Source organism: Uloborus diversus, chromosome 4 (assembly GCF_026930045.1).
Source record: "Uloborus diversus isolate 005 chromosome 4, Udiv.v.3.1, whole genome shotgun sequence".
Taxonomy (NCBI): domain Eukaryota; kingdom Metazoa; phylum Arthropoda; class Arachnida; order Araneae; family Uloboridae; genus Uloborus; species Uloborus diversus.
The window spans coordinates 170,117,977-170,406,334 of NC_072734.1; the positions used below are offsets into that span (position 1 = coordinate 170,117,977).

At 33.0% G+C, this 288,358-nt stretch overlaps 4 protein-coding genes across 5 annotated transcripts; 1 reads left to right on the forward strand and 3 right to left on the reverse strand.

Moving 5' to 3' along the window:
• Positions 1-5,274: 5,274 nt before the first annotated feature.
• On the reverse strand, positions 5,275-89,046 carry LOC129219700 (ras GTPase-activating protein 1-like). Its single transcript, XM_054853982.1, has 24 exons — positions 88,623-89,046; positions 74,651-74,800; positions 73,205-73,340; positions 69,665-69,735; positions 60,336-60,453; positions 57,227-57,311; positions 54,362-54,506; positions 51,623-51,698; positions 49,841-49,988; positions 49,649-49,746; positions 49,436-49,509; positions 49,263-49,350; positions 46,310-46,545; positions 40,007-40,083; positions 39,763-39,935; positions 36,911-37,070; positions 19,671-19,813; positions 15,445-15,560; positions 14,583-14,669; positions 14,297-14,364; positions 12,816-12,904; positions 10,168-10,245; positions 8,846-8,968; positions 5,275-7,687 (listed from the first exon to the last, which is right to left on the reverse strand). Exons 1-24 carry the CDS (start codon positions 88,802-88,804, stop codon positions 7,610-7,612), a joined length of 2,799 nt encoding a protein of 932 aa, XP_054709957.1. The 5' UTR covers positions 88,805-89,046; the 3' UTR covers positions 5,275-7,609.
• A 454-nt stretch (positions 89,047-89,500) lies between these two features.
• Positions 89,501-155,608, forward strand: LOC129221453 (lon protease homolog, mitochondrial-like). The gene is made up of 21 exons (XM_054855934.1): positions 89,501-90,099; positions 96,763-96,851; positions 101,907-102,023; positions 104,669-104,697; positions 104,775-104,938; positions 115,315-115,447; positions 115,552-115,610; positions 116,722-116,805; positions 116,887-117,018; positions 118,071-118,159; positions 118,742-118,880; positions 119,777-119,899; positions 119,978-120,033; positions 121,050-121,137; positions 125,509-125,631; positions 132,388-132,504; positions 134,668-134,808; positions 136,694-136,859; positions 142,265-142,476; positions 150,704-150,868; positions 152,067-155,608. Exons 1-21 carry the CDS (start codon positions 89,845-89,847, stop codon positions 152,205-152,207), a joined length of 2,622 nt encoding a protein of 873 aa, XP_054711909.1. The 5' UTR covers positions 89,501-89,844; the 3' UTR covers positions 152,208-155,608.
• Positions 155,609-155,745: 137 nt separating this feature from the next.
• Positions 155,746-239,857, reverse strand: LOC129221454 (synaptotagmin-4-like). 2 transcript variants are annotated; one of them, XM_054855936.1, is made up of 5 exons: positions 239,573-239,857; positions 176,062-176,578; positions 170,453-170,828; positions 157,899-158,022; positions 155,746-156,356 (listed from the first exon to the last, which is right to left on the reverse strand). In XM_054855936.1, exons 1-5 carry the CDS (start codon positions 239,610-239,612, stop codon positions 156,049-156,051), a joined length of 1,365 nt encoding a protein of 454 aa, XP_054711911.1. In that variant the 5' UTR covers positions 239,613-239,857; the 3' UTR covers positions 155,746-156,048. The 2 variants fall into 2 exon arrangements, with proteins under 2 accessions (XP_054711911.1, XP_054711910.1); XM_054855935.1 differs by lacking the exon at positions 239,573-239,857 and adding an exon at positions 206,759-206,958.
• Positions 239,858-250,189: 10,332 nt separating this feature from the next.
• On the reverse strand, positions 250,190-271,016 carry LOC129219680 (coatomer subunit epsilon-like). The gene is made up of 10 exons (XM_054853957.1): positions 270,909-271,016; positions 267,101-267,267; positions 261,747-261,846; positions 260,900-260,949; positions 259,190-259,243; positions 256,980-257,061; positions 255,556-255,711; positions 254,731-254,799; positions 252,571-252,645; positions 250,190-250,493 (listed from the first exon to the last, which is right to left on the reverse strand). Exons 1-10 carry the CDS (start codon positions 271,005-271,007, stop codon positions 250,449-250,451), a joined length of 897 nt encoding a protein of 298 aa, XP_054709932.1. The 5' UTR covers positions 271,008-271,016; the 3' UTR covers positions 250,190-250,448.
• Between the last annotated feature and the right edge of the window lie 17,342 nt (positions 271,017-288,358).

Here is a 288,358-nt window from a genome sequence, read left to right on the forward strand (position 1 = left end):
CTTTGTTAGTATCAGAGATACTTAAACCTTCAGCATAGATTTTTGAATTAATCAACTTAAACAAAAATACAATTGTTTGGACTGAGGATGGTGAAAGATGCTGCTTGATATTGTGAAGGTATTTTAAGCATTCCGAGTACTGAAGTATTATTAAATTTTATTCAGTTTATATAAGCAATCTATACTAATATTTTGAAGAGAGAGGGCGGATTTTTGTGTGTTTATATGTTCGAGGTAATCTCCGGAACCATTGCACCAATTTGAAAAATTCCTTCACTATATGAAAGGTGCTTCCTTACTGAGTAACATAGGCTATAATTCGAAAAAAATTCGATAAATAGTTCTTTTTTTAATTCCAATTTAGGCCCAAATTGCCTATTATTGGCTATTGAAAAGGTGAAAAATTACTTGCACGTATTAATATTATTATGAATCGTTGAAAAGGGGTAGAATTTTCCGTGTTCTAAACAATTTGTTTCAATACTCTAACTTAATTACGGCGGGAGTAATTTGCGTTTTTAGCTCGAACTTTTTTAGGCTAGCTGAAATTTAGGCACTACTTTCTTCATTAAATATATCAATAAAAAGTGAAGAAATTGTCCCAGTTTTCTTTTTGACACCATTGGAAAAAGCAACATTTTTTACTCCAGATCTCTCTTGACCTATGGTCGAAATAATTAGCTTCTATCTTCAAAGGAAAAAAGTTACAAGCGTTTTTTAATCAATTTCGAAATATGTCATTTTGTTTCAAGTTATAGCCCATTTTATTTTCGAGTTTCCACGGTTACGCTTTTTGAATCCGTTGTTTATCTCCTTTATTTTGCATTTAATTTCTCAAACTTATTTTATTTCATGTTTCCATGGTTACACTTTTAAAATCCATCTTTCGCATTTTAATTTCTTAAAAGTATTTTAATATCTGTCCTCATTGTAGTTCCCAAGGGGAAAAAAATCAAGTGAACAGGAATTATGCACAAACTCAACAGGAGAGAAGACAATTTACTGCTTCGGAAGCACAACCTATAGATGGGAGGGTCGATCGGGGAAAATCTTTTTTTTTTTTGATCGGAAAATCATTTCAGCTACGTGTGAAACGTAGTCGCCATCTTTGGTCATTCACAAGATGGAAGTAGATACGATTCTAAAATGTTTAAGTTTCTAAAAACAAAGCAGAATTGGATGTTTTCTTTAATTGAAAACTGATGAAAATAAACAAAAAATGGTCTGCAAATTGTTTTTCTATTATTATTATTTAAAGTAATTTTCTTGAGAAATGAAAAATTTTGTTCTTAAAACTTAAGCTTATCCTCACTGCCTTGGACGCAAATGTGATAAAAACTTTTCAATGAATTGTAGTTTCATGGAGATTTATTATTTTTTAATTATCTTCATGCGACAAATTAAAAAAGTTATTTCTTGACATAGCCGCCATATTTGGTCATTCCCAAGCTGAAAGTACACTAGACTTTTTAAGTGCCTAAGTTCCCGAAAACGGCATTGGATGTTAATTACAATGCAAACTATTGAAAACAACACAAATTGTGCCTTTTTTTTCCGGATAATTTATAATTATTTTCTGGAAAAATGCAAAATTTAATCTTCATAACATTTTTTTTGTTTTAATTGATTTAGACTCTTATGTGCTAAATACTGACTATTTTGCTTTTATTGTAGTTTTTTAAGGATTATTAATTATTTATTACTACTTTTATACTACAAATCCAAAAATCTACTTATTATTTTAAATTTTCCACTTTGTCGCCATATTTGATTGTTTGTACAATGGAAGTAGACTTAAACTCCAGAAACAGAATTGGATGTTGATATCAATGTGAACTATTGAAAATAACATTAAAATGTGCAAAAAGTTATGAATTTTTGAAAATTAACTTTTATTTTCTGGAAAAGAAAATTTGAAATTTTAATGTAAGCATCCTTTAATATGTGAAAAAAAAAAAAAGATTATTTGCATTGGCCTATGATCGGCGGATGTTGATTTTTGTTACTATGCATTACATGGTATGCCGATCGATGCAACAAGTTAATCATATTTATACTGAAATTTAGCTTTGCATTTTGCTCAATATGTTTTGTGTAACCTACTAATACGAAAATAAAAGAAGTATTGTAAACCAAAAGCGGATGCTAAAAGGTTGCTGCAGGACTACAGCAAAACGCTATAATATTACGCGTGACATCAAAGAAACGCTAAAATAAGTTGAAACTACTCGGTTTTCAACAAATAGTAAACAAATTAAAACAATTTTGAACAAAATGTTTAAAAAAAAAACTTAAAATTTTGACAGAAAAAACAAAGGAAAAAAAATCGAAGTTTTTTTTTTTTTTTTTTAAATCTAAGAGGAGAAGTTTCAGTTCTTCTACATTGCTACTTTAAACAATTTTAATTATTTTGAAAATATTACTATTTAAACTTAAATTTTGAATGAAGCGAGTAACCTGGAATTTTCTAAAAAACAACCTGGAAAAGTCAGGGAACTTTTTTTAACCAAAAGTGTATGAACCCTGGAGAAGAAACAAAGAGGACAAGTGCATGGTTCCACTGCATTTTCTCCATCGTAATGGAAGTTCCAGTTTGTATTCATTCTTTGAAATTAACCTTTCAGCTCATTTGAGGTCATGTTAGTTCATTACAATAGCATCAGTCAAAAATGAAAAATATGAGGCAATCAGAACTAAAGTGATCCAATTAAGCTCTTAAAACACCTCACATATTGACCAATGCAGCACTTGGAAACAAAGCAAGGTCTGATTTGTGTGCCCACTTAGCTTAAGATTTTCAAAGACTTATCTAATTATTTTCAAGAACTCTAGAACAATTAAAATTATTTAACGCACTTCATTGGTACTTTCCAGTCTCTGATATTTTAGTACTTGGATTGTAAATTTTTACACTCCTGTTGTAACTTAGTAAGAAACGGCTATATTAAATTTAAAAGAAACTACAGATTTCTCATCACACGAAAAGGAATAGTAGTGTATTCCCCCCCCCCCCCCGTGCTAAACAGATTGAAAATATGTAGAAGTGAGCTGAAAGCAAGCAATTACAAAAGAATTTCCAAAATACTGCATTCGGAATTATATAAACAGCAAGATATGAAACATGAGTCACAAAAAGTTGTAATTTGTTTCAGAAACGTAAGAACCATGGTTTTTTACATTTTTGGTGCAGGATGTAGCAAGGAGCTGAATTTTACATATATTGGCTTTCCTTCCCCCTACCATTTGTGGTTTGTAGCCACACTTTTCCAAATTATCAAAGTTTTTAAGTACAGTGCAGAACCTTTTATCCGGGAACCAATAAACCGGGAAACCAGAAAACCGGCAACTTTTTCCCTACTTTCCCGTTATTTTTTTAAAATAAGCAATTTTGGCAATTTTTGAGAAATTAAGCTTTTTTTTTCTTTTTTTGAAATACCAAAAAGAATATGAACGATTTCTTAATAAACAACATATTACTCACGCATAACTCGAGAAAATGTTTGCAAACACTAACTTAAAATGGTTATCCTTTATGCGGGTCAAAATTTCCGAAATATTTTCTTGAACTAAAAAGTACATTCGTAAGTTTGAAATTTTCGTGTTTTATTCTAATTGATAGCTAAGGAAATGAATATTGTCACATAGAAAGCGAATTTTTTTATACACATAGTAGAAATTTGCAGATTTAGGTTCAAAAACTTATTTTTTGCCCTTCCCTTCATTTTCTTTCGTTTTAAAACATCGAAAAGTGGTGGATTTTTTTTTCTTTTCCAAACAGAATGTGAGGGTCTCATGTATTATGAATAACTTAAGTTTTTTAGTGTTTAAATTATTCTCACAATAATAGTTTTTTATATTTCGATATTCATAAGCATTTCTGAACTGTTTTCTTCTTATTTTAATATGCTTAATTATTTATTATATAGTAATTTAAATTTTACAAACAATCGCCCAATAGCGCTTTTTAGCAACCCAGAAAACCGGGAAATTCAGATATCCGGGATAGCGATGGTCCCGAACTTCCCGGATAATTGGTTCTCTACTGTATTATAAAATTATATTTTTTTCAATTACTTTTCTTTTTGGAACAAATCATGCTAATTTCCGGGAGTTGGGGGGGCCCCTAAGCTATAGCTTGTACGTAAATCCAGGCCTGCATCTTATTCAGATATCGTTTTTCCACTTTTTCAAAAAAATATCAATTTGTAATGTCTATCAGTAATGTGCGGTTCTCATCATTTATTTGACTCTTTCATCATCAAATAACTTCTTCCGAATGAAATATTTAACCTTTAGAAACATTAAATTAATAAACATTAGTTTTGGAATAAATAGTCTTGAGAATTACAAAAAATTCAAATCTCAACTTTAGATGTTATAATGGAATAAATGGTTCAGTTTGAACGTTCGAACCGATGTTGAAATCACATTGGATATATGGAATAGCCTACTTTTTGCATTGGTCTCTATAAGGAAAGGGTCACAGTAATGGGGTCGATCTAAAGAGCGTTGACTATTTTTTAAAATTTCTTTCTTGGGCCTCTTCCTTCTTTTGAATCATGTGATTATTTTAATACATATTATATTGGTATCCATTACTCATTACTATGGATAATAAATGCAAAATGATTATTACCAATTTCAAGTCAAAATTTGAGAACCTATCAATTTTTATTATTTCTTTTTTCCACCATGTTATGAAATGTTTGTGCATTATAAATTTGTATGTGGACTTAGTTACTGAAAGCTTGATTTTTATTTACATACCAAGAGACAAAATTTCATATGTGTACATGTTGTTTTATATATAAATTATACTTTTTAAAACATATTTTATTTTAATTTTAAGGCTATTTTTGATCATATCATGATTTTTTAGTATCAATTGCTTAAGATAAGTCCAAGCAATTTTACCAAAAGAAACATGACTAGAAATTTTTATTATAGCTTCAAAACATCAAAAAACTTGCAGAGATTGCAGATAGATTTTGTTCTTTGTTTTATCTTAACTTGCGAACATATTTACTCTATTCTACTTTTATATCATTTCTTATTCACAATCGCAAGTTACTTTTTGGTGAAAAGGTATTCATGTCAAAGAGAAAAAATGAACAAGTTACTCTTGGGTGGGGATTGATTGGGAATAGCTGCATAACATGCATAAAAGAAACATTTCAATTATGGACAGTTAAATGCAATAAATATACTTGTCACTTTGGAAATGCTATTACAAGTTGAAAGTATGTATTGTGTTGGAATAAAAATCAAATATCTGAGAATAGAAAAATCTATTTCATTGTTTATTTCATGAAGTAAAGTTGGAAACAAAGAGGTGATTTGATAAATGCATAACAAAAAGTAATATTGCAGCACATGTATTCTTAATTAGTTGCTTAAACAAGAAATAATCATATCACAATTAAAAACAACTTATAAAATAACATAATATGAAATGTTATAAGAAGACTAGAATACAGATTATAGTCATATTTATAAGTCACATCGTTAACAAATGCAAGTATCATAAAAAAAATTTAAGTTGGAGAAATAGTTTGTATGTTGTGCAATTCATTAAGTGTTAAAAAGGACTTTTGATCACGCAAAATATTTTGATTTATTTGCAGGTGTTAAAACATTTAAGTATTTTATTGCTTCTATTTGTACAAAACTTCATAAATGTAATTAAAATTCGAATGCTTATTAAAAAACAAATACAACATTTGATGCTTTGATAGCCTATAAAACTTTTACACAGATCATTAAAAAATTCTTTCGACAAGGAGTATAATACATCACAAATAAATTAAGAGATCATTTTTTTTCTTCAAATAATGTTAAATATTTGTACATGTTTCATTTCTGCAGTAAAGGAAAAATCGGAGTTTCAAATGTACAGTCACATAGAGTAACTTTTTTCACACAATATATACAAATTTCAAATGTTCAACATTTTTTTATTAAAAAGTTATCATAAATATTCGTAAATTTAAACTAAAAAAATTCTAGAACATGTACGTTCACTCTTGGAGTAAGCCACTTTTTAAAAATTAATACTATGCAACACTATTTCAAGTCTGCAATCACATTTCTTCTGTATTAACGATTAATACAAACCAAATATTCATAAATTATAAGAAATTTGCAATTGAATAATCTATTTTACCATTAATCACTCCTGCTTTAACTTCAGAAGAGAATAAAAGTGTAGAAATTTACAAGTTCAGATTCTTTAATATATATGTATATTTTCATATATTAAAGAATTCTAAATGTTAACTAATAGTATGTACATAAAATAGACTCAATGTTTCAACATTTAAAAGTCTGCTATCTAAAATTCAAATTTTTCAGACAAATTGTTTTTTTTTTTCCCTTCCGTAATTTCTGTACACAACAACTAATGCTTTAAGTATCATACATATTTTGTATTGGAATTAGGCAAGCTAATTATTATACAAATTTTTTCTAATTGGCAAAAGTAAAAAAAAAATATAGATATATATATATATTTACACATGAACAACGGTGGAGCCCTGCAGAGAAGGTAAACTGACATCTTCACATTAGGTAGTGGTGCGCTTGTTTTGAGCAAAGTTTTCAGTTGCATTTAAAAGAAATGGCACAATTATTTACAGGCATTTTTTTAAAAAATAAATACATCTAAATAATTACAACCTCTGACAACTATCACAATAGCACTCTTATTAAAGATAAAAGTATTCAAGATATTTATATAGTTATTTTTGTACTCATTAAATTTACAAAACAGTAACACATGCACAAGAATGATGGATACAAACGAAAACAGCTTTAGCACACAAAATTGGTACACTTCAAATACTCTCTTTACATTCCAATGCTGCATAAGGAAATTGCAATATAGGAGGGAAGAATTTTATGAAAAAAGTATTCACACACTTCATTTTCATGTTTGGGTATTGCTGTAATTAGTACAATATTTTTAAACTCTTGATAATATCTTTTCTCAAAGAAATATTTTACAAGATTTCCAATCTTTAAGTCATATAATGTTATGTTTTGGAGTAATTGGTTCTTTAATTAACCAGCCTATCAAAGTTGCTTTGATGTGACACATAAATGCAAATATTTTCACAACTTTTACCTGAGTAGTTGCACACTTTCAGTTCAGATAGTGAAAATTAATTCTGTCAACAACAAAAATAAACTAAACAGTAAGGCGATGTAAATTGGGAATCCCTCTCGCACAGGGCTCGAAATTGGAAGTCGAAAATCGAAAACTGCTCTTTCACAACACAGCACCAAGTTAAAGAGCTATTGCACAACTTACATGTCTTGAAACATTGTGTATGTAAGGAATTCGCAAGCTCTTTTTCATGTAATTTATGTTCTGTTAAGTCTATATCCTTTGGCAAGAGGCAGATGGAGAAGCTGGGCTTGGTAGGAATAAATTGATCACTTCATACACTTCTCTCAGTTGCCAGAATCTGCTGGAACACTAGTTGCTTGATGCCAGGCAAGGAGAATTTAAACCATAGGCTCCAAAAACTGCGCTGCTAAATGGGTGCAGTCTAGCCACCTGCTCTTTGCGTCTATTTTAGCTACTCAAAATACAGCCTCCAGAGAAGTACTATCTCAGCATTTCAGTATAGTGTTGTTTATGTTTAGAGAGCATATCCGTTACGGTAACTAGTTTCTTCAAAATCGGCTAAAAAGGGAACAGAGATTCAATTAGCAGTATTATGCTTTTCGAAATATTTCATGACAGCTTTAACAGAATTCATACTATTTGTCATTAAGATATGAAACCACTGATATAACCCCATTTCTGACCTGCAAACCACACAAATAGAGTAAAAAAGGAAAAAATAAATAAATAATAAGTAGCAATTGAAAAAGCATAGTGGAACATGTTTTTTGGTGCATAAACCATTTGCCCTAATGCCCCCCATTATCAAAAAATGAGGTCTTAATTATAAGAAAAGTTGCCAAATTTAGCGAGAAATGGAAGGTTCTGGAAACGGTGATCAAAGTGTCAATGAAGCTACAGTGACTGTTTGATGTCTATTTCTAACTAAATTTGGTGAGTTTTTTTTTAATGTGGCCAAATTTAGCTTAAAATGGGCACTTAAACAATCGTTGCAGACCCCAAATGTTTCGATGATAATTGGGGGCAGGGAAAATAATCTATGCATCAAAAAACATGTTTCACTATGTTCTTTCAATTGCTACTTATTTTTTTTTTTTTTTCATTATTATACTATTGCATGGTTTACTAGTGAGAAGTTGGTTTAAACAATCGGTGCTCAACCTACAGCCTGTGGGCCGTATGGGGCCCTCAAAGCAAATCCACGTACGTTGCTTGTTGTTACGTTCAATGTTACAAATAGAAAACTCTGTTCTGGAACCTTTAAAGGCAACAGATCACCTTCATTTGGTATTGAGAATGATTGTTGCAAATTTGAAGCCAAATGGTCAGAAACAGGGTGGAAACTTGATATTAATAAAATAAGCAATAACAAGCAACAATTCTTGTTCTGTAATTTCTCCCCCCCCCCCTTTTTGTGTTTTTTCCTAGTTCTCAAGAAAAAAAAAATTAAATATATTTAAACTTTATAAGTGTTCTGACATACAAGATTCATTTTAATTTGAGGTGCAGCCCTCGGGGGGGGGGGGGGAATAAAAAGATCCGGCACCACTGGTATAAAAACTAAACTTGTATAGTAAAAAGTTAACGTTAAATTTCTTAAATTTGAAAACACTTTTGTATACTTAAGTATGAAGTTCAAGACTTGCTTAAATTATAGATTCAGTAACAGTTTGCAACTTTTGGAAAGGAACTGTTTTATTGGAACAAGTAACTTACCCTATGAGGGCTTAAATTTTGTAATTCTTCTTTGTGTGTGGCACATATGTGATGGAGTGTTGCTAGATCACGAGCTGGATCCCCAGAAAAAGTTTCTTCTGGTTCTGGTCTTTCAGGAACATTCTTCAAAAAAAAAAAGATTAAGTTACATGAAATGTAATTTTAATCAAAAATATGTAATCGGCTAATAAAATCATTTTTATGTATTTGACTTCTTTTTTTTACATTTCAAATTGAATTTAAGAAATTCAATTTAATGTTTTTACAATAATAACTAATCTATCAGGTAAAAAAATAAACTATGAGTGAGACATAGCAACTAATTCACTATTTGTCAGATTTTTTTTTATTTATTTATTTTTTTTTTTTTTTTGAAAAAAAGGTAGAAAATCAGTAAATTAAAGTACAAGTAGTTTATGTGATACCTGCAGACTGATCATTATCAAATCATGTAATCTATGAAGATATGCTCAAAATATCTATGTTTAGGGTCATTTCACAGTATTTTGTCCAAATGGAGAGTTTGTAAAATGACACTTTTTTTGCCATAACTATTTAATTTACAATTTGATTAGCACAATATTTTATTTTGAGCAAGTCCTACTAACATACAAACTGAAAAAAAAAAAAAAAAAAAAAAAAAAAAAACAATGCTAACCAAGCAGTAAGTTAAATAAATGAAAAAAGATCAAATAAGCTTTGTGCTACTAGATGATTAAATTGAAAAACCAACGTAAATAAGGCACAATCTAACACGAAAATTTTTTTGTTTTAATTTGTGTTTTATTGATGTTGGTTTTTCAATTCAATCATATAGTCAATTAAATGGTTATGGCAAAAAAAGTGTCATTTTTCAGACTCTACATTTGCACAAAATACTGCGAAATGGCCCTTTAAATTAAACTTTAGAGGCTGCCTTCGAATAGAGCCACCGTCTACCCTGGACAGGCGATTTTTTCATGATGGTTAATGACGTCAGTGGTTAGCGCCCATAGAACGTTTTCATATACAATCGGCTAATTGGTGACTCGATTTATAAGCTTCTGGTTAGTGCACAGTGAGTCTACATAAACTAGTTTCTTTATTTAAATACAGCCAAAATGAAATTTTGAAGTGTACCATTTTAGTAAAAACTGCACTGGCTTGCATCCGAAATTTAATAATTCTAAGCCAATACTGTTTTCGCTCCAGTTGGAAAAACCAACCTTCTTATTTTATTATAATGCATAGATGAATACATGTCTTATTGTTTATTTGTCAAATATCATTCTGGTACTGCATTTTAATTGCTAAATTGAACAAAAGATAAATGAAAAAATTACCGATATGTCATCAAGGAACTTGATCATTCTATTCTTGTTTTTCAAAATAAAAGGATTTATCACTTCCATCCATGGTTCCTGGTGAAAAGAGTTGGATAAATCAAATCTCAATAACAATATGTATTATATAGATAGATAGATATACACTAAGGGCCGTTGGTAGTTTCTTTTTTTTAAAGATAACACTTCCATGTTTTACAAAGGTTTTACCTTTAGCTCGTATTTTGGCCAGTTTGTTTGAGTTCTAAATTGACGCGCTTTTCATGTAGTGAGCTTCTCTCCAGTACTAAGACTTTCATAGAAAAGGTATGCTATAAATTACATAATCAGCCCATGAAAAGCTTTTTTCACTTTTTTATATTTTTCAATAACTTGAAAAAATTGAAAGTGGCATGCAGAACTATTTTCCTCCACAAAATGACAATCTTTCAAAAAAGGTTGACCACCCATGATATACATAATTCAAACAAAAAAATTCAGCAAAGTGTATTAAATATTTATACTGCATTTCCAATTCCTTGCATAGCATTACATATTTTTTTAACAATTGTTTATATGCACGGGAGAAACAAAAGAAAAATTTTATTTGAAATTGATGAAATTATTAGCAAAACAGTTCATAAAAAGATATGTATAATGCTAAAAACTTTGTAAATATTATGTATGAGTATGTGTTCGATTAGGCATTGATTTCTACTAAAAATTTAACAAGATATCAATTTTTCAAAATTATACAGGGTGTTCCGTTTTAACCTGCAAGACCTTTATTTTCGCAACCGTTAGTATTAGATGTATACTTCCAATTGCAAAAATTTTCAAAATCAGATGCAGGGTTAAGATATTGAAAGATTGAAGCAAAAATAAAGATGAGTCAAAAAATACAAAATTTAACATTTTATATGGGTTATATTTAGCTAAGTTATATTTAGGGAAATAATCTCCATTGAAAAATAAGTCCAACACAAAAAGTTTGAAATTAGTACGACCAATATTCACCGAGATATGAAACGCAGCGTTTTGTGACTTACACCACTTTTCACTCACCGTCAATAGCACCTTTTGGGGGAAAATATATTGATTAACAAGTGTTTAAAATTAAATGTGTGCATAGAGTGAATTTTAAAATTTTTCGAGGTTTTGTGGCGTTTTTTTGGCGTATCACGGCATAACATTTGCATTTATATTTGAATAGCACTGAAAAAGATAAATACTTTGTTTTTCTTACTTTGACGACCTGTCATTCTTCTGAAAGAGTGATAAGTTCCAATCTCATCTGATATATGGTCCCCTAAAACTTTAAACTGGAATATCTCCTTGAGTTTTGATTGCACAAATGTCAAATTTTTTGTGTTAGTAATAGTTTTCAATGGAGATTATTTCTCTAAATATTAGTTATGGGACCTAGAGTCCGTATAAAAAGTTAAATTTCGTATTTTTTGACTCATTTTTATTTTTGCTTCAAACTTCCAATATCTTAACCCTGCATCTGATTTTGAATATTTTTACAATTGGAAGTATACATCTAGGATCAACGGTTGTGAAACTAAAGGTCTTGCAGGTTAAAACGGAACACCCTGTATATCTGAGATTTCAAATGTAAACAAAAATAATATAAAAATAAATCAAAACTAAGGACCCTTAGATACCTATTTCGTGTCACTAAATTCAAATACTCAACTTTAGAAGAAGATGGGGAAAAAGAGACAAAGGACTGAGTTATTCTATCTCAACAGTCTCTAATTCTAAAACGTTCACTTTTATGTCTTACTAGTGGTACCCGCACGGCTTTGCCCGTAGTTGAAAATTAAAAGGTCATTTGGTTCATCTATTTATTTACAAATAATGGATGACAAATTTCTCGCCAATTTGCTATGTTCATTTGCTCCCCAATGTTACGGTTCCACGTTATGATAATTTTGTAATGTACTCTTCCAGATTGTGATAATTTGCTCGTTAAAATTTTCTGAAAATTGGAATAGAAAAAAAACAAAATCCAATTTTCGAAAAATCGCTTCGAGGTGCACACACCCATGCTATAAACTAATTCTGTGCCAAATTTCATGAAAATCGGGCCGAACGGTTTAGGAGCTATGTGCGTCACAGAGATCCTGACAGAGACACTTTCAGCTTTATTATTAGCTGGTGGTACCCGCACGGCTTTGCCCGTAATAGAAAAATTAAAAAGTCTTTTGGTTTGCCTGTATATTTACAAATGCATGGTGAATTTTCTCACCATTTGGCTTGTACCCATGTTGCGGTTCCACGTTATGATAATTTCGTATCTCGCCAATTGGCTTGTACCCATGTTGCGGTTCCACGTTATGATAATTTCGTATCTCGCCAATTGGCTTGTGCCCATGTTACGGTTCCACCGGTATGATAATTTCGTAATTTACTCATCCATTTTATGATAATTTTGTTCTTAAAATTGGAAGAGAAAAAGAACCACATCGAATTTTCGAAAAATCGCTTTGACGTGCACACCCCCATGCTACAAACTAACTTTGTGCCAAATTTCATGAAAATTGGCCAAACTGTCTAAGGCGCTACGCGCGTCACAGAGATCCTGACAGACAGAGAAGTTTCAGCTTTATTATTAGTAAAGAAAAAATGAAAATAATTAAAGAAAAATTGCAAATTTGGTTTACCTTGGCACCAAACTCTACTAAATTAGCAAGGTTTTGCAAACATTTAGCAACCAATATTAGACTTCTTGCAGCTATTTCCGATGGTGTATCTATAATAATGAAGAAATAACCGAGATGAAGAAAAATGCTCAATACTTACAAAGCATACATGTTGAAATGAAGTACTGCATTCTAATGATAATATTGCAAAAACATATTTGGGCCATTCAACAGATACCAGTCATTTTTTCCCCGCATGTAACATGTTTTCTTTGCATTGGAACCTTAGCTTTGAAACCCAATTTTTTGTTTTGTCACTGCTAAATTAATAGAGTAAAATATTAATGAGCAAGTTACGAGAGCAGCAAGAGCAAATTACGAGAGGTTGACTTTAGATGTCCCACACAGGAAACATGCAAATAAAATTTAAACAGCAAAAATATTTAGTGAAAAAATGACTCACATCAGTTGTGTTTTGAACAAAATGTAATAATTAAAAACGTGCTGACTTCTGCTTAGTGACAATGTTAAGATCTATAAAGATTTTTTGGTGAAATTGTAGAACTCGATAATTCTGCACGTCATGGTGGAATGGCCCATTTCCATAAAATAAAATATTTATTTCATGTCATTTAAAAATACCATATTACTCTACATCAGCCTGTGTGCCGGAATTAAGTAAGGTTAATCAACTTGCCGGAAAATTATAATATTCCAGCATGCTGGATAATTCGAGGTTCATTTTACAACAAAAAGAAAAAAAGTCGACTGAAAACATTTATTTGTTTGATTAAGAATACAAATATTTCAAAAAGAAGCGAGATTAAGGGGGTGAGCCAATTTAGACGGGTCAAAACATTAATGTTTTCTGACATTATACCCAAACAGTTTCTTGCCAGACAAGTGATTTCTACCACATACAATTGCACAAGGACAACATCTGAACAATTTCAGTAGAACTTTCAACATTTATGCAAAAAAGCATAAATAAATGAAAATTTTAGAATATTTAGGGCAAATAAAAAAATGTAAGGGCTTTCAGTACACTTTGAAAAAAAAAATTAGGAATTTTAGAAAAATTAAGACAATTTTGACCTTTGAGTAAAAATGGAAGGTTTTAGAAATATTTCACTTTTAATAAATGATTTGGATTTATTTTTTTTAACATCAGTTTGCTTTGAACACATCTTTCTATATTAAAAATATGGAGGGGCGGGGGGGGGGGGGATCAGTGAAAATACATGGAGTTTGTATGTACTATGAAGAATGACCCATTAAAAAAACTTAAAAAATCCACAAAGTAAAGAGGGGGAACATGAGATAAATAGCGTAAAAAGCAAGATTTTTTTTAGAAGGAAAGATCTCCCCCTTCCCTTTCCCTCAAATGAATTAAGTTTACGAAACAAATGAAATAAAAACTTACATTGTAAAATCTTTTTGAATGATTACAACATGATATGAAAATAATAAAGATTGAAACAATTAAATAATACTTAACTTACCATTTATTAAATTGAATTGGCGAGGATTTAAAATTGCAGGACACAACAGTCGAAGGAAAACAAACCCACTGAAATTTAAAGTTTGATCAATGCCAATATGTAAAAATGACATAATAAAACAAAATATTAGCTTGTGGGAAACAAAGAGTAAAAACCTAGGACTATTTATGCTATCACCATTAATCTTAAAAACCTTAAGAAACCTATGTGCTAATGAAAACATATCCAAAAAAATAAGAGAATAAGAAGCTTTTAAAAATAATTGAAACCAAAATATTCAACTCACCTAACCACTCTAGTTTTGACCAATGGATCATTTGGCCACTTAGCCATAACACTCTTTTGAAGACAACTGCAGATATATCGTAAAGTTCTGAAAACAATATTAAATTTTGCATTTAATTTAAAAACAGATACCAACACCAGGAAGATTTTAAAATATGATTTCCTGATAAAACTACTCAATGTAAAGAAAAAATTCAAATTATTTAAACATTGTTTCAGTAAATCTAAGCATAAGAATGTTGTTGGTAAGACTTTTTTTTAAAGGAAGGAAAAAAAAATCACTTTTGCAAACAGGTGTAGAAAACAATTGAATAATCTTTTGATTTTTGGAGCATTTAATCTCATAGTTTAATACATGTTTTGGTCCAATTACATAGTGATTTAAAGTGACTAAGTCCTTCATTGCTATTCTCATACACAAAATAAGAACCACAACAATATGCATAGACCTTCAAATCTTTTAATTATTAAACTGTGTATGTATTGGTTTTGTAATAAAGTAATTTATTAGTTGTTATTGATATTTATTATTCCAAATAAAATTTGCAGAGAAAACACTGCTGATGTTTCATTTTTTTATTAAAGGTTTGTATCAATGAATTATATTTTGATACAATATTCAAGTCTCTTATTTAGTTGTCCAGAATCATGTTTTCAAGTTGAAAATCATGAACAAGACAGAATACTTATATTTGCACTTTAAATTTTTCTTTAAATTTATTTTCCCCCTTAAAAACTTGAAACGTTTTAAAATTAATATCTACTTTTTGATCAGCTCTTTTCAGACTTATATTCTTCTTTACATTGAAAGTCAAAATATAATATTTAATATTTTAACAAATATTAAAATATTTCATTTATACCTAGGACAAGAATCAATTGAAGAAAATATTGATTCAATAACTTCATCCAAAAGGCCAAGCATATTTTCTGCATTTGTGCAAGCTTCAATGGGACTTTCTAACTTACTTGGATTCAACTGAAATTAGAAAAGAGCTTTATAAACTTTAACTAGGGAAATGATTTTTGTGGAATTTTCAATAGCTAAACTAACATTTTTAAGAACAGCATTTAAACAACAATTAAAAGCTGTTTCAATTCACAAGAAAAAAAATAATTTCACTGGTACAGTGAAACTTCTCTGAGTGGCCACCCTTGTTTAGTGGCCACACCTGTTTGTGGCCAGTTTCGCATGCAGGGTTCGAAAAGATCATGATATTTTCAAAAATATCCGATATTTTGTGTGATATATGTCGGATATTTTAATATATATCCGATATTTTCAATCAGGACAAACTAAAGTCTTCAAAATAGTAAATGCATCCTCAAATCACTCTTTATTTTCTTACATTGTTATTACAATATATAGACTTAAAATTAAGGCCTTTTTCATTATTTATATCTAATATTTCATTTTACACTTTTATCAATTTTAATGGGGTTAATTTAGCATTAGCTGTTTTACTCCTTTTTCTTCTGTTAGCTACTTTTACACAGTTATATGATTCAGAAATAAAAAATATGCATTAGTCGGTGCACAGTCATAAGACATTTTCTTTTTTTCTGACCAATATTTAAAGTTTAATTTGGCACTTTTAATATGAATTAAAACTGTTACATTACTAATAATTTTAAGAATATAAAATAAAAAATGGAATATTATATTACTTTGTTATATTAATGCAATGTATTAATACATCATAAAAATATAGTACATAACTTTTTGGTTATTTTTAATGATAGCAATATTACTATGATTAATATAATTTTTACATTGAAAATACCGTAGTTGAAAAAATAAATATTGAAAATATCAAAAAATCACGATATTTTCAAAATAAATATCAGATATATATCGGCGAACCCTGTTCGCACGGCACGAAATTTTTGGCCTCACAATGTTAACTCAACCCTTCAGAGCGGCCACTCAAACCCCTCTGAGCGATAGGTTGTCGCCTATCTGTGCTTTGAAATCGACTGGCGACTACTCTTCCACTTCTGTTTTTAATTCAGTTACCGTTAGCTTTTCGTTTAGAGAACGGCCAGGCGTTTTCTATGTTTCGAATTTTGTAACAGGAGGGGGGGGGGAGGTGACATTTTGAGAACTGTCATCCTATTTTTGTGCCTTTTAGGCGCTATTTCAAATTCAGATGACGAAGTTCCTGATATTATTTGTAATAAACAAAAAGCCATGCTTTCGAGTCAGCAAACTTTGGAGGAAATTGACGACATCAATGCTAATTTGGAAGCCATGGCAGATGACTCAATTCAGGATTCGTTTTTACAAATTACAAACAAACTTGAAAAAAAAAATTGGTTTCTGTAAAGCTGGAAAATGTAAGCACACACAAATTGAATCAATTTTTCCAAAAAAGTAGAAATTATGAAATAAAGCATTTTTTTTCCTTCATTTTCTCAAAATATAATTTTATATTATAAGAAAATTAAAATAAGTATTAAAGTGTTGAATTGTATCAAAGGTAGTACAGTTCGAGTTCAATGATCAAAACCCTTAAGAGCGGCCAAGTTTTAACGAAGCGTAGGGGTGGCCGCTCAGAGAGGTTTTACTGTATCTGATGATGGGCATAATTGGACCCTATGTAGAACTTCAAAAAATATTTTCTAATTAAAATGGAGGCATTAAAAGAATTATGTTCAAATGGAGGCATTAAAAGACAATTATGTGCAAGGAAGACATCAGATAGTGTATGGTAGGGACAAACCTGTCTCTTGCTTGAGGCATATGCTCCTACAAATTCTTAGTAACAACAATTAAACCATTTAACTAAAAAAAATATTGAATTACTTGAAACAAATATTTATGTATGCATATATATTTTCCAAGTAAGGCAAAAGTGCTTAGGTTTGAAATTCAAATTTCCCCGTTGAGTTTTTCTCACAAATACTCATGGGGGGAGGGGAAGGGAAGGTTAATTCCCAAATTTGCGAAAAAAAAAAGAAAAAAAAAAGAAAGAAAAGAAAAAAAAAAAAGAAAAGAAACTTTGGCTGAATCGATTGACAAAATCTACCTTTATCCGAGCCAAACCGTGGGTAAAAGCTAGTAAATTTATAAAACATTGATTAATCTTTTGAATTGGAAAATAAACAATATAGTGCAAACCAAAAACTGAGCAATTAAGAGCTCATTTACTCAAAATTTAGTTTGTACAAAACCAAAATATTAACTGTAATAGTTTAATTTAAAAAATATGAAATTAAAAAAAAATATTAAAAAACACAGAATAAGCAGGATTAAGCTAGCTGGTAGAACATGTTGAAACAGCTTCCAACTTTTAAAAAAATTGAAATATTTACAGGATCCAAAAAAATTCAAATCTCAAACAGGACATGCTATTTTGCATCGAACAATAGATTTTCTCTAAATGAGTTACAAATTATGAAAATCATAAAAGGAAAAGTTTAAATAAGTTTATTTTTTCACTCAACTAAATTCAATGCCAAGTTTTCAAAAAAAAAAAAAAAAAAAAAAATCTTTTGAAAAACATTTTTTTTTTTTTTTGAAAAAATCTTTTTTTTTCTAGGAAATAAAACCGAATATTCTGTGCATAAATGAAATCAGATTGTCATTTCTAACAAATATGTAGTAAAAAGTACAGGAATATAGAAAATATAATAGGACAATTGCAAAAATTTCGGAATTTTAGGAAATTTTTTAAGTTTTTTTTTTTTTCAAATATAGGATATATAAAACAGCTTTGACCCCTGTAAACATCATTATAAAATTTCATTTTTTTTGCGTTGCTAAGAGTTTATTTGCAAAAAAGACGCGGCAAAACATTTTCGATATTTTTTATGAAAGTTGGGGATTAATTTAAAAGCGGGATTCTGTATTTTTCTTGATTTTTTCTGAAAAGTTAGGGGATTGAGACATACGCTAGTATATACAGTACATTATGTCTATTCTTTCTTTTAAATATGCTTTTTAATGGGTAGTTGTTGGCCTGCTGTACCATGCAGGCCCGTGTCCAGGATTTTATAAAGGGAGGGGTTGAAACTTTTTCCCTTTGTAACTTACGTTGTCAAAGTAAAACTAACTACGCGTGTTGAATAGTTCATTTCATTTTAGTTTGATAACTACGTTTTTTTATATATATATACGTTTTGTGTGTGTGTGTGCGTTTTTTTTTTTTTTTTAATGAAATCTTATTTGTACAGTTGAACATTTTGTAAAAGGGGAAAAAAAGGCGCACATATTCCTTTTATGGCACCTAATGCTAGTTTTTTTCTTTTTCTTTTTTTTTTGTATTTCCAGCAAATAACATTGAACAGAAATTTAATGAAAATACAAATTTTATGAAAAAAAAAAAAAATGCTGTTTTGCATAGAAACATTTTTCTAATGTCTGAAACGGCTAATTCATCTAACACTAAAGGCGTACCATAAAAAAACCTAATAGTAAGTAAAGTAACCATTTTCCTCGCCCCCCAAGTTTTTTTAGGGGGGGAGGGGACTACATCATTGTTTAATATTCTTTTTGATAATTTTCCCCTGCATGCTTACAGCATTGCCAGACTCTTCAAACATTCATCCATCGTAAATTTTTTCAAGCACTTAGAAGCGAAGGTGCTTGGGAATCCTACAATTGAGGAAAATGTTAATTGTTAAAGATGGGGAAATATTAAAGAGGGTGAATACTGTATCAGAGTTTAACTCTAAAATCAATTAAAACTTAAAATACGTTTTGGAAAATCGTGTAATGATTCATTGTTCTTCTTTTTTCAATGGGAGGGGTTTAACCCCTAAAACCCTCCCCTTGGACACGGCTCTGGTACCATGGTTGATTAAGTCATTGTTTTTAAGTGGAGCATTTTCCAGTCATGCAGCATTTTTGAGATTTTTAAGTTTTTTTGACACACTTTTTACGAGGTTGGCGTTTCTACCCGAAACTACTGTAATTAATTTGTGAAACATTTCTAACAAGTTGACTATATGATTCAAGTTTTAAAAGATGTTTTAACATTAAGAAATCATTTACAGCATAAAATAATAATAATTTAAAAATATTTCAATCAAAATGTAGAAGGAATATCTAAAAAGGATAATATGAAAAAGATCACCAAGAACTCACCTCACAGGACTGTCGACTATCCATAACTTTTAAGATAAAATCTTGTACTGCCTGATGTAAGAAACCATTAGCTGTTGATCTCATATAATGATCCATTAAAGTTGTTGTAAGAGATGCAGATCGAAATAGCGTCGTAGTATCTTCTGGCAAGAAAAACATTTAAGTAAAGGTCAACAAACTGCAAAACATCAAAACTAAGTTCGAGCTATAAACTACTTAATTTGAATCCTTGCGATGAAAGGAGAAAACATACTGGTGTACAACGTAACACCTATAAATTGATGTCATAACACTTGATGACTGTTTTGAAATATATGTGTGATAAATTTTGAAATAAAAAGTGTTTCATTTCATTAAAGATTTTCAAATGCTTTTCAAGGAATTTTGAAGATCTATTAAACTTTTCAATGATCAAAATAACATGAAAAATTAAAAGAATAGAAGATTGTAAAGAAAAAATATAGATTTAAAACAGATTTATTAAAAACAGCAGATAAATAGACATACATACAGTCGAGACTTGTGATAGTTAAACTCAAGGGAGAAATGAAAAATATCATTGTAACCATAAGCTCGATAAATCCAATTCATTTTTTTAAAATATCACTTTAATAATTGTGGTTACTGCATAAGTTTTATGACACATGCATACAATTAAATAAAATATAAAATTAGCACACACACACATATATATATGTGTGTGTGTGTCACCGTGAAAGACTAAAACTTGGTAAATATCGAAATTTGCCATTGATTAAGGACATTCACATAGCAAAGACATCAAAGAAAAATCGAATATTTCCAGTGTATGTTGACAATCTTCAACTTCAATCTTTTACAGTAACATAAAAAAATACAGTTGAAATCTCTTGATACGGCCATGGTTAATAGAAAATCACAGCTAAAACGAAGATTTTGTTCGTTAAGTTTGGTAAGCTATTAATTTACATTAAAAATATAAAGTATAATACATGCATTAAAATGAACATTTCGGCTAAGGCAAACAAAATATTCTGACCACTTCACACAAAGCTTTTGTGATTGAATACTGCAATTTTCTTTTTTAGAAATTATTCAACATTTTGTGGGGTTGTAGAAGGCCTGTCATGTATCGAAAAGCAAATGTAGAATCTGTGGGAAACCCATAAATTCTTCAGTACATGCAAAAGGAAAAATCCAAGTTGCGCAATTATGCAGACCCCGAAGTGGTTTTTTGGGTGGAAAAAGTAAGAAATAAGGAATCAAAAATTGAAAGAGTAGGAAAAGTAGGAAGAAAATCACTTAAAAAAGTAGGGAGAGATGGGACTACACACACGTCAAGAGGAAACAAATTTAGAGTAAATTTTATTTCTAATGTAAAATAAAGCAACAGTATTTTTGATTTAAAACTGTCCCAAAAATAAACTAACAGTACTTTTGAAGCATTAAAGGGATTTAATGAAAGGCTGAGTCGCAAAAAGAAAACGAAAGAAACAAGCTGACAATCATTAGTATGAAAAATAAACCGGTGGAAACAAAGATATATGGAAAAAAAAATCCAAGCAAAGAAACACTTTTGAACAATACAGTAATAAAATTTTTAAGTGTGAAAGAATAAAATGCAATACAGCGATCACAAAAAAAAAAAATATATTTTGGTGCAATAAAACCTTTTTTTTTTTCAAAGATTTGTTTTGTCAAAAACAAAAACATTCCTTCGAGAGCATCCATTTATCATTTGAAAATACTAACACTTTCAGCTCCTGTTGTCATAAACTATGATACAAAAAGCAAAGCAAATATTAAATTAGTTTTAGTTAAAAATAATCAGCAGCTGACATGCATTCTTGCATAAACAGGGGCAGATGTTTGAATTTGAAGAAAAAGGAAAAAGACTGAAAATTCAGAACTAAAATAAATTTGTTCTTAAATATGAGACATAAAATTTATAATAAAATAATTAAACTAAATAAATAATGAAATAAGTAAACTATAGGGTTTGTATTAAGTTGTGTACTTTTAGCATTCAACATAAATTTTTGTTTCAGGCACGTCATTTATGGGGGGTCAACGGGATCAATTTCTCCCCTCACTGGCTTTGGCAAATTAATGCTGAACTATACAAGTTTGTGCGGTTTTTGTTGTTTTCAGATAAAATTTGCATTTAGTATACATCCTTTGCTAGCCACCCCCGGGGGAAAATCAGAATGACGAGCCAGTTTTAATTTCAATCAAGCAATAAAAACGAATATTGTTTTGATGATTTTTTACCTCTTTCTTGTTCCAAAATTTGTCACTGAAAAAAAAAGGAAAAATACATGCATGGTAAACATAACATTTTTATCAAAGCCAAAGATCAGTTTCTAATGTTTCTCTGTGCATAAAAGCGAAGACATGTAGTTTCGTTCAATCCTCATCATACGATAAAAATATTCATTCAGAAATTGTTCACGAAATTGAGAGTGAGGGGGGAGCACCTGGTATCAAATGCCAGCATATATCTCTCAGCCCCCCCCCCCTTTGATCAGGCACCCTGATTACAATAACTTACAGTAGATACGCCACATCAGTATAATTGCTGCACCCCGAAAAGAGTAAGAGTCTGTCAAAAAAATCTTATATGTTTCGAAATGCCGCATAGCCATAAATGCAGCACATTAAAATTATGGGCAACTCCTCGATATTGATGATATATCAGAGTAGAAAATACTCATTAAAAAGAAAAAAAAATACAGTATATATTTGCTTGTGGCTCTATCCCCCAACTTTTAAAAATGTAAAGAAATAAAAACGGAATCTCGCATTTAAATTGATTTCTGGTTTTTTCTCCAAAAATCGGGAACGTTTTACCCATCTAGGTTTTGCGGTGTTTTTTTTTTTTTTTTTGCAAATACACTCTTTGCTAGGAAAGAAAATGAAATTTTATAAATTTTATAATCATGTTTACGATTTAGAATAAACATTTATCATATTTATGTATGAAAAAAGTTTGTTTCCGCGATTATTTTTGAAGTGATCCGTTTTTGCGAATTTTTGTTATCTGTGCCTTTTATTTTGTACTAACATCAATAAAATATGTACAGTGTACAGGTTTTTCATTTTTTGCTTCCTTACATTCTTTTTAAGGTTTTTCATTGCCTTTCTGTTTATTAGAGCTCTGTTAATAGAGCTCCATTTCATTTATAATCAACTATACAAAAAATTGGCAAATAGGAAATTCGGCTTTTCCCGCACTTTTTGGACAGTCGGCCATTTACTTTAATTGAAGCACCTAATAGAGGGGTAAATAATATATAATTGCATCAGAATGGGCCAGTATCTGTTTCTTTATTGTTTCGTTAAAACAGTAGGACTGAAGTCGGGGCGATAAAAAGAAAGGTCGATCATAAACGCCACAACGGCAGAAAAGTCACTTACGAATATTTAACTTTTAAACACGCAGACGCCGCAGTGTTCCTTCCAGAAATTACCGTAGTCAGTCAATTAAAAACTTAGGATTTCCTTGTTTCTTTTGCTTTTCAAAATTGAAAAATTATCGGTGCGGCATTGTAAAAATAAGAAAAAATGCGCAGTTAGAAGTGCTATACTAAAGAAAGAAAAAGTAGGAAAAAAAAGGAAAAAGTAGGAAAATAAGGAGAGAGCTCCAAAAAGTAGGAAAAATAGGAACTCTTCGGGGTCCGAATTATGGAAACACAAATTGTGCAGCCACTTGAAATCCCACAAGGCTAACTGAGAATCTGCACTGGCAATTAGAGGAAGATTGTCACTGGAAGAATGAACATGTAATTTCATGTATTAAACAGTGATCTAACTGAAACCGAGTTATGTAGTCGATATCCCACTTCTGACACCACTACAAAGCTTTTGTTTTTACACTTCTTTACTGGTGAAGATTTCAATTTACTTGGAGAGAAAAGTGTGGATCTTTCGTTGTGGATTACAATTATCCAGCAGTTGTAGAGTCATCTTTCCTTTCAATTTTTTTCAAAACTATTATATTTAAAAAATAGACGCATTGTAATCTAGTTTTTTTCTGACTGTACTAATAATTTAATTACAATGTTTAAACAGTAGCAATTCTTTTTAAAATTTTGGTAAGCATTTTTTTCATTTTTCACAATATCACTTATTTATGGTTATCAACGACTCCGTGTGGTGACCAGAGCAGAATAGTCCCAACATAGTCCATGCATGTCGCAAAAGGCGACTATTATGGATACCCAATCTAAGGTGTGAGGCACCGTGCTGATGGATGGATGGATGGATGGCATCTGGGTTGTATGATGTTTAAACGGTCCCCTTGAGGAACCGGGTGAAACCGCATAGTAATTAGCCTTGCACTCGTACAGGGTGGTTGTGCGGGTGTTGACCTTTTACCTTTTACCACCTCCCAGTTCTGGTTTGAAGGAGAGAACCAGCAACCTTGCTGCTTGAGGAGGTGAGGGTGCAAGTCTGCAACCCAACAACTGAGGGGGTGAGGGTACATGTCTGCAACCCACCGACTCTGCAGTGCACTCATTTGTGCACAAAAATGCAATGGAGTTTGGCCCAGGCAGGATAGGAAGTGGCTGGTATGGGAGGCGAAAGCCACTGGCCAGCCACTCTTGTAAAGGTAGGAGAAACCAAATGCCTTCAGTTGGAGGTTTCAACTCCTTCCCCTGCACAAACTGCTGTATCCTAACAAGTAGGGACAAGTCAGCCACAGTCCTAACTATGCTCAAGCAGTGAGTATGTTTAAGATGGCTGTTGTGAGAGAAACCATCACGTCAGAGAGGTTATCTCGCGATGACATTGAACATATTCAGCTTGTCATCCTAAGGAGGACAGACCTGATTCTCTCTACATGCCAAAAATACAAAAGGCTTCTTAACAAAAATAATATTGGGAAGGCTTTTGGCCTTCTTACTGGTTTTTACACCTTAAAGCGGCATTGTGCTATAATGACTGAGTATCAGTAATGATCCAACTTGCAGAGGTTACCTCTTTAATGAGGAAACTATTACTCACATCCTGTGCGATTGCAAAGTGTTTTTTGCATATAGGTTTGAACACCTTGGGCATCATTTGCTTGAATTGTGAGAGATTCTTGATATTCCTGTTGGGTGTTTGCTGAATTTTACTTCAGCTGCTGGTCTGTTTTAAGACTTCTGTTTGGGGACTAGTACACTAGACCTCTGGTAGCAGTGCTTGGTTCGGTTCAACCCCCCTTTATTTCATTTCATTTCATGGTTATCACGAATAACTGCTAATAGCAACAAATTCGTAAATTTTTCATGTGCATTTCAACAGAGTTAAACTGGATACACACACAAACAGTCGAGTCTCAAAAATGAGCTAATTGGGGCTAGTGCTTCACTGAATTCCTGAAAAGTCTGGTCACCCTGAAGTTTCTCAGTGGTTAAGATTTTACACGACAACTAAAGGCTGCATAGGCAATTAATTCTCTAGAAAAGTGCAATTTCTTGTCCCAGGGCCATTTCACAGTATTTCGGACAAATGTAGAGTACATAATATGACACTTTTTTTTGCCGTAACTGTTTGATTTGCAAGTTTTTTTTTTTTTTTTGAGTTTGTATGTTGGTAGGACAAACTTAAAATAAAATAATGTGGTAATCAAACAGTAAATTAAACGGTTATGGCAAAAAAAGTCATGTTACAGACTCTACATAATTGTCTGAAATACCGTGAAATGACCCCCCAGGCAAATAGCAAACTTAAAAAATTGTTTTCCATTTCTTCTTTTATCACTACTTACTTATAACCATCTAAAGAACATAAATAACAGGCATTTTCCAGTACTAAATGCTACTAACTTAAGTAGCGGCTTAATGGTATTTAATAGCCTGCCAAGATAGCACAAGAAAAAAAAAGGTATCTTTTAACAATACATCAAATATCCTAATTCGAAATCAAGTTCCTTTTTTGCTTGATTTCATACTTTAATACGTTTTTTGTAGTTAACCCTTAAATGTATGATTTTTAATTAATTTCTGCACAGCTTTTCGATTTACAAGTTTTTCAATTTCGCTATTTTATCTGGAGATATTACATCACAAGTTATGTTTCTACACTCTATTGATGCACTAATGATTGCAAACATTTGGATTCATCCTTGTCACATAATTCAATTTTCTTATACTACTTATGTACAGAGAATTTTGCACATAATGTGAAAAACAAAATTGTCAACTAAATGTTTAGATTACTTAATTTCCGTAACTCTTAGTCAAATTTGCATCAAATATAAATTTCCAATATTTAATAGTTTTATTCTAGAATTTCTCTTTTTAATTAATTCCTGAAATAATTTGTCTGCAAGAAAGGATACATCAATGACATTGACTCCTAAAATAGTACCCCTGTCCATATTAAAGGGTGTCTGTAGGAGGGAAGTTTCTAATACATTAGGCTTACCACATAAGAGGGGTGTCCACATTTGAGGGTTGTCTGTTAGGAGGGGTATTACTGTATATCTATGGATGAGTTGATTGCAAATTTTGAAACAGCTTATCACAATTATCTTTTTAAGCTTGAGCATTAATTTCTTAACTACTAGCTAGAAAAAGCATTAAAAAAAAATTGAATTTTGTCATCTTGAATTCAAATTATGTTTTTCGCAATCATGAGTGTGTGTGTATATGTAGGCGTGTGTGTTTGTGTGTGGGGGGTATGTGTGTTTGTGTGTAGGGGGTATGTGTGCTTGTGTGTAGGGGGCATGTGTATGTGTGTAGGCATGTGTGTTTGTGTCTGTGTGCAGGCATGAGTGTGTGGATAGTTGTGTGTAGGTGTGTGTGGGGGGTATGTGTATGTGTGTGTAGGCATATGTGTTTGTGTCTGTGTGCAGGCATGAGTGTGTGGGTAGTTGTGTGTATGTGAGTGTGCAAGTGTGTGTGTGTATGTGTTTGTGTATAGGTGTATGTATGTGTGTGTAGGTGTATGTATGTGTGTGTGTGTGTGTGTAGGTGTATATATGTATATGTGTGTAGGTGCGTGTATGCGTGTAAGTGTAGGATATTGACGAAACCTGGAGACGGTTTTCGCTAGAAGTACAGCATCGTGAGGAGCAGGTCGACGGTGATGCTGCGGAGGGTGCTGGTGGGAAAATAAAATCATAGGAACGCCAAAAACAGTCAAGTGAGAACAATAAGCAATCGTGATTGCTCAAAGAAAAAAAATGTAATAGCTATAACAAATCCAACAAAGTGCATAAAAAGCAATTTCTAAAGAAGAGAATGAGCTTGACACTGAATAGGTTCCTACATGATATGTATACAAACTATTGCTACACTAAGTACTTGACCTGATATTGATACCTTTAATATTGAACTACCCGATTAATTAAATTATAAGATAAAGAAGAGGCCTTATTAATAATTTGGTTTTGAAACTTAATACTCATAATTTTATGATACTTGAAAAATCACCCAGAAGACAATCCCTGAATTATTTAACTGTTTTAAAAGTTAATTCATTCACAAAAATAAAAAGAAATTTTTAATTTTTATTTAAGAACACTCAATACACACATCATGAACACTCAAAACAAAAAACATTGGAATTCTAAAGATATTAAAAAATGGTACGTTAAGAGAAAATTTTTAAAAATCACACTAAAAAGCAAAATATTTCGCTCTAAAATATAGCATACTATAAGATGATCTTTAAAGATTATAATAACTGAAATAATAGGCAAATAGTCCGGTCAATTTAGAAAATGGAAATAACAAAAGTACCGACAGAGCCAAATTTTTGTAGAGACCTTGAGTTACCATTACAAAAAAAGTGCCAGAAGTCCCCATTGATCCCATGTGTGCTAAAAAAGTTATTTGAGGTCAAAGGTTAAAATTTTTGGTTTTTTTTGGATTTTTCTTGAAAACAGTAAGCTTTATCGAAAAGTACCTCAGACCAAAGTTGTAGATATCAAAAATCTCTATCAAAATGGTCGGTATGATTTTTTCTCTAAGACCAACCATTTCCCAGACATTGGGTACTCTCAAAAGACAGCCAGTCACTTACAGAAACCCCTCTACTCATATGGCCTTGAATAACATGCTATTCTAGTGCATGTGGCGCCGTTCCCAGGCACGTCCGTGGCACGTACCCAGGGATGCTCACCCCCTAAGGGCAAGGGCACACCCCCTCAATATCAGAGACCCCCAAAAAAAGTCCCCCCCCCCACCGTCTAATGGCAGATGAAAAAGGTAAAACAAACACATGCTGAAGCGTAGAAAATGCTAATAAGCCTGGTAATTTTTGTTTGTATGCATGATTTTTTTGCTTTATTCTTTTTAAATTATTTTTTAAAGTCTTGTGGATATGATGGCCCATGTAGAAAGAAATGAGAATTCAAGAAGCATGGCTAAACGTCAGAAATTAGTGCAAATTATGTAGTTCGTAGTTCTTAGCAGCCATTTCCACGATGTTGAACTTGATATTTATCAATTCTTGATGGAACTACCTTTTCATTGCGGCCATAAGTTTGACAAAAATAATATTTAATGCTAGATAATTTAATTTTATGACTTTACAAATGATTATCAAAAGAGAGAGATGATACTTCTCTGTCTTGTTTGGCTAGCGCTAATTGTTTTACATTTGTAGCTAGCTGAGTTATTTTTCTCAAATTGTTGAATTGGTTAATTTGAATTTTTTCTGTTTCGTATGGTTCTAATTTCTGAATTATGATTTCATTCTGTCATGCTATACAAATCATCAATAAAATTCTCACGGATTATATGGTGGTAATTTTCTTTTTAATTGATCTTCCATTATTTCTTTAAACTTATCGAATTTTGTAATCTTTCTACCATTTTAATCCACTCATGATAAAAATAAAAATGGTTTAACTGACGTGGGGGCAAAATCTCGCCAAGGGTCTTTGTTCGCACAATACCAAAACTATAACCCTAAACAAGTTTTTGGCGACTCTTCAGCTGATAATGTGAGCAATAAAGTTGGAGCACTATTTTGGCGATGAAAATTCTCAGCTTTTGTTTTTGCAAGTTCAAATTCTAAACGCTCTTTTCACAGTTAAACATTTTTCATTTCGTTCTACGATAATATATTCAAGAAAATATTTTGCATATTGTCCATTCCAACTAAATGCTGCAGTAAAATAAGGATAGTTAAATTAATTATTTTAAAACTAGGCGGAGATGTAAGCCCTAATTCTTCTGCTAATGCTATTAAATCCTTCTTTCAAGCTTAAGACTTAAAAAAAACCCATATTCTTACAAATTCACACAAAACAAGCAAAAATTTTACCTGGTATACCGTTATCCTCTTTCAAAAAAAAAAAAATGCTTCGAACAGACGAGCATATTCTTTGTTAATTTCATGCAAATGCGAAGTTTGTTAATCCAGCGTTTTCTTGTGTTTACTCTTTCGCCATTTACGACAATCAACTCATTTTTTAGAGGAAAATAATGAAAACTAACATTATTTTGAGAAGCTTGAGAATACCATTAAGGGACGAAACAATTTCTGTTGCTGAAAGCAATCTAAGACACATCGAATGCATTAATAAATACTCATACCAAACTGCCTATGTTTACCAACAGACACACGTGGAATGCAATGTTTTACCTTTTTCTTTAATTTTGTAAATCACCCCAAGGTAGCATATTCTAGCGCTGGAGTTGCGAATACAAATTCCCTCCTTAAACCGCCACCCCCCGATTTTCGAGGGAAACTGCAAACTCAGTATGATAATATTGCTGTTTAAACCGCCATCTTGAAAGACCATGTCAAGCAGTTCGAACTTGTTAGTAAGCCATTCAAGAGGGTGAATGTCCATGAGGGGTCACAGAGGGAAATCACTGAATGTCGCACATACCTGCCACTATACGAATGCACCTACATTAGCCACAAGGAAATTGTCCAGCTTTCTTATCGCTTTTTCCGTTTAATCCACCCCATGCCGCATTCAGTGGCGAAGGAGCATTGTTCCCAACATCTCCACGAATTTTAACCAGTTCTTATCTCTCTCTCTCTGCCCCCCCCCCTTTTTTTCGAACTTTTCATTTTGACACTTCACTACTCAGCTACAAAAGCATTCATTCTTTACCACCTTTTCTGTTCCGGTCAGTGGGGGAGGGTCCTGAGGCTTAACCTGCTATTGGCCACTGTATGCAGACTTCAGCAAAGAAGTTTGTATCGACATTCTATAACATCGTGTTCTTTTGCCTCCTTCTGCTAAGATGCCGAAAACAATCTTTAGCATGCACAAAAAAAAAATTTCTAATTTATGAGTTTAAGAATAAATACTGATTCACAAGCTATCAATTTATTGCCAGGGCCTGGCTAATGCACGGTTCTGTGGGTCTGTGGACCTGGGCACCATAATTTTAAGGGCACCAAAAGAGGGAAAATTTATTTATTTATATCCTGTTTTTGAAACTTCTACTTTGATAACATGCAGGTTTTATTGTGAGTGGGGCACCAAACTGAACCAGGACCTGGACATCACTTTGGCTTGATCAGACCTGCTTATAGATAAACATTTTTCAAGCTCTGGAAAAAGACAAAAAAGGTAGCCAAAGAACCGTCTGTGAGCCGTGACACACTGCTGGAAATCCAATGGCTGTTAATTTTCAATCTCCATTTGGAAAGGAAAATACATGCCTTCAAATGTTTTTTCATGAAAACATGCAATTATGCAGGTCTGGGGAAAACTCGTTAAACCGCCACCGTCGACTTTCGCCAACTTTCGATTCGTCACTAGGTTGGCGGTTTAACGAGGTTCGACTGTAGTACTATTAACCCTGGTACTAAATGCTATAGAGTCATTCCATTTCAAATCAGGCAGGCAGGTATGAAAAGTGTCATATGACCATCACCGATTTTTTTGAAAAAAATACAGTAGTTACAACTAAGGGACATATGAAATATCCCAAAAGGATTTTGCAAGAAATTTTTTTTTTCTTCAGTTACAGCCTATTAAAATTCGGCGCAAAATCCGCCATTTTGGAAAAAAACGGCAAAACACTCATTTCGGCAAATGGACATTATTTCAAAAGTATTTAACCTATTTGAATAATACTTCTTTCTAAAAATAAATAAGGGCCCATATATCCTATAGACATCGTTTTTGAAAGTTTAGTTAGGTTTTTTGATAAAGAAAAAAAATCATTTTTGTCGCAAAAAAACTGCATTTTTACCAATTTTATGATTTTTTTTCTCCATGAAAAAAAGTTTTTTTTACTAAACGGAGATGGCAGTCTAAAGCCCTTATATGATAGTTTCATAACATATTTTATTATAATCCTTGGATGCATACAGCGTCGGAAATAAAATTTGAAATTTTGAACATTTTCAAAAATTAGCGATTTTTGAAGTGATTTTACTCAAAAAACCCATTTTTTAAAAATCTAAAAATTGGCTCACTTGAACCCCATATAATGCTTAACAAGTGGGTAGACACCGCATCCCGTATTTTTTCCCATAAAATGTTTTATGATTTTTTGAAAGTGACCTTATCGCCCATGGCATGCATGTAAAATAAAAATGTCTAATAATTTCAGTAACTACAATTCTGGTTATATTAATGCCTAATAACTACAATAAAGGTCCTTTTTATCAGGAACAACTAAAATCTTACTAACTTTTAATAATATATCAGTAACAAACCGCTGTTGATGACCTAGACAATTCGTCTTTTTGTAAGACTCTGTGTGTAGACTTTAGACAGAAGAGCCTTTGGTGATTATATTAATGACTAATAGCTACGATACTGATGTACTTTATCAGTAACAGTGAAAATCTATATATATATATTTTTTATAAATATTACTTTATTTTGTCTCCTTTTACTTTATGTTGTCATATGATTACTTTATGTTGTCATATGAAAGTAACGGTGAAAGCTATGCATTCACCGTTACTTTCATATGCAGCAACGAATCATATTTTTTCTCTTTCAATTCTCTTTCTCTTCAACTCAATTACGCGACAGGGGAAACCATCAAAGGGAGGAACAATACAATGCATTTAAAACGATTAATTTTAATTTCGTGCTTTGGTTTGACATTGGCGAATGTTGTCACATAATTTTTGGATCCTACCTAGTATGGTTACTTTTATACGTAAGAATATGTATAATAAATCCATACTGCAAAACTCACTTGTAGTTTAAGAATTTAAAAAGCCCACTGTTTTATGAGAGAAATAATTAATTGAACATGGTTGTAAGTTGAGGTAACCAAACAGATCTCACCAAAGGTAGCTACTATAGCCAGGGATCCAATTTCTAACAAAAGAAGGTCAGGATCCCTATAGTCTTCAGAACTTATTTTAATGCTTAAGTGGCCTGAATTCGGTCAAAAATACAAAAATTTGAATGAAACAAATAAGGAAGTATGGGATCTCAGCTCCCATAACAATTAGGCGCTGATCAGCAGAAAAATATATTCATATAACAAAGTACAAAAAGACGAATTGACTGGGTCATCAGAAGCGGTTTGATACTGCTACATTATTAAAAGTCAGTAAAATTTTATTTGTTGCTGATAAAGTGTACCATTATTGTAGCTATTAGGCATTAATTTCATCAGATTTTCAGTGACTGAAATTATTAGAAATTTTTTATTTTACATGCATGCCATGGGCGATAAGGTCACTTTCAAAAAATCATAAAACATTTTATGGGAAAAAATATGGGATGCGGTGTCTACCCACTTGTTAAGCATTATATGGGGTTCAAATGAGCCAATTTTTAGATTTAAAAAAAAATGGGTTTTTTGAGTAAAATCACTTCAAAAATCGCTAATTTTTGAAAATTTTTAAAATTTCAAATTTTATTTCCGAGGCTGTATGCATCCAAGGATTATAATAAAATATGTTATGAAACTATCATATAAGGGCTTTAGACTGCCATCTCCGTTTAGTAAAAAAAACTTTTTTTTCATGGAGAAAAAAAATCATAAAATCAGTAAAAATGCAGTTTTTTCGCGACAAAAATGATTTTTTTTCTTTATCAAAAAACCTAACTAAACTTTTAAAAACGATGTCTGGAGGATATATGGGTCCTTATTTATTTTTAGAAAAAAGAATTATTCAAATAGGTTAAATACTTTTGAAATAATGTCCATTTGAAATGGAGTGTTTTGCCGGTTTTTTCCAAAATGGCGGATTTTGTGCAGAATTTTAATAGGCTATAACTGAAGAAAAAATTTTTTTCTTGCAAAATCTTTTTGGGATATTTCATATGTCCCTTAGTTGTAACTACTGTAATTTTTCCAAAAAAATCGGTGATGGTCATGTGACAGACCCTGCCTGATCTGAAATGGAATGGCTCTATACAGCCTGATTTAGAATTCAGTGAAAGACTACCTAGGATCTGAAATTAAATATGATTCATATCAAACTTTAAAGTGTCTATTTACATCCCTTTGCCTCTCACTGCCTCATATAAAAAAAGTAGGTTTGGAAAATAAATATATTATTCATTGCTTAAACTAAAATCAGCTCTTATTTTGCACATGCAAACGACAAAATAATTGACCATTTTCAAAACAACGCAAAAAACTGTCTCATATTTTCACCCCTCCCTTCCTTTTTATAAATATAATTTAAATAAATCAGTTTTTTTTTTGGAGATGTAGAATAGAATTAACAAAACTTATACCTCAGCAAGACACTAAATTCTAAAAAAAGCAGAAGTTAAAATTAAAAAAAAAAAGGAAAGAGGGACAAAGATATAAAATAAATTACTATATAATATAGATATCATAAATTTCCATAATTGCTCATATTTAGCAACAATATTGCTTTTATTTAAGGGTGCTCGTAAAGGAGGCACTTACCTCCTGACCCCGAAAATTCTGAAAGGCAGCATAAAAAATAAATATGTTATAAGAAACCAAACGTTTGACAAAATATTATCTTATTTAAAAAACATTACACATAACAATTTGCTTGAAGAAAATAATTAAATGCGGGTTTTAACAGCTCGAACTGTTTTTCTTACAGACATTCATACAATTACTAACAAATTGTTAAAGAAGGAAAGCAGAAAAAAAATATGTATATGAAACAAATGTACAATGATTACAACATATTTAATTTCTTTCTTTTTATAAATCTTTTCACATTTGCCAGTAAAAAAAAGGAAAATTATTAAACAGAGATGGTTGTAATTCAGACCAAAAAAAAAAAAAAAACGATCCTGGAAACTGAGTCCCCCCCCCCTCCCCAAAAAAAGCTGTCCATTTATGACTCTATATAATTATCCAAGGGGGAAAATGATGCACACAAGGTCAAAATAAATTTACTACTAATGAACAAACAAAAGTTATGAACAAAATAAAAAGAAGAATATTCACAAAACTACTGTTACATGTGAAGTTGCATAATGCAAAAATGTAATAAAATTTCTTCTCCAACAAATAATGAATAAGTTATTAAAAATATCAAATCTTAATAACTCTAATCTGTACTGAAATTGGTTTCTATTGGGAAAATATCCTGCTAAACCATGGGGAAAATGTCTGAGCCCCCCCCCCCCCCCAAAATTTTGCATATGGGCTCCCTTGACTATACACACATATATATATATATATATATATATATATATATATATATATATATATATATATATATATATATATATATATATATATAATGGTAATTTCTTGCCTTTGGCATAATATATACTTTTATATTTCTAAATAGTATAAAATGAAGTCTCCAAAAAGCGTCTGTTTGTTCAAGCGCAAAACTCGAGAACTACCTGGCCGATTTAGCTGAAATTTTTAGTTTATTTCTTTAAGCCCGGCAAATTTTTACAGACCAGTTTGAAATAATTTTGAATTTCAGTTCTTTTTTTAATCCTAATTTAGGCGGAATTTTCACATAAATTCCCGAACATGGGAGTGAAACATTACCTGCAGATATTAATATTATATATGGTTGGAAAGGGTAGATTTTTCTGCATTCCATGCAATTTGTTCCAGTCCTCTAACTTAATTATGGCTGGAGTTATTCCCATTAAAAACTCAAATTTTTTAAGGCTTCACTGCACTTCACAGGCACTACTTTCTTCATTAAAACTATCAATAAAAATTAACGAATTGTTTCCCAATTATGTTTTAGACACCTTTGGAAAGAGCAACTTTTTTTACTCCAGATCTAATTCAAACAAAGGTCAAAGTGTCAACCTTCTATCTGAATTTGAAAAAAAGTTACAAGAAAATTGAGTGAAGTTCAAAAATCTATTCTTCATTCAAGTTATAACCGTTTTATTTTCTGTTACCATGGTTATGCTTTTTAAATCCTTCGCTTATTTCTTTTTTGTTATTTTAATTTCTTAAAAATATTTTATTTTTTAGCGATTCACAAGCCTGCTATGTCAATTATAATGGGGGAAATGCTTCAGAAAGGTGGGGAGGGGGGGGATAGGTGCTAAAGGGGGAAAAAAAATATTTCTTCTTATGTCAAAGTGGGAAGGGAAATTTACATTTGCTCTAAGAGCTTTTTATTTATTTTTCTCGCAAGAACAGAGCCGTGTGTGTACAGCTAGTCTTGTATATATTTTGTAACATTGAAACAAGTTTAAGTAAAGCTTTAAAAAACAGCACTTGCATATTCTGATACATCACAAAATGGCGATGTAAGGTTGGCGATGCATCATAATGTAGAAATTACTACATCGTCCAGCTCTAATGTTCAAAGATACTTTTAAGTTGTGAAAGCAAGAATTTAACTATAAGTACACTAAACATTTACTTTTTATTTTAATCTACCGTATATGCTCACATATAAGTCGATCTTGTCTATTAGTCGACCCCCCTACTTTTAGGAGAAAAATCAGGAAAAAATCGAAAATCCATGTATAAGTCGAGCCTCTTCTTTTGAAAAAAATGGGAGCCTTTTCCTGGTAATTTTGAATTTAAACATTATAAAAAGGAGCAAAATGAAATGTAAAAAACATTTTTATGATAAAAAACGTCCAATTTTTATTTTTTTGCACCAAAAGGGTTCACTTTTGTGATCACAATTTTTGTAAGGGGTTTGATTTCACCGTTACGATTTTTTTACTGGTTGCTTTTATTTTGATTTTATATCAATAAAGCTTTATGTTGTAGCCATACTATATTATTTTTAAAAAATGAGCAATAATTCGCAACTATTGGGAAAATTCCCGAATACGGCGAACCCCACTTTTCGCATAGTCGGCTGTTTACTGTAATTATTTAATCATTTCAGAGTCAGACCATGTAAAAAATAGCAGAATGTTTAAGTGTATACTTTTTTAGCATTTATACTTAAAAGGGATGGACTAAAATGGGGAAAATATTCACGATTTTGAGGTTTTTTAAAAAAGAAATAACCGGGGGGAAATCTCGGAAATTCTGCCCTGCGTATAAGTCGATCCCCTAACTTTAACCATCATTTTTTGTAATAAATTTCTCGACTTATACGCAAGTATATACGGCATTAATGATAAAGCGTTTGTGAGACCATGCTTCATTCAAACACATCCGCATGTTTGAAACAAAAGACAGTTCAAACCAATTTTTTGATAAGAAATGATGAAAAACAATTATTTCCACACCTTTAAATGTCTTGCAAACAATTTGATATTATTTTATGACAACACATGATTCTTTTTTATCGTAATGCTTATTTAAGGTAAGTATGCTTATTTAAGGACTTGTTCTGCTCATTACCCACACTACCCCGGATTACCTTTGGGTCCAGTTAGTCCAGATAAATGAGGTTACATTGCACTCATTTGCCCTGTAACTACAAAACTTCACATTTAATGCTCTTTCAAAGTTTGAAAATACATGGCTTTTGATTATTACCTGTTTTCATTTTAATAGAAATTCCGTTACATATTAATATTTGAGCAACCCAAATACAATGTTGTTGCCTATTTGTCTTTGAATGAGCTTTATTAAACAAAAATAAAACATAACATGCAATACTTTCTGAAAATTTAATTTAAAATGAGAGAAACAGAAAGAGAGCGAAAGAGGGAGAAAAAGACTTTTAACTTTAACTTAGTTTATAATTTCAAAGGGGGCGAGGGGAATCCTGTTAACACTACGAAATGAATTAAGACATGAAGAAAGCAAATGTATGGCTGTTACACATGAAATAATATCTTCATAAAGTATTTATCAAACATAACTAAAAAAAACTGCAGGTATCTTAAATTTATATTTAAAAAAAACATATATATCAGGAAGTGACATGAGCTGTGAAAATTCCTCAACCAAGCAAAAATAAATGAAAAATTGAAGGAAAAAGGTTATTACCTTCAATCTGTATTTCACGATCATTCATTGTTTTCAATAACATGGCTTCTTTCCGTTCAAACCTAAATACGCGAAGAACAGCATTTGCAAGTGGAGTCCTGTCTCGATGGCAAAGATCTGCTAAAACACTAACAACTTCCAAATCTTCTTCCATGATGAGCTAATGTCAAAAATAATTGAAATAGAGAAAAACATGAGTTTTATTTAAATAGAATAATTAGAGTTTATTCATTCATTTAAAACTAATTGAAGAACTAATGTAGCAAAGAAATATCCCAGATAACTATTTGTAAAAAAAAAAAAAAAGAAAAGAAAGAAAAAAAAGTGATTAATCACAATTTCTTCACACACACACACAAAAAAAAAAAAAAAAAAAAAAACTGGTTTTAATAACAAAGTATTGCATTTCCTAGACATAAATATTAAAATTAGTTCCTATTGCTATACTACGATTCATGATAAAAGGCGTGAATTCCAATTCAAAGATAACAGCCTGCAGGATTTTTCAACTTGTCTTAGTAAAAGGATTTTTATTGCTATTATTATTTCTCAAGCTACCTTCAGCAACCTACCAACCCTTTCTTAAGCTGGCCTTCAATAGACATTTTGCTTTCGAGCATTTGAATTAACGAGAAACCACGTTGTGTTAGTTGCAGTGATTGATACCATTCCAGGGTTCATACTCATATTTAAAAGTGAAAATAAAAGACTTTTTAAGGATTCTCAAAAAAATTTAAGGTCTCATCGGAAATGATTAGATAACTTTAGGTATACAGTTTCAAAGTTTTCCAGAGTGTGGGTCTGTGTGTGTGTGGGGGGGGGGGGGAAGGGGTACTTGATACATAATACAGTGGCCTACCTAGCATGGGTGACACCTGGGGCGATAATTTGGCATGTCACTACTCCCCCCCCCCCACGCAAAAAAAAAGTTTTAACGTTCTATGAAAACATGAAATTCATAAAATTTTCAGAACATTTGTGTTATTACAAAATTTTAAGTAGGTTAGTGTACAAAAGACAAAAACTATGAAAGCTTTTTGCCTAGACACATTTGAACCAGACTTAGATAAAATAAAAAGCTTTCTGCAAACACAAATCCTAACTGGAAAATTTTCTGCAAATAATTATTTTGCCTAACTCACTCTTGAATAAAGAATTAAATTTATACTCAAGTATGAAAAGGGACAAAAAAAAAGGTAAAAACTATCATTTATTTTTTTTTTTTACAATAACATATAGTTTGTTCCTAATTTTCACCAACTGAAGAAAACTGCTAAAACCGTTATTTTTTCACACATGTGCTTTAAAAGGCTTTTGGAGAAAGGCTTCAACAGAAATAAACTGGGATTTTTTTAAAAAAAATTCCCTTAAAAAATTTTTTATTATTGTTTTTATTTATTTTTTTTATTAACATTGGCAAAAAATTTCTGCAGAGCCAAAAATTTTCTGCAAACGCCGTTCGCCGCATTCGTCTATATTATGCAAGACTGATTTGAACACAGCCAGTGACAGGTCTAAAATATAAGATGTTGTACAAATTGATGGCCCATTAATTCTTTCAAACATATCTCAAATACAGGGGAAAATAATGAGTTTCAGTTTTTTGGTTTAAAAAGAAGTCACTACTAGATCTAAGTTTTGACAATATGAACCTAATTCTGGGGGTCTTGAGGTTCTCACCGAAAAAATTTCAAATTCGTATGAAAAATGTATTTTAGCTTTAATATTTTTCAAAAAATTTGCAATTTCACTTTGGGCGACACCTGGGGCAGACCACTTCATTTAACTATGAAATTCCAAAAAATTTTTACAGGCTACAAAGCCTAAACCATTAGAGATTCACCATAAATATTTTGAGTGCTTTTTTAAATACATAAAAAAAGTAACCATGCCAAGTTTCAATACAATCCAAGACTGTGGGAGTTGGACCGCATTTTTTTCATTGACTTTTGCATTTTTTCTAAAATAAATTTAAGAAATAAAAATATCATTGAAATAATGAATAAAATTAGCAGGTTTTAAGTAGCATATGGTAAAAAAAAAAACCTTCCAACACAAAAAATGATTGAAGTATTTGCAGGATGCAAAAAGATTGAAATCTCAAACAACACATGCAATTTTCGGCGAAACACGTGTTTGATGTTGTTGGCATGCTTCCCAAACATACGTTTTCGGCAGAAAACCCAGAGGATGAAGAGTTGAGGGGGGAAAATAGAAAAAATAATAAAACAGGACCAAACTTAATATCGTTTAAAAAAATTAAGGACTTTTTATGGGTTTTTTAAGGACCTTAATTTTGCATAATGAAATTAAGGGTTCCTTAAGGGTTTTTTAAGGGAGTATGAACCCTGCATTTTGAACTTTGTTGTACGGCCAACTGGGTGCATTTTTGATAGCTGATTTTTCGGTTTATGATTTTTAGTTAAAAAGAATTATTTATGTATCTTTATTATGACTTTACTTGGAAAATCTCGTAACTCCAAAACTGGTTTGCAATTTCTTCCAAATTTTATATTTTTTTCAAACTTTGTTTATAATTTTACAATTTTACTTGTTGAGAAATTTTGGCTAAAATGCATTATTTTTTCTTGAAACCAAAAAAATAAATTTTAGGTCTATTTCTAATCAACTAAACCTTAATTGTCACTAAATTTAAACATATTTGATTCATTGTATTTGATTCTTCATCTATTTATTTTATATAGTAATTAACTTTGAATTGCAAAGATATAAATATTACAAATTACAAACATATATTTGAGGTACCGCAAGTGAAAATAAAAATTCTAACATCTAATGTATCAAACTTCGATTTCAAGCATAAGAAAGTAAAAGATAAAGGGAAAAATTACCTCCTTCAAAGCATTGTATTCAGCTAGAGGCATAATAACTTCATGAATATATCGAATCCTAACTCTTAAAGAGCCCCAGTCTTCTCTAATGGGAGGAGTTAATCCACCCAGAGGAAACCAATCTTCAATCTCCTCACCATTAATTAAGTTTTCTAACTCGACTGTAACATCAGCTAAAATAAAATGACAGCTTTTAGAATATGCTTTTTGTAACAACTCACACAAAAATGAAAAACCATCTTACCTATTTCGGTATCTTTCGATCTTTTGCCTTTATTATATAACGTAATTGCAAATGATGTAATGTCAGATGGAATGTCTCTGAAAGTGACAAACATTATTTCAATTTTCATGTTTCAATGTTCAACATTTTAATACAAATTCAACACACATAAATATTAAGCAATAAAAAATGTATCTTGGGATACATGCAGGAAAAATATTTATAGCAGTAAGAACAGAGAAAGGTAGAGTAAATTACAAAAATGCAATATGTTTTAAATAAAAGTGTCCATATTTTGATCAGGAGTGCAAAATGTGTCAACTTTGAGGATCAAGGATAGGGGGAAATTTTAGACCCCACTCTGGGTAAATTTTGCATATTTGAATTTTAGAAATGAATTCTCCAGACAAAAAGTTTACCAATGATAAAAAGAAAATGCATATGGTGACTTTCAAAAAGATAAGCTCACAGAGTGGTGTAGTGGTTAAGATGCTGGCCTATCATGCACAAAGGCGCAAGATCAAACCTGGCTCCAGTCGGTAGATTTTCAAGATGCAGAAAATCGACAGCATCCATATTGTATGATTATGCGGCATGTAAAAGACCCCCTCAAGTACTCATTTGGCATGGAGTATCTCTTGGCAAAATTAAATTCCTAGTGCAGTTTTGCATCGAAAAGGGCCCAGGTGCCTCATCTAGTGGGGAAACTGGGCAGCAAAATTCTCGTGGCAATGGCATCTCACCGATAGTGATGCTACGTCAAAGAGTGGACGCTATGCCAGGGAATCACACTAGGTCTGCAAAAGGCAGTGCCTCTACCACAGCCCCACCGTTGATCTCAGAACAATGCAGTGCAATATAGTCAAATTTCCGTGCCTGTGGTAATGCAGAATTTATTTTTATCAAAGTCTAACAGATATAGTAAAACTTTGGGGAACTATTCATATGGATAGGGAGAAATGTTGGGAGTAAAAACATTTTCTGAATCCGGGATTTTAGTATTATGAAAAATGATCTTCTTGGTACGGTCAGTATGAATTATAGTCCTCTCTGGTTTAGTGATTTGAGCTAATGCCTTTCACCAAGACAGACTCAAGCTCAATCCATCGCATAGGAAAAACATAACACTTCTAGTCAATTCTAACGCATCATGCTAAAAAGTAACGAGTTATTGGAAAAAAGTCATTATTAGTTTTCTGGTAACTTGGTTTTGTTAGTTTATTTTCTTCAGTCACAGATATTGAAAATGACTTGCAGTGTAAAAAAAATGTTTTTGAGAAGTTGCTTTTTTAAAAGGTAGATTTCATGGTTGATAAATTTTTGCTACGCTACAAAAGGCCAGTTAACATTACTTATCCAGCCTTAATTTGAAAGCAGACACTAATTGTTTTTTACTTTCTTTTGCATCTAATACATAGAAGAAAGTATTGGTTTCGTGCAAATTTTCGAATTTCGAAGGATTCGAACGTTTTGAGGTGTGCCGAGGCTATTTTGACCATTTTTGGAAAACGTCTGTCTGTGTGTGTGTGTCCGTATTTGTGTGACTGGTTTTTTGTGGCCGCCCTACAGCAAAAACTACCACATGAAATCAAAAGAAATTTGGTACACTTATGTGCTCTTATGTGATCTTGTGCCCATTGGTTTTTGGCGCGAATCCCTTCAGGGGGGGGAGCAATGGAACGTTTCTTGAGTTATGCGTGCCTGCTATTCTCCAGGAAGTAACGGTTAGAATCAAACAAAATTTGGTCCATATGTTGCTCTTAACATGTGCAGGTGCTGATTCAATTTTGGTGTCAATAGCTCAAACAGGGGCTGAGCTATAGAACGTTTTTTGTGGTTACTTGTGTCTACTACACTGGTGGACAATTGCTAAGGATGGGCTATGCGGCTCGCCAAAAAGTGAGTGTAATTTGATGCCAAGTGTAATAAACTAATGTCAGAACACTAGAACATTACACTGACGATAATTTATTGTGCTCTGAAATCCAGAAGGCGTTGAAAAGTGTCCAAAGGAGAAAACGATCATTTTGTGCTGAATATGTAAATGTGAAGAAATGTAATTACCGTCCACAGGCGTCCCGGCGTTAGATGTCAATATGGGATATGGCCGCCATGGAGAGTAATACAAGCTTCTACACGTCATTTGCAGCTTTGCACAACAATATCCAGCAGCTGTTGGGGTAAATTTATCCCGTTTCTCTATCAGCCACGAATGAGGGTGTTTATTGGAGGGTGTTGTCGACTAGCAAGACTGCTCCCAAAGCATCCCAAACATTTTCAACGGAAATCAGATTTAGAGAATGTGCTGGCCATCCAATGGGTTGAATTTTCTTGCTCTTTAGACACTCCTGAACAGTGGCTGTTCGATGACAAGTGGCATTGTCATCCATGAAAACGAATTTATCTCCCACAGCACCACGGAACATGTAAACATGAGGTAGCAGAACAACATCAATGTATCGCTGGCCAGCCATAGTCTTTTTGGCAGCACGTGAGCGAAGTACGGCCATTGATCATGATCCCAGTCCACACCATGACACCACTAGTAGGATATTTGTCCTTTTCTTTATGTTTTCTGTCCTGTATTCAGTACTACCCTCACGCCAGATCAGTTGCTGACCACAATTAGTCGACAGACTGAACCTGCTGTCATCTGAGAATAGTACGCAAGCTCAGTCAACTTCTGTCCAATTGTGATGCTGACGACTTCATTACAAATGGGCGAAACGCTGACTTGTAGACAATGGGGTGTACAAATCAAGCTGTCGGATGTGTAGTCCTACTGCTTGCAAACGTCTGGCTACAGTTTTTCGGGATATTTGCTTGCTAGTAGCAGCAGGAAACTGCGTTGCTACCTCAGTAGCTGTGTTGTGCTGGTTCATTTTTGTTGCTAGCACTATGTATCAAATTTGTACTGATGTTGCACCGAGTACACAACCTCCCCCGTGACATTTGATACACATTCCATTTATTTGAAATGATTTTCAAACCTTCAAAACAACCCTGCGGCTAACCTCGAACTCCCTGGTAACAACTGATATTTTCTGCCCTTCTTCAAACTTGACAGCAACACGACCACCCGTAAAATTATCTAAGGCATTTCGGAAAAGCATACCAAAAAATTCAAGTTCGTCAAGTGATTCTTTCCAGTCAAGTTTTGCCTTTGAACAACAATGGTCGTCACGCACCAAATTCTCTTTATATCCCTTATCAGCGCTATCACGTGACGAGCATCGGCATGAATCTAAAATTTGCGTACGCACTACGCGTCTTACCGTATCCCACACTCATACTATTTTCTACATTTCTTTGCCTTCTATTTTGCGGTTCTTAACGCTGCAATTGCCATCCATCCGTCCTTAGCAATTGTCTACCAGTGTATATCTCAAGAAATAATGAACAGAATAAAACAAAATTTATCGACAAGTAGCCCTTAGAGGGTACAAGAACTGATTTTATTTTGGCGTTAAGAACTGAAAAAGGGATGGTGCAATTATTCTTTCTTTTTCATTGCGAATGCTACGTCTCAAAAAGTAATGTTACGTTCCGGATGAAATTTAGATTAAATGTGAACCTATATGTGAACAAGCGTTGATTCAATTTTGGCGCCAATCGCTCCAAGAGGTGCTGATTTTTTTTTTTTTTTTGCGAATAAAAATAGCTTTACTAATGCAACAATAAGAAAGATAAATTGTAATACACTGTAGTCTGCGTATTTCTCGTTATTTCAATTGTATGGAAATGATCGGAAATATTATATCAATGATTTAAAATTTTTACTGTTGCCATCTTATCTTTGTTAACAATTAAAATTTGTAACTAATTCAAGGCTTTTAAAATAACTTTTAATTTTCGCTCTTTGCTTTGCTTTTGCGATAATTCGGAAATTGGGACGGTCCTCAAATTTTTTGTGTGCATAATTTTATTTTTTTCTAGGAATATTGCTTTCTCCTCAAGCATGGGGAGGGGTTAGATTCATAAGAAATATATAGAAAAAGTTTCATAATGGCCACAACATACTAGTTTAAAAAGGGTGGTTTGAAACCGATTTACATTAAATTTTAATAATTTTTACAATGACAAAGCAAATACTTTATGAAACAATGATATTAAAAAAACTATAAGTCCAGTCGCTAAAAACACTCACAGAAATCATATGATACAACTGCTATGGCATTGCAGCAAAACAACTTGACCTCAAATGGGAAGCGAGTCATGAGCTGAAAGGTCATTTTTATTGATGAATACAAACTGGAACTTCTGTTCCCAAGGAGAAGATGCAGCTGGACCCAAAGTAGAGTCATTTCTGATGAACACAGAAATAAGCGATTTGTGATCAAAATTTCCAAGCAGGCTCACAGCCAGATCTTTCTTAGTTTTTCGCTGAACTAAATGTTAAAAATGATGCTTCAGCAGGCAGAATTTTACATGTTTCAGGGTTTGAAACTAAAAGTGGTTTACTGATCAAGGACCATAAAACCAACCATCCGACCAGCAGATTTTAAATTTTAGAGCTCCATGGGACCAGTGAAGCTTTATTCCTGTTTTATTTAAAAAAATGGAAGTCATAAGTTTTTTTTAAACAGTAAAGATTAAGTTTACACCTTTAATTGCACTATTTAGGTTTTATTTGCAAGAAAAGCTTAAAAAATTCCTACAGACTTTTGAAAACTGCTAACAGACTGCCTTTGTCATGTTAATTTTATTTTACATATTTTTGTCTTTTTAGTTAATGTTTTCGCTAGCGGTACTCACACGGCTTTGCCCGTAGTAGAAAATTAAAAGGTCATTTGGTTCGCCTGTATATTTAGAAATAATGGATGATGAATTTCTCGCCAATTTGCTATATTGTTGGATATAATTTGAGGTTTATGGCCTACAGCTAAGCTGAAAATTAGGCAACTCATTTCCAACTAAAAATTTGAGGTAGTGGTCTGCCCGAAGAAAATAAAACATGAATCATTCTTTACACTGAAAAACATTTATTTGACACATATTGAAAATTGGTTACAACACAATGATTTGTTCCCCGAAAAAAAATTAGAAAAAGAGATCTTACAATAAGTCCATGCATGGATTAAAAGTCCTGTTGGTGTTCCATGGTGACGCCTCACCGGTCGTTGGACAGCATGGCAATTTCCACGAATTGCAGGCAAGTCGATTCACACCGCGTGAGCAACAGTTCACCACATCAGGGAAAAGGTATACCAGGGATGGACACGATCTTCTTTCACAGGAGAACAAAAGACCCACATCAGGGAAACTTATAACTCTTTGCTTTGGTAGACGTCATCACAACACGCGCCTTCCAAACTTAAAACATCATCAGTGCTTTTCCAGGAAAGACCAGACCTCACCAAGAGGCCAATAGCAAAAATTTAGGATGACATTTGACGAACACGTTCACGAGACACAGACAACACAAGACGAGGAGACGAGTAGAAGTAAAAAAACGAAGCGAAGCGATCGAGCTCCTGCCGGTCTGCGTATTTATAGCCAGATTCGGCCTTTCCCGAAACAATGTGACGTTACATGATTTGCATATTGCCAAAACAACACAACCCGAAGAAAACACAGCTTGCAGGTTGCACAATTCTTATTTAATTTGGCATTCAGCACTTAACACCTCAACATGATTTCATCACGTCATTGACACGTGCTCTTTCGGAAGTTTACCGACATCTGCCGAATGACTGCAACCAATCCTAGCATGCCGCATGTTTTCCGAACACTTCCGATTCAAACTCGGACATTTGAGTGTTGGTGGCAGGTGGATGGGATTCCCCGCGCAAGGTTTTCTCTCGGAATGGCAAAAGGTAAGTCACAAAATGATTTTTCTTTTAAACAATATTGGTGAAATCCTTCAAGAACCAAAAATAAAGGCATTTAGCCCAACAATATCCATTTGCTCGTCCATGTTACGGTTCCACGTTATGATATTTTCGCAATTTAGCCGTCCACGTGGTGATAATTTGCTCAGTAAAATTTTCTTAAAATCGGAACAAAAAAAGAACAAAATCGAATTTTCAAAAAATTGCTTCGAGGTGCACACCCTCATGCTACAAACTAATTTTGTGCCAAATTTCATGAAAATAAACCGAACTGTCTAGCCGCTATGTGCGTCACAGAGATCCTGACAGAGAGAGATCTAGACGGACTTTTAGCTTTATTATTAGTAAAGATTATTTAAAGTCAGGAAAAAAGTGAACTACTAAAAAGTCTACAGACCAGTGAAATTTTATAGTTACTGGTCCAGTGAAATTTTAAAGTTAATTTAAGAGAAAAAAAAGACATTATAAACTATGATAAATTGCCATTACTTACTCAAGAATGAAATCTTCCTCCCATATAGGATCAGGAGGGCACTTGACTTGTGTTCGACACACTTTCACTTGGTTGAGAGAAATTATGCAGAATGGATGAGGAACAAGTCTGACAGGTAAACGGTGAGCCTCGAGCAATGTAAGATGCAAACTGCGAACTTCGGTTACATTATGACTAGGGGCTCTGCCTCGTGGAAGTTGAGGAGAGCATAATGGTTTAATTGCTTGTATCCATTCCTAAATAAATAAGGAAAAAAGAACTTATTTATTATTGGTTTATGTTTGTAGCACACAGAAATAACAAATTTGGCTCTTACAAGTACTCTATTTTAGTACACTACATGCAACTTTTTTATATTGTAATAAAGGTACTTTCATTCTTTTTTTCCCAATGAATTAAGGGCATAATGATTCACTGGACATTTAACGCTTACGTTTAATTATCTTTGAAATAATTTATCACACAACACTTTATTCATTTTTTAAAATGAAATGCACTTTCACAATACACAAAACATAAAACCAAGTTTGCAACAAAATTAATTTATGAAATGAATTTTTTCGTGATCACCAAAAATCGATATAGCTCTTGCTCAATAAATACATTATAACCAAGAAAATGCAAACAGATCATGTATTACAAATCAAATTAATGAAAAAAAAAAAAAAACTTCAGCAGTTATAAATATTTAATCTTAACACATTTTATGTAAGATAAAATTCAACCCATTTGCTTTTAAGTGAGACATGCCAAAAAAAAAAAAAATGTTTTTAAATAACATTTTGTAAATTAAATGTTATTAAAAGAATTCTGCCATGCTAAGCACAAAAGCTGTATCTGCACTTTTTATCAAAATTGAGTTATGGTCACTAGGTGATTCTTTGCCACATATTTTACCAAAATACAATGTTTTATGGTTATTTGTGAATGGGATTTTTTTTTTTTTTGAAAAAAATCTCAAAGAGTTGCATCTGAATGAAATACATGGAGGTGCAAAACTTTAAACAGCAATTTCTCATTTTGAACTCAGATGCAGATACGACTTTTGCGCTTAGCACGGCAATATTGGCTATGTACGGCATAAAAACCCAATGTTATTAAAACGACATTAAAAGTATTAAAAGTTATTTAACAATAGTTCTGCAATTATTAAAGCAATTATTTATTGTGAGGAAAAAAATTGTTAGTTCATACTTTAGAATTAAATATATGATATTTGTTATTAATGCAAAAGCGTTCAATGCTAAGTTTTTTTTTTTTTTTTTTTTTTCTTTTTTCTAAAATAGCAAACTAAATTTTGATAATGTTGTGTTTTTTTATTATTGTTGTTGTTTTTATTCTTTTTTTGAGCCCTTTTGCCATAAAAATTAATTTTGATTCAGATTTGACAACAAAATGCATGGATAAACATGGACATTGCTTTTTAATGGATTAGCAATGTGGAACTATAAATGGAAGTCCGAAAATTTTATATAGTACAGTGCTGGCTTGTAGAAAGTGATGTCTGCTGTTTTTAAGCCTATAGCCATTTTTATATGATAACAAGAAGTTTGAATGTGAATGCGGTGTCACACACTGTTTTTGCATTGTTGTGAGAGTCTCGTGTGAAATAAATATTTTCATGCATTTTAAACTCTTTGAAAAGTTCAAAGTTCTATTTCTATTCTGTGGAAGATAAATAATCCAAACCCGCGATTTCACTAATTGTTTTGTTCAAGTGTTTTGCCAAGGTTGTCTAAAACTAAGAAAAGTGCATTACAACTTGGTGTCACCTATTTTCATAACTAAAACTGCATTAATTCAATGGTCCTTGTTGTGTCCCTCCAATATATGGTTTAGGTTTTACAGTTTTGAGAACTTTTGTTTGACCTTTTTTAAACAACATAAAAAGAGATAGAAGAAAAGTAAAAGGCGACCCTACCAGAAGTACACAAGAAACAAATTGAAAGACCACCAGAATCACCTTGAAAAACTGGGGTCAATTTATTTCTAAATAATGTTAAGTTGTGAAGACATCTGTTATTTTGCTTGCTTTTGGATTTGATTTTTTAAGAATTCATCAAAACCTTGGACTCGCCTGTTTTTAATCCAAAAAAAAACGTGCAAGTCCAAGGTATCAATAAATGTTTAGAAAAAAAATCAAATAATACTTTTAAAAATTATTTTTAAATACCTTCAAATTCTCTAAGAAAGAATGCTCCAGAGTTCAAAAATAAACCATTTAAATTTTAGAGAATTTTTATCATTATTGTTAAAAGTTTTTGTTTAAAAAACTTGAAACAAATAAGTAAATAATACAAAAATAACCATTTTTTAATACATGTTTCAATTCTAAATGGCAGAGTGACAATATTATAGTAAATCTTAAAACATATTTTGAACAAGAAAAAGATGGTGGCACAAAAATTTAATGCACTCCTTAAATTAGGCTATCTGGATATTTGTCAGCCATGTTGTTACATTTTGAGATGTTTACTTGGGTAAAATTCCCATTCCATTATCTCAAATAATATGGTAGATGTGCTTAAAAATTATCAAAAGTGGCTCAGTTCGTGCACTTGACAGTTGCAAGGGATACTACTGGGTTGAAAAATCCTAACAATAGTATTTATTTCCGCATATGAGACAATGAGAAGCAAGGGGATGCAAGTGGACATTTTCAAGTTTTGAGTAAAACGCGTTTAAAGATAACATCCTAAGTAGGCTTTCATTAAAAAGTTTTTTTAAATCATGCTGTATAGCAGCACCTACCAGGGCTAGGAGAGGTTCACCTTCCATTTGTACTGTTTAGTTCCAAATTTTTAATTTTGGCACTTACATACCTTTGATTTTCACTGTCTCAGAAATTCTTCCCCGTAGAATATACAAAAAAAAAATAAATAAATAAATGAAAATGTTACTACACTTGAACATTCCACTTTTTAAATATTTTAATTTCTAAAAGAACACTTACTTGTGTTAAATCAGGGGAACTGGCACACAAGTAATAAACCGTGCTTATACAAGGCAGTGCTCTTTCTACTAATTGGAAACAATTAGGCCTGAAATCAATGAAAAAATACATATTAATCAAAGAAAAATAATGGAATAGCACAGGAAATTCAAAAACACTTTTTCTCGCCTTACCTTTCAAAGAGACTGTCATGAACCATGTATAAATATGTATAATTCAGTTCAATGAGTCCTTTTGGTTTTGTACGCTGCACAGAAATTTGAACATTTGAGCATTTTGAAACTCAATTACATCAAAGTATTCATGGAAGCAAAAATAAAAATTACATGGAAAAAAAAAAAAAAAACCTCATGAAGATACATTAACGATTAAGAAATTCTCTTTACCCTTGGATTATCAAAAAATAGAAGTTGCTGCTCTTTGGCACTAAGCACAAAATAAAGGTTTTTCCATTTTCTATTCCCTTGACCTGGGTTAAAACAACCTGAGAATTAAAAGTTATGAAATAAACAGCTGATAAATCACATTTATCATGAAAATATAAATATGTTTCTCAAGATAAATGTTTGCTTGCTTACTTTTCTTATTCAAATAGCCTTTCATACGAATTCCCTTGTTGCGTTTTGCAATGCCAGATTCTCGGCTTTCACGTAAAGTGGCATAGATGTCCTGTGATTTTTGCTGAATTTCTTCAGCTTTGCTGAGTTCTTTTGATTCATAAGGTGCCTAAATGAGGATTAACAGGAATTAAGAATAAAATTAAAAATTAAAAAAAATCATGGTCTTTATTTAATATAAAAAAAGTGCAAGTAATGTCAAGATTAAAATACAATTTTTAAATAATCTTATAATTGGCCCTAAAATTTTAAATAAAAAGTACTTTTCATCAGGGCCTGATTAACGCACGGTCCGGCGGGTCCGCGGACCTGGGCACCACAAATTTAGGGGCACCAAAATAGCCTAGCCTAAATTCACTTACTTACTTACTTTTTTTTTCTAAAAAAAAAAGCTGATTTTACTTTTTCTCAACTGTAACGGAGAGGAGGCTGAAATTTTTTTAAAAATCAGCTCAAAACTTCATAAAGTTAAAAACATTTCGCATAAAGAAGTCGTTGTCCCTTAGCTCTGGAATTTCAAAATAATTACTCGGATGACATATGAACATTTTCCAGAAGAATTAACACACTTGCAATTTTTTGCAAAAGGTAACCCTTCTCCTGGAGAATGTTTTAAAAGGATAAGATCACTAAACATTACACATACATTTCCGAATGTGGATTCACCCCTGCAGCTTCTTCTTACCTTGCCTATCAGCAGCTGTTCCAGTGAACGTTCCTTTTCATTTTTGAAAGAAATAAAAAATCATTTGAGAAGCTGCGTTTCTCAGGATAATTTACAGTCGTTTTCCTAATTGACCATTGAAAATTCTGTGGCATCAAACATAGATTTCAATTATTTGATCGACACATTTGCCTCTGTTAAAAGCCGGAAAGAATCCTTTTTAAAGCTTGATGTCAGAATTAGTAAGTTTTTTTTTTTTTTGCAGTTTTAAATTGTTTTCTAACTCTTTTTCGCCTTAAGAGGCAATTTTAAAGGGGGTTAGTTTGGTGACTATCAGGTATTTAGTATTCAAATCCCAGGTTTCCTTTTAAATGTAATAATGTTATTTTAAAATGTAGTTTTTAGTATATTAGGTTTCTAGTATGAAAAATTGACTTTAAAATTGTGCGGATTTTCTCATGGGGGGGGGGGGCACCAACTTCTACTCAGGACCTGGGCACCAGTTTGGCTTGATCGGGCCCTGCTTTTCATTGGTCAAACAGTACATTAAATTTTTAAAAGTATTACCTATTGACAATTTTTCTTTAAATACATGATGTACAAGCAGTACACATTTTTTGAATCAGTGTTTATTTCAAGTTGTATAAGAAAAGGTATTTTTACCAAATCATTTCTCCATCCAACTTTAGAATTAGATGAAAATTTTAACCATTTGGCAAGCTTTGGTGACATACACTGCCCATTACTTTTTTATTGCTTTGTTAAAACCAGTCAAGGAAGTTTTAGTCATAAAAGATTTTCATTTTCATATTCCAGAGGCAATCTTTTCCAGTTACTGAACAGGTATACAAGGAAGTAATGAGTGTCTACATCAAATTTTTAATGAAAATTTTAGGTTCTGTAAATCAACGGACAATCTGGTGCTATAAAGCAACAAACATTAATTTGGGATTTGATTTTAGGATTTGCTATAATTGAATCTCACATGCACTCAATACGTAAAATGCCTCTATATCACCAAAAAATAAACAAATAAATAAACCATCAAAAGTCTTCATTTAAAGATGCATATTATGTACCTTTAACACAGGATCCCCAAGATGATGGCCTTCAACGATTTGCTCCACTTTATATCTACTGATAACAGCTTCCAAACTATGAAATAAATAACACACAATTATTATAAACTTAAGAGATATTATAAAGCAATTTTGAAGAAATTATGTTAAAAAGTTTTAAAACTTTAAATATAAAAGTTTTATTTACAGTTTAGAAGGGAAACAAAATAAGAACCTTTTTTTTTGTCAGACACACATTCGTTAAGAAATAAACATCACACAAAAATAAATCCAATCAGGTAACATTTTTTGCATGTTAAATACTTTTTTTCAAAAACTTCCATTTTGGGAAAGGGGAATCACTTGATATACTGATGTATCTCTCTATAGCAATAACTTTACTATGTCTCATAACGAATTTTGTATGCAAAGCTTCAGATTAGCAGTCGCCAGTCACGAATGGACGTCCACAATGGGCTTGAAAATGGCTACCATGAAATCAAGTTCCAGTCGACAAAAAATGGCGACCATGAGTTTCTTTATCAGATAAATAATATTGCGCTACGACACCAAGTTTCAAACCCTATCCCTGCTATTATCCGTCTCGTTCAGTGCATCAGTCAACAACACCTACGTAATGTCCCTTGCAAAACAGTTGGATTATAAAAGGTGGTCGGTGCTTATTTAAATCATGTTTGTTCTAAACAGTTTTGATTCCATAAAGAGACTGATTCAATAAAGCGGAAAATTCAATAAAGCTGGATTTGTTCTGTTTTTGACAAATTGGATAAGCGGTTGATTCAATTACCATTGGTTCAATTATACGGCGTCCACTGTATTTATGAACTCGATTTTTTAAGTAAATAATTCATTTTTGATTTCAGGACCTTTTGCAGTTACTAATTAACTAAAGAATAATCGTGTCGGCAATAGAAATTTCCGACAAATAAATAAATCAATGCCTGCATGAGTTCTCACATTTACTTTCAATCCAATACACTTGTATCCACTATAATATTAAAATCTGTTCGCGTCTGTCTGTCTGTCTGTCTGTCTGAAGATCGATCTCCTCGAGAACCGCTGCGAATCGAGAGTCAAACGAGATACCGGTCAATTCGAAATTTTCCAAAGAAAACAATAGAACCAATCTCGTAATTGTACGACTTTAATTAGCGGAGATATTAATTAAAACGTTAATTAACATAACGTTATTCAGGAATTTTTTTTCCTTTCCTGTTGCCATTTTGCGTATGAGCAAATAAAATTCTAATAATTGTTTTAAAAGAGATATTTTTGGCTGCTGTCCAAATCTTAAAACAACGTTTCCATCCAGAATTTCATTTCAAATTAGTTTAAAATTGGTTGCTCTATTCGGATATAGCCTTTATTTTATCGTCTGTCCTTTTTTTATTTTTTACATTCAACGTTCTTAACTCTTTTCCTCATATAAAAGTTGTTTCTTTAGCTATGTTTATTGATTGTAGTGTAAGTTTATCATTCACCGGCCTCATATTTTGATACATTTAGGATGTGCGACTAATTATGTTTATTTTGTTGAACTTTTTTCCCGTTACATGGGTGAGTTTTCGAATTGCAATAACTTTCTTTTTCTTTCCTGTTTCTATTTTTGAAATACAGTTTGTATCGTTAAAAGAACATGTTAAATTAAGATTGTTTGGATTTCTTTGTTTTCTTTCTTTGTTTTCTTTTTAAACTTTGGATTGTTTGGATGGAAACAGAGTTGAACAAAAATATTGTTTTTAAGGATTTTAACTAAAGCTATCTTGGAATCTGATGACTTGGTATTTAATTAATGCTTATTGGTATTTATTTAGTCTTGGTGCTTTAGTTTCACATAATCAATCAAAATGTGTGTCTCATTTTATGTAAAAAGATGATCGTAATTGTACATAAATATTTCAGATATAGTCTATCAGATTTAATTCAGTTTAAAGTGACCAGAGATTATAGTTGATAATGCATATATTTTCATCTTTTGTGCTAATTGAAAATACTCATAACTTGTATCATTGATAACTATGATTAACGTTAAAGAGAATTTTGACAAAAATATGCTCTACTGGTGTTTTACAAACCTTGCATTACGCGTATTTATTTACTCCTTAGCGCTTTAGAAACTGATGTCAGAGTAATACAAAAACATCAATTGGACATCTCTTTCATTTTTTAAGTAGCCCGTGCAACGCCGGGCACGCAGGCTAGTAATATTTTAAAAATTTGTTAAAATATTTTTGTATGCTATGCATTGAAATTTTGCATGCTGTTGTGGAGTATCATAATTCTTTAATTTGTCTGAAAGCAAATTTGTGATTCACTTTTTTATCAGCATAAAATGTTTTTAAAAAATTGGTACCACAAAAGAAAAAGTGCTACTATTCAAAATTCTTAGCCTTGAACTTTAGCTGCAAGTTTTGGACCATTTTACAGAAAATGGTAATTTTGTCGTAGATTTTAGTATGTGTACTTAAAACTTTCTTCAAAAATACATTTCTTTTATCATACAAAATTTCAGCTTATGTGGTAAAATAAGTTTTTTCCATTTCTTCTACTTAGAAGAGACCTATTTCTTCTGGTCAACTTTTTCTGCTTTAGTAGAAACTTGAAACCATGACATTAAATTAGATGAAGTGATTTCAGATCTCAGAAATTTATTTTCTAAAACCTTGCAACAGCAACAGTTTTGAAACAATTGCAGAACAATATGTTTTGTCATTCAGGGACAACTAATTAGTAAAGTACCTGTCAAAACATCTTCCTCCCATAATATAGCGATTTCCTCGTTTTTCAATTCTAAATCGTTGAATGGTGTTATTAATGTGGAAGAACAATGAGTAGTTTCCAGGGGAATTATCGCTAGGTCTCACTAAGAAGCTTCCAGGACCCACTGAAAAAAATAATAAAATATGAGAAATGTTATTATGAAATACATATCACATGCAGCAGAAGTCAACAAATGTTTATATTACAATGCATTTCAAATGGACTGAGACCACAATTGGAAAAATAGTACCAGAACCCAAAATTTTCTCTTTGTAAACACATTCTCAACAATTTCACACTTCTTAGCAAAAAACTATTGAATGAGACAATTAACTGAAATTAAATAAGTTTTACTAGTTACATTGTCAAAAATAGATCATAAGTTAGGAGTTCCCAAAAAGAGAAAATTACCTCATAACCCCCATCCCCAATTTCAATGGTGCAGCCTGCATTATGATCCCCCCCCCCACCCCCATGTCGGCATGCCTGCATTTTGTTAGCAAAGGAGGTGAAATGGGTGTAACTAACTGTTTGAGTTCCCTTTTTTGCTTTTTTCTTTCTTTCCTTTTTTAAAATTTTCTTATTTTTTCCCCCCCAATAAAATGAGATTTGGATGATTAATATTCTCATTAATAAGTTATTTCTCAGGAACAAATCAGACTAAAAAGAAACTTCATTTCTAGAAAAAAATTTGCATGAAATAGTGAACATATATGAAGCAGATTTAATTAGAATATTCTAACACTTTGAATTATTTCAACTTTTTTTTTTTTTTTTTTTGTAGATAAAAAATTAACTATTCAGCACAATCACCCATATTTTCTCAGATATGTGAAACTTGTCCTCCCCGTATCAACTGATCCCATTAAGATCCTATTATGAAACTCGGTGAGATGTGAGAGAATAACACAAAGTAATTTTGTGAAATTTTTCAGATTTTTAAAATTGTCCATCTTTGAGAAATTTAAATTTTAAAATAAATATTTTTTGATTTTATCAAGTTGCCCATCAAATTAAAGCAGATTAAAAGAGCTTTAAAACAAGACCAATTTTGAGCTTGTATCTTTTATAGTTTCTGAGAAAATGAGGGTTAACCGTTTCAAAGTGTAGCATTTTTTAATGAAAATTTGAATAATAGATAACTAATAACTTTTGAATGAGGTGAAAGAAAATTTCTTTTCAGCATTTTCATTCATAACTAGGTTAAATCTCTTCATGTACGAAGTTTCATCCAGATCTGTGAAGGTCTGTCCTAAAATTGTTCCAAATTGTGTTGATTTGACGTGGAATGACCCAATTTTGAAGAGTAATGGCATGGTTATTTTATTTTTGAAGTTAACTATTATTGAAAACAAAACATGGAACTGTTCAGATTATACTGAAATAATTCCAAGTTAAACCAATTTCCGTCTCAATCATCTTTATTATTATTTTTATTTTTTTTCCCCGTAGAATGTGATAGAAACTTTTTGTGGCTCACTTGGCATTAGAAATTCATTCTTTAGTATTTTTTAAATTTTGATTAAAAATTACTTTTAAAATGCCCTTAAAAAATATTATTGACTATATATCTCCCAAACAAAAACTGTCTTGTAACTAATAAATTAGCTAAATTAGGTACTTATTGGCTGTAATTGTTTGACTGAATGTGGTAAATGATATAAGTGATTGTAATTTTAGGACATTGCAAACATAAAAATATGCCTGATTTCAGATAACTGAATGAATCCATGCATGGTAAAACTTTCACCAAGAGATATTTGAACTTTTTCCACATCAAACCTTAAAAACACATAAAATATGAAAAATAAATAAAAGATGTAGCACAGGGTGGCGACAGGAACTGTGAAAAAAAGTTCCCTGACTTTTCCCTGATTTCCCTGATTAAGTTCACCAAATTTCCCTGATTTACGTTACCAATAATAATGGTTTTTTTTCTTTGCTCTACTTGAAATCCATTGTATGTTTGTATAAAATGCAGTATTTTAAACGTTTTAAGTTGAGTAAAGTTGAACTAAAGATATATTTTTAAAAGATGCTACTTTTTAAATAGAATGGTTAAAAAAAAAAACATATCAAGTCAATTTTTTGGAAACAAAAACCTACAAAACATTATATTAAATTTTTCTACATGGAAAAATTAGAGAAAATTAAAAAAAAAAAAAAAAAAACTTTTCTTCCAGAAAACCAAAAACCAAAGATTTCTTCTTGAAATCGTGATTACAGAACGCTAATTACTTCGAGACAATGGAATAAAGGCAAAGGAGCTAAGGCATTAATGAAGGCTTCCTCTTTGCCTGTATGGTTGTTAATTTTACGTAGCATTGAAAGCGTAAAAGGAAATTTCAAGCTAGGTAAAATAAAAAACCTAACAGACACAGAAGCAATTTTAGGAAGTTCATCCTGTGGTTAATAAGTAAGACTCAATACTTTGACGTTGAGGAAAAAAGATGCACAAATATGCGGCAGTGTATAATCGCACCTCATTAATTTTACTTTTTTTTTTTTTTTGAACAGAAAATTGGCGAAAAATGCATAGGGAATTAGAGTACTTAATTTTGTAAAGCAAAAAAATTTTTTTTTTTCTTCATAAAATCCATTTTCCCTGATTTTTTGTAATTTGTTCAAAATTCCCTGATATTTCCCTGACTTTTCCCTGATTAATAAAGTTCCCTGACATTTCCCTGATCTCCCTGATTTCCCTGATCTGTCGCCACCCTGTAGCATCATGAAAGAAAAGAAAAAAATTCTTCAAACAAGAAACAGATTACACCTTATGAATTACTACCAATAGCTACAACCTAGGCATGACAGTTATGTTGTAATAAAATTGACACTACTCACTCTTTGCAAGCTTTTCCACGGCGGCTTCTTTACTAATCGTTCCATGAAACCATGGATAAATCTCATTAGGATCAACATCATCATCCTAACACAAAAAATATTAACTAAAATCAATGACTCAGGGGTAGAAGTGACCGACTTGTCACATATAGGACATTTTCCTCAAAAAATATAGGACACATTATATGAATAATTTTGCTATGAAAAAAAGAAATAATACATATCATATATTATTTATTCTTATCGATGATTTTTTTTTTAAAAAACCCTCAAATAAAATTATTCCTTACATCTGAAATGATTTTCCTATAGTTGAAAGAATAATTTTTGAAAGAAACAGTGTACTTTATAGACGAAATAATTAAACCAAATTTGAACAAAGAAAATTTTTATTTTTTCTTCCTCACTCATGACCCAAGTACTAATTCCACTGTTCTTTGATTTTATATCTAAACTGAACCCTTTAACACTTGTATTAAGAACAAACAGAGCTTGAGAAGGATCCTTCTGACGTTTTTCCGAGTCTTCTTTATGTTTGAATGTTTTAGCATGCTGCCTCCATTGCGAAAATCCACTATTGCATATGGGCACTGAACAGCTGCAAAAAATGGCAAAAAGCGGTAAAATCATCTTTTCTTTTAGTGCACCATGCACCAAAATTTGTAGAATTAATGTCCTCCTGGTTCAACAACAACAAAAAACGGGAATATAGGAAATATAGGACATTTTTCAAAAATATAGGAAATATAGGACGATTTTGATGCTTTTCTTGAAAATATAGGAAATATAGGATATATAGGACTACTTCGACCCCTGATGACTTCAAAAAATTATTTTGCACCAGATGATTGTACAGCAAGAAATTTCAATAAGTCAGGATGAAGAGAGAGGGAGGAAGTAAAAGCAGACTTTACACTTCGAGTAACTGCTAAGCAGTAACATCCTCATACATAAAATAGCCAAAATCACTGATCGAGTAACGCTCTGACGTCACCAACAATGAAACTCGTGCCATAGCATGCGTGACGGCATTATTTCATTGTTGAAGCACAAAAAATTCAGTAAGTTATTTATAATTCGATAATAAATATAAAGCATTGCAACTTTTCTTTTTTGAAAAATAAAAAAAAAGGCTAACTAATCAAAACAAGAACTTATGACAGATGGTAAAATACATTTTTCTTAAACAGTGAGTCAAATGCTTCTTTTAGATCCTCAGTTTTTACAACAATAGTTAAAAACATGGAAGCATTATAAGTAGTACGACTTCAAAACAGTAAACTCCTTCAGTGAAATGCAAACTTACATCGAATATTTGTGAAAACACAGATTAATTTAAAAGAAAGAAAATATGCTATTATGAACTGAAATTCAACTTATAATAATAACTTAACAGGTGATTAATCAAATAATTTGCTCTAAAGCTAACCACTTAACATTTCAAAATGTTACTCAAGAAAAGGAAAAACAAAATTAATTCACTTATTATCATGCAGTAAAATTTGTTAGAAAAATTTGAAGTAAATAACATAAAAAAGAATGGATGCATCTTCTTGTGTGCATATTGCATAGGCCATGAAATTGGCAAATTGCTTAATTGTTTAAATGAATTATTCCACATTTATGATAGTACAGGTAACTCTGATGAATATTAAGAATACTTTACAAATTGACTTCCTAGGTTCTTCAAAATTTTGTAGATAGAAGCCACTCAATGGCTTTGATTCCCTATTCATAATGCATAACAACACAATCAAAAAAAAAAAAAAAATTAATTTGAATTTTGACATCTTTAATTTGAATTTTGACATCTTGAATTCAAATTATGTTTTTCGCAATCACAAGTGTGTGTATGTAGGCGTGTGTGTTTGTGTGTGGTTATGTAGGCGTGTGTGTTTGTGTGTGGGGGTATGTGTGTATGTATGTAGGGGTATGTGTATGTGTGTGTAGGCATGTGTGTTTGTCTGTGTGCTGGCATAAGTGTGTGGGTAGTTGTGTATATGAATGTGTGTATGTGTGTGTGGGGGGTATGTGTATGTGTGTGTAGGCATATGTGTTTGTGTGTGTGTGGGGGGGGGGGTATGTGTATGTGTGTGTAGGCGTATGTGTTTGTGTCAGTGTGCAGGCATGAATGTGTGGGTAGTTGTGTGTATGTGTGTGTATGTGTGTGCGTGCATGTGTGTGTAGTTGTGTATGTATGCGCGTGTGTGTAGGACATGGATGCAACCTGGAGACGACTTTCGCTATAGGAGCAGCATCGTGAGGAGCTCGTCGACGGTGATGGTGCAGAGGGTGGCAGTGGGAAAATAAAATGATAGGACGCCAAAACAGTCAAGTGAGAACAATAAGCAATCGTGATTGCTCAAAAAAAGAATAATAATGATAAAATTAATTTGAATTTTGACCTCTTGAATTCAAATTATGTTTTTTTGCAATCACGAGTGTGTGTAAGTAGGCGTGTGTTTGTGTGTGCGGTTTATGTGTGTTTGTGTGTGGGGTATGTGTGTGTAGGCATGTGTGTTTGTGTCTGTGTGCTGGCATAAGTGTGTGGGTAGTTGTGTGTATGAATGTGTGTGTGTGGGGGCGGGGTTTGTTGTATGTGTGTAGGCATATGTGTTTGTGTTTGTGTGCAGGCATGAATGTGTGGGTAGCTGTGTGTATGTGTTTGTGTGTATATGTAAGTGTTTGTATGTATGCGTGTGTGTATGTGTATGTTTTTGTGTGTATATGTAGATGTTTGTATGTATGCGTGTATGTATATGTGTATGTGTGTAGGTGTATGTGTGTGCGTGTGTGTGTGTGTGTGTGTAGCTGCGTATGTATGCGCGTGTGTGTAGGACATGGATGCAACCTGGAGAAGATTTTCGCTAGAGGAGCAGCATCGTGAGGCCGGTCGACGGTGGTGCTGCAGAGGGAGACGGGGGGGAGAATAAAATCATAGGAATTCAAAACAGTCAAATGAGAACAATAAGCAATCGTGATTGCTCAAAAAAAAAGAAAAATCTCAGTAACGAAACAGTAAAGTTTATTTTCTCTTCCTTCAAGCTATACGGTAAAAGATTTCTGAAAATGAAATAATAAAAATTGCAATCACTCTAATACCACTCACCAATTCTTCAACAAGTTCTTTAAACACCAAACCACTTTCTTGAGTTCTATGCAGAGTGCACCATAACCATCCATCTCCCATGTCATTGTGAACAATGAATATATCACCTTTCAAAAAACTAGAAAAGAAAAGTACTGTCACATTTCAATGACGCTACTAATAAGCCCAAATTAATTTATGCAATTGAGCACAGGGTTCAATTATTTCTTACTGACATTCTAGTACTGGAAAATTTACAAATTCACCCTTGATATACATAGGGTAATGACCCCAGTAATTGGCAGTTTAAGAGTTTGTCCTTAAACTTACCTCTGTTTTCATTACTTGGAAAAAAAAAAATTCATTTGCAAATATTTTTATATTAAAGAATGCACATCTGTGCATCTATTTAGTTCACTAAAATCAAAAATATTTGAATTGATATTTTTATAAAAATATATACATAACGAGCTGATGTGTGCATCACATGAATTCCTTTTACTCCAATTTAATGTCATTTTCCCATTATTGGCAATTTTAATGTGATTCAATAGTTTATTCTCTAAATATCACCCACAGTAGCCAAATCAAAACCAGATTTAAAAAAAAAAATCGCCACATTTGTCGCCAAGTTGGCGACAAAACTTGGCGACCAAAAGATTGGCGATATATCGCCACGTGTCCGCCAAATTATAACACCACTTGAGTTTACATCGAAATTAACAATGATTTCCCCCAAAAAGGTGCAAAAGACCCCTTTAGAAACACCCGAATGCAACCAAAAGAGGAGGTGCACAACTAGACCCATCAGGAGTCTACGTACCAAATTTAAACTTTCTAGGACATGCCGTTTTTGAGTTATGGGAGATACATACACAAATACATACAGACGTCATGAGAAAACTCGTTGTAATTAACTCGGGTATAGTCAAGATGGATATTTCGGGTGTCTGTACATTCCTAAGCATATATCCACGTGTGGTGGAGTCGAAAAAAAAGAACCCAACATTCATTTGGGGGTGAGCAAACTAGAAATTAAGGCCGATTTTTGAGTGAAATTTTTTTTTGCGAATACCATACTTCCTTTTTTGTAAAAGGAAGTAAAAAGTTACCAAAATCCCCAGTAAATGGCACCTGATACCCCAGTGTATGACACCTTGTGATCCAGTAATTGGCACATGTTAATAGAACTGGAAAACCACTTTATTTTTCACTTTTAGATTACATACAAGTTTTATCATCATAAGAAACATAATTATTGTTAGTTTAAAGTAGGTAATTTTACATAAATTAATGTTGAATCACACATCTTGACGTTGAAAAAGTATTTTAGAGAAATAAAAATAAATTTGGAGTGTTTGTTGCATGGAAAAAAAATATCGAGATTATTGCTGTTTCATTAGTCAGTATGCAGTTTCGATATTACGAATTATAGCTGTTTCCACAGAAAAGGGAACATTGACCAGATGATTCTAAGAAGCCATAAAAAATTAACCGATTCTCTACAGTTGCAATATCAGACTGATGGCCAAACATATATATATGGTTTTTTTTTCTTTTTTTGTTTTTTGTTTCTCTTAAACATTTAACAGTGTATCCCAAAGGATTCAAATCAATAATAGAACCCATATAATATAGTTGCTGCAAAAGTATCAGAAATGAAACTAGTGACATATCCTAACATGTCACACACACAGCACATTAGTGTTTATAGGCACATGTGCCAATTACTGGAGACGAGCAAAACTGAAGCACCACTAAATGGCATTCATCATTATTTCTAAAATCCAAAAAGGGTTAAAAATATATTTCTACCCTCTCAAAGTAACACCTGTCAACTAAACAAAACTTTTGATAACGAGAATTTAAAATATATTTTAAGTCAGATTTTAATGGATTGATTCGCATGCTTCCCTTAAGCCGGAGATGAAGCTATTGCAACAAAAAGTGGCTGATTTGACACAAGCCACAATTGTTTCTCTTTCCTATGCACTGCTGCCATTTATTAACATGAATTGAAGTTAAAATCTTTAAAAGAAATGTACATTCAGTTGGTATACAGCCTTCTACTTTCAAAAGATTGGATACAAATCTTATTTTAGAAAATTTTTGTTGGAAGTGCCAATCACTGGTGACCTGCCAATTACTAGGGTTGTTACCCTATATATATATCGGGGTGAATTCGTAAATTTTCAAGTACCGGATTGCCAATTAGAAATAATGAAATGGTGAGTCGTCACTAATTTTGCGTCAAGAGAGAATTATATTTTCCCTAAAAGCAGTATCGAAACGGCATTCCGGTACTAATTCCCCCCAGACAAATATATATATACTAGGGGGCTACCGCCCCCTGCTCGCTTACGCTCGCCAACCCCCGGAACTGCTCACGCAGTTCCTTCGGATCGCTTCGCGATCCGAGCTCGCTACGCTCGCTCACCGGTCACAAAAATATTTGTCTAGCTTTATTTGTATTTAAAAAGGTGTTATAATTTTGTTTTATGAATCTATTAAGAAAAATTTTTGATTTTCATATATTCAAAGAGAACTACTTTTAAATGAAACTCGTGCATTAGATTATGAAGTATAAGTATGCAATTCCATCATTTTTTGAGAGATGTATGCAAGGTTTTTGTACTAAAATTACAATCATAATAAAATTTTTGTTACCCATTTTTACAGATGGCAAAAAATTGGTATTTTAAAAGGTGTAGTGTCTTTTGTATATGAATCTTAAAAGGAATACGTTTGGGATAATATAATGTAAGCAAAAGTAAGGTTGCTGGTGGGGAGGGGGGATTGAATATTTACAGGCTGTAGTAAGAGGGGAACTTCATTTTCTGTAAGCAATGAATGATTAACGGAAAAACTTTTTAAAAACGGAAAAAGCAACTGCATTAGCTTTGCAAGTGATTTAAAAAAAGAAGAACATCATAAGACTTCTCTGTACACACAATTGTAAATTTCTGGGGTTTGAGATACAATAGAGATAGAATCAAATGATCTGACTCTTGAAAGACCTACATATAATTGTCCATGACTGAACACTGGTTTTGTCAGATCTAAACAAATTTTATCAAAAGTTTGACCCTGTGCTTTATTTATTGTCATTGAAAAGGCTAATCTAATAGGAAATTGTTTACGTTTGAATTGAAAAGGCATGTTACTATCTGATGGAATAAGTGGTATTCGAGGTATGATATAAGTATCAGTGTTATTATCAGCACTAATTTTTTTTGCTACAATAATATTTTTCTCCAGTTTAATTTCTATCAGTCTTGTACCATTACATAGACCTTTAGAAGGTGCTAAATTTCTTAATAACATAATGATGGCTCCTGTTTTTAATTTTAATTTGTAAGGCGGCATCCCAGTTGGAGTTAAACTATTTAAAAATTCTTCGGTGTACGTGAGTTGGTCCTGAGGGTCATCACTGACAATGGTATCAGTACTTGTGTATGTTACTTCACTCCCTGGCATGAGATCTAAAACACGATTATTAATATCTATGGACAAATCATTGGTGACAGTGAGAATAGCTCGACCTTTCAGTTGTTCAGGTGTTACTGTTCTAAAATCTATGTCATGAAAGAGCTGCTGAACAGGATCTTGAATGCTTGGATAACAAAATGGGCGTAACTCAATTTTTTCCCCACTTTCACCCTCACCCACGTGCAAAAGCCAGCGTGCAAATTCTTTTTCATTAGCATGGGTACGCATGTTCTGATTTAATTTCATAACATAGAAGTTAGACCAAAGTCCATAGTTTTTAATGCAGCTCGAGACGGTTAAAGATCGGGAACCCCTTAAAATAACTGGGAGGACTTGACGAAAATCCCCACCTAATAAAATAGTTTTCCCGCCAAATGGTTCATCACATTTAGTAAGATCTTTAAGAAGCCGATCAACTGCTAAAAAGGCATGAACATGTGTCATTGGAGCTTCATCCCACACAATTAGCTTTGCATCTAATAACATTTTAGCTTCTGATGTGCTTGGTTTTAAGTTACATGTGGAAGTGGCACTCAAGGCAAGGGGAATTTTAAAAATAGAGTGAGCTGTTCTGCCTCCACTTAGCAATGTTGCTGCTATTCCAGTTGATGCTACCGGAATGGCTTGATCACCCCTCCCCCTAACTTCATGCAAAAGTGTGGAATAAACAAAAGTTTTGCCTGTTCCAGCAGGGCCATCAAGGAAAAAGCAGTTAGGCGTGCCTGTTTGATTATCATATATCGCCTGTAGTACTTTGTCGACTACATATTTCTGCTCCGAATTTAATTTCTCAATATTAGCCTGAGCTTTAGCCTGCTCTTTATAACATCATAAGATAATTGGAAGTGATTGCATGGTAAGTCTACCAATGGAAGATTAAGCTTTTGTAAATTTAGACCATAAGGTTTCAGCAGTTCGTTTATTTCTGCAAGGGCATAAAGGGGCCCAGTTTCCTCCGAATACCTAAATATGAGATCTTCAGAAAGAGATTGTTTGTGTTTATCCCAAAGATCAGGAATGTTTTCTACTTCCCCAAACCCACAAATGATTGCAAATAAAATTCTTAAGTAGTTTGGCATGTGCATTCTCGCTGCTTCGAGAAGTGTGTCGTGCCAATGCTGGTCCCCCTCTAAAAGCCCAAGTTGTTTGCATGCCTGTTGAAATGTGTCGCACAACATACCTTCGACAGTTTTGAGATCCTCAAAACTTACGACACCAGTTTTCCTTAATAACAACATTCGGAGGTAATACCTTTCCGAATCTTGCACACTAACAACAGGCATCCTTCCAATTATTTGTTGCCCACCCCTTTGCCTCTTTTTCCATTCTGTAGAAGTTTTATCAAATACATAATGCTGGGGTATGTCAGCATAGTAATACTGATGTGCTTCTTCATCAGCAAGATTTAATTTAAACCAAGCAGTTAAAGTGCTATTTTTTAGAGAAGCTGATTGAACTGCTTCTCTTTCTAACCCCTCTTTAAAAATAATAGCCTGCTGCTCTGGCAAGTGAACTGCAAGTCTTATTACGGAGTGAGATTTGTCAGACATGCTAAACTCACTTAAACGCCACATTGCCTCAGGAGCACTGACATACCTCCCATCTAAGTAATTTAAAATTTCATCATGATTAACACTATCAGTACTTTTTAATATAACAGAAGCTGCATCATGACCTTTGTATACATATTTATACAAATATTTTACACTTTTTACAGAAGCACAAACTTCTACATTGATGTGTGCGTTGTATTTTTTAGATAGCCATGGGTTATATGGTACAATCCATCGATTATCAACAAAATGTTTACCAACCCTAATTGGTTCTGTACATCGCCTTTTGTAAATGGGATACCCATTTACATTTTCCTCAGTTTCCTCTCTGAATTGTTTTGGGAACTGTTTGGAGCATTCTCCATCTTTCATGCATGGCGCATTAGGGTTTATAAAACCACAGGGCCCATGGACCATACACTTAGTGACAATTTCAAATAGCCTTTGATCGATATTAATATCGGGCAATTCTGCCTGAACAAATTTATCTATATCATCCTTAGTACGGATTTTGGAACACGAATCTAGTGTTAGCAAAATGTGACAATGAGGTAAGCCCCGTTTTTGAAATTCGATGACATAAATGTAAGAAGTAACAACACCAAAAATATTTCGTTTGGTGAGGTCATCCAATAGTTCCGTTAGTTTCATTTTAAAAACCCGAACAACAATATCAGGTCTGTTTTCGGGTCTTTCACAACCTTGCATAGAATTTAAAATTTCAGGCCATGATGGATTGCACGTGAATGTCACAAACAGGTCAGGTCTTCCAAACTTCCTGACCATAGCCATTGCATCCTGATAATTTTGTTGCATGTGACGGGGGCTACCTTGAAAAGAAGAAGGAAGTACGATAAGTTTTCCAACTCTTAAATTGCTATTTGAGGCCTGAGCTGTTATAGCATCTAAAAGTCCGCGATACAACTCGACCCTTAGGTCTTTCTGATTCAAGCGGATGTAATTTAAGCGAGATCCTTCCGTTTTAACATAGGTATCTACTACATACTGCTGAAATAATTTGCCACTGCTATGCAAAAGACTAAAACCACAACGAACTGATAGCCTATGAGCATAAAATTGCAGTTGAGTGACTCTATTTCTTTTAGCAGAACGTCTCTCCTCAACATGCGTCATCTCACTGGACCAACCGGGTTCCCCTCTAGGAAAGAGCAATGGATAAACCATTGGATCATTGCATTGATTCATAGGAGATATATTTTTACAACCCTCTCCAATTGGATAAATGCAAATGTCCCTATTTGCTGGCGGTTCACCATCATCACCGACAAATATGGCAGCAACTTCCGTTTTAGAAGTAGGGGTATTGTAACGCCTCATATCCAAGTCGGGATGTTCCATAAATATCATTTTGACATTTACAGATGGATTTGTTTGAATCAATTTATGCATTTGCAAATAGGATTCAGCATATGGGTTTAATGTGCGGAGCAAATGATCTAAGTCCCCCATCACAGAACTAAGGCAGGTTGGATTGTTCTCCAAACGAATTGTATTTGCTTCAGAGGCATCAAAAATATATAGTTGCCCATAGCCAGGTTTAAATTTGGTATCTGAGTATAGTGGAGCAACTCTGTGATATATCTGACCGTGTATTCTATAACAATACGGGCCAGTGCCAGGGGGTGTTTTTACTTCAGCTCCCATAGAAGCGAAAGCTAATGCAGCATTGTACTCCCTTATGTGCTGTCTATAATTTTTGGCCTCTATTGAATTGCTAGAGAGCAATTCTTTTAAAAGATCGGGAGTTTCCCCCAAGCGTGGTAAACGTACTTTACCATCATGACAGCACTTTGTATATTTATTACTGAAGTTTAACTCTTTTTTCCAGTAAAGTGCATGACAAAAATTGCAAATTTCAGTCATCATTCCGCAATTGTGTTCGGAAACACTTACGGAATTCATTCGATTTGCAACTTGCAGCTCACGGCGTGCGTTAGCGCGCCTAAGCCTATCCGCAGCATTTCGACCAGATCTGCGTTCTGATCTTTCATCGAAAGACTCGTTAGCACGCTGCTCTCTCCTACGGAGATTATAATGAAGTGCTCTTAGAACACTCATTCTAAAATCAGAATGATAACGTGAAAATATAATAGCTAGAACTACATCAAACGCATAAGCGAGTGAGTAAGAACATGCAATGATCGTATTCGTAAATAAGCTGATCGTTGCCAACGGAAACAAACTAAAAAAAGGTTCTTCGAAAGTGACGAAGGACGCCTAGACGCTTGCTCGAGATCTGATCTTATCCAACAGAAAGAAACAATTAAGGCTCATCTTGCGCCACTAATAAGCGTTTTAATCTAACAAAATATGTGAAAATCAAACGCTAGAAGCGAGTGAGCAGAGAACATAGGCAACGAAATTGTCAAATAACGTCGGATGCCTAGACGCTTGAAGTGAGCTAATCGCTTGAAGTAAGCTGATCGTTGCCAAAGGAAAGAAACAAATAAAGGCTCATTTTGCGCCACGCATAAGCGTTTTATATACATAGATTATTTGACAATATTCTTTTAGTATAAAAAAAAATAACATTATTAATTTTACTTTTAACTCTATCTACCTGCCTACGACACAATGAAGTTTATTTTATGCATCACTTTTCTCATTCAAACTTTGATGAATTACATTTCACAAACTTCTCTTTTTCATATCTAGGTAAGTTGTATTTATCCAATTCTTAATTTAGAATAGTTTAAGTACCATGGGGTAAAATGGTACTCCTTGATGCATCGTGGGAGTTGAAACTTTTGGCATACCGAATAACATCTAACACAAAGAAGAATCCATAGAATCAAATTATTTTTTGCATTGCATTGGTCCTTAAATTATGAGACACAATGTAAGAATCCACTGTGTATTTAGAGGGCCAGGGTGGCCTGATTGGTATGACCTCGGACTAGTAACTGAAGGGTTTCGGGTTTGATGCCAACCGGTCAAAGATCCTCCATTTTTGTTAATGGTGACTAGGGCACATTAAATATGTTCGTGGTCACAAAGTTCTCTAAGTTCTCATTCTATATCAATACCTCTGGGGATGCTGGATCAGGGGTTGCTTGACTCCTGGTCTGCATAAAAGAACTGAGCTATCTTTGGGGTCCCATCCAAACCGGTTAATAATAGTAGCTAAGGAGGACCTTGGAGTATATAGGTGTGTGATTAAATGACAATTTTACAAGCAATAGTTAGGCATTGTTCAGTACAATGTTTTTTAAGCACATTTATATAGCTGTTATCATTATGTGACAAAAACAGTCCTTTCCCAAGTTTTTCGAAAGTTCTATAAAACAAATGTCAGAATCCATATTCCAAATGTTCTTTATGAAAGACTCTCATAAAATTGTAAAGGTCTAATATTTTTGCGTGCATAGCATAACATGTGTTTTAATCAAAAGAGACTTTTAGTTGACAGAGTGACCTGGTGGGAAGCATGGATTACACATGAATTGAGAGATTAACTAAGAAATGAAATATCAAGACCAGCATCAAATTCTTACATTTCACTAGCCCACATCCATAAGTCAAGCAGATTTGAACTAAATTGACTTGTACATACCAGATTAAATCAAAATCATCTTGTATTTTGACCTATTAAGAATATACACACTCTAAACAACAATGAATAAAAGATATGTCTAGAAATTTTTGCCAAAATACCTTCTTTGGGAATTTTAAATTGCTTTTGCAAAAATGCAGTCAATTTTTTTAAAGTTTACTGCTTTTTGCTTTTTTTTTTGAGAACATTTTCATACATGAATGAACTGACATGAACCACAACTATGGAAGAAATATTTTTTTAATATGCAAGAAAAGTATTAAAACATCATCACTAAAGACCATTAAGGTTTTCGGTAATTTTGAGGAGAGTTTTATTAATGCAAATGAAAGTTGATTTAATTTTATTTATTTATTTTTTATTTTTTTATTTAAAAAGTCTGTTTGGGAGGAAATGTATTTTAAAGAGAAACATTGTCAATGCAATAATTTAAAGTATGGGCAAAGTATAGCTAAAAACCAGTTGGAAAAGGAAGCAACATCTTGTAAGAACACAGAAGAGTTTTAAAAAAAGCACAAGGGCATTTAAAAAGGAAAGGAAGATGCTGCATTGGAGCCTTTCTACTTTTAAATACCTTTTTCAAAGCTCCCAAAGGTACATATTGCCTCGGTGCAACTGTAAGATACCTAAGCCTAGAAATAACACTAAGATATCCTACCGTTCTTCTGAAGGGACGCCACTGGGTTTCAAAAAATACATTAAATTGATATACAGAATACAAGCATAATTTTTACCTTATTTCATCAGTATCAGGCATCTTATTGTAAGGTAAAATTGCCACAACTCTTTTCTTGTCATTGACAGGCTATTCAAATGAAAAATTGAAAATCAACTTCAATTTAAATATTTAAAAAAGAGAAAAAGAAAAAGTAAAAGAAAACATTTTTTGCAAAATTCTCAAAGTGAAACAAAACACACACATATAAATGCATATACTAAATACTCTAGCATTAAATAGAGAAAAAAATTAAAAATTAACTATTTCAATTTATTATATTTAACTATTTTTATTTTCAAACCATTTGGCAAAAGGAAAGGCTGATCAAAAAAGTTATGCACTAGCGGCGTTTACAAGGTCTTTTTCTATCCTGGAAAAAAATAGCTTTTAACCATTATCCATTTTTTCCCCAGGTAAATATGGATTTTTCTTCTTCCTGCTATTGACTGAAGTAAATTCTAGGTTTTTACCCAGAATGCATTTCTCTAAAGGAGTTTGTTTACTAGCTGGGTATAGATGCTATTGATGCTGGGTAAAACCGCTTTTTCGAATACAGGGTACCAAGGGCGCCCATATAGGGGGGCAAGTGAGGGCTCAAGCCCCCTTAGAAATGAGAACTTCCTTGCTTTTAGTGCTGTTTTTCTTTGCAAAAATGTATAAAAATTTCTTTTCCAGCCATTAATGAATAAGTTATTAAAAATGTCGAATTTTAATATCTCTAATCTGTACTGAAATCGGCTTCCATGGGGAAAATATTCCGCTAAACTATGGGGAAAATTTTTCAGCCCCCCCCCCTTAAAATTTTGCATATGGGCACCCTTGCAAGGTACAAGCTCTTCTTGCATGTGAACGGGGTATTTCCCATCCTGTTTTTTTTCTGGAGTAAGAGAGAAGAAATCCGAGGTACAAAAGTCTCATGTAAATGTGCTACTGTGCAGACTTTAAGTTCCCTTTGATTGAGATATAGTAATGTTGTGTTCCAAACCTTCATTTCCGATAAATGATGAGATGCTGTTTAAGAAAATGTTTTTTTTAATAGTCCAGAGAGTGGCGACAAAAATCATTCTGATTTAGTAGAAGCATTGCTCAGCTAGTGTTTGAGGTCAGCATTTCATGCAGTTTTTATTTTTTAGGCTCAACAGAGAATGCCATTTTTAGCTACCACTATGGCAGAGTAAATAGTACTTTTTAAGTATATTTAATCAACCAGGGACTGATGATAGCAGTGCAGCTTGCACTTAGGCATCATGATGTGGTTCCAGCTGCACAAATGATTCCTCATTGAACTTGGAGCTTTAGATGAACAGAATTGGCTTTCTAAAGAAAAAGTCATAGCCAACTTAAAAGTATAACAAAACAAAAAGGCATGGCAGATGTTTGAAAAAAAAAAGAAAGATGATGCTATGATGGAAATTTTCAAAAGAGTTGTTCCCAAAATACACCAACATTGACGCCGCCACTTAGCTGATAGTGTTCAAAACCAAATGAAGCACAATGGCAGAGAATGTACTTCTACTCCTCCTCCCATAAAAAAACTATCTTGTGTTGGTTTATCTTTTGAAAATTTAAATCCGAACATACAACGTTTGTTGCTGTCAATATATTTGAACTATTTACAAATCTTATGAAAAGCTCTTTTTAACATGCAGCATCAAGAAGTAAGTTAAAACTTTTTTTTATGAAATATATTTTTATCCTATTGCACAAATTACAAGGTAAAAAAACACATTAAAAACACTCAATTTAAGAAATTTTGTTTCGCTTTGCACAACTCAGGTTTTTAAAGGAACATATGGGTAGTTCTCGAAAGATGGGAGCAAAAAAGTTAATTCTGAGCAATTTTTAAAATTTTCAAATTTGACATCAATTTTGTTTTTATTCCATAGTATGTACTGTACACCTAGAACATCATATATAAGCATAAAAAGACAGCAGGTATTTATAAAAATTATTAAATATCAAATTCAATGATTGGTCTGTAGGTAACAGATTTTGGAAATGGTTGTCCCGTAAGTAACAGTTTTTGGACGTCATCGTAATGTAAGTTTCACAATTTCCGAACTTTTCAAATGAAAAATTTATTTTTTTTTATTAAATTCTGCAATTAAAAAGAGAGGATTAATAAAGTACTTGAGTGGCTTTATATAATGACCTTCAAATAATAAAATTTTATTATGGTTTCGTAGAATGCGGAAAAAAATCCCATCCATTTTGCCAGCGCAGGTGATAAAGTTGACAAAACTGATGCAGTTGGCGAAAACAGGAATTCCTCGCTGGTAACCCTTTGCTTAGCTTACGCTGTGAGTTGTCGACAATTGGGGTTTGCTTGGCGATTTTTGTGCAAAGAAGAGAAATACCTAAATATTAGAACATTGAAGAACTATTTATTAAAGAACTGCCATTCAGGTGTCGATTTATCGTCGTAAATTGAAAACATTTTATCGAAAATATCAGTAAAATAACAGATAATCACGCTCGAAATTTCAGAGTTATGAGTTGCTGCTGTATTGCTTACTTAAATGCATACGTTACCATCACAAACTTGTGTTTCTACTGTTATTTATGTAATGTTCAATACATAAAATGCATTAATTTTATGCAAAATACCAATAGATTAAAGAAATTAACATTATAATAACCTTTTTTATTAAGCTTATAAGATGGTAGATCATTTATAATAATGAATAAATGGACAGAATTATCGGCAAAAAGCAATTTGAACATCTCACATGTATGTTTAAGAAAAATAATTTTGCTTCAAAGATACTGCATAAAAGCATGTGAAAACACTTTAAAACAATTAAAAATTGATTTTGAGGATTGAAAAATACCTTTAAAACATGCACATCATATAGTACTTAGCTCTCAAATAATAACATTGTCCAGATCATAACTTTTGGACATACATCAAACTTCCAACTTACATTTTTCTAAAATCGTTTACAAAATAAATATTAGTCTTTATTTTTGTCATTTGTGGAAAATATTATCAAAAAATTATTCAGTTTGAGATTCATACCCTTATTTTTTCTTTTTAAACATATGGAAATAATTATTTAAAAAAAAAGTTTTTGATGGTACATTTGCTCAGTTAACGTTTTGAAAGTCCAAAATTGTGCCTTTTAGCAAGGAAAACGGTTTTTTAAAGGTATTTGAAAAGATTTTTTTTCATAATTTATGTCAATTCTTGTCTCTATACAGTATAATAATCTTACTCAAAAATATTTGAAAGAATAAAAATAAAAGTTATTTGGGGTTAAAGCTTCAAAGTTTAGGTTTATGTTTGCTCCCACCTTTTGAGAACTGCCCATATAAGTAATCATAATTTGTAATCATGATGATTTCCAAATCAATTGATTTGGAATCAATTTTGATGTCTATTACTGATATTTTTTGGCTAAGTTTAAGAAATAAAAAATTACTCATTCTCAAGAAGTTTTCTGTTTGTTTTTGATTATAAAATAGTTTTTGTATTTTAGCATATACTTTTAGCCAAATTCAAAAACTTGTAACATATTCAAAACTATGTAACTATGTATATTTGATCAAGTAATACCTCTGGTGGAGGAACAGGATAAACAAGTCTCTCTTTTTTCAAAAGATCTGACCAACTTGTATAGTACCCTATTAGATCCGATAGAGAATCAAACTGTCTTCCTCCAATGTAATAATCTCCACAGACAGCAGTAATTCTGTTAAAATAAAATAAGTACATTGTGTAAAGAAATTTATTTAAAAAAAAAAGAAGTTTCAGAATTTTTCAAAAAATTACATAATTTTTTTGTAAAAAAAAGCTAAATATGAATTTTAATAACACAAATAAACAAATCTTGTTTTCTCTTCTTAAACTAGTGTAATCATAACAATAAGAAAGGTTAATGATGATATTTTGAATAAACAAATCCCAAAGATATAAGGTCTAACAATAAATTTCTAAAATTAACAAAAAAACAGTAAAAAAAATCTTAAATAAAAATCAATATTTAAGTCATTGCCTAAGAAAAAAATCTTAAACCACTTATGTACCTCCGAGATATCCTCAAGCAATGATTTATTTTATAAGCCTTCTTAAACACACTTCATTGCTTCTTTGTGCATAAAGTGCCACATCAGCAGTTTCTTCTCTCCCTTTTAAACTCCTTTTGTTTTGTTTCCTTACTTTAACTCTTTTCAGAGCTTTTAAAAAATTACTACATTAACATTTTAACAAAAAACTTTTACACAAAAAAAAAAAAAAAAAACAAGAATGAAAATTTTCAACAAGATTACCTATTTTGTCTTTGTTTCCTTGAAAATATCTGAATTAAATAAAGTGATTTTAACATTTTGCACAATTTCACTCATTTATGAACTGAAAAACAGAAAGCTAAAATCCATTAACTCTCTACTGCCCTGACTATTTTTTCCTGTAGAACAAATATTAATAATGCACAGAATTTTCAGCAGTAAGTTACTGCCCCTGAGCCAGGGCCTAAGGCAGAACGACATGCACAATACCGGACATCCAGGTTATCAATCACATCTTGAGACTGCAGTTTCGTCCTTATTAGAACTCCTCAGTCAGGAATAGTGAATAACCTACTCTGCAACTTAAACAACAGTGAAGCTCTCTTACCAAATGCACTCTCCCCCCCCCCTTCTTTTTTTACACCAATTATTATCTGTACAATGCATATGACAAAGTAACTTTTCTACCTAAAATTATGGAAAATTCTAAAAAAAAGTTAGTTCAAAATATATAAGAAAAACTAGTTATTTTAATGCCCAAACCATACAAACAAAAATATTTACAAAAACAAAATCAATAGTGAAAATACTTGTTCCCAAATTTGCATGGCATGATTGCCATAATTTGTAGATGCTTATCACAATTTCTGGTTGTAAGTACATGATGAAATTTATATAGTAATTTAATCCAGCATGTTCCAGTACTCCAATATAGCATAGCCTAAAAATATCAAACTATATGTATATATTTTTTTACATTATAAGTTTTAATCACCTGAAGTGGTTTATTCCAGTATGTCCCAAATAAGAGAGAACATAAGATCCTGGTTTTCGATCACTTTCTCGAATGAGGTAACTTCCCAATTTACTAGCAGCTTGAAGACGAAGCTCTGCACTGTATCTATCCAATCGTCCATGATACCATCTATTTAAGAAGAATACATTTAAGGATTAGGATTTTTAACTAAAATATCAATGAGAATGATTTAATACAACCTAAAGCATTACCCAAATTTCATTTTCGGAAGTGCAAAAATGCAAATTTAATTATCTCTAAAAATAAATAAAAATACCTTCAGAAGAATTGTTGAATTTTACTTGAATTTACTAATTATCTTTATTTTACTTTCCCATCTTAGTTAACACTTTTTTAACATTTAACACACATGAAAACTAGGAAAAATAGGTTTTTGTAACAAGAGCAAGGAAATTTCACATACTTTTTATAATCGCGCCTGTCACTGGACTTTATTTTTTCCCCTGATGTTCAGAAAGCTAGGTTACGTAATATCCACTTTACTCTCCGTGTGGTGACTGGAGCAGAACAGTCCCAACGTAGTCCATGCGTGTCATTAGAGGCGACTAAAATGGACACCCAATCTCGGTTGTCATTTGTTTGAACCATAGGTGATTCATAACATTCCTATTAGGTGTTCGTTGAATTTTGCTTCAGCTACTGGTCTGTTTTAAAACTTCAGTTAGGGGACTAGTACAATAGATCTCTGGTCGCAGTGCTTGGTTCGGTTGAACCCCCTTTCTTTCATTTCATTTTATCCACTTTACTTGAGCCACCGTGCTGATGGATGGATGGCATCTGGGTCGTATGATGTCTGAAACGGTCCCCTTGAGGAACCGGGCGAAAGCCTCGTTGTGTTTAGCCTTGCACTCGTACAGGGTGGTTGTGCCGATGTCAACCTTTTACCACCTCACAGTTCCCAGCTCCCGTGGAGTTGGTGGCTGACTTGAAGAAAAAAACCAGCAACCTTGCTGCTGGAGGAGGTGAGGGTGCGAGTGTGCAACCAACCGACTGAGAGAGTTGAGGGTGCAGATGTGCAGGTCTGAAACTCGCCGACTCTGCAGTACGGAGGCAGGGAATACTCAATTTTGCACAAAAACGCAGCAGGCACAGCCAGGAGAGAGGGAGGTTGGCACAGGAGGCGAAAGCCACTGGGTCTGCCTTTCCCGAGAAGGTAGGAGAACAGGGGTCTGTCCAGGATTTTTTACAGGGTCCGTTTTTTGTGAAAAATCAAATAATTTTGTGAAAAATGAATTAACTTTGTAAAAAATCAAAAAATTTCGCAAAAAAAAAAAAAAAAAAAAATTTTTTTTTTTTTTTTGTTAAAACGAATTTTTAGAATTTAGAGATGGCACAAACTGCATCAATTAAACTTAAAGTTGAGTGTTTTCCTCTTCTACATCGAGAAAATCATTCTGGATTTTTTTTCTGATATTTGGCGGGGGGGGGGCATCGCTCTTTCAAATATCAATATTTATCTACCATTCTACATTATGTTAAATTATACTAGATATATTTCTGTACAGTACTTAAAATAATTGTAACAAAAATATAAATAAATAAAATAAAATTCAGAATAGGGTTCAGCATTCAACTTTTTGACCCAAGACACTCTTAAAAAGCACAGAATTTCGTTTAAAACTTTTTATTTTAACAAAAATAAAAAGATATTTCAATTGTTTACCTCTTAACAAAGCGTAATAATCATCAAAAATTCGAAAAATCGGATTCCCATAGCGGATGCAAAGAGATCGCAATTCTCAAAGTGAAGGCATCAAAAGTATAAAAAGGGCTTGTAAAAGAAATATTTTTGATAAAATAATTTTAAAATTGCATTTTAGAGTCCTATGATAAACATATCATTAATATCTGTGGACACAGTTGACCCAAAAAATAAAATAAAATAAACCATCTATTCAGCATTTTAATTTTTGACTCATAACAGAAAATGGAATTTTGCTTTTAAAACTTGAAATGAGAGTTCTAACAGAAATAAAGAGACTTTTCATTTATTTCAATCCTAATAAAGCGTAGTTAGCTTGAAAAAAGAACAAAATATGATTCTCAAATCGGACGTTAAAAGATTGCATTTTTCAAAATGTAGACATCTAAAGAAAAAAAAACGGTAATTAAAAGAGTTTATTTAAAGTTAATCATCCTTGTTAGCATCGAAAAATCAAAGCCCATATAATTTTCTCCCAAAATAACAATTAAACATCGCACCGCATCGTAAAAACGCAAATATTGACAAGCTGGCAAAATGATGAGAATATTTTCTAATCAAGTCATTATAAAGTTCAACGCCAGACGCTAAGTGGTGATAATTTTGAAGTTGGTAACCCTATCTGAAGCGATCATATTTTTTCCTCACCCTTACTATCCCTTTGCAGTTCTAAGTTCATTTCGCAGATATATATTATTATTGTTTATTAAATCATGAGCGGAGAAAAGTGATTACCAATGCCTTTTCAGAAAAGTTTACAACAACACCGCTGCTAATTTAGCTGTGATAAAACAAACAACCATTCTTTTTAATTGGCAGTAGCAATTATTTATCGCTTGCAGGAGCATCCCAAGAGTGCCGTTTTTTTTTTTTTTTTTCAAAATTAGCCGATTTTGTATAAGCTGATCCCTCTAATTTGACTTTAAAAAAGGTTCCAAAAATTATCGGTTTATACACAGAAATATGCGTTTTTTTGCTTTCAGATTTGCTCTTTCAATAAACAATTTGTGACAGATCCGATCTTGTTTATCAGAATTTTGTGAAGGGTCCGTTTTGTTTGATCGGAATTTTGTGAAAGGTCCGTTTGGGTTGATTGGATTTTTGTGAAGGGTCCGTTAACGGACCCAAATATCCTCTGGCCAGACCCCTGGAGAAACCAACATCTTTGGTTGGAGGTTTCAACTCCTTCCCCTGCACAAACTGCTGCATCTTAAAGAGTAAGGACAGGTCGACCAGAGTTCTATGCTCAAGCAGGGAGTATGTTTATGATGGCTGTTGTGAGAGAAACCTTCCCATCGGAGAGAAGTTATCTCACAATGATATTGAACGTATTCAGCTGGTCATCCTAAGAAGGACAGTCCTGATTCTTTCTGGGGATCATATGACGAAAATGCAAAAGGCTTCTTAACAAAAATAGCATTAGGAAGGCTTTGTCTTCTTATTGGTCATTGCACAATAAAGCGGCACCTTGCTTTAATGGGTGTCAATAAGGATCAAACTTTCTGGGGTTGCTTCTTTCTTGAGGAAAGTGTTACTCACATCACGTGTGATTCTGAAGTGTCTTTTGAATAGGTTTAAGCACCTCGGTTGTCATTTGTTTGAACCATAGGTGATTCATAACATTCCTATTAGGTGTTCGTTGAATTTTGCTTCAGCTACTGGTCTGTTTTAAAACTTCAGTTAGGGGACTAGTACAATAGATCTCTGGTCGCAGTGCTTGGTTCGGTTGAACCCCCTTTCTTTCATTTCATTTTAACCACTTTACTTGTTGCCAGTCTTGCATAATATAGACGAACGCGCAAACGGTGTTTGCAGAAAATTTTTAGCTCTGCACAGAAAATTTTTTTCAAACTGCTAACATTAATATTTTTTAAGGGAATTTTTAAAAAATCCCAGTTTATTTCTGTTAAAGCCTTTCTCCAAAAGCCTTTTAAAGCACTTGTGTGAAAAAATAATGGTTTTGGCAGTTTTCTTCAGTTGGTGAAAAATAAGCACAAACTATATGTTATTGCAAAAAAATAAATAAATAAATAAATAAAAAAAGCACTTTTTTTGTCTCTTTCATATTTGAATACAAATTTAATTCTTTATTCAAGGGTGAGTTTGGCAAAATAATTATTTGCAGAAAATTTTCTTGTTAGGATTTGTGTTTGCAGAAAGCTTTTCATTTTATCTAAGTCTGCTTGTTGCAACATTTTAATTTAATTCTTTATTACAGGTAAAAATAGGGAAGGTAACTAAAGATTTTGAAAATCTCAAAACCCCATCAGGGTACACAGTATACCAACTATTTTATATAAATCCATTAGGGTTGAGTTTAAGCTCTTTTTAAACGAGCTGATGTGTGCATCACATGACTTCCTTTTACTCCAATTTAATGTCATTTTGGCAGTTTTAATGTGATTCAATAGTTTACTCTCTAAATATCACCAACAGTGGTCAAATTGAAACCAAATTAAAAAAAAAAAAAAAAAAATTAAAAATCGCCAAATTTGTCGCCAAGTTGGCGACAAAACTTGGCGACCAAAAAACTGGCGATATATCACCAAGTTTTCGACAAATTATAACACCACTTGAGTTAACATTGAAATTAACAATGATTTCCCCCCAAAAAGGGGCAAAAGACCCCCTTTGGAGCATCCGAATGCAACCAAAAAGGAAGGTGCACAACTAGACCCCACTAGGAGTCTAAGTACCAAATTTCAACTGTCTAGGACATTCCGTTCTTGAGTTATGCGACATATATACACACATACGCACGTCACGAGAAAACTCATTGTAATTAACTTGGGGATCGTCAAAATAAATATTTCGGGTGTCTGTACGTTCCTAGGCATATATCCACGTGTGGTCGGGTTGAAAAATAAACTCAACATTCATTTGGGGTTGAGCAAAATGGAAATTAAGGTCGATTTTTGAGTGAAAATTTTTTTGTGAATACAATACAGTACAGAACCAATTATCCGGGAAGTTCGGGACCATAGCTATCCTGGATATCTGAATTTCCCGGTTTTCTGGATTGCTAGAAAGAGCTTTTGGCCGATTGTTTATAAAACTTAAATTAGTATAATAAATAGTAATAAGTATTGAAATAAGAAGAAAACAGTTCAGAAATGCTTATCAATATCGAAACATTAAAAACTACTAGTGAGAGAATAATTTAAGCACCAAAAACCTTAAGTTATTTAATAAGACCTGAGTCACATTAATTTTGAAAAGGAAAAAAAAAAACACAAATTTTCGATGTTTTAAAATGAGAGAGAATGAAGGGAAGGGCAAGAAACAAGCTTTTGAACTTAAATGTGCGATTCTTCTACGAAAGTGTACGAGAGAATTTGTGTTCATCAACGCGTTTTTTTCTCTCACTTTTTTTTGTAAAGGTTTGGCGTTTGCGATTATTGATAACTATTGCTTTTGCATTAAGTTAATACCAATTGCAATTTAATTTATGAGTTCCTGCAGGCTTATTACAGTCTTGCGTTTAACGATTTCTAGATTCCACCATCAGCTATCCGGAAAACTCGAGAATCGCGGCGTTTCACGCGCTTTTGAGACGTCACTTCCGCTCTAACCAGTTTTAATTAAAGGCCATTCAATTAAATATTGCATTATAATGTGACAATATTCATTTTTTTAGTTTTCAGTTCGAATAAGACACAACAATTTCAGACTTACGTGTGTACTTTTTAGTTCAAGAAAATATTCTGGAAATTTTTCCCCTCGCTAAAGACAACCCTTTGAAGTTCATTTTTGTAAACATTTTCCCCGAGTTTTAGATGAGTAATATGGTATTTATTAAGAAACCGCTCATTTTCTTTCAGGTATTTCAAAAAAAAAAAAAAAAGCTTAGTTTTTGAAAAATTGCCGAAAATGTGTATTTAAAAAAATGGCGGGAAATCGGCAAAAGGTTGCCGGTTTTCTGGTTTCCCGGTTTTTTGGTTCCCGGATAAAAGGTTCTGCACTGTACTTCCTTTTTTGTAAAAGGAAGTAAAAAATGCTGATTTTTGCATGTCTCCTCCTTTTATTTAGTTTTTACTATAAAAATGATTCATGAAAAGTTAAAGCAATGTACTAAAATATTTAGAGGTAGCTCAATGACCTCAAAGTTTAGAAAATATAGCAAAAATTTAAAATTATTGCATTAACTTTAAAGGGTTTTTTTAAAATTGCGCTCGGCATTGTCCTTTCAGACATGAGGTGTTTTGCAGTCCAGTAAAAAATTGAAGTGGCTCCAGAAGGTGTGAGGGCTCGAAAATCATTACTGGAACGCATGTCAAAAAAAGGGGGCAACTAAAGAGATGCTCCCCAGTCATAGGAAAGGTGTTACAAAGGACACAAAGAGGTGAATCGGCCAGATTGATTTTATGTAAATGGGCCTGCAGATAGTCATGTCCAGTAATTGTTCTAAAACAGGCGACTCCCTCAGCTCTGGGAAAGATAGAAAGACGAGAGTGCTGCTGGCCATCAAGAAGGCAAGGCCAGGATTTTCCATCAGCCATGTTCCTAAGAGCAGAAATTGTGCCATGCCTGATTTTGTTTGCAAGAAGTTTCCTGGCATTTCGAAGAGGAACTGAATAGAAAGATGGTTGGAAAGCAAATGCCTTTTTGGCTAAATCATCTCTCTGCTCGTTCATTCTCGTAGATTCCACAACATGAACTTTAAAGTTTTAAAACATTACTGTACACATTGACTTTAACGTTTTATTTGAAATTAAAAATGTATTTTGTCATTGCGCAAAAACTAAGACTTTCATCACTTCTAGAAGGATTTAATTTGACTTTTAATAACTTATAACAGGAATTGCTGTCGGTTTTCTCCATTGTTTAACACTGTCTTCGATAAGAGCTATTTCACATTTGGAATGATCCTTTACTACTTGTAACTATAATTACATCCTTTATCTGCTTAAAATCATCCTCCTTACACCGTTAAGTTTAGATTACATTCAAGATATCCAACTGGAGACTCGAACAATTGAAATACTATCATGGACTAATCTGTAACAAAATATTCTAAGATTTTATTTTAATTCAATTCAACTCCACATTGATTTTCTTTGAGTAATTTCTACATTAGCAGGAATTTCATTTCATATAGCATTTACCAACACTATCAGTCTTTTGCTGGATATACTGACCACTATCAAATGTAGCAAAACAAACAAGTCCTAATAAATATTACAAGTGATCAGAAAAATTAAGTGTGATTCTGAAATACCGAATTGTTGATGACTATCCAAATACTACCAATTTCAGAAACAGGTGATTGTAAGAAACTCTGGAAACTTGCAGTGCAGATACCTAGGCTTTGAAATCTATACAAACTATGAAAATGTGCATATGACATGACATAGTCCTTTCTCCTTTTGAAATTAATTCAAATAGAGCTTTGGTTTATATTTTGTTCTAGGCATTTATTTACACAATTGAATGCCTTTATCCTTACACCTTCTGCTAGCTTTTGACAATGCCAGTCTTTAATTGATGCAGCCTGACCTTTTATGCTAGAAACATTGATTAGGGAATTTTAGAAACTGTTTAAAGTTTTGAAATTCCTTTCCCAGCAACTTGGTAAATGGTCAGGTTTCTCTTTTTCAGTATGGTTACGGATTTCTTTTCCAACACAACTGCAATTTATAAATTTGTTATACTTTTAGAGAAATTAAGTATAAGCTTGAATACCTAACTGAATGTTTATACAATTTGAAATCAGTCTAGCCTTAAGAATCAAAATCAAGCCTTTAATTGTAATCTAAAATATCGATTTTTCTAAAAATTAAAATTTAAAAAAGCACTATTTCATAAAGGTACATATATGTTGTACTAAATTAGTTTTATTTTATGGATTATGTTTCGATTCAAGCTAGGGCAAGATTAAACTTTGTTTGTACAAAGTTGATGGGCAAAACTCTCAGCACCCCTCTTAATCTGCAAATGCATCAAAAGATCAAAACTTACAAATCCAACAGGGGGAGATGAGGTACGTTGGTCTGCTTTTCTATTTTTCATTTTTTTATCTCATTAAAAAATTGAATGAGCAGTTCTGAAATAAGGTTCATTGAACATTTCTCTTCATTCCAGATTTTTTTGAAATTGTTCAGTTCATTAACTTTTTTTACATTCATTTTTTAACAGAATTCTCTAAAGAGCACCAACGTGCCCTGGGCATGGGGTCCGTTGGTCCCAGAGTCGATCCTAGCAGGTGTGCACCGCACAAGGGCGGCCAAAACAAGGGGCAGCCACAGGCCACATCATATAGTTCTTTTAATCAAGCAAAATTTCTCAAGAATTTCTCACAAGATAACATAATAAGTCGAATGAATGTGCTGAATTTTAAATGTTCAATTATCAAAGTAAGTGCCGATTTCCCGACAGCATAGCATAGTTTAAGAAAAATAGATTGTTAGGGAACATTGTGTTGGTTCATTGCCCGTTAATATATCTACTCTTCACACACATGCTTCATTTGGTTGCAAAATTTGTGACAGAACCGGTAATCAGGCATGGATACGGGGGGGGGGGGGGGAGATGAGGGAAATGGCTCTCTCTTGAAGCATGAAAGGGTGCCTTCTAAAAGGAGCACTCAGGGCCCAGGGCGACCACCAGTGTTTACCCTCCAAGCTTTTATAGACCTAAACAATGAAGACATAACTTTATATATTATATTTAAAAAAAGCTATACTGATTAGATACTCTCGCAAGCATTTCGAACAACAAATTCTGTTTTCAACAATCGCGGATACGTGGAGAAACTGAAAAATTGCAACTCCCCTGAGAGTTAAACATATATGAATGACGAACTAAAATTTTGTAATTTTCCCCCTTTACAGCATTTTTTTCGAATTAAAATCACGAATGAACTGCCCAGTTTCAGATCAGGGCTTTTTCCCTGGGTAGTAAATTTAAACGTGGCTCCAAAACGAAGATCCATAAGGATGCCATGACCTCCTTGACGAGACTAAAGAAGGCTTAAAATTGCATTTTTAGGATTTTAATTTCGGAAAATTTTGCTGTTTGAACCACCGATCTTAAGGACCCAATTAAATCTCCGATTCACCCCTTCCACCTTAACCTAGTCAAACATAGCCTGAAAATGTTGGCTTTAAAATCCAAAATGTGTTTCCAGAGGACAGTCCTTCTTAATGTCATCAAAATTTGCTTAATGACATTTTTCGTACTTCTTTTTCGAAATTTTTGCGATGGACGGCCCAAAAATCCATTCCCGAACATTACTATCAAAGACAGTCTCAATTAGCATCTTTAGAGAGGCCCCTAATCCCGCCCCCTCAGTTTGAAATTGACTTTAGTTTCAAAAAACAGTTTGAGGGCGCACTGAACCCCCGCCCGCTCTTTGTCCCATCGTTATCAAACAATGCGTAAAATACGATTTTCTAAAAAACTCTGGAGGATAACTGCCTGGCTTATGTAACTTTTTACGGCGCTAGGGCATATACCCATCAATTGTCGAAGTGAGATGGACAAAAGTCAATAGTTGTGTTTTTCAGATATTAATATGGAAAAATATCCGAAAGATCCGCTGAAGCTTCCCCAGTTTTGTTAACGTCACCAAAGATAGCATAAAATTGCGCTTTTAGAATATCCACTTGGGAGCCCTAAAATCCTTCCTTCCCAAAAATAGCCTAAAATGGATTTTAGATAACAAAGATAACCCAAAACTGCTTGTTTAAAACTTTAGTTCCGGAAAATTTTCGAGAAGAGCGCCGCCGATCCTTTCTAAACTAAGGTTACAAAAATAGCTGCAATTTAATATCAGTTTTGAAAGAATTTTAGGAGAGAACTCCAACATTACTTTTCCAATGAAGTCTCGAAAAAGTTTTTAAAATTGCGATGTTCGACGTCAATTTCGAGAATTTCTCCATGCACCTTGAATGTACCCGACTCTTCTCTTCTTGCAACCAAACACAACCAAAGACTACTAAAACTATTTTTCGTACGCCAATTTCGATAATTTTCTGGGAGCAATCCCCCATCCCTTGATTCCCCCTTCTCCGTGCTTTCTCTGATGTCACTGAAGACAGACTATAAAATGCGTTTTTTTGACTAGTAAATTTTGGTATTGATTACTTTCTTCAAAGATATAAATTGTACCTAAGGAGTTTCTTACTATAAAACTTTTTTTCCTTTTTATAATTTCATCATTCTTGTTTTTTTTTTTCTTTTTTAAATTAGAACTTGATATAGAAATTTGAAGAAATGCTTATATGGATGTCAAAGATTAGTCAAAATATGCAAATTACTCTTGAAGGGCGGCACATTAGATCTTTGCACACGGGCCGCCGACACCCTAGGGTCGGCCCTGGTTGGTCCACATTATGAAAACATTTTGTGATAAATATTATCCAATATTGTAACTAACTAATGCTATTTCTATTTTGTGCTTAGTATGGGGAAAAAAAATAAGTTTAAAGATCAATTTAACATATTGAACTACAGTAGACCCTTGTTTTACGCAGAGGTTACGTTCCTTGGAAATGCCGTGTAAATCAAAACCGCATAAATTAAGACTTAATATTAGGGTTAAAATAGGGGTTAGGTTCTGTAAATAATAATAATTTTAAAAAAACTTCATTCTAGTGATGACTAATTGTATAATAAGTTTAATGTGCACTTATATCGATATCTATACATAACATGCATAAAGAAAACAAATTAATTTAGTGTTTATGAAAAGGAGCTGGCTATGATAGTCTTTCGACAGTGAAGAATTTTTCTCTGTAATTCTTTGCAGAGCATTAACGCATCCATGATCATTTCAATGATAGAATCTTCCTTCACTAACAAATCAGAAATATTATTTCTATTGTCAAGGAATGGCTCAAAATTTTCAATTTTAACGTTTTTGGTTCTGTGTCATTGATGTCGGTATCCTCGTTGCTTTTGTCCCCCTTTGTCATTCCTAAAAGCTCTTCTTCCAGTGAGTTCTGAACTGTGTGAGTTCAATAACTTTACTTCTGGAAAGAGCTCTGGAAAAAAATCGCATAAAATGCCTCCAGTGGCTCAAGCTTGATTATTAGCAGGTTAAAATGCAGTTTACATGTAATCTGAAATCTTTAGGAGTTTTGATTTTGAAAGAGGGGAAAATTTTATCTGTTTGCAATGTCGCATCCGCATAAAACCAAAACTTATCCACGTAAAATAAAGGTGCCAAATCTTAAACCGTGTAAAATAAACCCGCGTAAAACGAGGGTCTACTGTATTTAATTAACTGACTAATAATATTTTTTCACTATTTATACCAGAATTATCTACCCTTTCTCAAGAATCAGCACAACTTGGGCTTTACTTGTCATCAACTTCACTGTTGCTAATACCTACTATAATATTTATTTTCTAATTCTTCTAAAAGCTTTCATTTTCTGTGGGTTTTCTTTAAGTTGGCCAACGTACCCTGCATTCTAGGTCTGAAGAAAATGCCGTCTTAATTTTTACTTTATGACAAAAAAAAAAAAAATAAATAAATAAAGAAACTACAAATAATTTTGAACAAAAAGAACTTAAGAGATGAGTTCAATTTATCACTCCATTCTTCATTAAAACCATTATTTAATAACTAATTAGTAATGTTCATTAGTCAGCAGCAAAAATTTTTAAAATTAAGTTGCAGACTGATCAAAATTACTCAGTACTGGAAAAAGAACAATACAATTTGTTTGACAGCACCATGTAATTCTGTTAGAATATTACGTGCTATTGCTATTTGTTGAAATAGCAATAGCAAATAAAAATATTCATACAATGGATGCTCATTAGAATGACTGGTTGTCCAAACACATACCAAGACTTAGATAAAGTGAAAAGCTTTCTGCGAAAACAAATCCTAACTGGAAAAATTTTCTGCAAATAATTATTTTGCCTAACTCACCCTTGAATAAAGAATTAAATTTATATTCAAATATGAAAAAGGCCAAAAAAAAAAAAGTCCTAAGAACAATCACTTAAGTTTTTTTACAATAATGTATAGTTTGTGCTTAATTTTCACCAACTGAAGAAAACTGCCAAAACCATTATTTTTTTTCACACGTGTGCTTCAAAAGGCTTTTGGAGAAAGGTTTCAACAGAAATAAAGGGGGATTTTTAAAAAAAATTCCCTTAAATTTTTATTATTATTATTTTTTTTTAAATTAATGTTGGCAGTTTGACAAAAAATATCTGCAGAGCCAAAAATGTTCTGCGAACGCCGTTCAAGTGTTCATGCAAGACTGCAGATACCTTTCCTATACCGAGAGGTTGTTATAACATATTGTATGTTATTTAGTCATTCTTTAAAATGTAAGAATAATTTCTCAAAGTTATGCATCGTTTTAAAAGATAATCCAGAAAATAAGATAATTTAAAAAAAATTCTTTAGTTTCTTTTTCTTTTTTAAAATTTTATGTTACAATACTAAAGATAAATTTTAAAATTAATATGGTTACTGACAATAACAAAGAAAAGGCAGTTATTTTTTTAATTAGATAATTACTTCTTTCGATGTTTTTTTTTCCCCCAAGTATACTCATATTTTGATATTGTAGTTTTTTTTTTTTTTTACTTTTTTAAAAATATTATGTCTACCTATTCTGTGAGGTTTTCATCACTCCTCTGACCCTATTCACAACAAATAATTTCTTTCAATGGAAGTATTGTACTTTTTGAAACATAAAAAATGTTTAAATGCTGTCAGCCTCGGTTAAACGAATACCGTAGCTTCCAAGAAATATTATTCGAAAAAGCGGGGGCATTTGATTATGCGGGGAAATTTTATTTAAATTTCCTGGTTGACAACTTTTGTCTTAAAACGTAATAATAAATCAATATCTAAGTAATAGAAGAAAAAATGTTTTTAATTAAAAAGTGTTTTAAATAAGCTAAGTAGTCAACAAATGCAATTACAATATGAATATTATAAATATGTAACTTACAACTTGAGGTATTAAATCTTTGTTTCGATACTTTTTTTCAGTTAATATTTTTTGGAGAAAGACCATAATAGTGGATTCCGTGCTCAAGGTATTTTGAGAATACTTTTCTAACTTCAATTGCCGCGTTTTACGTAACTAATATAATTTTTAATTTCTCGTCCTCTGCAATGTTTATATTTCTTTGTGTTTTTTAATTTAATTATCAACTGTCTGTTGGTAATAGCAACTATAAAAGAAACTAGATAGAATAGTGGAAATGCTTTGATGGGATATATGAATGTTGTTCTTCCCACCCGTCGTTCGCTGAAAATTACTATTTTAAATTTTTACACCAATAATTGCTCTTATATTTAATTTATTCTTAACGTATTCAAAATTTTTCTCAACAAAAATAAATGCGAAAGCTGATCACAATCATTCGATTATCCGGGGGGGGGGGATTATTCGATTACACCTTTGGGGAAATATTCGGTTCTGGGACATTTTATTCGTATGGTGGGGTATTTGTTTATCCGTTACCCGATTAAGCGGGGCCCACAGTATTACTTTTCAAATAGATAGTCGTGAAGAAAATTAAAAATTCACATTTAATTTTTGACGTTATATTACAATGAAAGGTTCAGTTTGTACGCTCTAAAGACGTTAAAATAACGTTGCATCTATGGACTAGGGAAGGAGACTTCATGCATTGGTTGCTATAGTAACGGAAGGGTCGCAGTAATAGGAGATTGTTCTATAGAGCGTTGACTGCAACATTAAAATTACCATCCAACTTGCCCCATGATCCAACGAGTTCCATTCCCCCCCAACTATCTTCTATATATTTTTGAGATAGAAGAAAATAAAAATGCACATTTTTCATGAGTACAGTACCTGTACAAACAATGTTAAGCTCAAGAGAATTTTGGAAACCTTAAAATTGGAAGTTTTTTTTTTTTTACAATGATGAAGCCGACTTTATCAATTTATGCATATTCCCTTTAAAACAAAATATTAGCCAGCTTAATTGTTAACAAATTGGAATAAATTAAACCTAGTAAATTTTTTGCTTAAAATTTCGCTTTTATACTAATGTAGGAGAAAGGAATCTATTTTCCAGGTGAATAACACTTCTTTACTTGTCATAATTTTGCACTGAATCAGGACTCTTCAACAAACTTGGAAACAACCCTATTTCCCAAATCCAAGCATTTTAACTAGCCATTAATATTTACAAAAAGGCAAAAACAAGAGTCAAGCTATAAAATGAGAAAACATATGCATTAGCATGCTATAATAATAACAATAAATATTAAATCACACTTACTGTGTTTGAGGTGGGGCAGTGAGAGAAATATTGACATTCTCTTCAAAGAAATCGCCTTCTCCCAAGAAGGGGTCGAATTCTTCTTGCATATTGCCTTCACGTACATCTTCCTGACTCCCTGGAGTACTGTGGGAATGCCTTCGCAAACGATTTTCTAGATCCTCTTTAGTATGATCTGCCATGATCGTGTCAAGTCTTGCATATCAAGATTTAATCCACTTCCATGAGTTTTAAATGCCCTTCCAGAGCTTCGATTACGTTTATGTATCAATAATGCATATTACATGTATCTTGTGTAAAAGATTAGTCAAAAGTTAGCAAGTATTAAGATTATACAATAAATTAATAAGCCGTCACCGTACCTTATTCGTTTACATTACTTCATGAAAAACTATCAACTTTTCCATTCACTGCTGCTAGTAGTACGGAGAACCGCGGTTGCCTACATGAATGAAGGCTGATGGGAAACAGAAAGCGACTTTTTTCAATATCGGTCATGAATGGGTAATGCATTTACAGAAATGTAAAGATATTCTTGTAATAGATCCTCTGCGTTGTCTATTTTTTGACGAAATACTTTTTAACTGCTTTCATAGACGTAAAACTTTGCAATCCCAATGTCTTGAGCGATAGGCAGAGGCAAATTTTTCGCAAAGTAATTAATATATAAATAAACCGTGTAGTTTGCTACGACTATCTATGTAGTAACTCCTGGAAGTATTCTGATCTGAAACTGAAAAGTTATTAAAGAGCAATATTTTTTCTGCTGGGAGACATTTATCATTATATTTTTGTGCACATAATTCTTCTTGTTGGCAACATTTTCATTGTTATGGTTTTTCATTATGGCTGCCATGTGCGTTGCGTAAATGCCGGTCGTTAGATTCTATATAAAAAAAAAATATATTACCCATTAAATTCTTCTGAACTTTGTTGTTGAAAAATTCTCTCATATAAGTTATTTACTCTCCGCATCACTAAAGCCAGTAAATGATCCATATGCCATGCATATTAAGGGAGTTGTAGTTTCATCGTCTCCTGTCAAAGTTATGTTTCGTCATTTTTCACATTTTCGCAGACGAACGAATCTTTGTAGAGTTTCTGGAATCGTAGACTCTACATGCTTTCGTCGTGCCCAAAATTTGACTAATCTAAGAAAAATATTCCATCATTACTGTGAATTCCTTAAACTTGAGGACAAATCTCTTTTTTGATAGTAATTATGTGTACCGCAGTCAAACTGCTTTGTTTTGTTCACAGAAAAAAAATGATGAAAACGATGGAGCAAGTTCAAGCAATAGTGATGATGGGCGAATCTGATAACCCATCGGATTCAGATCAGACTTTGCAGTCCTATCCTAAATCACAACAAATAGGTGCCCTCGCTCCTATGACAGTGCCAGAAGTCTGGCCTTTAGTTCCTGTAATAGCCGTCAGCCGCAATCCCGTCTTTCCAAAATTTATCAAAATAATTGAGGTTAGTAATTGTACCTGAAAATTACAATTACAATGTTTTTTGTTGTGTTTTGATTGTTTAAAAAAATTTCAAACTTAAAGCTAAATAAATGAAAGAACTTTTCACCTTCTCAGATAAAATACCAATTCATTCTTTTTTGTACATTAACTGCAGTATATTTTTTTTATCGTTCACCATCTCCGCCGATAGCCAAGGCGGGAGTCCCTAGTCTATTTTATAGCCCCCTCCCTCAGATAAAAGTACAGTGATCTCTTGATGAAACTACAGTGCATTACCTATCTGCAGAATTGAGTAGCACAGGGGGGAGAAAAAGAGCACCTGTTGGCCCGGTCCCGAGATTGGCGGAATATATGTCTAGAGACGTTAGGAGAAAACAAGATGGAGGGGACCCATAAAAATCATTTGTGGCGGCCCCAAAATTTCTGTGCATGCCCCTCGGCACAGGTGCCGTGGATAATAAAAATCCTGGATAAACCGCAAAAGGACCAAACTGAGTGTCTAATAAGTCAGAAATTGTTCTTCCTCAAAAACTTTGCTGCATTGATGCATAATACTTTCTAGAAACAGTAAAGATACATCAAGTACAGTAAAAATGTTTTGCATTTTTGCCTACCAGAACTTTTCAGCGATAAAGAACAAATGTATGTGGGATGTAGACTTAGATAATTCCCCTTTGAATAAAAAATTTAATTTATATTGAAATACATAAAAAAAATCCTTTAAAATCATTTATTTTTTGCAATAACGTATAGTTTATGCTTATTTTCAACTGAAGAAAACAGCCTTAACCATTATTTTTCCCCAATGTCAACCACATGATCATTATCATTATTTTCATTTTGTAGTGAAAAAGTTCATGTAGATCTGAAACTACTGAAGTTGCTGACAAAGATAAAACACAAGCTACCTACTTTTAACTTGAAAATTTTATCAAGATGTTTGATTTTGTAAACAAATCGGTATAAACAGCAACTCATTTAAAATTAAGTAAAATAAATATTGTATTTTCATAGGTATTTTCTGTTAAAAAAGTGTAAAATTAATAAGGTGCAGATTATATGCTACCGCGGATCATCTGTGCTTTTTTTTCTCTGTAAAGTTGTTTATTTTATATAGCTTTAATGGGGGTTCTTCTTACGGGATTCATGCTGTGTAAAATGAACAACCTCATTCATAGTAGAAGCAGTCTCCATTTGCTCCTTTGTCTTTAAGTAATTGGTGTACTATAATCATGATTGCAAGAAGAAATCATTATTTTTTTAGATTAATTTTGCGTAAGGAAAAAGCAAAGAAAACAGAGCAAGAATGGCAGACTGGAAAATATTCGATTATTTTTTTTTATTTCCCTTTTTTAAAAAAATTAATGTAAGCAGTTAAAAATATTTTCTGCAGAGCCAAAAATTTTCTGCGAACGAAGTTTGCACGTTTTCTACATTATGCAAGACTGGTGGGATGAAGAAAGCAAAATAAATAAATAAAAAAAGATTCATTGGTATTTGGTTTTTCTACGAAAATCAATGTTACTGATTGTTGATTGATTCGCGGATAATCCGTTTACGGATAATTGGGAGTTTACTTTATAAAAATTATACTATGATTGCGAGGCAGGCCCCCAAAGCCCCTAGTTTCTGATGTGGCTGACATGGACTCTTGTCAGCCCTATTATTCACACATAATGGATAAATTGGTCTCAATCTCTAAAAAAGATGTGCCTGAATTTCAAAACTTGTATTTATGGATAAGTACAGTAGAGTCTCAAAAATCCGAGGTGTTGGGGCTCACGCTACCTCCGCTAACTGAAAACTCGGATTATCCGGAAAATTCTTAGCAATGGAAACTTTACGCTTTTTGGATGACATAAGGACGTGACCTTTTTAATTCTTTGTCTAAGGAAAAGGAAGTGTTGACTTAACGAAAAATTTATCACTCAAATTACAAAAGAAATTTCCATTTTTATTAACCTAAAGGTTATTTGACTATTTTTTTTCCCAATGTTTGAAAAGGTTGATGCGTGCAAACTCATAGGTAACCAAAAAACGTGTTTTAACTATCCCTGAATCCGTTTCAGTGTCCTCGTTGAGATGTCAGAAGGTATATGTGCGTACTTATGTATGTCTCTTGCGGGACATAAAAATGGTTAGCCGTAGAAGGTTATAATTTCCATCATACAACTTGAACGCCTCAAATTGTGCATTTCCCATTTTGATACCAATCTGTTGTTCCAAAGAGTTTACTTGTTCTTAGGGGCAAAACAATGTTAATTTCAAGTCATTTTTATATCAAATTATCCCTCCAAAATATATCTTAATCCTTCTTTAGTAGTCAATAAGTATTTCATACCACTTAGCAAGTGTTGTTGAAATCAACCTCTTGATTACATTACTTAATTCGTTATTAAGGAAGTTTTACAATAGCTAAAGAGTTCAATTTTCTGATCAGGGCTCGAAAATTGTACATGCCTGACATGCCCGGGGCATGTAAAAATTCGGATTGGGCATGGCTCTTTTAGCCTTACATGCCTTGCCGGGGCATGTAATTTTTGATCAAATATTTTTTCCTGAAACTTAATTATTTTGTATTTTATTGAAAAATTACCATATCCTTACTTGGAGCTCAAAATTTATTAGGCTACGTGGAAACAATCCTTCCCCTTATATAATTCAACTTTTGTTAAATTTAACGACGGCTTATTATGTACTATTTATTCAAACTATTTTTTTTTTAATGATTTATTTAAAAATAATTTATCTTATTAATGCTGTACGACAAATTCAAATGCTTTTATTGATATACAATAAGGGAAACGGGGCAGATAAAAATTCGAGCATGTATCTTTTAGACAAGCATGCCCGGCAGTGCATGTAAAATTTTAAAGATTTTTCTAGCCCTGTTTCTGATTTTAATATAAATCATACTTTAGCTATTTAAAGATATAAATGTCAATAATACCTTGAATTAACCGGAACCTCAGACTTCTGAGACTAGGATTTTCGAGACTCGACCGTAATTTGAATTCTTTCACAAATCTTCTTTTCTTTTTTTGTTTTTGGTCACCCATGCATATGAAACCCTGTTAATTATGCATATTTATTTTTCCAAAATAAGGTGGGAATCAATGGATCACCAAATAGAAGGCAATAAAAGAATTATTTAATTATAAAGCTCCAGACTAGGAATTCTAAATAGTAGCCACTGCCTATCAAAGTCACAAAAAATGGAAGCCACTTTTGCACATTCGGTAGCCACTTTTTAGAAAAGAATGTATGCAGTGCAAAAAGTAAACAACCTATTTGGTATTAGTAATATTAACAACAATTTAAAAGATTCTCTACTAAATCAACAAATAAAATTTTGCTGGATATATTTTAAATATAAAAATTTAAGCATACAAGAAAGTATTTTACAAATTTTTAAATATAATACAAATGTAGGGTACAAAATGAAAGCAAATTAGATAATTCATATGTAGGCTTTGGTTAATTTATTAGTCAGAAAATTTTTGTCCCCTGACACGATTATTTTGCAGGCAATTGGGAATTTGTAAAAGGTTATGAATTAAGCATAAACAATGAGTTGTTCTGAACCATACATGCTTAAAAAAATTTAACGGATTAGGTGCAAAATGTATCCATTTTAGCTGTTTTAAACGCATATCAGAACCTGATTGCATCCACCTCTATAAAACTGGCTAGTTTTTGTTTACTAAGTGATTGCATCGCATGTTATTGAAAGGTTGCACACGCGTCATTTTTCTACGCCCACTTGAAATGTTTTATCCATTCGCATCCGAGCGGATTTGAGGCCATACTTAGGCTGCTATTTATATTTCTGGCCTAATAGTGAAAAAACAAATTTTTATCATCAAAATTGGTTTTATTGTTTTTCAAAATATTCTCCATAAAATTCTATACACTTTTGCATGTACGTTTGAACCAATTTTCGAAGCAATTTTTCCACTCCGATTTAGGTAACACCAAAACATGCATTTTCAATGCATCAACCGCTTCTTCAGGTGTCGAAAATTGTTGTCCACGTAATTTATTTTTGATGTAAGGGAATAAAAAAAAGTCATTGGGTGCTAAGTCAGGGCTGTACAGCGGATGACCCATTAATTCAATGTTTTCGCCTTTCAGAAATTCCTTTGTTTGAGCCCGATGTGTGAGAGCTCGCATTGTCATGATGCAGAATGATTCGCCCTTTCTTCTGCCTTTTTCGAATTTCTCTGATGACTTCTGGCAAACAAATGGTCGTGTACCATTCAGAATTGACTGTCCTGCGTTGCTCTAATGCCACTGTTGCTACGTGACCGGTAATTCCGAAGAAACAGGCAACCATTTGTTTCGATGTGGTTCTCTGTCGAACAACTTTTGTTGGATTTGGCTCATCTTGGAAGACCCATACAGTCGATTGCTGTTTTCTTTCCAGCTCATATGCATAGATCCATAATTCGTCACCTGTGCAGATGTTATAAATAGCCTTTGATACCCCTTTAACATATTTTGTCAACATTTATTTGCACCAATCGGCACGAGACTTCTTTTGAACGTTTGTCAGATTATGCGGGATCCAACGTGAACAAATTTTTTTTACGGCCAAATGTTCATGTAAAATTTTGTTGATGCTTGTCATACAGTAAAACCTGTAAAGTTGACCACCTTTGTAAGTTGACCACCTGTCTATGTTGGCCGCTTTTGTCAGGAACGGAATTAGTCCTATCTTGTATAATGAAGGAAAACCTCTGTAACTTGACCACCTTTCTATCTTGACCACCTGTCTATCTTGACCACTAATGTACCCCAAATTTGGTTTGGAGTATTGTAAAAAACCCTTTGTAAGTTGACCACTTGGTTTATTTTTTAAAACTTAATTTGGCAAATTATTTTATTTTATTATTATTTTTTATAGCTTTCCAAGAGTATTTTTGATGCCACTTTTATTCTCAAAACTTGTTTTTCTTTTGTTGTTCTATTTGAGATTATCTTTTGTACTCTCTGTTCAAGTAGAAAAGTACAAAGTATTTTTTTCCAGTTGCAATATTTTGTGGCAACACTGGAATTGTGCTGTGTGAAAGTTACTTGCGTTGCAAGTATTTCTGGTGCAAGGGATTAAGAAATAGGACATTTTCATATTCAACTGCCTTTTAGAACTATGAGAGCCCAGCTTGTTGCTCTTTGTGTTATAGTTTTACATAAAATGGCTTCAAAAAGAAAGTTAGTTAAACTTGAGATCGATGAAAAGTATGAAATATTAAAATCAATTTAAAAGGAAGAAATCCAGAGAAAATTAGCTGACACATATGGAATATCCAAAACTAGTGTCTAATATGTGCACCAAACTTCAATAAGGAGCTATTTTGTAGAAAAGTAGATCATCATGGTTATAAATGTATTAAATGTATATCAGAAAAAAAAATAAGCAAAAGATTTGTTATTTTTGATTAGCTATGAATTTTTAGGAACTATTAATATCAAATAACTTTTTATAAACAATGATTTTTTTTTTTTTTGGATCAATTTGCTGAAATTTTAAATTTACATGACACATTATACGTCATTCTGAGAAAATAACCTCTAAAAGTATTTGAATAACATTTTAAATTATTGTTTCAAAGTAATGTTAAACAATGAAAGTGAGTTGAACGGAAAGGTAAGTGTCAATTAGTCAAAAAATGAATACATGGTGCAAGAAATGACAAAAAAAAATCATTACCCCTTTTATAAGTTGACCACCTGCCTAAGTTGACCACCAAAGTACTGCACCGCAAGTGGTCAACTTACACAGGTTTCACTGTACTAATGTCCAGAGCTCTCTCAATCTCGCGGTATGTCACATGACGATCTTGCTTTTCAATTCACCCACAGTGTCGATAGTTTCTGGCACAACCGTTTTAGGACGACCTGCACAGAATTCGTCCTAGATCGAACATTGACCACGATTAAATTCGTTACGCCAGTTTTTTACAGTGCTGTTAAGATGGTGCTTTATCGCTGTATAAAGAATTAAGTTCATCAAAGCAATCTTGTCTTGACAATCCACGTCGAAAGTTATGAAAAATAATCGCACGAAAATGTTCGCGAGTCAATTCATTTTTTAGCGAGATGAATTTTTACTTTTACTGTAAACAACACAAATCAAGCAAAAATGACAAATCTTTCAGAAGAATTTATGTTTAAAAACATCAAACTTCCTATTTAAATGATCTGCTGTCGCCTAGCAACGATTTCTGTTGTTCTGTTGCCAAGGCCAGAAATATAAATAGCAGCCCTCGTATCAAGTGTAAAAATTATTATTTATCTTCACCAGTATTTATCTTAACTTTATAAAAAAAATTTAAAAATGAAAAAGTCAAGAAATGTGTGTTTTTTTTTTTTTTCATTATATCTATGTCCCTAGCCTTTTATAAAATTTTGACGATTAAATCAAGTAAGTTAATTACTAATTTTAGGTCCAACTTTTTCAAATGGCTGTGTTTGATATTTTAATCTTTTTATTTTCTGCTAATGTTTCAATCATAATTCATCATCACTTCTAAATGATAACTTGCACAATGAGTGTTTTCATAATTAATGTTATCAATTTAATATTTTGTATCAATTTTAGAAAGGCTAATTATAAATTTTATGCTTTTATATATGTTTCTATTTTCTTTAAAATATTTTGTAGGTCTCAGATCCAACTCTTGTAGATTTAATTAGAAGAAAAGTGAAATTGAATCAACCTTATGCAGGCGTTTTTATGAAAAAATTTGAAAGGTAACTTTAATTTTATAACTTTGTCAATTTCTTACTTTTATTTCCTTGTTTTTTTTTTCCCCCTGTTGTGTTGGTTTAATTTCAATAGTTGTGTTTTGATGAATAAATATTAGAAAATGCCAGTTTCTTCAAACTTAACTGTTAATTAAGAGTAAAATCCAACTTGAGGTGTGTCTCAGTAATGTTCCATTGTTTCATATGTTGTGTTTCAGACTAAGTGTGAGGTTTTATACAATAAAAACGTAAGTTTTTTTTTTTTTTTAGAATTCAAAAAAAAAAAAAAAAACCTCCCACTTCCAAAATTCTTTGTTTTTACAAAATCTTGAGGGTTTCTTGTAGTTTTTAACTCTATATTTACTGCATGTAAATTTATTTTACAAAAATAGTACAGTTATTTTATTCTAAAAGTTAATTCTTATCGATGGCAAGAACTATTCAGGCATATTCTGAAATTTGCCTCCTTTAGATACTGAATTTCTGAAAATAAGTTGACTCTAGCATTTTATAAGAATATGAAGGTGTTATTTTATTTTTAAAAAAATATATATATATACACATATCTTATATATATAGTAGATATTTTTGGTAGGTATTTTGAAAGCATTTCTGTGTAGCAAATTAATGTATGGTATTCTTATGTTTGCATGCGTCTGTCCAGGATTTTTCACAGGGTCCGTTTTTTGTGAAAAATCAAATTTTGCAAAAAAAAAAAAATTTTTTTTTTTTGTAAAAACAAAATTTTTTAATTTTGAGATGGCGCAAACTGCATCATTGACACTTTGCTGAGTGTTTTTCCTCTTTTCTGTTGAGAATATCATTCTTGAGTGTTTTTCAAATATTGGAGTATGGGAGGGCGGCATCGCTCTTTGGGAGATGGGTACCCCTCAAGTATCAATATTTATTTACCATTCTACATTATGTTAAATTAAACTAGAAATGTTTTATGTATAGTATTTAAAATAATTGTAATAAAGAAATTCAGGCAGGGGTTCAGCATTTTGAACCAAGACACAAAATTTCGTTTAAAATTTATAAACTCCATGATTTTTACAAAAATAAACAAATATTTTAATTGTTTACCTCTTAACAAAGCGTGCAAAACATCGAAAATTTGAAAAAATCAGATTCCTATAGCGGATGCAAACAGATCGCAATCCTCAAAGGGAAAACATCAAAAGTATAAAAACGGCTTGTAAAATAAATATTTCTCACAAAATTATTTTAGAATTGCACTTTAGAGTCCTATGATAAACATTTTATTAATGTCTGGACACAGTTGAATCAAAAATAAATAAATAAATAAATAAAAATGAACCATCGATTCAGCATTTAAATTTTTGACTCATAAAAGAAAATGGAATTTTGCTTTAAGAACTTAAAATAAACGTTGTTACAAAAATAAAGATACTTTTCATTTATTTGCATCCTAATAAAGCGAAGTTAGCTTGAATAAAGAATAAAGTATGATTCTCATATTGAATCTAAAAAGATTGCGCTTTTCAAAATGTAGGCATCTAAAGAAAAAAAGATGAATAAAAGAGTTTATTTAAAATTAATTTTCCTTTTTAGCATCGAAAAATCAAACCCATATAACTTTCCCCCAAAATAACAATTAAACATCGCCCCGCCAGACGCTAAGTAGCGATAAACAGTTAAACATCGCACCCGCCAGATGCTAAGTGGCTATAAGTTTCAAGTTGGTAACCCTATCTGAAGCGATCACCCCCCCTCCCCTATCCCTACTATCCTTTGCTGTTCTAAGTTCATTTCGCTGTATATTATTGTTTATTAAATCATGAGCAGGGGGAGGGGGAGAAAAGTGCTTACGACTGACTTTTTCAGAGAAGTTTGCAACAACACCACTGCATAAAACAAACAAGCAAAATTAGAAACCATACAACAACATCGCTGCATAAAACAAACAAGCAAAATTAGAAACCAAACTGACTTTCAGTTGTTAATTTCTTTCATAGGAACCAACAACAAGCATTATATTTATTTGGCCTTAGTAGTTATTTATCGCTTGCAGGAGCGTCACAAGAGCGCCTTTTTTTTTCTTTTGCAAAATTAGCAGATTTTGTATAAGTTGATACCTCACATTAAACTTTAAAAAAGATTCCAAACATTATCGTTGGAAATATGCTGCGTTGTTTTGATTTGAGATTTGCTCTTCCAATAAACAATTTGTGAAACATCCGTTTTCGTTTATCAGAATTTTGTGAAGGGTCTGTTTTGGTTGGTCGGGATTTTGTGAAAGGTCCGTTTTGGTTGATCAGATTTTTGTGAAGGGTCCGTTAATGGACCCAAACTTCCTCTGGCCAGACCCCTGGTTTGGGATGTTCTGTCAAGACATTTTTACTTTTCATACATCGAACTTTGAATAACTAAGCGTTTTTTTTTTTTTTTTTTGGCTGAAATAGTTATATTTTTGGATGTTTTCCGCTTTAAACATCGCATGTTGAATCGCTTTGCTCTTTTTTAGTAGAGTTTGAGAAAAGTTTTTGTTCAATAAAATGCATGTTGGAAAATAGCTTTTATTTCTATTGGTACATATTTCTTTGGTGAGCTGTGATAGTAATTTATTAATTTAAGCATTTTAAATACCTTCTAGTAATTTTTCTTTGTGTACAAAAACTTTCTAGTTTCTGGTATTTTTGAAGCAAATATTAGCGATGTTTTTTGCTGTGGTTTTGTGTTGTATATATATATATATATTGTGTTCTGAAGTGCTTTGATCATGTTTTCTTATCTGAATTTTTCCTGTTGGCGCTAAAAAACATCACTAAAAATGATGTATGACATATGTCATCATACATCATTTTCTTGGCGACGCTTTCTTGGCGCCAACAGGAAAAGTCGCCAAGGGTGGGGCATATGAGATTAGTTCCCAAAGCTGCATGAACTTTATTGAATATATTTGGTATGTGACAGTTTATAATATATTGCTTCTGTTGATAATTTTTGTAGTAAAGTGTTGTACAGGAATTCAAACTTTCCTGTACAACACCGTTGTACAGGACTGTACAACCTGTCCTGTACAACCTGTTTCTGCACCTGTTCCTCAGAAAAATCTGTTTAAGAAATGCTTAAAAAACAATTTTTATTACATTAAATTTGAAAATTTTTCAAACAACTAACAGATCAGATGTAGATAGTTTAATCTGCAATTAATTCATTTATATTATTTTAAATGATGTAAAAGATAAAACTGAATTCAATTTAAAACACAGACAACACTTAGAAACATTAATCAACTTCTAAATATTGTCCACTTAGTTCCTATTGTTTATTTATTTAATTTTTGGGGAGGGGGAGGGAGGAGTGCTTTCCCTCACCTTCTAGATATAGTAGAAGTTTACAATGGTATGCATTTTCCCCCCTGAATTATTTTTTGAAAGCTATATCATTTTTTTAAAAGAATCATTTATGTCTATTCCAGTGATGTGTAGTTCGCCCAAGCAAACCAAACAGAGTTTGGGCACTCAAAAAATAATTTTCATTTCTCATTTGTATGTTCGTAATTGACAGAAGCATTAATAATTAGTTTCTTCTTGTCTTGACTTTAACTGAAAATAGTTTTAAAACATTTATTAATCGCTACACTCAAATGATGATTTTCCAGGAGCATGTTTCCCCATTCAAAGGAAGGAGAAAACCACTCTGAACACATGCACTAGAAAGATTGAAGGTGTGTTGCCATGACAGGCATCGGTGCCCATATGGGGGGGGGGAGTGGAGGCTGAAGCCCCCCCCCCCCCCCCACCTCCACACACACACACACACACACTTGGAAATTCGAACTTCCTTGCTTTAAGTACTTTTTTCTTTGCAAAAATGTAAAAACATTTCTTCTCCAACCATTAATGAATAAGTTATTAAAAATGTCAAATTTTAATGACTCTAATCTATCCAGAAATCGGTTTCCATGGGGAAAATATCCTGCTAAAGCAAGGGGAAAATATCTGAGACCCCCTCCTCCCCTTAAAATTTTGCATATGGATGCCCGTGGTGATAACACAGCTTTTGTAAAAATTGGCTCTTATCCAATAATAAAAGACAACTGTTGGCACTTCGTCATATTTGAAACCAAGCAAGCAGTTCCAAGCATGGGGAGACTGCAGGGTTGCCAGATTGACCTTTTTTGAAATTGTCTGGCTAGAATACATTGTCTCGCTTCTAGGATTTTTTTGGATTTCAATTGTACAAAAGCAGCTTTCTAATCTTGACTGATTTCAATTGAATGTGAACTATTAAATGCTTGAAAAAGAAAAACACTATTTTTGATTCTGTAATTGAATATTTTGCTGCTAATAAACAAAGAATGGAGTTTGTTCATAAATGAACTGTTAAATTAAATGCAGTATTTGCTTCTAAAAACTCTAAACTTGGTGGTATTTTAGTAGTATTTTATAACGCTGCATATTTTTGATCGCAATTTCAGTCATTATTTGTTTTCTTAACGTATTGCTAATATGCATTTCTCATGTATTTTTGTAATTAATCAGTATTATGTATTACATATTTGATTTTGCTGCATAAAAAATGTTCTATTCAACATGGCAGTTATTACTAGAATTAACACGCTTTACTCAGAAAACACAGATATGCTACAAATAAATATTATATAATATAAATATTAATATGAAGACACAATGGGATACATTATAGCTCTGCTTGGGCACTTGCTTGGGTCACCGCACTTGTCTGTTCTATTGCACTCAATATTAACACCTGTTTCAAAATTTAACCAACGCTACAATTTCTTATGAACTTTAAATTCGAGTTTTAGTAAAATGGTTATCAGAGGCAAACATTAATATTTGTAACATATTTTTGGGTCTTTGTTTTCACATTAGTAATAAAATAGCCAAAAAAAGAAAGTTTAAACTTTAAAGTTAATATCAAGACATATTCAAAAACATTTCTGCGCTATCAACGTCGTCTTGGATGTCTTGACTCTAACAAATACTCTTCTTTATTAATTTTAGTGTGTTCACTTTTTGTTAAAGTTCATAATAATCTTTCAAATTAATTCAATTTTCATTCTATTTGCAGTGATTTGGAGGTAGTAGAAAAATTAGATGATATTTATAATATTGGAACATTTGTGCAAATTCATGAATTGCAAGACTTGGGAAATAGTTTAAGAATGGTTGTGATGGCATACAGAAGGTAAGTTGCCTTAAGTACCTATTTATCTATAAGGTATCAATACTTTATGGTTAAAAATGTTATTTGGTTCCATGCTTCTGCATGAACCAAGATTTGGCAATAGCATTAATTTTATAGCAATTCTGCACTACCCTGTTTTTTAAAGCCGTTATTTTAAACAGAAAAATAATGCAGTTGATCTTGCTTATGGCAAGTTTGATGAGACCACAATATTTGCTCATTATACCTGAGTGCTTGTAAAAAAACATGGTCTGAAAAAAAAAACCCAAAAAAATTCATACATGCGTACTTTATTTGTTTTTTATTTCTGTAAAATGGCAAAAAAGTAGGTTAATATGCTTTGAACTGTCCTATTGTCTTAGCATGCCTGGTTTTTGATAAAAGTTTTTCTGCACACTCAAAAACCATTTAGTTTATTATGCGTGATTAAACATAAAGTTATTCATTCATTATTATCATCATCATAGCTTTCATTATTCTGTTCATGTGCTTTAGCTAGAATTTCAGCTACAGTATCCTCAGGAGCAAGAACATTGGCGTGAACTGCAAATGCTTCTTTATTAATTTCTAAACTTTCCAAATCATGCATAAAAGTGATTTTCCCGAGGAAAATAAATGGGAAGGTGGAAGTCAGTAAAAATTTTATGAACCGCAAATTAATTGTAATTATAATGCTCATTAAAAGTGACTTATGTTGATATAGACTTTGTATTGTACTGGCAAACAGAGGCGTGCTTAGAGTTTTAGTGGCCCTGTGCAAAATTTGTTTTAATAGTCAATAAATAATAATTTTTGTTATTTATTTATTCTCTCTTGAAACATAACCCGATGTAGTGTGTCACCCAGCTGTATAAGTTAGTTCGGGATTTTTATAAGTAATTACAAAATTAATGTGAAAAAAATATGACACAAAATATGGTTGCAAAGAAATTTTTTCGAATCCTAAAGAGATATAATTGATGAAATAAAGGCTGGTATCCAAATTGCGTTGTTTTCAGCCTGGATGAGGGGGGAGTATGAAATTCGAATTTGAAATCTTAACTTCAGAACAATGTTCGGGAAAAGAATGAAAAATTTTGCTGCCTTTTCCTGCCTTTTCACTTATTTTTCCTATTTGCAAATACAGCGTGGCCGACGCTTATATGAATCATGTTTGTTCTAAGCAGTTTTGATTCCTTATAGCAGCTAATCCAATAAAACTGGATTTTGTTCTGTTTTTGATGATTTGATTCATTAAAGCGGTTGATTCAATTGAACACTGATTCAATTAACCGGCGGCCACTGTATAGAATAGTCATTCCATGTCAAGTGACCTAGGGGTCCCTGCTCGACCATCTTCAATTTGGATGAAATTTTATAGAGGTTTAGAGATGCCTTTGAAACTAACCTATGCAAATTTTCAGCTTTCTAGATCCAAATCATGAGGATCTAGGATCTCCGAAAAATGTGATCCAAAATGGCGGATCAGCTTTTTGTGCCAAATTACCAAGTTCAGACTAAGTTTACAGAAAATTTTATCACACTGGAAGCCTGAAATTTTAGGTGCTTAAAGTGCTATTGGCTGTTAATACATTCAAGTATTTTTGGAAATTTGAGCTTATTAGATTTTTTATAGCATGCTTTTAAACTCGTGAAAAAGTGCGACGAGGAAATTTTTGCCTAGATTTTAAGTTGTCATAAAATCTGAACAAAAATAATGCAAAGGTTTGTACTTCGTGATTACATTGTAAAAATACTTGTTTTTACTGGGTTACAGTTTCAGAGTTTAAATATCTATTTTCTAAAAGATATTGTCTTCCAAAGTGGCTATCAAAACCGTTCAAGTGAAAAATAGCTTATTTTCAAAGCGCTGTAATTCAAGTTGGTCACCTCGCATCTTCTTTTCGTTAATACGTTAAAAAAAAGCAGACTTTTTTCTTTCAAAATAAGTTTTTTCTTCGGTGGTATTCTTTCGAATAAGGATAGAAAAATGAGTTTGAAATTCTGTCTGTCGTAACGAATTGCCATTTTTAAGCTCAAATTAGGGGAAATTTGAAATTTTAGGAGCTCAAAGTTCTTTTGGTTGTATTTTATGAATTTGAGTTCATTAACTTTTGTGTAGCACATATGCAAAGTCGCAAAAAAAAAATGCAGTGGAGAAACTTTTCGTTGGTACCATTAGAAAGAAGATATTTTTTCACACAAAAATATTTTATTGTCTTGTAATAAATATTTTAGCAGCCCCTTAACTTCAAAATATTTTAGCAGCCCTGTGCAGCCGCACAGCTTACCACCCCAGCACGGCCTGCTGGCAAAGTATTTCTAATTTTGTCATTGACTCTGACTTCTCATAAAATCAGGGCTCATTATTCATTAAGTTCAATTGTAATAGTTTTTCGCACTGATTGTTGTCTTTCATCTTTTTTTTTTCAATAGTACATGAAAGCCTTTGATTAGTCATTCGGAAATCAATAATCTAAATGAAGATTTTTTTTTTTGCCTATATTTGATCAAATGAGGTACATAAACAAAGAGTTCTTTTGCTGGTTTCAAACCTTGTTAATAATATCTAATTGATTTTTTATAAGTGAAGTATTTTTTAAGCACTATAAATAATTTTCACGAGTTTCAACATTGTTTAAATAATTATTTGTACATTTTTGCAGGATCAAAATTTTAAAGCAAATAGTTGAAGGTGAGTTCTTTTAAATAATAACTGTGGAATACAATGTATTTAAATGAACTCTTAAAAATACATTTATTATTTTGCAGAGGAAACTGATTCCCATAGAAGACGTCGACGGAAAAATAAGAAAAATAATGGCATCCAAAATGACTTACCGAATGAAACTCCACCCTTAACACCAACCAATGTATTAATGGCTGAGGTGGAAAATGTGAACCATGAACCTTATAAAATGACGGAAGAAATTAAAGTAAAATAATCCTTACATGTGTTTTTCAATAGGTTATCATTTCATTGCTATGTCCAAAAACCTGATTTTTTGATCTGTTAGATGACAACTGATAATTTTTTTAATCATAAAACTATCTTGATATGTGTAATTTAAGATGTATTATCTATTTTGTTATTTGTTTAATGAGAATTCCAGTGTTTCGGTGGTAGTGTTTCCACACCATAGACACGGGTTTTGATTCCCGGGTGGGGCACAGTCGACTCAGCCTTTCATCTCTTCAGTGGGTCAAGAAAGTGAGCCAAGTATCATGGGCATTGTGAGGATTCTCATTTGGGAAGGGCAAGCATAGGCACAACAAGATTAGTTTTTAGTCCTCCCTCCAGCCCACTTCGAACCTCGGAAATTGCTTGAAACTATTGTCATCCTCTCCCCCCTAAAGAAGCATTTTATGCTATTTTTGGTCAGATAAAGGCAGAAAAAACTGTTGCATCATTCCACGTCAAATCGCCTAAATTAAATAGTCGGCCGTGCCGTCATGTCTCCGATTTTTTCCATTATTTTTTTACGAATAGATATCTATGAGAAAAGCCCAAATTATTTTTTTTAGATTATTTGAACAAAAATTAGGCTTTGGAGAATTTTTTCAAAAATTCGATTTTTGATCATTTTTCTGATCTTTCCGAGTCACCGTTTTGGCATGAATTCAGAAAATCTCTCTCTAATTTCTTTATTTTTCAACCAATTAAGCTGAATTTGGTATCAATTTCAATCTAATATTTTTCTCTTTCAGTGTCAATGACAGAAAGTATTCTATGAACAGTTAGGTGTTGCCACTCTTTATCTTAAGTCAGTTTTTATGTTTTTCCAATTGAGAGATTAAATAAGTTATATCTCCGGAGTACCTACTACGATCTGCATCAAATTTTTTTTGTAGCATATTTAAACCATTCTCTTGTTGCTATGTAGAAAAAAGTAGAAGGGTGTTTGTTGTTGTTTTGAAATAAAAAAAATAAAGTTTGTTTTGCAGAAAATACAAGTTGTCTATTACTTCAAATCCCTTTTAAGCTTAAAAAAGGCCAAAAACTTTTCAGAACAATTAATACTGGACTCTCAAAGGATTTGTATCAATAGGTAATTGCTAAAAAGTTGTTTACTTTTGAAAAGAATTTGCAAAAATAAATAAATAAAAACACTTTTGATTGAAAGTGTACTAAATATTAAGAATAATGATTTGAAGAATAGCATAAAAAATATTTTTAATAGAATTATTTTGCTTTTTTTTTTTGTCATTAAAGGATGGAAAAAAAAAATTACCCTTGAAAATTTTTCTTAGCATAAACTTGTTTGGATTACGTTACACCTGACAATGAACTTCCACACTTACAGTAAGTACTCCACAACTCTATATTTCTCTGAAAAAGATTATTTTTGCTGATTGAAGTATATTTTAAAAACTCTTTGAAACTTATTGATAGAAATTCTTGCTTTTCCATCTTCTGATACAAAGGAAATAGTAAATTTTTTAAAAAATGCCGTCCGCACAAGCATGCCTTTCATTTCACATTTTATAATCGACGAAAGCTGTGTGTCGATTGACTTTCAAAGCGGAAGATGAATGATGCGTATTGCATGAGTATTGTAAGAGCGGAAGATCATTGTCAGGTGTTTTACGTAATCCAAACAAGTTTAGGCTATGAAAACTTTTCAATAGTAATTACATTCTTTTTTTTTCCATCTTTTATTGTCAAAAAAAAAAAAAGCTTAATAATGCCATTAGAAATATTTTTTATACTATTCTTCAAATTATTATTCTTAATATTTTGTACACTTTCAATCAAAAGTGTTTTTATTTATTTATTTACTTATTTTTTGCGAAGTCTTAAACGGAGGTTTTTGCGCAAGTCTTTTCCAAAGTAAACAACTTTTTAGTGATTAACTATTGATACAGATCATTTGAGAGTCCAGTATTAATTGTTCTGAAAAGTTTTTGGCTTTTTTAAGCTTAAAAGGGATTTAAAGTAATAGAAAACTTGTATTTTCTGCAAAACAAACTTTATTTTTTTATTTCAAAACAACAAAAAACACCCTTTTTCTACGTACAAGCTTCCTACTTTTTCTACATAGCAAGAGAATGATTTAAATATGCTACAAAAAAAAATTGATGCAGATCGTAGTAAGTACTCCACAGATATAACTTATTTAATCTCCCAATTGAAAAAACATAAAAACTGACTTTAGATAAAGAGTGGCAACACCCAACTGTTCAAAGAATACTTTCATTCACACTGAAATGTCATTTACACTGAGAGAGAAAAATATTTGTTTAAAATTGATACCAAATTCAGCTTAATTTGTTAAAAAATAGAGAAATTAGAGAGATTTTCTGAATTCATGCCAAAACGGGGACTCCGAAAAATGATCAAAAATCGAATTTTTGAAAAAATTCTCCAAAACGTAATTTTTATTCAAAAAATCTAAAAAATTTATTTGGGCTTTTCTCATAGATATCTATTTCTAAAAAAATAATGGACAAAATCTGAGACATGACAGCACATGGCATTAAGCAATTTGATGTGAAATGACCCTATTATGTAGCTCTCTCCTGAAAATGTTTTGAGAATAACTTCTAAAATTGCAATTTTATTTTTGCTGACATTCGGAAGGAGCATAGAAGTCGGAGGTTCTCTTCCAGGGAGGGGCAGTGCCCCTCTTTGTACCCCTCTGACTATACCCATGCCAAATGTGCTTGGAAACAAACTCCTGGGGTTTCCACGTTCAGTGGACCACCTAACCAGAACATCTGCCTTGCACCCTAGAACTTTTGGTCTCATAAATTAAGATGGATGCAATAGGCTTGGCACCCAGGGGATGTTGCGCCACTGAGTTTAGTTTATTTGATTAATAATTTTTTTTTCTTGTTTTTCAAAAATGAAATTTTTAAAAAACAAACTTTTTTATAGTATGCTAGCTTACACTTTACAAATAATAATTGCTTACATTAACTACTGTAGGTACTGGTGTGTGCTACTATTTGTAATCTGTTAAGTGGTGCTTAAAAATATTTTATGTATTTATTATATATATACAGGGTTGTCCAAATTAAAGTTCCCCAACTCAGAGGCCTGTGCAGGATGTTCTATGGGTCATAATGTGATGAAATTTTGGAAACAGACAATTCAGATCATGCGCTCGTTATTTATTTTTTAAAAAAAAGTACCTGAAGTTGCCGATAGGTGGCGTTGCAGATCAACAAGACATTCTATAGATGTTCTATATGTCTGCCATGGTTCTCCACAACTTTTTCCATCCGTAAAGCAGTGTGTTCCACAGCGGAACGCAATAAGTGCACATTAATACCAAGCACATTCTGAATAATTGAGTCTTTCAGATCTGCCAAGGTTGCTGGATTTTCTCGGTAGACTTGATCTTTTAAAAATCCCCATAACCAAAAGTCGCATGGGGTGAGATCAGGTGAGCGAGGAGGCGAAGCTGTTGGGAAACAGCGACTGATCACACGTGCATCAGTGAAAGTTGCCCGTAACACCTGTTGAACGCCCAGAAGAATATGGGGAGGTGCACCATCCTGCATAAATATCGTGTCCTGGAGGTGGCCATGTTGTTGCAGTTCAGGAATCACAAACGTTGTCAACATGTCCTGATATCGTCTTCCTGTGACAGAGCAGGTTTCGAATCCTCTTGGAGTCACCTCTTCAAAAAATAAGGCCCAATGATGAATGTTGCAGTGAAACCGCACCATACCGTAACCTTTGATAACTTATGATGTTTAAACGAAAAGCCGAAAGGCTAAATTCCGTAAGTCGGTCAACAATGTTACATGCTTATACAAGCAGAGATAATACCACACAATGGAAGATGCAGAATCAAATGTTAATGTGAAGAAATGAACATTGGAAACTTGGTTAAAATCTTACCAAAAATTTATTGGTCCATAGAAACTAAAATAAATAAACTAACAAAATAAGTTTATAAGAATAAACCCTGGCCATAAGTGGAGGTGGAGTTCGCAACTCCCCAACACCTACCGGACCTAACACACAAGAGGCTGACGAACACGAAAGAGAGAGAACGATTGGAATCATTCACTATTTATACTTGCCTCATTTGCATATGATTGGGCATCAAAGGATGCCAACCTAAAACTGAAACTTTACACATGCCGAAAGAGTTGAGAAGTTAATCTAATTTGAATAAAGTAAATTTTATATTACATTACATTAGGAATGAGAACGCGGTTAAATATCGTTTACCGATGTCTATCATATCCCCCCCTTCTCATTCAGTAATGTTATTAAACTTTAAATTTTTATACAATTTTAATAGATTCAAAAATAACCCCCAAAAAAATCCACAAAGGGCCAGGCTTAATCTTTTACAAAAAAAATTTAACAATTCAACAATAAACAAATATGGATATATATCCATCATAATACATCATCCATCAGCAGCTGCAACTCAAAGCATCACCGCTTATATTATTGAAGTCCTTTCTCAAAAAAGTCATTTTCTTGCCTACAGATGAGTCAAAGTCCGAGGAACAAGTAGTAAGTCCAAGACGAACATTTCCACATCAAAAACTATCTTGTCAAACTGTAATTCACAAAAATACTCGAAACAGTATATTTGAAAAAAATGAACACAAATGATTTGACAAAAAAATTTTTTTTTTTCACAATGACAAAACCATTTAAAACGCTAAGTTTCAAAAAATAAACTCTTGTCATTGACTCAAATTCCTCCATCTCAAAGATTAAACCAACGAGAAATTTGAAAAAGAATTTCAGTTGTTACAAAAATATTTATACTTTAATACCCCAATATATTATACTAAACAATTTAATACTATAAAAATTAACGAAATATTTGTTCACAAAAACGATTCAGTTCAAAACGTGTCTGCGGCTTCGTAAAAATATCGGCCTTGTTGGATTTACTCCCTACATGTTTTACGGTAAAAATGTCCCGCTGAACCAAATCACGAGCAAAAAATAATTTTACATCAATATGTTTTGTATGGTGATTTTCAATCGGAGATTTAACAAAGTCAATGGCCGATTGATTATCAACGTACATTACAGATTTTATTTTACTTTTTCTAACAATTCCCCAGCGTAAACATTCGTTTAATACACGGTCAAACCACATAAGCTCTTGAGACACTTCACAAAGGGCCACAAACTCACTTTCCATAGTGGAAAGGCTAATACAACGTTCCTTGAAGGTTCGCCATTCAATCGGCGCATTATCCAACAAAATTAACTGCCCCCAGAGTGAAGTTCGATCATCTCGATTAGCTGCGTAATCGGCGTCAGAAAAAGCTATTAATTGGGTTCTATTACAATTTAATCTAAGTTTCAAATCTTTTGTTTGAAAAACATAACCCAGAAGTTTTAAAAGACCGTTCCAATGAATGACACCAGGATTGCTTTGAAACTGACTGAAGATATTGACCGCATAACAAATGTCCGGTCTCGTCTGCTCGCAATGAAAGAAAGACAACCCAACAAATTACGATAAGGAATCTTTGACATTTCAAATTTTTCATTTTCTGTATTAGGACAATTCGATTTCGAAAAAACAGTACCTTTACAAATCGGCAATGACGAAACCAGAAAATTAAAATGTTTGAACTTTTCAAAATTTTCAATGATATATTTCAATGAAGCAAATTCAAACCATTTTCAGTTCTTTCAAATTCAACACCTAACAGTTTTTTCGTTTTTCCGAGAACTTTAAAGTCAAAATTTTTCCTAAGTAAATTTAAAACATGATTTAAATTGTTTTCTTTCCGTGCGAGCAAAACAATATCGTCAACATACAACAATAAAATGACACATGAATTGTAAATATAAACACAATTACATTCTTCAAATTTCTGAAAACCAATTTTCAATAAAACATTGTTTATCTCAAAAAACCACATACGGCCACTCTGGTGCAAACCGTAAATTGCTTTATTAAGCTTACAAACTAGATTTTCTTTCCCTTCAATTGCAAAACCTGGTGGTTGTCTCATAAAGATGCATTCTTTTAGAGGTGCATATAAATAAGCATTTTTTACATCGCACTGCAAATCGAACCAACCTTCTGATATTTTCAAGGAAAAGAAAAATCGAACCAATGAAAAATGAATCGTCGGACTAAAAGTCTGATCGTACGATTCAGGGGATTGTGCATATCCCTGACCAACAAGTCTCCCACGATACCTAACAATTTTTCCCCATTCATCTCTTTTAACATTGAAAACCCCTCTTGATCCGATTGGTTTTTCATTTGCCGGCAAAGGTGTTAAATCCCACACTTTTCTAGAATGCATAACCTCTAATTCATCCCTCATTGAATCTAACCATTGGTCCTTCTGCTTAGATTTAAGAACCTGTTTGTAATTCTTAGGTATTACAATTTCATCATCTAGTCATAAGTTACATAAATTTAAATGAACAGTTTGATCAAAATTTCACCTTGAGATAGATTTTTACCATTAAAATCAAATAAATGTGGCTTAAACAATATTGCATTTTTCGAACAATATTTTTCAACATCATTTAAAGAACGCAATCGTTTAGAAGAATGTTTCTCATAAAAATAAATATCAGTACGAGATTTATCTGACCTTGGGATTGTTTTCCTCACCCATTCAGTTTCACGCAGCTGGGCGCGTGATGGGTTTTCCCCATTTTCACTCAAGTCAGAATTCGAATCTGATTCATCCCCGCTCGTCTCGCTTTCACTCTCATCAGAAGATAAGAATTTAGACGACGTACTCAGGCTTTCACTTCCGTTATCCGATTCGGAATTCGATTCATTTTTTGAATTTTCAGAATCTGATTGAATATTTGACCATTTGAGACAGGGACCCAGCACAGCTCCACTAGAATCACTCTCTGATATATTTTTTAAAGCTTCTTTGTAATAAACATTTTCATTAAAATTTACATTTATACTTTCAAAAATTTTCTCGCTTTCGGGAATCCAGATACGAAAACCCTTAGTGTTAAATGCATAGCCCAAAAATATACCTTTTTTGGCTTTAACATCAAGTTTATTTCTCTGCTGACGGGGTGTTCCAAGATAACACAAAACACCAAAAGGTTTGACTTGCCTAGCACTTGGCTTACGTCCACCATATAACTCAAAAGGTGTTTTAGTTTGTCCTGAGTGACAAATCCTATTCCAAGTATAATTGAAATAAAGCATAGCATCCGGCCAAAATCTTTTACTTAGCCATCTTTCGGAAATGAAAAAGTTCTGGTACTTACACGCTTCCTTTTCCACTGATGGGGAACTGCACCTTGCAGTTTTCTTGCTCGCCTTCCTCTTATTTCGGACTGGAGAACTTGACTTTTTATGTCATCCGAGATCCTTGTCAACACTTTGATTTTTACACATATGCCGCCTATGGCCAGGTTTATTACAATTAAAACAAACTAGTTTCCCTTTTACTCCTTTCTTGTCAAAATTTCCCGGTTTCTTTACAAAGTTAACCCTGCCGATAATTTTATCATCCTCATCTTTTAGTCGAATTCGTGATACCTCGGCAATAAGTTCGCTGACTACTTTATTAAATGTGAATTCCTGTGCAGTAGTTCTAAGAATAACTTGACAAATATTGTCAAATTCTGAGGACAAATGACGCAAAACTTGAAAAATCAAATAATTTTCAGAGAAATTCGCGTCTATAGCCTTAATTCTTTCGAAAATTTGCCGAGTACGGGCAGCGAAAAGATTTATCGACTCTTCCTCTTTTATACGACATTGGGATAACTCTGAAAACAATGTCATATGCTGACAACGATTGTCAGGAAAGAAGTGATCTTTCAAAGCCTTCCAGGCATCGGCCGCGTTGACCTGATTTTCGATTATCTTTTTGAAATTTTTCTCCAAATTTAAATAAATTATGGATAAGGCCACATCCTGTCGATTTTGAAAATTACGAATCTCTTGCTCAGTAGCTTTTTTTGAAAAAGGTTCTTTTTCAATGCCATTGGCAATATTCCGCAGGCCTCGTTCCATTAGGACAAATTTAATATCCGATGACCAACTCACATAGTTGTCAGACCTTAATTTTTCGATAGGAACACTCTGGGATGCCATAATTGATAAGAACACGAAAAACGCCAACAATATAAAAAAAACCTAATTTCAAAAAAACAACCAACAAAATAACGTAAGACAAAACAACGTTAGAAGAAGCACAAATTTGTAAATTACAGCAGACGCGTGTTTCGGCAAAGGGTTTCAGTTTAAATAAAATCTGTTAAAGTAATATTTTATATTGAAAATTAATTAAATGTGAACATTTAAGTTCATATATTTAAAAATATATACAAAACTTATACTGTTGATTCTCAACCGGTTACATAGAAGTTGCTAATTCTTTATTAAAAATTTCAATTGGTACACATGGTTTTAAATACTTTTTTTTTTTTTTTTTTTGTATGACAAAGCATAATTTTGTACGTGTGCATATGTGCAAATGAAGGTGTTCAAAATATTGTGCAGTAATTGACTTAATGTAACAGAGGATAATTTTTCATTTGAAGAAAAAAATATTTGAGACTCCCTTTTACAGCTTTGGAGTAGTTTTTCTTCTCTTGACTATAGTGATGAAATAACTATAATGCCATTTCATGATCTGAAATTGAATTACCTCCAATTTGCTTCAGAAAAATTTTAATTTTTGCTAAAATTTATGAAGCGATAAACATATTTATTGTATGTTTTGGTTACAGAATGCATTATATTAAAAACATGCATTGTGAATAAAAACTGCTCTAGTTTTAAAATAAGTACTTAAATTTTATTATCAGTTTATTATTCTTCAATCTGTGATTTAAAAAAGCACTTTTTTTAAAACATCATGTATGCAGAATATTATGCAGTAATATTATGCAGAAATCATTTTTAAAAAATAAACTTTTTTTGTTTCTAAATAGCACACACTTAATATCATTATTGAGAACTGGAACTGAAATTAATTACTTTGGTAGTGTTGCAAATTTGTTTCCATAAAAGCTACCAACTTTTACATATGGAAGTTTTTATGTAATAGAATTATTGGTAATTGTTTGCATAAAATATTTTTTAAACGAATAATTCAGAGAAAAATGTTATCAAATATTCATTAATTACAACTAATTAATATTTATATTTATTCATTACTATTTTTGCAATAAATAAGACTTGATTAGATTACTCCGTTAGCTTTAGCATACTTTTGCACAGTTTTGGACAATAAAAACCAACTGTCCTGTCCAAAACCCCAACCCTGCATCAAACAAGTTTAAATGCTGTAATTTTATTTTTCATATCTATCGAAAAAGAAATCCTTATTTTTCTTAGAATTTAATAAATAAGTTAAAATATACATTTCACTTCTATATTTTTAGATTTTTTTTTCTTTGTAATCATATTTTGTAATGTAAGATATACTGCATTTTATACAATCACTAGTGATACCCGCACGGCTTCGCCCGCAATAGAAAAATTAAAGGTATTTTGGTTCGCTTGTATATTTACAAATAATGTATGGTGAATTTTCTCGCCAATTGGCTTGTACCGACGTTACAGTTCCACGTTATGATAATTTCGTATCTCGCCAATTGGCTTGTGCCCATGTTTCGATTCCACGTTATGATAATTTCGTAATTTATGATAGTTTTTTTTCTTAAAATTGGAATAAAAAAAGAACCACATCGAATTTTCGAAAAATCGCTTCGAGGTGCACACCCCCATGCTACATACTAACTTTGTGCCAAATTTCATGAAAATCGGCCGAACGGTTTAAGCGCTATGCGCGTCACAGACATCCTACGGACATCCTACAGACATCCTACAGACATCCTACAGACATCCTCCGGACAGAGAGACTTTCTGCTTTATTATTAGTAAAGAAGTAGAAAATCAATTTAAGCTCCAAACAACCAAATCTTTAACTATCCAAATCAAATTATAAGGAAACAATTGAAAATAAAACTATAATCAAAAGCTCAGAAAATTTTCTATAATTTCGGACGGAATTTAAGTTGCTGTTTTTTTTTACTACCATATTCAAAACAGCTCTGTATCTTATATGGCTCATATTCAACTTCACAAATAGGGAACAATGTTTAGCGATAAATTAACTCTCCCCCCCCCCCTCATTTATTGCACTGAATAAATTCATCCAAGATTTGACTTGTCGTAATTAGACAAATCCCCAATTATTCCAGCAAATTCGGTTTTCTACTAAAACACTTTATATTAGTTTTGTACAGTAGTGTGAGTTTGAATATGCATGTTTGAGCTTTATCTTTTTTTTTTTTTTTTTTTTTTTTTGATACATAAAAACCAATTGTTATTCTACTTTAAAAAGTTTTATTGCATGATTTTTTCAGGCTTTAACACAAGAAATAGTAAAAACTATTCGTGAAATAATAGCCCTGAATCCATTATACAGGGAATCTGTTCAACAGATGATTCAAGCTGGCCAACGAGTTATCGACAATCCTATTTATTTATCAGATTTAGGTAATAAATTTAAGCATTTTAAAAAGAAACTACATGAATTACATTGGTACTCTATTTCATGCTTTAAAATTCTGTATCAATGCTTTTTTTTTTATCACTTTTAGGGGCAGCTTTAACTGGAGCTGAACCACATGAGCTGCAACAAGTTATTGAGGAAACAGATGTAAGTTTTAATTTGTTTTTTCATGATAGCTTTTGGTAGGAGTGTGTTTGCTTTGATAGTTAATAAATAATTAATCTTGAAATGTTGTAAATCATTACCATTGCATTGGATGTGTATTGGTAAAAAGCATTATCATTTTCCACCTTAAAATGTTGTTACTTACCCAGATGTTCTCATCTCCGTAAAGAACAATGGTGCACCCTCTCAAAAGTTACAGAAATTGTCTTTTTTTTTTTTAATTTCTAAATACTATGGCAATTCATCATAGAGAATAACACATTAGATAAGTAAAAAGGAACTACAAAAGCACCATAAAGGTAGAGACATAAAAAAGTTACAATGATAATCAGAGATTATCGCCCCATAATGTTCCTTGCTCCCTAATATCTAGAATACCTCAGTCTCTTCATGGTTGCCCCACAGAAACGCATGTGGTCTCTATCCAAATTTTCATTTCTGTTACACATTTGGCACATAGCCACATCAAGAATGCCGAGGCGGTTAAGATGAACGGCCAGACAGTCGGATCTTGTCGATAGACGAAAAGTTTTTTGGTGAGAAAACCTTGCCGGAAATTGTTCCAGTTTACTTATTTAAATTACCCTATGTATTGTTATTTTTCTGCAAGCTATAAAATCTTCTGTCATTTCATATTGAGTCTTTGACACAGTATCAAAGTCTTCAAAGGTAAGTTTTTGAGCTTGAAAAATTTCTCAGTATGTTATTTATATTAGTAACTTGGTAATGAAAAAGCAAAGTAAAACAACAGTGCATTTGAGTCAGCAGCTTTTATTGACATTCAGAAAATCTTAAACCTTAGTGTCATATTTGAAATTTTTTGATTTTCTTGGCATTTTACTATTCTGGACTTGATTTTATGTGTGTGTGTGTGTGTGTAAAGAATGGGATTTATTTATTTGTTTGGAGAGGATGATCAAATTATAATTCTACTTTATGTTATGCAATAAAAGTCTTCTATCTTAGGGGTTTTTTTTTTTTTTTAATATGACTTTGTACCCTATTTATATGAAAGTAAGGTAATATTTTTTCTTGGCGTAATGATCGCCGTTGCAATTTATTCCGTCAACATAATTGCATCTTTCCCTTATAGATCCCTAACAGATTGTTATTGGCTTTGTCTTTACTTAAAAAAGAACTAGAATTGAGTAAATTACAGCAAAAAATTGGAAAAGAGGTAATATATATCTTTTTTTATTGAATGTGTATTGTTGATAATGCTCTTCTGTGATGAGAAATATTGATTCTTAAATTTTAGGTTGAAGAGAAAGTGAAAACCATTCATAGGAAGTATATGCTTCAAGAACAATTGAAGGCTATTAAAAAAGAGTTAGGATTGGAAAAAGATGATAAAGATGCCATTGAAGAAAAATTTCGAGAACGATTAAAAGTAAGCTCTATTACTACAGTACTATCGATTATCTGCAGAATAGAGTAGCAATTGGGCAAACGAATTTCACTGATGGTCTGAAAAATAAGTGAAACATGATACTAGTGCATGCAGTTGCTAAAAAAAAAAAAGATACTACTCACCTGTACAATCTAGCTAAAAATGATAACAGTGTATGTAAAGTCTAAAAAAGAATCATTCATTACTGTGAAACTCATTACACTCATACACAGCAAATTGTACACGCAGATCAAGTAAGGTTACAGCAGAAACATATAGGGAAGGGAAAATCTTTCAAAGAAAACTGGTCCGGTCACTCGCACACACACGTAAAGAGTGTAGGTGTAAAAATTGGGTTTTAACTAATCAGGTTTTGGTGACCTTGGGAGGTTTGATGTATTTGGAAGGGAAAGAAAGAAATACTGTCCAAAAAAATTGCTTTTGTATTTGTGAAGTTGAAATGGGGGTGCATTTTTCTGCATTCAGTAAATCACTGGCAAAAAAAAAAAAAATCATTGAAAGTTTGAATGATCCTAGATAAACTGCAGATCAGATAATCTGCCTGCACAAATAAATGAGAGTGTATTGCAAGGACACCCATATGGGGGGGGGGAGTAGAGGCTCAAGCCCTTCCTTAGAAATTAGAACTTCCTTGCTTTTAGTACTTTTTTCTTTGCAAAAATGTAAAAACATTTCTTCTCCTGCCATTAATGAATAAGTTATTAAAAATGTCAAATTTTAATGACTCTAATATAATCTGTTCTGAAATCGATTTCCATGGGGAAAATATCCTGCTAAACCATTGGGGAAATATCTGAGCCCCCCCCCCCCCTTACAATTTTGCATATGGGTGCCCATGGTGTACTTACTGTGTTTATTTGTAATATTGTCACTTTTATATTATAGTGAATTGTGTTTGTAGATGCATTAAAGTATTGTAAATAGATTTCTTTTTTTTTTTTTTCTGCTTTTTTAAAGAAAATTATTGTAATCATCAATCCGAAAATGTATCATAATTATTTTATTATTGATCCATTAATTGTTATTTTCAGGATTTAACTGTTCCCACAGCTGTTATGGAAGTTATTGATGAAGAAATAAACAAACTCTCCTTTTTAGATAACCATTCATCAGAATTCAGGTTAGATTAAATTGACAGATTTGTTTATTCTTACTGTGAGCAGTGCATATGCTAAATCCATTGTATCATTGTTTTTCAATAGAATGAATGCTAATAAAATGTTGTGTATAAGAAAAAAGGCCTGAAATTTATATTATTCAAGTCATTGTGCAGTTGACTTGAACAAATTGTCTGCAAACTGAAAAACCCTTCTCCTTCCTTTTTTTTTTTTTTTTGCTTTGTTCAACACAATTTTGCGTTTATTACGAAAATGTTTATTGTATCCTTCGCTTTTGATATTTTTTGAAAGCATTCATTGAATTATATTAAAAGTAGCCCAAGTGAGTAGTCCTAATTCATTACAGTGGCCGTCACTTATATAAATCCCGTTTGTTCCAAAAAGTTTTGATTTCAAAAAGTTTTGATTTTATAAAGTGGCTGATTCAATTAAGCGGTTAGTTCAACAAACAGGATTTTGTCCTGTTTTTGAGGATTTAATTCATTAAAGCAGTTGATTCAATTAACCGGCGTTCACTGTACTTCATTTTATTCTTAAATTCGCTTTTGCAGTACAATAACTTATTTTATTTTTTTTCTTTTCAGTGTAACAAGGAATTACCTGGATTGGTTAACAAGTATACCTTGGGGGAAAAGCAGCGAAGAAAATATGGATCTTGATCGAGCAGCTGAAGTGTTAGAGCAAGATCACTATGGAATGGAAGATGTTAAGAAGAGAATACTGGTATAATTATAATTTGATCTTGCTAACTGTTCAGAATGTAGACATAGTTATGTTCGAATCAGTGCTGTAGTGGGAGGTATCATACGGGTACGTTGTTTCAAAAAATATTTATTTTTTATTGTAAAAATGATGCAAATTTATGGTAAATTGATTTAAAACCAATGTTTCTTAAATTACAGCTGGCTAAGTAATCTAAACTGATTTTTCTTGGCCTAACGAAATTCCATTATGATATCCTTTCTATAAAAAAAGAGCATTCCCCCAAATATTTTTTTCTGCTACAGCACTGGTTAAAATGACCTGAGACTCACTTTAGATACCCATAAATATCATAGCATTGTATTCATATATTATTTCTGCACCACATTCATGTTTTGGGAAGGTTTTGTTTCATAGCACAATGTTGCATGCACAGTTTGTGATTTTAACTCATTGTTGATTTTTTCAACTCCAAAAAGGCAATGAAACTTATGATTTTGTTTGGAAAAGTCTTTTTTTTTTCTTTTTTTTTTTTTGTCATCCATTTCAAAAAAAAAAAAAAAAAAAGAAACTCTGCAGTGAACTTGTACTATTCCAGATTTATGACAAAAATTACTTATGAATTTTTAAATTCATAAATGTCATGAACTTTGATCAGCTTTCTGTGTGATATTTTCTTTTTTAGTTGTAACAAAATCTCAAATTTCAAAATTATAAAATGAAGCGGGTTCACCTGTTTGCCCTGAAGAAAATCAAAATGTTGGATATGAAAAAGCTCCCCTCTCTTTTTGTTGCTATCATTATTTTCTTTTTATATGTTTTTATTTATTTATTTTCCTAATTTTGTCATTTCCCTCCCCCCCCCCATCAAGCTTTGCATTGGAAAAACCGATTGAAAAAACAAATATTTTTTTTAGGAATTCATTGCAGTTAGCAAACTTAGAGGTACCACTCAGGGCAAAATTTTATGCTTTCATGGTCCACCTGGTGTAGGCAAGACAAGTATTGCTAGATCAATTGCTAAAGCTCTTGGCAGAAATGTAAGTACTTCTATTCAGCTAGGCTTTTTAATTTTGAAAGAAAAAAAAATCTTATTAACTTATTGTGAACATTTTTAGTATTACAGATTTAGTGTTGGTGGAATGACTGATGTTGCTGAAATAAAGGGTCACAGGTATTTTTTTAAGTATTATGAAAATTTTTAAACTGATGTTTTGCTGAAAGTTATCATATCAATATTTTTATTTGTATGTATCTGTATGTTTTATAGTTCATTTATTTTCAAAAAAAATGTGAATATTCTCCAACAGTAATGAAGATATTTTATATGTAAAACAGTATTCATTTTCACCACTGTAGTTTTCGTGCTTCAATGAGATAGGCATTTCATCCTTTAACTATTCATTTATACATTTTATACAGATATAGGCTTCCCCACTTTTTAGCACTAGCGCAGTTGCTGTTTTTAAGTGGTTCAATCTTGGTCAAATAAAACACAGGTTTTCATCCATTATGGAATTGGGTCTTATTTATTCATGCAGTATTTTAGTGTATTACAGAAGAAAAAATGTATAACTGGTACTTCTTCGGACTGTATTATGAATGATGGATTTATTCTTGACTACATGCAGATAAAATATACTAAAAGTACAGTAAAACCCGCTTAATGAAATAGCCATTTTGCAACGAAAAATTATTCTAATAAGCAGGATATTCCATTAACTGGGTTAAAAATAACACGTTACAAAGGTATGGTACATTGAAAATGTATTCTATAAGGTGCAGAGGCATGCTGGGGGGGGGGGGAGGACCCCGGGCCTGAGCTTGAAGGGGGCCCAATATTTTTAAAACAAGGGGTGAAATATAGAGGTAAATAATAAGGAGGGGGCCCGGAAATGTCATTTGTGACTGGCCTCAAAATTTGTGTACGCCCCTGATTAAGCGGGATATTCTTTTAACTGATATTCTAATAAGTGTTCTCGACTGTATAAGTCTGAGTATAGTGTATGTTTAAACACAAGTAGTTTTATGTGAATTTATTTCAAGGGGAAATAAGGGTGTTATGAGCGTATTAATGATATTAAAAAATGAAAGTTGTATAATTGTTTCTTACACTTATTAATTTAATAAATTCTACTGTATTTTCTTTATGAAAACTAACAATCACTTTGTGTCACTTTTGTTTTTTAGGAGGACCTACATTGGTGCCATGCCTGGTAAAATCATTCAATGCCTGAAGAAAACTAAAACTGAAAATCCACTTATTTTAATTGATGAGGTTCGCAGTTAATTATTTGAAATACAATTAGTTACGTGAAATACAACCGCCAGCTCAGTCATTTCCAGCCGAGGACTGCAGTTTCGTGCTTATTACACTCATCAGCCCGGCATAGGAAAGTGACTGAGCTGGAGATGGAAAACCTCTTAAGGAAGCCAAGAGTGCGAAAATTCTAATAGTCTGCAGTATAAATAAATTCGAATAGTCTGCAGTAAATTCTAATAGTCTAGTAATTCTAATGGTCTGCTAATTCTATATTAGCTACCAGTTTGTTTCGCACTCTTGGCTTCCTTAAGAGGTTTTCCATCTTCGCTCAGTCACTTTCCTATGCCGGGCTGATGAGTGCTAATAAGCACGAAACTTCAGTCCTCGGCTGGAAATGACTGAGCTGGCGGTGTATTTCACGTATTTTTGCTTTAGCCCTGGCTATTGGGCGGCAATTTACTGAATATACAATTAGTTATTTTTACTGGTTTTTAACTTTACTACATTAGTGACCAAACACTATATGGTCTTCATTATTATTGTCTTTGTTCACCGTGAAAGTAATTTGTAGTATAATTTGTTTTCTTTTAATGTTTTGGTAATATTTTAATTGGCACTCATATTCTATACAGTAAGATATCTTATCATTCATAAATATTGTATTTAAGCATTTTCACATGTACGAAAACTAAACATTAGGGGGGAAAGGTGACAACATAAAGCTCTTCTATTTATTTATTTTTACTCTAATGAGACCATATAGTTCTATGGTTTTGCAGCTTTCAGAACAAGGATGTTTTCATTCATGACATTAATTTTTCAGTGCATCTTTTTGAACTGAAAAATTAAAAGCATAACATAGTGCCCTGTTTAGAAGCATTTTGAAGATTTCAAAATGAAAAACAGTTTTATAATTTAAACTAAATTAAAAGAAAAACTTCAGACATTTTTAATTAAATTAGTTTATACTAAGAATTTTGTTATTAAATTTTCTACTTAGCAAATATACACAAAAAAACTTCAGCTTTTGTTGTATTTGCATTTGATTATGTGTAGTAAAATTCTTCTTTAAGCATAACCATTTAATGATGTGTAAGCAGTTGTTGACACAGCTGCATCTGTCTGTAGCATGTTGTATTGTAAATGACTAGTTATGGGCATGATTAGAGGGGTTTTTTTTTTTTTGAGCAGTAACGATTGCTTATTGTTTTTATTTGACTGTTTTTATTCCTATCATTTTATTTTCCCACCGCCACCCTCTGCAGCATCACCGTCGACCGGCTCCTCACGATGCTGCTCCTATAGGGAAAGCCGTCTCCAGGTTGCATCCATGTCCTACACACACGCGCATACATACACAACTACACACACACACACACATACACATACACACACAAACACATACACACATACAGACACCTACACATACACACATACAGACACCTACACATACACAAACATAAACACATACACAGATGCGTACATACAGACACCTACACACACACACAAAAACTTATACACACAACTACCCACACACTCATGCTTGCACATAGACACAAACACATGTGCCTACACAAAGATGCACATACCCCCCCCCCACACACACACATTCATACACACAACTACCCACACACTTATGCCAGCACACAGATACAAACACACATGCCTACACACACATACACATACCCTACACACAAACACACATACCCTCCACACACAAACACACATGCCTACATATGTACACTCGTGATTGCGAAAAACATAATTTGAATTCAAAATGTCAAAATTCAAATTAATTTTTTTTTTTTTAATTTTTCATATTGTTGTTGAACTGTAAGGTTGCAATTCTAGTTCATGGAAAAAAACTTTTTCTGGTGGTGTTAGAACTTAGAAATTGCGCTTTTATAGCCTTGGAGTTTTCATTAATTTTCAACTATGATTTAAATACATTTTTTGAATGCTTTTATTTAACTAGTTGTGGTTCCACTTGTTTAGTTATAGTCATACTAAATATTAGTAATGCTCATTAGCTGAATTCAATCATTTTCAGGAAATACACACACAAAAAAAAAACGACATTCAAGAATATAAATATATTTTTTTTTTTTTTTTTTTTTTTTTGAATATAATCTTTTAAGTTAAGTATTTTTTAAATCTGAAATTTAGAAGTATCTTGACTTTCCAATCCAAGCTACATTAAAATTAGTGTATGGATAACTGACTAATCGCTTTTGAAAATTTCATCTGAATGACAACAAATAAATAAATTTAAAAACAATAATAATACTGTTCTACTGTTGCATTCTTTTATTTATTGTTTGCGAAATTTAGCTTATGTTTTATCATAATGTTATCTTCTAACGATTGCATTGGGAAAAATGTAGTTTCATCTTTTTCTTTTTAGTACACAAATGCAAAAACTAAATGTTAATAATTTGTTTTTAAAGTTTGAAGTTTTTGATTCTAAAATATTTTCTTCTATTTAACTGAATTAAAGTATCATTGTCATTCCTAAATAGTAGTTTTGTGAAAGATTGGCCACAAAATTTATTATGGCCATAATTCCCATAGCTAAAATACTTATCTTTAATTGACTAGTTATGGGCACATTAGCTTAAGAGGTTCTTAATTTTTTCAATTACAGCAAATTCTCGATTATCCACGAGTCAATCAGCAATCAAGAACATGTATTTTTGTAGCAAAAGCAAATACCAAAAACCTTTGTAGAAAAATTGTAAATTTTAACTTAGCTGTTTTTGTTTTATATATTTGCACATACTTGTTTTGTATTGATTTTAAGTTCTGTTGCGCAAAAATACCAAACATTTTTACTCTTTGTAGAAAGTATTATGCAACGATACAGTGAAGTTTTTGAGGAAGGACTATTTTTACCTTATTTTCCCCTCGTTTTAGCCTTTTTGCCATTTATCCGCAATTTTTATTATCCACGGCACCTGTACCACCCAATTCTGCTGATAATCAGGAGTTTACTATGGTGGCAAAAGAAGAAAAAGCTAAGGAATGAGTATGCACCAATGAAACTTTAATCTGATGAAAAAGGGCAGTGTCAGTTTCTTAAGAAAGAAATACTAAAAAAGCTTAAAATGCAAATAATATTCATTATTGGTGACTGAAATGCATTAGCATAATAAATCACCATCAGGGTTCAAAAACATCATGATGTTTTCGAAAATACCGAAAAGATCCGATGTTTTGATGTATATCGGATATTTTGATATATATCCGATATTTTCAATTAGAGCACAAACTTAAGTCTTCCAAATAGTAAATGTATCCTCAAATCACTCTTTGTTTTCTTATTATTATAATTACAATATGTATACTTAAAATTAAGGCTTCTTTCATTATTAATATCTAATATTTCATTTTAAATTTTTATCAATTTTAATTGAGTTATTTAGCATTAGTTGTTTTATTCATTTTTCTTCTGTTAGCTACTTTTACAGTTATATGATTCAGAAATAAAAATATATACATGCACAGTCATAAGACATTTTCTTTTTTCTGAGCAATGTTTAACATTTAACTAGGCACTTTTAATATAAATTAAAATTGTTGCATTACATACTAATTTTATGAATATAAGATGCAAGTAAAATAGGAGTATTTTATTACTTTATTATATTAATGATGTTTTAATACATCATAAAAATATAGTACATACCTTTTTTGGTTATTTTTAATTATAAATGAACAATTTTACTATGACAAATATACTTTTTATATTGAAAATACCGTAGTTGAAAAAATAAATATCAAAAATATCAAAATATCATGATATTTTCAAAATAAATATTGGATATATACCGTGATATATATTGGCGAACCCTAATCACCATGTCGATTAAAACTTATATTTAGGATAAATGTGGTGGGAGGTATATTTGAAAGAACCTATCTTTAGCATATACTGATACTGAATAACTTACTGAAAATATACTGATGTTGTTCTTGGAATATTGATAATAAGAGACAAACCTGCCCATTTCTGGTTGGCTTACCATGGCTAGTCATTTCCCCTTAAATTGAGTTTTGTGTTTCTCCATTACCAATTTATGATTTTAAAACATTATCATTAGAATGTTTATTTTCACATCAACAAACATCAGCATAGATTGAAAGTATAAAACTTTTTTTTTTTTTTTTTTGCTTAGATTGTGATTGGTACAGATAGGATTTTTCAGAGTAAACATATCATGCTGAGTGAATTACAATTTCAGGGTTTTTTTTTTTTTAAGTTTTAAACTGAAAGTGTTTGTTTCAATCTTTTATTCTTACATGATATTCCCCCAAAAGTACAATATTTGAAAAGTTGTCTGAATTTTAACTGCTTATTACTGACTTTTTTTTTCTTCAATATTATAGGTTGACAAGATTGGTCGCGGATATCAGGGTGATCCCTCCTCTGCTCTGTTAGAAGTATTAGATCCTGAGCAAAATGCAAATTTTTTGGATCATTATTTAGATGTGTCTGTTGATTTATCAAAGGTACTCAGCAGTGGCTAGTAATATTTTTAATTTATTTTTAAATAAAAAATTCTGTACGTATTGAAATCTTGCGATTATATCCATTTAACAAATTACTTTTATTGAATTTGTTATAGCTTTTTATGCATCAAGTTAGTTTTAAGAAGTTTTATTTAAAGATGAAATCATCATATACAAATGCTGTTTAAAACACAAACAAGTTTTAAACAAATGTCAAAATATTTTATAGGTTCAAAGCAGTATATCTTTGTTATATGGATAATAAGCAAAACAAATCCTTAAGTAGGCAGTCCTACCATTTATTATGATGAAAACATGTTTTATAAAAATATGAAAAAATAAGTAGAATTGTTAACAAGACAAGAAAAAAAAAGAAAAAAATTCACTATCTCTTTCAACTAAGAATTGGTTTGTCTTCTGTTTCAAACATGAGTGGCATTTAAATGAAACATGGACATGTAAACGCAAGTAGATCCAAATAAAAAGTGAATGTTTCTCTTATTTATATCCACGTTCTTACTACAATAACTTGAAATCACTATCTATTTCTATATGAGCATAAATAAAATTAAAAAAAAATAAAATCTTCTAATCTGATCCAGATGAACGAGGGATAAGGGAGTTTCTACTGGAAAAAAATAAGCTAACATGTCACCAATAAGGAGTACTCATCTTTTATTCTTCACAAAATTCGATGCAGGTAGCAAAAAATACACAACCAGCAAGTGTAGATCAGAAACAATGCTCATGCTCATATCACTCCTCAACAAATATGCTCAACACAATAGGAGTTATACTACCCCCCCCCCCCCAACATTGGAATTTGAAAATTACTATCCATTTGTATCGACCTTTTTTAACAATTCAGGGTTCGTACGGGTCATGGAAGTCCTGGAAAGTCATGGAAAAAATATTAGCAAATTTCAGACCTGGAAAAGTCGTGGAAAATTAATATTTTTATTAAAAGTCATGGAAATTCATTTTAAGTCATGGAAAAATGTCTTGGGTAATGGTTGAAAATAACACTAGCTAAAAGAGCGCTAGAAATATTGAGTGATTTAGTAATATTGCATACAAATTGAACAATCTCAAAAACAAATCCGAGTTTTGGAATCCAATTTCATCCGCTTCTGTAACAGCTGCTCAATTTTTTTTGTAATGTGATTGTATTACTTGGGCGTCGCTAATTTTAAATTAACCATTATTTTCAGCACTCATATTCTGTATAGTAGTGGACTTGCATATTATTGATTTTGTCACTCCCCTTCAAAAAGTGTAATTCAATTGCATCCGAGTTTGTATCAACTACTTGGTAAAAAATTCATTATTAAATTTACCAGAGTTTATCTTAATATGTTGAAGGCTTTAGAAAATGAAGACTTTAGTCAGGCAATAAGACATAGAAATACGGGAATTCTAATACTCTAAAACAGTGGTGCCCAACATACAGCTCGCAAAACTGATCCCTGTGGCCAGCTGAAATATCTGGTTTAGAAAAATGAATTTACTGAAAAACGTGACTTTACTTTAATGAACGCATATACTGTCAAGTTACCTGGGTGATTAGATGCACTAATGACACCAAAGGATAACGTTTTTATGAAGTAAATTTATTATTGGAAACTTAGTAATGATTCATTTAGTTTTCCCCTATTTATTACTATTCGGCACTACTTATTGAATATTTATTAGATATTTAAACATCAGTTGTATTGCATTCACTATATTTTTATTTTGCTTGAATTTATATGATAAAGACAAATACGAATAATTTATTAGTATCTGCAGTCTGCACTGATATTTTTTCAGTCACTAGTAAGTGCTTCAATGAGGCAGTGGCAGTTTTTCTACTGCCCATTACCAGAAAAGTTTTACTTTAAATAGTACTATTCGCTTCGTATAACGAGGTCATGAAAATTTTTATGAAGTCATGAAAAAGTCTTGGAAAAGTCATGGAATTTTTTTTATCCAAATTGAGTATGAACCCTGTCAATTTTCCTCTTATGCTCAAATTTAAATGGCAAGTGCAAGCTTGTTTGTCGTAAGTCTATCCCTTGACAGGTTCATTTCATAACTAAATTTTTTTTATTTACTGTTAAGAAAAATAAAATAAAATGAGCGGATGTGTGCATCACATGACTTCCTTTTACTCCAATTTAATGATACTAATGCCTCGGAGTAAGCAAAGAAACACTTTAAATGTTTTCATTCCAAATTTGTTGCGAATTTGAGCAAAGAAAACCTTTTATACAGATAAATTTTCCCAATGTTGGCAGTTTTAATGTGATTCAGTGGTTAACGCTCGAAATATGGCCAAATTAAAACTAGATTTAAAAAAATAAAAAAAATAACACCAAATTTGTCGCCAAGTTCGCAACAAAACTTGGCGGCCAGAAGCTTGGCGATATATTGTCAAGTGTTTGCCAAATTATATCAGCGCTTGAGTTTGCATTGAAATTAGCAATGATTTTACCCCAAAAATGTGTAAAAGACCCCCTTTGGAACATCCCAATGCAACCAAAAGGGAAGTTGCACAACTAGACCCCACTAGGAGTCTACATACCAAATTTCAACTTTCTAGAACAAACCGATTTTGAGTTATGCGAGATACATACACACATACACAAATACATACGGACGTCACGAAAAAACTCGTTGTAATTAACTCGGGGATCGTCAAAATGGATACTTCGGGTGTCTATACGTTCTTTGGCATCTATCCATGTGTGGTCGGGGTGAAAAAAAACTCAATATTCATTTGAGGGCGAACAAAATGGAAATTAAGGCAGATTTTTGAATGAAAATTTTTTTGAGAACACAATACTTGGGTTGTTCCATGTCAAATCAACGAAAAAAATGGCATTTTCAACCTGACCTTCTAACATTTTTTTGATATTTGGCTCAATTGTTAGGTTTACATAAAAAGGAATAAATATACAATAATAAGTCTCTATCTATTTTAGTTTCTGAGATAATTCGATCCAAAGATAAGCAAAAAATGTAAAATTTTGCATTTTGCTAATCATATAATGAGTCATTATTTGTTCCCGTATTGTCGCAGAACATTACTTTTGGTGTTTTTAGAAAGTGCTTGAATGGACCTTTTATTTGATATGTGACATGCTTATATTTCTTGATTTTTTTAATTTCAAGGTCAAACACTTTGACCTTTGATATTTCAGAAAGTGTATTTTAATTTTTCTTTAAAAAAAATGTTATTCCTACATCTATTTTTTACAATATACGAGCATATAAACATGGGATTGCCATGGGATGCTAAGTTACAAAATAAAATGTAACTTACCATTTCAGTACAAAATCGGCATTTAAGTTTTATTTTATATACATATTTTTAAAAAAATCAACCATACTGCAGCAAATATTTATTTAATAATATATTAAAACTAACACATTATTAAGGGGTATTATATACTATACATATGTACTGAACATAAATTAAAATTAATATCGATATTAAAAAAATTAGTTTTTTTATATGAATTTTAAAGAAAAAAAAATTTGCTGGCATATTTATTTTTGAAATGGCATAACATTTTTTTTTTAAATGAAAAATATTTTTTAGTATCATAGTATGTATATCCACTAAAAATAAAATAAATTACATGACTTTTTCATTCTAAATTTTTCACCTCCAGTTCCCTTTCATTTTAAATATTCCTTTGCTCTTTTTAAAATCATGCACTAAACAAGAACAACACTGTGATCAAATAAATATGTTGTTGGTTTTTGAAGTATACTAGAGTTTCCCAGTCAACCACATGGCCCTACAGGACCATGTATGCAGGGGTCGAAGTGGTCCTATATATCCTATATTTCCTATATTTTCAAAAAAAGCAACCAAATCGTCCTATATTTTTGGAAAATGTCCTATATTTCCTATATTCCTGTTTTTTATCCAATTTATTTCTTTAAAACAACAGTAAATAAACTATCTGACTACGGATTTTTCGTCGAAAGTACGAATGCAAACGAATTTCAAATTAAAAAACGCAACTGACTAAATCCTGCAACAAGCATCTTCTCTCATTGGCTACAGTAATATGACGTCACTGTAGTGGGTGGTCTGAAGTTGGTTTTACAATTTTGCATTTGGCAACAGCCATTTGTTTTGTTTTCCAGCGAGTTTTCGGTTTCGCTGGTATATTTTTGTGTTCAGTGCAATTTCTGATCGAAATGTTCTAATATTCTTTTTGCAATCTTTTCTTTTTGTGGAATTTTATAGCACAAAATATCTGTATATTTGTGCTGCAAAGCATTGGTTATTTCCTGTTACTTCTCAACACAAAGACGGTTTTTATTTATTAATATAAACTATGTTTGTGGCACTTCTATCCCTGCAAAACGTGTGAATTGCTGTATTAATTATCAATAGATTTTACTTTGTTCATTTTTTTTTTTTTTTTGTCTATAAAGAACACTGTTTTTTCAAAAATTATTCTTTCAACTACAGGAAAGTCATTTCAGGTGTAAGTTATAATTTTGTTTGAGGGGTTTTTTTTTAAACAAAATCATTGGTAAGAATAACTAAATAATATATATGTATTATTCATTTTTTCATAGCGAAACCATTCATATAAAGTGTCCTATATTTGTCCTATATTTCTTGTGGAAAATTTCCTATATGCGACAAGTCGATCACTTCTACCCCTGTGTATGAAGATGTTATGAAATATGCAGTTTGCGAAAATCCTACTGAAGCTTGTTACTTTGGAAATTATATAAATTGTCCTGGGTTTGAAAGAGTCAAAGAAAGAATCGAAGAAGCTTTTGAATTCAACTGCGTTGAAAACATCACATATAAACAGTGGATACAAGTTGAAAAAAGAACATCTCTCGAGACATTAGTGAAAACTACTGAAGAATTCATCAATATATTTTTTGAAAATCTCCCAAAACTTCTTCACTCATTTCTTGCAAGTCAACAATCGAGCTATCTCAATGGTTAAAAGAAGGTGAATACCTTGTAATCCGCGACTTTGCAGGGAATTATTCTTTTATCCTCCAGGATGCTGCCCATAGTTTCCATTGAAACAATGCTCAAGCTACTATTCACCCCTTCACCATTTATTTTCAGGACGCTTCCACAAAAGCAGTAATGAATACATCTCTAGTAATAATTTCTGATTGCCTTGTACATGACACAACAGCAGTCAATCTTTTTCAAAAACATCTAATTTCTTTCATGCAATCTCATTATAACACAAAACCAAACTTAATTTATTACTATAGTGATGGTGCTGCTTCTCAGTACAAAAATCGATTCAATTTTCTGAATCTCTGCTACCATGAGTCAGACTTTGGTATCAAAGCACAATGGCACTTTTTTGCTACATCACACGGCAAAAGTGCATGCGATGGTGTAGGAGGCACTGTGTAAAGACTAGCAGCGAGAGCTAGTCTTCAAATGATACATAATGACCAAATTATGACTCCTCGACAGCTGTATGAATGGGCAAAAGATCACATTAAGACAATACATTTTCAATATAGTACAACCGAATTACATAAACAAGAAGAGGAGACTTTGAAAAACAGGTTAACGACCGCAAGAAGAATACCAGGTACTCAGAAACTCCATTCTTATATTCTACTGAACATGAATCACATAGAAGTCAAAATATTTTCATTTTCAAAAAATTCAAGAATAGAATATGTAAGAGCTGCTCGGGATTGTATTGAATTCGCAGAAATGGTCGGGTTTTTAATCTGCAGGTATGATGGACACTGGTGGTTAGGTTGTGTTTTAGACTGATGAAGAAAATGAAACACTTAAGATAAAATTCTTGCATCCACATGGACCTTCATATTCTTTTTACTATCCAGACGTAGAGGATATTCTGAATGTACCTGTAGATGATGTAATATCAAAAGTAGATCCCAGGATAAATCTCACATGAAAAGTTTATAACTTGTCGAAGGAAGAAATGGACAATGGTAACCAAAAGTTGTAAAAATAACGTGTCCTTCTGTAAATATTTTCGGAAACGCTACAAATTGCATTTAAGTAGTAAGTAGATATATGTTCAAAATTTTGTTTTACCATGATCCCATTGCAATCCCATTATGAAATTTTTTCCACATATACAGTGCATTAGTGGGTAAAAAATAATTTTTTTTCAGATTTTTAAAAGATACACTTTTTGAAATATTCAAGGTCAAATTATATTTTTCATGACCTTGAAATATTAATGACCCCAAACCTTATAATGTGACATATCCTATAAAAGCCCATTTCAAAAGCTTTAAAATGAAACCAAAATGAACTCTTTAGCTCCAATAGAAGCAGAGAAAATTAACTTTTTGTAATAACCAAAACCTCGTTTTTTTACATAGCCCTACACAAAAAACCGGGCAACTTAAAAATCTGAAAAAAATATTTTTCTGTATCATTTTATATATATATTCAATCCCCTGAAATTTGTTGGAATCCGTGATGGTCAAGTTGTGAGGCTCGTTGATTTGACATGGAATGACCCACTTCCTTTTTTGTAAAAGGAAGTAATAAAAGTATACTTTTTTCAAAAATCTGAAACTGAAGCATTTCAATACAAATGTCATCTTTAGATGTTGTGTACGTTATTTTAACACATTTAAAAAAAAAAAAACTACATTGATTAGTACATTAAAATGTACATAAGTGTCATCGAAACTTTGTTGGATCCATTATCTAAGACAAATTATTTGCACCAAATAATTACCAAGTTTGAGCTACATTGAATTCAGATTTTCTTCTAGGTCCTTTTTATCTGCACTGCCAATGTTACTGATACTATACCTGAACCTTTAAGGGATCGGATGGAAATGATTGAAGTTTCTGGTTATGTAGCTGAAGAAAAAATTGCTATAGCAGAAGTAAGTAATTTTGCTAATCAAATTTGTCTCTTTTGAAGTAATTTTAATAGTTGGTATGGTTTCTAAATATGTTGACTTAATTAATATGTTTAGGTGTGATTTTGTTTTCCTGATCAAGGTACAATACCAGCTGTAAAGCATGCATACAATATTTTGCCCTGATGGCTGTATGAAAGTCATTTATAACGAGGGGCTGTCAATAAATAATGGCACATTTTTTTCATAGATTCCTGTCCTCTTTGTTACGAACTGTCACACTTCACTTATCACATGTCATGCAATTTTTCATAGGCATATTGTTATAAAAAAAGTGTGTCACCCTTGAAGTGAACAAGAAGTGACTTCTTGTTGCCTCCTCCCCCTCGTTGCAAAATTGCAATTTCATGAACCTCCTTCCTCCCCACAAAGTACAACATCATTTGTGAACAACCCTTATTACTACCTATTTAATTTGGATTTTAACTATTTCCTAAAAATAGTAAAGACCACAAATGTAATTCTGCATAACCTTATTATAGTATAGATTTATTAAATTATTTTAACTGTTTTTCAATTTAAATGCAAGAAAATACATTTGGTTGAATTTTGTTTTTAATTATCTAAAAATTTATACTTTCTTAAAATGACTTTGTGTTTTTTTGAACAATAGCTTTCAATTTCATTAATACAATAATAAAGAAACTCTGTTTGGAATTGATGAATAGTTAATTGCTTAAACACTAATGAAAATATAATGTAACATGCTGCTATAACTTTTTCAGGTATGAAGACCTTCCAAGTGCCCCCATATGCAAAATTTTAAGGGGGGAGGCCTCAAAAATTTTCCCCATGGTTTAGCAGAATATTTTCCCCATGGAAACCGATTTTGGTACAGATTAGACATTAATATTTGACATTTTTAATAACTTATTCATTAATGGCTAGAAAAGAAATTTTTATACATTTTTGCAAAGAAAAAAGCACAAAAAGCAAGGAAGTTCTCATTTCTGGGGAGGGGGGGCCTGGAGCCCCCCTTGCTCTCCTATATGGGCGCCCTTGAGACCTTCTAATCATCGCTAAACACTGATTATCTGCTCAATTTGAAGATAAATTCCTAAAAATTTTTCATTATTGTTTTTATGAATACATGATTAAAAGCAAAAGGCATTTTCTTATTAAAAATTTTACCTTCCCACTGCATGTTGATTTTCATTCCTGCAGATAGTTTTCGGCTATGTGCGTAGATACTTTATATTTTTATCTCATTGTGCTTCTAATGTGCATTTCATACTATGTCATTGAAAATTTTTAAAGAAATAGGGAATATCCCATTCAGCAAACTATAAGTTTTGAAACATTTTAGAATCATTCGTTTTTTTGCTCAGAGAATAATAGAAAGTTTTTTGATGATAAAATTTTTAAAATGATTTCAAGCAGAAAAATTTTCTATGAAACTGCAGATTAAATCTCCTAAGATAATAATTATGTTATGATAACATTACTATCGCAAGGAAATTACAATAGTGCACAATATTCGAAATGACGTTGTTGGAAATAAGAGAAATATTTACTGGAGAAAAAAAAACACTTGACTCAACATTTAAAAAGTGTTGTCAATCAGCTAAGTAACATCCATAAATATCTGATTAGAGTTTTGTTCATGTTAATACTTTTATTTGAAATAGAAAGTAATCTACAAAGCAATTCAAAAAGTAACGATAATAAATTGAATAATACTGCTCGGTTAAGTAAATAATTTATTTTTTATGTACCACAAAATTTATTAAAATTGTTTTAAAATCTTATTTTGGTGCATAGCCAGCCTTCTATTTCTTTGTGTTTCGGGATTTCTCTTTTATCTGTCCTGTTGCATATTTTCATGGTTATTTCAATGTTGCAAACATTTTTCATTCTGTACCTGGGATTTCTGTATGGCAACTAATTTTAAGTCATACCATTTTGATAATGAATGGGAACAGTTCACTGATCACCATTTAATTTAGAAAAAGTTATTTTAGAGATTGCATTGTTGTTAATATTATTTTCATTGTTTAATTCATAAAGTGAATATTTACATTTACACAGACATACGTTTCTATATGTGTACACATATGCTTTAAAAGGTAAGTAAAAACAAATAACTGTTGCACTAATGTCAGTTCTGACTTTTTTTTTTTTTTGCAGCAATATTTAATTCCTCAAGCTCGGGAGCTTACCGGTGTTTCTTCAGAGCAAGTACAAATTCCTGCAGAAGTTCTGCAAAAACTTATCAAATCCTATTGTAGAGAAAGTGGTGTTCGTAACCTGCAGAAACAAATTGAAAAGGTATTTCATGCAAGATTTAAAATCTAGTGTAAACATTTTCATTTATTGGCATGAATTTGCTTTTTTCTATGGTATTTGCATAATGATATGTAATGTATATCTGTTTTTAAAAAAAATGCTTCTTATTTATTGACAGTTAATTTTACCTTTTCAGTGGAGCCCCGATTTTATGCATTCTGTTCGACCAGAGATAAATAACATACCTGGTGGGAAGGCAAAAAATTAAAAGCTAGGTTAAAACTATTGTTTAAAAATTTTCTTTTCCCGTGAACTAGTGAGAAGAAACTGTACATTTTACTTGTTTTTCAATATATAATTTCATTTGTAGCATCCATGTTTTAATAAACTTTTTTGCAAATTTGCTTATTGGTTGCTATTCACAAATAAAATTGTTTCAGACATTTTATGATTTGAATCGCTTAATCAGCTGTGGGAACATCCTCCATTATTTCTTCTTTCTTTGTCTTCATCATTATCATGGGAAGCTGGTATTAAATCCTATTTAAAAGGATTTGTGATGTGACGGGATGATAAATGCAACATCAACTTCTGAAAGATTTTCAAGTCTGCAGCTCTGGTTCTTGATTGTCCTAGAGGAAGATTGGGCAATCAAAGAAACTCTTCACACAGACAAAGGATAAGGCAGAACAAAATGAATGCCACAGCATCTTCAAGCAATGGAAAAACAAATGTAGCTAGAGGGAAGAAACAGTTTATGAGAGTCTTGTCATTGAGAAGAGATAAAATGGAGGGAGTGAAGACTTTCTTAAGTGAACCAAAGATCCCAAGTCACGTGATAGATTTTAAAGCAAAGCATTGTGGGAGAAATCCTGTTTCTTTCGCTGGTTTCACACAAAATGTCTCAACCATTCATTGTTGAGTCACGGGACTTGGATTCGCAGCCTTAGCTTTTGCTCCCTCCCTTTATATTCCTGCTCTAAGAGTCTTGTAGATGAAAAAATGATTCTGATCTGTTCGTAGAAAAACATATTATGCAGGTTTTCTGAAAAAGGGTTACATAAAATCTGAAATGTTTTATAGCAATTTTCAGGAACCAACAGAAAATGTCATCAGAAACAGGATAAGGTATGAAATGGACAATGTGAAACTGGGGCTCCACTGTATAACATTTTTTAGTTTTTTATGTAATCTATCATTTATTTTTAGTGTTAAATTTTACTTTACTAAAAAGCATTAAGCATTTCAAAATCAGCTGTTTTGTTGTATAGGCAATCTTATAGCTTTCAGTTGCTCTACTAGAACAATAAAGTAAAATATTAGTAAACTTGCAATGTGCTAAATTAAATACTAATTTTTCATGTTTTTTTATTTTTTTTATTTTTTTATTTTTTTTATTTTTTTTTACGTCACATTGACTGCTATTTGTTGGTACTAAAAATTATTTTGCTTCAAAGCTGTGTAATCAATAAAGTATAAATATAGTTTTGGTCTTCCCCAATGTAAAGATGTGAGCATTTGAATCTAAGAAAAATACTTTAATTTTTCTAATTTTAGAGTTCAATTTTTAAATTTTCTTGATATTTATTATTATTGCTGTTTTTGTTTTAATAGTTTTCTAGTTAATTTTTCCTCTTCGTGCGAAACATCACTTCGCTTCAAAAATTCTTCTTAAATTACTTTTTAACTCAAATTTCATATTCATTACTGCATTTATTAATCAAATAGTCATTTGAATATCATTTATTAGTTATCCGAGGACTTTTTGTTTACATAATGTCTGGTGGAGTATAATTTTGCAAGCTATCTGTGCAAAATTCTGAAGAAAATGTGGTTAAAATTATACTATACATTGATGGATTATAATCTGAGTAAAATTAAGTTAACCCTTCTGAAACTAATTTCTGTTCTGACTGTTTCATCTTAGATTTTGCGGAAGACGGCTTACAGAATTGTGAAAGAAGAGGTATCAAATGTTCAAATTAATGACGATAATCTCCAAGATTTTGTAGGCAAACCAGTATTCACTCATGACCGTCTGTACGAAATTACTCCTCCGGGTGTTGTAATGGGTCTTGCATGGACTGCAATGGGTATGATTTTTACTCATTCTGTGACATATGTTATTTATGCAAAATTTATGTCATGAAACTTTTAGCTAGTTGGGACAATTTAAAATTGTTGACTACTCCTTTGTGATCAATGGGGAGCTACTTCCTTTGAATCTAATTAAATCTGCAGTTTCTTATTGCATTTCTGTAAATGACATTTCATTTAAAGAAATGTTTTTTTTTGGGGGGGGAGGGGGTGTATTAAAATAGCATTTTGCTTTAGCAAAATACGCTAAAAAATATAGCTGTTATTCAAATTGACTAATCATCCTAATGTTGAATGAAATTGAAAACAGTTGTTTGAATTAGTCTCTCTCTATGTACATGAGTTTTCTGTACCATTCATAACCTGTTTCTTTTATAATGTGCAATTGTTAGTGCTCTTATAATAGTAGAATAGATGTTATTTGCAATTTCAAAACTCTTGCATGTGATTTTCATTGCAGATCTGCATTAAAATCTTTGCCCATAGAGGGCGGCTCGTAGGGGGGGGGGGACTGCCCCTTTCAAAAGTAAAGGGACCTTGCCCCTCACTTTTCAGAGTTACAAATTAATGATTTATTGAAAAATGATTTTTTTTAGGGTGGATTGGTTATATTTCCCGAAAGTAAAAGCTAAAAATTCCAAATAAATGGGCTTTGCTCATCTTATTTCATAAGAATTGAGTTTAGAAATTAAAGGAGAAAGTTTATGGTGGCCATCAAAGAGCGCCCATATGCAAAATTTAAAGGGGGGGCTGAGGCATTTTCCCCATGGTTTAGCAGGATATTTTCCCCCATGGAAACCGATTTCAGTAGAGATTAGAGTTTTTAAAATTTGACATTTTTAATAACTTATTCATTAATGGCTGGAGAAGAAATATTTTTACATTTTTGCAAAGAAAAAAGTACTAAAAGCAAGAAAGTTCTAATTTCAAAGGGAGGGCTTGAGCCCCCACTTGCCCCCCTAAATGAGCGCCCTTGTGGCCATCCATCCCAATTTTTGATGCCATATTACATTTTAAGAAGTTATTTAATCAATAATATTAAAAGCCAGTAATATAGTCCAATTTTACTTTTAAAAAAAAACCAGCTTCAGGGGTCACGCCCCCTTTTGACCCCCCACTTTTTTGGTACACCAGCCGCTTATGCCTTTGTCTATGTATTTGGCCAGTGCAAAAGTAATCATTCAGTGTAAGCTTACATTGTGCAATGTTACAGAAAAAAAAATGAAGGTGAAATAATATTGAACAAGACATGTAATGTGCTATCACTCAATCCAAAAGCGAAGAACAAAACAATAAATCTTTCCATGTGCTCTAATAAAATCTCTGAGCTGATCAGTAAGAAAAAATTTATGACAAATCAGGGGGGGTAAACTTTTTCTTGCTTTAAATTCACTCAAAATGTTGTATTTGTAGTCACACTTTTTTTTTTTTTGAAAGATGAGAAATGAAACAGTGAGAAGCAAAAGGATGTAAAATTTGGAGGTAATTGATAACTTACGATGTTTAAACGAAAAGCCGAAGGGCTAAATTTCGTAAGTCAGTCAACAATGTTACATGCTTATACAAGCAGAGATAATACCACACAGTGGAAGGTGCAGAATCAAATGTTAATGTGAAGAAATGAACATTGGAAACTTGTTAAAATCTTACCAAAAATTTATTGGTCCATAGTAACTAAAATAAATAAACTAACAAAAATAAATTCATAAGAATAAACCCTGGCCATAAGTGGAGGTGGAGTTCGCAACTCCCCAACACCTATCGGACCTAACTCACAAGAGGCTGACGAACACGAAAGAGAACGATTGGAATCATTCACTATTTATACTTGCCTCATTTGCATATGATTGGGCATCAAAGGATGCCAACCTAAAACTGAAACTTTACACGTGCCGAAAGAGTTGAGAAGTTAATCTAATTTGAATAAAGTAAATTTTATATTACATTACATTAGGAATGAGAACGCGGATAAATATCGTTTACCGATGTCTATCAGTAATCAGTACAAATGGTAGGAGAACCTCTCCTCTGATTTAAGGCAAGAGATGGTACTTGTAGCCCTGATAGCTTCTGCTCTACATCATGGTTTAGAAAAAAAAAATTAATGAAAGCCTACCTGGGATTTAAACTTTAAATGTGTTTTACTCAAAACTTGAAAGTGTCCACTTACATCCCTTTGATTTTCACTGCCTCAAATGTATCTAGTTGTTTTATCTTTCTATCATGTAGGGGAATGTGGGGCAAAGCGAAAAGGTGAAATATTTACTCTGCGTTTAGCGCCACCTATCTGGTAATATTTCAACAATGTAGTTGTATATGTAATCTATTCCAGTCAGGAGAAAAATACCGCCGGACATTAAAGCATATGATAAAACAGCCAATTTTCAAAAAATGATACTCTTACAGTAATAATTGTTGAAAGTCAAAAATTATTTTTTTGTATTGTAGAAAAAATAAAGTTCTTGTTATTGACGTTTTAATCATTAATTGAGACCTTACAATATTCAGGGCAATATTTATTTAGGTAATATTAAGCTTATTTGTGTTTTAAATATTTTGCTCAAGTAGTCGAGTTCATGCGGGGCAAAGTGAAATAGCTTATTTCGTTTACTCACTCAGTCATTTACTAAAACTGTTATGAAACGTATTGATGTATTAATTAATTCATTTGCATTCCTTCCTTTAGTAGTTCAATTATTTATTCATTCATTCTCTTATTTTCTTATTCATTCACTCTTTTACTCATTTATTTTTCTTTGTGTATTAATTAATTCATTAATTAAATTATTTGTTTATTGTTCCATTTTCTTCTCATTTATTCATGCAAAATTTTATTTACTGATTCATTTGATCAAAAATACATTTTACAATCAAATAGAAAATATTTCATTAGAAAAATATTTCATTTTTCACTTTGCTCCATGAAAAAAAAAGAGAGAGAAATTTCCACTATTTTTTGAAGGCTCAAAATTACTGCCTAAAGTAAAAAATATTGTTTCAGTGAAAGTTTTATTATAAAATACAATGTTCTTTCTTTTTATACTGTAATTTTCAAGACAAATTTCCAATTTGTTCCTTTTGAAAAAGCTCCGTCATCTTAGCCAATTCACTTTGCCCCACATTCCTCTACTTTGGTATTTAATTACATAACATGCATGTACAAATAGTATTTTGGTTTTTCAAATGGCTAAAATAAAATATCCTGATATTTATTTCTGGTATGTTGTGCAATTTAGTATGTTTATTAATTATGTGCTTAAGTTTGCTGATTACCATTTTTTTTTAAACACAAAATGTGTTACTAACTATAAAATAGACCACTCTCATAAACTTATATGGAGTATACTTTATAATTAAGAGGGGTGGGATTTCAAACTTTAAAATTTCAACAAAAACATTTCTAGTTTGGGGAGAGGATCTAAGCATAGTAAGTGAGCTGTTGTAGCATCTGGCAACAGGGTCCATGGATTGATCTGGGAGCCTCCATTAGAACATCACGCACAATGCATGAGACCATTTCTTTTCTTAATAACCTGAGAACAGAATTTGATGAACAGCCAGTTAATGTATGCCTTTGCCAATGCTCAATGGCTCTAGGAGGCCAATGGGTTTGCCATTAAATGAAACAGGAAGCTAGATATAAAGCACTATACATTCAGACAGCCCTCAATGCATACTGTGGTGGGCAGGTAAAAGGCAGTAACTGCAACTGTTTCATTTTGTTGCATTTTTGTCATCAGCTTTATTGCACAAGCTTGCTTATTTGGTTTCGGCTGCAAAAAATATCTAATTCTAACATTTCCCTATTGTTAGTATAAATCCAACACACATTTCTTCAAATATCTTGAAAGCTCATTTCTACAGAGACTGCCATTTGCATGCCCATGGCGGCATAGCTTACCTCACTTTCTCCCCTGCAATACTCCTATTGTTGCCATAGCAATGCCACTGAAGCTGCATTCTCACTTTGTGAAGCCAATGAACTTGGAATCACTCTTATATCAGATTATGCTGATTTTGGTTAAGGGTATTTATTATTGTTAATATTGCTGTTTTTTTTTTTTTTTTTTTTTTTTTTTGAGTTTATTGAACTCTTGTCAGCTGAGCTTTTCTTTTTGCAACTGATATTTATTTTACTTCACAGTTAGGTAAGCTAGACCAAACTATATGCCACATTAACGCAAGGAATGGGACTAGCTTTATCATGGTTTCTTGCTTCCAAATTGTGCCAACATTCTCATTTAGAACTTAAAAAACTGAAGGAAATAAAAAACAATTTCTAATTCTAGGAAGTTGGCCAATTTTGCAACTTCTTCTATGCAGCAATTCGTAAGATAACACATCCATACGAAACTTGATTTTGATGCAAGTGATGCATTCTTTTACTTTGAAATTTTTCAATTAAGGGGGTATTCTAGTCTAGAGGCTTGATTTGAAGGTGATTTTACGGTCTTAATAGAAAAAAAACAGTAGCTATTTTCATTATCCATTTTTATCAGTTTTTTATTGACGCTTTAAAAATATATAAATATACAGTAAAACCCCTCTAATGCGGACACTAACAGGACAATTTTTTTTGCCCACAATAGAGGTGTCCGCAGGATGGGTTTAATAATATTATTCGCATTGGAGTCGGGGAATTAAAAAATGTCCGTATAAGAGGGGTGTCCGTTAGGAGGGGTTTTACTGTAGTTGAAAAAAAATTGAAGTTGGTGGAGGCTGGAAAAGTGGGGACTCTAAAAAAGGGGATCTCCTGGTTGACATGATTCTAATCCTCCAGGTGATCTGAAACATATAGTTAAGGTTACTTCTTATTGAACAAGGATGTAAAATTGTCTGAACGTAGCCAATTTGAAAAAAAAAAAAAAAAAATTCACAAAGTGGCTTCATTTTGAAAAAAGAAGTTCAATTTTTGGCTCCTTTTTTGAACTTTTGTACTTTTAAAAAATAATAAAAATCAAAAAATACAAAAACCTCTACGTTGAGACAATTTTGATAGTACTAAGAAAGTATGTACCAAATTTCAAGTAAATTGGTGCATTATAATTTGAGATATCTTGTCAACCGTATTGAAAAAACTAGTTTCGAGAAAAACGTGTTTAAAGTTTGCAGTCTCATTTCAGCAAAAGTGTTTATTCTAACAAAATTAACTGTAACTCCAAAAATAATTTGAGTTTACATAAATCCTCTTAGAAACTTATTCTTAAAGGTCTAAACTTTGAAAATATGAAGGAAAAAAAATTGATTTTTTTGAATTTCTAGACTAGAATATCCCTTAAAAGTAATGATAATAATAAAAACTGAAAAGGTTTTTGGTTTGGAAAGAAGCAAATTGAAAATTCTGATTTTTGCAGTTATAAAAGTCATTTGATTTTTGTTTTAATATGGTGTCTGATTTTAGGTGGTTCAACGTTATACATTGAAACAACTCAGTGCAAGCCGATGTCCGAGGAAAAGAAATTTGAAGGCTCTCTGCAGTTAACTGGGCATTTAGGAGATGTGATGAAAGAAAGCGCAAATATAGCCTATTCTTTTGCCAAGTCGTTTTTGTTGGAGCAAGATCCCGAAAATAATTTTTTGCAACGAGCTCATTTGCATCTTCATGTGCCAGAAGTAAGTCGCTGTTACGTTTACTAATGTACCCCCCCCCCCCCCCGCCAATGTTTAGCCCCAAGGTCAAAATCTTTTGCTGATGCGTTTCTTGTTCTTATTTTGTTTGCAAAAATGCATTTGATTGATTCATCTTTGTATGAAAACATTGAATGTATTTTCTTCTCCTTTTTTTTTTGATTCAAACAATGAAATTTTCAGACCTGCCCCTTTCAAAAAAATGCTAATAAATACGTACTAGAAGGCGCCTAGACCGTTCGGCCGATTTTCATGAAGTTTGGCACAAAGTTAGTTTGTAGCATGAGGGTGTGCACCTCGAAGCGATTTTTCGAAACGTTTGTTTTTTTAAGATTGTGGATTTTATTATTTGGACCTTTTTTAAGAAAATTAAAATGGTGTTTCATGTATAAAAGTGCATTTTTTGGAATTTTCAACCAACAGTATGCAAGAATGAACTGCAATGCGTTTTTACTGTATTTTAATGCATTGAAACCTGTATAAGTTGATCACTTGCGGTACATTTCTTTAGTAGTCAATCTAAACAGGTTTTCAACTTATAGAGGTTGAATTATATAATTTAGATCTAATTCTGTGCCTGAAAATAGCGGTCAACTTAGACAGGTGGTCAACTTACAAGGGTGATCAGCTTTACAGGTTTTACTGTATATCTTTTTCTGGTATTTGAAGATTCTTGTTTCATGAAGTATTTTTTACTTTTATTTTATGCATTTATTTATTTCCATTTTCACATGAAAAAAAATATATAAGGTAATGCACTAGTAGTGGCCACAGTTAAGCATATTTTATGTCTTTTTTAAACCGTGGGTCTACAATATTAATTCCAATTTTTTAGCTCAATAAACGTATTATAGCCCAACTATTCCTGAATCATCCCATTTCCTAAAAATGCCAGAATTTAAATTTTTTCAATTTTTTATCCATTTTTTCCCAAACTTCAAATTTGACCCAATAGTGGCCACTCCGAAATCTGAGATTTTCAGTAGTGGCCATCTGACATCCTTTCCTTAGAATTCACATTACTCACTTTAAATTCAAATAACTGATGGATAAAATTGATTCAATATGATAGTTACATTAAGAACCAATATATTAATCATATTTTTATTGTACATTTCTTTCTTCAAAGTACATAAGTACTTAGGATAAAATAAAAAAGTTTTTAGTAGGAAATTTGTATTAGTATTTTTTTTACGCTAATGTAAAAAATAAAGTAAAAGAAAATGAATGTACTTATATAAGTATTCTACATATGAACTTTGGTAAGTATGAACTGAATAATTATTATCACTACGAAATCTTTACTAGTAAAAAAGCTGAAAGTCTGTCTGTATATCTGGATCTGTGTCTGTCTGGATGTCTTTGACGCGCATAGCCCCTAGACCGTTCGGCCGATTTTCATGAAATTTGGCACAAAGTTAGTTTGTAGCATGAGGGTGTGCACCTCGAAGCGATTTTTCGAAAATTCGATTTTGTTCGTTTTCTATTTCAGTTTTAAGAACATTTTCCCGAGCAAAATTATAAGATGGACGAGTAAATTTATACCAAGTTATCATAACGTGGAACCGTAACATGGGCAAGCCAATTGCCGAGAAAGTCACCATACCTTATTTGTAAATACATAGGCAAACCAAAAGACATATTAATTTTTCTACTACGGGCAAAGCCGTGCAGGTACCACTAGTTCATAAGAAAGTAGTAAGTACACAATTCAATATAATTCTAGGACAATTTGTTTCCTACAACTTACCAAGGTATATCAATGGATATAGGAAATTGGTAGCATAAGTTTTCAATACTACTAAAGGCAGGGTGTCCATGCACCTAGAAAGTCATAGATTTCGACTATGATCAAAAATGGTCATGGAAATTCATGATTTTCGGCAAAAAGTGCTCAAAAATCATGGAAATTGACAATTGGTCATGCATTTTTGAGTTCAAGAACATGCATATTTATCAAATTCAGCACATTAGCTTAAACTTACGCATCTTGGCCATTTTTTACGCTATAACGTGTTAATCCCAATTTTTCACACATTTCTAAATCCGATTGCATCCGCTTCTTTAATACTCGCTCATTTTTCTTTTCCTTGTGATTACCTTTTGGACATTTATAATTATGTATTTAGCATTATTTTTAACCCTCCTTATATGTCTTATTGTGTAGTTGATGACTTTTAGAGTTCTAATTTTGCCGATCGCATTCGATGCAAAAATTTTAAGTCATTCGTGTTGATTCAAGAGATTCATAAAAATTATCATTAATTCTCAGCTATGTCTTAAGTTAATGAAGATTTTAGAAAATAAATTTGGTCTGAAGAATTAATTACGGACGTTTTGTACATCGATAAAATACAGAAATCAGGGAATTTTCGAAGGTAAAATTTTTAAAAAGTCCGTAAATGTTACATATTTCACAACTTCGAAAATTTTACAACATTTGTAACCTATCATAAAACTTTGGCGGTAAATATCTGGTATTGTCTGATAATTTTTTTTTTTGAAGTACTTTAATATTTTATTTTTTTCTGATTATTTATGCTATTTATTGTAAACATGATTTTAGTAACTACTAAATTATTGCTAGTCACAGATAATTTAGAAAACTGCTAGTAGTACCATGCTCCTATTTTTTATTCGGTAAGCTTTGAATTTTTATCCGGAAAACTGATAATTTCCCCCTTCCCAAAAATTTGAACTTTGGGCGTCCCTGACTATTAGCAGTCATAAATAAATAGGAATCAATAGATTATAAATTGCAAAACACATACTTACTGACATGATTTAGAATACCAAAGAGAAAAATTGTTCCATAAACAAGTGTTATAACTGGGAATTTTATATATCATGCCTTTTTCTAATTTTACTGTGTGTGACTTACTTCTAACAAGTGTTTTACCTTAAAAAAATTTGTATTTTATGATTGCTTAAATCTAAAAAATTAAAAATTATCTGCTTTGCTTAGAAAAGGGATAACTTCGATCAAGCATTATGCCCTTCCCCCTTCATTTTTTTCCTGCTCAGCAAGCAAGTTGCAATCTCTCTCTCGGTTCTAGTAGAATTGTTTTGTTAGAAATAGAATTTCTACAAATATCTCTACACTTACTTTTGCCCAGGTAACTGAACTTCAAGATAATCAACCGACGCCTGTTCGGACCAACGATCCGAGTGAATCGGAAGTGAGTGATCGGATCGGAAGGGTGACGTAACAGACTCCCGCCATTGGCTTAGCAGGGAGGCGTCTCTGCCACTTGGTGCATCCTCATTGGTTGCGTGGACGTGAGGGCATTGATGTGAATAATGATGAGGACAGACTATTTAATAGCGATCGGAGCTGAGATTCGCTCTCTCTTTTTTAAGACTCGTTCGGTGATGTCTGTCCTGTAAAAGGTAGCTAGGGTAGAGCTCGTATTGTTCGGCGGATTGCCGACTGTGCTTGGCTGATCGTAGTAATAGATTAGCGAGCCGTATTAGGATGAGCTTAACTTGCTAGTCATATTTAATTAATCTTTTTTACCTTTGGCTTCAGTTATGTTTATACAATTATATTTACCTTTTTCCACGTGTTAATAAATTTTAGTTATTTTTAAAGAAGTCTCTTCATCAGTCATTCACAGAAAGTAGATGAAATGTTAGTTCTTTCACTAACTCTGCAAGAAGTATTACAGTTAACAGGTGGTATCATTCATCAATGGTATCAAGATGTAGTCGGAATTCCGACGTAAGACACGATTCCGAATGGTTTAAGGTGTTTTACTGAAGGAATATTTCTCCCATAAAGCTCAAATGGTGTTTTTCTTTGACCCGAATGGCAAACTCTGTTCCAGGTGTAAACGAAGTGCAACATTGCATCTGGCCAAAACTTTTTATCTAGACCGCTTTCCTCAAGCAATACAGTGGCCCCATTAGCAACTACCCTGTTAAATACTTCACTGACACCGTTCTGTTCTGGACAAAAAGAGTTTGTTAATTCGTGAGAAATACCAGAATTCTTACAAAACTGTTGAAATTCATTATTGACATATTCCCCTCCGTTATCAGTTCTTATAGCTTTCACTTTACTTCCTAAAAATCTTTCAGCCCTCCTAATATGCTGAATAAGGATACCAGTTACTTGCCTCTTTTCTCTGATCGGATACAGCGAAACTCGTTTGGAATAGTCATCAATGACTGACACGAAGTATCTCTCCCCATTTCTTCCTTTTACGGGATATGGTCCCCAAACATCAGAATAAATTAAATCAAGAGGTTTTTCAGATTTAACTTTATTAATGGGTTTGAAGGATACCCTCTTAAATTTTCCCAATTTACAATCTTCACAATTAAATTTCCCCCCTTTGAATTTCGGCAAACCCCGTACACTTTCTAAGTTGCTGATTTTCTTTATACAATCAGCATTTACGTGGGCTAATCTTTTATGCCAAATTTCTAAGGATTCAACATTTGAAGATTCAACATTAACGATATTACGAGAAAAATGACTAGAGTTTTGTTTATCCTTCAAATTTACGTTATCATGACTAGACTTTGAATGTTGAAAACATTTATCAACATTTTGGGGTTTTACATAATATATACCATTATTTAAAAAGGCTTTAAAAATAACACCTTTCTGGTCTGATACCGTCAAAATACCATTTTTAGCTTCAAATTTTGCCCCACCTTTATCAAATTTAGATCCCGAAATTAAATTTCGTCTCAATTTGGAGGAGTAAAGTACATCTTTTAAAACAATTTTTCTTTTACCAAATCTTAAATAAATATCCCCCTTTCCCTCAATCGGGAATGTTTTACCTTCAATGGCTACAGCCATTTCTTTGTTACTTAATTCTACAAAGTTCTGAAAAATGTCTCTGTCCTTTGAGAAGTGGTGGGTGGCGGCACAATCAAAGATATATGAACTGGATCTATCCATTAGACAGTTTGCCTCACTTAAAAAGAAATCTTCATACTCACAAAAATCAGCCGATGGAGAACGGTGGTGGTCATCACTTCGCCGTTGAGAACCGCGCCTTTTCCATCTCGAACGACCTCTCCTTGGACTTAAGGGACGACTCTTTGCTTCAGGACAATACCTCTTGATATGACCAGTCTTTCGACAACGGAAACACGTTACGCTTTTGTTGTAGTCCTTGTTTACTGCGAAAGTTGTCTTGGCTTGAATGTCAAAATCATCATTCCTCAAAGATAGACGATTTTCCTCAGCTACCAGGTCGGACACAATCTTTGAAAAAATGAAATCTTCATCACTTCTCCGCAGTATACTCTGGACAATTCCGTCGAAACAGGATGGGAGGTACCGGAGCAGTTGGAATGACAGAAATTCCTCTGAAAATGGGGTCTTGAACTCCTTCATACGATCGTAAATTCTCCTCAATCTGGCTGCGAATACGTTGATTTTCTCGTTTTCTTCCATCCTAGATGAGGTTAACTCCGAAAAGAGCTTCATCTTGATACTTCTGTTGTCTGGAAAGTAGTTTTCCCTCAATTGGTTCCACGCTTCGTGGGGATCTTCGGTATTCTCAATAATTTTCCTGAATTCATCTCCGACGTGTAGATATATCACAGCAACAGCAGATTGTCTCCTAGCTTCGAAATTTGCGACGTCTTTCGCGGTAACCCCTCTATCCGTGCTAATTTCGGGCTTGGTCTCTTTTCCAGTGACGATATTCCATAGATTCCGGTCGATGAGAACAAACTTCATATCACTGCACCAAGAAGAGTAGTTGTCGTCTTTCAATTTTTCTATCATTATGCTAGAGCACGCCATTCTCTAAAAATATAATTCCAAAAATCTTCGGCCCCTCCTTCACCAACAGTCTCAATTTCTCACAGAAAGCAAGGTTTTGAAAAAAAAAATTTGCGCGTGAAATGTCAGTTATGGCAGGAATGGCCCATAACCATCTTGATACCATTGATGAATGATACCACCTGTTAACTGTAATACTTCTTGCAGAGTTAGTGAAAGAACTAACATTTCATCTACTTTCTGTGAATGACTGATGAAGAGACTTCTTTAAAAATAACTAAAATTTATTAACACGTGGAAAAAGGTAAATATAATTGTATAAACATAACTGAAGCCAAAGGTAAAAAAAGATTAATTAAATATGACTAGCAAGTTAGTTAAGCTCATCCTAATACGGCTCGCTAATCTATTACTACGATCAGCCAAGCACAGTCGGCAATCCGCCGAACAATACGAGCTCTACCCTAGCTACCTTTTACAGGACAGACATCACCGAACGAGTCTTAAAAAAGAGAGAGCGAATCTCAGCTCCGATCGCTATTAAATAGTCTGTCCTCATCATTATTCACATCAATGCCCTCACGTCCACGCAACCAATGAGGATGCACCAAGTGGCAGAGACGCCTCCCTGCTAAGCCAATGGCGGGAGTCTGTTACGTCACCCTTCCGATCCGATCACTCACTTCCGATTCACTCGGATCGTTGGTCCGAACAGGCGTCGGTTGATTATCTTGAAGTTCAGTTACCTGGGCAAAAGTAAGTGTAGAGATATTTGTAGAAATTCTATTTCTAACATGTTTCTCCTCTTTTTGTACTAGCGCGCCAAATTCCTGTTTTCTTTCTTTTTTTTTAACAACAAGCTATTTAATAATTCCCCCCCCCCCCATGATATGCGCCCCTAGGGCAGGGCGAATTGCCTAGTGGATAGCCTGTTGAGTAATCCGGGCCTGTCCATAGAACAGGTAAAGGCACTAGCGGCGCCACAGTGAAGCATATTTTTGTGACTTTTTTAAACTGTGGGCCTACACTATCAATTACCATATTTGAAACTCAATGAGCATATTATAGCCCTTCTCTTCCTTAATCGTCCCATTTTTCGAAAATGCCAGAATGTCAATTTGTTCAATTTTTTTCAAACCTCAAATTTGATCCATCAGTGGCCATTATATAATGTACATGAGTCAGCAGTGGCCACTACTAGATCACACAATAATATTATGTCAGAAATGAGGCAGGTTTTTATGTAAAGAGATTACAACATATTAAAAGGAAAATTGAGTTGATTTATGAAAAACCTTCCTGATTCAGGCCAATGATAGTGGCCACTTTAGAATTTCCCGACTTTTTTGGTACCAGTAGTGGCCCGGGTAAACTGTCAGCAAAAAAGCAACTATTTCAAGTTGAAAACGCTCCAAACATGATCTTTCACATTTCATAACATGGTTACAGCTCTAAAAATATTATTTTTGAGCATTGTTCTATTCATAATACGACACAATGTTTATATACCTCGTTACGGAGAAGCGTTAGAAGACAGCTGAAAAAACATCGACAATCCAGGCGACCGTATTAAATAGTTGATCAATTTTCCATGATGCTCTACCTACTCCTCCTTGAACTGCCCACTACACTATAGCCTGAGGTCTACCTCCTGCAAGTTTGAATCCACTGGGACCCCTAGAATCCTTATTTTTAAAATATAAACCTTAAAGTGGCCACTACTGGTGCATTTACCTTAAATGTATTGAAACAATATTGGAAACTTTAGCTTCATAAAAAATAATAGAAAAATAGCATAGTAAAATTTCAAAGCATGGATCAATGCAGTGACCGACATTGCGCATCAGTATATCTAATAAACCACAGACACTTGACGACAGACTCCATTCTAACATTGGAGAGAGAAATACTAATGAATGAGACCGATTCTTTGAATTGAACATGGATAAGTAACTCCATCTGATAGTAAATTTTTAGTTCCAAAACTGAGACGCGAATATGCGTCGATCGGCCCACAGCGTAGGATTTGCCGTAATGCAGGGAAGCGTTGTTCGTCTCTTAAGAGCATCTAGCGCTCACGCATATTCGCGTCATTCGTCCTGAAAGAGTTAAAAAGCATATAGAAGAAGTTAAGCAATGTAATGATTCTCATTTTGTATTTCATTATTTTCATAAGTTAAAAGAGTATTCTTTTTTCTTACAATTTTACTGTTTTCGTCTTTGGGGATTCTTTTCTTCTTTTTTAAATTTTCTTTTTTTTATGACATTTAAACAGTACGATTTTCTGTTTCTTATAATTGATGTGCTACACATGAAGTTTTTCTTTTAATGGGGAGGAAAAGGTAACACACTATTTTCATTAATTTTTATTCTATAAAAAATATTTTTTAAAATTTTTTGTTTAATTTACTTGAATGTTTGAAGCATTAGAGTAAAACGTTGTTTTCAATTATGTGTTTTTAGGGTGCTGTACCTAAAGATGGTCCTAGTGCTGGATGCACAATGGTTAGTGCACTGCTGTCATTGGCATTAAAAAAATCTATTAAACAGAACACTGCAATGACTGGTGAAATTTCACTGACAGGCAAAGTTTTGCCAGTGGGTGGGATTAAAGAAAAATCCATTGCGGTAAGTAGTTACCTTTTCAAGTATTTTTAGACACTTTTATGTCTGTATCTTCCTCCTCACACTTTCATCCTTTCAAAAAACAAAAAAAAAAAGAAAAATTATTTTGAATTTTGACATCTTGAATTCAAATTATGTTTTTCGCAATCACGAATGTGTGTATGTAGGCATGTGTGTAAGGGGTATGTGTATGTGTGTGTAGGCATGTGTGTTTGTGTCTGTGTGCTGGCATAAGTGTGTGGGTGGTTGTGTGTATGAATGTGTGTGTGGGGTTTGTGTATGTAGGCATATGTGTTTGTGTCTGTGTGCAGGCATGAATGTGTGGGTAGTTGTGTGTATGTGAATGTGTAGGTGTCTGTACGTATGCATGTGTGTATGTGTGTGTGTGTGTAGTTGTGTATGTATGCGCGTGTGTGTAGGACATTGATGCAACCTGGAGACGGCTTTCGCTATAGGAGCAGCATCGTGAGGAGCCGGTCGATGGTGATGCTGCAGAGGGTGGCGGTGGGAAAATAAAATGATAGGACATCAAAACAGTCAAATGAGAACAATAAGCAATCGTGATTGCTCAAAAAAAAGGTTTTTTCTTGAAATAATGCTTGATAAATAAAACATTTCCCTTTCCAGATGGATTTTTCAGAACTCTATATGCTATGGTTTACAGTAGAGGCAGGCGCATGTGGTTATGGGAACTTTATTTTTATCAATCTCTACTTTAAGTTCCTCTTTGAAATTTAAGAATCCTCTTCTTATTATGGTTCGGAAATTGATTAGCCGTTCATAATCCCTTGAGGTCCCTAGCTTCCCAGTGACCCGAATGCCACCTCTTTGCTAATTTATTCCACAATCCATTTTCTCAAAGTGCAATTTCAAGCACTGAAACAATGCACTCTTGGTGGGGGACGGGGGGTAGGACAGTCCCTCATGCACTAAGGCTGAGAGAATACTAACAGTTTTTTTTAACAAGCAGAAAAGCAAAAGTGTGTAGGAGCCACAAATTACACTGAAAATTTAAGTTTATTTTGTAGCATTCACTCTTTGATTACTAGTTATCTTACGAATTAGGTGTATAAAGAATTTATTGTAAAAATTTTAACTTTTCACTTTAAGAAAGGGGAAAGGCTGCCTTTGTAACTATTAATATATTTGATTATGAAGCATATTTATAGTAAATCTAACCATTATGTTCTTCGAATTTTAGGCAAAGCGAGTTGGAGTGAACTGCTTAATCATGCCTGCAGAAAACAAAAAAGATTTTGCCGATTTGCCGAAATTTATTACTGATGGCCTTGAAGTTCATTTTGCTGAAAATTACAAAGATGTATTCAATATAATATTTTAACAAAAATGTTACATTATCAACTTTATTGAAATAATATTTTGTCAGAATGAATTGTAAATAAATTCAATAAATGCTCTACATAAAGTTTTAAAAAAAAGGGGGGGAGGACAAAAGTATGTCAGGGATATTTATTTCATAGAGAAAGAATGCATGAAATGGAGTAGTTTAAATTATTTTTTGTTGTATTTTCTAATGATTTATAATCTAAGTTTATTTTTAGCATTCATGGTTTTTGATAGCATTGTTATTTTTCTTTCAGCTTGTTATACCCCTTCCCTCAAATATAGTCAAAAAAATATGCAAAATGATAATTATTTATGTTGTTTCAATATATAAATATTTGTACAAATTTATATCATTTGTGTAAACTATTTTAATAAGTTTTTTAATGTCATTTGTTAAATAAAAGCTTTTAATATTTTGTTTTTGTGCATCTGTGTTTAAGTGTTGTACGTTACATAAACACTTGTTCCATGAACAAAAATAAATCAAAAGAATGACTACACTCAAATTATTTCATCACAAATTCCTTTTTATTTCCATTGAATTACAAGTATTTTTGTCTTTGTACCAAGCTTTTTTCCACGTACTCTTTGCTTTTATGTAACAGGATCAAAACCCTTTTAACCAGCCCTCGCTTCTTATTCGCAATTTGAGGTGAAAAACTTCAACAATTGCATTTTTGCTTGCAAACAGGAGGCGGTTAATAATGTCAAATTTTACAACTAATGATAAACTTATTTACATAAAGTCAAAAATGCTTTTAAGATTCAAGATGTAACCATTCTATTCACTGTTTTAAATCTGAATTTTCAATAATTTTTCAATTGTATTTTAATATAACCTTTTATTAACACTAGAAAAATATACAATGAAAATAAATCAAGTTTTCTTACTTTCTTTATTGCTGCAAAAACGCTGGAAAAATGGGCAAATGTAATTGAAATGTCAAATTTCAATAATGTTGTAGTTTTGAAGTATAATTTTTCAATGTTCATTTGATAAACTTTTTTTTCCTTCTAAATATTAAAAGTAAGGACGTCATTGTCTTTCAGCACTAAGCAAATTCAACTGTTATTTGCAAAATATTAATCGGTGAATCAGAAACATGATGTCGTAACACATGAATGTTAATAAAGTAATTTAAATTTTAATTATTTCAACACAATTCTCTGTTATAGGATAAGATTTCAAGCTTTTTTTTTTTATAACACCTTCAGCAAATTCAATGTTTCCAACTCATAGATTCAGTTTTAGACCGACTTATCATAATACTTGATTTCAGCAGTCTATTTCTTAAATTTTATATTTTGCTGCAAAAAGTCTTGTTTAAAAAGTACTTAGCAAAACTTTTGTAGCAAAAGCACTCATAAAATGAAATATTTAATAATAGCTAAGTGACAGTTTCTTTTTTTGAAAAAGTAAATTGCTAAGGCTTTCTCTTGCAATGGTTAATGGTTTTAATGGTGAGAAATACTCACCTTATTGTTGCATAATAGAAATTCAAAGCAGATTATTAGTTTTAGAGAGTGAATGGCCAAAATTTGTTTTCAGCGTTGAACCATGTAGTGTTCTTAGTATTCAAAATGTGGAGATAAATAGTATGAAACGTTTTTGAGTTCCAGAATGATGTTTAAAATGATTTAAGGCAATATTTGTCTTTTTTTTTTAAATTTTTCAGACTACTTTTCCTTCTATGGTCGGGGGGGGGGGTCCAAAAACATTTGTATTCAGCGGCTTCTTGGGAGGGGGCCCGGGCTTATAACTTTTTATTTATTTATTTTATTTTATTTATTTATTTAATTTTTTTTTTGTCCGTATTTGCTTGAAATAAGTAGTGGATTGAACTGTATTTCCTGCGTAAAATCCGCGGTTTATCTGTCAGAGAAGTAAAATTAATGAGATGCGGTGAAAAGCCGGTGAAAGTGCCTCCCGTGCAGCCCCTTACCCGTGCTGCAAGGAAGGCGTACTGCAGCACGGAAAGTGTACTGGATACAAACGCGAGATTACTAATTTTTGTGATGCATTTTTTAGCTTTTCCCTATTTGATTAATTAAATTTTATTTTTGAAAGTCACGGGGAGGGGGGGGGGAGTGCACCACCCTGCCGGCAATCATGGACATAAACATGAGATTAATACCTTTCGTGATTTTTTTAGTAGTTTAAGTATTTTGTAGCTTGCCCTATGTTAAAAATGAATATAATTTTATTTATTTAATGCAAGTAGCTATTTTAAGGAAATTCAAATATTTTTAAAAAAAATATTTTATTTTCAAACACAGGGGGGGGGGGGATGCGAGTGCACACATGATCTGGCCCCCTCACTTTTTCAAGGCATGAGCTGCCACTGTTTGTATTAGTTTTTATAAAATGAAATAATTTTTGAATAAAACAATTTTTTTAAATATATAGCATTTTATGTTACAATGTTCTTTTTTAGTGCTTTGAAATAAGGTAATTACAGGATATCCATATTTTAAATGTCTCAACCAGCCCTTCCCTTTTTCAAATTTTTCTGCTGAAAGGATACAATTCAAAAAAAAAAAAAAATCCTCGGATCTACTCTTTTACTTAACTCATATTTTTCATGTACAATAAAAAAAAAAAAAAAACCTTAAATTTTATCGCAGGCTCAATACAAATGATATTGCTATTTTTAAAATTTGCTGTTAATGTTAATTTTTACTGGTACCCTTATCAATGTAATTGTATTGGAAAATCTTGTTTATCAATAATGCTGATATTCAGTTGATTTACATTATTTTCTTTGGATACATTTCTTTTAATTTTCCTGCTAAAATGTAAGTCATTAAAAGAGTTTTCTGGGTTTTCAATGTTGCAATAAAAGTTTCAATTTGTATCCTTATAAAAAGCTGTTAAGAATAGTGTTCTTCTTTGCTGATGTAACTTGCATTCATTTTCCTGCCTAAATGGAATTTCTGATGATGAGTAAGCACAACACAGTTTCATGAGTTCTTCTATCTGCCTGTTAGTATCGAGAAAAACACATTAACACTTATTTTTTCAGTGATACCATCAGTTACCATTACAAATAAACACATTTCTTCTAGTATGTGTTAAGTACCTGAATTATTTTCAAAATAAAGGTTTTGCGTTTTCCAAACATGATTAAATATATACAAACTGCTTTCAATGTTGAATTTCAGGGAAAACCGTAAACCAGTTGTTTGTAAACATAGTTTCAAGGGAAGAGAACACACATAGAACAGGCGAAAGAAAAATATGTGTTTTAAGCTTATGTTGTAGAGGCCACCAAGGAATGAAAACAGACAGACAACATTTCAGGAAGTTTAGACCTGTTCATTATTGCAATGTATTTGGTGCACTGTTAGCTGGAAACTTTTCTTTTTTCCAGAATTATACATTGTTACTTTTCCTATTTATCTACATTTGTAACGAAAAATTAGTGTGGATATAATGTCTGTATTCTATATTTTTTTCGCAAATGTCTGCTTAAAGTTATTGGAGAAATGAAGACTTGTTAAGTTTATAGCTGCATTAAACTCTGAATCTAATATTTTTCTTTTTTTTTTTTTTACTTCTAATTAAAAGTTAATATAATCTCTTTTATGCTTCAAACTTCTATGAGAATGAAAAAAGATTTTATTTTGGTAACCTATTTAACAATTCCATTTGCTGTCTTAACCCATTAACTTCTGCTGAAAGTCTAATTCTAACCAATTTTAAAAATCAGAATTGATCCAAAAATAATTTTCGTTACCCAACCGAGAACCTTCCGAATAAGTTCATCCAAAAGGAGTAAGGCCAAAAGTGCACCACTTACATCTTACATATATACACATATACATCCTATCTTAACTCATTCTTTCAGCTTGTGCCACTCTGCGATCTGGCGACGTGGGGCATTGCGCACTTCGTGCCAATGCTGCTGTGCGGGGCCCCCGGTTTTGGGCCCCAGCTCGAGCCTTCCTATGACTTCGTTTTTAGTGACTCGATCCCAGTCCAGAACCAGGAACTCCAGGCTAATATTCTCCAGGCCTTCATTGTAAGGGACCTCGAACACGAAAGACTCGTTGAAGACTGGGTTGGTGGTGCGTTTCTTTACATGGGTTTTCTTTTTAGCGATCCTTTGGTTGTTGTACAGAAGGTAAATCTTTACATACGGATCTGAAATTATAAAAAAGGAACTAATTATAAGGTCCGTGATAACTGCTATTGCATTTAACTGCATAAAAGAAATGATCCCATGTTACCATAGGGTACACTCCATATGTGAAGTATACCCTCAAACATTTTTTAGACATATTAGGACCTTTCCATTGAAAATGGACAGTTTGTCCCGCGTTAAAAATAATACTTTAAAATATTAATGAAAATTTTTTTCTGCTTAACAAATTACAAACTTAAGTGTTAACAAAAAACTTCATCGTTACCTTTTAAAATTATTACTTTTTAATGAAATATCTGAACCGCGTCACGTGCTTTGCAAAGGGTTGAATTTTCGTGGAATGGCCCATTATGTATATGATTGCATACACATATTGTGCATAGTGGATTATTAAGAGTATACCCACAGAAAAAGTGATAAGAACGTCACTGCACGTTCCTCTATTTGGAGTTGTTGACACCACCTTTTTGTAGCATATAGCATCTCAGTGCAGCAAATTTTTGTGGAGTAATGCAAATTTTGTAACTCGATGCGGCAGTGGCGTTCCTATCACATTTGTAACTCTCCCCTCCCCTCCTTCCCCCCCAAAAAAATAAAAACTTTGCTATTAGCGCAAATGTAATTGAACAAGCTCCACAACTTATGTTCCATATTGGTTGCAATTTGATCAGTTAAATTCAATTTAACATATACATTGGGAAATTTTTCACAATTGAAGTATAGATCTTTCATAACTTTTAAATCCACCGCGAGTGTCCCCCGGCTCGGGATGCACGAAGGAAGGAGCCGGATATCCCCAAAGAGGGCGTTAACCTTGACTCCCAAAGCGCGCAAAAAAAAAAAAAACCACGAAGGTGCACAGGTTTGAGAGAGAGGAAAAAAAAAACACATAGGTAAGAGTGCGCAAAAAGAAAAAGGAAGGAAAACGAAAGCACACACGTTCAAGTACGCAAATAAAATAAAAACAAACGAAGGCGCGTGGCTCGAGGGTGTAAAAGAGAAACCAAAGGAGCTCAGGTTTGAGGGCACAAAATTTTTTTAAAAAAAAAGCTCTCAGGTTCGCACGTTTGACGGCGCAAATAAAATAAAATGAAATGAAAAAAAAAAGTTCGAGAGGAGGGAGCAAAATAAGAGAAAGAAAAACAGAAGGCGCACAGGTTCGAGGGCAAAAAAAAAAAAAAAAAGGTTCTGATTGAGAGCGCAAAAAGAAAAAGAAACTGAAGTCGCACAGGCTCGAGGGCGCGAAAAGAAAAAGAGTTGAACAGATTCAAGGACGCAGAAAAAACTCCGAGGGCACACAAATTTGGGGGTGCAGATGTTCGAGGGCGCAAAAAGAAAAAAAAAAGGCACACAGGTTTGAGGTCGCAAAAAAAGAAAAAAAAAAGCACACAGGTTTTAGGATGAAAAAAAAACGAAGGTTCACAGAGGTCGCATTGGCGGGCCAGTCCGCCCCTGTGTATAACTGCCTAGATTATCTTCCTCTCTTCTTTCACGCGCAGTGATATGAAAAATAGTCATAGATTTGAATTTTTCGTACTTACCACATAGGCCAGCGAAGTCCATTTTCGGTAGGTTACGAGCTTTCAAAACTACAACTGTGAGCCTGTTAGCTGCTGGTTGATAACAGAGAGATACTAGAAGCTCACCCCTACCTTGGTAGCGAATCTGGAAGATACGAATGTTGTCATAGATAAATAATCACATAATTTTGCAACTGACATATTTGATGACAGACAGGATTTACAACGAAGGTAAGAGAAAAATATCGCCTATTTTCGTCAGTGACACATCAAGATATAAATTTTACTGATGAAAAGAGGAAAAATTGATTTACAAATACAAATACAAAAGTGACGACCAGCAACAGGCTCTGGGCCCAGCTAGACTGGTCCTAGTCAATTTACAATCCCCAGTGAAGATCAATGGCTCTCTTAAAACTATCTACTCCCTTGCTCATTACCACCTCTTATGGTAAGCTGTTCCAAGGTTCCACTACCCTGCTAAAATAATAATTTTTCCTAATATCCATGTTAGCCTGAGATTTAAATAGCTTAAAACAATGACCCCTTGTCCTGTTTTCAGTGCTAAACTTCAGCCCCGTCACATCTTTCATTTTAATAAATTTAAACAACTGAATCATGTCCCCTCGTTCTCTTCTTTGCTCAAGACTGTACATTTTTAGCCTTCTAAGCCTGGAATCACAGTCTAAATGAGAAAGTCCATTTATTAACCTTGTAGCCTTTGAACCCTTTCCAATACATTAATATCTTTCTTAAGATAAGGAGACCAAAACTGAACAGCATACTCCAAATGAGGTCTTACCAAACTTCTATATAAGGGCAGAAGCACTTCTTTAGATTTGTTTGAAATAGATCTATTGATAAACCCAAGCATCTTATTGGCTTTGTTACTAGCTATGCTGCACTGTTGGCCAAACTTTAAATCCTGACTTATTAAGACGCCCAGATCAGTAACTTTTTCTGCCTGACTAATGACTGAACCTTACAAATAATAACTTGTACACTTATTTCCATGCCCTAAGTGTATCACTTGACATTTCCCAACATTAACAGCCACACCCCATTTATCAGCCCACTCCGTAATATGATCTAGATCCTCTTGCAGCTGATTTGCTTGTTCTTCATTTTCTACACTCCTCATAACTTTGACATCATCAGCAAAACAATTCATATTCCCAGAAATATTTTTATGAATATCGTTCATAAAAACAATGAACAAAACAGGCCCTAACACTGATCCTCGAGGAACCCCGCTTAAAACCTCACTCCAATTAGAATAATTTTCACTTACAACTACCCTTTGTTTCCTTCCGGTCAGCCAGTTTTTTACCCAAAAGTTTTCCCTCCTATTTCTATGTCAGCTAATTTGCTAAGTAGAGCAACATGCGGTACCTTATCGAAAGCTTTTTGAAAATCAATGTAAACAACATCTACAGGTTTCTTATTATCCAAAGCCATGGTAACTTTGTCATAGAAATGTAATAAATTAGTTGCACAAGATTTACCTTTCCTGAAATCGTACTGAAAACTAGTCGATAGATTATTAGTCTGTAAAAAATTTACTATCTAAATTTTTATCAATGTTTCAAAAATTTTGCAAACCACCGAAGTTAGACTCACAGGTCTATAATTTCCCGCACTCCCTTTAGACCCTTTCTTGAAGAGCGGTGTAATGTTAGCCAGCTTCCAGTCCTCTGGCACTGTACCCGAGCTATAAGACGCATTGAAAATATTTGCAATTACATCTGCTAATTCCTCTGCACATTCAACTAAAATTTTTGGATAAATATTATCTGGTCCCGGAGCCTCAGTCTCTTTAATTTTTTTCAAATGAAGTAAAACGTCATCCCTGGAAAATACAAAGTCCTCAAGCTGTACTATAGCTTGTGTCTTGTTGGTGTCAACTGTTGAGACACAGTTATCGTTAAAAACACTCGAAAAAAAGTTATTAAGAACATTGGCAATATCACTATCGTCCTGAATTAAAATTCCGTGCTCATCAACCAGTGGCCCAATATGACTATTTCGAACTTTCCCCGAATTAGCGTATGCAAAAAACCTCTTGGGCTTCCTGTTTATGTTATCTGCCAGTCTTTGCTCCAACTCTCTTTTCTGAATCCGTACCAAATACTTAAATTTACGCCTTGCCTTACAATATTGGAGCCTATCTGCACTGTGACCAGTTTGTTTGAAGTATTCTTGACGATGAACTGTAAGTTGATGCACCGAGAGATCCAAACAAAAGCCCATCATTTCAAAAATTTCGAGGAGGGTCAAATACTCAATGCGTATTATTTTTCAAAAAAATACACAAACCACGGACGCCCATGTTTTAGTAAATACATTGATTTCTCAAAGTCAGTGGAGTTGATTGTTGGTACGGTGCAGTGGGGCGAAAACGCCAAAAAGCGCTTATAAATGTTTTTTTTTCCTATATTAAACTAATTGAGGATTAATAAATTTGCACAGGCCTACCTCTTAGGCAATCAGAACTGGAATTTCAGAGCCCTTCGTCCACTACAAAGATGAAGTTAGCCTTTAGAAAGTTGAAGAACCATGAGTGCGGGAATTTGCAAAAATAGCTTTTTTAAGCAGTCTACAATTTTTGTTTCTTATTAAGGCGGGTATATTTAATTTCTCTCGTGTCCAAAGATAGTAATAGACGAAAAAAAATGAGTAATCGAATTCTCAAACCGAAAATCGGTTTTGATCAGCACCGAAAAATTGGGAATTCAAAGTTATTTTTTTCAAAACACTCTACAAAAAAATGTCCTCTTATGTCCTCTTAGAAATTAATATTAATTAGTCATAAATGGTCTGTAGAAAGATCCTGAAAAGGAATTATAGCTGCGTAAACCTGCGAACTTTGGACCCTGAGCCCAAACAAATCGAAAAAACTCCATAATAACATGCCTGGGTAAACAAGAAAGCGAGAGTGGTTTAAAAACATTTTTAAGCGCTTTTTGGCGTTTTCGCCCCACTGTGCGGTGGGCTAGCATCGTCCACGGAAAAATTCGACCTGTCTTCTCAGATTTTTTACCAGTAAACATGTTAAAAAACCTTCCTTATTCAAAAAAAAAAAAAAAAACATTTATGCGACAGTTGGTGCGTTAAATTCGTGATTACATTTCGTATTTTTCTTTTAAATGATTTTCTGAAAGGAGGTTTATTTACTTATGTATAATAATTACAATAAATACTTTTGCTTACATTTAAGTAACCGCTCTTCAACGCCACGCCCAGTAGTTGTTTCCTTTGTCAAGAAAAAAAATATATTAGGTGTTTAAGAAACTATAATTTAAATAAGTTTTGTGTTTTAAAAAAAAGGAAAAGAAAAACATCTGTTCGGGAAATTTTTTTTTCAATGTTTTTGCTAGTACGCGGGTTAAAAGAGGTGGTCAATTGGCCCCTGACTTTGGAAAATTAATGTATTCGCTTGCAACTGGGCGTGGTTTTTGATGTTTTTTTTAACATTGAGTATATTCGAAATGACGCGCTTGCAAGAAAGGCTATCAAGACTAAAATAAGTTTATTGCCGGCGAAATGTAAAAAGTGCAAACAGATCAATCGTGTGGATCAAATTATTTGGGTGTGAAAAATACGAAAGAAAAACTTTTTTTTTTTTTTTTTTTTTTAAAGCAGAATGAATTCGCACGAAAGTTTCTGAGAAATTGCATTAGCTTTACATTTATCATGTTAAAAAATCTACATCATTTAGAGTAAAATTAAAAGTAACAATGTTTTACTGCACAAAACTGGCAGATTACTGTATACACGTGTTTCGGCGTTATAAGGAACGCCTTTTTCAATGCAAAAGGAGTGAGCTGATGGATGAAAAGACATCCAAAAAAAACTTTTGTTACTCTTCATTACTGTAAAAAAGGACGTTTTGTATTAAAATTACTTAGAATTGCTTACAAAACATAAAAAAATATTTAAGTTTTCACACAATTTCTTAACAATGAATTAGTCCCTTGTCTTTTGTTTAACACCCATAGCGTTGACGATCGAAATAAAAAACAGATGTTTTGTTTTCATGCTGTCATAATTTAAAATTATCTACGTCATCAAAATTTTTTTGAAAAAGCAATAAATTTGATTCAAATAAAAGAAGTTCTACGTATCAATTACTTCATGAAGTTTTCGTATCCTTTTATTTATCAGTGCCTAAGAGTCCAGTGTATGGCAGCGGTAAGAAAAATATAAAGATTAAATTTAAAAAATATGCATATTAAGTTTTATTTGAATAACCAATTTAAATTTCTTAGTTCAGGCATTAAATGTAACAATGGAATAGTTCTCATTGCTTCTTTTTGAGAATGGAAATTTATCTAACCGAATATTTTTTTCAAAAAAGCTATCTTAAAAAACCTCAATAACAGAAAAAAAAATATCCAGCTTTCTTTCACTTTTTATTTTGCGTAATTAGAAAATTAGAATTTGTTTTTATCCAAGAGAAAATGAGTTTTGTGTAAACCACAGCTTTCAGTTTTTTGAAAGAAATATCTTCTTGAGTCATATTAAACGAAACTCATTCAATTCTTTGACTTTTTTGATTCAAAATATCTTTAGAAAGGTAACGATGCGGATTTATTTTCAATTTCGCTGGATTTAACGCTCACAAAAAATATTTAACTATTCTAGAACCCCTTTGTTTCCACTCAACACTTTTCCACGAATATACGCGAGAACAAAATCTTTGGCGTAGGAGTATAACAACGCACAGATAAAGCAAAAAACGTTTTGTTTATTCAATTTGACACTTCATTCAAAAAAAGGTAAAGACGTCACAATAATGACCTTTCGGAATAGAATTTACTTCTTGTTTAGTTAGAGTTAACATAATTTAAGTAAGCCATATCTGGACACTTTTAATGAGAAGGGCGGGGTAGTAACAGCATAATGTCTCTTCGATAGCATTTTTCTTTGACTATTTTAGAGCTTTTACTGAGTTCTGTAACTAAAAATAGTTGCTTCTGAGATGTAAAATATAGTCACCTAAATAGCCGGCAGATGCAGAAAATAGTTTCTAAAATAGTCTCCCTTTTTTAAATAGCATTTATGTAGGGTCTCTGTGGTCATTTTGGTGATCATGGGAGGTCAATCGACGCCCTCCCCCTCCCTCCTTCGGTTGGATTTTTAGAAGCATAATTAAACTAGGCATTTTTGTGCGTGTTGTGTTGTTTTCCCCCTACTAAATGCATTGAACACAAATCCTTTGTCCCCCACCTAGTAAATTTTGAAATGAAGGATCTTGCGGGGGGGGGGGGGCATTAGGGAACGTTGCACTACCTTTAAAATTACACGTAGAAAAAGTGAAAAATCGGGGAAATTTTCCTATTACCCTTTTTCTATAACATCAACGAAGAGTCTGAAATTTCGTTTCAGGAGTTTTCTTTTTCTAAAAATTTCCGGAGGAGAGTACGAACTCTCTCTCTCCCCCAAGAAAATTAAAAACATGCTGTCCAGACTTTAGTCCAGCCTTTTCAAATGGACACTAAAGAAACAAGTGCTGATACATGTTGGCGTAATTTCACATTATGTGACCGTTAATTAAAGACAACAGTAAAACGTTAGCTGCACAAGAAGCGCTAGAAACGCCGGATTCTCGCTATTTCCGATCTCATGGAAATTAGCTCTCGTTTTCAAAAAAAAAAAGTTATGTAGTAATGCTACAGGAAATTGTAAAGCAGCAATTTACAAACGTTTATTCATAATAAAAACAAGAGCCAACAAAAATCGAAGAAGCAAAAACAAACGCTTTGAAAAAAAAATCACGATAGCAAAAATTAATCCTTTACGAAAATCGCAAAAACGAAATTTTTCATGCATCAGACATTTTTTATTGTAATTGTGTTTATTATATTACAATTTCCTACTTTTTAAACCGCTTGTTTTCAAAACAATAAAAGCCGCAAAACATTCCCTTTTTTAGCCTACTTTCCCGGTAAAAGTCAGAGAAAAAGCAAGAAAGAAAGCTTAATACATCTTTAAAATATCGTGAAAAACAAAAACAACAACAAAAAAGAAAAAAAATGTCAGAAATAAATAAAAGAATTAAATAAATATCGAAAAATTAGAAATTGGAAAGTAGGGTATTGAGATGGGGGAAAATGTCTGTCGATCTGTTTGTTCCCCCCCCCCCCCCCTTAATAACTTTTGAGTGAATAGTCCGATTCGAACAAATTTGTTTTTTGTTCGAAAGATCTCGGTGAGGACACATTATTCCCATGTTTCAGTTTTTGATTTGAACAATTTGTCGTTCAATTTTGAACAGTTCATTAACTTAACATTAGCTCCTACAAGGAAATTTAAAACAAAAATAAATATTGAACTTAGAGGTGAAGTTGCTTCAAACAAACTTTCTCCTCTCACAGAAACAAACTAAAGAATTTTCAATGTTCTCAATTTCTCATCTACACTAGTTTTAAGCCGTTAAAACTGACATCCAGATGACATTAAGACAGACAGAATTGCTAGTGGGAACCCACTGGAGCTATCTGGCAACCAAGTTGAAAGTCCCTGAAAAAAGATCTTTGTCCTAATTAATTCGAACACCATAGTATCAAAAAACAGCATTTGCTCGAAACTTCAACGCAATGGGGTCGTTTCCAAAATTTTAAAAGTATTTTTTTCTGAAAGAGAAAAACATAGGATTTGATCATTTTTTAAATAATTTGTTTAAGTTTAATACTTTTAAAAAATTACTTAAATCGGTGTACTTTCATTGTCTACGGCTTCTGCCGATGACATCACAAATGATGAAATGCCATTCAGTGTTGCTATTCACAGTGCAAAATATTTAATTCGCATCTTTACTCACGTGTATTGGCAACGATACGGTTGTTTGCAAGCGTAGAGCGCAATTTTAATTCGCTTCTTGATTATCATAACGTGGAAACGTGGTAGAAAGATGCGCCAAAAAGCATCATTTGTGACGTCATCAAGACCACGCCTTGTTTGAAAAATCGGACATTTAAAAAAATTGATTAGAAAATAACTGCTGGGAAAATAAAAGTATTTTCTGGGTCCATGTTTTTTATTTTTATTTTTTTTGCTTATTCTATCAATTTCAGTGACAAAAAGTACTACTTTTGACTGAAGGAAACAACACCATTGCGGCAAATCAAGGAATTGTCCAAAAAAAAATCAAATTTTTTATGTGCACTTCGCTTTACCGATGGCACTTTTCCCACACTACCGATCATCGAGATAAAGAAGTATTCTTCGGCACACCCTAGCGCGCAGACGAGGTGCAGTTTTTTTTTCTGTGCTGACACTGCGACGGCGATAAAACAAGTTTTACAGAGTTTCGGTTGTTTTTTCCGTATAGACACTGCCACAGTAGTGAAACAAGTTTTACAGAGTTCATGACTTCTGAACTCGATTGTTGGTACTGAGTGATCTTCTTCCGTGATAAGCACGAAAGTGCTGCTGAGCTCGAACTGAATGCTTGCTGATTTATGTTTTGCACCTCCTTTTTCTTGATTCAAGAGCCACCCTCGCAGAAATATTAGTCCACTACTACCCATTCAAAAAATAACCATAAAGCAGTGTACCATTGAAATAAAATATGTTACAAAGAACCACCTGGTGACAATACGTAACTTAATTTTGATAAAAAGTAGATACGACTTTTGTCAGTTCCGTCATTTCGTATTTTTTTTAAGAGGGGAAGGGGACAGAGGGTACACATTAGGGCTGGGCGATATACCGATATATCGTAATATATCAATATATTTTTACTACCGTGGTTACTATATTCAAATTTCAATGCGTCCGATATATCGTCGGACCGGACTAAACTAAAAGCTACTTGAAATAATGACTTGAAAATACATACTCATTCGTAATCCTGTGTGCTTAATGAGTGGATCAGGCTTGGCAACCCTGGCAACTCTTCCAGATTTCCCAGAAATTTTAAGGATTTTCATGTTTTTCCGTTGTTCTGATTAGGAGCAAAATTTGCAAGTTTTTTCGTGTTTTCAGAAAGAAAAACATTGTATCTTGCCAGTTTTGGCGCTACAAAAGTTTTGTGGAACGCAGCACCGCACTTGTTTAAAACCAGGGTTGCCGCAAGAGAATCCACTTGCTGCATTGTGCCATCGAAGAGACGCTCGCTCTGATTGAGTGAATAATTCCGTAATTCAAAGACTTTCGATATTGTGTTAGTTTCGATCTTCAGAAGTAAAGCATGTCTTTCGATATCGACACTTGTGTGTTTGCTTTTAAGGAAGTACTGTGTGCCTTTTCTTTTGAAATGGTATCGATACTAGCGGGGTTATATCTTTTTCGTTCAAGATCCGATATTTTATTTAATATGACTTATTAAACATCGGTTGCGGAATTGGGGTAGCATATTTTAGGATTTCTGGTTTTTTGGGAAACATCGTTTTTCGTAGAAAACCGAAAGTAAACTTGAAATAAAGATATAGGTCCAAGTGCCCCCTCCCCCCCCCCCCAAAAAAAAACCGATGCCGTCTTTAATTTTACCCTTCCCCCCATGAAAATAAAAGGTGCATCTTATTAAGGAGACTAAAATCCGTTTAAAATAACTTCATTAAAAATTTCAATGGCAAAGTCTGCCCCCCCCCCGCCCCCCACATGGGTAGCCCTACTTCAGCTGTTATTATTAGAATAAATTGCTGAAATATTTACTGATCAAGATGTCCGTGGGTTTTTCTCTATTACAGATCGCAATATGTAGATTACCATATCTGCACTGCAATGCCCGTGTAGAGAGTCCTTGAATAAATTATCCCCCCCCCCACCCAAAGTAAATTAATAATTTTCTTTAAAATTTAAATGGAAGAATAATTAATAATGGAAGAATTTTTAAGGAATTAAAATGTGCACACACACTTTTAAATTCCAGTAAAAGATCCGTCAAAAAGAACAGTAATTCGTCAAATATATCAAAAAGACATCAAATTACATTAACAGGAGCTTTAAAATGTAAAAAAAAAAAGTTTTAAAAACTGAAACCCGACGTCGGCAAAAAAAAAAAAAACACTTAAAGATAAAAAACAAGGTAGGTACTGTTTGATATCATCGTTTTATTGTGTAAAACAAGTCATTTGATGGGTTAGATATTCCTATTTATTTAGTTGTATTGAAATCTTCTGTCACTTTCACATTAATAATATTATAATTCAATTCAAATGCCGTAGTCGTGCGTTGAAAAAATAAAAAATAATAAAATTAATTTTTAAAAAAACTGCATTTGACAACGCATGACAACGGCATCTGAATTGAATCATAATGTTATATTAATGTGAACGTGACAGAGGATTTCAATAAATATAGGAATACCTGTCATATCAAATGATTTGTTGATTCAATAAGACGATGATATCAAACAGCACCTATCTTGTTTCTTACCTTTTAGTGTTTTTTCTGTAGTTGGGTTTCAATTTTTTAATTTTTTTTTTTTTTTTTTTTTTTTTTTTCATTTTAATATTTTTCGTTTTAACCTGTGATGGACAACAAAATAATAGCGTGAGTAATACACACTTAACAAGCAAGCATTTTAGTTTGATATACAAGAATGGTAAATTTAATTTATTGATATTATATCAAACTGACAAAAAATTTTAATTATCAAAGATTGATCTAAGACTATAATAGTAATCAACACCAAACTTGTTTTTTATTTTTTGTTCCCTTTGTCGGGTTATTAATAATGTTATTTAAACCCGCGCCATAAAAGGTTAAAATGGAGATTTACAAGGTAAAATCGAATCCTCCTATTGTTGAAGTCGGTTAAAATGTAGTCAGTTTTACTCGGACCGTAATAACGAATCGATTAACACCTTATTCATAAGAATCGGATAAATATTTTAGGTGCTACGGTGGAACATACCTAATTTCAATGACTCCTAAAATAGAAATTTTTTTTTAAATGTCACCCGCTGTTGTTGAAGTCAGTTAAAATGCAGCTTATGTTACCCGGGCTATAATAACATTTCAATTGACACCCTTTCATCAAGCTCGGATGAATAGCTTAGGCGCTACGGTGGAACATACCAGAAAAACAAACATACATAGACTGCTAAAATCATAACCCTTTCTTTTGGCTTCGCCGTAGTCGAGTAATAACAGATTTTTTGGCTTCTTAAAAATTACTCATTTGTTTGTTTTAAACCTGTTTACATGCAACGATAAAATTAAAAATTTTAACACCCCCCGATTGACTCGCAACTGTAGAATCAAGAGGGAAAATTTAAAATCCTTTCAAAGCCTTATTGAAAATCAATTACATGTATTTTATTTGTTAACAAATAGAAACTGGCAACAGATGAAAATTTTAAATCATTGCATTTAATTTCTTTGTCAGCCAACAATGAATTCGGTTATCAATCGCGTGAATAGTGGCTTAGCCGTTATTGAAATCTGCTTCAAAAAACGTTATAATTCGAATTCTATGAAACATGGAAGTTCCAAACACATTCGATCAGACGCGGAAAAAAATTCTTTTTATTTTGGTATTAAATTTTAAATTTTTTGACTGTGTTTTCACTTTAAAAATCGCGAAAAACCTTTTAGAGGTTTTTAATTAATATCTTCGTTAATTAATGTCATCCGAAGATGCAACCTAGCTAAGAACACTCTCGATCAACTCTCCTTTAGAACATTTTTTTTTTCAAAATCGGTCCATCCGTTTAGGCGCTAGAGTGCCACAGCCACAGACAGACACACAGATACACAGACACGTCAAACTTATAACCCCCTTCCTTTGTGTGTCGAGGGTTAAAAATGGGACTTACGCCTTTTCTGAAACAATCGATTCATTTATGGATAGCTCCCAAAAAGACACTGACACATGTATCCTGGAAATTTATGCAAAGTGCAGGTCCCGATCAAAATAAAGCGAAAGTGCTTCCCAGATCCTGGTAAAAATTGGTGCCCCTTCACTAGACAATCATTCAAGTTATCATTTTCAAAGTTGTTGTGTGTTGTGACTAGAAATGCAATTCAACTTTGAACACGGTTGCATGAATTAATTTTTCTTCTAAAGGGAAGTTAGGAATGCTTGCGGCGTAATAAATTAAATCAAGAAGCGAGAAATCGCAAACTTCAAAGATGTTCTTCGAAGCTGCTTTATCATCTTTCTGACATTTTAGCTGTTTCCATAGTAACCAAGTGATGATTAATCAGCGTGTAACGATCGTTAGTTGATCCTTTTGTGCGAAAACCAACAATCTGATCTCGTGGAATACGAAGACAGAAGAGTTTCAAGATTGTTCTTTTTCGTTTTGTTGGCAATGTATATTTAAGAGAATGGATGGGTTGTGAACTCAACCAAGTGTATCCGCTTTGAACATCTAGAAGCAATTATTTTCTATTCTAAATCACCGTAAAAGTTTCATTTTTGTATATTTATAAGCAAAACTTTGGGTTTTCTTAATAAATATTTCATTATATGCATTTCATGAGCTATTAATGTTAGTTTTTTTTTATTTGTTCGGGTGCGATAAGACTTTAGGAAGTCAAAGGAAACGAGATGATAGAATATGTCTTGCACTTTTCAGAAGCAATTTTAGAAACATAAAGCGACCTCTATGTTTTTTAATTTGATTATAACTTTCAGAGAATTCCGTGATCGTAAAATAAAAGAGAAAAAAAAATGTTAGATACCGAAAGAAAAACGGCAGAAGTAGCAGGTTTGGTTTTTCTCCCGGAGATCAAAGGGATTATTTTTGTTTGGCTTTTCGAAACAGAGTTTGAATTTATGCTTGGAACGATTTGAAATACAGTAAGTGTAAAGCATTTTGGAGGAAACTGAACTAGAACTATCAAAGTGATGATTCAGCTTAAACCCCAATTCATTCAGTATCATCCAAGCCCATTATTTGGAAATTGCCAAGGGGGGTGGGAGTCAAAGGGTACACTTTCAATGCATATTATGTTTAAAAACAGCAAAATCCACCCCCTTCAAAATGTAATTCATGCATTAGCATTAGAAGGGGGTGCCCCCCTCCCTCGAGCAAAGGCGCACCCCCTTAAAATCGCGAAGACCCCCCCCCCAAAAGCAAGAACTCCCTAAAAAAGAGAAAAATACCCCTCAAAACAACTCCTCCCCCTAAAAATTTCAATGGCGCAGTCTGCACCATGACGCCCTCTAGTTGAGCACGCCAGAGCATTAGCTGTCTTCTGGCATTAACTTCGCAAAGCCATTTGGAAATTGCTCCTCCTGACCCCTCTAAATGAAGGGCCTGTGTTAACCCTTCTCTGACTTTGTCCGACTGAGCGCAGACATGCGAAGTGCTCATCTCTTACGCAATACTACTCAAAGCATAAGATCTGTCAAACTTAAATTTGTTTCTCCAGCCATGCAGGAAAATTTGGGAGCGTTTTAAAAAAAAGTCATGATTTTTCATGGGTAAGCTTTGCAGTGATTATTTTCTCTTATGCATCTCAACTACAAAGCTTACCCATTAAAAATCATGAGTTTTCTACACTGGTGACTAGTCCAGAACTTTTGAGCAATAGATCAAAAGTTCGGTTCTTAAATTTGACTTTTATTGATAAGATAACGCACTTATAATAGCAAAAATTATTTAAAAATTTCTTACTTTGAGATTTCTTGGGGTAATTTCTTTGGCCAGCTCTAACTGCTTTGCCAATTCTTCTAAATCCACGCTGGACAGGGGGCATATGACTTCTCCAATGACGTCATCCCTCGAATACCTGTCGAAGCTGAGGACTACGAAGTGCAATGTAGTGGCTTGCAGCTGGTTTGGGTTTATGCCGTAAAACGTGAAATCTTCGTCGTACACCGGGTCCAACGTTTTGCGAAGCACCCTGGTTTTCACTTTGTGCTGCTTCTCTGGTAGGAGCTGAAGTTTCACGTAGGGGTCAGAAGAGCCGTTGTTGCTGTCCTTCGCCGGAAGATCGCAGCAGCGGACGATGGTCACTTGAAGAGAGAGCTTTTCTGCGTTGTATTTTAGCCTGGAAATGGAGTTTTGGTTATTTGCAAAAGTTTGATGGTTTTGAAATGCGATCTAAAGTAGGTGCGGATATTAAGGCCTGTCGACTTATAAGATATAAACAATAAAAATACAATTTAAAATGTTCGTATCCACTCCAGGACCCCCTCGAAGGTAGTTAATGCTCATAGATGGCTCTTCATACAGGTCGCGACATGTTGCGACCAGTGCGAAGCGATTTGTTTGCGCGGAGCGGTTGTGCAACACGAATAATAAAAAATCGTCCGACTGAACATTGAATATTTTTTTTAAATATTGCACTTTTAGATATAGTTTTGCGCTCCAGTTTTATGTTGTCAATGCTTCTATCGATCTTTGATGTCTGAATTATATCTGTAAACCAATTATTGTACTTTTGTATACTTCTTTGTACACGATATCAACGGCTAATAAGGCTACCAAATTTTCTAGTAGTAATTGATCTCTATGTTTAATTAATATTACAATTTGTTGATTCGGATACATAGTTTTTACTTTATTTGAAATATATATCCCTTAGGTAGGCCTTATTACCCGTACCTACCTTAGTGTGTGCGGATTTGAATGGGGCGTTTCCTTCAGTCAAAAGTACTAGTTTTAGTCATTGAAATCGATAGAATAAGCAAAAAAAAAAGAAATAACATGGAGCCAAAAATATTTTTATTTTCCCAAAATATGGTTTTAATTAGTTGCTTTAAATGTAAAATTTCTAAAACAAGATATTTCATCGTGTGGTTGTCTTTTTTGGCAAGATCGCCTTTTTTTGGTGATTTTTTCATTGCGAGCAGTTATTAGACGAACGAGAATTGTTGGTTAAATAAAATACTCATTTGGCGAAGTTCGACAATGTCCTGAAACTTCGTTCTGGCAATTCTAGCGACTTTTTCACTTGTGAAGTCGGTAACGAAAATGAAAACAGCGACTGAAAGTCGTTTAAGAGTAATTTTTTTTAAGAAAGAAAGTACGTGAAAAAAAAGAGGAAAAAGTAACCTACCCCATGTTTTCGACAATGTACTTTCAGAATTTTTTTTTTTTTTTTTTTGAAAAATGAGAAACAACCCAACTGGAACACATTCGCAAAACTGCAGTTCAATCTCGTTTATACGGATTAACGGGGTTCAAAGGCGACCCGGATAAGCGAAAATCCGGATAATAACGGAAAAAGCAATACATATTTTTAAACAAGCAGATTTATCTTTATTGTAGAGAAAAACAGTGCTTTGTTACTCTGCCGTGTGCAGGTATAGGGCAGTAACTGTAATTTTTTCTTTCTTTTTTTTTTTTTTTGAGCAATCACGATTGCTTATTGCTTTCATTTGACTGTTTTGATGTCCTATCATTTTATTTTCCCACCGCCACCCTCTGCAGCGTCACCGTCGACCGGGTCCTCACGATGCTGCTCCTATAGGGAAAGCCGTCTCCAGGTTGCATTCATGTCCTACACACACGCGCATACATACACAACTACACACGCACACACAAACACATACACACAAACACATACACACAACTACCCACACATTCATGCCTGCACACAGACACAAACACATATGCCTACACACACATACACATACCTCCTCACACACACATTCATACACGCAACTACCCACACACTTATGCCGACACACAGACACAAACACACATGCCTACACATACCCCTACACACAAACACACATACCCCCCACACGCAAACACACACGCCTACATACACACACTCGTGATTGCGAAAAACATAATTTGAATTCAAGAGGTCAGAATTCAAATTAATTTTTTTTTTCCATTTTTGTCATTTATTGTACGTTATCTTAACTGTATTTGCTTGCTTATGTGGTTTCCGCTGAAAAAAAGGCACGAAAAAGGCGTCTAATTCCAACATTTCCCTATGGTTAGTATTGAATCCGAAACGCGTTTCTTCATATATCCCGAAAACTCATTTCTGCAGATACTGCCGTTTACCTGCACATGGCAGTACAAATCTACATAGTATCGTTCCTTGCAAATTCTTTATCATTTCTAGTTCTCTGCAGTGGTGTCGGAATGACGCTCCAAAGCACGTCATGCTGTTTGTTATATTAGTACTAGACTTTATTGTACGTTCGATGCAGGAGTTGCACGTTCAGTAAAAACAAAAAACGAATGTTTGGTGGATTTATTGTTCCGTTCTTGCTATTATGTTTTAAAATTATTATTTATTAATTTTTTTTAACTCTACAAATTTGATCAAGATAAACCGAAGATCCGGATAAACAGGGGCCGGATAAACGAGGTTTTACTGCAAAATTATCTCAGCTCAGTATCAATTGCCCTTCCCTATTACCACAAAAAGAGGCAAACGATGTTAAGGTCATGGACCAACTTATCAGAGCCACACTATACATTAACAGATGCTTTACGTTTATCTCGAAATAAATGCAGAAGTATGTTGGCAGTTTAGCAAATTTCCAGTCAATTTTGAACGTTAAAAAAAAAAAAAAATTAAAAAAAGAAAAAAAAAACAGTTACATTTAACAATATGTATGTTTTTTTTTTTAATTATTATTATTATTTATTTTTTTTGTAGCATTATTTTGAAAAATTTAAATTGGTAGAATTTCAAGAGGAATAGCCCGCTGAAATTTCAATTATGATTTTGTTAGAAAAATGCCAAACGCACGAAGAAAAACTAATAAAATGCGAGACAAGAGGTGTTAAGAAAATGAATGAAAAAGAAAATTAAATGAAAAAGGTGGAGAAAAAAACTAAAGAAAAAAGCGCGCACACTTCAAGTTCTCAGAAAATTGCCCCCCACCCTGATGACTTTGGCTGGTGGCTTATGGTGTTGAGATTTAAGTTATTAATTATATTCTACTCACTACACAAAATATTTATTCGAAAAAACATATGGTGGTCAAATAAATTTAGAACTAATTAGGAGGAACCTTGATGGGAATTACTATAATAACCAAACGATATTTATTAAAGCAATTAAATTTTTATACTCTATGCACGGAAAAATTAGACCGGAAGCATACAAACATGTCTCCAGAAGATTTGCCATTATGAGTGCACTTTTGAGGGATTTTCTATGGACTCAAAATGTGAATAAGATAAATCAGTACCATTTTTATCTACCATTTTGTTCTTGTCCCAGCCAATTACGCGATTGAAGTCGACTAATGACGCATTTCATTTTTGATATCTATACTCTGTTCACGGAATAATACATAGACCGAAATTAAACAAAAAAATTGCCGCTATGCCACTTTTGTGGATTTCCTTTTGAATAATAAAAAAAAAAAAAAATAACCATAAAGGATTCGCATTCGCCAACTGCTTGGCACCAATTTATTCTTGTCCAAGCCAAGCACGTGATTGAGGTCGCCAAATGGCGCAATTCTTTGCATCTAGTCTATCTTTCTCGTGAATATCATTTCTTGCGAGTCCCCAGGGGATTACCACCTGGTGGGAAACTGGGCGTCAAAATTATCTGTACCACTGACATCCGCGCCTTAATGGTGGCACATTGACTGGCTGCCATATCAGGTGATTGCCATATCATGGCCTAAAGCAGCTCCATTGAAAAAAAAATGTCTTGCAACATAATATGAATTGCAAAGTTACATCATAACAATAAAGTAGCTCAAGAAATATGCGCCAATTAAAATTGTGCTCTTCAGGTTTTTCTTTACCTAATGATGAACCAACTGTCATGTGCATTTGAAATGAAGTTTTCAAGTTTCCTGATACAGTAAAACCTGTAAAGTTGACCACCCTTGTAAGTTGACCACCTGTCTATGTTGACCACTTTTGTCGGGAACGGAATTTGTCCTATCTCGTATAATGAAGGAAAACCTCTGTAACTTGACCACCTCTCTATCTTGACCACCTGTCTATGTTGACCACTAATGTAACACAAATTTGGTTTGGAGTATTGTAAGAAACCCTTTGTAAGTTAACCACTTGGTTTATTTTTTTAAACTTTCTTCAGAAAATTATTTTATTTTATTATTTATTTACTTATTTATTTATTGTTATTATTATTATTATTATTTGATAGCTTTTCAAGAATGTTTTTAATGCTTTGATGACAGACAGGCATTTTACTAACTAAACAGCAGCATAAAGCTTATGCTGCTCTTTATTCTCCAAACTTGTTTTTCATTTGTTGTTCTATTTGAGATAGCTTTCTGTATTCTGTTCAATGAAAATAGGTGTCAGTAGAAAAGTTCAAAATCTTTTCTCTCAGTTGCAATATGTTGTAGCAACACAGGAGTTGTGCAAAAAGAGCTGGTCCGGATCTATATTTTGGGCCCCCACCCCTGCAACAAAATATGTAGCCCCGCCCCCCCTCTAGTGGCCAGCAGTGTCTATTTGTAAAGTGCATAAGTCTTAGTGCTAGTTTTTTTCTATTTTTTCTTCAGTTTCTGGGGCCGTTAGCCCTTTTAAGGACGCGGGCCCCTCACACTGCGTGTACACAGATCTGGGCTACTAATGAGTAAAGTTACATGTTTCTGGTGCAAGGGATTAAGAGATAGGACATTTTAATTTTGCCTTTATGAACTGAGTCGAGCTTGTTACACTTTGTGCTATACATAAAAAGGCTTCAAAAAGAAAGTTAGTTGAACTTTAGATTAATAAAAAGTATGAAACATTAAAACTAATTGAAAATGGAGAAAGCTAGAGAAAATTAGTTGGCATATGTGGAATTTCTAAACCTACAGTGTCTAATATAGTTAAAAACAAGGAAAAAATAAAATTATTTGAATAGTATTTTTAATTATTGTTTCACTTTCAATAATGTTAAACACTGAAAGTGAGTTGAACAGAAAGAGTAAGGGTGAATTCCTCAAAAAATGAATACATGGTGCAAGAAATGACAAAAAAAAAATATATTACCGCCCTTTATAAGTTGACCACCTGTCTAAGTTGACCGCCATAGTGCTGCACCGCGAGTGGTCAACTTACACAGGTTTCACTGTATTGGGTTTTAAAATTTGCTTAGAGTTACTTCGAAAAAATTGGGTTTCAAATTCATTGTTTATGCAGTAGTGTTATTCAAAACGTGAAATACTTTTTTTTTTAATCCAATAAATTCAGACATAAATTTTTAGTTTGTTTTAGAAATTTTCGAAACGTATAACGTAATCCGAAAAGCTTATTTTCTTTCATTTGAAAGTTGAAGTTATTAAATTAAGAATTCAGTTTGGGTGACTAAAAACAGACAACAAATCACTAACCTGAAATGCAGCTGGCCCAGCTTACACTGCTTCTCCACAAGTACTTCCTTCTCCTTATTGTCTTCCACGTCTTCTCTTTTCAGGTTGTTCTTCAGTTTCTCATTTTCGCTATCTATGTAGCTCTTGTCCTCGATGTTCGGAGAGTTCTGCCGCGAAGAGTGGTTGGAAGAAGAATTCGTCAAACTCACGATGCATTTCTCGGCACTGGTTGGGGATTTGTGTCCCCCTCCGTTGGGGGATGTCCTGGTGCTTCCTGGTGGCGACACTTTCTGCAGTGTCGGACTAGTGTTCTTCTTCAGCCCTCCACCTACAGATCCGCTGCTGGGGCTCTTGACGGCGCTCGGCTTTCTCAAAACTAATGGTTTATCCGGGTGATGGTTTTTCTTTAACACTGAGGTTAGCTTCTGTGAGGCACCTGCTGACGATCTGCGTCTGTAGCAGAAACAGGTGACTGCTGCTAGAGTAACCAGGAACAGAGCGCTGCCCAGGCATATTCCGATCAAAGCTGGTGTGGTTACTGAAAGAAAAAAAGTTCAATTTTCTTAAACTGGTTTAATGATCATATCATCAAATTACATGTATGTGAACATAATTTAAATGGCTCAAAAGTCTGTGTCTCGAAAAAAAATAAGAGGGCCATTTTACGAAAAAGTCAACCCTTTGTCCCGTGACGGTTTATACAGGGTGTTTCGTTTTAACCTACAAGACCTTTATTTTCGCAACCGTTAGACCTAGATGCATACTTCCAGTTGCAAAAATGTTCAAAATCAGATGCAGGGTTAAGATATTGAAAGTTTGAAGCAAAAATAAAAACGAACCAAAAAATACAAAATTTAACTTTTTACACGGGTCTTAGATCCCCTAACTTATTTTCAAGGAAATAATCTCTATTGAAAAATAATTCCAACACGAAAAGTCCGTGGAATGACCCAAGACTGATTATTTTAACAAAGCAAAAAAATCAAAAAATTAAGAAAATCTACCGCATTTAGACGATTTTCATGCTTTTGTAGAGTTTCTGAAACTAATGTTCAACTTGCGTTGCTTTAAAAAAGTACAGCAACCCAGAGGTCATGTACTGTCATCTCTACCAGTAGACAAATCAATACTTAATTCTTCCTATTCCACAACAAATCAATGCGCAATCCGCAAAATGGAAGGATTGCGCATTGATATGTCAGCCAACAGAGATATCTGCCTACAGTCAAGGCTGGATTTACCTATAAGCTAAACAAACCTCGCTGTGTTGGGGGCCCTTAACTCCCGAAAAATTACATGATTCGTTCCTAAAAAAGGAAAAGTACTTGAAACAATCCTTGTACTAGACATCTACGCAAGAGTTGCATTTAAAAGGGTTAAGTATTAGTTATAGCATTTTACCTTTTCATTTCATAAAAGGGATAAGTTCCAATGAGAAATCAATTATTTTTTTTTACCATTCCTATTTGCAGTTATTGAATTTAAGCAATACCTGAGAATAAACAACAGTGGCTAAAAGATTGCGATTGTGAAGCCTTTAATAGATTAGAAAATAGTAACGATCTAAGAGTGTATTTCAGTGTTTCATTCGTGAAGAGATGAATAATGATTATGTTACATAATAACACAGTTGAATGATGTTTTGCAAGAGACAGAAATGTGACTGTCATCATGCCTTGTTAAAAAAGTGATGAATAAATGTGAATATTTAAATCCTGCTGCAAAATTAGTTCTAAAAATAAATATGATAAATGAGGAATACATATTTCTTTGTGTTTCAGACCCTTTTTGGCCCTATTTGGTGGATGATGAATTTTTGTACCAGTAAAGCTTAAAATTAGGATATAATCATTGGCTATCTCTTCTTAGAACTTTTTAAAGATTTATTTTCGACTAGAAGATAAGTACAAGTTTCGTTTGAAAATACTTAAAATTGGTAATTTGTTCCTTAAAATACCAAATAAGGAATAATTTAGTGAATTTAAGATGAGTTTTTTTTTTTTTTCATTTCGTGTATGTTTTTCTTTATACATTCAATAGACCTACTTGGAAAAGACATTTTGCGAAATTGTTAAGGCAAACAAATATATCTTTTCCCCCACCCCTAAGGGCAGCTTTACCTTTAAAAAGTTATGTCAAATTTGACTAAAGGGACATTTGAAATCGTATTTTCTAAAAGTTAAATGTCAGAAGCAAAAAACTATTCAATATTCAGTAAAACATGACAAAAGTACTTTTTAAAATAAAATTAATGATGAAGAAATAAAAGTAATACATTTTGCCTCCCACAAAATATTAAATGATTGACATAACGTTGCTAAAGCATCAAAATACCAAATGATTGCAATCATTTGCAATATTTTATTCATCAATTTCTTTTTTGCTTTATCAACGTCGTTTCGATTCAGATGTAGGTTGTATTGACTATAAGGTTTTAGAATGTCGACAACCCCTCTGCCAATTCCACACTCTTGCCAACTTTTGAATAATCCTTAAACTTGAAATGAACACAGGTTATTAGAATTATATGCAAGTAAATAGTTTAGTTATTCTCTTTAGACCCAAGATCAGCTTTGAACGATGAATTAAAAATATGTGTATACGTGGGCTAAAAGTTATATATCACGGGTAACTGACTGACATTTTTGAAGCAAAACAACACGTATTTTGTAACTTTCAACGCAAAATATATGTAGTGCAAAAGATCTTTTGCCTGGAATAATGCATTTTTTAAGTTGAATTTAATGGTGTAATTGGATTCCCGAAATACATTTTCGATGATTTTTAAATAAAAACATGATAACTGACTGACATTAAAAAAAAATATATGTCAGTCAGTTGCCATGCTTTTAGCAATTTTTTTTTTTTTTTTTTGTTTATTCGTCCAATATGTATTTTGAGAATTTAATTAGACCACTGAGTTCAGCTTAAAAAATACAATATTCTGCGGGAAAAGATTGTTTTTACAATGCATATTTTGCGTTAATATTATAAAATACGTATTGTTTTGCTAAACTGTAAAGAAAAAAAATGACATTTTAAAACGCCTTGACAATTTAACCGCGATGAGTCATAGGAATGCTGCAGAAAAACTAAACATTTTTCAGCTATTACTTTGTAAGTTACTAAAAAATCGTGACGAGGTTGAAAACCAAGTGAAGCTAAATGAAAATTTAAGCAACAAGCGAAACCGTGCTGGAAAAGATGGTGGCTCTTTAAATGGGCAAAAAAGACTGACATCGGACGGGTGGTTTAATCGATGGAGGGAAAAAAAAGCAGAGCCATTTCATTTTACTAATTTAGTAGTTCATAATTTTGAACTGCGTTTTGTTGAGTCATTGCAATTTATTTTGCAGTTGTAAAAACAAATGCTTCTTAATTGAAAAAATCAGAATTCTGTGTCGCCTGGATTGTTTTCGGTTATTGTTATCAAACTATATTTCTCCCAAAGTGATCACATTAAGCAGCGCCTACTATATTGAGGATCAAATCCATTGAGAAGAGATAAAATGGAGGGAGTGAAGACTTCCATTCTTGAAACCAAGACCCCAAGTCGCGTGATAGATTTTAAAGCAGAGCATTGGAAGAAATCAGGTTTCTTTCGTTTGCTTCACGCAAAACGTGCCAACCATTCATCGTTGTTGAGTCACGTGACCTGGGGTCTTTGGGTCAGCTTTTGCTAAGCCAATGATTGGACTTGCTCCCTCCATTTTAATCCCTGCTCTAAGATCAAATCCTTCTTCTTCTGGAGAATCCCCCCCAAATCTCCCTATTGATTGATCAATATGGACAAAGCAAAACGACAACGACAATGCTTTTTTTTCCCCTGCGTTCCGGTAAAAAACGTGCTGATGTGTGCATCACATGACTTCCTTTTACTCCACTTTAATGCCATTTCCCCATTATTGGCAATTTTAATGTGATTCAATAGTTTACTCTCTGAATATCACCAACAGTGGCTAAACTAAAACCAGCTTTAAACGAGCTGATGTGTGCATCACATGACTTCCTTTTACTCCAATTTAATGCCATTTCCCCATTATTGGCAATTTTAATGTGATTCAATAGTTTACTCTCTGAATATCACCAACAGTGGCTAAACTAAAACCAGCTTTAAACGAGCTGATGTGTGCATCACATGACTTCCTTTTACTCCAATTTAATGCCATTTCCCCATTATTGGCAATTTTAATGTGATTCAATAGTTTACTCTCTGAATATCACCAACAGTGGCTAAACTAAAACCAGCTTTAAACGAGCTGATGTGTGCATCACATGACTTCCTTTTACTCCACTTTAATGCCATTTCCCCATTATTGGCAATTTTAATGTGATTCAATAGTTTACTCTCTGAATATCACCAACAGTGGCTAAACTAAAACCAGCTTTAAACGAGCTGATGTGTGCATCACATGACTTCCTTTTACTCCAATTTAATGCCATTTCCCCATTATTGGCAATTTTAATGTGATTCAATAGTTTACTCTCTGAATATCACCAACAGTGGCTAAACTAAAACCAGCTTTAAACGAGCTGATGTGTGCATCACATGACTTCCTTTTACTCCAATTTAATGCCATTTCCCCATTATTGGCAATTTTAATGTGATTCAATAGTTTACTCTCTGAATATCACCAACAGTGGCTAAACTAAAACCAGCTTTAAACGAGCTGATGTGTGCATCACATGACTTCCTTTTACTCCAATTTAATGCCATTTCCCCATTATTGGCAATTTTAATGTGATTCAATAGTTTACTCTCTGAATATCACCAACAGTGGCTAAACTAAAACCAGCTTTAAACGAGCTGATGTGTGCATCACATGACTTCCTTTTACTCCACTTTAATGCCATTTCCCCATTATTGGCAATTTTAATGTGATTCAATAGTTTACTCTCTGAATATCACCAACAGTGGCTAAACTAAAACCAGCTTTAAACGAGCTGATGTGTGCATCACATGACTTCCTTTTACTCCAATTTAATGCCATTTCCCCATTATTGGCAATTTTAATGTGATTCAATAGTTTACTCTCTGAATATCACCAACAGTGGCTAAACTAAAACCAGCTTTAAACGAGCTGATGTGTGCATCACATGACTTCCTTTTACTCCAATTTAATGCCATTTCCCCATTATTGGCAATTTTAATGTGATTCAATAGTTTACTCTCTGAATATCACCAACAGTGGCTAAACTAAAACCAGCTTTAAACGAGCTGATGTGTGCATCACATGACTTCCTTTTACTCCAATTTAATGCCATTTCCCCATTATTGGCAATTTTAATGTGATTCAATAGTTTACTCTCTGAATATCACCAACAGTGGCTAAACTAAAACCAGCTTTAAACGAGCTGATGTGTGCATCACATGACTTCCTTTTACTCCAATTTAATGCCATTTCCCCATTATTGGCAATTTTAATGTGATTCAATAGTTTACTCTCTAAATATCACCAACACTGGACAAATTGAAATCGAATTAAAAAATTAAAAAAATCGCCGAATTTGTCGCCAAGTGGTGACAAAACTTGGCGACCAAAAGACTGGCGATATATCCCCAAGTGTCCTCCAAATTATAACACCACTTGAGTTTACATCGAAATTAACAATGACTTCCCCCCAAAATGGGGGAAAAGACTCCTTTAGAAACACCCGAATGCAACCAAAAGGGGAGGTGCACAACTAGACCCCACTAGGAGTCTACGTACCAAATTTCAACTTTCTAGGACATACCGTTCTTGAGTTATGCGACATACATCAGCACATCCGCATATACGCATATTCATACATACGTGCATACAGTCGTCACGAGAAAACGCGTTGTAACTAAGTCGGGAATCGTCAAAATGGATATTTCTCGTGTCTATGCATTCTTAGGTACTTATCCACGTATGATCGAGTCGAAAAAAAACTCAACATTCATTCACGGGTGAGCAAAATGGAAATTAAGGCCGATTTTTGATTGAAATTTTTTTCGCGAATACAATACTTCCTTTTTTGCAAAAGGAAGTAAAAAACTAATCACAACCGCACTTGTCATGACCCTATGATCCACTCCCGGATCCGCACTAGGCTCAGACACAAACCAGCAGCAAACAAGATAATAAATATTCAATAGATATCACGATGCATCGTATTCTGGAGACCACTATGCTTCTTTGTTGAGACAAAATGCGTCTCCACCCGCATATTTGACGACCTTCCTCCATCACGAAAGAGACGTGTCTTTATCTCAAAACTCTGGAGTGTTATTAAGTTTTGTTTTGAGAGGCATTGTATATTCACTGCTGTTTCTGTAATTATTATGAATCTTTCCTATTTTGGTTTTTTGGTATGAATAATTTTTATATTGAAAATACAGTTTCTCAGAGTTTTGTCGCTGTTGTCGTGTGTTAGCCGGGCTGACAATTTGGGGTGCGCTGCTTCACTTTTCCAATTGTACCGTCATTTGGTGTGAAGAAGTCTGTAGGGTGAGCAACCATTCATAGCATATCAACACATTCACTTAAAGGAAGGACAAGGACAGGAGATAGGAAGTACATCCATGGCCGAGCCGGGACTCAAACGTAGGGCCTCCGCATCACAGTTAGACTTCTCTGACCACTAGACAAGGCGGCCGGCCTTGTCTAGTGGTTGACTTGACGATTTAAAATATGGGACAACTGGAATTGCGATTAAGCTTACGCGAAATGGATATTACTCACGTTTTGCACAAGTATTGTCCGTTTTTCACAAGAAGGCACTTCGCCACGCCCCCTTAAACGCAGAGTTCCATTTTACGCGGGGGTGATCGGTACACAATCCACGCGCTTCTAAAGAAGACATCCAGACAGCCTTAACTTGGGCGTGCATTTGAATTTGCAAAAAAGTCTTAGTGTCCTTTACATCACTTCCTTCACTTGTCTGTTGTCATTTTAGTTGTTCTATCATTTTAAAAACCGCTCCTTTTGCAACAAAATGCTATGATCCGAATAAACCTTCTGCCTAAAACAGCGAAATAGACTCATCGGATACCACGTGACGAGGGAGGAGACAAGTACCTTCTTGTGAAAAACGGACAATAACATTTCTTAGAGCTAACGCGAAGTCCTCGCCTGCAACAGGAGATTTTTCGGAAGCGAAACGAGGGGCTTATGTATCACTTGGTTATGGTTACTTAAATATTGCCTCCGTAAATGGACTTTCATCTCTTTAGCATCACTGAAGACGGAAACTCTCGCAAAGTGCCAGTCTAAACCTTGCTTAGTCAGTATGTACGATCAGTCACTCCTTATTTTTCACTCATTTTTGAAATTCTAAATGTAGAGGCAAGGCGTTGAGAATTCGCTGCCCTCTCACAACTTAGAAGTCGCAAGACACGTGAGCAAATCAAATCAAATCAAATTCTAAATGTGAAAGCTAAAATAAAATGCAATTTTACTAAAGCGCGCTGCTTCATCCAAGGCTAGGAAAAATGGGAAAAGAAAGAGAAAAATTCTTTTAAGTAAAAAAAGAAGATTTGCTTCCCAACAATATTTAATGGTGGATAACAGATTTTTTTTTTTTTTTTTTTGAATGCAGTATAGGGTTTGTTTTTTATTAAGAAACGGCAGTATATAGAGTTAATAAATGGTTTTTAATAGTTTTTTTGGTTAAGAAATCAATAAATATCTTCGTGCAGAGTAGTAAAAGGAAAAACCAACGAATTGTAGCACAAAATTACAGATTACGGTAACTTTAGTGCTTAAAGTGTGCATCACAGAAGAAAGTTGTGAGCGTTCTTTTATCAGGAGTTTCTTTTTCATTTCAACAATTCTTTCAATGAATCTCTCGATCAAGAACGCACATCTTTTTGTTGTTAGGCAACTGTTTTTGGTTTTCTCAATTTCTTACACTTTAATAAAAACTTTGTCAACTCTGTCAAAAATGAAAATTAAACGAAAGATTCTATTAGAAACTTGGCCATCACTTCATCTTTCAGAAACAAACCTACAGCTAAGTCTAAAATAATGTATTTAGAAATTAGTGGCAGAAAATGTGTCGCACGTATGCTTGTGTAACATTCTATTTAATGAATAAAATACCTATCTATGTGTATATACGTATACTGTAGTTTGTCTCCAAGTGATTTGTCGCAATGTTTTTCTAATTAGAAATTATAATTTAAGATGCAAAGCGTGGAACAATTTTCTAACATCAGTTTTAGCTTTATTTCTGCACAAAAAGGTGACGAAACATGGAATATGTCTTGTAGTTTTTTAGATGGTATAGTTTGATGTAATCCTTGTAGTACTTTTGCATTATAACTATATACGCAGTGAATTAAATATTTCTTTAATACAAGTATTTAAACGAGTTAAACTAGTATTTTAAGTAAAATCAAAAACAACACCGTTTTATTGCACATAACTTGCAGATAACTGTAGACACGTGTTTTGGCGTTACAAAGAACGTCCTTTACAAAAGTAAGTGGAGTTGTCCGAATGAATGAATATTTATCGAAACATTAGGACTCAGTTTTATGCAAGAGCGGATTCAGTTTAAGGTTTTGGAGGAGGTCATTTCCGGAAGAGGGGCGGGGGGGGGGGTAGGAGTACTTATAAATGTCCTTTTTGGGCATTAAATAAGGAGTCTGAGACAAATCTTTCGAAACATAAGTTCCCGAAACGCAGCTTTATACTATCTTTAATTTCTCAATGGGAGCGTGACCCCCATAACCCCCTACCCTTCTGGATTCATGTTTTATGTACTGCCTTGTTTTATGTGCTCTAAATATTTCTGGTATTGACTGATATCCTGCCCACACGGTTTCTTAAATTTTACAAAATGTATTTGTAAAATAAGTCCAGATTGACCGTGAGTGATCCAAAGTTAGCTGTAGTTTAAACAAAATTAGTTTGATTACTTACACTTATTTACAGCATAACAAAATTGAGCGTATCAAAGTTAAATGCACCTACAAATTAAACATAGAAACTTCCATTCCAAAGTGCCAAATTCATTATTTTTATCTCAATTAGAGCAAATACAAAGAAACATCTACATTAACATATTTATTTAATCCAGTTTTTTTTTTTTTTTCATTTAGAAGAAAAAAAATCTGCCCCTCCCCCCCCTGCACCCCGCAGGCAAAAATCATTAAAACACTAACTCAATCAAAAGAATTAAACTTAAACCATAAAACAGCTTTCCACTGCAAGTTTTTTTCTTCAAAAATTAAGATTCAAAATCAATTTTTTAAAATCATTAAAACAGCCTCCAGTTCCTCTTCCCTTCAACAATGCGTGAGCACGCTTACATCGGACAATCGCTTGCGGGTAATTTCTTAGGCACCCACGCAAAGGCTGAATTATACTTTGTTTTTTTTTATTTACTTCGGCTAAACATCGTTGGCATCGGCTTCAACTTGCGGTACCTGCAGCATATGGCTTCTCAGATCGTTAGCACTAGAAATGGCCTTGGAGCTGCGGAATGGATCGATACGGAGAAGAGTTTTAAGGGCGCTGAGAATTCTCCTGAAATTTTCGAAGCTCGTGTGATGGGGGCGGTTATGTTTTTTCATATTTACACCAGTTTATGGGGATTTTTTGTAATTGTAGTTCTCATTCGTGGTTGAGAGGTATACAATATTATAAGTTCACATTACAAAGTTACGAAACTTTGTCCACTTTTGATAAAGAACATTAGCGCAAAATGGAGAAAATGAATATAAAAACAAGTAATGTTTAAAAAAAATTATACTAAAGTCAATTTCTACCTAGGGCAATAATTTTTTTTATATTTTAGTTACTTTTTGTTAAATGATTACAATTAGCATAAATATGTGCTTATACATGTGACATAATTACAGTATTAAGTGGCAAAATATAAATTAAGTTTTTTAAATTAATTTATATTTGAAAAAAACTGTATTAACATCAAGGATCATCCACTTCAAGGTTAAAAAATGCATTTAAACTTGAGTGGAGGAATCAAAAAGCATTTTATTAACGATTCAAAATTTAAACAAGATAAATAAATGAGCTCGCCCAAACGAGCCTGAAAAGTGTCTGAGAGGTCGGTTGTTTGAGCTTTAATGCTCTTTAAGAAAAGCAAGGAAAGAATGAACGAAAAAGCGGAAGACTGTTGGACCAAATGGTGGAAAAGGCCGTGGTCACAGCCCTCATCAAAAGAACACAACGAGTTCAAGTACACAAAAAGAAGCAGCAACGTTAAATGATCGATTCTCTGGAATTAATGCTTCAATGGTAACAACAGACTGCGAACTATAGCAACGAAGTTTTAAAAATAAGTGTAAAAAGTGCACATTTACTTCGATGCAATATACCGACAGAGCGGTTATGCCATCCAGGGACTGCAGTTTCGTCTTTGTTATGGACCATCATTCTGAAATAGTCAATAATCGAATTGGAGGCAATTTTTAGCTCATTAAAGCTGAGAGTGTCAAAAAACTGGCAGTTAAAATAAATTTAGCACACCAGCGAACCAGACTGTCGGTACATTGCATGAAGTTCTGCTTTAGCCCTGGCTTAAGGGTGGCAATTTACTGCTTAATACCTGTGCTTTTGTCTTTAATTGACGAGTTGAACCGCACCATCGCTCAGGTTTGCATCTGGTGATTTATTTTAGCTACCAGTTTGTTGGCACTCTCAGCTTCAATGACATGACATCAGCCTCTAGCTCGGTTATTCACTACTCCAGACTGATGAGACCATAACAAGGACGAAACTGCAGTCTCTGTATGTCACAACCGGGCTGTCGGTATATTGAATGTAGTTCTGCCTTAGTCCTTGGGCGGTAACTTGCTGTTTAATTCACTTCGTCGTTCATAAAAATATCACATAAATGAAACGTATTGTATTATTCAAAAAAAAAAAAGGTAGTACGAATCCGTCCTTACTTTTTAAAGTTTCGAGTAATGTATTATGGTTTTACTTTAAAAGTAGTGAGAGTTTATTTACAAAATCCGCTTGGGAAGAAGAAGAACTAAACTATCAATGATATTAAAGTTAGTCTTTTCCAAGTTGGTGACAGCTCTTTGTAAACTAGTAACATTCAACTGCGGAATTCAAAGTTACGAAAAAACAAAAATTCAGTTTTTTACATTTTGCTGTTGATGTTATCGCTCTACATTTATCAAAATGACAACAAAAACTTGGAATTATGTTTGTTTTACGTTTGTATTGTGAATTTTTTTCACCGAAGAACGTTGCTAAGTGTGAGTGTAACTTTACGACATGCAACGCACAATCATTGCAATCTTTAGCGATGATTTTTTGGAGGACACAGCAATCGAATCGAAAAGTAAGAATTGCTTTTTTGAATGTTTAATTGGCTGCAGGCAATGAAATGAAACTTTCATCTATGAACCACAATGTCAGAAAATTCTACCCATGTTATTGTTCACCATATTATAGACAATTTGAGAGACTTCAACTTTATGACTGTTACTTGTTGCTTTATACTCTTGGTTGTTTTCGTTACTCTTGTATTGTTGATCCTCGTAATCGTTATTTTTTATTTGGTGCGACGCAAAAGCCCGAGTTCCAGAGGGCAAGAACCACAACGAAGTACTATCGAATCGCAAAACTTGGACGGAATTTCATCAAGTGGAGGAGTTAGGAACCCGTTCTCAGTTCTTGACGACGAGAATGTGGCTTCGAATTCTAACAGACAAGACATCCCGTTGTCGAACTTGAGGAATGCCCTTTTCGCTGGAAATCGAACGGTGGGCTCTTCCGAATCATCCCCAGGAGGACTTTGTGATGTCTTATTTCCGGCAGAGCCAGAGGGTGAAGTCATTGACAAACCTCCCAAAAAGTTGGTCACTTTTGCTGGACACGTATTTAGAACTTCGAGAAGGGATTCTTCTCCGTATTTGAGACCAAGCACTTCACCGTCGGGAACTACAAACCAAAATTTCGAAGCTGGCAGTGATTCGCTGGCGTGGGACTATTTTGATTCTAAATACTACAACTTGAATGGCGCGGCAGAAGATTCGGAATCTGCAAAAAGCAGTGTTGTAAATGTTTGCTGGGTTTAAACATTTATTAAGACTTCAATCAGGAAGCCGCGAAAGCCTGATCAAGACGATAGTATGCCGACTTTAGTTTTAAGTTCTGTTTCTACTGGACAAATGGTTTTAAATAAATATTTTTAAAGGCAAAACTTCAATTGTTGATTTAAAACTAGTTTTGAAATATTTTACCGGAAAAAAATATTACAAAACCATAAATTTATCTTACTCGTTGCTGGACAGGCTGTCAAATTTTCCTGATATTTTGTTGTCATAAAATGTCAGATTTTGGAAATTAACATTTTAAACAGTGTAGTTCAATTGCGTTGTTTCATTAACAAAAATCAATTTATAATTTTTTAGCACAGCTTAGATTTATTTAAATTTTAACGATAACATGTCTTCATTATAAATCGTATTTTAATATTATTATTTCATTTTGACACTAGAATATTTATACGGAACAAAAAGTTTTTCCTCTCTTTCCTTTTCGCGCAATTAGCTAACCGTTTACTAAAACAAACTGATTATGCTTTTAAAAACTGTTGATGAGTATGATATAAATTTGTGGTTCAGTATAACTATCAAATTAACTGCAAAGTTAGGAAATATTGGGTCAGATAATACACAGCTTAACAGGTTTTAGTGAACATTTATGTCTCGTAATCTACATCTTTACTAATAATAAAGCTGAAAGTCTCTCTGTCCGGAGGATGTCTGTGATGCGCATAGCGCCTAGACCGTTCGGCCGATTTTTATGAAATTTGGCACAAAGTTAGTATGTAGCATGGGAGTGTGCACCTCGAAGCGATTTTTCGAAAATTCGATGTGGTTCTTTTTCTATTCCAATTTTAAGAACAAAAAATATCATAAGATGGACGAGTAAATTACGAAATTATCATAACGTGGAACCGTAACATGGGCACAAGCCAATTGGCGAGATACGAAATTATCATAACGTGGAACCGTAACATGGGCACAAGCCAATTGGCGAGATACGAAATTATCATAACGTGGAACCGTAACATGGGTAAAAGCCAACTGGCGAGAAAATTCACCATACATTATTTGTAAATATACAGGCGAACCAAAAGACCTTTTGATTTTTCTATTACGGGCAAAGCCGTGCGGGTATCACTAGTAACAAATAAAAGTTAAAATACTTAAGTACTACGAAACGAGGGTGAAAATTTTAAGAATTCCTCTGCTTTGAAGAAATTTGAATCATTTATCAAGACAATCAACATTTGTGTTTGACAATTTGCTTTGATTATCATTTCTAAATATTAGAGTCATTCTCTATATGCAGTATTCCATAGACTGCTTGGGTGAACTGAATCTATAGAAATATTTATTTTCGTACAGAAGATCAAAATAAATAATTCTATATAAATTAGATTTAATGAAGGACAACTCTAAGAATACCCAACTAAGAATCCGCAAACTTTGCAATTCAACAGAAAAGTGTATAACTAAAAAACAAAAGGTTTTAAGCATAAATTCAATGTGGTTTAAATAAATCATCACCTTTTTAAAAACCGTCTTAGAATATATTAAGCCTTTTTATGAACATGAATATAGTTAAATTCATTTTCTTTGAAACATGCAATATGTTCGTAAATGCAGTCTCTTGCTGCCTTGCTAGTTAGATAAATGTATTTTAACCTCTGTTATTATTTAAGCTTATCTGTATTGTTTTAGTAAACGATCGAGAACCATTTCGAAAAATACTTTTAACAATTGAGATGAACTTGTTTTTATTTATTCCTGTCTGACAAAAAAATGCTATTATTTCTTTGGCTTTGACAGCGTCCAATAAAGTAGGTCTTTCATTCATAATTCATCCTCACAGCGTCTAACCAAAATCATTGACACAATGCCAGATAAAATAAAGCTCAACAATAGAAGATTTCTATTAGATTTTAGGAGAACTTTGATAACGTTCTAAATATCATCAGTGAAATTTATTTACAAACTCTCTAACTAAAAATACGTGTAATATCCTTATATTATCAGCAACTATACATTGGTTTAATGCAATTCAAGAACCCCCCTCCCCTTACTCCTAAACACACACACAACATGATAGAAATATTCGTCTCCAAACATTATTTCTTTAAAAAGTTCCAGATAATTGTATCGACTAGATTTTTGTATGCTCATATTTTCATTACGAATTTTTATGTTTTTAACTGCGAAGTTAAAATGATTTCAAATTAATGATATTCATATATAGCTTGACCGCGGAGAGATGTCGAATGAACTGAAAGTGGAAGCAGACCACTTCACTTTGTGATAGGTATGATCAGTGTGATCGAGTAAGCAGTAAAGTTTTTATTGCTTAAGCGATCTCGATTTTACTTATCTTTACTAATAATAAAGCTGAATGTCTCTCTGTCCGGAGGATGTCTGGATGTCTGTAGGATATCTGTAGGATGTCTGTAGGATGTCTGTGACGCGCATAGCGCCTAAACCGTTCGGCCGATTTTCATGAAATTTGGCACGAAGTTAGTATGTAGCATGGGGGTGTGCACCTTGAAGCGATTTTTCGAAAACTCGATTTTGTTCTTTTTCTATTCCAATTTTAAGAACAAAACTATCATAAGATGGACGAATAAATTACGAAATTAGCATAACGTGGAACCGTAACATGGGCACAAGCCAACTGGCGAAATACGAAATTATCATAACGTGTAACCGTAACGTGGGCACAAGCCAATTGGCGAGAAAATTCACTACACATCATTTGTAAATATACAGGCGAACCAAAAGACCTTTTAATTTGCTATTACCAGGGCCCGATCAAGCCAAAGTGGTGCCCAGGTCCAGGTAAAATTTGGTGCCCCTCTTGCAAGATAATCGGTACATTTCCGAAGTTATAGTTCCAAAAAAAGTGCAGACAGAACAAAATTTACCCTACTTTTGTGCCCCTAAAATTGTGGTGCCCAGGTCCATGGACCCGCTGGACCATGCATTAATCAGGCCCTGGCTATTACGGGCGAAGCCGTGCGGGTACCACTAGTTACAAAATAAAGTGGTCTGCTTTCACTTTCAGTTCTTCCGCCATCTCTCTGTGGTCAAGCTATAGTGCAGCTCTGGTTAGTTGAGCTTTGATCTTGACTATGTTTACCTGTTTTAGGTGAGTTTAGTGAAAAATAGACGTGTTATTGGGCTCAGATTTTAGTTCGAATATTTTTAAAAAATTACTAAGAAAGTTTTTCAACTCAACTTAGCGCCAATTACCCCTCCCTATTTTCCGAAACAGAGGTAAATATTGTTAGAGTCGGAGCTCAACGTCTCAGAGCCTCACAATATATGGATCTTTAGCCCTCAACTGCTATGTATTAATGTTTTACACCAGGGGTGCCCATCTAGGAGGGGGGGGCCATGGCGCAGGCTGTCATTGAAAATTTTAGGGGGTGTATTTTGAGGTGTATTTTTCACCTTTTTTTGGGGGGGAGGGCTCTTGCTTTGGAGGGAGTATCCGCGATATTTACGGGGAGTGCCTTTGCTCTTAGGGGGTGTGAACCTCTGAACTTACAACCCGAAAGAATTGGACTCTTGCATTCAAATGTTTTGTAAATTGTGCTTATATAATAACGTAAAAGAAAAATCTTTGGAAATTTTCCTACTCTAACTTTCTAAATTTTGTGGAGTGCTGAAGAAATATGATGTAGGGGTTACATGCACCCAGCCTCACCGCTTATATTACAGAAAAGTCCCTCCACTTGATAAGAGTGACAGCCGAAATCTCGGCGTAAACTTCAACGACGTGAACACAAGATACAGCTTCAATTACCTAATAAACAATGTAACTTGACTGAATCAGATTGAAATCATTCAAACTAAAGTTTGTTCATTTCTGAAAAGCATAAGAAGAAATCATCGAGCTTGTTTTTCTCTTATTGAATGTCTGTGTATGGTTGAAGAGGGGGGGGGGGATCAAAATAAGGGCTTTTTTTTAAGGTAATTTAACATTGGGTCAGATGGCGCTTAAATCGATGCCAAACATCCGAGTAAAAGCAGATTAGAAACGTATTAAATTTAAAGATCGGACTCGTATATTCAAAGCCAGTGACTCTACAAAGCTAGAACTGGAATAAATAAGTATAATTTAAAATATGCATTACATTAACACATGGCGATAATTTAAAATTTAAAAAAAAAGTTTAACATTTAATGCTCTAAAGCTGACACCACCAAAACAGAAAGTAAAGCTCATTCTCAATTAGTTTAGCAAACTGACAATTCTTTAAATATTTGCATTATTGAAAGATGTCAGCTTTAAGGTATTTTAAATTATGCAGCGTTTTTAAATACTCGTAAGTAGCTAGCTCTGTAATTTTTTTTTCAGAAAGTTTATTCCTTTACATTATATGAAATAGTTCCTTATATTCAGTAAAAGTGTAAAAATATTCTTTAACTCTAAAGACTTATTTCCATAAACTTGGTTTACACTAAAAGTATTAAATAAAACAAGTATGTGATTTCCTGATTACGACATTAAGAAATTGCAGTTAATCTTATGCTTAATATCTTCTTACATTGGTTAATTTTGAAGCAGCTAATAAAATTTAAAGAACAAATTTGAGAGAGAAAATAGGCGGTATACAGCTCTGCACTCATAGGTTCTACTATACTGCCTATGTTACTTTTCTTCCCAAATTTTTAATGTACATTTTATTGACTGTTTTTGAACTAATCTACATGTAATGATATTAAGAAAAACTGCAATTTTTGAGTATTGCAATCAAGAAATCATGTACTTATTTTGTTTCACACCTTTTAGTGCGAACCAAGCTTATAGAAATAGTCTTTACAATTGAAAAAGTATCTTCTTTTTTTAATTATTTTTTCATGCGAAAAAAAAATTGCGCGGCCCTAATTTTTACGCGATAGCGACAGGTTCGCGAAAATTAAAGCGTTGCGACAAAAGTTTTACTAGAATAGTAATTTGTTAGGAAAAACTTTCATCATTCAAAAACGTTAAAAATGTCATTGTGAATATTAAAAACGTTTTCACACAAGAAACATTTTTTTCACTGTACATATGAGGCGGTGAAAAGCAAAGAGATGTAAGTGGACTTTTCAATGTTTCGAGTAAAACGCGTTTAAAGTTCAGATTCTAAGTAGGCTTCCATTGTAAATCATGCTATAATCAGGGGCGGATCTAGAGGGGGGCCATGGGGGCCATGGCCCCTCCCAAAACCTTGTGAGTGTAGGAATTTTTTAAGAAAAAAAAAAGAAAAAGATATTATGAGAAGATAACAAAATTTAACACATGTGTTTTACTGAAAAAGAAGTATATGCCTTAATTGGGGGATAAATTATATCCCTATCCTCAAAGCAAAACTTTTATTTCCTAAATTTTTCTCCATCTTTTACATCATTTCTTGATCCTAACTACAGACACTTAGACGATCTCAAGTATACCTATTGTTCACAAGACCAAAGAGGGCCTAAATTTTCGTTTTTATAGCTTTAATTTCGAAACTAGAGAGAGAATCTCATTTTCCCATGCCCTTTCACAAATTCCTTGATATGTAGCAAAACATTGCATTTTAAGTCTTTTATTTGGAAAAAATGTCAACGGAAACTAGCTTATCCAGCCCTTATCACTTAACTTGCTTAAAAGCACAACTTAAATGAAATTTTTTGGGACTTCAATTGCAAACGATTTTTGATAGGACTCCCTCCCTCATTGGTTTATAACGTGATGATAGCTTTAAAAGGAGGTTTTTGGAGGAGCTCACGAATCTTCCATCCCTTTCTAAAATATATATAAATATAGTTAAAAACCGAATTTTTAGAGCCTCAAAGGCAAAATATTTCCAGGAAGGTAGGATTCTAAGCACCTTTACACTTCATTTAATGTAAGCAAACATTACCTAAAAGTGCATTTTTAGGCTGGACAACTAAAGAGCTAGAAAACTTCTCAATGTATAATGACAGAATATTTTGGTTTCTAAGCTTTATTTTGAAAAATTATTTTGTGGCTAGCGCCCGAAACCTGACCTTTCTCCGTACATTATCAAAAATAGACAAAATGCGTTTTTAGTTTCCTGATCTTCAAAAATTGCTCGAAATTTAAATTTTGAAATATTTTCGAGGGAGATTCCTAAATCCACCCCCTCCCCTAATGTCTCGATACCCCGAAAATTGAGTTTTTAAAACTTCATTTTAATAAAATTTCTGGGGAGTTCGGAGTTTGTTCAAAAATTTCGGATGGCCCCTCCCAAAACAATCGGCTGGATCCGCCACTGTGCTATATGGCAGCACCTATCAGAGCTACTAGTACCACCTCTTGCCCTAAATCAGAAGAGAGGTTCTCCTACCATTTGAGGCAGTGAGAAGCAAAGGGATGTAAGTGGCAAAATTAAAAATTTGGAGATAACCAGCAGAGAAATAGTAGGTGAACCTCTCCTCTGTCTTGGGGCAAGAGATATTACTAGTAGCCCTGGTAGGTGCTACTGTACAGCATGATTTAGAAAAACTTTTCACTGAACACCTACTTAAGACCTTATTTTTAAACGCATTTTCCCCAAAACTTGAATATGTTCATTTGCATCCCTTTTTTACTTCCTTTTACAAAAAAGGAAGTATTGTATTCGCGAAAACAATTTCACTCAAAATTCGGCCTTAATTTCCATTTTCCTCACCCCCGAATTAATGTTGAGTTTTTTTTTTTCAACCCGATCACACGCGGATAAGTGCCTAAGAACGTATAAACATTCGAAATATCCGTTTTGACATTCCCCGAGTTAATTACGACGACTTTTCTCGTGACGTCCGTGTGTACGTATGTAGTTATGAGCGGATATGTGCGTATGTACGTCGCATAACTCAAGAACGGTATGTCCTAGAAAGTTGAGATTTGGTACGTAGACTCCTAGTGGGGTCTTGTTGTGCACCTCCCCTTTTTGTTGCTTTAGGGTGTTTTTAAGGGAGTCTTTCGCCCCTTTTTTGGGGGAAATCATTGCTAATTTCGATGTATACTCAAGTGGTGTTATAATTTGGCGGACACTTGGCGATATATCGCCAGTCTTTTGGTCGCAAGGGTGTCATTTTCCAAATAATGGGGAAATGACATTAAAATTGCAGTAAAAGGCAATCATGTGATGCACACATCAGCTCGTTTTTTTCACTGCTTCATTTGCGCTGATGATCTTCATTTTTTTTAATTTTGGCACCTACATCCCTTTGCTTTTTACTGCCTCATATTATTCAAACGCATCTTCAGTATTTGAAAACAAGATAGAATGAAAGTATTGCTAAACTTCATATTAAATGCATGCGTGTTCATAAAAATGAAGAAACGAAGCGAAAATATTCCGAACTTTTTATCCTTTGCAACTTAACACGTATTCCATTCTTCGGGAAGACGTGACTTCAGAACTATAAATAACTGCCCTTTAAAGCTTTAACACATCACCTAACTTGGTTCTGACATTATCAGACAAATTATTTATGCAACTCTTTAATGTAACAATGCATTAAAAGTAGTGCGATGATATTTGAGGCAAGTACTTTTAACTACGTGATCGATTTTTTTCTCTGTAAATGATAGTTGATGAGAAAGTGCTTTTATTTTGCACTTAGTTTTTTGACGGTTTGTTTAGCACGAATAACTTTTATTTTAGTCGAGATACTTATACGTTTTTAATACAGTTTGAATTCTTAAATGGAAAGTATTTGGGTATTTAAAATGCAGGTTTCTTTAAACTTACTTGTGCTCTTTATTCTTGCATATTGAGACATAAGACTTTAATTTAAACATAATGACTCTTCTTAAATTTAGTTAAGTGCTTTGTTGTTTGATGATTAGCATTTTACAATATTCCTATTTGGCAGAAGATAACTGCAAACCACAAATCATCATCAAAAAAAAATCCCTTTAGCTAATCTGGTTTTCTTTGCCCCTTTTCCAAACATTGTTATTTATGGTTAGTTGATGGCGTTCGGATAATGGCGTCCTTTGGACTGTTAAATGAATCAAAGCGCCGAATGAGTAGATGATATTTTCAAGTTTCTTTCAAATATTTTCTAAACGAAATTTGCGTTCTTTGCTGCTTTAATTAAGTTAAAGCAGCCATTATACTCGCGCGTACAAATTTGAAAAACAGGTGACTCAACTCATACAAAAGCTCTCTCTCCAAACACATTTTCTCCGTTAAGTTACTGTCTCGAGGATATAACTAGTATGTTGCGACCGACACGAAATTCCCTTCCCCCCTGTTTTTCAGTTTCAATCATACCTTTTGATATATTTAGGGGGGAGGGGAGGACATTTTTATTTCGTTTGATTTGATAACAAACATTGAGGTCTTTAGCTATTCTCAGCGGAGAAGCTTCCTACCTCCAATAATCCACAATGTTATTCCAAATTTTATTTTCATTACAATTCGCAACTCCAGAGCCCGAATACGCTAATTAATAATACTAAAGAAAAAGGTAAAACATTCCATTCCACGTGCTTTTTTTTGAGTAAATTACAGGCTTCTGACAGTTTATGGTGTAATGTAATTTCAGAAGAATAGAAAAGAAAGCTTCCCACAAACACGATGAAAAATTACTGTCATTCACTAAGCGTCAAAGAAAGTTATCAGTTACGGCATGCGTTTGTTTTACCTTTTTCATCCGCCATTACACGGTGGCTGCAGTGCTCCCTATAGTTTGTTGGAGTTGCGAATACACATGGGACGTTTACAATACATGATAATGAATAAACACCCAAGGCGAGGTAGGAATCGAATGCACAGCCTCCGGCTAAGAAGGCACAGCATTTACCACAGCGCCACTGAGATCCCAAGCAAATTTTAAATGTCGGCGAAACTGGGGGTAAATCAAATTAATCACAAACATTTTATTTTTTAACAAATCGAAGATGGCAACAGATACAAATTTTTAATTATTAAGAGTTTTTTGATCGTCTGCAACAATTGAATCGCGTGAAAGGCTTGTATGAGGCAATCGCAAGTGAAAACCTTTTAATGTGCTTCATCTTTCCCATTGCTGATTTAAACTAAACGCAAAAGATGACCAAAATAAGCCCCCTCTGAGCAATAAACGATAAAATTAAATTAATGCCTGTTTGCATGTTGGTTCACTTTTTATTTCGAAATTTCATCTAAACCGTTGCTAACTTCTTGAGATATAGCAGTCGCAATGAACAAGAACGAATACTATATGTTAAGTACAAAAGAAAGTAAAAAAGGAGTCACACTTTTAAATTGGATTATTTTATTGCCACGTAACACAATAACTCTGCTTGAGAGTATATTTTGAGAAAACTAAGAATGTCACTTACTTAACTTAGTTGTAATATGATTGGACAATTTCTTTATGTGTCAGAATCATTGGAAGGTAGAGCAACTGCACTGCGTTCACGGAAAAGGTAGATCATAGTTGGGGCAAACCTAACCTGGCAGTATCGTAATGTAGTGGTTAGGATCCGCGTTGCCTTAACAATGCTGCCAGCTAGGTTTGCCCCAACTACAGATGTAAACAAACAAACAAAAAAAAACGCCATTAGGCGACGTCAATTAAGTGTTTGGCGATGTCAAAAACAAATTAGTGTTCGTTGTCTTTGTTTTTGTTGTTAACATTTTTTTTTATTGTTACTCAAAATTGTTTTTCAGTTATTCCTTTCAGTTCGTCACTCAAAGATTAAAACTTCGTTTATGTGTTTACTTTGGCATTTTTTCTCAAATTCTGAAAGTTTTATGTCCTTTGATCCTTAACAAAACTCACTTTTTTGGCTCTTCTTTTCACCATTTAACAATCGTTTGGCATAGTATAGCCTACTTAGAGTCTTGTGCCAACAAAATCAATCAAACAAACCAATTAAGAACAAATTTGTGCCAAGCACACGGCAAATTCGAATACTATTGGTTTGCTTTCCCCTCCAAAAGTTGCCCATAGTAGCCAGTGGCATTCTGTTTGGTTACTTTAGATATATGTTTTCCGTGAACGCAGTATAATTCTGATGTCTTTATGCATCTTAAAATCGGATTATGTCACTGAATTGGAGACTCAATTTTAGTAGTCCAAGTATCTACTTTGCATTGTGGTAAGCAACAAAACTGCTGCAATTACAAAGCAATTTCATTAAATAATCATCATTTTTTAAATGAGTTTTACAATTTCGATCCATTGTTTGATTGTGCTTTTTTCTATTATTTAATCTCAATGTTTAACAATATACATTATATCTACTCTCGTTAATTTCCACAAAAAAAAAAAAAAAAAAAAAAAAACTTAAGCTCATTTTGGACGCTATTTGTTTTAAGGAGAACGAAAGAACGAAGTGAAAAGCAAACGCATAAATTTCGCTTTTGTTGAGAACATTTTATAGATAAAATATGAAGTGAATGCCTTCAGAAAAGCTTTCACTTAGAGTACCTCATTCGGAGACATAAAGATAAATGTTGCTCTCGCCATTATCCCCCACGACCGCGGTTCTGATACATTTTCAGTTCAACGCTCTTCTTGGAGGACGGAGAATTTAGAAATTAGACTCTGAAAACTGAATGTGTTTATCGACACATTTTTACTTCCTTTTACGAAGTAAAGGAAGTATTGTATTCACGAAAAATTTTTGACTCAAAAATTGGCCTTAATTTCCATTTTGCTCGCCCCCGAATGAATGCCGAGTTTTTTTTTTTTTTTTCAACCCGCCCACACGTGGATATATGTCTTAGAACGTATAGACACCCAAAATATCCATTTTGACGATCCATGAATTAATTACAACGAGTTTTCTCGTGACGTCTGTATTTACGTATGTGCGTATGTACGTATGTGCGCGTGTCTCTCGCATAACTCAAAAACGGTATGTCCTAGAAAGTTGAAATTTGGTACTTAGACTCCTAGTGGGATCTAGTTGTGCACCTTCCCTTTTGGTTGCATACGGATGTTCCTAAGGGGGTCTTTTACACCTTTTTTGGGGGAAATCATTGTTAATATCAATGCAAACTCAAGTGGCGTTATAATTTTGGCAAAAACTTGGCGACATATCGCCAAGCTGTAGGTCGTCAAGTTTTTTCGCCAACTTGGCGACAAAAAAATTGGCTTTTTTTTTTTCATAGTTTGGTTTTATTTTGGCCACTATTGGCGATATTTAGAGAGTTAACAATTACGTCACATTAAAATGTCCAATATTGGGAAAATTAACCTGTATAACCTGTTTTTTTGCTTCAGTTCGCAACAAACTTCGGGAAAAAATATTTAAAATGTTTCTTTGCTTGCTCCAAGGCAATACTATTATCATTAAATTGGCGTAAAAGGAAGTCACGTGATGCACACATCAGCTCGTTTTTAAAGAAAGGTTTGACTGTCAGAAGAAGAAGAAGAGTTATGAATAGGGCTCACACTTTTCAAAGACATAAAAACTGTCACAAACTAGTAAATAGGAATATTACTTATTAGTTAGCTTGAAAGTTTTGAAACCATTTTCAATTTTAATAATTTTGTTTGCCTGTTAGTCGTCATTGTCTTTATTATAATCACTAGAAAGTCGCCCGTCATGGTATTACTGGTGAAAATTGCTTCTACATTTCAACGAATCAATTGCCTGTGTTGCTGACATTTTGATAGTTGAAATTTTAACCTGAACTTCAGTAGATTAACCCTAAACTCCGGTAGATAGCGTTCATTGTTGACCCCTTTTTTGTTTCTTCCCTCTCCTAAAATTGCAGTCTTACCAGTAAAACAGTTATGTGACCGCATCCAGTTCAGCCTCGTCAAAATAAAGCATTTCCCTGTATGTCAAACATTACCAAAAAATATTAACAAATTATCATGCCGTGGCGCAAGTTTCATTGTTGAGGATGTCAGGAGCGTTACTCGATCAGTGAATTCGCTATTATATGCATGAGAATTATTATTACTATTATTGTTAAAATTATTATTATTATTATTATTGCTATTATTGCTTATATTATTATCATTATTATTATTATTGCTATTATTGTTTATATCATTTTTATTACAAGCATCATTATTATCACCTTTAATACTGTAACTATTATTATTATTATTATCCCCATCAATGTCCTGCAATCTTTTCGCTGCGTAAATTTCTAAAAGTTGTTACAAAGGAGCTCATTTTGGCACTATTTAAGCAATAGATCCAATATAAGTAAGAAAGGTTATGTTTATCACGCATTTTTATTTCCTTAAATCAATATCACATATAACAAACCTTTAACTGATACAAGAACTGAATATCTAATGTCAACATTTTCTTGAGTTATTTTATTTTATGTTTAGCGGTAGAATAGGCATTAATTTACTGGTACAAACTGATATGGAAGCGTAGGTAATGAAATAGTACGAAATCGAAACTGACGCTCTCTAAGGTCAACTTTTTTTCTTGAGAATAATTTATTCAAAGAGGAATGCTATACATCGATTTACTTCCGAAGATCAAAGCATAAAATATTCAAGATGGTAAAAGGCTAAAAGAAAAATGTAATCAATGTAATGGGTCTAGAAACGTATTTCCAAGTAAAAATTCTTTGCGTCGTAATATTTATTCAAAACATGGCTCGCATTTTTTTAGCTTTGTATGCAAGGTGTTGCTTTTAAGACACAACTTGTTGATAAGAAAATTGTGGCAAATGGAGGGGGGGAGGGTACTACAAATATTAATCTTAGTTGCAAAGCAACTAGCTGCTCAGATTTGATCCTTTCAGTACAAATTCGAAACAAATTTCATTTCCTCAAGGGAATTCAATTCTATCATTTTGAGTGAAGTCTCTTAGTAATTTTATAGAATTACTAAATAAATTCGCCAATTTTGACTTGAATTGATTCTCGTAACGCCTAGTGGCGCATGAGACCGCTAGCGTGGCATTCCATCCGACGGGTTTAATGCCGCCTCCCTGGCACTCCCCAGCATGGCCAACCAAAGGCATTTCTTTCTTGTATGGCCATCTGACGCCAGTTAGTTTTGGACGCCCGCGCTTCCTCTAGCCATCAGGGATCCACGTGAGAGCAGTTCTTGTAGGGTCTATTGCCTGCATTCTGAGAACATGTCCTATCCATGACCACTTGTGCTTTTTTATCAGTGTGGTTATCGCCAATTTTGGATACACTTAAATTATTTTTACATTCAGCGAAAAGAAAATAAGAAAGAAATTTGTAAATTGGAATAGACAAAAAAGGCAGTCGACCAAAGAGTGAACGGTTCGCGTTTAAGAAAAATATATAAATAAAGTTTCGAAAGGTTTTTTCCTCAGATGAATCAGCAACAACAACTACTTTGCATGAAAATCAAAAAAGAGAGAAAAAGAAACATAAACCATGAAAGAAAAAGATGAAAAGAGAAAAGAAAAAAAGTAAATCAGAAACCAATGAAAGCAAAAGAGAGTAGGGGTGGTCCATAAACGATGTCACACTTCTTTCAACCCCCTTATTACCTCCCTTTGTCACAGTGTCATAATTCCCCATACCCCTTTCCACCTTTTGTCACGTGTCACGCTACTTTTCATAAACATATTCTTGTAAAAGAAATGTGTGATGTTACGCTTCTTGTTACCCCCTCCCGCCTCCTTGTCACAAACTCAAAATTTCGCGAACCCGCCTCCACCCCTCAAAACGTGATGTCATTTGCGTACAGCCCTGTGACTAGAGCCGCTATATAGATAGACCGACGCATCAGCTTAAGTTTAGAGGTTTTGGATCGGATTTTTCATTGTTGCAGAGCTAGGGTTACCAGAGCAAAGTTTCGGGTAATGCCAAATTGGCTAAAAATTATATTTATTGAATTAACAATTCACGTGTACCGCCAATAATTGCTCGCAGTGATACATCACCAAACGCGGGATAACTTGTAAGAAAGACACCCATTCAAACACGCGCTCCGATCCAAAATGGCTGATCTTAAGCTGATGCGTCGGCTCGTATGTATATAGGGGTCTTACCCGTGACAATAGAGCATGAAATGAATACAAGTTTTGCAGAAACCTCAAAGAAACTCTGGTTTAAAACAAAAATCCCTCACTTTCCAAGGTTCATTTGCAATGCAAAATCCATTGACGCCAAAAGAAAATAGAAACAGGTACAACAAGAAATCACTACTTATTACACTTCTCCATTTTTGTAAGTCTGAATTTTTCCTCCATTTGTGTGTGTGTGTGAAATTTCATTTACTTTAGAATACGCTTAAAGAATATTTGATTGTCCTTCTCTGTAAAGTTGCATTTAAACATATTATAATCTAAGATGCGTCTAGTTCAAGTAAGTTGAACTTCGGGAAATAAAGAGGCTGAAGCAGCATCTACATTTGAAACAGCTTCTTGACCTTTTTGTGGCCTCTGCAGGCAGAGATGCAGATTTGTGATCTGCATCTCAGCTAAAATTCATAAACAGTTTGTTTTGTTTAGATTACTTTATTTGTTGGACATAGTTGCGAAACTTAACAGCTGTATTATTGCTATTTAAATGATATTAAAATGTCTAATTTAATTCTTTGTAATAATGTAACATGGATTAACATTATGATAGAAAAGTATTTCATAGGAAGGTTCAACAAGAAATTAAACATAATTCATGGCAAAAATCTTTTTAAAGTTCTTTCAAATGTATTTCACGAGTAGTAACTCAAAATATGTCTCAAAATTTCAGTCAAAAGTATTTTTACGCTTTATATTTTAAATAAAATTTAACATCATAGGAAGTAGGGGGGGGGCAGCAGTAAGAATTTTCAAAACAATACATTTGAATGTTTTTTTTTATGTATATTTTTTAATTTAAAATGTCAACCGTTCTAAATGTAAAAAATCAAAGTGGTACACATCGCTTCTTTCCTTGCCACTTTCCGTCTTATCTTTTCGGAAAAGTTTTTTTTTTTTATTTTTTATTTTTATTGGAATCGATAACTATTTTCGTGTTCACTGTTTTCTAATATTCTACTCCCCCAAAATGAATTTTAGTCCTCTAAAAAATGAAAAGGAGTGTTTTTATGCCTCAAAAAGGACCCTTTATCCCTGGTTTCAAGAAATAACTTAATTTATTTGTAAGAAATTATTTAAAGTATTTTCTCCTTACAACAGCATCAATATTTTCTCTTGTTGATCAGCGATTAGTCTATAATTTAAAGTAATTAATAAACGTGATTTATATGATATATCTTTAAATAAGTATTGGAACTGCATCACTGAAAGACTAACTACATGGATAAATTTTGAATTTTTGATCGACTAAAATATTATTTTTACATTATTTGGGAGATTTATTCAAAGTTGAAAATACTCTTTCTATTATTCCTCCTCAAAACATTAATACTAACGTTTGTCAGCTCAAAGATTCTTTTGAAACATAAAAGATTTAATTCTTTCGATCTATTGTTGAATATTTTTTCAAAAAATCCAAACTCATTTCAGAAAAATTACTTGGAAAAATAACAAAATATGGTCGTGAAGGCTTCCTTAGATACTTAAAATTAAAAAAAAACCGTGATAAGAATCATAAAATAAATAATTCACCGTAGTTTACTTCTGGGGATGTGAAAGACAAGAATTTTTCTTATCTTTACGACGATGCTTCAAAATTTTTAATTCAACAATGCGTTTTTTTTTTGATAAATGGATGCCTAGCTTGCCAAATTGACTAACTCCATAAAACAAAAAAGAGGGAATAGTTATGAAGAAGATGGTGTTATCCATAGGAGTAAACAGGACCTCGTGTTACATTTTCTGCCATCACATGATCAGAAATGTACTGAATCAAAACTTTAATATAAATTCACATATTAAGCATTGATAAAGCACTATTAAAGCAGAAATGAGGATTTTTTTTTTTAATTGGAGTTAATCGACTTGGCAACGGAAGCATCCAAATGTCTGTCTTAAATCGAGTCAGTTTTGTAATTACATCTTAAGTGATGTTTTATATCTTCAGTTGTGCGTTATTTTTTTGAAAAGTTATGTTATATAATAATAATAGTGATAACAATAAGCAACTATGAAATTAACAATGGAAAAATTGTCAACAATAATGCGCCTTTAAACATTTAGCACAACGGTTTACCCCCAGTTTCGCAGACATTTAAAATTTCCTCCCCCTTAAATATATCAAAAAGAATGATTGAAACTGAAAAACAGGGGGAAGGAAATTTCATGTTGGCAAAACTGAGGAGACACCAACACAACCACCACCACAATACATTTCCATACTGATGACAACATTGAATTTCTCAGAAGTCAAGATAATCTATATATTGGCTTTTCTGGGTTTGTTTTACTGTAGCATCTAATTTTATTTTCGTTTATTAAAGCATAACATAAAGTTTATACAAAACCCATTAAATGCTTTTCTGGTCAAATTAATAAGCGCTTAAAATTTTAATATTAATGCATTAAAAAAAAATGAGTTTTTTTCCCTGCACTTCACCTATGATTTTTAAGAAACTTGTTTATTTTCTGAATTTTCAACACTTGAAAAAAAAAAAAACATCCCGTAAGATCTCTTCAATGAACACATACCTAACCTCTCCTCACTATGATTTAAATAAAATCTCAGCTGCAGCTTTTTATTTAACTGTATAAAAAATCTCACAATAAATTCGAAACGATGTTTTTCTAACTGTCAAGTATGCATCAAAACTTTAAAGACTTCCCTTTTACATGCTTTGAATAAATGATATTTTTGCTTTTATCTTTTACATAAAAAAATTGCAAGTTATCCATCAGAAATGCAAAGGTTGACGTAATAACACTTTGCAACACGTAAGCGTCATGAGGTGAGGGTATCTTAAATTCGAGTCATATCACTTTTTGAAAGTGGCAACATTGGTAACTCAGGCAATATTTCGTTATTTAAATGTACCCTCACTTGAATTTATTTGATAAATGAAAACAGAATTAAAAAATTAAAAAAAAATTAATTTGGATTTTGACTTCTTGAATTCAAATTATGTTTTACGCAATCACGAGTGTGTGTGTGTGTGTGTGTGTGTGTGTGTGTTTATGTGTGTGGGGGGGATTTGTGTTTGTGTGTAGGAGTTGTGTGTTGGTGTGTGTGTATGTGTAGGCATCTGTATGTATGTGTAGGTGTCTGTATGTATGCGTGTGTGTATGTGTTTGAGTGTATGTGTTTGTGTGTATGTGTGTGTAGGTGTATGTATGCGTGTGTGTTGTGTGTATACGTTTGTGTGTGTATACGTGCGTGTATGCATGCGTGTAAGTGCAGGATACTGACGCAACCTGGAGACGGTTTTCGCTAGAGGAGCAGCATCGTGAGGCGGCTGGTCGACGGTGGTGCTGCAGGTGGGAAAATAAAATCATAGGAACGCCAAAAACAGTCAAATGAAAGCAATAAGCAATCGTGATTGATCAATAACAAAAAAAGAAAGGTAACAAAAACGATTTTTTGTAAAAAATATGCAAGGGAGAAATATTTTAACAGGAAGCAATTGTCTAAAAAGTATTTTAGATAAATGTTAAAATGTGGGTAATGTTGACATCGTTAAAAGAATCCGATCTAGAAACAGTCAAAGGGGTTAATAAAATGTACGCTAAGATTGAAAGAGGAAACAGTTGCTCTGTAAAGTTTGTTTTAGGACAATAAGAGTACAACTGTAAGAAAAACGTTCGTTTCTCAGCTGTGAACTATGAGACGAATTGCAATGAATTGTTTGCGGCAAACTCATTCAACAACAGAGATTTGAAAATTAATTTCGAAAGGCAATTTCGAAACATATTTTTTTCTTTTTTTCTGCGTATTGTTTTTAAAATGTTGTGATCTTGATAAAATCAATGATTAATTTCAAGTTACGTTTTACTATTGATCTTCATGTTTACGATACAAAAAGTCTTTGGAAGGCATCATAAAAAAAATGAAATCATCAGCAAAGAAACTAATATAATTGAATTTCAGAAAGTGGTAAAAACAATATATTTTCGTTATTTTTAGTAAATAGCTTTTAAGTATTTGTTTTAAAACTGGAAATAATTGAACTGACTGACAATTAAGCAAAACATATTTACCTAAAATGATTTCATCCTGATACTAATTTCTCACGAAAGGAGTGTTATAAATCGTGTATGTATACATATTTATATATTATTATATACATGCATGCAATAAAATATAACAAATGGCAAATCATAATTTCCTAACAGATTATTAACCTTTTAGTAAGCACACTACATGTAAATCATCATACTAATATTAATACAAAACAATAATAATTTGTTTGAAATAATTCTTGAATAATAATTCTTATAAGCATAATTTGTAACAGTTACTCAAAAGATTTTACTAGAATTTTTTATCTTTGAAATTTTGATTTTATTGAATAATGTTTCACTGAATCTAAACGTTGTTGTTCCCTTCACAGCTTGGTATTAAAAAATAATAATAATTAATTTGAAAATGAAACGTTTAAATAAATGCCTTAAGTGTTAATCGTATGATCTTAGATTAAAAACTGCTTACACATTACTATCACATTTTCAATAGTTCATTAAAAATCATATAAATAAAAATAAAGATGAAATCATAAATTAATTTGTCAAAAATATAAAAGTAGTAGATATTTCAATAACTTATCATTCTCGGAATTTTTTTTTAACATTCTATTCTTCAGTAAAACTTACTCCAAAAACTGTAAAGATTACAACGTATTAAACAATACTATTCGTTTGAATCATTTCTTTGGAAAGGGATCGTCCAATCAAGAGAAATTAGTTTCGAAGACAATCGAATATTTCTCACCTTCCTCAACAGCTTTAATTTCTGGCCCGTCTTCTCTCAGATCCAGCAGAGCTCTACGTAGATTCATAACCGATTTCTTTTAGCTGCAGATTACTAACTACTACAATTATTGGTTCCTCTTAATCTCGTTTCACAGCATGACAAATGTCAAAATGAGAAAATCTGATGAAACTTTAACTGTTAAATGAGTTTTTTCCTCATATTGTAGTTAAAAAGAATTGCCGAACATCTCATCGACCAGCAAATCAACTGTTCTGTATTGCGCATCCTCTGTGGAAATACGTAGGGGCGGTTGCTACGGAAACCATCATCCAATGAGATGTAAGATCTTTTTACCATTTAAGAATGACTATGCTTTTAGCTGCGAGAAACTCCGTTTTCCTATGTTGGGTTTGTTACACTGTTATTTATTTTTAAAACCATTGTTGTCGTTTTTATTCGATTTAAGAAGAATAGAAATGACGTAACATTAAATTTGGAGATTAAAGAGGACAATATTTTCTCATTTATGGATTATTATTTCATGAAAGATACAAAGATATATTTCAAAATTTAATTAATGACTTACGTTTATGCATGTCATCCGTTCATGCATATGACCTTTGATATCACGCAAGATTTATATTATCATTTGATTATGTGATTCAATCTATTCTTTCCCAGCGAATCAATGTTCTTTTCTTAATAAAAGTATCATTCACATGATATATGCTTGATATTTTTTTCAACAGCGAATTCTGTGTACTCGTTTATAACTTCTAGAATCAGTTCAAAAAGTTTATCGCAAGCAGGTTAAATACTAAATGGGCTTGCTTAGCTGAAAAGTGGACAAATGTTAAATGTCGGAATGACTGCGGTTATTACAGCACCAACAGGGGTTTACCGGGAGATACCCCCCCCCCCCCATCAGTGAAACCTGTTGGCGGAAGAGGGACTGGGGTTGTTTCCTTCAGTCAAAAGTAGTACTATTAGTCAATGAAATTGATAAAATAAGCAAAAAAAAAAAAACTTGGACCAAGAAAATACTTTAATTTTCCCAACAGTTATTTTTTAATTAATTTTTTTAAATGTCTGATTTTTCACACAAGGCGTGGTCTTTATGGCGTCACAAATGATGCACTTTGGCACATCTTTCTACCGCGTTTCCACGTCATGATATACAAGAAGCGAATTTAATATTGCGCTCTACGCTTTCTATCAACCCTATCGTTGCCAGTACACAGGGGCGGCAAATAGGGGGAGCGAGAGGGGGCGGTTGCACCCCCAAATTTTTCACTAAGAATAATAAAAAAATGGCTAAATTCAATTTAGATAACTTCGAAAATTATTTGCTTGCATTTTAAGAACAGAAAAACAGATGGAGAATAATTGTTTGCCTTAACCAAAGAAGTAATCTCTTCATATGAGTTAAATATTTCAAAATTATGTATTCTATGTTATGCTGGTGCATCTTCTATGAGATGCCCGTACAGTGTTTAGACTGCGCAATTTTTACGCGTAAACTCCATGTCATTTTACATACATTTTTATGCTCATATTATAACTTAATGTTTAGCTAATAAGTGTTCATTGATTCCTTGTACTAGAAACATATTTTAGCAACTAGATGCATTATATGCTTTCTTAGAAACTCTTTGTAAAGAAATGCTCTTTATGAAAAACATCCCACATCGAAAAATACTTTGATATCAACAAATATATCTTGAGGCTCTTTACTTGACAATCTCTGAGTGACACACGATGATATTCTAAAGTTAAATCTATAAAGCCCCCTGAAAGAATTAATGGAAAGCGACCTTTTCAAAGATAGAAAATCTGATGTCATTTTAATATGTATGACTTTGTTTGAATTTTTGTTTACTTTATTTATACTGCGGAGCGTTTTTTGAACAATGCTACAATCTATCACAAAAATTCCAATCCGCTAACCTTAATTCTTGGATTAACATTTGAAACTCTTAGTAAGTTTCACACTAATGCATGCTTGAGCCCTTGGACAAAGTGTAAAACTTTGTGACAGAACGTTCCATAACAGTTTTTACTGTATGCCAATGCCAGTGTAGAAGAGGTGACAAAATCACATGAAGTTTTAGTCAAAATATTAAATCACTATTTTGAATAAAATGATCAATTCAGCTTCCCAAGAAATTGAGACAGGATTTGATGAGATATATTTATCATTGGTCTGTTCAATATTATGTAGATCGGTTATAGAAAGCGAAAAAGAAAATAATACACTTATAATATTTATAGTATGAGGGAAGAGGAATTGTTTTGTGAATTGCGACTATACTTTTTAAAAGACGCTAAATAAATACTAGCCCAATTTAAAAAGTTTTCTTGGTCATTTCAAAGAATTTGAAGGAAATGTGTTTTTCAATATAACTTTCTTGCTTCCATTGTTTTTTGGCTATTTCAATCAGGTCAGTCATTTTATAGTAGATAACTTTTGTGTCTCAACTTCAATATTGCTTTATTGTTCTTAACATTAAAACCATTTTATTATCACTTCCTGTTAACCAATATGTATTTTATACCGCACTGAGGAAATTCATGTTCAAAAAACTCGACCCCATAAACGAAATGCTGAAATGCCGCCCCTGCCAGTACACGTGAGTAAAGGTGCGAATTAAATGTTTTGCTCTGTGAATGGCAACACTGTATGGCATTTCATCATTTTTGATGTCATCGGCAGAAGCCTAAACAACGAAAGCGCACCCGATTAAAATAATTTTTTAAAAATATTAAACTTAAACAAATTATTTAAAAATTGATCAGATCCTATGTTTTTAAGAAAAAAATACTTTTAAAATTTTAGAAACGACCTCATTGATCGAAAGTTAAGTCGTGCTAAAACATAAATGCGTCCAGGTCTGAACAACGCATGGGAGTACGCGTTGTCGGTTTCTGATTGCGGTAGGTGAGCATATTGCGGACATCTGTCGATGTATATTGACATTCTATGGGGTCGCAGCTGTTTAAGTCGAACAGCTGCGAACGTTTGAAGTCCACGTTTTAGGTGAAGGGTGGCAAACGACATCGGATCCGTCAAGATCAGGTCAAACGGATGTCATCATCACTAGTTTTATCAAATTCCGTTGAGAACAGTTGTTTACTCCCCGTCCTGGAAAATGATAAATGTGATTACAGATGACCAAAAAGGTCTACTAATTAACCGTGACGGTTTATTTGGATTATTTGAGGTAATTACTTTATCATTTGTAACATTGACTTATAAAATTAATACCAGATAAGCTTCTGAGGATTTTTACAACATGATTAAAACCGAAAAAAGACTGTCTAAAAAAGTATTTAAATACTGTTCTTTTTTTATCCTTCATTCAAAGTGTTTTCTCTAACTAAAATAAATTGTAAATATTTACATCGAAGAAATGAAATGTTTCAATTTTATCTGCTTTTTGCCATTTTTTTATTACTCCTGTTTTTGGTTCATAATTAGTAATCATTTATTCATAGCATTGAGAATAAACTGCCCAATAAAACACTTCAAAAATCAGCCACTGGTGTGTACTTTTCTGAATACTAGCGACGCTGGAGGGGGGGGGGACTTTCTGCTGTCCCGTGGTTGAACATTTCAGAAATATGGCAAGCCTACCTTACAGTTCAGATTTGAGGCAGTGAAAATCAAAGGAAAGTAAGTGCCAACATTACAAAAATTGACATACCAATACAAATAGTAGGAGAATCTGTCTTCTCCATTGGGGCAAGGGATGGTACTATCAAGTACAACTATCAGTGGTAGGTACTGTTACACAGCATGATTTAGAAAAACGTTTCAATGAAAGCCTACCTAGGATCTAAACTTTTAACGCGTTTTATGAGAAACTTTTAAAAGGACACTTACATCTCTTTTCTTCTCAACTAGAAAATCTCCCGTCAAGGTATGACGGGTGAAAATTGCTTCTACATTTGAACAAAGCCATTGCCTGTTCGATGATATTTCGGTAGTTGAAATTTTAATCCTAACTCCTGGGGATTAACCCTAAACTCCAGTAGATGGCGCTCATTTTTGACCCCTTTTTCGTTTCTTCATTCCCCTGATATGAGTCTTACCAGTAAAACAGTTAAGTGACCGGATCGAGTTCAGCCTTGTCACAATAAAGCCTTTCCCTGCGTGTTAAACATTACCGAAAAATACTATCAATTATCATGCCGTGGCGCGAGTTTCATTGTTGAATCTGGCGCGTTACTCGATTATTGGCTATTATATGTATGAGGATCCCTCATTTCTCAACCTGCGGCCCTCTCATCCACAAGAGAGTATTTCATGGATAACATTTCCATTCCGACGATGAAATGAAAGAAACAGCGTAGGACTTCCTAAAGAATCAACTATAATTTTTCCACAGTAATCTGCTGCTGAAACGATGAGGCTAATGTTTCAATACAACGCCCATAGATTTTTCTATCGATTTCAAAACCTCCTTCGTACGACGTAACTTAGTTGAATCAACTTTCGTTCGAGCAGTTATTAAGAAGTGTAACCGGGTAGAAAAGTGAAGAAATCACCTGTCATCCTTCACACGATACTCAACTGTGCCGCTCATCCCGATGAGTGCAATCAACTTTTTAATTGATTCAACTCATCGGGACATTGCCAAGCGTTTGCTCTACACTCAAGTAAACTATAATTGAGAGTAAACTCCGGTTCAGTTTTAGCAGAATGGGGTGGTTTCCGAAATTTTAAAAGATTTTTTTTTATGAAAGAGCATGCTTAAAAACATGGGATTTGACCATTTTTCAAATAGTTTGACGAAGTTTAGTATTTTTTAACAATTATTTTAAGCGGTGCGCAGGTCGAAATTCATTTTTTACGCTTCTGGACATGACATCACAAGTAATCAAACGCCATTCACTCATGCCGTTAGCATACAGCGCAAATTATCATAGCCTGGCAACGTGGTTGAAAGCAAAGTGTAAACGTTTAGGGCGCCAAAGTACATCACTTGTGACGCCATAAAGGGCCACACCTTATTTCCAATATCGGATATTTAAAAAACAATAACTAAAAAACAAATGGGAAAACAAAAAAATTTTCCGACTCCATGTTTTTTTTTTTTTTTTTTTTTTGCTTATTCTATCAATTAATCTCTTCCAAAAATTAATCATTTTTTAAAAATGCAAAACAGATCGCTATTAAACTGGACAAACATATAATTGGTATGAACTGTTGCATCTTTATTTGCTTCAACAAGCTTTGACACTAGTCAACGCACAAAAATGCTCTTCAAAATGTTCTCAACTTGTGCAAAATATAAATGTAAATAAAGTGAAAGAACGAACGAACGAGCGTGAAGGGAAATATATCCTTCAAATTTTTCATTACAGATTTTCGAACGTTTTTTTTCGGAGAGGTTTTGACGCTTTAAAACTGTTGTGTTCATCAAAAAAACATGAGTAGCAAATGGCGAAAGTAGGAAGGAAACCCAGCCAAATCCGTTGATTGATTCCTTTTCTGGGAATAACCTCTTTTTCTACAAGAGGAGCTTTCTTGGAATACAAATTCATTTCCAGCGGGAGCGGTGCTTTAAAACCAAGTGGTTTTTCAGAAGAAAAGTAATTTGCGCGAATAGGAGGCTTTAAATGTTCCATTTTGTAGGAAAGATGTTTTTCAGTTTAAGTTTTTTGTAAAACATTTAAATTAACTTAAACGCGCGTGTTGCAAATTTTGTGACAAAGAACGTGCTTTTGAATTTATTTACAAGGCTTAATGCTTCAATTTTTTAATTTTTAAATGGTTGTTTAGAGGAACCACGTAAACCATGAAATCATAAATGTGAGCTCGTCTATGATTGTCTTTAAACAGCTAAAACAAAAAAAAAAGAGAGAAAAAAAATTGATTTGAATTTTGTCATCTTGTATTCAAATTATGTTTTTTGCAATCACGAGTATATGTGTGTGTGTGTGTAGGCGTGTGTGTTTGTGTCTGTGTGCAGGCGTGAGTGTATGTGCGTGCGTGCAGAGCCTGATTGCCGCAGGGGCATGAGGGGCACAGGCCCCTCCTCTTAGATTTCAGGGGGGCCCAAAATCCCCTTAATTTATCATGATAATTAAAAATAAATAATGATTTCACTCAGAATCTAGAGTACAGTGATATCATTTATATTTGTGGATTTGTGTAAATGCTAAGAGAAGCAAAAAATCTCTTATTTGTTGATAAAATTCCCCTTAAAAACTTGATGTCTTTACAAATCCTAAAACCACTCCAAGTGTAGTCTGTATTTACTATTAAAAGTTATATCATAGGTAACTTTGATATTTACGGTTTAATGCAACGAGCAAAGTTTAACCACATCTTATATAACTATCGTATACAATATCTCTTCTATTTTTTAAATGCATAATACTCTATTGTGATATGAGGTACCTCCAAATTTAGCATGGTATCGACATATTTTATAGCTTCACTAGCCGCCTGCGGCGACCAGCTGGTCCGCCTTTTTACGCCATTCGCCTTTTTGCGCCAGGGTTGCAAGCCTTCGGCGGCTGCTTGGACAATTTAGCGACGGTATTAATCAATGTTTTTCTCTATATCATCAATATTATCATTCGCCTTTTTACACCAATGTTGCCGCCTTCGGCGGCTGCTTAAATAAATTTCGTGGCGGTATCAATCAATCTATATCTATCTATAAAATTAGTAGTTTGAATAAAATATTTTCTAGATCTATCTCCAGTTCCGTCGTTTGGAATATTTTTAAAGGAAGGTGAGGGGAGACACAAACGGCGTACTCTTCATGCAAATTTTGTCGAAAAATAACAAAATGCAATTCCACTTTTATGTGAAAGCAGGGGCGTAGCTAAGGGGGGGTTTTGGGGACAAAACCCCCCCCGAAAAGTTAGTCTCAAAAAAAAAAAGAGAAAAAGAAGAGAGAAGAGAAAGAAAAAAAAAGAAAAGGAAAAAATTCCAAGCGATTATATATATATATATATATATATATATATTATATATATATATAATATATATATATATATATATATATATATATATATATATATATATATATTATATATATATATAATATATATATATATATATATATATATATATATATATATATATATATATATAAGAAGTAACCCCCCCCCCGAAAGTCGGGTCTAGCTACGCCACTGTGTGAAAGCATTGTTTTTTCGAAGTCATGGTGTGTGTATGTGTGAGGGGGGGGGGCACTGACACCTCGTTGAAGTTCCTTAAATGACGGGCATGTCTCTTTCTTTGCTGTCTATTTACTATATCGACCTCTATATTTGTTTAACTATCTATACGATCTATGCATATCTATCGCTGACAGTAATTAACAATCTTTTTTTATTTATATAAGTATTGATTCGAAAAAAACATTTTTTGTCCACTAAATCTCTATCTCTATATCTACCTAATGCCGCCTTCGGCGGCTATCTACCTTTACGATCTATCTCTAAGTTTTCTTATCCATCTCTATTTATTTTAACTTCCCCGCTCATTTCCTAATAAAAACAAAGATTACTCAAAAAACCGCTTTTTTATTTAAATAGAGCAAAAAAAAAGTTATCTCCGAAATTTCCCGTTGTGTGCAAAAAGTAACGAAGTAAAGTAAGTGACAAAGAAAAAAAAAATCTCGCTGTTTTTATTGAATTAAATGCGCACAACTATGAAATGTAACGTAATATAGATACAGCAAAAGGTCCAGCTTGGGGGTGGGGGGGGGGGGATGGAAAAAGAAATAAATGCAATCCCTAAATTAAACAAAAAAAAGGAAAGAAAAAAAAGCAAGCGCTGCTGGAAAAACACGTGGTCATCACGTCATAAAATGTAAAAGTAAGTTATATAGTAAAAAAAAAAAAAAAAAAAAAAAAAAAAAAAAAAAAAAAAAACATTGTAAAATGTAAAAGTAAGCTATATAGTAAAAAAAAAAAAAAAAAAAAAAAAAAAAACATTGTTTGTGATTAAGATTCCGCCGTAAATATCGAATCGAAATCCAAGTAGTGACGTCAGAGGCAAAAAAGATTGAACGCTTTTTTCGACCGATGCGTAGAAAGACATGATGTGTTCAGCATTAAAAAAATTGTAAAAAAAAAACTATTGCGTATTTTTAAGAACTTTCTTCTTCTGAAGAGGGCGAAATGTTTTTACTATTACCAACTTAAATTTTAGAAATGAGGCTTTGATACTTCTCGTAGGATAATATTAGAAAAATATAAAACCCAGAAAAAAATGCAAATTGAAGGTTTTTTCAAAAATTCATAAAAAATACAAAAATTGCTCTATCTTCAAAATTTTTTCATTCATCGTATTTGTAATTAAATTTCCAACACAATAGTACAAAAAAAAAATTGTGTGGTGCGATTGGTTCGGGGTCTGTGAGGTAAAAAGTACTAAAAAACAGCAAAAAACACATAAAACATTAAATAACTTTTTTCTAATTAAAATATCAAAAATCGAAGCCCGAGGTGCACATCTTCGGCAGAAACTGTACCCGTATACCAAATTTCATCTTTCTAGGCCTTACCGCTTTCCCGGGAAGCGCGCCACACACACACACACAAACATCTTATTTTATTATATGTATAGATTATATAGAATAAGCAGGAATGGGGGAGGGGGGGCAAAATAAATTTCATGCCTAATGTCTTCAAAAATCTAAGTCGGGCCCTAGGGGGGCCCTGAAATAGAACTGTGCCCCGTGTCCAACATCAGAATGATCGGGCTCTGCGTGCGTGTGTGTATGTGTGGGTGTGTGGGTGTGTGTGTACGTGTGTGTATGTGTTGGTGTGCGTGCGTGTATGTGTGTGCGTGTGTGTGTGCGTGTGTGTACGTGTGTGTATGTGTGTGTGTGCGTGTGTGTGTACGTGTGTACATGTGTGCGCGCATGTGCATGTGTGTGTATGTGTGCGTGAATCTGTATGTATGCGCGTGTGTGTAGTTGTGTATGTATGCGTGTGTGTGTTGGATATGGACGCAACCTGGAGACGGTTTTCGCTAGAGGAGCAGCATTGGGACTTTCGACGGTGGTGCTGTAGAGGGAGGCGAGGGGAAAATAAAACCATAGGAATTCAAAACAGTCAAATGAGAACAATAAGCAACGTGATTGCTCAATAAATATTCTCTTAGCTGTTGTATTGTATTGCACACCGGGCCGCCGAGAGCAAAGGCGGGCTCCTTGTCAGTTTGATCGCTGAGTCTCTTCTCTGCATAAAACTTCTAAAATTATACAATTTCGATTCCGAGTCGGGCCGCTTTAAGGGCCCAGGCCTCTAGTTTCCTACTAGGCTGACATGACCTTTCGTCGGCCTTGACTACATAATCTCAAATGTTCCTTTTAAAAAATAAGACATTCTATTGTTTTTAAGTGTACAAGAACTTCAATTAAACACAGTTGTCGGGATTGGACCTTTTTTGGTGGAGCGTAAAATCCAAATAAAATAAGCCACTTAAAATTTGTTAGAAATTTAAATTTTAAACAGAAATAATATTTAACAGAAATTTAAAATTAACAATGCTGCGAGATTACTCATACCCCAACTCTCTTTTAATTTTAAATGCATTTCATTCTTATTCTAACGAAAATCTTCTGTTGTTTTTTCTTGCTTTTATAATTATTCCAAGTATGAATTACTGAATGTTTCCTGAATTCGATCCAGCCGCTTATCTTAGGTTAATGCGACTATTTTTCCAAGCCAATTTTTTCCCCATGTAGTAAATATCACTCATTATTATCGCTACTATTATACTACTAGTGGCACCCGCACGGCTTTGCCCGTAGTAGAAAAATTAAAAGGTCTTTTGGTTAGCCTGTATATTTACAAATAATGTATGATGAATTTCTCGCCAATTGGCTTGCCCATGTTGCGGTTCCACGTTATGATAACTTGGTAATTTACTCGTCCATCTTATGATAATTTTGCTTCGAAAAATGTTCTTAAAATTGGAATAGAAAAAGAACAAAATCGAATTTTCAAAAAATAGCTTCGACGTGCACACCCCCATGCTACAAACTATTCTGTGCCAAATTTCATGAAAATCGGCCAAACGGTCTAGGCGCTATGCGCGTCACAGAGATCCTGACAAACAGAGAGATCCGGCCAGAGAGAGAGATCCAGACAGAAAGACCTTCTGCTTTATTATGAGTAAAAAGATTGTTATGATTATTACTTTTTGATTTAATGTGACTGTAATGTTAAAAGTAAAATATATTTGATTCTGATAATATATCATTCTTTTTTTTATGTCATTCCCTTATTTTTTTTTTATTACAAAATTAATTGATTTTCTTGAACAATATTTTAAAGAATATTTTTTTTAGATATAAAAGCATTGCATTTATCTATCCATGTAATATCTTAATAGCTTCCATCATCTTTTTTTTTTTTTTTCAGCTTCATAGGTTCAAATCTCAAGCTGACTGTTTTGAGGAGAGTGGCTCATAATGATTTGTTCATATCACTATCATAGTTTCATGCATAACAGTGATTTTTTTTTTTTTTTTTTGCATTTAAGAAATGTAGTCCTACGTACAACAGGTTTCTTATATTTTTTGTTGATTTTAGAGGGGCTCATAAATTTTCTACAAAACTTTTACAATTTTTAGAGTAGTTCTAAAGCTAAAAAAATCTTTTCTTTATTCACTAATTTTTAAAAAAGTTATAAAGCAGAAAAAAGTAGTTTTGTGATTGAAACAATGTCTTTTTTACTTATAAATTTTAAAGAAAAATATTATTATAGTCGAAGCTCGTTTATGCGAAACTGCTTACCAAAACCTCGCTAAACCGAAGTCGGCTACATTGATTTTTATTTATATTCATTTCTTAAATTATTTATTTATATTTATTTTTATTTATTTATTTATTTATTTTGCTGATAACTGGCCTATTTTTAATATCATCAGAGGCAGCAAGTTCTGTTGCAGATAGCAAGTTATCAGTACATTTCGATTGTTTTTATTTACCCCTCCCCCCAGCCCCCCCCCCCCCCACATCTACCAATAAAAAGCTGAAAGTCTCTCTGTCCGGAGGATGTCTGGATCTCTGTGACGGGCATAGCGCCTAGACCGTTCGGGCCGATTTTTATGAAATCTTTATCTTTACTAATAATAAAGCTGAAAGTCTCTCTGTCCAGAGGATGTCTGGATGTCTGGATCTCTGCGGCGCGCATAGCGCCTAGACCGTTCAACCGATTTTCATGAAATTTGGCACAAAGTTAGTTTGTAGAATGGGGGTGTAGACCTCGAAGCGATTTTTCGAAAATTCGATGTGGTTCTTTTTCTATTCCAAATTTAAGAACAAAAATATCATAAGATGGACGAGTAAATTACGAAATTTTCATAACGTGAAACCGTAATATGGGCACGAGCCAATTGGCGAGAAAATTTACCAGACATTATTTGTAAATATACAGGTGAACCGAATGACCTTTTAATTTTTCTATTACGGGCAAAGCCGTGCGGGTACCACTAGTAGCTCAGTAAAGTATGACCAAATGACTTATGTGTAAGAGCTAAATATCTCTTCAAGATGAACGGAGGCTAAAGTAGGAGAATGTGATGCAAAGGGAAACAGTTAAGATAACTTTTTCTTAATTAATATATTGGAAACTTGTTTTAAAAATTACAGTAAACAAAGAAAAAACAATGTATTTTATTATAAAGCTTGTATTCAAACATTAATTTCAATATTTTGCAGTAGATTTGTACTTTTAAAAAACAGTGGAAAAGTTTCACTTCTTTTCATTGGACAAAGTGAAAAATTGAATATTTTTCTAATGAAATATTTTTTATTTGATTATTAAAAATATTTCTGATCAAATGAAAGTGTAAATAAAACAAAAAAATGAATAAATGAATAGATAATCTTTACTAATAATAAAGCTCAAAGTCTCTCTGTCTGGATCTCTGTGACGCGCACAGCGCCTAAACCGTTCGGTCGATTTTTATGAAATGTGGTACAAAATTAATTTGTAGCTTGGGGGTGTGCACTTCGAAGTGATTTTTCAAAAATTCGATTTTGTTCTTTTTATATTCTAATTTTAAGAACATTTTACCGAGTAAGTTATCACAACGTGGAAGAGTAAATTACGAAATTATCATTACGTGGAACTGTAACATGGGCGAGCAAATGAACATAGCAAATTGGCGAGAAATTCATCATCCATTATTTGTAAATATACAGGCGACCTAAATGACATTTTAACTTTCTACTACGGGCAATGCCATGTGGATACCGCTGGTATTAAATAAATAAATACTTCGCCGGATATTGGTAAGTCTCAGTTAATAGTTAAAATGTTAATAACCAGAATTTAATCATTTTAAAATGAGAAAAAATGTTTTACAACAAAGTATTGCAATACGAGTATCAAATTTTGAAAATTGTTTACATTAACACTTGTTTTAATCTTTAGCGATAACTTTTCCTGACTGGAACAGACTACATGCGTCACTAAATAGTTAAAATATTACCAGGTAGGTGGCGCTAAAAACAGAGTAAATATTTCACCATTTCACTCTGCCTAACTATCCTATATGTTTTATGAAATTTACGTTGCATTTTCTGATGTGTGTAACATTTATCGAGCATATTGATTTATAATTAAAGTGATACATAATTAAAACAAAATTGTGTGTACAGGGGTGCCCCCCCCCCGCAAGAGCAAGAGCGCATTCCCCCTAAATTTCGCAGAGAGGCCCGCCTCTAAAGCAAAAGTCCCTTAAATGAAAAAAATACCCCAAAAAACACTCCCCTAAAAATTTTAATGGCGAAGTATTGTCTATGATTCCCCCCCTCCCCAGGTGATCACCCCTGGTGTCTCCGCGTTAAAACCCAGGTTGAAAATTTTAGTGGTCTTCTGATAGCCATTTTTTTAGATACTCTCTTTTATCCGAAATTTCCGATTAACCGAAGAGGATCCTCGGTTAATCAAAGCTCTAGTGTACTTCAAAAGAATACTTAACGACCAATCACAGCAAGCACTATCTCACCAAAACATTTACAAAATAGAGAAACGAAAAAACTTTCTTCTACTTTTTTAAAACACAAACTTCAGCTAGAATCTTGTTACATTTTACGATCTGCGTTACTAAAGGCTGAATTGTTTACCAGAAATACGAAACGCCTGGAAGCAAATTGCCTCTACGTTAAACCTTATCTAAAAGGGTAGTTTACTGTTACGAAAAACTAGAATCTGTGGGGAAATTTAGAATTTTATTTTCCTTTCGGTAAGGAATGTTTTGTTGGTCTATTTTACTTGAAAATTACCATGGAGAATAAAAGCTCCAAGAAATAAAAACATCCACAAAGATTTTTTGCTCTTTTAAAGATGACTTTTTTTTATTTTAAGCAAAAGCTTAGGTGCCTATTGTAAAAAAAATTTAACAAGATATATTTTGTTTCATGATTTTTTATTTTTTATTTTTTGCAATCTATTATACGGTTTTTAGATCCAAACAGCTTGGAACCAATCAGTTTGGTGAAATTTAGAATGGGGTCGTTTCCAAAATTTTAAAAGTTTTTTTTTCTGAAAGAGCATGCTTAAAAACAAAGGATTCACCATTTTAAAAACAATTTGACTAAGTTTAATGTTTTTAAAAAAAAATAGTTTAATCGGTGCGCCTTCATGGTTTACGTTTCTGCCGATGACATCACAAATGATGAAATGCCACTCACTGACGCCAACTCACAGAGCACAATAGATTTTTTTTCCCTTTAAAGATGGCTTTGCCCCCTTTTTTTTTTTTTGTCACATTTTTCCTTTAAAGCGAAAACTTAGATGACTATCATAAAAAATTTGCATCGGATATATTTTGTACATGAATTTATTTGCAATTACATATGCGGTCCTAAGATCCAAACCGCTTGGAACCAATTAGATTGGTGAAATTTAGAATTGTACGAATTTCTTGTCAGTGACTTGTTTGCACATTTCGAATTATATCTGTGACTCAGGAACAGGGCCGCCGAGAGCTATGGTGGGCCCCTTGTCAATTTGACCGAGAGGCCCTCTAGTTTTCGATTAGACTGACATGGCCTTTTGTCGGCCCTGCTCAGGGCTGGACTAACGTAAAGCAAAAAAACGACAATTTTCTGGTTGTTAATGCATTTTATGTAGAATACTATTCCGTAATTAGCCATAACAACGTAATCCTACAAAACAAAATCCTTCGTAATTATTTATCAGTGTTATGAGAGTGCAAGTCCCAACCGTTGTACGCACCAGACAAACGTTTTTACGCTCTCCTGTAAAAGTAGTGATTATGGAACTTATATTAGTCCGGCTTTCGGGCACGATATTTCGTTTCAAAATTATCACCATAAATTTTAAAGAAGTCATTGCTTACATATAAAAAGGTATTCGTTATTGTTAAATACTTTTCCAAGAAGCCAGGTTTTTTAGGGGTAATTTCATTCCTGTCGTTTATTTATTTTTACAATGTTGCAATTTTTAGGCATTTCGTGCTTGCATGAGATTTTTGCTAATGATTCATGTTTTTACTTTTTAATTTATAATTCTTTTCAGATGAAACACATTATAGCAGTTGAAATGTTAATTGCGAAATGAATTTTGCTTCATTAAGTTTTATCTTCATCTTTACTAATAATAAAGCTGAAAGTTTGTCTGGATCTCTGTGACGCGCATAGCGCCTCCTAGACCGTTCGTCCAATTTTCATGAAATTTCGCACAAAATTAGTTTATAACATGGGGGTGTGCATCTCTAAACGATTTTTCAAAAATTCGATTTTATTTTTTTCTATTCCAATTTTAAGAACATTTTACGCACCAAATTATCATAACGTGGAAGAGAAAATTACGAAATCATCATAACGTGGAACCGTAACATGGGCGAGCCATTTATCATAGAAAATTGGCGAGAAATTCAGCATCCATTATTTGTAAATGTACAGGCGAACCAAATGATCTTTTCATTTTCTACTACGGGCAAAGCCGTGCATTTACCTCTAGTGAAAAATAAAGCAAAAAAAAGTTAAACCTATCACACGGTTACATCAAAGAACGGACACGATCGAATAATGTCGACAAATTAAGTCTTAATCTTATATTCTGCCTGGATATTCGTACAAAATAACAATCAGCAGCAGCATATTATTTTAGCACAAATCACCAGCTTTGTACAGCATACCCAATATAATATCAATTTTTAAATTTTAAAAAGTTCTTAAATTCAAAATATTTTTGAGATTTAGCTTTGAAACGTGCAAACTTTAGAGCGAATCGAAAAATTTCTTACCCGGAATTTTAATTGCATGTATTGGAAGACAAGATGCTAAATCCTTTTTATGGCTTCCCATTTGCGGTGCGATCTTATAAATATGGGGATCTTCTTCGTGACGCCAATAGGTCACTGAACTTGATCAAAGTCCCAAGGAGAGTTTCTCCTAAGAATTCCTTCAGAGCATATTTAACTTGTTAATGAGGATTTGCTGTTGCTAAGGTTACAAGAAAACGCGTTGCCATATTCTTCAAAATGTATGAAGCTGGAAATAGAAATACGTGTCTTCAAGGAATGTGAGCGTTGTTAGCTTAATTGTTTCACTCCAAATTTGATTTACATAATTACATTTGCAACAGAAGTTCACAGTTTTTATAGTATTAATAGGACAGTTCCTCAAAATGTTATTGCTCAAAAAATGTAATCTATTTTTTATATAACCATTTTAAAACCTTTTTTACTGCTACATTTTGGTCAAACTGATCGCAACTCCAGAGCTCGAATACGCTACCTTGTGGTGATTAACAATACTAAAGAAAAGGGTAAAACATTCCATTCCACGTGGTTTCTTTGGGGTAAATTACAGACTTCAGACAGTTTGTGGTGTAATGTAATTTCAGAAGAATGGAAAGGAAATTTTCCCACAAACACGATGAAAAATTACTGTCATTCACAAAGCGTCAAAGCAAGTTATAAATTACGGTATTTGTTGGTTTTACCTTTTTCATCCGCCATTAAACAGTAGCTGCAGCGCCCCTATAGTTTATTGGAGTTACGAATTAGATAGTTCGCATGACACTGATATTTTTTCTAAATTCAAATATTAATTCTTTTTACACGCCGAATTGATGAAAAAAAAATCTCAATATGGCAGATATATTTGCTCTTCTGATAGCAAAATGGGGAAACAAAAATGCTACCGCAGCGTTGAACGGAAAAAATTGTAAGCGCCCTTCAGAACGTAATTGTATCAACAGTTACCTTCAAATAAGTCTCTTAATGATCAAGCTCATTTGTGGTCTAATGGTCTAGTTTGGTAATTGATGGATAGATATAGATAAAAAAGGGAGTAATGTGATTAAGCCGAAGATAAATAAGAACGTATTTGCATAGAATATTTCTTTAGTCAATCAACCAAATTAATGCCGAAGTTATAATAAGAGAGTAATAATAAGGTCTCTCTGACCCAAGTGTCATATTTCAAAACACAAATACTATGTCCCAGGAAAATAACAGTAAGTATAAATAGTAAAATAGTATGCAGAAAAGCGAATGTTTTCTAGAAAAAATAGAAAACGAAACAACTCTGGGATACAGGAGCTGAAATAATATATCTTTTCTTGATAATGTCGAAGAAAAAATCTATTACAAAATCATTTTTAGCTTACCACATTAAAACAAACTACATTAAATGTACAAAATATAAGGGGAAGGTTGCCGTCAATGAACCACATAACAGTTTTCAATTTTTTTTAGAATAGAAATCCAACTCAAATGTCATGTTAATTATAGGAACAATTTCTCAGTATATTTCTCTTTAAATAGTAATATTCACTTTCATGATAAATATACGCAATAAAGTACGAAAATTAAAAATAAATATTTTAGCATGTGGTCCATTCATGGCTACCGGTTGCTATGGATGGGCCATCGAGTTTCCATCAATGGACCACCTTCACAAATTAAAATATCAATGCGTAACTTACAAGTATTTGCAACAGGTGTTCAAAAAACACTAAAAATAACTAAGTTATAGAAAAAGAGATTTATTTTCTAAAATGTTTTATTTTCGGATAAGTGAAACATCAAAAAAAAAAAAAAAAAAACAGCACTCACACAACGCACAGCTGTTGTCATCATACCTCCTTCACTATTTGATATTTTCCCAACCTTTGAAACATATTTTTTAGCTAATAACTTTTCAACCTCTTTTGAACTGTTGAGAATTTTGTTAAAGCGATTTCGAATTATCGTTCGAAGCAAGATTGTACTTGCTCTCTAAAATGTCAGCGAACGTATTGACCATTTTATTATTGAAACCAGATGCTTAAGCCTCAAACTATCAAAGAATATAATACTAACAGACTTTTTGTTTTAATTAAATATGTGATACATGTTACTTTTCTCAGCCGTTTGAAAGACCAATGCCCCCTTCGCAGTCCAGTCATAGAACCGGTTCATTGACGGCACCTTCCTCTACTCACCTACACTATTAAAATCTATAAGCATCTATGAATTAATGTGTCCGTCGAATAGTCGCCTCCGATTGACTGTTTGGTAAATGACATGATCAATATGTGAGGCGCAGTAGGTGACTAGTATTCAGAACAAAGTTTGAAGGAAAAGCATGTAAGGGGTGTAACAGTAAAACAAATCTTCCTAAAAAAAAATTGATTAGGATGCAACGAAACTGAAATTCGAGCACTTAACGTTTGAAAACAGAACGCTTAACTTTCAACTTTTAATTTAAATTTTATTGAATGCTTTAGAATTTCCCTAATAGTACACTGGAGCGGAACATGAGTGCCCTACTTGACTCTAGTCACTTATTTAATGGCTATTGTCTCTGAGTAAAACAGCCACAATTTCATATACTCCCATTTTATTTCTTTAGGCTTCATATGTTGATGTAGATGATGTAGCTGAGTGTCCTTCAGTACCATGCCGAAATTTCGGAGGTCTCAGTGATCCACTTGCCGTGGCACTTAAACCCGATTAATAAATGAAAATTAGTAGGTGCAGGATCACTGGAGGCCAAGTACCAATGTAGCTAAGTGTAACTATTGCGACCGAAAATTTTAATTAATACTATTCAACTAATAATATTTGTACACAATTTGTATTTATTTAAAAATACAACACAAAATTGGAAACGTTTCATATTTTTTTTAAAATTAATTTATTTATTTTTGAGCAATCACGATTGCTGATTGCTTTTACTTAACCGTCATTGACGTTCTGGTTCCTTTTTCAACCTCACTACTCTCTGCAGGCACGGCTCCTCCGGTCCTGATCAATGTCACCCGGAATCCGCTTCTCCTGGTCGGTGGCGTCCATGTCCTACACACACGCACGCTCATACACATACACACTCACACACACACATAACCACACGCCAACGTGCATACACACAAATCTGCGCACACACACAAGCCTACTCATACACAGTAGCGTAACTATAAAGTCTAGCGCCCCTGGCGAACTAAAGAAATTGCGCCCCCCATCCCGAGAGTCATCCACATGGAAAGTCACCGGAGGTCATAGCAACCTAATTTTTTTGGAACATTTTGATCAATTGATTCGATAAATAGGAGGCAGCATTGCAATTTTTTGTTTTCTTATTTCCTTTTTTAGAATTGTTTTCAATGATGCCCAATGTTCCTTCTCAGTAGATGTTATGTATGTGTATATATATACAATACCCCCTCTAGCTCTTTTTCTTGCGAATTTTTTTAAAAAAATTTCAAAACATTTTTCAAATTCTATGATAAAAAAAAATAAGTAAATAAATAACTCTTTAAAAAAAGTATTTTTTTATTCAGTCAAAATGCCACTCCCCTGGCTGCCGCGTCCTTGTCGAGAGCCACTCCTGCCAACCCCTAGTTACGCTACTGCTCATACACACACACAACTATACACACGTAACCGCCCAAGAGGATGGGCAGGCTTGGGGGGACAGGAGCCGTTTCTAGAAACAATAATACCAATGAGTAGGGTTCTGTCGCAGCTCGTGATTGCGAAAAATATAATTTGAATTCAAAATTTCAGAATCCAATTTTTTAAATTTATTTACTTATTTATTTATTTGTTTATTAATTTATTTCATTTGCTTTGTGCTTATTTTATATTTAATAGTAAAACAATTTATCCGCGATAAGGTTAGAAAAGGGCAAAATATACGTTGCATAATTAATTAATGCGGGATTGAGTTCCTTTGCCATTTTTTTCGAACATAATTATCGTCATCCTAAACATTTCTTGCATAAATGCATTTTCATCGCATCAGAAAAAGCTGGAATCGATCAAGGATTACACTGTCCGTTTTATTTCTCGAATTAAGTTTAAACTTATGCATTGTTCCATTGGAAATAAATGCTTCTGAAGTGAAGTGAGTTCAGTCATTGCAGCCGAAAAAAAAGGAAGATATCTTAATGTGAGGATTGCGGGACGCTGTATGTGAAATATTTAGCAGAATTACGCTCCCCGTCATACCTTCAGAACTCCCACCCAAATTTTAGATAATATCGAACACGATATGAAATGAAGCACACAACACAGGAGGAGTTTTCCTCTTGTCTAAAGGAAATCAATTTTCCGTCCTGGTGGAAGAGGGTCTAGTTAATGGGAAACAACATATGATGCCGCCCAGTACAGAAGGAATTGTTACTTTTTTTTTGAGTGGAAAAGTTTTTCAAGTATTAGTGCATTAAGGCGCTAAGTTTCAGAAAACTTTTTATTTGTAATTCTTTTTCGCACATTTTCAGAGTTATACTTTGATTATAGATACAGCGATTCAGACAAAGTATTTAATTTACAAATAAGGAATCTACAGTTTGACCACCGATAATATGGAAAGGCTAACATCCGGTTTATTGACGGAAATGGGCGCATCTATTAGTTTACAAGAGTGGTAGTTTGTTCGTCACAAATGTGCGCTTTTGCCTGTTAATTATTTAAACGTGGTTTTGCACGAATGACAAAGGAGTCGTTTTCGAAGTTTTAAAAGTATTTTTTTCTGAAAGAGCATGCTTAAAAACATAGGATCTGACCATTTTTGAAATTATTTAACTAAGTTTAATATTTAAAAAACATTTTGCTTTAATCGGTGCGCTTGCATTGTTTACGTTTCTGCCGATGACATCACAAATGGTGAAATGCCATTCGCTGATGCCATTCACAGAGAACAATATTTAATTCGTATCTTTACTCACGTGTACTGGCAACGATATGGTCGATAGCAAGCGTAGAGCACAATATTTAATTCGCTTTTTGATTATCATAACGTGGAAACGCGGTAGACAGATGTGGAAAAGTACATCATTTGTGACGTCATAAAGACCACGCCTTATTTTCAAAATCGGACATTTTAAAAAAATAATCAAAAATCAAGCGTTACAAAAAATGAACTTTTTTTTCTCGCACCAAGTTTTTTTTTTTTTTTTTTGCTTATTCTATCAATTTTAGTGACTAAAAGTAGTACTTTTGACTGAAGGAAACAATCTCACTTGTTCACGAAAACATTTTTTTTTTTAAATCTAAACTACTATAGTAGATTGATATTCTCACTGCAAAAATTAATTGATTTATAATTTTACGACACAATTTTGATCTTACCATTTTGCTTTTAAATATTCATATGTGCATAATCATATTAAAGGGCATTTGGTTTAGAATTAAGTGTCCTTGGTTAGAAAGGATCAAGTACTCCCAAGCATACTTTTCAAGCTAATTTCAAAATTACTACAAAAGAAGCCAAATTGATACCACTCCACACTCTTCTAACATATTTTCGAATCTTCTACTATATCACAAAAACAATGTGTGTAATGCTTAGCTTCTTCAAAACAGCTAGCTAACTTTTGAATCTACAATCTGGGGGGGGGAGGTCACGGTAGAAAACAGGCAGTGACACAAAAGCCCTATAACAGTAATGGGGAAATTTTTGGAAGGTCACAGTAACCTTTAGTGACCTCCCATCCGGGGTTACCTGGGTGCCGTTGTCACGAATTTCATTTTTGGTGCATCAAAAAGACGTGTTCTTACTATGGTGCATAAAATTTTAGGAGTGATTTTTTTTTCGGCAGTATGCGATGCAATTTTTTTTTTTTTTTTTTTAATAATCTGCAAGGTAAACCAGCATTAGATTAGTCGTAACAGTTGTTATGAAATATCGCCGTAGAATTCTTTGCTGAACTTAAAAAATTAACTAGGGTAAAACGTAGGGTAAAAAGCTTCAAAATAAAATGGAAAACCGAGACGCAGGTAGCTGCCGAAAAAAATGTGCTTGACCTCTCAGTCTTAGGGACTCCAAAAAAAGATATAGGCGCCTTTTTTGTTTTTACTTTTGTTTTTTTACATCATTCTGAACGATACTTCTCCACTATCAATTCGGAAGATTCATGCAGAAAGTAAAAAAAGCTTTCCAGTTCAGGGAAATAGTCATCTAACTTGCTCAAGGAATTTGCAACGGGCGTCGCAGCGTCACGCTGTTTCTCCTACCGGGCACATAAGCTCAAACACATGAGCAAAACAGGTGTCTGATTCCGAGTCACGACTGACTACAACTGTATTTATGTAGAGTACTGCATACTAAGTGCCTTGCCTCCATTATTTTATATACCGATAGATGGCAGCACCATCACCGAATCGAACAGTTAATGAGAATTTAGAACTAGTCCAGGAGCTAATAGCAACCTAGTGCTAGCACCCCCAGAGGTATCGTTTCACTTGGAGGACATTGAGACCACGAGCATATTTAACGTCGCCCAGTCCCCTTTAATGACGACGGTGGGTCTTCGACCATCGAGGTTCGAACTCAGGACCCTCCGGCCCCGAATCCGACACTCTACCGATCGGGCTACCACGGCTCTCGTGTCTGATACTTGACGAAGTAAACCTACCATGGCGGCTCGGTAATGTTGCCAGTATTAAAATTAAGTGTTATAGTAGTTTCGAGATTTATAAGACTAGTCTCCAGAGGGATCAGGTATCCTCATTCTCTCGTAACTATTAATTATATTATTACTATGCAATGTAAAAAACTCTATTTTTTAAGTTATTAATTTACGTTGTGCGTTTTTCACATTCATCAAAATGCTTACGACCGAGTTGACCAGGTGCATGTTAACCGATTCGTATTATACAGAAAAGAAAAGCCCTGATATTTTCATTGATCAAGTTCTTGTGATTATCAGATGTAGTGACGACAAGATAAGCTAAACTTATTTAAACTTTGAATTTCATTAAGAAGTGATTATTTTCTTATTTAATTTTTTTCTGCATAAGTAAGAATCACTTCAAGTTTGAACTAGTTCAATTTTAGTCTTATGCTTCTTGTTTTATTGTATACTAAAACAAAATGTTTGCTAGACAAAAAAAAAGAGCAAACCTTTACAATGATTATACTTTAGAAGGATAATGTAATTTGAATTGCATTAATGGAAACATTTGAACGAGGTATTGTTGCCCTGGTCGATTCATAACTTTTTATGTATTTTCGATATGAGTTATTTTGTGAAAACTTCAAGTAATGTTTCATTAAAATAGAGCATAAATGTGTTGCTCATTTTCGAGCGAGATCTCAATCTTAATAAGTGTAGGAATGTTTTCGGTAATAACTGTCAGTTATTCATGTGTTTGTATTCTGATTAGCATAATTCAAATTCTATATTCTCTATAGTTTTTCATCTCGGCTACGTAAATTTCGTATTTCTTTAAAAGTTTAAATTTTATTTTCTACTAGTGGTACCCGCACGGCTTTGCCCGTAATAGAAAATTAAAAGGTCTTTTGGTTCGCCTGTATATTTACAAATAATGTATGGTGAATTTTCTCGCCAATGGAGTCGTTTTCAAAATTTTAAAAGTATTTTGTTCTGAAAGAGCATGCTTAAAAACATAGGATCTGACCATTTTTTTAAATAATTTATTTAAGTTTAATGTTTTTAAAAAATTACTTAAATCTCTGCACTTTTATTGTTTACACTTCTGTCGTGTGACATCACAAATGATGAAATGCCATTCAATGTTGCCATTCACAGAACAAAATATTTAATTCGCATCTTTACTCACGTCTATTGGCAAGGATATAGTTGATAGCAAGCGTAAAGTGCAATTTTAATTCGCTGTTTGATTATCATAACGTGGAACCGTGGTTGAAAGATGCGGCAAAATGCATCATTTGTGACGTCATAAAGACCACGCCTTGTTTGAAAAATCGGACATTTTAAAAAATTAATTAAAAAACAACTGTTGGGAAAATGAAAGTATTTTCTGGGTCCATGTTATTATTATTATTTTTTTTTGCTCATACTATCTATCTCAATGACTAAAAGTAGTACTTTTGACTGAAGGAAACCACCCCATTGGCTTGTGCCTATGTTACAGTTCCACGTTATGATAATTTCGTTGTTTACTCGTCCATCTTATGATAATTTTGCTCGGGAAAATGTGCTTAAAATTGGAATAGGAAAAGAACCACATCGAATTTTCGAAAAATCGCTTCGACGTGCACACCCCCATGCTACAACTTTGTGCCAAATTTCATGAAAATCGGCCGAACGGTCTAGGCGCTATGCGTGTCACAGAGATCCGGACAGAGAAAGCTTTCAGCTTTCTTATTAGTAAAGATTCTTATTAAGCAACACATTTTGCAGAAAAGAAATAATTTGATAACAAACTTGGTGCAGTAGAACGTTTTGGGGCAACATTCGTTTCGTACTGTTCATTTTTTAAAATACCAAATTTTTTGCGAAAATCTTTACTTTTTGTATGCAAGCATGTTACTTAAGCAGAGTGAAACACACTCCCATTTCCCTAGACCAAAACAATGTTTTTTAAAAACCTTTCCTAAAAGTGATTTAGAAATTATAATTTCGTTGTAAAATACCACACTAAGTAAAAGAGAAAAAAAAAACGAATATTCCGAAAGTTTCGTTTTTTTTTAGGTAAAACCTCGCTTAATACTGCAACAGGTGATTAATCGCTCGTAATACCTTGGTTCTAATCTTTTTATTAAACATCACTAGCGAATCCACTTAAAGTGTCTCATTTTTCTGATAATTTTATTGCTCATTTGTTAACTCATTTCATTATATGTAGCATTAGCATTCGTTACTTTTTGTCCGGTTATTAATCTCTTCATTAATATTGTATTACGTATGGTGAATGAACATGTAGTTCTACTGAAAACATTAGTTACCGAAGAAAGAAGTGCAGATCTATCCGTTATGTAATGATGCATGTAATTATTTAATTGCTCTCTTCCATTACGAACATTAAAAAACCTTAAATTACATTTCAGTTCATAAAATCTCACCATTAAATTAAAGTATGGTTCCGATCAAGTGCCATTACTTATACACTTCATTAAAAAAAATCTATTGCTATCCAGTTAGCGGAATTAAACTATGAACTAAGATGATATTTTAAACTGTTCTCCTTAGTTTTAGTGTGATAATATCGAAAATAATACTTTATTAAGTTTTTGAACTTCCTGGCCCTAAAAATAAAGTTGTACATGAAAATATTCAAAATTTGCAGATGCTAGATTTTAGCTCTGTTTTCTGTTCCATAATACGGAGGAAAGGGATAAGCAGAAAACAAAAGGAAAAACTTTTTAAGCTGTCAGGATCTAACTCAAGAAATTTTTCTTTATCTTTGCTAATTCTTTACTAATAATAAAGCTGAAAGTCTCTCTGTCTGAATGTCCGGAGGATGTCTGGATGTCTGGATCTCTGTGACGCGCATAGCGCCTAGACCGTTCGGCCGATTTTCATGAAATTAGGCACAAAGTTAGTTTGTAGCATGGGGGTGTGCACCTCGAAGCGATTTTTCGAGAATTCGATGTGGTTCTTTTCCTATTTCAATTTTAAGAACAAAATTATCGTAAGATGGACGAGTAAATTATGAAATTATCATAACGTGGAACCGTAACATGGGTAAGCCGATTGGCGAGAAAATTCACCATACATTATTTGTAAATATACAGGCGAACCAAAAGACCTTTTAACTTTTCTATTACGGGCAAAGCCGTGCGGGTACCACTAGTTACTAATAATATAGCTGAAAGTCTGTATGGATCTCTGTCTGTCTGTCTGGATGTCTGTGACGCGCATAGCGCCTGGACTGTTCGGTCGATTTTCAAGAAATTTGGCACAAAGTTATTTTGTAGCATGGGGGTGTGCACCTCGAAGCAATTTTTCGAAAATTCGATTTTGTTCTTTTTCTATTCCAATTTGAAGAAAATTTTACCCAGTTAATTATCACAACGTGTAAATTACGAAATTATCATGACGTGGAACCGTAACATGGGCGAGCAAATGAACATAGCAAATTGACGAGAAATTCATCAACCATTATTTGTAAATATACAGGCGAACCAAGTGACCTTTTAATTTTCTACTACGGGCAAAAAGGATTTATTTTTAACTAGTGTGGGTACCACTAGTTAAAAATAAATCCTTTTGAATTTCGAACAGAAGGAAAGAGACTTAAGCGATTTTATTTGTACTGTAAATGATTTCTGAGACCCTTCACTAGATTTAATAAACTAACTCCAAAAAAGAAAAAGGTTATTATTTCACGCCTTTAGTCCTTTTATCCCTTAAATGCATCGTGTTGCCATTTGGCAACATACCCAATTTAGCCTTCTAAAATACGATACGAACAAGTTGAAACTCTGTAGAGGAAGATAACCAATAAAACACTCACTGAAGATGCTGTTAAATCGATTTTAAACTTGTAAATGCACAAATCTGACGGGAAACAAAAGTAAACTTCTTTTTTTAGCATTCGCTTATGTAGGATTTTTTTTTTTTTTTTAACTATGATTTTTTTTAAAAGAAGCATTAATGGTCTTGTGAATTGTACCGAAGCCAAAGAACATATTTTAATGTTTTTTTTTTTTTATTGTTCCTTTAAGGGTTATTCTTGAAGCATTTTTGATCAGCATCAAAAAATAAAGTAATCAATTTTTACTGTGCTTCCAATTTTGTCTGTCCGACCGTCTAAGAATGATCCGATTTGGTATGTTTTTTTTTAAGTAGAACATAATGAATGAAGGTTATGTGCCGTATTCCCTGCCTAAGATTTAAAAAAAAAATTATCTACTTAAAATTTAATTAAATCTTTAAGAAAAATACCGACTTTAAATCAGAACTGAGGGGAAAAGTCAAATTACCGTTCATACAACTATAAATTATGTAAAAAAAAAGCAATAACTTAATTCTCTAAGTAGCATCAACAATAATTTTAGCATTAACTTTGAAGTCTGAGTAAAAACTACACATTAAACAGTATGCAAACACAAATTAATTGCAAAAATTATTGTGTATGAATCTACAGCTCGTAATAATTCTTTTTTCAGCTTAATAATATTTGTATAAATTACATATGCAAAGTGGTCTGGAAGTGAAAGTACCTCTTTTTTTTTTTTTTGAAGAATCTGTCGGGAAGGGGGAGGGGGGAGCTCTTCCTTCAAAAAAAAAAAAAAAAAATCAACTTTACAACTAAGATAACTGCAAAAATAAATTTTGAAAATTCTATCGGTATAATGAAAGATGGAGACGTAGGTTTTCCAGAAATTTTTTGAACCGCAGCTTTTCCAAAGCACCGTCACAAGGTGCAAAAAGTAAGGCGGTGTATGAAATTGGTATCGCGGTAATTATTGTAAACGTATCTTAAATGCAAAGAGACAGATAATGTTTTCAGTCTCTGGTTTAAGAGACTGTAAAAATGACTTTTTAGACGATCTTTGGGAGTCTTAGGCGAAGAAAAGGTTCGGAGTCACTCCCCAGTTCATTTTCGAAATTAAAACTTTCAAAGCGCAACTGTTATCGCCGATTATGGGAAGAAGAGTGAGTTCCGTTGTTTTACCCCGCAAAAAGTTCGAAATCGTAGCTCTAGAAACGCAGTTTCACACGATCTTAGGTGATTTTTCGGAGAAGGACAGCTTCGGGCACCAAACCCTGGCAATTTTCCAAATTTGTATTGTCTTAAAAGTGCATTCTACACTATCTTTGCTAATGTTAGAGGAGAAGAGGTTCTAGGGCTCTCCGTTGTACCATTTTTCGAAACTGAAAGTTTAAAAACGCAATTGTGGGCTATCTCCGATTATGTTAAAAGAAGGAGGTTTTTTGGATCTCTCCTGAGGTTTTTTTTTTTTCTTCTTCTTCTTCTTCTTCTTTTCTTTTTTTGAAATTGAAGCTGCAAAAACGCAGTATTCAACGATATTTGGTGATGTATGGGAAGGAGAGATTTGGCGACCCACCCCCGGAATTTTTTTTGTAATTGAAATCTTTAAAACGCCATACTTAGTAACGTAAAGGAAATCAGTAGTTTTTTGAAACCCGGAAAGTTTTCGGAATTCAAGCCTTTATTACGAAATTTAAGACAATAATTAATGAGGTTGGCAAAGGGGGAAGACGGAAATGTTCCCCTGGAAAATATTCCAGAGGTTGCTTTTAAAACGCACTCTTTAGACTATCTTTGTCCAATGTTTATGCGAGGAGGTCGGAGCACTCCTTCGGCAATTTTCCGAAATTGAAATTTCAAAATTGCATTTGTAGATTATCTTCAATGATGCTATCAGAAGGTTCGGGGACTCTTCCCGGTACTAACGGTTACAAAAATAGAGGTCGTTCAGGTGAAATGTAAAACGCTGTATGTTGGTTACATATTCTGGTACAAATTTAACCATAACGAGACTAAATTTGCATGCTGTGTGAAGACATTTTGTGAGAGGAGTAATAAGGTATTATTGTCTGCTCTAAAATCGCACAATTTTAACAGATTAGTTCTCAATGTACTATGGTTGCCCCTTCATCTTCTCAAGTGCTTGGGTTTATCAATAGATCTATTTCAAACAAATCTAAGAAGGTTCTTCTGCCTTTATATAGGAGTTTAGTAAGATCCCATTTGGAGTATGCCGTGCAGTTTTGTTCGCCTTATCTGAGGAAAGATATTTGTGTATTGGAAAGGGTTCAAAGAAGGGTAACTAGCCTAGTAAGGGGACTTTCAGATTTAGACTATGATACCAGACTTAATATGTATAGCCTGGAGTAAAGGAGAGTCAGAGGGGACATGATTCAGTTGTTTAAATTTATCAAAATGAATAATATTAATGGATTAAATTTTTGCACTGAAAGCAGGACGAGGGGTCATTGTTTTAAGCTATTCAAATCTCAGGCTAAATAAGGAAAAACTACTACAGTCGACGCTCGATATAACGACCATCTCCGTCCCAGAGAAAAAGGTCTTTATAACGAGTGGTCGTTATAAGAGGTATAATTAAAAAATATATACACGGTCATCATGCATGCCCCGCTGTTCCGAAAAAAATGGTACTTTTTCAAACATTCCAGTTAAATGCCCAAATTATTTTTATCATAGGAATTTTTTAGAAAAATCGTGTGCAAAATATTATGACAGAATATTAAACAAATTTTAAAGTAGAAAATATAGGGAGGAAAATGTTACACACTTGCAAATCTGCTACTACTACCACAACATTTTCTGAAGATAAAACCAGACAGATGTTCGCCTTTTTGACAGAAGTGATTTTTGCGAAACATTATTTTCTGTTTCTGATATAGGTGATGAATTGTGTTTTTCTTGCTTTTCAAAGAAGCATTTAAAAGTCCCTTGAGAACCCCAAATTTTAAAAACCACTAGATTCAAACACCAAACTACCAACACATCTGTCAACTCCCTTTTCTTAGGAATCTGGAAATTTCTCGATTTTTCCTCCCATTATTTTTTTTGTGCTAGCAGTGGTGAATGGTAATCCCTCCACCCCTCTCAAAGTTCGATTTGACATTGAAAACTTCAGGCAGATGTCCGTAAACAATAATCAAAGTCATTTCAAGCTACAAATTTGTTTATTGGAAAGAACACCAGAAATAGCGTCCGCTGAATTCGGTCGCTGTATTGGATTAGACGATACAAAAAGGTCGTTATAATGAAAGCAAATTAACATAGAGTTCATAGGAACAAAGTTGGGACTTTTACCACTGGTCGTTATAATGGGACGGTCTTTATAATGTGTGGTCGTTATAATGAGCGTCGACTGTACTTCATTAGGGTTGTAGGCACTTGGAACAGCTTACCGGAAGAGGTGGTAATGAGCATTAAGAGCGCCATTGATCTTCATTGGGGACTAATAAATTGACTAGGACCAGCCTAGCTGGGCCAAGAGCCTGTTGCTGGTCGTCACATTTGTATTTGTATTTGTATAAGTATACAACAAAGAAAGCAGCAGACCAGATGATTTTTGCAACGTACAAACAGGTGACTCGTATTCTATCAATTCAGAACAGTGGTTGTCAAAATGATCCACATGGATCCCCGGAGGTCTGCAGAGGGCCCGTGTTAACAGAAGAAAAAAAAACTGCGGGAGCATGAGATTTAATTAAGGATCAACGAGACTTAATCCTAATTAAGAAAGTTGTTACCAAAATTTTACCAATGTATTTAATCTCTAATTCTTTTATGTATGATAGGGGGCCGTTCACAAATGATTTCACGGGACGGGGGGGGAGGATTGTGAAATTGTGACAGTGTGTGACATTACATCACATTATATTACACCCCTGGGTCCCTCGTATCTATCACGGATGTGGTTTACCGGTTGCGTAGGCCCTGGAGACAGTTGTTCAGCCTCAGTTTAAGTCATTCAAGCATTTGTTACAGAGGGTTGAGTATTGAGAGAGAAAAAGTTACAGTAAAGATATTCCTTTGTTTGCGATATTTGACAGAATTTTAAAGAAAAGAAAATTAATAAATATACATTTATAATGTTTAGACAACAAGAATACAATAGTTATTGAGACCAACGAGAGTATATTTGCAAAATACATTAAAACTCTGGATAGTGACATGTTTGACAAGGGGGAGGGGGGTATCAAGATGTGTGACGGTCCACATCTTTTCTTTAATGCAAAAATATGCTTATAAAAAACAGCGTGACACGTGACAAAGGGAGGGGAGGGGTAAGGTGAAGTGTGACACTTTATTACACAGGGGGATGAAGGTCACATTGCTGAAGGAAAAAATGGGCATCATTTATGGACAGCCCATAAGCAGATATATTTAATATACTTGTATATATTTGATGAACTCGTAAAGAGTAAATGACTAGTTACGGGCATGGTTGCTAGTTTTTTTATTTATTTATATATTTTTTAATTTGGATTGTTGTTGAACTATGATATTGCAGTTCTAGTTCATGGAAACGATAAGCCTCACGGTGTTAGAACTTAGAGTTTGCACTTTTATAGCTGTGAAATGTTCATTCATTTTCATCTATGATTTATTTCATATATTTTTTGACATAAATTAGAATACACTAGTTCGACCAGTTATCGTCACACTCGCTTAGTTTGTTACGGTCATACCAGTAACTAGTAATCGTCATACTAATTGAATTCAATTATTTTTAGAAAATACACACAATAAGTATTCAATCGTAATAAAAAAATAAAAAAAAACTTATTTTTATTACAGTATAATTAAATTGCAACTTTCCAATTCGAGCAACAAAAAATTAAAAAATAGATAACTGATAAATCCCTTTTAGAAAGGTTCGTCTGAACAACGACAACAAAAATAAATAAAATAAATGGAACTATTCAACTGCTGAATTTTTTATTTGTGGTGTGCCAAGGTTAGCTTATGTTTTATGATCAATTCTAAATAATAATTTTGTGTAAGAATGGCCAAAAAATCAATTAAGGTCATGTGTCTGTAACTGAAGTACTTAATTTTACTTGACTAGTTATGAGAACATCAGCTCTAAAGGATCTTAAGAACCTTAATAAATGGCAAATATATACATATATGATGGGGAAAAAAACTAAGAAAGGAGTACGTTCCAATAAAACTGCGATCTGATGAGAAACAGCAATGTCAGGTCCTTAAGAAAAAAACACTTCAAAAATTTAAATGCAAAAAAAAAAAAAAGCATTTTTTTTCCATTTTGAACAATTTTTCAAACATAGATAAAACATATGCTTCAAAAGAATGTGGCGGAGGTGTCCTTGAAAGATGCAAATTTGAGAATCAAATAATGGTGTTTCTGGAATATTAATTAAAAACTTGATGTAGATAATACAAGACAAACCTGCTCATTACTGGTCGGGTCTATAACTAGTCATTTACCTAATACTTCATGTTAGCGCTTGCAGCTTGTAAATATTTGCTCACATTTTATCAGTAATAAAGACCGATCTCCGCCACGAAGGTTTGAAGAATAAAGTAAAATTTTACATCATGGTGAAAATTTACTCTCAGAAAATAATTCCCAAAAATTGGTTTTTAAGTTAAATTTCGCAATTGACACATGAAATTACATACGTTTTCGCTCATTTGATTGTTTAAAAACATCTTGTTTGAAACTTCTCTCTCCGTTTCACTGTTTTGGAGTTCAACTATAAAAACATTACCCAAACTGACTGAAAGACCTCTAGGACTACGAAAATAAAAAAAATATCGACAGGTGGTTCACAGATTAAAAATGTTTAGAGCCTCTTATTTCATGTGTAAAAGAAATTTGGCTTGTTCTCGCTTAATTATAAAAATTAGTTAACAGATCTACTTCTAAGTAAACATAAATACAAAATGTGTCCCTGCATTTTTCTCCTACAGTTTCGCGCCGCACAGTGGGGCGAAAACATCAAAAAGCGCTTATAAGTGAGTTTTTTTTCCTATATAAAACCAATTGAGGGTTAATAAATTTGCACAGGCCTACCTCTTAGGCAATCATAACTGGAATTTTAGAGCCCTTCTTCCACTACAAAGCTGAAGGGAGCCTTTAGAAAGTTGAAGAACCGTGAGTGCGGGAATTTACAACGATTGCTTTTAAGCAGTCTATACACTTTTTTTTTCTTATTAAAGGCGGGTATATTTAATTTCTCTCGTGTCCAACGATAGTAATAGGACGAAAGAAATGAGTAATCAAAGTCTCAAACCGAAAATCGGTTTTGATCAGCACCGAAAACTTGGGAATTCAAAGTTATTTTTTTCAAAACACTCTACAAAAAAATGCCCTCTTATGTCCTCTTAGAAATTAATATTATTTAGTCATAAATGGTCTGTAGAAAGATTCTGAAAAGGAATTAGCTGCGTAAACCTGTGAACTTTGAATCCTGAGCCCAAACAAATCGAAAAAACATAGTAACATGCCTCTGTAAACGAACAAGCGAGAGAGATTTAAAAACATTTTTCAGCGCTTTTTGGAGTTTTCGCCCCACTATGCGTCGCTGCTATTTTTTAAAAAAAGCATTCTATAATTGATTAATACAAAAAAAAAATTTTATTTTTACTCCCCTGAATCAGTTTATAAATCGATATATTTTCTCTAACAATATATACATTTCTTGTTTATGACATGTCGAAGTAATATAGTGACAGCTTTTAAATTTAAACTTTAGGAATACCACTTGTAACTTAAAGCCAAACTTGAAACTTAAAAAATTGATAGTTGTGAAAGTGAAGGAATCCACCAACGAGATATAGTCACATTTTGTACCATTCGAGATAAGTGATATTTCGTACCATATGTTATCGTCTGACCTCACTGTTTAAATGTCAAGAATAATTTGCACCGATCAATATGGCTGTTATTAATTGACGAATTTCTTTTCTTTTTTTTTTAGTCAATCATTATAATGAATTTCTACAACAAGGAGAAACAAGGTCAATGAATATATAAGGATTATTACATTTTAAAATTTAAATGTGTTTTACTGGAATATTTTAGATCTTGATGGTCTGGTTTAAAGAACCAATTTCCAACCACCTCGAACCAACATTCTTTTTAAACGACAACAGCAGCTAAGACAAATCTAATATGTATTTAGGAAAGGAAGCCCCTTACCTTTAATATGAATCTGATCAGCAGGCCCCGGGGGAGGCATGCTTCCTGTTTCACTTCCCAATCTTCCAGAGAGAACACAAATCTAGAGTCTGCTCTGGCTACATCACGAGCATCCCTACCATACCATATGGCAGCGAAAATGGGGCTGAACTGACTTCCGATCCTATTTCTATTTTCCTCAAAATTAACGACGATGACAAAAGAAGATCTGAAATCCCCTCCTCGCAAAGGCAACCTCTTGTTGATATGCAGTAGTGGCTAATCAATGTGACTCACACACGAGTCCAAAAATGCCCAATGTCTGCCCGGGTAATGTTGCAGGGGTATTCTGAGCAAAGCTTTCGGGCCCACAGGGTCGATCATTGCGTGCCGAGTTGCCATGGTAACCGTCGGTTGGCTCCAATCTGACTCCTCCATGTCTGATGAACACACCTTTCGCAACGCCCTAAGAGAGAAAACATTTTTCGATGCAATCCACTTCGGTGAAGGGGAAGCATTTCATTTTTCACGCAAAAAGGGGGGAAAACTCTTTCCCGTATTCTTCTACATCAGAAGTATGCAAATATAGAACGCTGGAAACATTAAAAGTGCGGTCGGCTGCGGTAGTTTTCGCCATTTTCGATTTCAGTTTCTTTTCTTCGGAGTGAAAGTGAAAACATTCGAAGCGGTTGCATATCTTCGGGGAAAAGATACATGGAGGGAAACGTACTACAAATTTTTGGCTTGTTTTTCTGGTTACGCTAGTGACCATTGAATTATTTCTAATATAGGGGAGGGTGGCCCAAAGCGGTTAGTCCTTTGTATGCCCCCCCCCCCATGATGTGTAAGCGGTGATGCATACGTATGTCGAGTTTACTTGAACACCCCCCCGAGTTTTAATCAGTCCCAGCGAAGCAACAGTGAAGCGGCATGGTGCGCACAGGCTTAAAATTAAAAAATGATAGATTTCTAAAAACCAAATGAAGTGTTGTAACTTATGATTAGTCGAAGACAAGCTTATTTTTTTACTGTCAATAACATTACGCTATTCTGACACTATCCACCTACAAACTACGATAGTCATTTCGTTTGTTTCTTTTTTGAATTGAAGGTTAGAATTATTGAAATAAAAAACGTGCTTTTGGGCATTGCGGGTATAGGATTTAATGATATATTTATTTATAGTTTCTTGACTCGTGTGCTGCCTTAGATTTTCTATTTCAATAGGATAAGTATAACTTTACAACGTTATTTTTTAGGATGGCAGTTAATTAGTCTATTAATTTAATCAGTTATTTCTTTATATTTTATAAACAAATGTGCTGACTTTAAATTGGATAAGCGCAACTTTTTCATATTTTTCTTTAATAATGGCAGGTAGCTAGCCAATTATTTTAATCATTTATAACTTCATATTTGATTGGCAAATGTACCAAATCACAATTAGTTAAACTTACCCGCTTTGGGCTCCCTGGCAGGGCAAAGCGAGTTTTTCAAATGTTCTTTTTATTTTCAAGTTCAAGAACCGTGCTAGGAAATAAAACCGAATTTGTTGCGATAAAGATCCAAAAAACTACAATTTTCGAGCGTTCTTCGAAAACCTACCCGCTTTGGGCCAACCTCTCCCACATAATTGAAAATTTACCCAAAATGGACAAAACTCAATCAGTAACAGAATTCAAAAGCGTCTACGGTAAGATAAAATGTGATTAAAAATTTCTCATGCATCGAAGTTTTTGCACAAAAAAAAAAAAAAAAAAAATCAATTCAACTCTATACAAAAAATGTTTCACAATACATCCAAAAAATTATAAATTTTTAGAAAAAAAATGTTTTTAATTACTCGGAATTAAAAAATGTTCACAGTAAAAACTGATACTGATAGAGTACTTTCTTATACCAAGTGCGCGAATTTTCCTAACGTGTAAAATGGCAAATTAGTGAAAACATTTCCCGCCATTTTTTGCTCCTCGTGCTTTAAATTTACATTTTAATGGAACTTTTATGACTTTTTAATGACAAAGCACATTTATTTGGTTGATTATTTTAAATTTTAATGAGCTAATTTAATTATTTTACGCATTTTTTTCTTCTAATTTCAATGGAACTTTTAATCTTGTTTAATAACCTACTTTGTTTAAAAAATGAACATTTATTTGAAAATTTCTGCAAATCGTTTTGAGCATCGTCTAGCTAATAGATAAGCGTTTAATTTTGCCTCATTTTGAGAAAATCCTTGTGAATGTACCAAGTGCACCACGTTAAATAATAATGCTCCCCAAAGACTTTTCACCATTTCAGGAGGGAGGGGGGGGGGACATTTCCATATATCTCGATCGAAAAATCATTCCATACACTATTCAAAAAATTGAACCGGAACCTAAACAATAACTTCCAGTTATTTCACCCAGATTCATAATATTTGAAGCTCAAACATAATTCAAAATTTTCTACAGCTGGGATTCATTATTACAGCGTCAGACGCATACACGACATAATGCGTTACATTTTCCGATGCTGATTTTACATCCGTTTAGACCAGAGTTTCTTAAATTGTGTTCCACGGAACGCCAGGGTTCCATGGAAATCAATCAATGGTTTCGCGTTTTTTTTTTTTTTTTTAATTCAAAATAGTCGCTTAAAAATATCGTTCAAAATATGTTCTGAGTCAAGCATTCAATCAATATTTTTCCAATGAACAACAGAGAAAACATCAAAACGAATCGTGAATTGGGTTGTTTCCTTCAGTCAAAAGTAGTATTTTTTTCAGTGAAATTGATAAAATGAGCAAAAAAAAAAAAAAAAATAATAATAACATGGACTCAGAAAATACTTTCATTTTCCCAACAGTTATTTTTTAATTAATTTTTTAAAATGTTCGATTCTTCAAACAAGGCGTGGACTTGATGACGTCACAAATGATGCTATCTTTCGCGTTTCCACGTTATTACGCGAATTAAAATTGCGCTCTACGCTTGCTATCAACCGTATCGTTGCCAATACACGTGAGTAAAGATGCAAATTAAATATTTTGCTCTGTGAATGGCAACAGAGAATGGCGTTTCATCATTTGTGATGTCATCGGCAGAAGCGTAAATAATAAAAAGCGAAAGCGATTTAAGTTTTTTTTTTTTTTTAATATTAAACTTGAAAAAATTATTTAAAAAAAGGTAAGATCCTACGTTTTTAAACATACTCTTACAGGAAAAAACACTTTTAAAATTTTAGAAACGATCCCATTATAAACTGAAATACTGTCAACGTATAACATGAAACTCTGTTAGTACAATACAGTGAAACCTGTGTAAGTTGACCACTAGCGGTGCCGTACTTTGGCGGTCAACTTAAACAGGTGGTTCAACTTATAAAGGGTGTTTTTTTTTTTTTTTTTTTTTTTTTTTTTTGTCATTTCTTGCACCATGTATTCATTTTTTGAGGAATTCACCCTTACTCTTTCGGTTCAACTCACTTTCATTGTTTAACATTATTGAAAGTAAAACAATAATTAAAAATACTATTCAAATAATTTTGTTAGTTTTTCCTTGTTTTTAACTATATTAGACACTTTAGTTTTAGAAATTCCATATATACCAACTAATATTCTCTGGCTTTTTCCATTTTCAGTTAATTTTAATATTTCATACTTTTTATTAATCTCAAGTTCAGCTAACTGTCTTTTTGAAGCCTTTTTATGTAAAACTTATAGCACAAAGAGCAACAAGCTCGACTCTCCCAGTTCATAAAGGCAAAATCAAAATGTCCTATCTCTTAATCCCTTGCACCAGAAACATGTAACTTTACTCGTTAGCAAACCCAGATCTGCGTACCCACAGTGCGAGAAGCCGGCGTCCTTAAAGGGGCTAACGGCCCTAGAAATTGAAAAAAAAAAAAAAACTAGCACTAAGACTTATTCACTTTACTAATAGACACTGCTGGCCACTAGGGAGGGGCCCTACATATTTTGTTGCAGGGGAATCAAAATGTATTATAGATCCGGGCCTGCTCTTTTTAGCACAATTCCTGTGTTGTCACAACATATTGCAACTGAAAGGAAAGACTTTGACCTTTTCTACTGACACCTATTTTCATTGAACAGAGTACAAAAAGTTATCTCAATCAGAACAACAAATGAAAAACAAGTTCGGAGAATAAAGAGCAGCATTAAGCTTTATGCTGCTGGTTTAGTTAGTAAAATGCTGTTCTGTCATCAAAACATTAAAAACATTCTTGGAAGCTATGAAAAATATAATAATAATAATAAATTAATAAATAATAAAATAAAATAATTTGCTGACGAAAGTTTAAAAAAAATAAACCAAGTGGTCAACTTACAAAGGGTTTTTTACAATACTCCATACCAAATTTGGCGAACATTAGTGGTCAAGATATACAGGTGGTCAAGATAGAGAGGTGGTCAAGTTACAGAGGTTTTCCTTCATTATATGAGATAGAACTAATTCCGTTCCTGACAAAAGCGGTCAACATAAACAGGTGGTCAACTAAACAATTTTTTACTGTAATACGAATTTTTTATTGAAATGTCATTTAATCATAGAATTGCGTTATTGTTTGATCACAATAAGTGTAATTTGAATCCCTTTTCGTTTTTACTGCAAGTCAGCCATTCTTGAACATTGCATTAAAACAAAACAAATGAAGATAAACCATTGGTTTCGTGAAGGAACCGGATATTAAAAAGGATTCCACTTTTTAAAGAAATTAAGAAAAGCTCGTTTAAACACAATCTGTAGATATAGCTTTTTTGTCGCAACATACTCGTGCACAAAAAGAAAACATTACAGTGAAGTTTCAGCTATCGTTGGGGTTCATCTCAGTAGGTTCGAATAAAGGTCGCAACTAATCGAGGCCTTCGAGATAGGAAGGCCATCCAACTAGCAAATGACGTCATCGTTTGTCGATCCACAATGATATTGAGAAGTGAGCGCTTCGATTAGTATTTTGGTTTAATTAAACTATTTGGTTTATTTATTATTGTCTTCTATTATTTTAGTAGCATTAAAAGTTCTACTTTTTCATTTGAAAACATAAAAAGAACAGATAATCATACATTAAAAAATACACTAAGCTTAATTCATAGTATTTTACATAAAAACATTTATAAGTCTTACAAAGTATTCAAATAACTAAACACGATTTTATTTTACAATCATGTTAAAACGAAGTGATAAATAAACACAGTTTTATTTTTCATTTTAATTTTTTTTTTAAACTAATCGCATTTTAACTACTCGTATATTGTATTGAAACATTAAGTCTTAAGAAGTATTCAAATAAATAAATGAACTTTCATTTTACAATTACATCGAAACAAAAAATAATTTTACCATTGTATTTGAATAAGAATTAAATGAAATTTTAAAAAATAAATAAACATTTTTACTTAAGTAAACGGGAAACGTGACTGCAATATGTTTCAAAGACATAACATCAAATTAAAGTACATAATACCAGATTATTAATGTTAACTTGGCTGATCAAATTTATGCTTTTAAAAAAGACATGAATGCTTGGTTGCCATTCCCCAAAGTAAACGGTGCCCTACCCCCTTCAATTATGAAAACTTCAAGAAAAATACCCCAAAAACATCTCCCCCACCTCCCTTAAAAGTTCAAGTGCACAGTTATTTATAAGTATAGCCGTTGAAAAGCTATCATTATTATGAGACTATGATTCCGACCCCCCCCCCCCCTTCGGTGGGCACTCTTGAAAAATTACACAGGAATTCAATTTGAAAAACGTTAATTAAAAAATGAACTACACAACATCACGAATACTGTATGTTGTACATCAAAAAAATGTATTCAATATCTAAGAAACCTTTTTTTTTATCGGAATTTGGCTACTTTTCCATTTCTAGCTTTTTTTGCTGCTAATGATTCTTGTAAGGGGTGGGAGGGTAGCTCTAATACTTTATCATTTAAGGCTTTTGAAAAATTATTTTAAAGAGCATTAATTGATGACAAAGTAACCTTTTTCAAAAAAACTTTTCATAGAATGACCATTTTAGCAACTTTCTTCAATACTTAAAACCTCATATATGTTAAATTTGGATCAACATTTTGTTGAGTATGCTCTTTTAGGAATTCAGTGTGACATTTTTGTGACAGGGGGAAGGGAGGGGATAACAAGAAGTGTGACATCACGCGTTGTTTATAACAATATGCTCATGTTGAACAGCGTTACATGTAAAAAGGAGGGGGGGGGGGATTTGTTCAAAATTTTGCAACATCCTTTATGGACAGCCCCTCAGTTCAATTTATGTTACAGTTTCAGAGTTCCTGAAAGCTTATTAACAGAAAACCCAAGGAGTTCAAAAAATATGTAATTCAAGACATTTTACCCTTTTTAAGCATAAACAAACAAGCATAGAGCATTTGGCAAAAATACGTTGTGTATCCACTGCTCAAAAGTAATCTTTCGCAAGTCCAGAAATTATGAATACCGTTAATTCAACCACAATTTGTGAATAAATATCATAAAACTTAAAGACAACAGTAGAAAAAAAAAACATATATTTCTTTTAATTTATGCACAGAACCAGCTTGTTTGAATAACATTGCAGGGGCGTAGTTGGGGGGGGGGGAAATGTTTGAATATCGAACCCACGACCTCCGGCGTTCAAAGCTAATCTTCTACCTCAGAACTACGGAAGCCCATCAAGGAATGTTTTTTGATCAAAATAACACATGCTAACGTATGAAACAATTTAAACGAAACCGAAAATATAAGATTAGTTCAGTTAAGAGCCTGTTTCAATAAACTTGTTTACATATTAACTGAATATCAACACCAGGTTACGTTGCTTCTGATAGCAACAAGTATATTTGCAGAAAATTTAGACATATGTATATTGTCAGCTTGGAAAATCCATTTCGAATAAACGCGTGTACAAAGTTGAAAAAATAAAGAAATAAAAAGTTACAAGTTAACCGTTTCAAATATTAAAGCAGTATGCTGAAATTACAAATTACAGACAATGATATCAGAAAGGAAACTAACAATTGTTTGTGTAATGGAGGAAAAGTTAAGTAACCGTAACTGCATAAACTCAAATGCATAAAATGTAAATTTGTTTATCTGAGAAAAGTACTTACCTCACCTCTGAACTTTAAAATTTATTCCATGAAGCGTCCAACTTTTTTCTTCGCATGCAGGTTGTTCGGAAGCGGAAATCGCTGACTCCCTTTCACTCAACAGACATTTACAAGACTTATATATATATATATATATATATATATATATATATATATATATATATATATTGCCTCTACATTCCGGTACGTGGAAAGGATGAGAAACATCCAACATCATTGTATTCAAAAATGTGCATCCGAAGTTACATATTTCCTACTTCATCTATTTCAACCAGAGCAAGCAGCACTACTGTTTACTGGTAAACTGCACTGCTTTCAAAGTTTCGCGCCAAGTTCATAGATCGACGACTGGTGGCCTAACGAAGTGGGGGGAGAGCAGTTTTCTGGCCTGTTATATCACGTGGGTCTCGAACTAATTGCTCGCAACACTTCCTTCAAACGTTTGCATATTTTAAAATAACTGAACTATTCAAGACCTTTTCACAATGTTATGATATTTTTAATTTAATATTGGGGAATGTAAAGCAAAGTAAAATAGCTCTTAACTCGTAGTTATATGGAAATGGTCTATAACTTACCGTTTCAAAAATGAACAAATTGGAAATTTGTTATGAAAATTACAGTTGATTAAGAAAGAACAATATATTTTACAATAAAATTTGCGTATCTGCTTTTTGCTTGGCAGAGCTGCGATCAGTCATTTAAGATGACGGTTGTTCTTCAGACTTATGAGCCGCAACTTATGAGCAGCAAAGTGTTATTCGTTTTGTACGGAGCAAAGGACAAAAGCCCATAGCAATTCACAGGGGCACCTACAGTCCAGACTTTGTCCTAGTGATCTTCACGTTTTCGCTATACTGAAGACGTTTCTGGCAGGACAGAGATTCATATGCGACGAAGAAGCCAAGAATGTTGTCTGACAGTGGTTCAACAGGCAGCCGTAAGAATTAACCACAGGGGGATCTCTAATTTAGTGCTGTGATGGGACCAATGTCTGAACCCGAGTGGTTATTACAGTAAACTCCCGATTATCCGCGGAATTGGGTGGCACAAGTGCCGCGGATAATAAAAATCGCGGATAACCGCAAAAAGACTAAAATGGGGGGCAAATCAGGTACAAATTGTCCTATCTCAAATTCTTAACTGTATTGATGCACAACACTTTCTGCAAACAGTGAAAATATATATAGAGTACAGTACAAATGTTTTGTATTTTTGCACAACCGAACTTAACAAACAAGTGTATGTACGATGAAGAACGCCCAATAATAATAATAATAATAATAATAATAATAATAATAAAATTAAATTAAATCAATCAATCAAGCAAAAACAACTGAGTGTAAATTTACAATTTTTCAAAAAAAAAAAAAAACAGCCACTGGTATTCGCTTTTTACTGCGAAAATACATGTTCGTAATTGTTGATTGATTCGCGGATAATCCGCCCCGCGGATAAACCGCTCGCGGATAATCGGGAGTCTGCTGTACATGGAGAAATAATGTAAGGTATGTAGTACACTACGTATATTTGTAAATACCTGTATGTACCTGTTTTTGGCAAATAAAAAATAGATACAAAGACTTTTTGATTTGTCCTTGTATCACCCTTTTAATTTGTAAAAACAATTTAGAACCACTGTACTTTAAATGTAGGAATAATGTCACGACCCACAATTTTAAAAACGCTGTCCTAGATGTACACTTCCAATTGCAAAAAGGTCAAAAATAAAGTATTAAAAGTTTGAAGTAAAGAAAATAAATAGAGAAGAAAAAGAATAAATTAAGGAAGAAATACGAAATATAACTTTTAATGCAGCACCCAGGTACTTACATCAAGGAAAATCATTTGCATTAAAAATTATAAAAACACAAAAAATTTGAAACAGTTGCAACCAAACCTCAAGGACATATTCTAGTTCAAAATTAGTAGGGACCGTGCAGAAGATGCAATTGGGACATATGGCCCTTTCAGAAGAATAACATGTTGTCAAAGAAAAAAAAACAAAATATGTATATTATTATCTCATTGTTTTTGAAATGAAATAATAAATGCAAATGTTATGCTCAGAGCCTGATTAATGAATAGGCAACTATCAAATGGCATAGGGCCCCACTTTTTAGGGATCCCTAACTGGCTAAAATTGTTTTAGCCAACTGTAAGGTTTGAATGTATACAAAAGCACGTAAACTTTGAAATATCATGCTCTATACAAACTTTTAAACCTAATTGCTATACTTCTTCCCAAAAGGTGTAATCAGTGATGGTCTCATCAATTTTTCTGAGGGTATCAGGGTTTGCTGATATATATCCGATATTTATTTAAAAAATATTATGAAATTTTCAATATTTATTTTCTTAACTACGGTATTTTCAATGTAAACATTTTCTTAATCATAGTAATATTGTTCATTTATTATTAAAAATAACCAAAAAGTTATGTACTATATTTTTATGATATATTAATACATCATTAATATAACAAAGCAATATAATGTTCCTTTTATATTAAATTTATATTCATAAAATTATTAGTAATGTATTAAAAGTGTGTCATTAAATATTAGATGTTGATCAGAAAAAAAAAGAAAATGTCTTATGATTGTGCACTGACTAATGCATTTTTTTTTCTTTCTGAATCATATAACTGTCTAAAACTAGGCAACAGAAGAAAAATGAATAAAGCAGCTAATGCTAAATTAACTCCATTAAAATTGATAAAAATGTTAAATGAAATATTAATTATAAATAATGAAAGAAATTTTAATTTTAAGTCTAAATATTGTAATAACAATATAAGGAAAGAAAGAATGAGATTTAAGGATGCATTTACTACTTTGAAGACTTGTTTGTGCTGATTGAAAATATCGGATATAAATCAAAATATCCGATATATATCAAAATATCGGATAATTTCAAAAATATCACAATATTTTCGAACCCTGGAGGGTATGCACCCAGTAATCAGTTAAGCACAATTTGTTCATGCGATCATATACATAATGTGTCATAACATGAAAAGTTTTGAAGCTTGAGGGTATATGCTATATGTTATAAAAAATGTTTGAGAGTATATGGAGTACAGACTATGGGAACACCACTGGGTGTAATTGACTGCGAGAGTCAAGTCTCAAAAGTCACAAAATGCTGTGTTTCATATCTTGGTGAATATTGTTTGTACCAAAGTCAATTTTTTGTGTCTGAATTGTTTTTTCAAGCTTGTCAATTTTTCTAAATATAACTTTAGGGACTTAAAGGCCATATAAAAAGTTAGATTTTGTATTTTCTCACTAAATTATATTATTATTTTTTTTTTTTTGCTTCAAACTATTAATATCTTAACTATGCACCTTACCTTAACTATTTTTGCAATTAGAAATATGTACCTGTGACTAGGTGTTGCTAAAATAGAGGTCTTACAGGTTAAATATGGGAACATATTGTATATGAATTCAATGCCAATTCAAATTTTAAAAAATTCTGTAAAAAAAAATAGATGAAACATATTTTCTAAAATTTTTATTTCATAACTTTTACACAATGAGTATGAAATTTAAATCATTTATTAACAGTTAAAGTATAGAAATTTATAATAAAGAAACATATATACATTTTTATGATAGGTTCAGAGTTATAATTTTCATTTTTACAACTTCTATGAAATAGAATAGTTTATTTTTATTCACTTTTCAAAAGTTTGTGGAGGAAGCAGTTTGACTCAAAATAACCATAAAAATGCAGTATTTCCAAATGACACACAACGTAGAGGAATGTACACATATCTATGATGGTGAATATATTTTTACTAATCTGTCAAATTCTTGTTCCTGCAAATAAAGCATTATTTAGAGTAGATCAACACTAGGTATACATTATCTAACAATATCAAGAATAAATTATTTTTGAAGAATGAGATATTTGAAAGGTGTATGTTTTTTTCAATGCAAAATATGACTCGTTTTGCAATGGGCTCTCCTAATGTAAACAAAATGGTCCTTAGTTCATGAAAATTGACCGTAAAATTTATAATGAATGTCTTTAAAGCAAAAGAAAAGAAAATCAGTTTAAACATAATGAAAGAATTTTTTTTTCCCCTGCTCTTCAAGTAAAATCAATACTGCATAAACATATTGTAAAACAGGTCTTTTCATTCATAAGCTTAACTCTTTTGCATTGAAAAAGAAGTTAATTGCAGCCCCAAAACAAGTATAGGTTGTTCTCAGCAAACTATTTGGTTTAACGTTGCAATATTTTCTTTTACTTTTCTGCTCAAAGGTACTTCTTTACTTTTTAGTTAGGTAATGGTACAAAACAGTTTGAGAAGAATTTATAAGTGTCTAAAAATAATTGTATATGTATTTAAAAAGTTGAATAAGCAACTAATTTTACAATGGAAAATTTTGAAATACGTCATGGGTCCTGGAACACATGTAAATCAATACTCAACTGTTTTTTTTTAAACTCTTTTTTTAGGAACTGTATTAGACATTTCAAAATTTCGAGATAAATAGAGACGTACCGAGTACTCGGCAACTACTCGGTACTCGGCCTACTTGGCCAATTTGCCAAGTACTCGGTACTCGGCCAAATTTTGATCAGGTACTTGGCCAATACCGAGTAGTTGTAAAAAATTGAATATTGTTCAAAGCAGATTTTACAATTAATAAAAAAGTACAAGCATGTAATATACTGCAATCATTTACAATTCAAATTTACAACTCAAATTCAAATTTTTAGAATACTGAAGTTTGTTATGCTTCAATGGAGTAAATCTCATATTTTAATGCCTCAAAGTTATTGAAATTTATTTACTAAAAATGGGGCAAAAGAGGTAAATACAGAAAATATGAAATTTTTATGTTATTAAATGGATTTTTGCCACTAACAAAATCATTTATACAAAGTATAAAGTACCTTTTCTTGAAAAATTAAACAACGTTAAGTGCACAAATGTGCAGGAATACTGCAGGCACGTGTTTTGGCATCACAAGGAATGCTTTTTTCAATGCACAAAATGTTAGCTTATGGATTTAAAGACATCCGACAAAAGTCGGATTTTTTTACATTCATTAGCTAACATTTTATGCACTGAAAAAGTTGTTTATTTACGTTTTAAAATTTATTAATGTTTGGTGGACTAGAAGTATAGATTGATATAATTTGTTTTAATTCCAACTTGATTAATCCTACCTTTTATGTATTTGCTTATTTTTAATTTAAAAAATAACTTATTTGTAAAACTATTGGCACAAACAAAATCTTTTAAATAATAAATAATTAAAAAGCTGGGATTTTGTTTTAAAAACTATCATTTGGACATGGAGGTAATGAGTTCAAAATTCATTACGTGTGTGTGGGTGGTTCTTCTTAAAGCATAATTGGAACTCGGTACTCAGTAACTCAGTACTCGGCTGAGAAGTGAAAGGCCGAGTACTCGATACACGGCCAAAGTGTTACCGGTTGTCTCTAGAGACAAAGTAATACATCAGAAATAAGCATTGTAAACGTAAGAGCAACACTAAAAACAAAACTAAATAACCTGCCATTAAAAAAGCAAGTTTTGGTCTATCGTTCAGGAGAAAAGCTCATGCCTACGTACCTGGGCAAGCCTACTGCTCTCACATTACATTACACCCCGTACCTACCACAGATGTGGATTACTGGTTAAGTAAGGCCCTAGACCAGTACAGCCTCAGTTTAAGTCATTCAAGCATTTGTTACAGGAGAAAATTGGAGATGGTTGATTGGGGACTAGTTGGTCAATTGAAAAGGAATGATGCAAATAATAAACATAGCACTAAATACATTACTAAATAAAACAAATTTTTAGAGATGAAAAACTATGAAGAACTATTATACTTCTCATCAGAAAAAACTGAAAACTAAGTTAAACGTAAGCCTTACCTTAGTTTTGTAATCTTTTATAAAAGGATGATCCATGTTGGAATCTTTTAACTGATTCAGGTATCTCACACTCACCTATGTCAAAACATTTGTGTTAAAAAAAACAGTTAAGTGATTATTTTTTTTCATAAGTTAAATTAAATATTTGAAAATTATAAATGATACAAAAGATATGTAAAGAAAAGCCACTCTGATTATAAATGCCCATTTGAAATATAATAGACAAACTTATTAACTAAAACCATGCAGGAGCAGTATTTTTTTAAACAAAGCCTGTTTATGAAATATATTAACTTTGCAACTTTTAAAATTTTGAAAATATTTCAAAATAAAAGCTTTTTGTATTTAATGCGTCCTACAATAATAAATAGAAATTGATGAAAAAAATTCTAAACAAGGCAAATAAAAAAACATCACATAAACTTAGTCATTGCAGAAAATAATCTTATGCCTGAGTCAGTAGAACTGAATTTAAACTTTAAAAATTTGCAAAGTAAAAAAATTGCTGACCTTGAGTATATAAACAGATCATAGAAATATAGAACAGAAGATTACTTTTTGGGGTGCTATTTTGACACAGTGTTTCGTTTCAAATGGGACAAAAAGAATTGCATGGTACAAATTCTGTGACTGATTTATTTAACCGAAAACACTTCTAGTTACAAAATCAAGGCTAGAAGCAATGTCAGACTGTTTTAATGTCTGCATCATCTGAAAGGTGTATGGCCAGAATCGTAAGCTTTTCCACAGATGTACACTAGTTACCCATTTTGACTAACAAGATGTACCTATGGCTGTACCCTAACACCACAGTTGTATGAGGCAAATTGAGTTGAGAACTCGCACACACACACACACACACACTCATGAATTTTTTAAATATTCAAGTTCACAATTTTCTTTTTTTGACCAGCTGTTTATCCTGAGCCGATTTTCTTACACAAGTAACAAGTGTTCTGAAACTACTTCATCTCCCATTTGATGTTGTAACCACCATGAAGTAGTTCTTTATCTAGTTTTGTATGAAAATATTTTTGGATGATAACAAGTGATGGTGTTTTAGGGTTTCCAAATGACAACATGCTTCCTCCTACATGGATGAGGCTATTTTGACTAACAAGGTCTCTAATGATTTCAAACTGGAAGATTTTTTTTTTTTTTTTTTTTTGTAATGGAATCAAACTTGCATTTCAAAGGAAAATGTCGTAATTATATAGAATGTTCTATTTCGTGAAGATGCATTTTTTCTAAGGTGATTCGAAATAAGTTGTAAGTCATTTTGATGAGATGTAGTTTGTTATTAGGATAACTTTATATTTTTAATGTTCCTGTTGAACTGGATTCAATGTAAGCTAAATACATCGTCTAAGTATTAGCTTATCCAATATGCTAAAATAAAAGGATATTTTTTCTTCAGGACTTTCTTCGTCATGTGCTTTTTTCATCTGCTACTCTGCTGAATATTTCCGAGGTCTGAAATGCTTCTTTTAGGACTACACATCGTACATACACCTGTTTTACATTGATGTAAGTTATGTTGTGCAAATATACAAAACCTTTTTACTGTACTTTCATTGAGTGTAGAAAGTATAATGCATCAATATAGCTAAGTATTTGAGGAAGGATAATTTTTACCTTATTTGTCCCTCATTTTATTCTCTTTGCGGTTTATCCGCTGTTTTTATTATCCGCGGCACTTGTGCCACCTAATTCCGTGGATAATTGAAAGTTTACTGTAGTTCCATAAATTGTTTCAGCTAAATAAATCAATAACAGAATGTGTAGCTTTTTTTTTTTTTTTTGGTTCCATTTAATAAGAAGCATGTATATTTATCATGTTCCTTTTGAAAATAAAATGAATATCGGTAAACAGTGATGAGAATAAATTATAAATTAGGAAAATTAGCAATGTTATTGCTCTAAAAATATTTTAATTTAGAAATAGCACAGAATTTATTTAAACTTTTTAGTCATTAAATTAACATATTTAGATGTTGATCTAAAAAAAAGACATTAATTACAATCATTGAAAGAAGTTGTGCTGTGGGAGAAACTAGTGCAAATATTCAACACATTTCCAAAATAAGTTAAAAAATTAAAAATTAAAAAATAGCTGATGTTACAAAATTATCATAAATAAATAACCAAAGTCTATAATACCTCAGTGTTTTTTCCTAAATGTTGGGACAATACAATCATATTTATGAGAGTTTCAGGGCAATTCGGATCCTGAAAGAAAAAATTTGTATCGCTTGTAGAAAATAAATATATATGTTACCGTTAAAGTATGAAATTCGTTATTTTATAGAATACCTAGTTATTTCATGGAATAACTGATCGTGTTCGTTAAAATGTAAAACTCTCTTGTATTTCATGGTTTAGTTAGATAATTCATAGAATAATGATCTGCAGTCCGTTAAAGTGTAAAATAATCTATATCATATATGTTGCACGACAAATACATTTACCTTCCACCCCTGTGTTGCTCGCAAAATGTTCATGTAAAAGTCAGTGTGTCAATAAAAAATATTTTTGTTTTAGAAATAATGTTATTTGTAATTCCGAGTGTCATTTTAGTAATCCTTGTTGTAACAAATGATTTTATGGTACCGTTTCCATAAATACCATTTATACGCTGCATAAATTAGATAAATTGCTTATTTTTCATTTTAATTGTCTATCGTTAGTTTATTTACAGAATACCTAGTTATTTCATTTTAGATAAATTGTTTATTTTACAATTTAAGTGTCTCTCATTAGTTAATTAATGGAATACACCTAGTCATTTCGCAGAATAACTAGTTAAAGTGTCAAATTAATAACACATTACACACTTTAACGAACACGATCAGTTATTTCATGGAATAAATAGGTATTCTATAAAATAACTGCATTATTTATTTTAACGGTAACATATATACATACATGAATATGTCAAGACCTTTGAACCCAACTTGCATTAGAAAAGGGAAAAAAAAAAACTACCTTGTCCAGTGCTTCCTGCAATAGAGGTTCAGCTTCATCATACTTTCCTAAAGCTAAGAGTGCTGCAGCTTGGCCATTCAAAAGCATTGGAGTCGAAGAGTATTTGTCGCTAAGTTCTTGAAATATATAATATGCATCTTGCACTTTCTCACCATTCTATTTTTAACATAAGCAGAACTTAGTCTGGCAGATTATATTAGTACCGGCAGTTGAAAAAAAGTATTAGAGCATCATACAAAAATAACTCTTTAAAAGAACAAAATAGAAGCAAAAAAAAAAAAAGCAGTTTAATGAAACTTAATATTAAAAACCTAGAGCTTTATTTTAAGGATACAGTTGTAAAATTGATTTAAAGAAACAAATAAATTACACACTTCAGTATAGTACAAGTGTCTACAAATTAGTTGGCCAAAAAGAATGATTAATTTAATGTAATTCACAGGGGGAAATTAAAGTATTTACTATAGCAAAATAGAGAAACAGTCCAAGTTTACCATTATCACAAATGTTTGTTGAGACTTCCTTTAGTTACTCTGCAAATATCCCATCAGTAAACCAGTTCCTGTAACATTTGTCAGCATGTTTTTATTGATCAAATTAATTGCAGCATAGATTCTTGATTCTAGTTTAGGAATAGATACAGGAAGTGGCTGAGTGTAAACTCACTGGGTATTCAGGCAAATGTTGCATAATGATTTTTGTTTGTTAAAACTTTGTACGTGACATTCTGTTGGGAATATTTTGACAGGATACTCAGTGATTTTACTCAGCTCATTCTTCTAGACGTTCCCGAACTAAAATCAAGAATCTGTACTGCAATTAATTTGATCAATGAAAACATGCCGACAAAATGTGACACGAACTGATTTACTGATGGGATATTTGCAGAGTAACAAAAGGAAGTCACGCCAAATGTTTGCGATAATCGTAAACTTGGACAGTCTTAAAACTTTCATTATTTCCCAGTAAATTAAATTAAACAAATCATTTTTTTTTTTTTTTGGCTAACTAATTTGTAGACAACCTGCAATTTAAGAATTATTCAAGTTAAATTAAAGGACAAACCATTTAACATTCTCAATGATTTCCTAAGTAAAAGTGCATTGAAAGTTACCATCCAAAGTATTGGTTTTTTAAAATTTGTACCAAGTTTTTACTCTAAATAAAAATTTTTCAACTCAAACATATTTTAATTATCATAAAACATAGCAAAATATATTTCATAGCAGTATTTAAAAGTAAATTTCCACTTTTACAAACTTTAATATAAATTGTTTTAGTAGATATGAGAAAAGTACACATAGAAAACAGACTATGCAGTTTCCAAAACCTTATAGATATTTAAAATAAAATATTAATGAAAAAAAAATACAGATAGATGATAAATAAACAAAAATTGGAAATAAAATAACACATAGAACTACCTTGCATAAGATTACCCATGCTTGACTGAGTTGGGTGAGAGTGCTATCTTCATCTATTTCTTTCATGTAATTTAATTCCTTCCTGCAAAATTTAGAAAGAAAATATTAGCATCACTGAATTTTATATGTGAGACAAGTACTGATATTAGATAATGGTATGAATTAATTATATAATTATTTGTGCAAATATTTAGCTTTAAAATACAAACAGAATAAATACTCTAAATACTTCCATTGATGCTTATCTTTTTCTTTTTTTTTTTTTTTTGGAAGGAAAAAAAAAACAGTATTAATTTATTTTGGAAATTATTGAATGCAGTTAAAGTTGTTTTGTGAAGCAACTAAAAAAGGATTATTTGTACCTTCTTTATATGTCCCATTTTTAAACATGGTGACCAGTTGGAACATATTTCAAATTTTCTGACCACTTAAGTTACTTTTTTCTTTATGTATAATTATGCCAAATAAAAGAATAGAACAGCTTACTAACTCAATTTTTTCTTTAACATTACATTTACAATTTGAGAAGACACTACCATACACTTATTCCAAAAATCTTTCTGAAAACAAATCGTAATCATTAAGCTTGCTCTTACACCCAATGGTGCAGCCTTGAACCTGAATCCAGTTGGTGGATTTTTAAATTGTCATTGTATGATTATACAGGATGCTAAAAGATCCTTCGAGTATTCATTTGAAATTAAATATTCTTGGCAAAATTAAATTAGTAGTGCATTTTCGCATCCTAAGAGCCCAGACGCCTCCCTCTGGTGGGCAAACTGTTGCTGATCTCTGGGGAATGTACCAGATCCACGAAAGGTTAGCCGCCCCATTATAAACAAAAGCAAAAAAAAAATGCTTAAAAAAAAATGTTAAATAATTTTATTGCTTATATATATATGCCAATGAAGTAAACAGAATTCTTTTTGCAAAGTGTTAGCAGAGCAGCTTTGAGCTTAGTAGAATATTAAAATGTCATTTGGTTCGCCTGCATATTTACTTACAGTTAAGGTCTACTATGCTTTTTTTTTCAAGATATCTTCATATTTTTGCCAGGTTAGAAAATTTAGCATACAGCTTAACAGAAAACAGCAGATGCCTTAGAAATATTTTAAAAGATGAAGGAAGTTTCCCTCTCTTGCTTAAAACTCAAAATAAGACATTTCCCCAAAATTAAACATGATTAAAAGAACATTGAAATAGCAATATTTTAACAATTTGCTGAACATGATTCCATAAAAACTAAGAAAATAAAAGAAGACAAATTTTTCTTAAGAGTTAAAACATTTTCATTTAAATCCTTTTGAATTAAAAAAAAAAATTGATCGCCAAAATAAGCACCATTTTAAAAATACTAAAGAAATTTTTTTTTTTAGAAAACAAAACAACCAAAGGTAGTAAAAGGCGTAACCATCGTAAGAAACAAATTTAATTTCCCGTTCAAAAATAAATTCCATTTATCCTTAATATCGGATTTTATTCTTGAGTTTAATCACTTAGAATGGTTTGGCTTACTGAAGGTAAGCCTTGGTTTTCCTTAAACGATTTCTACAACTCTCCTGATGCTGGTAAAAACTTTTAAGACTTCTTCTTACGCAGAAAATTCCAAGCTTTCAAATGGCTTAAAGCTTAAAAATGTATATGAAATATTTCTTCTCCATATTATCAAACTTTCGTGACAAATGGGCTTGAAATTTGAATAGAAAAAGAACGAAATTGAATTCGAAAAATCGCTTCCAAGTGTGTCTGTGTACCCCTATGCTACGATTTAATTTTGGGCTAAATTTCATGAAAATTGGTTGAACAGTATGGGTGCTATGCACGTAACAGACAGATCGAGAGTTTCAGCTTTATTTTTAGTAAAAAAGACGCATTGTCTAGTTAGGGGGGAGGAAAGAATTTATTCCTTTTAATTATACGTTGCATTTGTCAACTGGTGATTTTGGGCATGCTTGCTATCTCATTTGGAAACTTTTATTATTAACTGCTGTTCCTTCCCAGCATGCACATCCAAAAATCTAGATAGGTCACTGTGCAAGAACATTTTCAAAATAAATATTAAAGTATAAGGCGCAATCCCAGCATTGGCAGGGCGACCACGCAGCATATTGATTTTTAAATTTCACGATTGTTTCAAACCAATTGCATAAAAATATAAAACATATTTTAGGATATGAAAATAATGGAAAAATATTTTTAAGCATACATACAGGGCAAGATCCACTCTGTTTATTTTCAAAAATGTCTGAATTGCTAAGGCACAGCTGAAAAAAAGAAATTTTATCTTAAATAACTGCCAATAAAAAGTAAGCTTTTATTATAAGTCAAAAATATACAAAAATACAACAATAATTTTGAAAATAAAATTGTTCATAAAAAACTTTTAATATCTATGATAAAATATCGATAAGCAAAATGAATAAGACTAAATAGGACGAACAAAGCATGTTAACATTTAAAATTTACAAAAAGCTAGTTATATAAGCCAAAAAATATATACTGTAACTATTTAAGCCTTTTCTTCTTGGAAAACATTTACTCAATAGTATTTCATTGTTCAAACTCAGTCAAATCTTTTAATAAAAAAGTATCAGAATTTATGCCCTGAATGTTTTGAAAAGTGATAATAAGTGTAAATTTAAATGCATTTTTTCACTTTTTTGAGTTTCAGATATTTAGTTTCTTAACTTTTCTAAGTTTAATTGAGCAAAGATATTCCTGATCATTTGTTTTTTCTTTTACTGAGCTTTTTAAAAACTAAAAATTAAATGGGGAAAGCATTTTGGCGCAGGTTATTCTATTTTACTTATTTGTCTCTTGCTATTCTCTTTAATAAGGTCTTAAACTCATATGTCATGCTTGGAAAACACTACACTATATATAAACTTGATACATAGGTTTATTTATTTATTTTTTCCCTTTTGAAAAAAAAATCACTTTTCAAGTAGTTTTAAATCAAAAGAGATATTTATAACAAGTAATTATGTAAAGGAACATTTTAATAACAAATACTTCAAAAAAGGAAAAAATGACAAAAAAAAAAAAAAAAAAATCACTTTTTTCAAAAAATTACTTTGAAAAGTAGCATGTATATTATATGCTGACAATACCATGCATGCACATAATTAAATAATCACTTTTTTGTCTTATATTTCATAAATTTTAGAAATTAAGCTTTTTTATTTTTCATTGATATTTGCATTTACTCAGTTTTGCATAATTCAAACTCTCATTTGCTTAAACTCAGAAAAGAAATTTTATTTATATCAGGTTATTTAAAACTAAAATAATCATAGCGGGGGAGACCATTTCTGAATGAAATTTTTTAAAAATTTATTTTTCAGAAAATAGATTTTTTTTTTTTTTTTTAACCAAGACTATTAGAGCAATTTAACTACAGTATTTGGAATATAATTTACACAGCTGACTCTTTATATGCAACTATGTTCTGAAACCTATAGGATCACTTTTATATTTTAATAAGAATGAAAGTTGTTTTTCTGACTGGGGAATCAAATTTATATTTTGCATTGTTTTATTATGGGCGAACGCAGGATTAATTGAGAAAGTCAACTCTCAAGTCAAGCCAATAGAGGATGAGACTGTTCATTTTCATGTTATTTGCAGTTTGTTTCAACAAAAAACATATTCAAGTTCATGTGATAATCAAGTTTTAAAAATTAATTAGTTTTCAACCTGATCCACTATAGAAATACATGCAATATTTTGGGGATCCTTAATATTATGACTTAGGCATTAAGAAACTAACCAAGAAACTTTATTACTACACATTGTCAGAGAACAAATGCTTAAATTTTTTCTTCGTCTTCGAAATTAACTCCAGAAGAGAAAAAAAATGTTTCAAGCTTAAGTATTTACATTTCATGATAAGTTCAAGATATACAGTTAACTAATATTACCATTCTAAATGATTACTCTTGTGCAGAAGCCTAAGGACAGCATCATAATTCTAAAAGAAAAATAATAACACATTATCCAATTTTTTTTTTTTCATGATTTTAAACTTTTTCATCAGTTAGATAGTGAAACATTTTATTGTAAAATTCAATTTTATTGCAATAAGTTTTTTATCACATTGATTTTTACTTCAGAATTACTTTGACACTTTTAATGGTAAGAAAAATGTTCCAAATAAATCAAATAATAAATCCTAAACACTAATAGTTTATTGCAGTGCAAATACTTAAGTGTTTTACATACCCCACAGCCCGAACTGCAACTAATAATACATCACAATAGATGGAAACATTTATTCAACTAACGGACATAAAATTGCAACAAATATCTAAAAAACAATTTTTTTATTTTTCTGTTTAGTATGGTAAGATTTTTAAAGAAGATATGAACGCCATTGCAAACTTAACTGCCTAATATTTGATCTCAAAATAAATAGATAAAAACAAATCTGAACAACAATTAGTAGGTCAGAAATAGACCAAATATTGAAGCAAGAGGATTTACTACATCAGACTAAAAGTTTAAGAAAGAAAGAAATAAAAATATTACAAGGCATAATAATTTGCATTTTAAAACTAAATTTGACTTTATCTTAACTTCCTGACTACTCACAGAACATACATATTTTCACAAGCTTCTAAAAAAAGCATTAAACATTCTGTTTGAAATGCAGACAATTATTTTAAAAAAAACAAAGACAAAGGTTTAAAGATCAACACAGGCTAAATATTACAATATAATGTTAATTAACACAATATATTTGAAAATATTATTAAATTTATTTCTCACCTCTTCCAAATAGTAAATCAGTCCAGCGATAAGTTGCAATAATCTATCATCAGGGTCAAGATTTTGAAGTTTTTTCTCCAATGATGCAATAGTCTCTTGCCTAAATAATTTATAATGAGATTTTAAATTATAATTATTAATTTAAAGAACTTGAAGAGTAAATGCATAAAATGATTTAACATGTTTCAAAATTTCAACTATTCTAAGTCTTTAATAAATATTGATAAAGCATGCTGGGCCATATGCAGGGGGGGGGTGTTAATAGGGTTCAAGCCCCCTCCGAAATTTTTCATCCAAAGAAATGCTTTCCATTATTTATTTTACTTTTTTATTTATTTTTTGGTGATAAAAATAATGTTGTTATTATTATTTCAATTTTATTTGGGAAATGAAATTAGTATGGCTGAAAAATTGTATAAACTCATTGTGTGTTGTTAATGATAGTTTATGGTAGTTATTGAAAAATTCAATTATGTAACAATATGGCATTTTATAAGAACAGCCCCTGCCCCTCCTTCCATTTAGATAATCTAGTGTAACAGCATAACACTTGAAACCTAATTTGACAGACCATATAAAGGTTTCAAAAGAAATGTTTGGTAAAACCCCCTCTGAAACAAAAGTCTGGTTATGGCCCTGAAGCATACACATTGTTTTTCAATTATTTCCACGGACAATTTCTATTTTGGAAAAAAAAGTGTTAGTTTTCACCAAGTCAGGATGATTATTAGAATAATATTTCAAGTATCAAAACAATCATCATAGAGCAAACAATAAAAAAAAATTATCAAAAAAAAAAAAAAAAGCTCACAGACTTATAATATAAAAATGTATATAAAAATTTCAGATACCCATTTAGAAAGAATCACATTTTTTTATAGCACTTTGTACATTGTTATTGTTTATTAAGCAATCATCAGGTGTTCAATCTCCAAAACGTCACATATTAATTTTTTCATGTTTTCTTCTTCAGTTACTTAGCATCACATCTTCCACTCTTAATTCTTTATACATCTTTTACAACTTCCTCTTGTAGAGGGGGAAAAGAGTTTCCGAGCTCAGGGTTTGTACTCAATTTCGGAAAGAAAATGAAGGAGTTTGGGAGGAGTTTTGAAGGAGTAAAATGTGATTTCTAAGGAGTACTTTTGGGCAGTCCTTAATGATGTCACGCTTTTTTCAACATATTCGACCCCCTTCCCCTTTGTCACAAAGTATCACACTTCACCTTACTACTATGTCACATGTCATATCCTTATATATTATTTCTGTAGCCTGTTTTTGGTTTCTACGTGAGATCTTCCTCAATTCTTGATCGATTTCTTTGATTTACACCTTATTTTAAAGCTTATCGTGCAGGATACTGACGAAAAATAAACCCACGGTCTAAAAATTGTTTTTTTTCTGCCAAAAAACCTGTTTTAAAGAACCAGAATGAGGTTTTTGGTTAAATTTATAACTTTAACTTGAACCATGAAAGACAGAGCTGAATAGCTTGATCGGCAGAGCGTTCGACTGGTAACCAGGAGAATATGTGTTCGGGCCCACGGCCGGACAATCTGCATCAAAAAAATAGAGAAATATTGTGCATTACATGAACACTTAATAACAATGAATAACAAATATGCGGGAATAATATAGATGAGATCAGAAACGCTCTTTGCTGTTATGAAAACTTGGTGCAACATGTAGCTTCATTGTAAGGCTTTTTTTTTTCAGCTTTGGCTCCGGTAAGAAAATTAAAGCATAAAGTAAGCAAAAATATAAGAATCAGGTTTAAGATTTCAGACTACAATGGAATTGTTTTTTGTTCAGAAAAAAATAATAAATCGTATATTGAAATATAGATTCTTCTAATGAGTTTTTGACCTTTGTACAAATAAAAAAAATTACTACCTCAATTTGAAGGGTAAACTACATTTTTTTTCTTCTTTTTGTAAAAAACAAATAGCCTATCACATTTTTACTACATTCGAAAAGCTACGCTTAAAAAAGAGCTTAGTTCAAATTATTTTGTATTTTAACCGTGCTGTTAAATGATGAACATGTGCTGCTATCTAAGTCATAACGGTTCAAGCAGCTTGCGGGAACAAATTGTAAAAATTTTCAACACACATATAAAAACATTTCTCTTCCATATCTTATGTTATATATTATTCCCCTCTCATTTTAAAACTTATAAGGAAGGCTAATGACGAAAAATAGACTTACGGTCGAAAAATCAAGTTTTCTGAAACGCCCATTGCTGTTGCAAAACCTTGATGCAGCCTGAAGTTTTTACGCAGATTTTTTATTTTTAAGGGGGGGAAATTGTATTAGAAATAGATTCTAATACAATTTTCCAATTTTTTACGTCGCTTTCGGCAAGAAAAAAAAATAAAATTAACCTGTGTGTGTGTGTGTTTTTTTTTTTCTTTTCTGTTTTTTTTTAATAAAGCTTAAAAGCACTGGACTTAGTTGTTCGGTTAAATTGATAAGTTTTTTCGGTAGAGCGTTTGGCTATAAACTATCTAAACTTCAGGCAAGCTTGGGCTGTCCGACATTATAGCAAATTTACATTAATATTACGCATTACATGTACTCATAACATACAACAGATAACACACGTAATAAAATAAATGCAGTGGGAATGCTACTTGGTGTTTCGACTCCTTTATGCAGGCTACAGTTATCATTCAGATAAGTTGATTGTTAATCGAAGGGTGTTCTTCCTTTTTTTTAAAGCTTTGACTTCGTCCAGACCACTAAGCATAATGTAAGCATAAAAAAGGATTAGATTTACCTCAAGGGAATTCTTTTTGTGCAGAAAAACATTTTCATTGTATGCTGAAATGTAGATTTTTCTAATAGCAGTGTTCGACCTTTTGTACAAATGAAAAAATACTACCCCAAATTGAAACTACGAGTTTCACCCAGTAAACCTTCAATTATTTTTTCGAATACGATATAAAACATTAAAATTGTTATCAACCTTATTAGTAAGAAATCATTTTCTACTCCTCAGCTTTCGGCTGAAAAAAAAATACATTTTGTCTACGTTTGAAAAATTACACTTAAAAAACGGACTCGGTTCAACTGGTTTTGGTTTTGAATTTTAAGTATTTGATTAAAAGAAAAACATGTGCGGGCATTTAAGCTGTAACGGATAAAGCAGCCTGCTATGGGAAATTGTTCAATATTCAAAAAAAAAAAAAACTTATTTTTAATCTAATTTATTACTTTTCTAGAATGTTTGTTTTAATCGCTACGTGAGATCTTCCTCATTCTTTAATCAAAATCAATGTTTTAAGAATAATTTTAAATCTTATCATTCTGGCTAATGACAAAACATCGACGCATGATCTTTTTTTTATTTTTTTATTTTTTTTGGCGAAAAGTTTTTTTTGCTGTTTTTTATTACGCATTCTTTCAATGAATAGCATTCGAAAAGTAAGCCGCAATTGCTAGGTTTGTTGGAGTGTCGTGCTGTTAATCAGAATGGCGCCAGTTCGAATCCGTACCAATAAATATTTCTTTAATGTTTCTTTTTCCGTCAGATGCTCACGTGGGCAGGACTGTATTTGCCACAACCTGTTTTTTCGCATGCAAAATTACTGCTTTTTCACCAGTCACTCAGCCACACTTTTAATGATATTTATGTTTGCATTAAAAATACGTACAACCAAAAGGTGAACGATGATCAAATTGTCACAACGTTGTATTTAACGAGGTTTTGTTCATGATGTCTTCAAATTACATGCCTTCATTTGTGCATTTACTTTTTTCCGTTTACTTAAATTCGATTACTTTTTTCGGTTCTTTTTCATAATGTTCTTCTTTGAAATTTTTAAAGGGAGAAATGCCACGTGAGACGATTCAAAGCAAAGTGCGGAGTTCCGCACGGGTCGACTAGTTTTCATAAATATATTGTTATAATAACTTTGTGATTTCACTTTTTGCAACCTTCTTTCAGCCTCTTGTCATAATTTCATGAACTTGTCTTCCCCTCAAGACCCTTTTCAAAAAGTCAAAACTGTGATTTAAAAAGCAATTTTTTTTTTTAACACAATCACTTGATATAGTACATCTATCCATGTATTTTTAAATATTTAAAAGAAACTACAGAAACTGACTTTTGCTGCTGAGGAGGAGGGAAAAGTAAAAATCATAAAACTTAAAAAAAAAAAAATAGCTTAGCACAATTAAAGCATGTTTTACTTCACGTATGAAATGTCTAAGTCACTTAATACTATTTTCACCTTCAACTTTTATGACTTCTATAATCAATTTGTAAATAAAAAAAATATACGAAATTATTACATTAAAATTGTCTTCTTACATTCGCCCTTGTGACGAAATTAAGGATTGTCAATCGAAGTATTTTAAATTAGTCATAGAGGAAGCTAAAAAAGAAGGAGTTTTGAAGGAGTTAAAACCAAAATGAAGGAGTTTGAAGGGCTCTTCAAAAAAATTTCCTAAACGAAGGAGTATTGGAGGAGTTTTGAAGGAGTGTACAAACCCTGTCGGATTAGGCAACTTTGAAAAAAAATGGGGGAAAGGGTATTTCTTATCCTTTATTTTCCAAATGATAGCTTGCCATTAACTTTTTTGGTATTAGAACAGTTTCTTGTTCTTGAGTGGCATCCAGCGACGCCCTGATCGGAGGTCACTATGACTTCCCAAAAACTTCCTCATTGGGGAAAATTTTGTCTGACAATTTGGCAGATTTGGGGAAACAAAATCGTAATATTAAAATGCCCAAATGCCCCTTTTCATTATGTGTTTTTTCCGTACGTACCACCCATATAAATTTGGAGTTTCATTTGGCAAATTAACAATTTCTGCCGTCCTAGAAATTTAAGCTTGGGGCGCATCTAATTGCTGGCATCTAATGAAATGCAGTTAAATAGGATGTTTTATCTACAAATTATAAGTAGTTATATATTGTGTTTGCCAAATTTCATTTTTTATTTTCAACAATTTCTTGCAAATTATGAAGCTCTAGAAAAAATGATAGTTTAACTTTTGAGTCACAATAAGCAAATGAATAGGGCTCAAAAATTAAATTAAAACACAAGATGCATCACACTTCTGTACTTTTAAAATAATTTTTATTCATACCCCTCCCCCCCCCCCCTTCTTTTTTTTTTTTGAAGAAACAACATATTAACAACTTAAGAAAAATTCTCTCAAGGATGGAGGGAGAGAGAAATAGCAATGATTTTTGGAACTTGCACTCATTAAACCTTTTCTCATATTTTAAAACATGCTTAAAATCCGACTTTCACACAACATAAAAAGTAAAAATCAATATTTTTCATTAAAACTATCATTATCATTATATTTTTCCATTCAAAGAGTATGAAGGAAAATCATACTTCTTATCTGCATCCCCACTGCAATAAACAGCAAGCATGCGAAGATATTGAAGTTCTGAGGAACTTGAAGGTGTTATGTCATTTACAACAACACCATATTTACGTTGAGCAATGTATGCACGATACATAAAAATATCCTTTTCCAGTTGTTGAGCAGGAGTAGCGAACTAAAATAAACAATAAAGGATCATTTATTCATAAATTATAGTTTTTAAAATTTTTTATACTTCAAAATAAAATAAAAATAACTTATACAATTCATACTATAAGAGCAACAAACACGTTATAGGCAAAATTCCTACCCAAATTTAGAAAATACAAAAGAACAAAATGTACCTTATATAGTTTTGTAATTGTAGGATCTTGTTTCCCCAATGCTTACAAAACATAGTTAAATTAGAAAACATAGAAAATGTTTAAAATACATACAAATTGTGTAAGAAAGGAACTTTAAAGGTAGGGGTGCCCTCCAGGGGGGGGGGGGGTCTATGGCACAGACTGTAGGGAGAGGAGTTACTTGGACAGGATTTTTGATTTCATTCTGGGAAGGTTCACTTGTTCTTTGAGTATGCTCCTCACCATCTGAGGGGGTGGGGATAAGGTTGTTAAAAATCATGATTTTTTTAATTAAAAAAATCGGATTTTTTTTTTATTTAAATAGAATTTTTTTAGTTTAAGATTAAGTATGTTTATAATACTAACAAATTAAATTGTTCAAGTTACATGTCTAAATCAGATTCTTTTTTTTTATATATATAAATTGAAAAATACATAAAACTAAAAATATAAAAAAGAGTAGTTAATAAACTAGTAGAAAATAATTGCTAATCCGTACATTGTGCTTACTATGTACAGATTTTCCCTTGTTTTAATTATCTATATCATATAAAGAATGCTTCATGTTGATTTAGATGTTTTACATAAAATAACATCCATGATTTAAAAAAAAACCTACATCTTGCCTTTTAAATCGTTAATGCAATTCACCAAGGACAAAAGTCAGACTTTTTTTTTTCCTCGAATTCTTGTCCTATTAATATGCATATTTTATTTTTTAACACTCTTTTGACTTACTGAATGTTGAAGAGGATTGTATGACAAGCTCATTTTTAAATGAATCCTTTAATAGCCTAACTCCTAACAAATGAATCCCTCCTAATTTCCAAACACAAACGTCTTAGTTCATACAACCTTTGCAATTTTTCTTTTCAATTTTATTGACACATCATGATTTTTTTATTTTTCTTTGGTTTCAATTTCCTTTATTTAATAACTATATGAACCATTCTATTTTCTTTTGGTAAGGTTGTTTATTATTAATATTTGCTTTTTTATTGGTTTTTTCTATTAAAACACTCTGAACTTCATACATATTAAGTTCATTCTTTAGAACTTAAAAATTCATTTTTTAAAAATCATGATTTAAATCAATGATTTTTTTAAATCCACTGATTTAAATCAATGATTTTTTTTAAATCCACTGATTTAAATCAATGAATTTTTTAAAAAAATCAATTTATTTAAATCATGATTTAAATTGCTCAACCCTGGGTGGGGGTGCCATTGTCTTTGGGCAGGGAAGGTTACTGTTGTTGAATGCAGTTTCACCAGGGCTATAAGACATCGAGTCAGACAGGTCGGGAACCTGAGGCCCGCTTTTTGGGAGTTGCATTGGGATCATAGTATAGATTTTAAAAGTTTTATGGGGGAAAGGCAGCCCGATGATCAAACTGACAATGGTCCCGCCCCAGCTCACCGTGCCCTGCAGTAGCGTAGCTAGACCCGACTTTCGGGGGGGGGGGGGTTACTTCTTTTATATATATATATATATATATATATATATATATATATATATATATATATATATATATATATATATATATATAATCGCTTGGAATTTTTTCTTTTCTTTTTTTTTTCTTTCTCTTCTCTCTTCTTTTTCTCTTTTTTTTTTTGAGACTAACGTTTCGGGGGGGGGGGGGTTTGTCCCCAAAACCCCCCCCTTAGCTACGCCCCTGGTGCCCTGAATTTCACTAAAGTTATGCTATTTGTCGTGCATTTGAATCAATAACATCAGCAAGAAATCTTCTTCATTTAAAGAATAAAACAATCAAACATCAAGCAGGCAACACATCTAAAGCTCAGGGCGCGACTAACTAAAAATGAGGCCCTAGGCCCACAATAATTTGAAGGTCCCCTGAAGGCTCTATAGCAGAATGCAGTGGTTGATTTGCAGGTTTTGGAGGCCCCTTTTCCAATCACAGAATTATGTAAATCATTTATCATGTGCATTTATAAATCTCCTTTGGGCCTCTCTTAATTATGACATGGTAAATTTTCTACTGGCAGAGTGAATAAAAGTTCTCATTGATGAAAGTTTTTTCCAAACAAGTTATTATTTTGAAAATTTATGTATTTCTCGTATAGTTGTAGTGCTATGCAGAATTATTTACGTAATTTGGGACTCCTTAGGAAGGTGCGATAATCAGGCCCTGCTAAAGCTTGGGCACAAGTTTTCTGCAACAAGACTTTTGTACAAATACTAATTTTGTGCCCTAGCAATTTCGGAACAAAATGTCGGATGAGTCAGCTCCCGTTATATAAAGGCCTTACCCAGAGGGGTTTTACTGTATATTACCTCTCCTGACCAGTGGTGTTCCCATAGGGTATAATACTCCATATATAACATTCATACATTTTTAGACGTGTAGCATATATACCCTCAAGCTTCAAAAACTTTCATATTACAACATATTATGAATATGATCGCGTACACATATTGTGCGTAATGGATTACTGGGAGTACACTCTTAGAAAAATTGATGGGAGCATCACTGCTGCTGACAATATGTCAGCTGACAGTATGTATATTCAGTAGACAGTGAACAGATTTCAGTCTTTCAACTCTATATATTGTATACACATTTCTTCAGGGGTATCAAATAAATACTTTTTTAGAATACTGCAAGAAATGCTTGCTAGTAACAAAGCCAATAAGATGCTTCGGTTTATCAATAGATCTATTTCAAACAAATCTAAAGAAGTTCTTCTGCCCTTATATAGAAGTTTGGTAAGACCCCATTTGGAGTATGCTGTTCAGTTTTGGTCTTCTTATCTCAAGAAAGATGTATTGGAAAGGGTTCAAAGGCGAGCTACAAGGCTAATAAATGGACTTTCCCACTTTGATTATGATTCCAGGCTTAGAAGGCTAAAAATGTACAGTCTTGAGCAAAGAAGAGACCGAGAGGACATGATTCAGTTGTTTAAATTTATTAAAATGAAAGATGTTATGGGGTTTAGCACTGAAAACAGGACAAGGGGTCATTGTTTTAAGCTATTTAAATCTCAGGCTAACATGGATATTAGGAAAAATTATTATTTTAGCAGGGTAGTGGAACCTTGGAACAGCTTACCGGAAGAGGTGGTAATGAGCAAGGGAGTAGATAGTTTTAAGCGGGCCATTGATCTTCACTGGGGATTGTAAATTGACCAGGACCAGTCTAGCTGGGCCCAGAGCCTGTTGCTGGTCGTCACTTTTGTATTTGTATTTGTATAAATACCACTAATTGATTTCTAGCATTATTGGCTCTTTTTCATGAAAGAGAAATATATTCTTTATAAATCCAAAATTAAATCCCCCAAAGTTTCTGATTTTTTCTGACCACTCCCAATAAGGAATGGTCAGAAAAAATCGGAATGGTCCATTCGAGCTTAACGATGAACTTATAGGTCCATTGACAATTTATAAAAATTTAACATGAGCAAAATATTACAAACGATGAAATAATTGAAGAAAACTGTTCCTTACTTTGGTCTTTTGCGCCTCATTTATGCAGTATTGGTAATTTCCAATGTAAAAAGAATTTTTAATTTCAAACATAACATCGGCATTCGTGGGAGCAGCCATGTTGATCACGTCACTGATGGCGAATGAAAGCAGAAGTACACGTCGTGCAAATAAAAATATCTCCTTGAAAGCTATAAAACAATTATATAGAACTAGATATCAGTAGTTATTACGTAAAAATTGAAATTATTATAGAAAAAGTAAATTATAGTTTTGTTTTATTCTTATCCAGATATTTTTTAATTTTATGTTTGAAATATGTTTTCTTAAAAAGGATTGGCAACAGTATTAGCAAAACAGTGCCGAAAAGGTCGTCTGCTACTGTTTGGGTGATAGAATTTACAATTGGCATTTTTGAACTTACTTTTAATTTTCCCATGTTCTTTTTATTAGAAAAAGTAAATGTGCCGACTTTTTCCTGTCATTAATTTTCTTATTTAAGATTCAGTATGGTACCTTGATTCACTTGGATTTTTAAACGAAGCTACTTTTGAAAATAATCACAGTATATTTTTTAGTGTCTGTTTGTATATATTTATTTCTTTTGTACCGTTGCGTTAAAAATCATTCCTAAAATAAAAGAAAAACAACATCATGACAACTCAAAAAATTTACGGACCTTTTACACGTTTTTCGTTATACTTTCGTCCGGAAAAAGTCACAAAAGTGCCATTTGCATCTGAAGTTTTGACGAACCACATAATGCAGCGCAGGTATCCTATCTGGACATCATATTTTGTCAAATACAGAAGTGTTATTAATGATCATTTTGGACTCTCCCATTTCAACTTTAAAGTTGACAATGCTAATTATCATATTTTAAGAACAGGGTGTTTTCCATTTATAAAGTATCATTGCTCAAAGAGACCATTTCAAAGATTAGACACTGAAAATAATTTCTTTAAAATTTTGAAGATAATTAATTTAGGTAAGCATAGTCATTTAATATTGCAAAATATATTTGTGTTAAAATGTATTGCTATTAGTTAGACTGAAATTTCAAAAAAAAAAATCTTTATTTTTTTATCTTTTTTTCTTTTCTTTTTTTTTTTCTTCTTTGCTTTATCTTTTGAAGCTCAAGTTGTCTGGTAAAGTTTTGAACTATATTTTGGAAGACACTACATAGTCAGGGGTGCCCACCTGGCGGGGAGGGGTCATGGTGCAGACTGCAGCATTGAAATTTTTAGGGGGTTGTTTGAAGGAGCATTTTTCTCCTTTTGGGGGGGGGAGGGGAGCTCAGGGACTGATTACCGCACAGGCCAACTAGGCCTGGGCCTGGGGCCCCATCTTCCTAAGGGGCCCCAAATTACTTAGAATTATGCACAACATTATAACTAAGTGAAAAAGTTTTATTACTTATAAAGTAATACTAAAAACTAACGAATTTTTAATTGGAAAAGAACTTACTTAAAGGATAATTTTTATTAATTCTACCAGTAGTGAGTTTAACATGTTACAATTATGAGATGCCCCAAAGGAATCCATAAATGCATGTGATAAATGATTTACATAATTCTGTAATAGACAAAGGGGCCCCCAAAAAAGTCTTTATGGATCGTGGGGCCTCGAAATTATTTTGGGCCTCTGGCCTCACTTTTAGTTAGTTGGGCCCTGGGAAAGCTCAGTTCTTGGGGGGGGGGGGCTTTGTAGTATTTAGGAGAGAGGGGGTGCGCTCTTGCTCTTATGAGCATCCTTGGCATTGCCCAACAATATGATGTTTTGAGTTTAATCCATGAACTGTATGGTATACTTACCAATGGCTAAAAATATTTTTGACCCTCAAGGGGGAATCCACTTTTGGTTTTCGAGGGAATAACCATCAGCCAGGGCATGAAGGATAGCAATATCTTCTCAATTTGATCTGCCCTGGATTACGTATATATTTATTGAGTCTTAAGCAATGCAGGAGTTTTACCCATCTTCCATCAAGATTTTATATCTATTTTAAGCAAAAAAATTGGCAGTAATGGGGTGAATTTGTTGTCTCCTCAAAGTTGCCACACTGGGCATGCAAAGACTTTGCAACCTTTCTCCTTTTCCCTAGATATGGCACCAGTGCAGGGATGGATACAGACTACCATTTTAGGGGGAGTCATGCTAAAAAGTGACACCTCTCCCCATGAATAAACTTATTGTTTTTGGTGTAAAAAAATTCTGGAACACTGCTTAACTGTCAATAAAAAACACCACATGGCACCTAATGGGAAAAAAACTTCATTAATTAAATTTATAAACAATTATAAGAAGTAATATTTTAAGTATTCACTTTTTAAAATAATTAAAAATTACTCTGAAATTGTTTACATTTCATCCATTAAGTGTTTGAATACAATGTGAACGGATAATACTGTTGACGTTTTAGGGGGGGAGCATGACCCCCATTACCCTCCCCCTGTATCCGCCACTGCACCAGTGGCAGATTTGCCATGACCCAATTGCGAGGGGCTTTGAAAAGAATTCAAAAATGTACATAAATATTTTACATGCTTCCATAAAAGACAAAAGGGCCCCCAAACCTCTAATTCTGGCAATGTGCTATTGGTCTTCCTTGAACCGGTCTAGGAACATTGGGCGCTGGAAACTTTGGGTGCCGAGCACGCTGTGCCCAAAATGCTCAGCGCCCAATCTTCCCATTTCGTCCCTGAACCATCTCCTGGATCCATACTTGTTGCTAGCTTAATATTTTGTTTCATTGTGCAAGTTGAACAATGCCAGCAGAACAGGAAATTTTAATGCACTTTTATATTTTCTGCTTAAGTAATACTACACTAATTAAAAGGTATTCATTGTCTGAATTTAAATGTTCGCTAAAGCTTTATTTTCAAGAAAAAAATTCAATCAATGTTCAAGTTTTTTCATTTTCAGGTTTACCTACTCTTGCATATGGAATAGGTGCTTCATTTTTGATCAAGCATGAAGAAGTTGTCTTCACTAAGAAAGGCAATGTTAAAATATATTTTTTAAATGTAGAAAAAGATAGCATGTATTAATTTGTAAATATTTTATTGATGGATAATTTAAATATTTTAGAAAAGAAATTGTTTAAGTGAAAAATATCATTTTTCTCTTGTACTGAAATTTTTGTTATCGAATTGTTGAATGGTTTCTCCATATAAAAAATTTCTCATTTTAACTAATGTCATTCATTATATTTTACCAATGAAAATGAAAATTCATTTTCAGTTCCCATCATGCTTCAAATTCTTTTCTCAGGCATAAAATTCATGTTTCTTAACAAGTATAAAATTTAGTTCACATAGGCGGTTGGTGCAACAAAACAGCGGGGGATCAAAAGAAATGAGAGAGGCGGAGGGGGGGGGCCCGGAAGCTGATTTTTAGTTATTTATTTTATGTATTTATATTTTATTTTTTTGTAAAATTGGACTATATTTTTGGCCTTTAACATTACTGATTAAATTAGTTCTAAAAATGGAATATGACATTGAAAATCGGGACGGATGAGCACCGTATACTCCCTCCTTCCAATTTAAACTTCCATTTTTATGATATTATAACATGAGAAAAATCCATTTGTTTGTAATTTTTAGTTCCTATTTTCGTGAAAAAAATAAAATTCAAGGGCGCTCATATAGGAGGGTAAATGGGGGCTCAAGACCCCCCACCCCGGAGGGATTAGAACTTTCTTGCTTTCAGTACTTTTTTCTTTGAAAAAATGTAAAACATTTCTTCTTCCGCCATTAATGAAATATTTATTAAAAACGTCAAACTTTATAAACTCTAATCTGTTCTGAAATCGGTTTCTATGGGGAAAATATCCTGCTAAACCATGGGGGAAATATCTGAGCCCCCCCCCCCTTAAAATTTTGCATATGGGCGCCCATGAATCAATTCACCCTGTAAAAAATCATTTTTCAATCGATCATTAACTCTAACGTGAGGGACCAAGGCCCTTTTATTTTTGATAATGAGATGCAGTTGCCCTCCCCCCCCCCCTCGTACTAGCCGCCTATGTTAGTTCAGTGATGATATCAGAAATAATAATGCATCAATTCTCAAACTAAAAGAGGAACCCAGATCATGATTTAGGGATACTTTGCTCTTTGGGGAAAATAGTTTCCTGGGTTTCTCCCGGTTCGCTTGCAGCAGTTTTTCCTGTTCCCGCTTAGCTGCTTATTTCATGACGTCGTAGTTGTTTGTCCTACGATATTGTCCTAGGCACTAGGATTTATTGAGCGTCTAAACATTTTTTTCTGTCAGGTTTTTGCATTTGTTGTGTGATTCACTGGCGGCAATTAGTTGCCAAAAACGGGGAAGATAGTATTGCTGTCTGAACACAGCAATCACAAAAACAATCAAATAATAAAATTTCAAATGTGACGCCTTCCATGTGTGTTTGCCAACAAGAAGCTCTGAGCCTAGCTAAGATCCAGTTTATATGGCGCCAATGAAGATCAATCTACTCCCTTACTTACAGTCTCTTCCAATGAGCTGATCCAAGTGCCACAAACCCTACTAAAGTTGTAATGTTTCCTAATTTCCATGTTAGCCTGAGATTTGAATAGCTTAAAAGAAAGTCTCCTCGTCCTGCTTTCCGTGCAAAAATTCAATCCATTAACATCGCTCATTTTGCTAAATTTAAACAACTGAATTACGTCCCCTCTGACTCTCTTTTGTTCCAGGAAATATAATCACTACTACTACCAGTTTTTGCTTGTCGCAAAAGCAGCATCAAGAGGGAAAACCGAAAAGCCTTGCTTATGTATCCGATTAGGGCGATCGCCCCCCCCCCCCCCCTCAAAAAAGGCTTGTAAATTCGAAACATTTCTAGGAGAAGGCAGCTCTTCCCTCCCGCGCCCCTTCTTTCTAACACCATCACAAAAAATCGCCAACAACTGTACTTTTACCGTTTTCATTCCAAAAACTTTATAGTCTCTGAACCCCCTCTTTCCAATCTTATCGAAGATCGTCAAAAATTTTGAAATTTTGGAGCTTTAATTTTAAAAAAATTGCCGTAGAAGATTTCTTTTGTATCCCATCTCTTTACTTCATGTTACCAAAGTCCTACAATTACGTTTTTAATACCAAAAAACTTCCGTGGGAAGACCTCACCTTTTCCTGACATGACAAAAACTAATCTTAAACTATGTGTTTGGAACTTCAATATTAACATATTTCTGCGGGAGAGTTTTGAACGTCGTGCCTTCACGAAATGTCTTTAAAGCGCTTTCAAATGTGTTTTTAGGACTTAAATTCGGGGGAAGAGCACTCAAGCTCGATCCCACATCCCCTATCATCAAGGAATATTCTCCAACATTTCGTTTTGAAACTTCAATATCGAAATGTTCAAGGGCAACTTCTGACCCCATCACTTCCTTTCCCTAACGCTTCCAAAGATGAGCAACAATCGCATTTTCAAGATTTCAATTTCGAACAATTTCCGATGGAAAGTTATGAAATCCGTTCCTTCCCCCTACGTCATAAAAATGGTCCTAAAACGAAACGTTTTCAAGATTTCATTTTCGAAAAATTTCCGGAGTGGAGACCCCAAGTCCTTTCCTCATCTTTCAACACTTCAAAGATCGTCTGAAACTGCGTTTTTGGAACTTCTACATCGAAACATCTCTGGGAAAAAGTTCCAAATCCCATGTCTTTTTCTACGTCATCACAGTTGGCCTACTATTGCGTTTTTAGGACTTCAATTCCGAAAATTTTTCCGTGAGAAAGCACACCGAACCCCTTGTTTCTAGCATCATTAAAGACCTCTAAATTCGCGTTTTTGGAGCACAAACATCAAAAAACGATCGGGGAAAATTCCTGAAACTTATCCTTTCCCTTCAAGCCGCCAAAGATGGCGAACAATTGTATTTTCGAAAATGTACCCATAAATTTCAAAAAATTTCTGGAGAGGGACTTCCAAACCTTCCTTCCTCCTATTAATCACAAAAAAAAGCGTCTAAAAATGCATTCCTGACAAAAATTTTTGGGGGAAAGCCCGCAAAGCCACAAACACCTACTTATGTGCGAAAATATTAAACAGTTCAATCAACAAACTAATCCATAACTATCTTGAAATTTTATTTACAAATGCAATTTTTGTATTTCATTTTGTTTGAAACGAAAACTGGCAAAAAGAGATCTTGATACTGTAACCTTTCTTTTATAAGGAAAAAGTACAATTGAGGACTTAAACGGCTACTGAAAATACCGCACGAGTCTTGAAACGAAACAAAAGTTGAAGGGTTTAATTTGGATAACGAATTCAAAGTACTAACAGAAATTCTTCTTTTTTTACTTCCTTTTACAAAAAGGAAGTATTGTATTCGCGAAAAAATTTTCACTCAAAAGTCGAGCTTAATTTACATTCTACACACCCTCAAATGAATGATGAGTATTTTTTTTTTTTTTTTTTCCCCGACTCGACCACACGTGGATAAGTGCCGAAATATCCATTTTGACGATTCCCGAGTTAATTACAACGAGATTTCTCTTTACGTCTGTATGTACGTATGTGCGTATGTATGTGGCATAACTCAAGAACGGTATGTCCTAGAAAGTTGAAATTTGGTACGTAGACTCCTAGTGGGGTCCAGTTGTGCACCTCCCCTTTTGGTTGCTTTCGGGTGTTTTTAAGAGAGTCTTTTGCCCCTTTTTGGGGTGAAATCATTGTTAATTTCGATGTATACTCAAGTGGTGTTATAATTTGGTAGACACCTGGCGATATATCGCCAGTCGTTTGGTCGCCAAGTTTTGTCGCCAACTTGGCGACAAATTTGGCGGTTTTTTTTAAATTTGGTTTCACACTGGTCATATTTAAAGTGGTGATATTTAGAGAGTAAACTATTGAATCACATTAAAATTGCCAGTAATGGGGCATTAAATTAGGGTAGAAGAAAGTCATGTGTTGCACACATCAGCTCGTTTTTTTCTTTAACTTTCAATTTTTTTATTATTGTGTGTGTGTGTGTGTTTGTGTGTGTGTGTGTGTGTGTGTGTGTGTGGTGCTGGAAACACTTTTAACTTTCATTCTAATTCTTTAAATCATAGACATTATTCGAAAATTAAAAGATCACATTTCAGTTCTTAAATAATTTTTTTTAATTTTAGTTTCATCAGTCACCCCCACCCCTATAATGAATAAGTCACTCGCCCCTCCCAAACGGATCGTCTGGACCCGCCACTGCTTAGAAGTCAATTTAAATTTTACTAAAAAATGTTTCAATTCTAGTTCTTGGAAGCTCCAAACGAATTGCATCATAGTAAAATAAGAAATAAAAACGTCAAAAAGCACAAATTACTGATTACTGCAGACACGCATTTCGGCGCTACAAGGAACACCTTTTTCAATGCATAAGAAATGAAATGTGTTTTCATCTGTAAGCTCATTTCTTTTCTATTGAAAATGCCCCATTCCCCTCTAGTTAAAAATGTCTATGAAACTGACGAAAACTGAAAAAATAGGAGGGAGCAACTATATCTCCCCTATAACCCTCAACTATATCCTCTCGCAATCTCCCCTCTATCTCCCCCGCAACCATATACCTTTAATACTAAGTAGTATTACGGGGATGTTGGTTGGTTTGGATTAAGGGGAACATTTACGTAGCACTTAGGAAGAATGATGTCAGAAGCATTTAAAAAGGTTTTTTTTTGCTGCTCAGTGTATTAAATACAATTTGCTCTTTGGTTTCAATGTTAAACTGTTTAATTGTTTTTTTTTTATTATTTAAATATTATATGCTTAAGTTATGAGATTGTTTGGGCTGGGCCCTGGTCAGCTGCCCCATTTGTCCTTGTGGTAGGGGGTTAGGCGCTGTAAATATTGTGTGAGTAAGAATATAAAAAACGATAAGAAGCCATTAAAATGTTTATTTTTTATTTATAATTTTTATTTGAAGATAAGAAGTAGTTGCTTATTTCAAAAACAATAAATTTTATCTTTTATTTTTATTTATTTATTTTCAAGTTCATCGCTTATAGGACACTTCTACGGAATGTTTTCCTGATAACACCACAATAACAAAAATGACTAGGTTTCTAATAATTCTACATTTTAAAAGATGCATCAACCAATATGTAAAACTTGCTGAAAGGGAAGTATTTTCACTTGAACCGTCAATGTATCTCCCATCACCCAAATGTAGGGGAATGTGGGGCAAAGTGAAATGCTGAAATATTTACTCTGCTTTTAGCACCACCCATCTAATAATATTTTAACTACGTAATATCACATATAATATTCCAGTTACGAAAAAATTACCTCTGAAAATTAAAGAATATGATAACACAAGCAACTTACAAAAATTAGCAATAGCACAAAAAAAAAGCATTGTAGCGAATAAGATTCGATCCAGGTTGTGACGTCAGTAACATGACGTCGCATCATTTCAGAAGAAAGCTTTTTTCCCCCGATGGGACGATGCTAGAAGATCGATGTGTTTCTCTGAATTTAAAAAATTTTAAGAAAAAAAAGCTATTGCATATTTTTGAAAAAAAAAAATCTGAGGAGGATGAAATGTTTTGACTATAACATACTAAATTTTCAGAAAGAAATCTCTCATACTTTTTGCGGGATGAGTTTAGAAAAAAAAATTAAACCCAGGAAAAAACGAAAAAGAAAAGATTTTTTCAAAAATTCATAAAAAATTGCAAAAAAAAAGGCGATTGCGTAGTTCTGAAAGCTTTTTTTTTATGAAGAGAGTAAAATGTTTTGACTATTACATACTTAATTTTCAGAAAGAAATTTCTCATACTTTTTGCGGGATGAGTTTAAAAAAAACTTAAACCCAGGAAGGTGTTTGCAAAAATTCATAAAAATTCGAAAATTGTTCAATCTTCAAAATATTTTTTAGCAATCATATTTAAAATTAAATTCCCTACGCTATAGTACAAAAAAAAATTCTTGTCTCGATTGGTTTGGGGTATGTGACGAAATAAACAGAGAAAGGGCTGAAAAATCACAAAAACATTTAATTATGAAAAAACTAATTAGAAATTTTGAATTTCGGCTTCGAGGTGCAGACCCCAGGGGTACGTTCAAATTTTGTGCCAAGTTTCAGAGCTGTAAGTGCTATGGGGAGTTCTGGCCATCAGGTACAAAGAAACACCGTCTGCTTTATGTATATAGATTTCATTTACATTTCTTCATGCCATAATTAACTGGTTTATTTTTTCCCATTTATTAATTTATTTATTTGTTTATTTATTCATTTAATGTTTCATTTCCTTTCATTTATTCATTCATTCTTTTAGTTTACTTATTTATTTAATCAAAAATATCATTAATAATCGAATAGAAAATATTTCAAGACACAAATATTTTGTTTTTCACTTTGCCCCATAAAAAAAGAAGTGAAAATTTTCCACCTTTTTTTTTGGAGGTACAAATTTACTGTCAAAAATAAAATATAACGTTTCAATGCAACTTTTACTATAAAATATATTGTTCTTGCTTTGAATACCGTAATTTTCCGAACAAATTTCCAACTTGTTCATTTTGAAAAGATGAGCAAGTTATCTGAACTCTTTCACTTTGCCCCACATTCCTCTACTTATTCGAATTTGTCTGTCGATTTCTTTTCTCTGATAACCACATATATGAACATAATCAAACACATGTACAAGATTCTATTCTAATATTGGGAATTATTTTTCTTGAAAAATATCCCTGTTCATCCAAGTAACCTATCGTTATGTGCCCCAGTTCCTTGTGTGTGCAATGAAGCGGCAGACGCAGGTTACAGCTCCGTCGCTCATTGGCAAAGTTCGAGTTGATGTTGCGAACCATCATCATAATGTATTCGTAGTCATTCTGACTTCTGCTGAGATCCACTACGCATTTGCCGACGCATAAATTCGCTGGGACATAAGTTGGTTGCAAGATCCAGTTCCAGCCGATGTCTTCAAAGGTTACGTTGAAAGGAACCAAACAGCAAGAACTGTTGGCTTCACATTTACTGGGCGTACTTCTACGTTTTCGAACAGTTAAATGTTGCCGTGCTGTCACCAAAAGGAAAGGTTTTTCATCGAAAGTGATGTCCGTTTGCAGCCCTGAAAAGGAAAAAATGTACAAGAATAAAATCTCGCCTGTTTGTGAAAATTGCATCACCATGAAAGACTTACGCGAGTGAGCTGAAAATTGCAGGAAATGTAAAGTAGGGCATGATATGCAAATGATTAGAATTGCAGACCGGTACCGCATGGCTATGCTGAGCAGCGCTCTCTGAACGGCGGATCGAACAGAATATAAATAGACGGCTGTAGCGAGGCGTGTATGATCATCGGTGGTTATATGCTAGAGTAAACGTTAACTGAATCTTTACTATGCCTCTTCGACGAAAGAAAGCGAAATTTGAGCAAATTTCGGAGTTTGAACGGGGCAGAATCGTCGGCCTTCGTGAAGCTGGATTGTCTTATCGTGCAGCAGCCGCTCGTGTGCAGCGTAACAGCAGCACAATCATGCGTGTTTGGAAGCAATGGACTGACAAGGGTCGGACAGCTCGAAAATCCGGGAGTGGACCCCGAAATGTGACATCCACACGCGATGACAGACACCTGGTGCATATGGCGCTGACGGACCGCACAGCTTCTTCTAGACAATTGGCAGCACATTGGTCAACAGCTACAGGTGTTTCATTGTGTGCTTCATCAATTCGATGACTTCTGCTGCAGCGTGGGCTGCGCGCAAGGATTCCTTTATACAGAATTCCTCTTACGCAAAACCATCGCCAAGCTCTTATTGCGGCGCGTGGTGGCCACACAAAATACTAATTTCAATCTCTTTTTATTGCTTGTTTGGTTTGAAAATGTAATCATTTATTCGTACCATTACCACTCAACTGTGTATTAAATTTCATTCAACTATGATGCTTCCTTCATGGTGTTGCAATTTTCACAAACAGAAGTGTACTTCTAAATTCATTTATTCTTTTAAAACCTGTGTGCGTCTGTCCCTGCCCTATGTCCTCCGGACTGTCAATGTCTACCAAGTCAATATTGGTACTGTTGGATACAGGACATCCAGAGGAAGCCATTCCGCTCTGTCTTCCTCCAATAAATTTTGAGGGGCCGGGCATTCAGCCCTGAGGATGTCCTTAGGACATCTAGGGATAAATGCATTAAAATAACCATCAACGAGAGTTGCCCAAAATTTACGATTGGGTCAAAATGTAATGTATCAATAGACCTCCTATCAATGAGAGCCTAATTTAACTTAAATGATTTTTTTTTGAATAAATACAAAAGCATTATGCAATAAATTTGTATTTCAGTAAGTATTATTTTGATGTATTGTGAACTACAGTATTTGATCTATTTCAGCCTTTGTTTAAAACTTTAAACTTCTATTATGAAATAGAAATTCGTCCCGACATTTCTACCCATAACCTTTCAAGAGCTACATTAGAATCTCTCTCTCTCTCAATCCGATTTTCACCCACTTCATCAATTGAGTACAATCAGATAAACTATCTAACCTCTAATAAATAGTTTATTCAATCGTAAGCAAAATTTTCACATAAATCCTCTAATACGGGGGTGAGAAAAAACTCATACATATTAAAATTATTCATCAATAGAAAGCCTTGATTTTTCAGCATGATATGAAATTTGTTCGAATTTTCTAAAGAACCTTAATTATAATTGCTTTAAACGAATTGCAAGTTAAAATGGAGGTGAGCCTCGGTCATAGTTAAACGGAGTCATTGCTGGCAATACTTTTTTTCAACGCCATGACATTTCATTGGTTTGATGGGCTGCTGCGACACCATGATTGGACTTTTATAAGTCCAATCATGCGATTAGGACCCTTTGGCTCAGAGGGTGAGCCAAAAGTATTGAGCTAATTTCATACTTGAATTTAAAAAATAATAAATTTAGGTACATACATGTTTATTTTTTTATTGAAAAGACAACTCTATGAAGTTTTACACAACGCGATTTTAAATATTAAATATTTCACATGAGCTCTGTAAGTGGCCTGCAGGATATCAAGCAGAAACTCCATTTCCTCTAAACCCCCAAATTTAGTCCTGTTTCTGCATTGTAAAATTTCATTCTAAAGTACGATTCATATCGCAAAGCTTTCATCGGCGTTTAAAAATAATACTTGCAAAAGAAACATGCAAAAATATTCATTTTTTTTTAAAATAAATAGACGTCCTTAATGAAAACCATAAAGTTTCTCTCTCTCTCTCTTTTTTTTTTTTTTTGCTCTTCTGCCATAAACTAACTTTTTATAAGCTCTTTGTACCTATTCAAGCTCTTTGTAAAGAATGCTCCTATTTTACAGGCAGACGTTTTCTACACAGATAATATTTCATATAAAAAGAACACTTGTCACACATTATTACTTACCATTTATTTCAACTATGCAAATTAAAGTTTCATTAATGGAGTTGTCTTCAACTGAGTAAGGTAGAATTATCTGCTTCCAGTCGCCTGCCTTCCCGTTCGCAATTATTTCCTTTGTTTCGGATATGGTATGGTTCTCCGTGTTGGAGAATTTGATGGAAATAAAAGGCAATGCATCGGTTATAGTTTCTGTTATTTTATACCGAAGTTCCAGCTTCTCAATGTTCAAATGGGAAGGTAATACATATTTAAACTTTATGCACTCCGTTATGTTTGTTTCCGAGCAAGAAGAGTTGACTAAAAGGGGAAAAAAAGTTTTATTAATGATGGCGGAAGGAATTGAAAAATCTTTAATTTTGTATAAAATCAGTATTTACACAAGTAATGCAATGCAGTAATTTGTTTCAATAAATAAATAATCTTTACTAATAATAAAGCTGAAAGTCTCTCTGTCTGGATATCTCTCTGTCCTGATCTCTGTCTGTCAGGATCTCTGTGACGCGCATAGCGCCTAGACCGTTCGGCCAATTTTCATGAAATTTGGCACAGAATTAGTTTGTAGCATGGGGGTGTGCACCTCGAAGCGATTTTTCGAAAATTCAATTTTGTTCTTTTTCTATTCCAATTTTAGAACATTTTCCCGAGCAAAATTATCATAAGATGGACGAGTAAATTACCAAGTTATCACAACCTTTGAACCGTAACATGGGCAAGCCAATTGGCGAGAAATTCGTCATACATTATTTGTAAATATACAGGAGAACCAAAAGACCTTTTAATTTTCTACTACGGACAAAGCTGTGCGGGTACCACTAATGAAATGCAGTAAAACCTGTAAAGTTGACCACCTTTGTAAGTTGACCACCTGTATAAGTTGACCGTTTTTGTCAGGAACGGAATTAGTCCTATCTTATATAATGAAGGAAAACCTCTCTAACTTGACCACCTCTCTATCTTGACCACCTGTCTATCTTGACCACTAATACAAACCAGCTTTGGTTTGAAGTACTGTAAAAAACCCTCTGTAAGTTGACCACTAGGCAAAAGCAAAAGCTTTATAAGTTATGCCTCAAATAAGAAGCCAGACATTTTAGAAAAACCTATGAATATTTATGTTTCCATCGAAAAACATTGGGCTACTGTTAAGTCCCAGAAAATGAGCCTAACTTCAATAAGGAGTTATTTTGTTGAAAAGTAGATTACCATGGTTACAAATGTATAAGAAAAAATCAAATGAAGAATTTGAGTCATTTATCACTTGTCATGAATTTTTAGGAATAGTTAATATCAAGTAGTTTTTATAAGCAATAAAAACTACTTGATATTAAGAATAAGCAATGAGGCTTTTTTTTTTTTTTTGATCGATTCACAGAAATTTAAAACTTGTATATTACTTTACTCGTCATTCTGGTAAATAATCTCTAAAAATATTTTAAAAACATTTTTCTTATTGTTTTAAAGTAATGTTAAACAATGAAAGTGAGTTTAAAGTATTCCAATCAGTTAAAAAATAAATAATGGGACAAGAAATGACAAAAAAAAAAGTTTTTATTACTACCCTCTATAAGTTGACTACCTGTCTAAGTTGACCACCATAGTACTGCACCGCAAGTGGTCAACTTACACAGGTTTCACTGTATATAATTGCACCTTTTGTTACACACTTTGTTTTCACAGAGATTTAATTTATCCGATGGACAGACGATCAACACTGTTAGTTAAAACTAAAAATATGTAACTGCAGTACAAGCAGATTAATTTATATTTTTTGTAAACTATTAAAACCATTTTGGATGCCACCCCCCAGAAGGATGCTGTCAACCAGGGCCCGGGACGGACCGCCCCCTGCAGTGACGCTACTGGTTTAACTCAACGAAGCGGCGCTGCGTGATGTATGAAAAATCTGAGTTGGAGAAAATACAAAGCTATTGTGGTCGATAAATTTTATTGCTCAAGCCTCATCTTATCTGAAAATCAAAAGTGTGAAACTTATTCGTCAATCAGTGGCAAGCAGTGAAAGACTCGAACAAAGAACTGCTGGTGCAACGTAACTGTAGAACCAGGTCAATATTTACAGAGTTGGAAAGAGCTTGAATCTCGAGAGTTTCTCATTAGAATCTTTTTTTTAATTGCATAAAGCTTTGATTTTTTTTAACCTTCGACGCAACAAGGAACGGAGTTATATTTTGACGTGTCTCTGTGTCTATTTGTTTGTTTGTCTGTGACACCGTAGCTTCTAAACAGATGAACCGATTTTGATTATTCTTTTTCCGTTCCAGTAGAGACTTGATCTAGACTCTAGAGTGTTCTTTGCTAGTTTTCATCTTTGCAGGACTTAAGTTACTGGAGACATTAATTAAAACCTGAATTTTCAATCCTTTCTCAAGATTAGTTGTAAAAACTTACAGTTACGTTCAAAATATCAGTATTAGTTGAAGGAACGAATTTTTTTGCTTAGATGGAATTTGTTTGGAACTTCCAAGTTGTAAAAGCTGTCCCCCAGTTTCGCCGACGCGAAATCCCCCCCCCCCCCCTGTTTTTCAGTTTCAGTCATACCTTTTAATATATTTAAGGGAGGAGTAAATTTTAAATGTCGACAAAAAAATAACCAGAATTATAACACTTTTGTTAAATCTTAAATACAATTCTGTGTTTTTATTCACGCGATCTTTAACGATTTCATTGTTGGCAAACAAGGAGAGAAAGTTGAGTACTTAAAAAGTTTTATCTGTTGTCATTCTCTATTTGTTAACAAACAAAATATACTTATAATTCATCGAAGTACTTAAGAAAGGCTTTTAAAAGGGTTTACAATTTTCTCTCTTGATTCTGCTTTTACGACGAGTAAGTTTTTAAGGTTGTGGTAGTCTTTCCTTATCCGTGTTTCCCACAGAAATACTAGAAAACTATAAAGATTTAAATGCATTTGAATATTTTATCTGTACATCAGAGCCAGACTAACGTAAATCACATAATCGCTATTTTACAGGAGAAAGGGAAAACGTCTGACGCATGCAAAAGATGGGACTTTTTTTTTTTTTTTTAGAGTTACGTTCACATGGCTCGATGCAGAATAGAGTTCTACAAAAACAACGCACTAATGAACTTAAATCGCAATTTTTGGACTTACTATAGTCTGGTTCTGAGGTACAGATATGCAGGGGCGTGCATGGAGGGGGGGCACCTGTTGGCCTGAACCTGAAGGGAGCCCAATAATTTTAAAACTATGCGTGAAATATATGGGTAAGCAATATGGAGGGGGAGCCGGAAAACTCATTTGTGACGGGCCCCAAAATTTCTGTGCACACCCCTGCAGATATGTGCTCTGAACCGTGAGGTTGATCTTTGAATGAGGTCAGAAATCAGAGAGTTGTTTTTCTTCTTTTCTATTTTAATTTTTTAACTTGGTATTAGTTTTGTTACATTAAAATTCTTCTTAACGAAATGCCCCCTTCCACATTTATATGTTTTTTAACCGCAACAAAATATGTTTTTTACCTTCCTGTTCCTGGTTAGGAACAATTTCTAAAAATTTCTTCAGTTCTAATTTCATTTTTTTTTTTTTTAAGAGCGGAAATCCGCCAAACGTAATAATAAAATTAACAAATATGCAGAGTCAGTTGAGTTTAATAAGAATTTGAAAAGAGATAAAGTTTTTAAAAAATAACATTCATAGTTGATGTTATGAATCTGATTTGAAATGCATTTCTAAAGCTAAAATATGAAAGTTATAAAATTTTCTGCCTTTTACAACAGTATTGTTTTAGCTTCATTTACTCACTCCTTTTCTACAAAACTTATTCAGCTTAATTTCAAAATTTATCGCCAAAGAAGAGGTAAACATTTTTGTCAAGATTCTGATAACTAAATACAACGTTGCTGATTCTAATCTTAGGAGTGTTTGATATCCCTAAACGAGAAATATGTTTCTATATTGAGTTAGTTTTTTTTTTTTTTTTTTCAGATTTAAATTTAAAGCATTTGTATTTTTCTATAAATTTTGTCACTCATTTTTCATTAAAAATAGTTTTCATTGAAAAAACTCATTTTTTCACTAGAAATTTTTTTACCACTAAAAATGACACATTGAAAATATCAGCAGGTGCGTGCACAGAAATTTTGGGGCCCGTCACAAATGACTTTTCCAGACCCCCCTCCATATTGTTTACCCCTACATTTCACGCCTAGTTTTAAAACTATTGGGCCCCCTTCAGGCTCGGGCTAACAGGTGTCGCTTCTCCTCCCCCCCCTGTGCACGCCCCTGTTTATGAATAGAAGTCTATCAACTATATAATAACAATAGAAGGCTTCCAACCATGGGTAACCAGTGGCTGTTATTTATATGCAGTGGAACTTCAGAAATCCGAATCCCGGAGATCAGAAATTCTGGATAGTCCGAACAACTTGTGAAGTGAAGACCTAAAATTTGATTTTGAAAAAATGAGAAAATCAATAACTAGAATTCAAAACCTAAGTTAGTTTTTCAATGACAGCGTTTTTCTTGCAAACGATGGAATACAATGTATAATACAGTTCTATACCTTATTATGTTGATCGAATTTAGTAATCTCTCGTTGATGTGACGAACTGAGTCGTCTTGATGACGCAATGTTATACCAGCGACACTTGAATCATAGAGAAGGAATTAAAATAGAGGGAGCAAGTTCAATCATTGTCTTAGCAAAACCTGACCCAAAGACCCCAAGTCACGTGACTTGGACGACGAATGGTTGGTACCTTTTGCGTGAAACAAGCGAAAGAAACCTGATTTCTTCCCCCCCCCCCAATGCTTAGCCTTAAAATCTATCACGTAACTTGGGGTCTTGGTTTCATGAATGAAAGTCTTCACTCCCTCCATTTTATCTCTTCTCAATGACTTGAACATAACATCAGCTGGAGTTGCGGTTGCACACGAGTTGTGAGTTCTCAATCTGTGGATCTTAAATCGTTAAGCAGCATAGCAGGAGAAATATTCTGGTGGCACATCGTTAAAGCTAAAGGCAGCTAATACCACTTTTTAGGGGTGAAAAACTTGTCTCACTGGTGACAATTTTAGGCGTACCAAAATAACACCCTTTAATAGAGTGAAAATAATTTTAACT

Excerpts from the sequence above, each read along its gene's own strand:
- LOC129219700 (XM_054853982.1), bottom strand. The coding sequence starts at position 88,804 with ATGGCAGATCATACTAAAGAGGATCTAGAAAATCGTTTGCGAAGGCAT. Across the intron at positions 54,507-57,226 it reads CGTGGAAAAGCTTGCAAAGA|TGGGTCCTGGAAGCTTCTTA; the intron begins GTGAGTAGTGTC and ends TATTTTTTTCAG. Across the intron at positions 40,084-46,309 it reads GAGGAAGATTTCATTCTTGA|AGACATTCCATCTGACATTA; the intron begins GTAAGTAATGGC and ends TGTCACTTTCAG.
- LOC129219680 (XM_054853957.1), bottom strand. The coding sequence starts at position 271,007 with ATGGCTGCTCCCACGAATGCCGATGTTATGTTTGAAATTAAAAATTCT. Across the intron at positions 267,268-270,908 it reads ATGAGGCGCAAAAGACCAAA|TTCGCTACTCCTGCTCAACA; the intron begins GTAAGGAACAGT and ends TGTTTATTTTAG. Across the intron at positions 260,950-261,746 it reads TGATTTACTATTTGGAAGAG|AATTATGATGCTGTCCTTAG; the intron begins GTGAGAAATAAA and ends TTTTTCTTTTAG.
- LOC129221453 (XM_054855934.1), top strand. The coding sequence starts at position 89,845 with ATGTGTACCGCAGTCAAACTGCTTTGTTTTGTTCACAGAAAAAAAATG. Across the intron at positions 117,019-118,070 it reads AATTTCGAGAACGATTAAAA|GATTTAACTGTTCCCACAGC; the intron begins GTAAGCTCTATT and ends TGTTATTTTCAG. Across the intron at positions 136,860-142,264 it reads TCTTGCATGGACTGCAATGG|GTGGTTCAACGTTATACATT; the intron begins GTATGATTTTTA and ends GTCTGATTTTAG.
- LOC129221454 (XM_054855935.1), bottom strand. The coding sequence starts at position 206,825 with ATGAATCTACGTAGAGCTCTGCTGGATCTGAGAGAAGACGGGCCAGAA. Across the intron at positions 176,579-206,758 it reads AATTAAAGCTGTTGAGGAAG|TAACCACACCAGCTTTGATC; the intron begins GTGAGAAATATT and ends TTTTTCTTTCAG. Across the intron at positions 156,357-157,898 it reads GGACTTCGCTGGCCTATGTG|ATCCGTATGTAAAGATTTAC; the intron begins GTAAGTACGAAA and ends TTATAATTTCAG.